Source organism: Plectropomus leopardus, chromosome 16 (assembly GCF_008729295.1).
Source record: "Plectropomus leopardus isolate mb chromosome 16, YSFRI_Pleo_2.0, whole genome shotgun sequence".
NCBI classification, from domain to species: Eukaryota; Metazoa; Chordata; class Actinopteri; order Perciformes; family Serranidae; genus Plectropomus; species Plectropomus leopardus.
In genome coordinates, this window is record NC_056478.1 from 20,369,735 (window position 1) to 20,648,360 (window position 278,626).

General features: G+C 39.5%; 4 protein-coding genes across 5 annotated transcripts; 2 read left to right on the forward strand and 2 right to left on the reverse strand.

Annotated features, from left to right (window-relative positions):
• Positions 1 to 451: 451 nt before the first annotated feature.
• On the reverse strand, positions 452 to 109,946 carry LOC121955966 (nesprin-1-like). Its single transcript, XM_042504064.1, is given in 113 exon segments — positions 452 to 1,386; positions 1,998 to 2,071; positions 3,665 to 3,856; positions 3,940 to 4,068; positions 4,601 to 4,777; positions 4,854 to 5,056; positions 5,836 to 5,962; positions 6,120 to 6,262; positions 7,989 to 8,057; positions 9,206 to 9,494; positions 10,159 to 10,350; positions 10,759 to 10,896; positions 11,743 to 11,925; positions 12,382 to 12,532; positions 12,896 to 13,086; positions 13,510 to 13,672; positions 17,249 to 17,415; positions 18,700 to 18,858; positions 22,417 to 22,572; positions 23,729 to 23,851; positions 26,213 to 26,410; positions 26,570 to 26,801; positions 28,268 to 28,362; positions 28,822 to 28,966; positions 29,239 to 29,393; positions 30,313 to 30,426; positions 30,647 to 30,829; positions 32,232 to 32,421; positions 33,462 to 33,595; positions 33,940 to 34,026; positions 34,029 to 34,106; positions 35,191 to 35,346; positions 35,437 to 35,592; positions 36,029 to 36,205; positions 37,257 to 37,406; positions 38,422 to 38,604; positions 39,820 to 39,952; positions 40,923 to 41,122; positions 43,089 to 43,220; positions 43,366 to 43,536; positions 43,806 to 43,991; positions 44,678 to 44,770; positions 45,703 to 45,903; positions 46,098 to 46,229; positions 46,879 to 46,962; positions 47,495 to 47,636; positions 47,736 to 47,839; positions 48,377 to 48,820; positions 49,076 to 49,153; positions 50,503 to 50,601; positions 50,927 to 51,013; positions 52,080 to 52,262; positions 53,104 to 53,226; positions 53,649 to 53,834; positions 54,215 to 54,352; positions 54,563 to 54,745; positions 55,417 to 55,548; positions 55,637 to 55,780; positions 56,318 to 56,468; positions 56,547 to 56,806; positions 57,092 to 57,292; positions 57,888 to 58,032; positions 58,147 to 58,481; positions 58,601 to 60,638; positions 61,456 to 61,697; positions 61,844 to 61,999; positions 63,866 to 64,036; positions 66,995 to 68,941; positions 69,030 to 69,200; positions 71,351 to 71,480; positions 71,829 to 71,965; positions 72,074 to 72,403; positions 72,595 to 72,759; positions 73,724 to 74,039; positions 75,958 to 76,130; positions 76,549 to 76,834; positions 77,866 to 77,973; positions 78,717 to 78,922; positions 81,199 to 81,402; positions 81,530 to 81,631; positions 81,747 to 81,914; positions 82,500 to 82,658; positions 83,402 to 83,552; positions 83,661 to 83,810; positions 84,886 to 85,757; positions 85,848 to 85,998; positions 86,781 to 86,947; positions 87,158 to 87,278; positions 87,791 to 87,906; positions 89,542 to 89,872; positions 91,013 to 91,173; positions 93,320 to 94,021; positions 94,118 to 94,276; positions 94,393 to 94,560; positions 94,887 to 94,988; positions 95,114 to 95,251; positions 96,564 to 96,716; positions 96,840 to 97,045; positions 97,201 to 97,297; positions 97,546 to 97,714; positions 98,584 to 98,696; positions 98,819 to 98,983; positions 99,159 to 99,296; positions 99,395 to 99,508; positions 100,217 to 100,317; positions 100,596 to 100,795; positions 102,034 to 102,230; positions 102,441 to 102,533; positions 102,614 to 102,691; positions 102,879 to 102,974; positions 105,691 to 105,752; positions 109,422 to 109,526; positions 109,854 to 109,946. Coding segments are annotated over 112 exon segments (22,890 nt in total). The 5' UTR covers positions 109,498 to 109,526; positions 109,854 to 109,946; the 3' UTR covers positions 452 to 1,178.
• A 7,591-nt stretch (positions 109,947 to 117,537) lies between these two features.
• Positions 117,538 to 133,784, forward strand: gareml (GRB2 associated, regulator of MAPK1-like). 2 transcript variants are annotated; one of them, XM_042503585.1, is made up of 7 exons: positions 117,538 to 117,943; positions 123,115 to 123,255; positions 128,058 to 128,188; positions 128,272 to 128,437; positions 128,695 to 129,545; positions 131,914 to 132,083; positions 132,517 to 133,784. In XM_042503585.1, the coding sequence occupies exons 1-7, from the start codon at positions 117,832 to 117,834 to the stop codon at positions 133,115 to 133,117; spliced, it is 2,172 nt and encodes a 723-aa protein (XP_042359519.1). In that variant the 5' UTR covers positions 117,538 to 117,831; the 3' UTR covers positions 133,118 to 133,784. The 2 variants fall into 2 exon arrangements, with proteins under 2 accessions (XP_042359519.1, XP_042359520.1); XM_042503586.1 differs by having other exon boundaries at positions 128,326 to 128,437.
• Positions 133,785 to 138,421: 4,637 nt separating this feature from the next.
• On the reverse strand, positions 138,422 to 156,060 carry hadhaa (hydroxyacyl-CoA dehydrogenase trifunctional multienzyme complex subunit alpha a). Its single transcript, XM_042503583.1, has 21 exons — positions 155,991 to 156,060; positions 153,774 to 153,815; positions 152,227 to 152,297; positions 151,911 to 152,044; positions 151,625 to 151,763; positions 149,736 to 149,855; positions 149,422 to 149,524; positions 149,186 to 149,308; positions 148,454 to 148,572; positions 147,767 to 147,823; positions 146,823 to 146,932; positions 146,583 to 146,717; positions 146,273 to 146,444; positions 145,691 to 145,777; positions 144,989 to 145,129; positions 144,783 to 144,851; positions 143,452 to 143,565; positions 143,208 to 143,295; positions 141,357 to 141,465; positions 141,132 to 141,277; positions 138,422 to 139,488 (listed from the first exon to the last, which is right to left on the reverse strand). The coding sequence occupies exons 1-21, from the start codon at positions 156,055 to 156,057 to the stop codon at positions 139,343 to 139,345; spliced, it is 2,292 nt and encodes a 763-aa protein (XP_042359517.1). The 5' UTR covers positions 156,058 to 156,060; the 3' UTR covers positions 138,422 to 139,342.
• A 322-nt stretch (positions 156,061 to 156,382) lies between these two features.
• hadhb (hydroxyacyl-CoA dehydrogenase trifunctional multienzyme complex subunit beta) lies at positions 156,383 to 164,946 on the forward strand. Its single transcript, XM_042504050.1, has 16 exons — positions 156,383 to 156,474; positions 157,940 to 158,012; positions 158,406 to 158,447; positions 158,702 to 158,798; positions 158,901 to 158,945; positions 160,121 to 160,220; positions 160,365 to 160,452; positions 160,916 to 161,103; positions 161,892 to 162,072; positions 162,198 to 162,319; positions 162,845 to 162,924; positions 163,019 to 163,066; positions 163,157 to 163,244; positions 163,543 to 163,617; positions 164,094 to 164,258; positions 164,518 to 164,946. The coding sequence occupies exons 2-16, from the start codon at positions 157,946 to 157,948 to the stop codon at positions 164,551 to 164,553; spliced, it is 1,422 nt and encodes a 473-aa protein (XP_042359984.1). The 5' UTR covers positions 156,383 to 156,474; positions 157,940 to 157,945; the 3' UTR covers positions 164,554 to 164,946.
• Positions 164,947 to 278,626: the final 113,680 nt, after the last annotated feature.

The window sequence follows — 278,626 nt, forward strand, 5'->3', positions numbered from 1 at the left end:
GTATGACTTTCTTACACATTTTTGGAAAATATGCTATAGTATGACTTCTTTAAGCTATCTTGGACACTTACTCTTTTTCTTGCATTTTCGGTCAATATGCAATGTCACGACTTTTTTTTGCAATATTTACAACATGCTATAGTATGACTTTTTTATGCTTTTTTGACCAACATGCAATATTAAAACTGTTTTTGTGCCATTTTGAGTGACATGCTATAGTATGATTCTTTTAAAGGTATTTTGGAAGACATACAATAATATTACTTTTTGCGCTTGTTTTGGACAACATGATATGGTATGTCTCATTTTTGCTTTTCATCTTACTTTCCTCACCGACCAATCAAAATATCTTTCAAAGGTATGTTTTTCCATTGATCTGATTACTTCATGCAAAAGTTGAAGAAAAAAAACAAACAAACAAACAAAAAAACAACAATGCTTTGAGTAAACATTTAAAACATTAAATGTTTACTACCAGAAAATTTGGAGCATAAATCCACTGTCTGATGGTATAAATAAGCATTATATTATTACATTCTGTACATAAACATCATCCTGCTCAATCTATAGTGTTTTGACAGTGCACTGGGAGCCATACACATGCTCACAATCTACAGACAAATAGCATCCTGTATATATATTCACAACATGATATGTTAATCACAAGGAGAATGTATACAATTGAATTTTAAAAATCTTATAAATGCCAAGAATTGAATTATTTTGTGAAAGACCACTGATAATATGCTTTGTTTTCTCACATCTGTCTTACTTTCTTTTCACCTCTTTAACAGAATATGCTGGCCTCTAAACTCTCTCACCTGTTAATATTTGCCTCTTTCCTGCCACTGGTACAGTATGCTTACTGCTGTACCCCTCCACCGGTGTCAAGACAGCTCATTTACTAAAGAGGCTCTCATGATTTGATTTCTTTTGGACGGTGTTAAGATCTTTGCATTGTTTGATTACATGATCTGCATTCTTTTTTTACATGTTTTTCCTGACTGAAAATAAATACAATTAAAATCATATCTTCAAAAATAGAAATGCAGTTTTTGCACTGTGGACTTTTTTTTTGTTTTTAAAGACAACTGCTTCATCAGCCGAACACATTTAAAGTGGCTTGTATTACTCAGTATGTCTTCAGTCTTTTTTTTTCTTTGATAAGAACATACCCATCAGGTGGGCGGCGGGCCGTTGGTGTAGTGTAACATGGGGTAGAAGGACCAGGCAAAGTTGTTGGCTGCGGCACAACCAGGCTCACTCTCTGATAGAGGTATCAAACAGGGGAGGAGCAGGAGGAACAGCAGCAGAAGCTGGAGGGGGAAGGCAGCCCGAAGGACCCGGTAGAAGAAGGAACGAGGCGGAGACGAGTCCCTCATCCCTCTGCACAACACACAGGACACATGGATGACAAGGACATAACAAAAAGGTAAGCCTGCAAATATTTTTGTGTTTGCACTCTTTTACAAGCAATCAAGAGAACTATTCTTCTACAAATCATGATAGAAAACACCACTGAACATTCATCCATCATCCGCTTATTCAGGGCCGGGTCGCGGGGACAGTGAGACGACGACTGAGCAAAGCACTTTAGACGTCTCTCACCCCAGTAACACTTTCAAGCTCCTCCTTGGGGACCCTGAGACATTCCCCGGCCAAAAGAGATACATAATCCCTCCTGTGTGTTCTGGGTCTGCCACTGGGGCCTCCTAACAGTTGGACATGCCCGGAACATCTTTAATTGGAGGCGCCCAGGAGACGTCCTGATCAGATGCCCGAAACATCTCAACTGGCTCCTTTTCATGCAAAGGAGCAGTGGTTGTACCCCGAGCTCCCCCTCGATGTCTGAGCTTCTCACCCTATCTCTAAGGCTGAGCCCAGCCACCGTCCAGAGGAAACTCATTTCAGCCATTGTATCTGCCAGGAGTTCAAGTATCTCTGGGTGAACATTACCGCAATAATAAAAGTACAAATTTTGATGTCTGTCTTCATACCTTTGAGTAGAGGAACTTTTCTCAGTCTTTGCAGCATCACTCTGGCTTTGGGCGTCTGATGCAGATTCACAATCCTGTATGAAAGATGAAGATGTTAATGTTTACGATCTCTTATTTCAGCATACTCTGGGTGTCTGTGGGGTATTTAAAAGTCACCTAATTAAAGTTAAAAAAAAACAATTTAACTAATAGGGAAATACAACTTTCCCATTGTCCTGTGAACCAAACTCAAAAAGATATTTTCGATGACACACTATGCTATAACTTTTTTGGGACAATTTGCGGTGACAAACTATGCTATTACATTTTTATGCTATTTCTTATTTTTTGAGAAACAATGGCATAACTTTTTTATTTATTTTAATTTGGACCTTATGCTATACTATGACTTTTTAATGCTATTTTGGAAGATTAACTACACTGTGACGCTTTCAATTTGGACAACTGCTATCCTATGAATTTTTTGTGCTATTTTGGTTGAGATGCTATACTATGACATTTTCATGCTCTTCTGGACAGTGTGCTATACCATGTGTTTTTTATGCTATTTTGGAGGACATTTCATTCTATTACTTTTAAATGCTTTTTCAGACTACATGCTAGGCTATCTGGGATGACTAACAACACTGTGAGTTTTGTTTTTTTTTATTGCTATTCATGATGACATACTATCCCATGACATTTTGACGGTATATTGGATAATAGCTATTTCATGACTTTTTTCCATTTGACATGATACAGCATGACTTTTTATGCTATTTTGGATAATTCACTATACTATGACTTCATTTTGCTATTGTCGACAACATGCTATGCTATGACTGTTTTATGCTATTTTGGATGACTTTGCTAGAACTTATTTATGTCATTTTCTATGACATGGTGTACGATAAGGTTTTAATTTTAGTTTGGATGACATGCTGTACTTTGACTTTTATGCTGTTTTGGAAGATATTCTGTGCTATAACTTTATGCTATTTTGGATGACATGCTATCCCATGACTTTTATTTTCACTTGGACCATATGTTTACCGTGACTTTTTTGTTTCATCCATACTAAGACTTTTTTATGGTATGTTGGATGGTATTCTGGATGTCTTCCCATACTGACATTGCTATACTATTTTGGAAGACTTGGTATACTATGATACATTTTTTTTTAACAACATGCTATGCCATGACTGTATACTATTTTGGACGACATTGCTATACTCACATTGTTATGCTATTTTGTATGACTTACCATACTATGACTTTTTATATTTTACTATTTTATAATACAAACGTTGGGTGCGACTTGGCAATGGGAGACTTTTCTAGTCAGCTCAGCTATGAGCCAGAAAGCAAATGTTATGCTGACAACATTCAAGGTTAGTATTATGATACTATTATATAGCCAGTGCACTCATTTACAGTGTGAACAGGCAGTTTACCTGGAACTAATAGGTGTCCATTATCCGGAATTAATGGACACCCTGCAGCCAATCAGAATCAAGTTTTCACTCAGACCATGGTACAACCACGGATAAACATCAATGGTTAAATTAAATTTAATAATTCAAATAAGCATCTTGTTTTTCCAAGATGCTTGTTTCCATTAAGTTGATAAAATCACATTTTCAGGAGAGCTGTTTGACAGAAAGAACATGTTATGGTTAAACTCTCACCAGGCGCTGCTGCAGGGTGCTGAGGTTCTGGTCCACCCGACTCAAAAGCGACTTTAGCTTGCTACCTGTCACATGGAGCTTCTCCTGGGCCTCGTTGCTGTCCACAGCCTCATCCTCAGGCTGCAGCTGAGACCACAGAGCCTGCAGGGACGCCTGCTGAGTCTGCCTGCCCTGCAGCTCCTCCTGCAGATCCTGAAATCCACAAACATAAGAGATGGGGTCTGTGCAGCCTACCAGGGAAATGGACATCCGACAAAACCTGATTATCTGCTTACTGTGAGCGTGCTGCGGTGTTGTCGCAGGACTCGGACAGGCGTGTCTGGGTCCCTGATGTCCACTGCGTAGAGTCTGCTCTCTGCATGGGCCAGCCACAGCAGCAGAGAATGAAGGGTTTCATGGAACTCCTGTGTGGAGAACGGTAAAAGCAGAGGTGGAAGAAGTATTTAGATCTTCTACTAAGTAAAAGTAGCAATACTGTTGTGTAAAAATACTCTGTTACAAGTAAAGGTACAGCACTATTAATTCCAGACTATACTAAAGGTACCATAAGCACTCACCATGCAGAGTGGCCCTTTTAAAATAATCTATTGCCTCGTTGTATTAAAATGATTAATGCGCCAATTTAATGCTGCAGTTGATATAGGTTGGGCTAATTTTAATTACATTATATATTGCAGGGTAGCTTAATCTATTAATCATAATTTATTTGTTTATAAGTTATTCCAGCTTTAAAAAAATATTGGAGTAACAAGAAAACAAACTGCCTCCAAAGTGTAGTAGTAAGAGTAGAAAAAGAGAGCAGAATTAATTGGCATTGCTTAAGTAAAGTACAAGTATGACATAGTTGTACTTAAGTACATCACTTAAATGTACTAGGTTACATTACAGAACGACAGTAACGGTAGTGACAGTATAAGGAGTCTTGGTATTTCTCACCTGACTGCGCATCAGTGTCTTCCTCAGACTGGTGTCCCACTGCTGGAGGCCTGTACAGGCTTGGCTCCAGTCTCGGTTCATAGCAGACAGCCTCTCCTGCAGCTCTGGAGCCTCCTGAGCTCGCAGATTGACAGACAGCATGATGGATTTATAGCGTGTAAACATCTTCTGCATCTCCTGCAAGAGAACATCCATGAATATAAACACAACACTTAAAACACTAATTATCAGGTCTGCTGTATCTGGTCTTTACCTTCAGTGCTACGGCTCTGTCTGCCATGTCCTCAATGCTGGTTGCTGGCTCTGACCGCTGGAGGCGCTCTAGCTCAGGGATTGTGTTCTCTAACCAGGAAGTGATGTCGTCGAGGTCAGTTGTGAGTTGTTGGGGCTCCTGAGAGCCGGCATGCAGGTCGCTCCTGGACTGAGCCTGGAGCAGCTCCCAGCGTTCAATGACACCTGAGAAGGCGCAAACATTTACTGATGTAGAAGTTGGTACTTTTTGTCACAAGGTGCAATGTGAACTCTAATACACAGGAATATATCCTGTGGATGCAAACATCTTAGCTTACATCTCATTAGACAGGAATCAAGAAACAGCAGCTTTTGGGGACATTTTACAGAAGGTTTTAAATTGAAACAACACTCCAAGATTGATCATAATCTTTTGTTTTGTTTTAAATAACATGTTGTAGTTTAAAATATGTTTGACATGCTGGAATATCATGGTTCACAGGATCTGTAGTCTGGGGTGGCTGTGGCTCAGAGGTAGAGTGGTCGTCCTCTCATCGGAAGGTCAGCGATCCGATCCCCGGCTCCTCTGGGCAACATGTCAAAGTATCCTTGGGTACGATACTGAACCCCAATTTGCTCCCCACGCATTCATACACATGCACACCCCTCTCTCACATAAGCTGTATAAAAATAATGGATGTAGACACTGTGACATCACACACTGATTTGTGGACTCACATTTTGAGCATTTGGCTGTCATCACCTTCAGTTTTTAGAGGAGCAAGGGATCTGACTCATAGACTGTGGTGACGCCTCTCAGACAGCGTGTCACTCAAAGTGTCCCCACCCTTATTTATGCAGAATTTAAATAATGAAAATTTAATAGAGTGTTAACATAAAATTCACTATGGGGATTGACTTGCTTATGGAGCCAGTCTCAAGTTGTCATTCAAACAACTGCAGTTTTTGTCTTCATTTCTCAAAGCTGCCGCTTGGTCTCTAACCTGACTGTTGGTCTAAGGCAGTCAGTCCCATCAGACCGAGCTCCTCCGGCTGTTCTTCATCATCCAGGATCAGTGAGACCCTTTTAATGTCCTCTATGCTGCCGCTGCACTGAGACATGAGACACAACTGGAGACAAAACAAATTTTAGTTAGCGCTGACAGCTAGAGTTACAAACATCTGTTTTAAGTCCCTCATTACTCAGATTATTTCAAATTTTTCTTTCAGAGATCATGATTTTTGTCCATATCCCACCAGTTCACTGATATTGGTTTACTTAACGTACATAGCCCTGCTTTAGAGGGGTGCTGGTGAGCTTTGGTGGAGCCTCGGTGTGGCCCTCTGAGTCCAGCTGCAGAGACTGTGTTTCTGCGTCTTCCTGTGATCGCCATCTAGGAGACTCGTGAACGGCCAAGGAACTGCTTGAAACTGAAACACAACCAAAAAAAACAAAACACAAATATTAACGCACAACACCCTCAGCTATGTGATACTTTATTCTTACAGTATTTCCTGACAAAATTGTCTAATTTTGGAATATTTTGTCAATCAAATTTGTTGTCTCACAATAAATAACTATTTTATCAGTGAGATAAACTGCTACATGCAGGTCGTTGGGTTCTGATTGTGCCCTGGTGATCCTTTTTAGATTTGACAAAAAAAATATCATACAAAAGTACATTTCTAATTAATTGTGGCTCTCTATTTGAATGATAAAAACACCAGGATCAAATTATGATCATGATGTTTTCTGTGTGGTAGCATTTAATAAAAACCATATTTCACGTCTGAGCAGCAGGAAAGAGAGACATTGTGGCACCACAAGCAACTGGAATCAATTTGACAAAAAAATCTCTAGTCTGATTTTCTTTCTACGTGGATGTGGTTGTGGGCTCATAGGTCCTAGCCAAAAACAGGGACAGGTGAGGCTGGGAACAAAAAGTAGTGATTACACAGTAGCAACATGCATCCAAATGGAAGCTTAAGCGCCAAAGAGACGCAAATATAGTGAGGTGAAACACCAACTGGACAAAACTTGTTCTAAGATGAGAGTGAATCTGTGTTCAGCTTTCACTCTCGCTGGTGAGCACTGAAGAGGATGAAAGGCAACAAAGAGTTGACCTGTTATTTGTTGGACATCTAAACACACTAACACTTAATCAGTGTGCTAAAGTATTGGCATTTCCACAACAACAAATGTACCTTCCTACAAAAGTACAGTAGCTTGCAGAGTACATGCAAGCAATGTAGTGAAGGGCCAAGTTTGAATGTTGTGTGTTGTGTTTACAATCGACAACCATTCCTGCAGAGAATATCTTTAAGACTGTGTAAAGTGCAGTGGCCAGTCAAGGATCTCGTAGAGTGATCATTGATGAAGTTAATGGAGGAGCGAACAAACAGAGAGGCGGTAAAACAAAGTGAAGAAGGTGAGTGAAATTAGGAGGCATAAAATGAGGAGTGAAGTGTAAAAGGAAAAAGGGAGGAGGATAAAAAAAACAGGATGTTGGAGGAGGATGAAAGATTACAAAGGAAGAAGTTAAAATTGACACAACAAAGAGAGTGGACTGGGAAGTTTAGTGGGAAAGACATATGTAAAGAGACATGCAGATTGTGGATAAATAAATGAAAGAAATCCATCCCTGAAAAGGCTCTTAAAAATGTTTTGGTCAGCCAAAAATGAAATATATCCAGTGGCATATAATCTACCCAGCCACTATATAAATAGTGTCCAGCTAGTGACAAGTTTGACCAAAATCAGACCACTGATGAAAGTACCGTGTCATTAAAATTCCTTTTTAGCAAGAGACCCCAAACTAATAAAATTATACAATCTGACCAGGGCTTTGACATTTAGAGATCTTTGACCTTTAATTACATCCTACCCCTTGGCCGGTGAGTGTCCTTTTTAAAATTCAGACAACAAATGTGTGAGAGAAAGAGAAAGGTAGAAAGTGTTTGTGTTGGCATGGAGGGATTTTCCAAACCGCAGCTACGGGAAGCAAAGTATCAGAGCAGCAGCAGCAACAGCACGACAAGCAAACAGACCCAAAGTGATACACGAGCTGCTGGAAGATATGTGCTGGAAACGTATTTCACCGTGAAGAGCTGTGAGTGGATTTATTAAGCGGAGGGTGAAGACGTTCTTTTTGCCTACCCAGAGAGGAGGCTTGGAGGGCCTCCGATGCTTGGACAAACTCTTCCTGGTTCTCAGACAACTCCACCTCTGGGAGGAGAGAGGATCAGACAACAGGTGTCTGTGACTGCATGTGTGTGACATGGATGTTTTGCTGGGTTTTTTTGGGGTTTTTTTTTAGCTTAACATCTTGGAATTTAAATTTGATGTTTGTAACAACTTTCAGTATGGCTACCAGCTACACCGAAGTAATCCTTTTCCCACGCAGCAGGAGCTTTTCCAGTAACTAAAACATTTTGGGGGAGCTCAAAGGCTTGATTTGCATTTCAACTGGAGAAACTTGATCTAAATTTTAGATTCCTGGGTCTCAAACAGTCGCTGGCTTTCTGGTGTTTCCAGTCTCCCTTTATTCACTTGTCTCTTGTCTAACAAACATTTAAAAATGACAGTCATGTAAGAGATAATAACCAAAATGTTGAATAGTGAATAGGGCTGCGACTCATTGTCAATGAATTGCTTCATTATTTTCTTGATTATTCGATTGGTTGTTTGGTCTATAAAATGTTGGGAAATGATGTAAAATGTTGACCAGTGTTTCACAAAACTTAACAGAACGTCCTCAAAGGTCTTGTTTTGTCCACAACACAAAGATATTCAAATTACTGTCATAGAGAAAAAAGAATTTGAGAAGCAGGAAGCCAAGAATTTTGACTTTTTCGCTTTAAAAAAAATACTCAAACCAGTTAATTGATTATCAAATTAATGAGCAACTGATTAAAAGTTGATAACTTATCAATTTCTTGATGAATCGTTGTAGGTCTCATAGTGGATGTTGCCTGTTACAAGTAAAGTGGCTTCTTGGTTTTATCATCTTGTGACATTTGAATCTCTTACAGCTAGAGTTTGGCTATATGGAAAAAATGTGGAAAATTATATTTTTAACCAAATACCTATATAGCAACATTGTGACTATTGTGTAGAGCTGGCTATCCGTGCTTTCACAAAATATTTACACAAGTTTTGATTAATAATCATCAGTAATAAGGGTTTAATTATTAAGTGGGTAAAGGTAAATAACAGAAAAAAAAACCAAAGATGACATCAAGTCTCATATCATGATATTAATATTAAATCCACTAACTGCCAAAGTATACAAAAAAAACCCAAACTTGCAAAAAACAAGGAAATGTAAAAGAGTGTGTGAACCCTCTACTCTATATGTTTTTCTGCAAACCTACCTGATAGTGCGCTGAAGTAAGTTCTGTCATCCTCTTGATCTTCCTCGTCATCATCATCCTCATGTGACGATGATCCTCCCACGTCTACGGTGTGGTCCCACTCCAGCGGCAGGGAGTCCACACTCACCGGTGTCCCCCGACCCGAACGCTCCAGTGGAGAGGCCAGCAGGTGGGTTGGTGTCGCTGGGAGGCTTCCTTGGCTCCGCCCCAGCCACGGTCGACCAATCAGCTCCAAGCTGGACTCCAATGAAAAGGTGGTGTCAGAGAGCACCGGCTCTTCTTTGACCGTCTAAGATAAAGAAATAAGTGACATTCAGTCAGATATATGTGCAGTGAAGTGTCATTCAATTTAAAATGATGCTGTTGCAAAGACTTTAAAATAACTCAGGCTGGAGAATCTCGATCAGGGTTGCCGTGGTTGTTCTAATCACTCACCTGTCACTCAATTTAGAGGTAATCTGGAGACATTTCACTCATCAAAACAAACACCATATACACAAACTATGCATAAGGAATCAGGAACTCTGGGATTCACACATTGTATGAAATTTAAAAACAATCATTTGTGAAACATAATGTTAGCACCATTTGCAATTAGCATTCGAGCACTGCTCGCAATTAGACAAAATCTGTGGAAGACATTTTTGTAGATTTTAACCATGCTTTTAACCTGCGTTTAGTGTAAGGTTTCATATGCTCTTCCTTGTTTCATTGTTTTCGTTCTTTATTTTTTGCTTTGTTATAAGCTGCAACCAAAAGCTCGATAGATTATTTTGATTGCTAGGAAATATAATTGTTGTTCCACTTAGATTTCCAACTTTCTCCAGCCACAACTGCATAAAAACAGCAAATTAAATGCTGCACTTCAGTCCTCCTGTTGTTGTTAAAAATGTAATAAATCATGAATTGAATGAAAATATGAAAGTGGACTATGTTTGCATGCTCAAGCTCACCAAGGGCTGGCTGAGGCGCTGGTGGAAGCGGACCAGTCTACTGAAAACCTCCTGACAGTAGGAGTGCAGCTCCTCCAGCTCGTCCTCTATCAGCACCGCGTCCTGCGGTGAGCTCTTCTGGATCAGACCCTCTCCGAACACTATCAGCCCGTCAATGCGCTCTGTGTTCAGGGTGATTTCCTTCTGGAAACTCTGCAGAAAGAGGGTTAGATGGTTGGAAGAATGGAGATGGAGTCAGGAAAATGAGAGGTTTCAGACAACAGAAGAAAGCAAACACAACTGTTAATGGTATCTGTTGTAGCGCCCTGGTTATAAACTGAAAAGAAAATCTTCTTCTCCTGAAGCTAGTGCCTTAATTATCTTAACATGCAGTTCTTCTGATGACAACGAGATGTAAGCAGCGAGACGGCTGAGTAAAGAGACATTTTTTCCAAATGACATGTTGGTTGTAATTAAAAAGACATTAAGGCAAATTAAAAGAATGATAAATGAACCACAGAGAGCAAGTTTGTCACACGTAAGAGCAGTTAGTGCCTTGTATAATCGCTATTAAACATGCATTTGTATGTGACCACCTGTGTGGTTACAGTAAGTCCTCACATTGAGCTGTTGTATCTTATGATGAACGTCGCTCTCTGAAAAGTGTTCGACGTTGGTGAGCTGCAGGTCGAGCTCTGTCAGCCACACCAGCATGCTCTCCCTGGTGCCTTCAAACTCCTCCCTCTGGCTGGTGAAATACTGAGAGAAAAAAGACAAAATCCTTCAAATGATAAAGAGATTACTTTGTCAATTTTATATTTTAAGCCATAGATTTCTTGCTCTGTGAAAAAAACAATAAAGATAGGGGGATGAAAAAATCAGACTGGTAGAAAGAGGAGTGAAGCAAACAATGAATATCCCAGATTTACATTAAGGATGCCAAAGTTGCTGTAAATATAATTCTGATATTAATGCAGCTCTTTTTAGTCCAAATTACATGCTAATAAATCAACAGTTGGCCTGTGTACAGCTCTGCAGTATCAGGGCGGCTGATGCTGCAGGTGGTAGAGCGGGTCATCCTCTAATCAGAAGGCTAACGGTTTGATCCCCGATCCTCCAGTCATCATGTAGAGGTATCCTTGGGCAAGATACTGAACCACAAATTGCTCCTGGTGGCTGTTCCATCAGTGTGTGATTGTCTATGAATGGTTAAAAACTGAGTAGCAGGTGGCACCTTGTAAAGTAGCCTCTGCCACCAGTGTGTTTATGTGTGTGTAAATGAGAGAATGTGAGTCATGTGAAAGCACTCTGAATAGTCGAACAACTAGAAAAGCGCTATTCAAGTGCAGGTCCATTTACTATTACCATCAGAACAATTTCATCATAACTAATTCGCTCATTAATAAAAATATGACCCGCACAAAAAAATCCCTTGCATCTTGAGTTTTTGGTCAAACACATGCATCGCTTTGTGCTTCAAATGTTTTTATGCATCAGTGTGTTGGCTTCGAGTCACACAGAAGACACAGTCCAACACAAGCGAACAGTAATTCACATCATCTCTGTTGCTTCACCTTGTGTAATGCTATTTCAGCTGTACTGTACCTTGAGTCTGCGGAGGATTGCAGCCACTCTGCGGTGCAGGGTGTCCCAGCGTCGGTTGCCTTCATGGACCATGGCTTTGAGCTGGCTGGCTCGGTCAGTGCGATTCTCCCTAGCCAGGCGGCGGTACTGGTTATTGACAAGTTCCAGCTGGGTCAGCCGCTCATGAACCTGCCTTTGGAAACTCTGAAAAGAAGAAAGAAGACGAGATGAACCATGGATGAAGAGAAATAAAATGGGGATTATATGGCTTTTATATTATTTTTAATAAAGCATATAAAGCACTCATCTATTAAAGTAATTTTTAAAGAAAAAATACATTTTTGCTCATTTCAGCCTCTAAAATGGGAATATTTGCTGGTTTTGTCACTTACCAACGAAGGTAAAGTGACTATCTTTGACTAACAAAATAAGGAAATTTTAATATGTCAGTTTCTAGACTGTGAGGGGCACATATCACTATTTTTTACATATAACAAATAAAATAAAGCAATAGTACCGCTCAAGTCTGTCATGTCAACAATTCAAAATGCATAAATTCTGTCACAAAAAAACAATTAAAATATTTCAATGTGATAAACAAACAATCAAATAAATCAGAGCTACTTCAAGTCTGTCCCGTCAGCCGAACTCACAACTAACCTCGAACTTCTTGAGCTCTTCCTTGGCGACAGTATAAAGGACGTCTGCAGAGTTGGGGTTGGCAGCGGTGCGCTCGGCCATCTTGAGCCAATCCTCAAACCGTGAGTAGTCATCGAGAAACTTGCACCAGAGTTTCCACGTCTCCTCAATCCTACAAGAAGACATTGTAATGGAGTTAAAGTCATTCTATGACACTGATAATGGCTTTTCTAATCAATGAGTGGATTTTTCTATACATGTAAGCATTGCCTGGATGCTGAAAATCCATCTCAGGTTATCTGAGTTTTGGAAATCTGAATTATTAATAAAAGTTTTTAATCAAAATGTTTGATCAGAAAAAAAACCAACATGGAACAGGATTCTTGGCTGCAAAGTGATACATTTTAAGAATTTCTTAATTTCTTTTTTAAAATTTGCATGTTAGTAAGTTAGTGTATGCTGTCATCTGATTGATTCGTATGTGCTAAAAAGTGTTAGGACACTTTACAGTACACATGGGTGTTTTAGTTTCTACCTGAGCCTCCTGTCCAGAGCCATGGCACAGATGGCCCTCCAGCGCTGGTCCAGGCTATGACTGGTTTCCTGCAGGGAGTCGCTCTCCGCCTCGATGCCACCAGCAGCATCTTCGTCCTGCAGCAAAACGTCGCACAGACTGAGCACAGACGCTACCCCCTCCGTATGCTGCTCAATGTCCCTCTGCAGCTCCTGGACAGACACACGGACAGACATCACATCAGTTCAAACCAGTAAACCATGTGTTAAACATCAGTCCGCACACGTACAGATGGAGGACAGGGGCTCACTGCATGAGACCACCCACTCCCAAAATTAAACAAAGGACAGATATGAATTATTAATCATAAATAGAGACAAAGAGTGAGTGGGAGTTCCAGTGAAGCAGAACAAACTGTGAGAAGAAATATTAAATCAAAATGTAATAATAGATACACAACTAGAAAAATATCACAAAAAAGAAAAAGAAGAGTAAATCAGACACTAACAGATACTTAGAGACAAATAAAATGAAGACAAAAGAAAGAAAATTAGAGGTCAAAAACATAACTCCACATTCAGTTTAAACCACAGGTGGACTGGCTTAGCAAAAAGAGTGAGTGTGTTTCTGTGTACCTGCTGCTCGGCCAGCCTCTTCTGGATCTCCTGGTGGTGACAGACGCTGTAGGTGATGGGCCTGGAGAGCTCGGCCTCGATGCGAGAAAGCCAAGTGCGGAGGTTACTCATGTTTTTATCCAGCTGCTGCATCGCCACAAGAGTCTCCTTCAGCTTCTTCACCCTAAATACAAACACAGGAAAACATGCAATAAACTGATCCAAACCTCACATTTAGTAAGCCATACTCAAGTAAGCATTTATTACTGTATGAAATATCTGTACTAACATATTTACTATGTGGGTAAACAAACTAAAGTTTTCAACCCTATAGCTTGTGACCCTTTATAATGAAGTTATGCCTGCTTGTCAACAGTTGCATTTTCATGATTGAGTTAACTAAAAAGTGATGAATGGACTAATTTCAAAAGTCCTAAAAGAATACATTTCCCAATAATCAACAAGAAAGCGTAAGCAAGCAAATATTATAAGAATATAAAAACAACACACAAAAAAACATTTTGATTGAAAGACCTTTGATTCTTTGTTTTGGTATTTTGTAATCATATGGAAATTAAAAAACAAGAAAAGCTTGTAGTTACAATTTGTACAAAGCATTTTTTTTAATATGGTGCTTGACCAAGAAATGTAATTTACTTTAAAAAAGAGAAAGATACATAGAAAGGAAAAACAGAAAAAAAGAAAAGTGACAGTGACAAGTGCCAAAAAAAGATAAAATAGTGAAAAGGAGATACACAGATGACAAAGAAAGACAGAAAAATGAAAATGCAAAGAAACAGACTGGAAGGAAAAAAGACTAGCGGAGAGACAGATAGGAAAGACAGACAGAGGGAAAGAGGAGGACAGAAAGTATAAAGAAAGAGTAGAGGACAGAAGGGAAGGAAGAAAGGCAGGGGGAGACAGGAGAAAGAGAAGGCAAGCAACCAAGAAAAATGAAGTTGAGAGAATGACAAAGAAAAAAAGCAAGAAAGCAAAGCTGACAGAAAGCAAGAAAGAAAGAAGGAAAGAAGGAAAGAAAGAAAGAAAGAAAGAAAAAGAAAAAGAGAAAGCTTAGCTCTTTAGTAAACTGCAACACTCAGGTGTCTTACAGAAAAACTTCCAAGGTCACCATGGCAACTGCCCCCTCCCCACGCACACACGTGCACGCACTCACGCACACACGCACACAGTGCTCCACACTGACTGGTGTCATAGCAACGCTTGGGACAATAGAAGCTCTCTTCTGAAGCCTAAAAGCCTGAAGTGTGCCCCGTTTGAGAGTTAGAGTTAATTTCCTCATTTGATCCTTCCTCCTCCTGTTGAGGTCCAGCAGTGAGACGCTCTCTACCAAAACAATATGCACCATAAACAGCTGTGAGAGTAAGTGGCAGGTAGAAGAAGGCATGAAAGGGTCCCAACAGATGCAGGACACTGGGAGGGCTGGAGATGAGTAGAGTGTATGCATGTGTGAGAGCACTTTTAGATCTGTTCCTAAGAGATCTGACTGAAACATTTAGCATTTTGGATGGTTCTTAATTCTTCAAGAGGTTAGTTTTCATTTAAGAGTAGAATTAAAGTTCATAATCAGTCTTGGCAAAGGTTATGTTAACAGATAAGTGTGAGTGTTTTTACATAGATGCAGCAGCTTTTGTTTCCTAAAATAATAATGGATTGAAACTTTATTCAATAACATTTGTGCCAAAACTCTGTTGTGGTGTTGGAAAATGTAATTGATTCGAAGCCAAGCCTGAGTTAAAGTTCAGGAATAATGTGTATAGCCAGTGAAAGTTTGTGCGTCTAGTTAATGCGGCTTTATGTTTATGGCCGTGTAATGAAGACACAATAGAGTCAGTGTAAATTCTGTCCAGAAAATACTCTTCCCCTCTGCAGATACAACCGTCCTTGTCAACTAAATTGTCTCTTTCTCTCTTTCACTCCCTCTCCACCTCTGACAGCCTAACAAAGGCCACGGCTTCATGCCGAGGCCCAACAAAGACACAAAACCCGGTCAGGGGTCCTCCCAGAGGAAAAGGGACAAGGGACGAGGGGGAGAATGGACAGTGAAAAACAGAGCAGAGAAAGGATGGAGGATAAGTGGAGATATATGGTTGGCTTTAAAAATGTACAGCTGACCACAGGAGGGCTCGAAGTTCTTCAGAAACGAAACCCTTTTCACGTTGCTGCACATGTGCCTTTTCAATGTTTTAATTTTAATTTTACATACATAATTATGCTGCTTGATTATTGCATTACATCTATTTAGTTTTTACTGGTTGTTGCAAGACTCCATAAGTTCTTGGTTTGGATGCACTTTAATACTCCTTTTCCACAGCAATTAGCTCCTATATGTGGGTTTTCTAAACATAGAAAAACCTGCTAAAAATAGAGGATTGACTCCTTTCTCATTGCCAGCACACCAGAGCCGTGTATACAACTTTGCAGCAGACGAGTGCCTTCCTGTGTGTGTTTTTTCTGGCGTGTCACATTCTACATCATGGACAAGCTGGAAAACAAGTTAGTAAACAGTAGAAAGCAGCATGGAAGCCGGTGAAAATGTAACTGTGGTTACTGCTTTTGTGAAGACTAACTTGCTTGAGTGCTGCTCGGGTGGAGTCGGACTATATTTTGTGGCATTCTGTCATTACATCGTGCTGGCAAAGGGGCTAAAATTAGCGCATTCACTCAGGTGATGCATTTCTATCACTACCACTCGTAGCTGATAATTACCTGTGACAAAATCATTTGAGCCTGGATTGAATGCCAATTATACACCCATCCTGTTAAATTAAAAATCCAGATGTTAAAGTGTTTGGAGGTTTTCTTTGCAGTTAGAGGACAGGGTTTAATTCTACTATAGCAGTTTCCACTTCAAATAAAATGTAATAAAATGTGATAGAAAGAAAATTAAGGACTGTGATACTTAAAGCATGCCTTCTTCAATAGTAAATTTGTCTAACTTTTTTTTTTAAAACAAGTTTCCAACGAATTTTTAGACAAAAATAGTGTAAAAAGGATCAAGAATTCACGGTTAAAGTAGTATTAGTAGTATCATGCATGCATGGAGTCAAGCCCTCTGAAGTCTAAGGGGAACCTCACAGCGATTAATGCATGCCGACAGACACAGCCCCTCCCTTACTGACCCCCCCACCTCATCCCACTCTGATGGGCTTAAATGAGTGGGGGAGTCAGTGTGGACACAGGGACATATGGTACTGTCTGAGATGTATGCACAGCTTTTTTTGTGGTGGTGGGGGTGGATGTGCAGGTCTGTGTCTCCAGCTCTTCCACAGGACTGTCCATCTGTCTGAGGGGGGTCGGGGGCAGTAACAGTTTAGCATCACAGGGGCTTAACCTACAGTCTGTACATTAGAAGACATGTATTCTTGACAGCTGCAGAGCACGACTAGCACAACAGCAGGTGGATGGATCCACATTAGAGCTATTGTTTAATTACAGGCTCCTAGTTAAAGCCTTTCAGTGCATAATGATGCTCCTTAATGCAAAGTGGCTCTGCTGTGAAAGGTGCTTGTGTAGAAAGCTAATAATGGGGTGACGTTTAGTGTGTGCTACTAAAAAACCATTCACACAGACATATCTATACACACTTTAGGTTTAATTTAAGTGAAAGGGTTAAATTACTCTGAAAAGTCCAATACTCTTTGTTTTTTGGGTCTTGGAAAGTGCTTACTTGACTGATTAACACACAAACATGTAACTAATCCCTGCGTTTAGCTTCTGTGACATCTGCGGCTGCTCTCACCTGGCTTCAATTAGGTGGAAGAGGTTGTGCCAGCGCTGGTTGACCTCCTGCAGAGAGCAGTGGACCTGCGTCTGCTTGGCTTCGTCACTGGCTAACAGCAGCTGCTCACCCAGCTGCTTCAGGTGGCTTTTATTCTCACTGAATAGGTTAATTTCCTCCATGCAGTCCTGCGGAAACATGACATGAAAAAATGTTGCTACCTCATAATAATCATGGCCTAAAGGGAAAAAAACAGCCGGAAAAGCCTCACAAACAGCATCTATTCAGTGCAGCAGATTGAATTTTTTTTTAGCTCTTTGGATTCTTGTCTACTTGTGATCTATACTAAACTAGGCCATTTATACTGAAATTGTTTCAGTCATCCTATTATGCACAATGGATACTTTACTCCCTTTATAAAATGGAATAAAATGAAATGAAATGTAAATTTTATCTTAACTCTAGGGATTGAGGGTGGACACATTAACTGTTAACACTTGAGACAAACTCTGCTAAGCACAGATAATTATAAGCTACAAAGAATTTTGTTCGATTACTGTAATAAAGCTTTTGAACTTTCTTTAATGTTGTTTTTTCATTGTTAAGCTGACGTATAACTGCATGATGCCTGGTCACCAGCCGGGCAGCCAATTTCATAAGCTAGTGTTATGTCCTGCACAGAAATATAGATTTCATTTCAATTTATCAAAAGAAATAAAAGAAAAAAGAAATGCTTCAAATTGTTAAGAGCATACTTCCACTGTTTAGAGTCTTATTTACTGAACCTGTCAAAAACCTGTTTCCATGACCTGGAGCTGTCAGTTACCACCAGGAAGTGCCATCTTTAGCTACTCAAATAATTAAAAGGGACTATGAAGTACCACTAATTTTCTCATCTCATCTAACAGCCCAAAACAACAGTCCTGCAATGTTCAAACTAATTATTATCTTGTTTACTAAATGAGCAGTCTTTGTGGTGAGGCAGGAAGGTACAAAAGGCTTTCAGTCACTGAAAGGACAACTGTTATGTAAGAACAAAGGGCAGTGCAGCCATCCCAGTCCAGGCCACCATCTGTTATAAACACCACAATTCAGGTTGTTGATGTATGGATTTAAACCTACACATGCGAAGTCCATGCCCCGATTTATGGTTTGATTGTCAGAATAACAGCATGTGTTATCTGTGGTGAATAATGTGCAGGTAGTGTCTGGTATACGACATTATTAATGAGTATAAGCTCTAGAATGGGAGTCTTATTTAAACTTAAAGTACAATATTCCACTATAATAAAAAACAAGTCACAATATATTATACTTAAACAACTACCATCTCTTAATGGTCTCTTGCACAAACTCTTACCAGATGGACTCCTAATATGTCTAATTTGGAATTTTCACAAGGAAATGTAAGAAAACACCTGTTATTCCATGTTTTTGAAAACGAAGGCAATAATATTAATTAGGTCTCTTACCTTCTTCAGTTTCTCCACCATTTCCTCGATGCTCAGATCACCACTGTGGCAAACCTTGTTTTCCATCTGAGTCAGCCAATCACAGAACTCTTTGTTCTTGTCGTTAAAGATGGTCCAAGCATTGAGTCGGTCTGCAATTTCCTGCCTGCGCAAGGATACCTAGTAAAAGTTATAAAAAATGGTAATTAGCAACACAGTTTTTGGTTCAGAGTCAAATGTCAAAGGAAGTATCAGTACTCAAATAGTAACCATTTCAGAAGTTTACGTTTATTTGCACAATGAGATATAAAAAAAAAATACAGAAAAAAAGGAACTAAAACAATTCACATGTGCAGGTGAGATTGAAACCCACAATGGGTATATTAATCCATGTTGACCAAACAAAAAACAGCCTGTTGCAATTTTAAGAGCCAATAAAATACTTCACAGATACTGCTGTACTAGATACTAATTTAAAGGGGAATTTCACCACCATTCAAAATTCATACATTTTATTTTAGAAAAATATCAGTAAAAGTGAATAATTATCTCCCAAATCAAATCCTAGAGTGCTAAAACTCAAAATTGTGATTTCATAGGTATAAAGTCTGGAGCTGCTCCATTGACAAAAAAATTAGGAAAGAGACTCTAGATGACACTGAGAGGACCCGGGGGAGTGTACAGTGTACATGGGCATTTTTTCTGTTTTACAACTGAGAACATTACAACAGAATAAAGCTCATTTAGGTCTCAAAAAACAAACACACATTCTGTGGATCCCAAAAAATAGGCTCCCATTTATTTTCTATGGAGCAGCTTCAGACTTTGATGACTTGAAGACATCACAAGTGTGACTCTCCTCTGGGGTCTGGCTTTGAGAGAGAGTATCTCATGTTCATAAATATTAAATGACCTTTCCTAGGCCATGGAAATAATTAAGGCCGCCCCTTGAAAGTTTATGATTTGAATCATCAGTCAGAGACCCTCAGTCGACGGACTTTTTTTAATTTTTTGTTTTTGCTAGTCACCGTTAGGGACGTTTTGGTCCCAAGATTTTGCTGTGTTGGGAGTGCTCTTGACTTTCAAACTAATCTTTGTTACAAGCTGATACAGACATGCAGGCAGCAGCACAGTGGAGGAGAAAGGAAAGACCTTTAGCTTAGAAGTGGTGAATTTATAGCTCAGAGCAACTTAATACAATATCTCTCTGACTTTTGATTGATATCTAGGGTCTGTAAAAATTCAGTTGGACATTTACGACCCATTGTTAGTGCTCTTAGGTTGCTATCTGACGTGAAGGCCGCTGTTACACTGAATGTCCTCCTGACCCCGGTGAAACTGTAAAACTTTCTAAAAATTGTTGAAAACTCATACTTAACTGCCAAATCTGATTTGATTGGCATAATACTGAGTTGGGTACAAGCCGAGGAATAACATACTGAAATTATTCATTTATATCCCCCTTTAATATTCCCACTGGCAATTTTTGATGCAACTATTTTGCTAGTTAGGGTGACCAGATGACTGTTTTTCAGGGACAAGGCAGGCGTTACAGTGCATTGTGCACACCAAGCACAAAACATGATTTATAGTTTTTAAGCAAACCATCAAACTGACATTTAACACAAGAAATGTGCGTCAGTTACAAAATTAGGTTCTTTTTTGCCAAAAACGTCCTTTCTGTTGTACACATGCACAAACAAGAGTGTCAAAACAGCAGTGCTGTAATTTTGATAAATGTCAATGTTATTTGTTCTGATACTTCCTGGTATGTATCCAGGATACTTAATTCTAAGACTTAATTCAACTACACAACAGCATGTTTTGGTGCAAAGAGACATATAGCCTGGTAGATTACTATAGAAAAGTATTTTTTATTACAGCAGATTACATGATGCAGAAGTAAATTAATAACAGCCAAATAAGTGAATATCATGTGTTTTCTTTCATTAAATCGAAGCAATAGCTCGATTTAATCTCTATCAGACTCAGCAATCAACTGAACTGAGAGAAATCCCCAAGGGACTCTGGCTGTTTGATAAAATTAACAAGGTTCATTTTCCTAATGACAGCTTAATGCCATGAAAACACCCCATTACATCGCTGAGGAGGGGGCTGATGATCTTTTTGAGGTTAAAGGGCTTAGCAAGCCTGCGGGGCATGTTTGAACCAGCTATATTTTACCGCTCAGTGGCATTTATGTGATTTAAATGAGCCCCGCTTTGGTTTATATGTACTAACACTGCTGGGCTTTTGGACTCTGGAGAATTTAGGGGTGCATTGTGAGCTGTCGTCACCCCGTGAGGACTTTGTGCTTCCCCTGGAACAATAGAGCCTGTCCCCTGAATCCCTTTAGCCCATCCAGGCCATCTGCTCAGCGGGCCCATTCCAGTGGCTTCCCCCACCTACAACCTGTTAGCTACGCAGAGGAAACGGTGGTGGCTCAGATCCATGCCCCCCAGCCATGTCAGGAATTAACAGGGATGAAAAAATCTTGTGTGTGAACGAGCAGCTGAAGTCTGTCTGTGCCTTCTAAAAAAACCCAATTTACTTTGTTGTTTGTCTTAAGCAATTTGACAATTTAGCAAAATATGAACATTAAGAATTAAATTCTGCGATGGCTGATGTATGTAATTTGTTAAATCAAACCAACAACAAACAATAATGATTCAGCTTTTGCACAGCATGCATGTAGGCTTTCACATTTGATACTCAACACTAAGTAACTGACGGGTCTTCAAGACTTCCACTGGTTTTTCAGGAAATTATTGTTTATGTTTCTGGTTTGTTTTGGGACAAACATAAGAAAATTAAAGTAGTTAGGATGAGCAACTCCCAAAGAGACTACTACATACAGAACACCAAAAATCAACATATTGGCTGCTGTTGCTGCATCTGTGAGTCCCAGTAACTCCTGCCAAGACAGGAGCAGGTGGAAGCAGCCAGCTCGAACTGGGGACCCAATTAGCTTGACCGCAAATTATCCCGTAACCCTAATAACTGACAAAAATGTCCTAGCATGTCATAACTGTTAGTTCTCAAGAACAAAAGTGTGTTTGTGCCTAAGCCAAAAGACTTAACTGTAGGAATTTCAGCCCGTGTATACATTACAGAGCGACTTTCACCAATAATGCAGTTACAGAATTAACGGCCTGTTCTGTTCTGAGAGTTTCATGTGATTGTTCTGTAAGCACAGTGTGTCCGAGCCAGGAGCTAATTACAACCAGAAAAGCTGTCAAGTGACTTTTTCAAGAACATGTGTTTTAACTGCAAATGTTTTTTCTTGATATACTGATACAAGCAGAAACTAAACGTCAAGACCTGTCCCATATGTTTTGTGGCACAGGTCCGGACCTGTCCCATCTGCATCGAACACAAACAACCAGCTTGAGTTTTGGCACTTTTGCAGAAGAAACAATTTAATTTGTACCTGTATGGAGGCAAGTTGCTATGGTATTAACAAGGGGACAAAAATTTTCCCTCCATGAACCTGAACATGTGGCTCTTTTCTCAAGCAAATGAGTGTGTGTATGTGCACATGTATGTATGTGTGTGTGCGTGTGTGGGTATTTAGCCCCAGTGGTGCAGGGGCTTTGTGCTGCTGGTCACCGCCAAGACTCTACTGGTAGGAACTTTTCCCTCCCTCTCTTCCTCTTTCCTCCCAATCCTTCCTCTCCACCTGCACCATCTACAGTCTCTCACTCTGGTTCATTTCATTTCTCTCTCTCAAGTTCTCACCTTCATACACAGCTCTTCCCATTGAGTGTGGAGTTGTTCCAGCTGCTGCTCCAGCAGAGCGGAGTCCCCGGCCGCGACATACTGGGACAGGTCCATCTTCATGGTGGCCAGTTCCCTAAATCCACTGGTCAAACACTGCAGAGAGAGGTCTGCCTCCTGCATAACACACACAAACACAGACATCCAGTCAGACAGCCATGTACAAACTGCACGCACACGCTTGTAGACCTCTTTCTCGCTCTGACCGTCCAGATTAAAGGGCTGTGGACGGGACAGGGGGAGGGTAGAAGGGGTAGGAAGGGGGAGGGGAGTGAAAGCATGGGGGTATTTAATAAGGGAAAGGGGGGGAAACTCAGAGGCACTCTGGTGGGATGGGGGGTAGCTACTGATGGAGTTGAGGGGCGAGGAGGAAACTTTGGCCAGTTTGCAGAGCAGCTGACCTGTTAGATTTTCCTACAACAGATTCAAGCTGCTGATTTATTGGGACTGATTTTGGAACTTTACGCTTTACTGTCATACACATTGTACAGTAATGACTAATTTTCAATGTGATAACTCAATGATGCAAACATTATTTTAAAAATTTCCTTTGCAATTTCCATCCAAAACCAATTATCATAAATTGTGCAATGAGAAACCCGCAGTGACTGCTTTTCCGCAAAATCAAGCATGGCTACTGAGAACTAATATGGGTACTTGATGGCAATTTTTGGGCTTTTGCAGAAAATGGGGTCCTGCTCTGATATTACAAAGAGTTTTGCGGGACTGTGTGCTGCTGGATGACTGTCTGAGGTGATACAGACTAACATTTCAGCCGCAGGAACATATGTAGAATCAGGGTTCCAACATATTTCATGGTTAAAATTTCAAAACTTTACCATGATTCAATTGATATTACAGTAAATGTGCCAGTGTTTTCAACTGTTTTCCTCTGGTAAAATGTTTTTAACCAGAGCAACAGGAAATAGCAAAAGACTAGACAGTAATAAATCAGATAATTACAGCAATCAGATAAATCTTCTATTCAGTACTCATAGCCATGCAAGGAAGCAACATGAATCAGTTGCTGTGCATGTCTGTATGCATAAAAATGGCTATAACCAGTACACTTGACTGTGTTTTGCAATAAGCAATAAGGCATCAATAAATTACAAAAATCATGATCTTGATGGAAATGTGGAAAGATGCAGTTACACGTTAGTAAAAAATAATGATATGACACATCATACGATACAATGTAGAAGAGAATACCACATTGTTATTAAGTATTTTTGTTTCAATTATATCTTTCTAAACTGTTAATCTTAATTACCTGAACATGTCTCTCGCCCTCAGAGTCCTGCGGCCTTTCTGGCAGCAGCTGCTTCAGCATGTTTTTCAGCTCATCCAGTTCAGATGAGAGGCTGGTTATCCTGTCCTGACACTGAGACCACTTCTAAATAAACAGCAGAACAGAGAGGAAGGAGACTTCAGGAGTCAGTTTAACAAATATCTGACATGTGAGTAACCTGCAGTGTTTAACCACAGAAGCCTAGGCTGCTTTAAAAACTCTGATTGTATATATTTTTGAGGAAATGCACTTTGAAAATCACATCTCAAAACCACAGAGGTAACCTGCTTTTATTCATGCCACATTTTTTAAATCTTGCCATAAAAAATACTGATCACGGCTTTTTACCTTTGCAGTAAAGGAATGAGACAATGAGGTTGTTTACAAAAAATGCCCTTTTAAAACCATGTCAAAGGCAGAATTGTACAAAGCTATCGCTGTTCTTAATTTTTGAATATTTCCTAAAACAAAAACATTTCAGATGCTGAAAAGGACGCTTTGTGAAAGTAAATCGTTCATGTCAAATGTTGAAAGGACCAAATATTTTAGTAACTAAAGTCTTAAGTATGCTCACGAGCTCGATAAATCTACACTTTAAATGGAGCAAAACCACAGCACCATCAACGCCTTTCTGTTCCTACAAACCTCAGTTCACTTGACCATTATATGATGACCAAGTGTGTCTCTTGCTTGTCAGTTCTACTGTGTGCATTAATGCTACACTCTGTGTGATCTTTGACGTGTTGCTCAGAGGGATTTCCTTTTCCCCGGGTGGATCCTATTCAGCTCAAAGGGGTTAACACAACTTTCCCTGACCTTGCCGGGCCCGGGCACTGAAACAAATACTGTAATAAACAGATTCATGAAGCCGGGAAGAACCTCTGTAATTCAGAAAACAATCCAAGCTTTTGAGTCAAAAGGTGCGATTATTTAACTAAAACATCAGAAATGTTATTTACAGTATTAAACAACCAGCATTTGTCTAATTTTTCTACCTGGCTACTTTGCTTATTTTACTTTTTTTGCAGTATTTATGAAATTCTAAGTACTTTCATGTCTCCCTGTATGAAAGCTGCTCAGCACAGTGATGGAATGAAAGTGACACACTGGTAACCAGTCGTCCCTGGATGTTGATCATGGATAGATTTGAGCTTCTCTTTGATCCCTCGTGGCTGGAGGTCTGTGCCAGGGCAACACACCAGGTTGTGTGTGTGCGTGTGTATGGGGGGGGTGTGAGGTCCTGGATATGGGTCATGTAAAGCTGACCCCTCCTACTCCCTGTTGTTAATACTGTAACACATGCTCTTCTCTTGGGTTTTTGTCAGTCAAAAGCTGCTGGATACAGTAAAATTGTAGGTGGAAATCTGCAGGTTTCACTCGACTCTGCTTTCTGTTACATTTTCAAGCAAATCTGCAGCAGAACAGCGTTAATTTTTGTGTGCAGTTTTATTTCTGGTTATTTGTACATTCTGATTTTCCATCATTAACCATCAAGTTAACAAAGAAGACAAGGTAGACTCCATGGACATTTTCGGACTATTAGCTATGTAAAGATATAATGGAGTAATGGCTTGATGAGGAGAGAATGAAGTCACACCCTCTCTGTGTATGATGTAATCTGACCTCCTCAGTCCAGTGTTGTGGTAGTGGCATGCGCTTAGGCATCTATTTTAGTGCATATTAGTCACCATGTGTGTATACCACCAGCTAACCAACAATGCACCCTTCAGTTCACAACAAAGTTAACACCTTTAGCTCTTTCAGCATTGTTGCAGTTGTTAACACTGATTATAGAGTTAGCTCTGTTATCTCAGGTTGTCTGCACACAGCTTTCCAAATGGAGGTCCATGTGGAGAGCCGTGTGCAGACGATCCCGCTCCAAAGTCCGAATCATAGATATGCTCTGAATGTCACTTACAGCTCCTTTTACAGTTCAGAAGCATAGACAAAGCAGTGCAGTAAATTTGTATCCTGTTGGTCACTGATTGAGTTACATTCAGAGAAAGATATATTCGCAGGACTACCACATTTATTTATTTACTTATTTTATTGTCTTATTTTGAAAAGCTTAACACTTTAGGTTTTCAGCAATGTGATTATACTGCTTAAAACGTAACTGATATTTTCTTACAAGCAAGTGCATTTTGTCAAATGCTAAATTAAAAAAATAACTTGTTTGTTGATTTGTGCTTAGTCAACCTAAATGTTTTGCTCGTGAATATTAATTAGCAGTTACTTCTGCCTAGCAACAAATTTTGACAGTTTGTGAAGGGTCAAAAAGAAGCCCTCAGAAAAGTAGGGGAAAAATCAAATCCACACATTGTTTGTGTTAACACCATTAAATAAGTGTTTTTAGATATAACCACAAGTGTTAATACATTTGGATTACAAAATTATCTGATGTAAGATTTAAGTTAAAATGATAAACGTGGCAGTCTTGGCATTCAATGGAAATATGACGGTTACCTGAACAGTTGTGTTGACCAGGTTTCTTCTCTTCTCCAGCAGTGAGGAGGTTCGCTCCCAGGCCTCCTGTATGGCCTGGAGCTCTGACTGCAGTCGGCTCTGACACTCCAACTCTGTCATGGTTTCGCATAAATGTCTGCCAGCCTCCAGCGTTTGGGTGTACACAGTGGAGTGCAGAGACAGAGCATCTTCGACACACTAAGAAAGAAGTGGGAGACACAGTGTGCATTTTTTAAGAAATGACATAAAATGACATTGATATGACAAACAATTTTTACTATTTCACCACTACAAAATTATTTTTTTCATTAATGTAAGAAGCTTACTGAACACTCATGAGAATGCGTACACACTAACCTGACAATCGTCCACGCAACTCCGTGGCCGATGCAGTGTGCAAAGAGCGAGTCCAGCAGGGGGCAGCAAAGGGTCAACATCCCTTAACAGCTTCCATATCAGTTTTGAGCCACTATGGTAGACTCTCCACTGGCCCAGTTGCTCTTTGGTCAAGGACTTGTGCTGGCCAGCCAGAGCCACAGAGTCTAACCAGCTCTCCCTCATAGAGGTCACCTGTGCCATGAGTTCAGATCTGTGCAAGAGGCAACGCAAGAGGTCCAACTTTACTGCTGCTGTAAACTGCTGACATCCATCACGTGAGAGGAAACATTAAATCATCTCTTAGAATTTAGCATAACACACTTTCCTCTCCAAATAAAAATTACCATATCAAATGTTAGCGAAAAACAAATGAGTCTGTCACAGCCTCTTCACAGGCAATTGCAAAATGAACACAAAATCAGCAGGATTTTCAGACTGCATTATGGCCTGAAGCAACAATCCCAGCAGGGGAGAGGGTAAAAAACTTTCCTTGAGTTCTCTAAAAGAAGAACTTTCCAAGCTTTCCAAAGACCCTAAAATATGATTTAAGGAAGTTCTGGGGAAAGAGTTTCCAGAGCAGGAAACACCTGCACACACTGCATTTTGTTGCATGTCAATAGCATAAACCCAATATGAGCAATTCTTTCAAGCAAAGGCAAGAATGCAACAGGAAAACCTCAATCCTAATTATTTTATTGGATGACAGGATCTGTAAAGAGTACAAGACTACATATCAACATGCCCTGATTACTACCACAGTTTCTCCTCCGCATGACCAAGCTGATTATTTTTTTTATTTTTTGGTTAGTTTCAGTCTAAATACCAAAAGTGAGTTGATTAGTAAAACATTTATCAATGCATAAATGGTAGACTTGCAAAGGTACTGAGGTCTGACATCCTGCGCCAACTGCACATCTATAGTGTGACCATGATGTATCACTTGTTCTGTCAACATTTAAATATTCAATGAATATAATGCTTCCCCTATAAACTATCTTTCTCTTTTTTAAATCCCATTTTTTCTGTGTAATTTTTCCTTTCAGACTACTTTCAAGGTCACTGTATTAGTAATCAGTTGCTGAATGTCAAAATGAAATTATTATGAGCATGGAGGAGGTAGACAAGGAGGAAGAAATCTGGTCTGACGATAAATACAGCTCCTTCAACGTGCACTCATAAAGGATTTAATAACTTTTTTGAATTATGGGTGCCATTGCGGTGCAATATGGTGCAAAACAACTGCTGTTCTATAAATCAGACTAAATAATCACACTGAAAGAGTATTCTGAACTGAGCGCACTTCCGAAACTGAGGGATTCTATAATCCTCTGTGAATTTATTAACTTCATTTTAGTCCTGAAAGGAGGAAAAGATGACAGGAAGAACCAGAAAAAAATATTGCAGGGGAAAGGGGAAGGATGATTGCTGTACATGCAATATTTTGGACTTGAACTAAAAATTCATTAACCTAATTAATCCCTTTTTACACATACACTGCAAACCTGAAATTATCAAGACATTGCGAGGAGCTGTATGTGAGAACATACATGTCTGAATCATTTGGACTGGACATTAAACATCCAATTGAGCCTATGTGTGAAAAGAGCTGATGAATGAATTGGCATGTTTATTACAAACCACCATATAATATCCATTCAAGACTTTTCCATCACTCACCTTTTCCCTCCTGTTTCCGTTTCCATTGACTGGACTGCCTGACAGAGAAGACCCTGCAGAAGCTGGTGTCCAATAATAATTTCAGCCTCATGCCTCTGTAAAATGAGAGATAAAAAGAGGAGAGACTTATAGCGCAAATCTCTATTAAAACACATCCAAAAGTCAGTGTACTGCATTACACAAAAAGGTAAGAAATTACAACAGTTTGTGCTGATAAGGTCATTAATTTAACTACCTCAAGCCTTTATTACTAAATATTTCTAGTCATCCAGTGACACACAGGCAGAATACATGTTTATCTAGAATTAACACTAGTTTTCTAATGACACGTTAGAATAGCTGGTGAGTTAGCTTTACTTTTAAAGATTAACTGTTATTTATTTTGAGTTATTTTTCATTTCTGTGTGCCAAGATGCAAAAGACTTGAAGCACCCCTGACTCTCAAAGATTTTAGGTCCTATAGACATTCGTACACTGGCCCCATGTGGTTGGATAAATCTAATTAATATCTCTGCAATGAAAGATATGTAGGAAATCTGAAAAGTGTATTATACCTGATGGACAGTCAGCATATCTTGGAGGCTGGAGAAACTCTGAGGGTTTTTAGACAGTGACTCCTCCAGCTTCCTCTGGATAGACTTCAGATTCGTACACTTCTCCTGAAAGTTTTGGGAATGCTGATGCTCAGCCTGCAGAGCTCTGAGGGAAAAAAAGGACAATCAAGACTACAACTGAAAGCTTCTTTCAAAATGGACACATCAAAAAATTATTCAGTCTAGTTATTACAGCCTTGCACATCTTGTAAAACAAAAGGTTATGTTATACATCTCTGCCAGATAAAATGAAATTATTTTAAGTGCTCCTGCAAAGAGGAGCTGATTATAGCTCTCAGTGAGGAAATACACAACATGCACACTTTATGGATTTTTATTTATTTATTTAATTATTCATTTTCAACTGAACTTTCTCACCTGTTAATGTCAGACATACGAGTCATGCTTTCTACCAATTCCCTGCTGAGCATGTGCAGCCTCTCGGTCTCATGGTCGTTGATGGTCACATAACAACTCATCTCCCTGACGTCAACCAGCGATGGAAACAGACCACAGAGTTCCAGGAGAACCTGCTGCATATCCAAGAAATAAAAAAAAGAACATTTTTAGTCTGCTGTGAGCCCCTACAGACAAAAATGAGACAAATGCCAGAAGCCCATCTCCTCCAGCTTGCTTTCAATGTCTTGGAATAAAGATATATTGTTGCTGTAGTTGTGGGGTGTGCTGACTGATTCATGTCGTCAATTCATGCATTGACTGAACTTTAAGAAAACATTCCACCTTAAAAGTTGCCTGTAGCTACCAGCAGCCTTTGGGCAGCACAGCAAATTATATCATTTTTCTCAGCCTCTACCTAAAAAATGATGTCAGTGCAACAGAGGCAGTTGCACTCGGGCACACTTTGGCCAAACTCCAGAGGTGGTCCATCACAAACCCCACTAGAAAAATTTAAAATGGCAATACAGATGTGAATCAACGCGGCAGGGTTTGACTCAATGCAGCCAAAAGTGTCAGTAGAAAAGCCCGGCAAGTTTCTATAATTTGGGGGTTAGGAGGTGTAAAGTATAGCGTTACTATGGAGCTAGTTATTTGGCTGTGGGCTACAACTTGAGCCCTACTTTTCAGCCTTTATTTGTTTTTAAGTGGTTGGTTTTAAGTATAACAAATTAGCAATTAGCAGCTGTACACATGGATGAGTGGGCAGCTATCACTGGAGTGCTTTGATGCCGAGGAAATCCACATGTAATGATTTTGAGGGCAGTTCTGGAGTTATAAGGAGCATCTTTTTCTGTGACCTATTAATAGATTTGTTAGTGAATGAAGATGATACTGATATCCTTGGAGAGTGTAATCACACTGACAATAAAAATATGTGTAACATGTCTGTCCGCCACCCATCAACTCTTCTTCACAGTTTGAAACGCTCTGCTGATTTAAAAATGATAAATACATAGATGTACAAGAAATATCATTAATAGGATTCTGACTAACCTTTGCAGTGTCTGCATCATTCATTTTGGTCCGAAGTTTCAGCTGTGTGTTTTGTGTCTGCTTTTCAAGAGCCTCCAGTTGAGTTTGAAATAGTTTCTGTTGCTCCAAATCCTCCTGCACGCAGAAAGAAATGTGAAAATTGGATTTGTGAAATTTACACACTGTGTAACAGTTTCACATTAAACTTAAAGTAAAAAGATCTATTATAACTATATATAACTATAATATTATATAATATCTTAAATCAATTCCTAAACTGTTAAATTTTACAGTTAAAACCAATATTTCTACTATTGTTGTAAAATAAATGTGATATATCCGTTATTTTCATCACCTGAACACCTCTCTTTTTTCCTGAAATTGCCTGGCTCAGCAGCAGGACATCACGTGACAGCAGTCTGGTCTCTGATTGGATTAAATTTGAGACCAGTGGATCTAGCTGTCCAATGAGAGGCTTGGAAGCTGCAAGCACATCTCCCACACTTCTTTGCAAATCCTCGGCAGCATCCTGCAACTTCTAGTGTTACACAGTGTCAGACATAAAACAACCAGTTAGCAATGAGAATATAAGGAGTTATTTAATCCATATATCTATTTACTGAGACCTTTAATTGGATATCATTGATCAGTATTTCCTGCTCATCTCTCCAACTATTTAGATCAATACACATTTAAAAAACTTAAGACCACAATGCTATAGCTGCTTTTTATCCTCTTGGAAAAAATGGAAAGAGAAAACTCCTGCTTTATACAAATGGTTCAGAATCAGGTATTCCAAAATACACCTTTAAGAGTACTTTTGAAGTGGGGTCGAAATGGAAAAATTACATGAATGGAGGCTCGATTTCTTTTTTTCTGCATTACAGTGCGAAACAAAATATGCAGCATCTGGACTCTGCAGGTACAAGTACAGTAGATTTGGTGAACGAACAAACAGAGCAGCCCGAAGCTGATATTTCTGCCCATAAGTGCATGCTGTCTTTTTCTTTTCAAGAACAGGAGACCAGTCACTGAGAAACACACTTAACAAAATTGTGAATGCAGTGCACAGCGCACAGGAGGCATCAATTGTAAGAGGACTTGCATAACTTCATGACAATCAAGCAATTGAATAAGTATGTTATTTAACTAGTTCTGTCTGCTCTCAGGGACCTTTAGCAATGCCAAAATTTAGTTTCAATTAAACTACTTCAAATAAAACAAAATTTTACAATGGGAGAGCCCTAAATAAACAAGTTAGTGTTGCTCACATGAATATATAACCAGCAGTTTTAACAAAACATATCTTGGTTTTGTACTGGTTTCAACTGAATATATAAGGTTTTTCAGTGTTCTGATTTAGAGTTGTAGAATAATGTGACAAATTCTGAATATTTGAATATTTTACAGCGAGAGGAATTAATTCCTTCTTTCTCAGGAGAAGTCAACCCAGATTCATCAAATCTTACACACTAACAACTTTCTGCATTAGTAAACTTGTAAAAACACTAAATGTTAAAATAAAAGGATCCATGTGGACAACAGAAGTTCCACTGAAATATGTCGATGTTTTTAAAGTATACCAACTAACAACCCTGTATTCGAAAAGCTGTGATTGTGAAGAAATACTACTTGTGAAATGTTTTAATCGGGAAATATTTTCACACAATGCTTTCCTTAACAAAAAGGTTTTTGCACGTATGTTGTGTTTTTATGTAAAGAAGCTATCAGCCCATACGGCTAACTCAAATATTTAAATTATTATTGACCATAAAAAATAAAAAATTAGTTGGCTTCTATTCATTTACATATTGCAAGAATTTACTTTGACATTACATCAGGGATGACAGAGCCAATCTATTTGAATCAACAATCACTGGGGTACACATTTTACATTTCGCTGTTTTATTCAAACGCAGCTAAATGTCGCCTGAACTCACCTCCACTGAGTGAAGCATGGCCTGTTTGTCCTGCTGAGGTGAACATCTTGACTGCTCTTCCCACTGACGCCTCAGTGTTTGCAGCTGAAGGGAGCACTGATCAGAGAGGCGCGTGTACTCCTGCCAGCGGAGCAGTGTCTCTGCAGTCTTCATGTGCTCATCTTTTAGCTCCAGCACCACGTCCTTCCACCTGAACACGATTCATTAGTACTTTATAGCTCTGTAGAACTTTAAAGTGTTTATGTGTATACAGTAAAGCTACTATAGTCCAATTATACTGTGGTGCATGATTTTATGGACGTTTGCAAAGTGTGTGCCATCTGATCACAAAATGATAAAATGTTTACACTTTAGTGCAGGTGAAAAAATAATGAAACTGACAGTCAGAGCTTGGCACTCTTATCTCACTAACTGTACAGTATTTGAGATTCACAAGGACACAGAGGTTAAAGAGTCTTACCATAAATCCATTTTGAAATAACACACAGTATATTATCTTTAAATTAATATTTTCACTACTTTTTTTACCTGATTCTGATTAACCCTGACTTAGACAGGTATGTAAGCCAGCCGCTGGCCTTGTATTGGCATGAGTAATGTATTATATGTAATAGAAATTATTTATAATTGGAAAAAAAAAAAAACACATTTCATGTTTTCATCTGAAAACCCATGTATTTCAAAATCTTATACTTCTCGTGAGCTTAGAAAACAGTCTAGTTTTCAGCTTTGTGACAATGCATTTTAAAGATAATCCAGTGGGTATTTAGTTGATTGCTTAAAAAGAGGAATAACTTATCTTGGAGTACTTATAGAAAAAGGATTTAGTGGCATCTAGTGCTGAGGTTGCAGATTGCAACCAACTGAATACCCCTCTACTCATCCCACCCTTTCCAAGAATGGAGAGAAAATCTTATGGTGGCCCTCAGGTAATGTAAAAACCCAAAAGGCCTCATCCAAGGCTAGTTTTTAGTTTTGTCTGTTCTGGGCAACTGCAGAAACACTGGGATGCAACATGGCTGAAACTGTAGAAGAGGACCTGTTCCCAATGTAAATATAAATAATAATCAATGCTTCCTACTCTTACTGCTTCTTTATATCTATTAAAAAAAAATCTGAATCAACAATTTAGAAATACTTTTTTTTTCTTTTACTTGACAGCAGTGATTTGCAGACTTTGTTGCTGAATCTGAACCTCTGATTCTATTTTGGTTATGTCAGGCCACTAACCGTTTCTGCTCTCCTCTCATTTGATCATCCAGCATTTGTGTTGTTGCACAATGAAGACTCTTCACTAGACTCTGATAGGACTTGTCCACTGACGCCCAAAGCTCTTCTCCCTTTCCGGCCATCTCCTGGAGCTGCTGTGCATGAAAAAAAAAAATTATATTTTCACTTTAAAGGTGAGAACTTCTCCAAAGCCCTCAGTATTGTCACTGGTACTGAAGGCTTGATGTCGATGAATGCCCACAGATTTACTAAATCTGTCAAAAATAGATGGAAGTGCTTTTATATTATATTACTTTGTAAATTGAAGCTTAAAAGCTGTCAAGCCTTTTGATCAACTTATTCGAGCAGTTGAAGCTGCAAAATGCCCTTAAATTTATGTTTAGGTCATTATGATCAAATAGAACATGTGATTTTTTTTTTTTGTGGCTGTAAAGCCTTTCATTGCACATGTGTACGAGATATGATGGTAAATGCTCACCTGGAGGAGGTCCAAATATCCTTTGGCCTGCTTCAGTGAGAACAGGGGCTGATGCTGCAGAGCACAGCGCACCCTGGTGGTGTGCAGTGTGAAACCTCACTTAGATCTCGCTCGAAACATCTCCACTCCTCTACGGTCTTCTGCAGAGCAGGTCTCACAGCGTCCATCTGTAAATGGTCACAAAGGGAGACGGGTGACGTCTGGTGACGCAGAATCCCTGACAGCTGAAAGGCTTTTATCAATACTGTTGAGGAACAAATTCCTTCTTTTTAAAGAAATAAAGCACTTTTCTTTAATGTAACTTAGTGGAAGTTCAGCCAGAAAGACTATTTACCCTCACTCATTCACAAATCTCTCGCTTCACTCTGGCTTCTTCTCTGCCGGCTGACCATGGGCGTCACTCTAAATTAATCTAACCAGATTTTACAACAATCTCTCCTAAACCAATCATATCATCACTTTCCAATTTTAAATGGTTCTCCTCTATGGTGATCAGTTGTCTTTTTTAGAAAAAATAGACATGACCATCCTCAACCCCATTCACCTCCAGTCTTCAGTGCATGCAGTGCCAGCTCCTGTTCCTTTATCTGAACTAACCATGGTATTCCCCTCCCCATTAATGTCCATGGTGTCTAAACGCAAAACTTTTCACTATTCACTTTTATTGTGCCCTATGCAATAAATTATTGTTCACTATAAAATTAAGTTTTCTCTTAACTGAATTATAAATATGTAAGAAATATTAACAAACAAACAACATTCTAACTTCTATTGTAATAATAATAATAATAATCATATAATAATAATATAATAAAAATGATAATAATAATAATAAACTATTGAAACTAAAGGTTATTCTTTGGACCATTTCAGAGGATTATAGTTATACACATCAAACACTTACCCTCTATATGAAACCTGGTTGCATAATGCTTTTAACTTTTATTCAACTAACTGCAGAACAAAGACATAAATATTTTCAAAGGGTGGAAAAATGACTGGAGCATTTGTCCGTTCATCATCCAGCATGCTGCTGGCATTATGTAGTCATGTCAAATATGACACGACTACATAAATTCAAGAAGACCTAAATATGTCATTAAGTGTAATATTTAGCTGTTCTCATTTCCTCAGTTTTCCCTAAAACAGTTGCATTTACACAACATCTTGGTATATCTTAATATCTTGGTATATTACATTTATTTATTTTCCTCTGGCACAACTTTTTTCTTGTCTCATATTTATTTTTACCTGTTGACTAAGATCCCCAGAAGCCTGACAAACACTTTCTGTCCGGCCAGAGAAGGAGATATCACAAGGGTGATCCTCTTCCTTTTCAACATGCACTCGTGTGACTTTCAACTTTTGCAAAGCTGCAGCCGCCTCCTTCACTCTGCCCGCAACAGCCTGGAAGAAAAACATGAGCAGTCTCAGATCAGAGGACAGCAGCAGGAGAGACGGTTCAAACATACACCTGTTTCCATCCTGTTCCTGTACCTCCCACTCCTGCAGGACCTTACGAGCCAGAGTTTGACTGGTTGGCTGTTTCCACTGATTTAGCTGCTCTTTCTGCCGTTCGATCCAGCCGTGAAGACGCTTTAACCGCCTCTCTCTGTCTGCCCAAATCTGATGAATCTGTTCAGCTTCACGAGTCTGAGGGGGCAAAGCCGAATAGTTTGATTCAGTAGAAATAAAAGTTGCATCATTTCCTTTCAGTCATTTGGAAAGTCACCCAGTACAAGCCTTTCACAACGTTGCTGACATGATTTGAGTTATGTTTATGGTTTGACTAATGGGTTACAGTGATTATACACTGTAAACCATTTGCTGATTTTGTGCTGACACAACATGTTTGAGCTTTTTTTTTGCTTGGTGGCTCTCTTTCACTGCGTTTCACACATTATATTTCACATTTTAGCCACTTAGCATTTCCCTAAATGCACACAACAAATACACATCTGTTTGTATACAACTGCATTGGTATCTCAACCTCTTCTTAATGAAGCATATTAAACTTAAAAATAAAGAATAGGTTACAGTTGGAACATTTAACCGTGTTTTCCTGTGTATTTGTAGCTGAAGAACAGACCTGGCTTTCCAGCTTTCTCTGAAGGTGAAGCCACTTCAGTCTGAGGTCACCAAGTTCCTCTGCAAACACTGTACGTTTGGAGTGGAGAGCCCGGACATCCTCTCCCACCACCTGAGGCCCAGACTGGCTCAGGAAATCAAGAAGGAGCTGCGCTTTGGCCATGCCTGCCTTTAACTCCTGAGACAGAATTTAATTTACAAAATAAATATTTACAGAAATAAAGATGTTTACAGCCTGATATAAAATGGTTTTGGTCTCTAAATCTCCTGTTTACATTTTATTAAGGCTTAAAATGATACATATTCATACTTTTTTTTCTTAAGATTTTGTTTGCTTTTTTGCCTTTATTGGGATCGGACAGTTTGAGCATGAAAGAGGAGAGGGAGGGGATGACATGCAGCAAAGGGCCACAGCCTGGAGTCGAACCCACAACCGCTGTTGCAAGGACGCGGCCCCTGTACATGGAGCGCCTGCTCTACCAGGTGAGCTAATGGGCACCCCAATAACAGGCTGTCTGCAAGGCTTCACTACAGTCTGAGTCAGATTCACCCCTCACTCCTCCACAGCACCACTCTCTCGTCCATTCATGGTCACTTCTGGCTCAAAAAATCCAAGATGGTGATGGCCAAATGCAGAATTTAAGGCTTCGAAAAAGGTATCCACAAACCAAAGGGTGATGTCATGGTGGCTGCATCCATTACTTATATCAGTCTATGATTTTCTCCCATACTTTTGCCATTATGAGAAATCAGTACGCATTATCCACCACTAATGTTATGGTGGAACCTTTTTGTGCTTCTGAATTTGTTTTTTTTTGCATTTCTTCATATTTTAGATGCCTGACGATAAAGATATTTACAGTGCAATAATATATATCCTTACTATATTTAGCACTGCAAATGATTAGTGGTGTTTTTACTGCATTTGAAAAAATATTTTAAAACAAATTAAGCAAAATTTCGTCAGATATTTCCAAAGAAAAGAAACTTAAAAAGTCATTTAAAAAATATGTCTGCTTATGCAGAATTTGTTTGGCTGATTTATGTTGTGTATTAACGTAAATTTAGAAAATGTGCAAATTTTGAATGCTTTTTCACTGAATGTCAATCAAATTTCTCAAATTTACAAAATTACAAATAAAAACACAAACACTGAAATAACCATTCAAATAGATCTACTGTTAAAACAAATGCATAGGAAAAAAAGCAGTCAATGGAGGTATAAAAACCTGGTAGTGCTGCAGAATATCAGTAATCTGAGCAGCATCTTTGGCCTTGAGGATCATTTCTTTCTCCTGGTTCAGCCGAGCCTCCGTCTTCTTCAGCCAGTCCTCTAGGTCAGACAGCAGCTTCACCGGCGGCCACGCAGTCATCAGCCGCTAACACACACCAGACCACAGAGAAGAAAGTGATTTTACCTTTACATGAAGTACTTCTCATCTCTTACTTAACTGGTGTTAGCTGCACCAGAAGCTCCAAAGCCTGTTTTGTTGGTCAGTCACCCTTTGGTGGCCACAGTTTTTGTCAAAAGAAGCTGAAATTTGGCATGGAGGTCAAGTATGTATGTGTCTCTGTGTGAAGATTGCTGGTGTTCATGCCAATTGGCTAAAAGTGTTTGTGAGTTTTTGTTTCTGGAAATGCATGGACACGTGGATACACGTATGTGCTTTTGCAACTTTGCTTTCATTTGGTATATAATTAATTAATCCAAGCCAGATAACCTTACAGTAGTAATCACTTCTATTACAATCTAACTTTTGTGTTTGTCCAAGTTATTTAATCTTTCTTTGGCGGATGAGATCTTTCATCCTCCTCTGTCGTGACTGCCAAAATAAAAGACATTAAAATGAACCTTCCGCAAGACAAACCTGGCAGGAGTGACGTAATAACTGTTATAAGGTAAAACACCAGTTTCCATTCACTAGTGATAAATGGTAAGAAAAAAATAAAAATGTCTTTTGATGCTTTTTTAAGTCCTCCCAAACTCCTGGTCCTAAATCACCCTCAAAACTGAGTTCAACAGGGTTTACACTCCCCTTCACTGCTGGGAACCAAGAGCCTAATTATTTTTGAAAACCAACAGCACTCCTATGGAATTTAGACCATTATATTTTAATGGAAAATAGTACTGTGCAAAGTTAATAAGACATTTGATGGCCCTGGTATGGGATAAAGGCATTGCGACCATAATTTATTTACTTAATTATTCCACAGTGTATCTCACAGTTACAGTGCAGCTACCATACATTTCAAACTGTGTTTTTTTATCATGCAAAGGTGATATATATATCCATCATAAATATTGTTTTTTCTCATGCAAATGTGAAATATAACCATCATAAATACAGTTTTTTCTCATGCAAAGGTGAAATATGATAAACATAAATATTGTACCTGCTGCAACTGGTCTTGTATCTTGGACAGGTCAGAGGTCAGCTGGCTCCAGCTGGCCTCCAGCTGGGCGAGGTGAGCTCTCAGTCTGGGACAATCAGCCTCCCTCAGGTGGAGCAGCTGAGTGGCCTCCCTGGCTGCCGACACCTTCTGAACTAACATGGTTTCAGTTTCCATGGAGAAGTCCTGTAGGATGAAATAAGACCAGTGTCAGAAAACCTGTCTGTCATGTGTGTTTAATGCATTTAATACTGATGACTGCATCTTAATTTCCCAATGCATCTTACAAGGGAAACTTTGGTAGTTTTAACATTCACGCTATTTTCCCATATTTGTGTGTCCAAGTGACTGATGGGAAAAACAATTTTTGAAATTGGCAGTATTGTACTAAAGTGTTGCAGCCATCAGCTGCAAAACAGGCAGCAATGTAACCCTTTTGATGCAACTGCACACTGTCAATGTACATCCACTAAAAGTGCTTGTTTTTGCCACTGGCAGAATCAGATTGGTATTAGAAGTGTTTTTTTTATTTGTTGCTTGATCTCTTTTGTTTATCATTATCTTCCTGCAACAACTCGAGTCTTGACACTTCAGAATGATAGTTCTCCTTGAGTGAGACTTGCTTAGACACAATAACATACAGAGCAGATCAAACGAAAGGTAAAGAAAAACACTGTATTGCTCTGCAGAATCCATAATGTTGTCAGACACCAGCAATAACAATCTGAGCCTGTTAGTTACAAAATCAAGCTTTTATAGTGGACATACAGTGACAGTGCACTATTGTCCTGAAGGATAACCTTGCAGCTGGTTTCACACCTGCAGAGCTCTTACTAAATACAGTGCATTTACTCAAGTACTGTACTTAAGTATGAATTCGAGATATTAGTAATTTACTTGTTTTAATTCTTTTCATGCTACTGTATACTTTTACTCCACTACATTTCAGAGGAAAATATTGTACTTTTTATTTCACTATTCACAATATATGTTTTTTTGTTTTTAGGGTGTGTGTGTGTGTTTCATAAGATTTTTCTGCATTGGGTACTTTTACTACTACTTTTTTGACAATGCATTTTCACAGGGTGATATTAGCATTTATACTTAAGTAAATGGTCTGAATACTTCTTCCAACACTGTCTAAGTACTGGACCAGTTTTAAAAAAATGCTATTCCCATTCATGATGGACACAAAAACATGAAAAATGGTTAAAAAATACTAGTTTCCCTTCAGCAGCTGGTAAAGTATATTTTTTATATCTGTTTTCAACATTTAGAACCTGAACTGTCACTCATGTGAGAGTTGAAAGTGTGTCAAGTATTGTGATTAAATCACCAAAAGATAAAGGAAAACATGTGTTATTCATAGATGAAAATGCCCTCGTTGACAATATGCCTTACCAGCAATTTGATCAGATTGTTGTAAATACACTCCTGGTTCAGGTCAGAGGTGTCGGCTAAGTTTGACCAAGTCTTCTGGTGTTCGTTGGCACCAATCAGCCATTCATTGACTGAGGTAAAGTCAGTCTGGAATCTGTGGGGAGGGTGAGAAAAACAGATAGTTCATCAAGCAGGGCAGAACATGACTGCTCTTTAAAAAAGTGTGAGTTAATGACTTAGGTATGGGTCAATGCGGAACAAATGTGTTCATGGTTGGAGTCATAGATGTAGACTAAATATAATCATAATGAAGTGTATGAAGTGCTGATTGTTAGGTTGTTAAAATATATTGAGGACTTTCAGGAGGGATGAATTTAGAAATGGAATATTTCAATATTTATATTTTGAATATTTTTCAATTTTACTGACTTTATCCCAGGGAATATCATGATATATAACCAAAACCTTATGTTAATGTATCCCTAAAAAAGTTGTGTTCAGGGTACACGTGTCTTTGGAGATTTCACACCGTGATGGATTTGAGTTTAAGCTTTCTCTTTCTTCAAATGGGCCTCGCTGCTACAGAATTTCCCTCAAATGCCATCAAAGCCTCTCAAAAATACTCTCTGCATTTATGATACTCTTCAGGGAAGAAAAATACATTTTAGACTGAACTCAACTAGACTGATCTCTGTTTTTTTGGAAAAATATACCTTAGGGACAGAACTGATCTTCATGAAATAAAAAAGGGGGAAAAAGAGTAGACAGAGACTTTTGCAAGTATTAAAAATCAAAAATACTATAAGTACATCAAATATTTTAAAGTACATCAATATCAATACATGACTCGGCCATAACTTCAGATGAAACACACAGAATGACCTCTGACCCCATGAGATGAAACTCCTTCCTAGATGCCTAATTGTTGCTTTAAAAGTTCTGGAGAAATTTCTGATACAATATTTTTCAGTCAGTATACATAAAAAATGCTGATGTGTTTGTTCCTTACAATAAAATAATGCTCTGCAATTATTGAACCTACCTGGCCGACACTGATAGATGACTGCTGCAGAGAAGTCAATAGTCTGTCTTTTATTTTAACAAAAACTGGCACTTGTTCCCACCTGGTGCGGCTGTCCTGGATATCTCTGCAGCGCTGACTCTCCTGCTCTGTCCGTCTGTAAGCGCTCTGCCATCGCAGCTCCAGAGCGCCTCCTGCATGACTGACTGTGGCAGCAAACTCTGGCTCTGTCTGCAGCATCTTCCCCTGATCCAGGAGAAGTCCTAAAGCAGCTCTGCTCTCATCCAGCTGGACCAATGTTTGCTGAGTGAAAAGAAGGACCACCAGTGCTTAGGCTGAGTTTACATCAAACTCTGTGAGATTCTCTCAACAAGCCAACCCCACGTTAATAACTGAAGAGTGAGTATGGACCAACTGTGATGTAAAGTAGAGAAAACGGTGGTTTAAAAGAGTGTGATTCTGTGAAATGTAAAATGGCAGAGGATAAAGGAAAAGTGAAAAGAAAGGTGAAAAGAAAAAAAGAAGACAGAGGGAATAACAAACAGGATTACAGGGCTAAACTAAATGATCACACTGCAAAAATAACTGATTCACCTCATTCAAACAAACTCCTCCACTGCTACGGCAACAGATTTTTCTGTCTCTGTACAAATATGTCTCTCCAATTTGCCCAATGCAATTTGAAAAACTATAAATACAACCGAGGAAAAGAGAAACTTTAAAAAAGTGGTCTAAAGGAACATCATCTCCCAAATGTGATGTCTGGAGGTAACAGAGAAAGAGAAATTTGTAAAAATGTGAATCAGCTAAATGTAAGATTTATGACCAGGGTATTATCAATCTACCAATCTCAGGAGGCTGAACCCAAAAAAACACCAGCATCATCCTCTGTTTGACCTCCGTTAACCTACTTGTGAAGGAAGTATAAACTCAATAATTACCTCCGCTAAGGAGGTTGTGCTTCTCAAAATAGTTTCACTCTAAAACTGCTTATTGGCATTGTGGCTTTAATTCTGACGTCATTTTGATATTTCATGTTTTCTTTTTATTCATGAGGCCAAAACTGATGACTCGGATGTTTTTTAATAGTCTTAATACAATTTAGTTCTAGTTGAGCTAAGTAGATTTTTTAAGATCATTACATCAAACGTTAACAGTAAACTTCTAATTTGTCAGTCCCTCAAAATCAAACTAGAGTTCACCTTCTGGTTGTATGCCTCTGCCAACCAGTCAGGTTGCAGTTTATATTTGAATCTGTCCAGACTCATATATGCAGTGAGGACTTTTATAAAAGGTAATAAGTGTACATTTTTTGAGAACATGGATGTTTTAAACACATCTTCCCCTCAGCAGCACAGAAGATCTATACAATCAGCACAGTTGTAAGGGGCAAGATTAGTGTCATTAATTCAGTATTTGACCAAATGTCTCCCCTTCTGCTCATGAGTTATGATGTTGAATAATGGCCAAAAATGCGTTTTTTCAGAACTTTGTGACATCACAGTGAAGTTCACCTTTGACCTTCTGGATAAAAAAAAATGTTGTAATTTAATCATCTGTTCAACATTTGTGTGAAATTTTCTCATTATTAGCCTGTGAGATTTTGACTTACGGCCAAAATCATGTTTCGTCAGGTCACGGTCACCTTTGACCACCAAATTCTAAACAGTTAATTGTTCAGTCCAAGTGGACATTTGTGGCAAATTTAAAAGACTCTCTCAGGGCTTTCCTGAGATATCACATTCAGGAGAATGTGATGGAAGAAGTTACACTGACCTTGACCCTTGACCTTCACCAACACCAAAGTCTAAACAGTTCATTGTTGAGTCCAAGTGGATGTTTGTGCCAAATTTGAAGAAATTTCGTCAAGCTTTCGCAACTCTAGCTTTCACGAGAATGAGACAGATGGACAACCTGAAACTATAACGCCCCTGGCCACGGCTGTCACCAGCGTGGAGACATAAACACTGCAAGGGCTGTTTTTTTATGGCTATAATCACCATTTCATGCATAAGCTGCATTTAGCTTTAGAATATATACATGTGATCATCTTCTTTTCTACACTGGAAAAGAAGTTTCTTCTCTTTCCTTCACTATGCTAATTCTATCACTACAGCTCCCTTCACCTTCTCATGAATTTAAACATATATACAGTAGATCAGGCTTGTTCTCAAGAGGCATGCAGTGAAATGTAGGAAATCAGTAGCAGAAGTCTGACGATACAACAGTGAAATTCAATATGTTTGTGTGCAGTGTGAATGGTTTTTACCTGACAGGCATCTTGTCGGTGCTGTGCTAACTTCTCATCATCTCCCTCTGGTTCCCCGCTGCTGATGAAAGCTTCAGCATCATCCAGCAACCTGCCAAGTCGACTGCAATTATCCTCCCACCGGGTCCACTCCTGCAGCAGGTCCAACCATAAACCCACACATCCATTTTAACATTTGAGTACAACGACCCCAGAAATTCTTGAACTATTCCGCAAGAAAATCCACATTTGTTTATGTATGAATTCATATGGCCCTCAGCAAATGTGCACTACAAACCTGGATCCTCCTTTGAGAAGCCACTTCCTGTTCCAAAGCCTGTTGCTGCAAAGCTTTGGCTCTGACTTCCAGCTGTACCCGCTCATCCTCCTGACACTTGAGTGCTTCTGGCTCGCGTTGGAACAGATGCTGCACGAAAGCCAGCTGAGACCTGAGGACCCGAAGGAGCTTCTGGATCACCAAGAGACCAGATTTATGACAGAAGAGAAAAGGGTTAATTGTACAGTAGACCTGATATAAATAGAGGAAAGTGACTGAGAACACACACTGACTGTGACTGAGATCTAGATATCTTCTTCTTGAGTCTAATCATTAGTTTGAGCACTGGACGTCTCTTTGAAAACCATCAAGGGGCGTCTACACACTCTTGGGAAAGTTCCTAGTTTAAATCAAGTCTTTGCCTGCTTATAGAAGAACTTACTGAAAGCACAGTGAGATACCTCGTGTCTGCAGAGAGCTGCTTGAAGTTGGCTGCGGTTGTGAACCGGGCTCGTCTGCCCCTTTGTTAAGCATTCTTCACCCAGTTCCAGGAGGCGAGTTATCCCCTGAAGCAAGGACTGGGAAACTTGCTGTAGCTTGGCTTTTTCCCCTGGACTCTCCCTCAGATGTTGGCCCAGCACACACCGCTGAGAGATACAGGAAAAGGCACAAAGTTTAAGGAAAATACCATTAACTTTTGCAACTACTTTGATATTAGTCTGTAATCAGGATTGGTAAAATGCTGGTTTATTTTCTGCCACGTCTCTAGGCCTCCAAACCATTTTTAATGGGTATTATGTCATTTTTTTCTGATTTCTTATGAAAACTGAGAGATCGGCTATTAATTACGGCTTCCACATTTAGTCAAGATATTTTTAATTCAAATTCATCTTTATGATTTTCTGAAAGCAGAAATTATAATGCAGGAGTTGCGGCCTTTAATAGTTGGAATTTCTTCTCTTTGACACTAGCTTTCCAAAAATATATATTTTATTCAATCAGGAAGTCACATTGAGATCATAATCTCATTCGCAAGGGAGACTTGAGTACAAAGTAAAAAAAATAAAAATAAAACATATAAGATAACAATGAGAAATCTGTGTATCATTCATTCTTTTGATAAGAATGCAGTGTCATAAGGTGTGTCACTAATAAATCCAAGAGCTTAGTGAGAGAAAGCATCTACATGGCCATTCTTGTAATGTAATTTTGTTATAAAAGTTAATTAAAATGTCTTAAATATCTATTCATAAGGCATTTTATATCAGTGTGCATATAAAAAGGTATATGTAAACAAATGCACACAGACAAAAAGCTGCAAAGCACTGGTTACCTCCAAACTGGGAGCATCCTTAATGCTGGGGAACATGTCACTACGTCCCAGTTCAATCTTGTCCAAAATACACAGCTGGTTGGAGGAGAGCTCCTGTGTGACAAAAATTACTATTTGTTTAGTCAGAACAATAGTGGAACAAGCATTCAGATCCTAATAGTGCCAAATATTATGTGAAAAAAATAACAAAAAAAAACTATGCAACAGAATTTCTCCTTTTATATTAGTATTTATTACTGGATTATTATTACTGATGCATTGCTGTATAAGCAGCATTTTTAATTTTGAAGGTGGTCTAGAGGGAGATATTTTAATGTTTTTTTGTTTAATCTAGAGCAATGCATATTTCAGTCGCTGATTTTATGTTTTTTATGCAAAATCTAAATCTGCAGGGTCACCAGTATCTGTGAAATAAATAAAACTACATTATTTAACTACATTTCCCTCTGATATGCAGTAATGTACAAAAAATGGAAATACAAAGTACCTCAATACTGTATTAAAGTATACTGCTTGAGTAAAGGTGGAACAAATTGCCAGAAGTCTTGAGACAATGCTGACCACTTTGAAAAACAAGCTAAAGACCGACCATTTTATCACTGATAATTACTGTCTTTTAAATCAAATTATTTGGTAGTTTGTTTTATTGTTTATATTATGTGTGCATTAGATTGTTTGATCTATAATTGTACTCTATGTGCTTTTACCTGCTTGCTTGTATTGTTTTAATCATTTGTGTTTGTAATCTGTATAGTACTGGGTGACTTTCAGGTATGAAATGTGCTAGTAGATACTTTCTACTACTGGTTCAGGCAATATACTCATTAACTTAATAAATTAGAAATGGTATCAAAACAATAACATTACCATTTAAAATTACAAATGTGGATTTAGAAAAAATTACACAGCTATTAAGCATCATAATAAAAAAAACAAATTTCAGCCCACAAACTTGTTAAAATGGTAATTAATGCTGTGAAAAATTACATCATGTAACTGATCTAGGACTGTTTTGTATGTCAAACCTGATGTTGGTGTGTGTTTCCCAGATGTGCAATGAGCTGACTGTGTGATGAGTCGATGACCGGCTGGACTGTGTGCAGACAGTCCTGAAGGGACGTCAAACAGTGGAGAGCTTCTGGTTTTTCCCTCCAAAGCACAGGTTTGGTCTCAGACTCCACTTTACTCAACAGCTCAGACAGAGTCCCCAGCTCAGTTGATACACACTACACAGAAATTCAGTCAAAAACAAAAACAGTATTTTTAGAATGAAAAGTGGACAAATTCAGTCCTTTCTCAACAGCCTGTTTGCACCTTTTTTTTAAAATACAGTACACTGTTTTCATAACAAAGAGCCACCAAAATGTGAAGATATGTTGGATATTGTAATGTGTGCTTGAGTAGCATTATGGTCTGTCACCTCCTGCTGTAGCAGCCTCAGCTGGGGGTCATCTTCACCAGAGGTCAACAAAAGGTCAGTCAAAGTATCCAGACAGAGAAGGACCCTCCGCACAGCCTGGTACAATTCCTCATTTACACCTGGAGAGCTCACCTGAGAATAAAATAACGAATGATTAAAATGACTTCACACAATGTTTGCTATGATAAAGAAACTTTATTTAGTACTGTGGTTTGATGTGAGGAACATCTTTGTTCTTGTTTCATTTAAATTTACAATTCTCAGAGAAATGTTTAACTGTGAATCAAGCCAGTTTTCTACTAAACTACGACAAAATACATCCACACACCTTTACATGTTTGCTGTTAACACCAACCATCAAAGCATTTCTTTAAAATAAGCCATTTTGATTTCCTTGTTAAGCAACACAGATATCTCTGTGTCCACTAACAAGTCATATTGACTAGTGACACATCCAAACTGACTGAAAAAAATTTAAGTTTGTCAACAAAACCAGGATCAGGAGGCATTTCAGCATGATACTGAGACTGTGATGTCAATGGCCTTCATTAGGTGTTGCAATGTAATAGTTATTGTGAACTTATTAAATATCACCCCTGACAAATACCCCTCTATCATATACATAAAAAAAAAAACACACACAAAAATAAACCAATAAACACTTTAAACAATAAAAACTAGAAAGAAACAAGCAAACCCCCTCTGGAAACTACCTGAAACTAAACTGAATTGAAAATGAAAATTTAAAAAACTAAATAAAAATAAAAACTCTGGTACGTACTATTTGTCTCAGCATGGTGATGGACTCATGTGTCCGCTGGAGAACAGCAGAAGCACACCCGGTTGATGTCAGCCTCTCTGCGTCCTAAACAAAAAAGGAATCAGTTTCACAGAGACTGAAGGGAAAAAGAAAGGATATATTACAGGAATAACTGGACAGGATGCAAAAAGTTAAACCTTTTGCTGAATTCTTTAGTTAATTTTTCCATCAGGACAGATACATTTTTACTTGGAATTTTTTGGACTATAATTTTCCTTCAAATCCAACCAATAATAAAGTTTATTTTTCGAGGTAAGAGCCAATAGTCCCTCTCATTATATTATACAGAACTAGGAAATTTAGAAATCTTAAAGTGAAATCAGTACAGACGCAATCTTGTCCTCCTTTAGTGCAGCTCCTACTTTTCAAAGGTTAAGCTGTGAAAATGCTCTATCCATTTTCACATCTATTTTCAGTGCTCTGAAAATAGATGTGATGTTGAAGACTGTAGCCTTCGCATCTACCTTTTAGAAATACTATTGCTTCTATCTATTGCAACCCCATCTCAGCTCTCACCCGTCTCCCTCCTATGCTCAACAGCTTTTCAAAATCTGAATTAAACTCTGTTTTTCCCCACCTTTTCACAGGTCATTCCATCTCCTGAGTCAATCTGATGCTCCTCCCTAACTTTTTTCAAAGTGGTCAGTTTTTGAGAGATCTGGGTATGAAGTCGACTCCAACTCAGCTGCTCCTTGTCATCTTCTTCATGTCCAGCCGAGCTAGGGGCAAAAGGGAACAAATAGTATGCCTGAGTAGTGTGAGGTCTGCTATGTGCGTGCAAGTTTTAAAACTCATAAAATCGGCGCTTTGTGTTTTACCTGATTGGCTTTTCTGACGACTTTACGGCTTGTTGGGATTGTCCCTCGAAACCAGTGTTACTGGTGCTGACGTCACTCTGCTCCCTCAACACATGAAGAGTAACCTGAACATTGATGAGAAAAACGGGAAAAAAAATACTGTAACTATTTTACTGTTCTCTATTGTGTATTATTTGAATGTCCTTTACAGGAAACGCTGCATTAGACATAATTCATATTCAGTGTTTTAGTGAGTGTTGAATTCACACTAAACATGTAAACAATCAAAACAGTATCTATCTATTATCTATTATTATGGTACACATATCTTTAGTTTAAAGATGGATGGATGTCTGACTGGTTGCTATGCTACTTTGTTTTAAAAAGTAGAAAATCTGAGGAAGAGAAATTTTATACAATTTGGCTACATTTTAGGGATCACTTCAATTCCGTGAAATCTTCCAACGAGAGTTAGGATTGCATCTGTTACCCTTTTGACCCCCCTCCCTTTCTGCCTCTTTCTAATACATTTTATGCTATACATTTTTACTATTAACATGCTTATATATGTATGTTTTGTACAAAATTACTATAAAATAATAAATACAAATTTTAAAAAAAAAGGTGGGAAATCATTGAAAAAAGGCATCTTAGACACTTACCACGTCTTGATGAGGAGTTGTGAACAAAGATGGATATTCGCTTCCCTCCTCTATAAACTCATGAGATCCTCTCATGGCAGTGAACGGATTCATAGGTCTTGCAGGAATCAGTCTTGTGTCTTCCACTGCGTCTGCTGCCTTTGAATGACGGTCAGCGACGAGGGATTCATGTTTTGGTGATCCATGCTGGTCCCGTGAGGCTGCAGCAGTGAACTCGCACTCAGCTGCTGGAGCGGCTGCAGCAATGAGTGGCTCAGCTGTCACAGTTTTAGGACCAAATGCTTTGCCATCTTTTAAATCCATTGTTATTAATCTGCTTTTAACATTTTCTAATCCAGACTCTTTTGAATGAAGCCCAGGCTTCACAGAGAGCAGACCTCTTTCAGCACCTTTTGAGCTCGTCTCCACTTCAGAGGAAAACTGGCCAGCCAAACTCTCCAGTGCCTGGAAGACAAATGAGATTAAGACTTTACTGAAAAGGCTCAGTCTCTGCTACACTTAGTGCATAAAGACAAGGTCGGACACATCTTAGAATTATAAAAATATCACAAATTTTTATTATTATCACCAATTTATCTGAACAGGTTTGTACTTTAACTCTGAGGAAATAAATGCAATTGTAAGAAAGACTTCTGAAAAGTTATGGACAAATGTGCAACATGCCCAAAGTCTGATCTCTTTAACAAAAATATAATTTACCTGAACTTCTGGTAGTGGCTTAATTTCTGCAATATCCTCACTTTGCACATCTGAGGCGCTGAGTGTCTCATCTGGGTCCTAACACATGAATTGTATTAGTATACAAGTACAAACTGAATCTGCGCACACGGCGACACACACACACACAGATAAACATGTCACTCTCAGTCCGTGTGTGTGTGTGTGCACACGTGTGTGCGTGCGTGCACAGCAACATCTTTCAAGCAGCTGCTTCTGACAGCGCCAGAGTGGATTCATCTGGTAATAGGACAGCCTGCCTCACACACCTTCATATGAACATGCGAAATCCACTAAAATCCTCCATGCCATAGAAAAAAAGAAATATTAAAGATGAAAATTATTAAGTGAATCAAAATATAAATGAAGGAGGACAAGTATGTGAAGGGGAGCCCAAGAAGTGTTTGGTTTCATTCCAAAACATTGAATTAGTCTTATATTTTTGAAATTCCTTATCAAGTATTAAAGCTGGGGTAGGCCGTTTTCTGGGAAAAAACAAACAAAAAAAAAAACAGAATTGAGAATACACCCTCCTCCTGCTGCTCTCGCCTTTCTGTCCATAGTCTTTATAGAATAAACTGAACGAGCCCTAACCATTCATTTCAATAATCCTGATCATGATCGTAATCCCGATGCCGTAGCAGCCCGTCTGTGCAAATTACTGTGTTGTTTTGTTTGCACACTTGTGAGCCTGTAAAGCCCTTTGAGATAACTAACTGTAATTTGAAGTTCTAGCTAGCTACACAAAAATGAACTTGAATTTGCTGCAGCTGTAAGTCTTTAGCTGTTAAGAGAAGGTTTAACTATTAGCAACATCTTCTCTCCATCTCTGAAATGCTGTATCGATATTAGCACTTGTTTTACAGCATTAATTGTCAGACTCGCTTTTAGAGGCTCTTCTTGATAAATCCATCTTCCTTTTTTGGGTAATTCTGCAGTGTAGGCAGTTGTTGACAATGCTGGTATAGCAATTTTCTCTGGTGGATATTTTTGCCATTGAATCAGGCTTTCACCAATTGAACGTGCATCTGAATATGTAGAACAGCCAATAGGAACGCCATCTGGCTAAAATGACCTGTGATTGGTCAAAGTCTCTCGTCAAGAGCTAGACTTGCTAAAGCCAGAAAACAGAGCCAAGAACACTTCTGTTTCTTTCAGACAACTTGAATTAAAGTATGCTTAAAGTTTATTGGGGATATTTGCCCATTAAAGCCAAAAGAAAGAGAAAAAACTTCCCACCCCATCTTTAGGATGTGAGGATGTGAAAAGGTCGAAATTAGGCGATTTTTGACTAAGCTTAAATCAGATCAATTTTTACACTGTTAATTGTGACATTTTGGAATGAAGCCCATAGTAAAGAGACACCCAGGAACATGCTCTCCTGACCTGTAATCATTTTTTAGATTTACCTCTGGAATACTGCATGTTAGTGTGTCAGAGGACGAAGAGTGATAACTCTCGTTTTCCTCATCCTCCTCTTCCTCTGAATTAGGCACCTCAAAAGCCTCCTGGTTTTAGTGACAAGGGTGAATAATATGATCAAAATTGTGATTTAAAAGAAAAGTGGAAAGTAAGTTGTCTTACTAATGAACACTCATTCCACCACCAAGCCCAACTTCCTTGAAAAAGTCACTGGTTTTACCTGATCTTCCTTATTTAGAAAACACCCTTCAAAACTCTGCTACCAGAGGGAATCCTGGACTTAGAGGCTGTGACTGTTATTCCCCAAAACGGTTTATTTAAGTGGTAGGCAGCCGCAAATTGTCAGTACGAGATTATTAAGGAGGACATGTTTTAATTACCTTAGTTTTACCTTCTTATGATAACCATTACCTGGGCCGAGTGTTTTTGTGGAGATCTGTCCTGCTGCTGTGCTTTTCCAAGATCCTTACAGGTTTCTTCCTCCGCCTTAATCTTGCTCTATGTTTGTCAAAGACACAAGAGACAGAAAAACAGAGAGAGAATGTGAGAAATGTTGAAACATACACCGTAAGTACAGTAGCTCTATTAACAGAAGACACAGAACAATCTTGAGTGTGTAAAGACACATTTTATAAACGATACACACTGGTTTAATTAGCTGTTGCTAACAAGAAACGCCCTTGATCACTTAATTTAAAAGCACAGTATGTAACTTAATCTGCTTGGGGTTTCCTAATAAAAGCAATAGCATAGATGAACTTCGATAAGGTCATGAAATAGTGTGGGATCATGGGAGTTGTTTTCTTCATTGTTAAATAATCACCATTGCAGATAAAATCTAGACCCAAGCAGAAATCGTGGTTATGGACAAATGAACATATTTAAGTTTGATCAAGTTACATTTAGTTACAGTTATTCATTTTATGTAATTTCATTCTCATGAAACGAAATGTATTAGCTTGGTGGCTGTCATGAGCCACTTCTTATAGAAGCACATTATATTATGCTGGAGTGATATTATCAATAAATTGGGTCTCTGTTGCATTACTGTGCTGCAAAAATGGCATGAAAGTAATAAAAAAGTTATTCTGTGTATCAAAAAAATGCTGTATTACTGTTACTGAATATAATTCTGCCACACTGTATGATTTTTTTCCTCACTCTCTGACTTTACAGCTGCTGTTTCCAGTGTTTCCTCAGAAGCTAGAGCAATTAGAGGGGGTTAGGGGGAATGTGAAGCCACCAAGAGAAAACCAAATGAAGTGCATTGTTTCTTAAATAAAATTACAGATTCCTCTGGATTTGACCATGGCTGGAAACATTTGGGATAACTAAGTGCACAACTCAAAAAATATATAAAAAAAAGTTGTTTTTTTGTTATTGTTTTTTTTAAGATTTTAAAGCAAAAATGTGTGATAGTATACCTTTAAGTCACAGTTCAATGTAAAGTTATATCAGCAAAATGTAACCCTTCTTGAAATAACTTTAATCTAATCTCCCAAATCTAAAAGATCAAATCAATTATTTTGTCTATGTTCAGTGGCATTAGGAGTTCATGCTGTACCTCCAGCAGCGTGGCTTGTTGCTGGGTGAGTTGCTCCAGCTCCTCGAGCGGCTGCAGAAGCAGTCTGGCTCTGGAAAAGACCAGCAGGCTCTCCTCTGCTCCCTGTGGGAGAGGAAGCTCTCCTTTACATCTCTCCATCTCCTCCAGCGTCCTCCGCATAGACTGCATGTTGGCCAGGATCACCTTCAGGTTGAAACAGAATCACTGACTAAACAGTAACTTTTGTTACTTATTTTGATGTTAGATCTATGACAGACATACATCTGTTCTATGGCAGATGCAGATTCATCATAGAAAACCTTGAGAATGCAGGAAAAAATCTAATTCTTCTCGTACATCTCTAGTGCCAAATGTTTTTTTTTTTTAAGATTATTTTTTGGGGCTTTTATTGCCTTTAATGGACAGGAGGGGGGCGAAATCCAGCAAAACGTCGATACCTGAATCAAGTTTGGATTGAACAAAGTCCCACTATGACACAAACAAACTAACTGATTGAGGCAGTCATAGATCAGCAGCTCCTGTGTTCGGCATAGTGAAATTACATTTTTTGTCTGTGGAGTCTGGCATTTAAGAGAGCATAAACAAGTTTCACTTTTAGTTACCTTCGCGAAGGGCTGTTTGGGAAGAACTGAGCATACGCCTGGACAAATAAGACTTGGATGAAACTGCACAATTTTTGCGAGAGTTTGTAAAGGTATGTTTTGATATAGTTTTGCTGTTGTAAAACTGCTGCTATACATTAAGAACTTTCCCCATTTTTGGATTCTTCACTCAACATTTAAGCATGCAAGAAAAAATTTTCTTCACAATTCCACATATAATAACACATGTAGTTGATATAAAAAATGGTCATTTGGTAGGTTAAGTATTCCTTTAAAACTGAGTTCTTTTGATCCTTGTTTTCAAAGTCCTTTCTAGTCTAAGAGTTTCATATCTTCACTGTTAAACTGCCATTTGAATGTTCTATCTGTACACTGCTATAAAATCAGCTGCGCAGATAAGAATTATAAATGCCTTGTGTCACCTGTCGGTTGTGAAGATGCTCCGTCAAAGTTATGTTGGAGTCGTCCATGGAGGATAAAATCGCTCTGATCTTCGGGACATTTTTCTCCATGGTCTTCAGCTCTGCTTCCACTTCCTCCACCACCTGGAGTGAAAATTGCCAGCAACCTTTTCAGGAACTTGACTTCACATGCTACATGTACAAGAATGTAAATCCCCAAACAGTCTAGTTGTTTAAAAGCGGTGTATTTTTTTTAAGACGCTCTCCATTGCATTTCTCTTGACTTTACATCATGTGTAAATATAACAAATACACACTGTGTAGCCACAATATCCTTGGTTTAATTCTGGCTGGGGACTTTTGTTGCACACTCTTTCATGTTTCCAGTCCTTACTACAAGTCTATAGATGTCCTGTATGAGTGTTTTTTAGCCCCAAAATCTCAAAATGTGGCCGCACTACAGGGGAACATGTCTTACATTGAGGAAACAAACATTCCAGCAGTTTGCTGTCACTGCCATTTGGGATCACTCACAACCTGAAAAGTCTCTCTTTCAAAATTCTCACCACTACAGCCTGCAGGAGCTGCTCGAGCTGCTCTAGGACCTGGCGTTGCATTTTTTGGACTTCTTCGTCAACTTGGTCCACCCTCTCCTTGTGGGTGCTGATGTCACACACATCAGAGATCTCATCCAGGACTGGCCTGAAGTCATGCAGGGTGTTTCTGATCCTCTCAGAGTCATCCAGGACCAGCTGTAGTTTAGGATTTAAAATGAAATTCATCGTTAACATGAAATATGTAAAAATTGAAGGATATATTAAGGAGATATATTAAGGGAAGCTATATTATAATGTGGGTGTTTAATACATTCATAGGTGCTTATATGAATACATGTTAATGAGAAAAATAAAGACAGAGAAAGAATAAACAAACAAAAAACAAAAGAAAGAAAGAAAGATACAGCATGTTTGTAGGGTGTGTGAAAATTCCATGATGACAGAGGTATTGATGAAAACATATCACAGAAAATATATGCTTTATTAACACGAATGCACAACACAAAACAGACATATATCCAGGTAGAAGTAGATTTTAGTTTACGTTTGTTTGCCTTTAACTCAGTATCACTGACCTGCAGGGAGTTTGCGTGATTCTGAAGGCCTCTGGCTGTTGTGAAGCAGCAGGGAGCGCAGAGCCATGACTGAGCCTCGTCCAACCAGCATGTGCCGCTGTAAAGGATGTCTTCAAACTCCTGAAGACAGTCAGGGATCTGTCAAAGGAGTACAGAAAATATAGGGAAGCAGAAGGTTTTATAAATAGATATTTAGATTTTTAGAAGCCATTTTCCACATTGATGCACCTATAATGTAGTGGATTTTTAATGTACTTAATAAGTTAAACCATGGTTCGTGTTCCATGGTGTTTGAGACTTCACTTTACCACTTTTTCTTCATTTAACACAGTAAATAGTATTCCTGACCTTGCTGAGGAAGGCGGTGCGCTGCTCGGTCATCTGCGATGCGTTTTGGTAGAGCTGCAGTGGTTGGGTGAGTTGGTCCATAAGGAGGTGTGCTTGATCTGGATGCTCTTCTGCAAGATCCTGCACCTCGCTCTCCAGGAGCATCAAGCGGCTGCGCCACGCATCCAGCTCATCCCACACATGCTGGAGAGCAAACAATGCAGAGTATGTAGGGGCTTCAAAGTGGCACAGTAATCCTGGGTTGTCAACAGCTCTGAGGAAGCGGTGGCTGTTTTTTCTAAACATGGTAATTAGTAAGTTAGCCACTGTCTTCTTCGCCAGTTTGAAAGAGAGAAACCTACCTTCGCCTACATCCACTTGTGCAATAACATAGCATAGCTAGTAGACATAGGAATAGATAGATAGATTTTTGGGGACACACACACACCACTCAATATTTAGAACATGGGCACTTGTCTCCCAAAACAAAAACATCAAAGAAGCAGAGGGAATTTATTTTGACAAAATGACATTGACACCATAAAATGGTGACGAAAAAGCCACCACCCACCACCCATTTCATATATTTTCCCCCAAATGTTGAAACGAAACCTACACCTTTATGGAAGAGGCTACTACTGGCAGCTGGCAGCTGTGTGCAAACATCAGAATTCAAGGAAAGAAGTAACCCCTGTATGCTTACTCCACCATGCCATTACGTTTAATGGAGACAACTTTTTGATTTCTACAAAATTACAAGACATTCATGAAAAATATGACAACGTGTTCAAACTTTCAACTCCTGGACTTCAGCAGGTTTATATAACATTCACACGCAGACACAAAAGCAAACATAAAGCGAGAAAAAGACACACCTTGAGAGCATTTTGAGCGTCATTCACTGTTAGACTTTTTTGCTCCAGTATTGCTTTCACTTTCTCCATACCAGAGCCCAACTCTGCCACTTGATGAGCCAGCTTCTTAACTAGGTTGCTCTTCTGCATAAGCTGTAGAATGACCACACATACACATTTAGAAAAATACAGGAGGTTTTGGTTGGTGATCGTTTACATGACATTGAGGATTTTGAGTTACCTTCTCCTCCTCTCGTTGTAGAGACAGCTGAACTTCTTGTAACCTTCTGCTGATATCAGCCGGTATCTCAGCATACCGGCTCTGTGCGGCGTCCATTATACATTTTAGTTTGGCCTTCTGGGAGGACAAATCCTTTTTGAGCTCCTGTCAAAGTGGAAATGCACGAAATAAAATCAGCAGGACTGGATATATGAAAGCCAGAGAGATTGCGTGATGGGGTCAAAAGTTTAGCTCTAAACGCCTCCTTTCTGAATTTGTTAAACTAATTTTAACAAAGTTAAAGGTTTAAGGTAAGTTTAAAGCAACCTCCTCACAAGTTTAATATGCTCTATCTGAGACGGATGACTGGCAGTAAACCATTTACTGTCCTGCTAATTTTTCATATATGAGACACTTTAGCTCAACATTGACTTAAAAGGACGACTTACAGTCTTTCATTTTTGAAGCCAAATGTGGTCTGCAGCTGTAACTGGCAACGCAATTCATAGTTCTCAATGACACCGTAAATGGCTTCTGAGCAGACCCACAAACACATCTTAAACATAACATAAAATGAAACCTTATTATAATCATCATTTCAAAATTAATGAAAAATAAAATACAGTTACTTCAACTGCCTTCTTACAAATCTCACACTCCAATTTTCAAGTGTGGACAATGAAGCATAAAAAAGGAGCCTGCCTGCTGTTTGCAAGGATTCGAACAGGCTTCCAGTGTGGGAAGAAGGGCGAACATGTGTTGCTCCAACTCTTCTATCTCCTCTTGGACTTGCTGTCTCTCCTTCTCCTCCGCCTGCGCTGCAGCAACCAGCAGCAGGTTTCTCTCTTTCAAACTGTGGAGAACAGAATCACTTCAGCATCTCTGAATTAATGAGTAATCACTTTCATCATGAATATCAAACAAACCCCACCTCCTGACATTCTCTTGGATCTTCACTAGTGTTTTGCCAACAGGTCCAGGGCTGGTGGGCTCCTGGGAACTAGATAAGCTCAGGGCGTGCTCCAGTCGATGCTCCAGGGAGGCTAAGGCCTGCTGTTCCTGCTCCAGCCCGGCCTGGTGGATCTCAGCCTGAGCAAGGAGCTCCAGGGGTTCCTCCTGAGTGAAGCTCACAGTGGAGGAGTCGGGAACCTCAGCCTGGAGACTGGCTAACAAGCTGCAACACTGCTGCATCTATAGAGAAAGAAATTTAATCCTCAATATATCTATAGATTACTTTTCCCTTTCCTTTAAGTCATGCATGTAATGTCACAATAACTCAGTTTTGCCTCAGAAAACAATAAAAGTTGCTTAACGCAGTAACCTTTCCCAAGAGAAAGGCATAGTAGACATGAGAGAACAAGAAGATGAGAAAGTTGATCCAGATTTCAAAGGGTTAATTTTCTAAATGTTATGGAAAATTAGGCTCCGTCAGGTCATATATACAAAAGCTTTAAAATGATTTGTGGTAAAACTCACGCTTGTAGTAATGTCCTGCCATTCCTCTCCTCTCTGTTCTGCGTGTGCCATCAGGAGGCTGACACCACGGCGTAATGATACCCAGCGCCTCCAGAGGGCGCCCAGTTCACCGCCCTTTCCAACCCCGCAGCCCTGCATCGGACATCCAGCTCTCAGTTCTTCAATCTTACCAGCGAGGCTGCGGAGATCTTCCATCAGAAGCTAAATGAAGAGATGAAATAAAGCTCAAATTAAAGTTTTCAGTATTCCTTTACTGTTGCATGATCCACATCTACAAAAAAATTCAATAAATTCCTGTGATGACAGTAAAGTTGATATTCCTACTATTATTATATTGCTACTTAGACACAGAGGTGCTTAAATTACTAAATCAGCATGCTATCCATCCATCCTACCAGCCCCCCAGCCTGCTTGTGGTGAGATAGAAAAATTCAGGATATCACCACAGTCTGTATGATTCTTCCTTTGGTTCTCATGAACATTTGTAAAAAATCACATGGAAATCTAAAGTTGTTGAGATATTTTAGTCCGGACCAGAGAGGCATCCATAGACCCATGCTGTTACGATTCCTAATAGCTAATCAGTAGTATATAGACAAAATCTATACTGTGCAGGGTTCAAGAAGATCCAATATTACCTGCTATAATGAATTAATAGATTCTCATATAATTGGTATAGTGAAGGCACTTTTTCTCTCCCTTTGTCTTTACTGGAGTGTTTTGTTCTGATGTTTCTGTTAAAAACATCAATAAAAAATCTTATATTTTAGACAAATGCATGCTCCATCAAACCTGCCTTGGCTCCTTTTTGTTGGATAACACATTTGTCAAACGACAGCACTGGTCCTGCAGCACATTCTGAAAGCTTGGCTTCAAGTCCTGAAAGATGTTGACGTATGTCTTCATGGCACTTCATGTGGCTTTGCTGACTTATTTCACACCTGCAAGAAATATGTTGTTTTTTTTTAAAAAAAAACCCAAAACCTAAAACCCAGAGAAATAATCACAAGAAAAGCCATACCAGAGCACTTCAATGAGGTGAGAACAGCCAGTACCTCTGCAAGGACTCCAGCCTGAGCTGGGCCTGGGCCTCCAGTATGGCTCTTCCAACCAACAACTGACTGAGGATGCTGATGTGGAGCTGCTCAGTCTTTGGGCGGGACAGGCAGGGTTGCTGTGGCACCAGATCCACAAGGTGGCTGATATGAGCTTGAAATCCATCTTCAAGAGCTTCTAGAGCCTGCTGAGTCTGTCTTTGTTCCTCAGTGCAATCCAGAAACCCCCCAGGAGCGGATAAAAAGGTGGCTTCAGCATTATGAAGGAAGCCGATTGCTCCCCGAGCAGCCCACTGGTAATCTTTCAGGGATTCTCTCGCTTGGCATAAACTCTCCTGTTGGATACATGTTACATGATCAAGCTTAGTTCAGAGAAACAACCCACAAAAGTATAGACTGAAACATTAAAAGTTCTCAAAAACAGGCTGGATTATTCCACAACATTTAGGCTTACCATTCGTAAATGGCACTCTTGCATGGTTGCATCCCTAAGAGAAAACAGGTCCTTGTATTTCTTCAGGTTTACTTTTTCTTTGCGCGCTAGACCTTTCAACACCCTCATTCCAGACTCCATATTTCTCCAAATAACCCAATTTCTTCTTAGCGCAACATCTATGGCTTTTTCATCTGGATTTACTGGTTCAGCTCCCTCCAACTCCACTCCTGCTTTTCGGAAAAGCTCTTTTAAGTCAGGAAGCTCAGAGGAAAAACACAGAGATAGCAGAAGCTTGGCCTCAAGCCTCTTGATATCATCTGTGACAGAATGCTCCCAGGAGACTAAAGTTTCCACAGTGCGGTGGATCCTCTGCCTCTCTGAGTTAAGCTCAGATGGGTACAGCTCCTGAGCTATGGCTTCCAGTTGGTCTGCCGCTTCTTGACACTGCGTCTTCACCAACGGGAGTTCAACCAAGAGTGTTTGGCATAGTCTGAACCTTTCCACCACGCTGACTGTTTTATCTTTGGCACGATGGATTTGCTCTTTGGCGATGTCCCTAGAATCCTCCATTTGGCTCCTCAGGTGCAGATATTTGTCTTGCTCAGTGGTATTAATACTGATGGCTTTGCACTGGTCTTGCAGTTCTCCAATGGTGCACAGCAGGGAGCTTCGCTTGGCCTCATGGCAGTGCTGAAGCTCTTGTACTTGACACTGATGCTCCATTAGCATGTGCTTCAAATGTGATATTGTTAAGAGGATTTCCTGTTTTAAAGGGAATCTTTGCTGCTCCAAACCAGAGGAGATTTGCTTTAAGCTAGCCTGGATGGTCGATAACTCCTCATCTGAAGAGTTTCGCTCATGAATCAACTCCTCTAATTCCCAGCTGGCTGCTTTCTCATGAGCTAACAATCCATCTAATTCTGTCCAAAGACCTGACAGTCTGTTGACAAGGTAGCGGCTCTCTCCTGGACTCAACCCTGCAGCTATTCCCCTGCAACTTTCTTCCATTGCTTCCACCAGTTTCAGCTGGCTCTCTATCTCAACTGTGGCTGATTTGTGACTTTCCATCTCACTCCGCAGCTTTTTAATGTTGGCTTTGGAAACATTGTCAACATGGGTGCAGGGATCTCTTTCAGCATGTGTTTCTGCTAGCCATGCATCCATGCTTGCAAGCTGGCATAACAGTTTCTCCCTCTGCTGCAGATTTTTCTTCATGGTGTCAAGAACATGATCCAAGCTGTCCGCAATGGCTTCATACAGGTCTTCTACCGTCTTCAACACTTGGTCACTTTCCTCCTTTTCCATATCAGAGGCTACATCTTTCATCTGCTCAATTTCTTTGTGCATCTTGGATCTTCTGAACCAAATATCGGTCTGAAATTTCTTCATCTCAGCAATCTGAATACGTGCTTCCTCTGGGAAAAGAGCTAACTTTTTCCCAATAGAGATGTGGTTTTCCGCCTGCTTGGCCCATGTGATCAGGTCTTGTAATTGCTTGTTGATCTTAGTTGAAGAAGTGCCGCCACAACTGTGGGTGGAAGTGTCAAGCTGGCTCTTAATGACATTTAACAAGGACTCAAGTTCCTGAAGGTTACGTTTGATCTCATCCTTCTCTTTCTGACCAAGAGAGAAATGCACAAGAGCATCAGACTGGGACTGTAAGTGCAGATAAAGCTGGTTGTACAGCTTTAGGTCTGTAGTCAGACAAACAAATTCTAAAGCGCTTTTGCCATCATGGCTTTGAAAGTTGGATGTCTGAAGAGCTTCGAGCTTGGCTTTAAGCAATTCAGCCTCTTTTATTAGGAGCAAAGACTGAGAGTTAGAGTTTGAGGCGTGCTGAAGAGCTCGTTTGATACTTCCTTCTAAAAGCCGCCATTCCTCTTGGACATCTCCAAGCTGGGCAAGAAGAGCACCTGAACTCTCAGCGTTGCTCAAGTGGACCGACAACTGGCCACTTAAATGGAGGAGCCCCTCTATCATGTCTTTTTTCTGCACCATGGTTTGCAGCAGGGCGTGAAGTTTGTCAGCTTGAAGGGCACTGCTTCCCAATGTATTTCTGAAAAAAAAAAAACAAACAAACAAAACAACACAACAAAAAAACATTAGCATGTTGTGTATCAGGTACCCAAACAAATACTTTTAAGTTAACATTTTGCTCAAGAGGATAAACCCTACAACTACCAGAAGTTGTAGTTACCTTACCAGATGCTCCCTGGAGGCTAATGTCATTTGGACCAAGTGAAACAATGGTGGACGGTGATCTTGTATTACAGTAAACAATATGCTAACATATGTTTCTGAAAACATTTGAGGCCAGAAATAATCAAGGCAGTAACAGAGTCTTGGTTTATATTTGATCAGCGCTGTTTAGTTTCACTTTTTGATCTCTGTTTTCACTTTGCAGGATGCAGTATGATGCCCAACTCCAATTCACAAACTCTCACTTTTACAGCTAAACACAACATTCAAATATGTGTCTTGACACATTTTAGGCGAGAAAACGGCAGTGCAGTAACATAATCTTATTTATATTGGATCAGCACTGCCTAGTTTTACCGTTTGATTGGATTTCAGTCTGAGTTTAAGAGAAAGGAAGGGGCACACTTTTTGTCCAGGCAGAAAATGCGGGAGTACAGCTTGTAGTTGGAGCAACAGCCCGCGAGCTGGAAAAAGTCCTCCAAATGTTGTAAAATATTTCATTTGGAAGGGTTTTGCTCTTGAGGGAGAAGGGCTATCTAGGCACTGGTTAGAGGGAGGCAAGTTAACAAGAAGTCTGCACACACTACCCACATTGTTTTGATACAAAGATGCGTAAAAATTGGCAGAATATATTGTTCATAAAAAGCTCACTTTTAAACCAAAGAATTACTCACAAGTTCATTTTGTCTTTCTCAGCTGCTACAACCTCCATGAAAGCTCTGGTGATCTTCATCTGTTTGTGATACTGTTTGATATGATCCAGCTGTGCTGCTTTGACCTGCACTGTGGCAGAGGCATCCAACAGTGCAGCACTCCACTGCCCTTCAATTCTTTTCAAGGCATCTGGGTCACAAATACTGGCACTGTTCAGGCTTTCCATAGAAGCCACTTGCTCCTGAACACAGCGCCTGTAGTCCTACGGCAGAAAGAACAGACATAGATACAAGTTTACATTTTACCTCGTTTTATTTCACTTAAAAAAACCAAATACCCCAAAATGAAGTTCTCTGCCATGTGTATTTGTCATAAAGAAGGAAAACGGTAAACAAAGGAGCATCATACCTCTGCCTCCTGCAGTTGTTCGGCCATTGCTGTGACATCGAGTTGTGCTGGTCGATAGCGACATGCCAGAACTTTTTGGACAGTTCGTATCAAACGAATCTCTGGTTCACCAGGAGAGGACTTCAGGTACCAGTTCAAATCAATGTGTGGTGTCCGCTATGAAAAAAAGCACGACAACCATTATGACACAAGAAGCTTGGAACAGCACTGTGTGTCAGTTAATCTGCTTGTTTGTTTGACCAACGGCCCAAAATCTATTTACTATCACAAAGAATAAAGAAAAACAGTCAAATACTCATTTTTGAGAAGCTGGAGCAAGGGAATGTATGTTTTTTTGTTTGTTTGAAGAATATTTTTTAGGGCATTTTTCCTTTATTCATAGGACAGTTGAAGAGAGACAGGAAAGGTGGGAGAGAGAGGGGGTGACAAGCAGCAAAGGGCTGGACTCGAACCTGAGCCACTGAAGAAGCTTCAGGCATGTATGGCAATGTATGGTATTATTGCTTGAAAAGTAAATGAATAATTGATTACCAAAGTAGGTGCAGATTAATTTTCTGTTGACTGACTTGTGGATCTATCCTTAATGCCAATAATATGGATTAGAAGGGTCCTACTACGCCGACTAGTATGTTTGGAGTGCCCTTATCACTGTATTAAAGGGCCATATTTTTTAATCTTACTGTCATTAAAGATAAAACAATTGGTTGATTTATCTATTTGTCAATCAACAGAACATCAATCACCAACTATTTTCCACATGTTTACCTTGTAAGCAACAATACCAATCAATCCTTTGTTGTAGTTCCTCAAATTTGAGCAGTTGACCGTTTTTCTTAATTTTAATCGCACCCTTTTAACATCTGAAATGGGTGCGAACAAGAAAAGCATACAACCTTAAACCCGATTGCCTTCTTAAAAAGGACTTGTTTAAAAAATGGTCCTCAGAGGCACCAGATATGAGCAGATACAGAAAAAGTTGCACGCATTTGTTTGCTTTAGATCTTTTCTTTTTTCTTTTTTTTACAGTTATACATGTCTGCATGATGAATAGTCTGTCCAAAATTAAACAATATCACTTTTGGCATCAAAATTTTTTTAAAAAGAGTCAAACTGTGGCACCAGAAGTCACAGACTGTATACTCTGAGCAATTAGACCCACTAATGACCCTGCAGGAAATCATTGTGTCTCATGGGTCCGTCCTGTGGTCCTTCCTGTCAGCCTAATCATGGGAATGAATACAAACATCCATCAAAACACCATTGCTCTTATCTATTGACTTATCAACAGATAAGACTTCTTGCCCTCTCTGACCACTTTGAGCTGTGCAGTTATGTTCGAAAATGATAAATCTCAAATGCTTAAATGAAGATTATGTTCATTAACCCTTTGAAACCTGAGCAAACTGGCTTCATTTCTTTAGAAAACATGGGAATAACATAGTGAGCTAGTCAAGAAAATTACCTATGAAATCAACCCCCACACCAAAGAAAAAATGAAAAAGTAAATAACCAAAAACAAAGCAAGACAAAAAAGGAGGAAATTACCTAAAATCAATATCACTTTTGGCATCAAAATTTTTTTAAAATATATAATTATTATAATTATAAATGTAGTTTTTGGACATTTTTCCCTCTCTTTTAAAAAAAGTTTTTCTGAGCTATTAATTTCTAGCAATTTGCAGAATGTTTCTTGCCAAGTTGTTAATTGCTTTTTGCCCCATGTTTTCAAAAGAAAGCAAACCAGGGTTCAAAGGTTCAAACACTTGTTTAGGGGTCTGAATGCAGCACGAGAAAGTGATGTCGATCCAGGATTCAAAGGGTTAAACATACTGAGTGCAACCACAAGAAACACATCATTGCAACAAACATTGACTAGATAACATGTTTTTTACTTTAACTCCAGTCAGCTTAGAATTAATCATTTGGTCAGCAGTCAGAGCAACACATTTTGTAACAGTAGAACTAATTCAAATAGGTGCAAGCAAGCTGTTTTTCTATTTATTAAAATCAGCTGATACTTACATTTATTATGTTGCTTCTTTCCACCAAGCTCTGGATCTCAGACAAAACATCCTGCATGGTGGACATGTGTTTGCAGGACTCTGGCGATCCACCTGTCGCCTCCCCGACCTGCAGATCAGCTGCCATACCTGGCGCCGTCCTCTCAGTCTCCATGCTTTCTTGGATCTGACGCTACGTACACACAGACGACAGGGGTGGTGTCACATTGAAGCCTCCCTCTCTCCCGTGTTTGTCCACAGATAATAACAGAGCTTCCTGTTCTTTCCCTGCTTCACAGTGGTATATATTACTATGTTGCTGGTGGCCCGGCGAGTCAGTGCAGTTAACACAAGAATGTGCCTGACTGGGGAGCAGTTTGCCCCCAGGGAGAAGGACTCTATTCATCTATATATGTGCTTCCTCCCGTGCTTCTCGAAAAAATTAAGTGATCTGTTATAACTTGGTTAGACAGGGCAAACACCAAAACATGACATGAACTGCTAGGTTACTGGATTACAAACAGGGGAGGTGCCTTGTGAAATACTTTGGGCATGACCGAGGTGTGTCTAGGAGCAGGGTGCAGGTAGAGCGAGAGGAGGATTTGAAAATGCACAGCAGGTTTCTGATTGGCTTTGAGGAAACGGAACAGAGAAGATTATCCTTAACAGTTTGAGTCAAATATTTCTTTCTCAAAAGTAGTGCCAACATTACATATCACCAATATAAGAATTATAAGTGGAGGATGATGAATGAAATAACTATTTCTTTCAAGAAGCTTAATGCACTTTAACCGACAGTATGAAAGAAACATTCCTTATTGCACTGTTGAAGTAAAATCTGTCATATATCTGAATACTTTTACACAAGCTGGGTATACTGCAACACGTGTGAAAGTTTCTGTTTCTGTGTACTGATGTACTGATGTACTGATGTAATTTCAATAGTGAAAATGTTAAGTGTTTTAAATGAAATAAGAATTGGAAAATAAACTAAATAAATTGGAATAAGTGACCTCAGATATCTGGTGTATTTTTTTATTTTATTTATATATTTATTGTAACTGTCCTCTGAATTATGATCACTCTAAACAAGCAGCTGTCGTTTATACACACAATTTCTTGACTTCCTCATTGCAACTCCGTCTAATATTTCTGAGTTGTCAAATAAGGCTGCATAATTTGCAGTTTCTTTAATAAAACATATTTTGGCACATTTTAGGACTCTCAGCTATTCATCCTTAGAAGCTAATGTCAGCTGTTAACAGTGAGAAGGCGTACTGTTATCAATCCCAATAATGACAGGTTATCCTAGTGAGAAATGTTTCAGTTCCTTTAAGTACTGTTGCTGGCACTTCTCAAAACCCATCTGATGACTGAAGAGCAGTGCAAACATTGCCAACATAAAGTCTAGATTTAAGTGGTCCCTTCACACCAAAGAAAAGGGGATGAGGTGCTGGTAACGTACTGTACTTTCTGCAGATACTGAAAGTTAGCAAATTTGCTGGAGACAAAAACTAAGTATTAACGATTAATGTGTATGTCTTTACTCTCTTTTAGGCCACTGGCTCATTTTTTTTTTAAACTGGTATTAAACACCTTTTACTTCCTTTGTTTTTCTATATGTCATTGCAGGCTAGATGTCTGTAGATCAACTATATTTTTGCTTTCATGCCTCATTTCTTATCAGTCTTAGTAATGTAGGCTGCCCTGGAAAATAATTTCTATTGGTATCATTTTCCAGGATTGATTTTTTTTTGTCAGATCTTCCTTCGCATGACTCAGGGGGCTAATGTTTTTTGTATGTGTGAGGCTTGTTATCACTGTTCATCCTGCAATTTTGTGTTTTGTTGCACACTGTTGTAGAATCATTTTGTTTTGTGCAATTCTTGATTCATTTTGTAGAATACACAAGGCAACATTCAACATGGATATCTTCCATCTGTCATTAGAAAAATACAGCCCACCCTCATACAAAAACACAGCCATATACCGTAGGCTGTCTATGCAGGCAGCTTAATACTACCTATATTTATGTATTTATGTTAATTTCTGGGCAGCAACCTCTAGTGGCTTTAGTGATTAGGACAAGAGCAGCCATATGTCGTTTTGATATAACTGCATAAATACATTTCTTTTCACTGGCCGAACAACGTTCCACAAAAAGGTGGATGATACAACGCTATGACTGGACTTTGGCAAAAGTAGGACACTGAAATGCCAAATGGTGGGAGAAGAAATATACAAAAAGCAAATAAGATTGAGCTAAATTTAGGATTGGATTTAGAATAAAATAACACTCACAAAATGTCAGAAATACCAAAGGTTCATTGAACAAACCCTCTCGAACATGAAGGTATAAAGAAAGAAGAGTGGTTTATAAATGTCAAAGAAGACCCTGTTTGTTTAGGAAGGAAAGAACAGACTACCCTAAACACTGAACAAGTTAAATTGAGGTAAATTTGAGGGGTAACTGAATGAGTAATTGGAAACATTTCTTCCTATTGTCTAGACTTTGGTTGTGATTGATATTTGCTGCATAATTTGAACTCTTTAGGCCTAGGAACAAATGTAAAAATCACTTTTTTATTTAACTGTTTATTAGTAATAGACATATGGTCATAACAGGTGATGAAAGGCAAAAAAAGACATTACTTTATTTTAAGGGCTTCATGATTCAAAAAGGTTGGAGACCTCTACATTAAAAGAGACCAATGAGGCCAATGATGGGCAGGTGAAAAGAAGGATGATTAAAGAAATGTACTGTAAGAAAAAATAAGGGAATAAGAAGAAAGAAGAACAGAAAAAGTGCCTCTCCAATCAATTTCATAAAAACCAACCTCTACTCATGCACATACACACACACACACAGACTCACATGACTGCACGAACACACACACCCACCCACAAACACAAACACACAAAGAAGAAGAAGAAGAAGACCTAGAAGGAGAGAAGATGAAGAAAGAGGAGATGGAGAAGAAAAAAGACAGAAGAAGAAGAAGAGGAGAAGAAATATTAAAGACAAAGAAGAGGAAAACGAGTCTAGAGTAGAAAGACAAGAAAAAATAAGAATATCAAAGCGGAAAAGGAGAAGGAGAGGAAAAAGAAGGATGATAATTCAAAAAAGAAAAATATTATTTTTGACACCTACCTGTTTCTGTGTCACCTCTGTGTCCTCCGGTGAAGCGGGAATCTTCCATTCACTCTCTTCAAACAGCGGCGCAGCTTTGTCTCGTCTTTTTCGCACTTTGAAAAGTTTGGATTCTGGGCTTACACTTGCTTGTTTTGCTGTTGTTCCTCCCTCTGCCTCCTCCAGCTGTCCTGTTCCTGTGATCTTTGCAGTGTCAGCAACAATAACCTGTTTACTGTCCCCAGCAGGTATTTGTGTTGCAGTTAAGGCATCTCCCTCCACAGTGCACAAGACTGAGCTCATTGTTTGCTCTTCAGCGTGACAGAAATCTGTCGCCTCCTCTTGTTTGACAACCAGAAATGTTGTTTCTGCTGCGTGTGCACTGGTGAGCTTAAATTTAGCAGCAGTGCCAGATGATCTGGAGGAATTTGACACCTCATTGGCCATTGATTCATGGCTTTCAAGTTTTTCCTTGCATGATAATTTGGCACTTGTGGAATTAACCTCCAATTCTGTACTTACTAATGCCAGGGGGGTTTCTGGCGGTGAGTCTGTCTCTTGAGACTCACTGAATGCACAGCTCTTTAAATCATCGATTTTCAAGTCTGTTTTATCTGATTCTGGACTCACTGATGTTGTAAGAAGTCCAGATTTCTTTTCAGGAACACTTGAAACTTCTTCTGTAAGCTCAGCCCCGTGCGAACAGCTGAGTACATCTGGACTGCTGGCTCCGACATTGTCCTGTGGGAGGAACTCAGGCGGCTCTATGTCCAACAATACTGTATACACTTTTTTGGGGCCAATATCCTCACGGTATATCTCCTTTTCTGAAACACCATCAAGTGCCTTAAATGTCTCTGATTGTGCTGCTGGATGAACACTTTTCAAGTCTGGCTCAGGGCTGCTTACGCATCCAGAGTTTTTCTCACAAGTAGCTGAAACTTCTGTGAGCTTTACATCATATTGCTCTACTGCCTGAGAACAGATAAGTGCATCTGGATCAACATTTTTTTGCATGTCCTGTGGCTCCATGTCCAGAACTACTGTAAATACTTTCTTTGGGCTTACACTGGTGTCCTCACAGTATTTCTCATTTTCTGGAACATCAGCAAGTGCCTTAAATGTCTCTGACGGTGTGTCTGGATGATGGCTTTTCGAGTCTGGTTCAGGGCCGATTAAGAGTCCAGGATTGTTCTTGGGAATAGCTGAAACTTTTGTGAGATTTGTATCACAAAGCTCTGCTGCCTGGGAATATATGAGCGCATCTGGATCAATATTTTTTTGCATGTCCTGTGGCTCCATATCCAGCACTATTGTTAACACTTTCTTTGGGGTAACACTGATGTCCTCAGAGCGTTTCTCTTCATGACCATCTGTTACTGCCTTCAGTGTATCACATTGTGCTGCTAGATGCTCAGACACATTTTCAGGAGCAGAAAGAGGGACAGTGTCTTGCTTTACTGCTGTGGATCCAACCAAGTGTGAGACACAGTGTGCTGGATTGATTTCTTTGGTTTTGTTTGGTTTAGTTAAAAAGTCCTGGGTCGAGGTAGTGTCTTCCTGTAATGGTTCAGTGTTCTCTTCCTGAGCTATTAAACTCTTGTTTAAAGTAGCAAGTGAGTCTGACATTAAATAATTACTAGAAAGTGCCTTGTGCCCACTGCTTAAAGTACTGCTATCTGTGTTAAGTGTAGCGATTTCATCTTTCTCTGCACATGAGAACGCATTATGGCCACCTTCTTTGGATGTTTTCAAGGGGTCTTTGGTGTTAGGTTTGTCAGTATTATGATCACTTGGAGAGTTTTCTTTGTTGTTTATTGCGGAGAAAGAAGCAGGAGGACACATGGTTGTAGTTTCATCAGGTGAAGCCAAATATGGTTCATGACTTCTACAAGTTTCTTCAACAACTCTGTATGGAAAACCTTTGTCCAACTCCTCTGCACAGCAACCTTGACTGTCCGTTTCAACCTATCATATTAAACAAAAACATTAAAATCCTTGTATTATTATCATTATAACATAGGATGGTACAGTTCTGTTAAGAGGGGAAACTCACCAGGCATTTCGATAAGGTCTCAATTGCAGGTGTGCTTTTATTGAGAGCATCTGAAGCACTTTTCACCAGTTTCTTTGTTGCTTTTTTCCCCAGACAGTTAAGAAGAAAACCTCGTTCAGACAGCACTTCACGAAGAGCTTGTTGAAGCCTCAAACCCTCATTCAGAGCTGCCTTTAAGAGCACAAACAGATATACAAAATCAACACCAAGAGATCTTTTCCCCTTTATTTTTTTTTCCCACTTATTCTACAAATATGTAGAATTCTACAAATATGTAGAATAAGTGTGTGATTTAAAAAACACAAATCACAAATAGCAGTATTATTAGGCTATTTTTAAAATATTACAGAGGTGAAAATAGACCAGACAGACTAAAACTATCGCTGCTGCAGCAATAGTTTTGGCTCACTGGGAAACTGACAGAGCTCCTCAGCCGGCTTCCCTGCTTTGGCAAACTTTGCAGCACACCTGCCTCCTTTTTGAGTCTGGCGGCTCTGAGAAGCTCTGATGTCTCTTCTGCGAAGTGCCCCAAAGCCTGGAAGCTGGAAAATGAGCTCTGTAGGCAACTTTTTGACTTCAGGGCCCTTTGTGATGCTTCCGCCTTCTGTTTAAACCTACTGTTCTCATCCAGGTAAGCTCTAAGGTACCAAAGTTTGGCACTTATTAATTTAATGACAAACGGTAGTTGACTGACTGATGTGAATTAAATTGGTACCCTTAAAAGTGCTAGGTTCATAACCAACTCTAATTCTTCCAGTTGATTTTGAAATATGTGACAGGATATGTGAATATTTGACCTGCTGAATAATGACGAAAAATTAAGGGATCAACAAAGTCATAAGGATTTATCCTCTGGGCACCATGAATGTCTTTAAAAAATGTCATGCCGATCAATCAGACAGCTGAGGTATTTTCTTCAAGATCGACGCTCATATCTAGCTGATGCAATGGTTAGATATACAAGTGGAAATGATACATAAGTTTGTGTTTTTTATGTTAATAAATGGTTGTTATATTATTTCACAGACATCAGTATAATCATTGTACATAAACAAAGTAAGACCATAATGGAGAAGACTGGCAAAACAGAAACAGCACAGTTGGAACTTTCAGAGTTTTTGGCGGCAGCAGCAGCAGCAGCAGCAGCAGCAGCAGCAGCAGCAGCAGGTAAAGCTGATGGAAAAAATGAGTCACAACATGTTTATGTTCTTTACTAATGCCAAAGAGCAAACCTTTGACAGAATTAGCCACATCCACTCAGTGAGGACTAACCATTATGTTCACCATGTACCAGACAGGGGAAAGGGTATGTTTATGTCAGTTTTATTTAAGAATATAATGGGATTGGACCAGTGGCAGTCTAAGAACAGCTCCACAAAAGACATTAAAGTCCTGCTAGATAAAGAAATCACAGGTTTTCATCCTAAACAAGATGCAACTAAAGGTTATAGTCTTGGTGTTATAAAAGAGTGCAGCCCCAGATGGGATTTGACGACCGGGAATTCTTTCTTTTTGCATTCATGGCAACTACCAACTTGAACTTATCTTCAACAAATTCAAGACATCAGACAACGGCATCAGGGGCTGGTTTCATGTTTTTTATTATTTCTCTTTGGATATTATTCAGAACTGTTCCAAAGACTCACTGTTTTAAAAACTCTCTTGGCTAAATTCTTGCAAAACATAAAAGTGATCATTTTGAGAAACAAGCTTACCTTCATATGTTTATAGAACGTAAGTTTGTTGAGGTGATTTATTTTGTGTAAAGGGAATTAAGGATTGTGCTGGCCATATGTTACATTTTTAATTAACACATTTCATCAAAGGACCCCAACAAATGTACCTTTTATTTCTATGAGCAATGTTTGTGAAAAATTACCACCTATAAAAGGAAACGACTGACCCCTTTTTAGAAACATATTTGTGACCTGTTTTTAACAAATTTGCTTTGTTAGGGAGAATAAGTGGGCTAAGGATGTCTGAAAGTATCAGGAGATGACAAACCCTTTGTTGGGTTTGAACTTTTTATTGTCTTTTCTGACAATAAAAAGTGGGAAAAAAGGAAAATAAGTCAGCCTTATCCTTTAAATAAAATTGAATGAAAGAGTTTTTGATGTCATTTATGTGTTTGTTTCACTTACTTTTTTAACTTTACTGCAAATCTGCGTAATATAACTGTGTAAACTTGTAATAACAGCAGAAAAAAGAAATGTATTGCCTGATGTTTTATAAAAGCCCTGTCACATAAATGTACACATTTGTTACTCCCTGTGTTTTATAATAAATAGGCTGAAAGGAAAGCACACATTGGTGTGTTTTACCTGGTTGTGTGATGACGGTTCAGCTTGTACTGTTTGGCTCCACTTCTGCATCTGGCTAATAGCCTGTCTCACCCTGTTAGCAGTATTTTGGGCACACTCACGCTTCTTTCGTAGAAAAACGGACATGACGCTACAGTGAGAACACAAGGAAGAGAAAAACAAAAAACAAGTTTGGTCAAATTGAATGAGTTCAAATACATACAGCTTTTTGTCCAAACCCTTTTTTTTTTAAACTGATAACACTGTAAATTACTTTTGTTACATCCCATTCCTTCAACAATCCTGGCACAGACCCTCAAACCTTGAACTTTTTATTTTCTTCCAGATCTGTGGCAAAAAAAATATTTGATTTGAGCTTGATGTGTGTCCATATACCTCAATGCAGGTGGACCCTGGAATAACGAAAAGTTTTCATAGAAGTCGACATGAATGTGTATCGAAATCTGGTTTTCCCTATTAAGATAATAAGGTAAAGTACCTGTCCATGTCTTTAGTAACTGCCTCAATAGACAGAGTGACATCTGAAGGAAGCTGTTCTTGTGTGATGCTCGGATCTTTGGTCTTCTGCAGGTCTTTAACTCTTGCAGCCAACTCAGTCAGCCTGGTATCACAGTCCTGAAAGAGAGACAAATGCCTCTTTGGTGCTTCGATATTGCGCCATAAACTTATTAAACACTGTTATTTAGGGATGAAGCAACATATTAATGGCTTTTTCAGCTATACCTGCAATGTATACCACTGCTGTTTGAGCTGGCAGGTTTCAGGCAGCACCTCAAGGTCCCTACACAGATTTGCAGCCAGGTCTTTGAGAGCTGTTTGTACACTGAAGACCTCGTCTTTCACTCGTTGAACTCTCTGGTTCCCGTTTTCTGTGAGCAGGGCCAGATATTCTCTGATGCTACTGTCTAGTGCCCTCTTGTGGTTTTGGAGGTTGCTCACTTGCTGAGAGAGGCTGGCCTGGGCCTCGGCTATTGAACTGGCTGCGATTGAGTCTTTGAGTGTTCCAATCTGTAAGAGGTCTTTCTCTATGTCAGTCACTTCTTGTAGTAATGCCTGAAAAGTGGAAAAAGCCACCGATAAATAAGTACTTATGAACAGAAATACAACATAGGTGGCTTTATGTTGGGAAATTCTCCATCTGTTTCATAAAAATGCCATTTACATGATTTTCATGCAGGAGGAATGTGAAATTAAAAATGTAACATCATGTGGCTCATCAGGTCAGTCTATTTAATGAACCTCACCTCCAGAGTGGCTACATCAGTGACCAATCCAGCTGAGCTTTCTTTCTGAGCTTGACAGGCTGACATCCTTTCCTGCAGGGATGTCAATTTACAGCGGCAGTCCTGCAGTAACTGGCCAAAATTTTCCTCATTATACACACCTTCCTCGAGGCGGGAACACACACCCTGTGGACATTTCATGCAAACCAAAACACAGTTAGAGGGCTTATATATCATTTTATAGACTTGTTGTGATTATACTACGTCAGTGGATCCTAAGTCGTTATCAGATGAATCCAAGTATCACTTCATTGACTCCACCTGCCCTGATGTTCCAAATGTGTTTATTTAAATTGATATCTAAGTGAATATTGACACAGCATGAGGTGAATATTGTTGGAATATTTTTAGGTAGTAGGCTGTGGATTGAAATCTGAAAAGGAAATAAATGTGTAACCTGCCACACGAGACAACGCATTGCAATTTATTCTAATGTGGTTTACATTCCTGCCATTTGTGACAATTATGGATGATGTTTTGACATTTAGGTCTTATAAAGTTTGTATCTGATGATGATTATCATTATAGTTCTTATCAAATCCTGTACCTGTTTTTTTTGCCATTTTATAACCTAAAAAAATCATATTTCTTCATGGGTTGTTCTGTAAAAGGCTGAAGGACAGCAAAATATTAACATTAAGCTGATTCTGGTGCTGAAGATGTTCAGCTGTAACACCACTTTTAGCGGTACTGTTCTAGTTAGTAAGTTTCAGCTTAATTTGACCTAATTATTAAAATCGAACCCTGACTTTTGGCTAACTGTGTCAACTGTTTACTTTTGGCACATTCTTTCAACTGTTCATCAGATTTCTTAATGGAATTATTGTAACTGTTTATATATTATGCATAGCTGATAATTTCATACAGAGCCATATATGTTAAAGCTGACTTCATCTGTTTGTAACAGGTTGTTTTTTTGGGGGTTTTTTTTGCAAGAAGGAACCGTGATGGCGAGCTATAAGAAACTAAAGAACCATCGATGAACCGAACCAGCCGCAACTCCAATGCTTCCTCCTGCGTGATAGGATGTGCCCTAACTGAGGGTTTGCGCCCCTCACTTTGCACTACTCAATCCCCCACCCACACACACCTTCACCTCCTCCATCAGTGAAGAGCAGTGATTCTCCAGTTCAGCCGAGGAAGGATCTTTCCAGATGGTGTCACTGGTTTGTTCAGCCAGCTCCGTCCTCTGCTCAGCCAGGCTGGTAAGAGTTAACTGCAGGGCTTTAGCCTCATCCTGCAGCTGACAGGCCAGAAGACAGGTTTGTCTGCGCTCAGAGGATCCAGGCCAGGGAAATAACGTAGGGAGCTGAGCAGCTCTGTGCTGCAGCTCCTCCACCCTGCGGCGGGCCCACTGTTTCTGGTCCAGGTAGGAGGAGGTGAGGTCTGGATCAGCCTGTAGAGCACTGAGACACAAAGACAAACAGAATGTAAAAGATCATTCAGAATTCATGCATTACTACAATTTCGCAGTTAGTTTTTGGATGGTTGGGCCTGCTTGGGGCTCACTCTGGTGAGGGTCCTTCTAGGGTGCGATACAGCACAACTTTGCATGTTAAAAACTTGTAATGGAAACGCAAATTGACACAGCATGGTTTGACTGGGCATGGCAAAAGAGTGGGCTGAGATTGAATGTAAAACCAGAAGAATCAGTTAGTATTTCTATTGTAAAGTTTTTGCTTTCAAGCAAGAGATTTGATATAGGCAAGGAGGTCATTCTAACAATGCTAAGAGAAGCAGGTTAAAGGTTTAGGTGGGTGGTATATGCCGCTTTTATAGTGAGCAGATCCAGGGGTTGAGACAGCAGGTTGTGGATAGCATGAGGAGTATAGAGACGTCAGGCTGAACTGTGTGGCCCCTGACATGTCCCTTCTCGTCCAAATAAGCTGTGGTTCTTCAATGGGTTCCTTTCAGAATTCTTTGAACCTTAGTGATATCGAGGTAACCATCCCATGTTTACACCAGTTTTGAGTGTAACCACTGTAATGATGTATGCCTCATCATCGGAGGGTGATGCACAATGCACAACAAAAAGCAACCTTGACTTTGTGAAAGGCGCTATATAAATCCAATGTATTATAATTATTATCATTAGTAAGACAGATGATTATGAACAAAAGATGCTGAGATCTTTTGTTCCATCATTACAGATATTTGTTTTTAAACCACTGCATGCTCCTGATGTCGTCTCAGTTCACAGTTCATGTCAAGAAAAAACAGCATTTTTTTGGTTCCAGGTTTGCCAAACAGTTCAAAATTAAGTGCGGAAACCAGATTGGAACCTACTTCATATTTCTGGAGACAGTGTATGATGTATCTTTTTCAAAGAATCTTGAGCAAATACAAATTGACTGAGAGCCTCACACTAGCTCTGCAGTGTATAGAAAAGGTAATCTGGAGCTTCCTATAACCAGCTTAACAGAGTTTCAACATGCTAAAGCAATGCTGAAGATGATGCTGTAAGAGTCTGGGGATAAAACAGTACGGAGCACAGAGGCAGCCATCTCAGCAGGGAGAGAGAGAACGTCCAGGGAGGCCGTTTTACAGGCTGAGGCAGGGATTTTGTTAGGCAGGTACAGCATGGGCGTGGGGGGTTTGGACCGCATACCACAGCCTACTGAACATGGAACAAAGCACCAGCAGTTGGCAGGAGAAAACAGGGTGTAGAGGAATTTCAGAGGCAAGAAGAGGCTGCTACACATGCAGGAGCAGTCTCTCAGGCAAAGCAGGGCTGGCGGTTGAGTTGGGAAAGTGTAGAAAGGAAGAAAGTTAGCTGGAGGGAAGTAAATCTTAGTAAATGGGTAGGTGAGGAATCAACAAAACCTTGTGGTTAAAGCATAGCTCAGGGGTGTACGAAAATATTGTAATATTATTTTTTCTGATAATATATCGATTCTCAAATACGCTGCAACGATTTTAAATTAATAGCTCACGTGCAAATATTTGTGGCAGTGGTGCATTTTTTGTTATGTTTAAAACCCTGACAGCTAGATAGCATTGTTATATTACACTGACATAGGTGAATGTTTGTTCCTTTTCTAAGATTGCAAAAAAAAAAACAATAAATGGTATGTTGAAATTAAGACCTCAATAATTCAAATGGAATATAACTGAGTGACTTTCAAGGCTTAATATTTATAAAATGGAATTTATGACATTTTCAGACCTGAGGACTAACTCAATATATCCCAATATTTTATCAATACGTATCTTATATCCAGATTTTTGCCAATACACAGGCATAGTAAACAGAAGCTTCACTTCAGCACAATCTATTGGGGTGTAAAACATGTCTGCCTCATGATTTTATCAAGCTTCACTTACCTGTTAACAGGCTGAACTGACTGAAGAAGGTCCCGCTCCTCTGCTTTCTGACTAGTTTCCTGAGTGTCCGGAGTCAAGTTGTCTCCATCACACAGTCTGTGGCTGCAACAGTTTTCAGCTACTCCGAGCTCTTCAAGGCCTGCCTCCCCCTCTGTTGTTGCCCTTACCACAGCCTGAAAAATATTTTAACAGATTAGTCACACTGCGATCACAGCGATTTGTCACTGCAGGGACTGAAGAGTGTGTTGCTGATTTGTCTTTTTTTGTCTATGCATAGAAATCTGCCTTCAAAAATGTTGAACAACAAATGGACACTCCTTATTGAAGAACAAGCAGAGACAAATACAGGTGAAAACAAATAACAGATCTGTGTGTACACGCCCTTTTATGACAGTACACAGTACTAGAACAGCTTCTTTCTTACGAGAGAGAAAGTAAAGAGTACTTGTGAATACTCTGATTAATTTTGCCTCCTTGCAAAATGAAACAGGCCCTCGACTCACACGGGATTCAGCTTAAAGGAGTTAAGGGGATATGTGGAGAAACTGCGCAGTTCAGTCAGAGTAGGTAATGTTATGTACTTGTACTTACTTGAGCTTGGTTAAGTTTCTGCTCTACAGGACTCTGGATACCATTTTCTCCAAGTGGAAACTCAACAGTTGGTCTCAGATCTCCAACCCAGGACTGAGTGGACTGTGAAAGAGTCTGAAATGCCTCCCCTCTCAGAGCGCTCTCCTCCGCGGAGTCATGCAGTATGCTGGTTTGAAGCTTGCGGTATCTTTGCAACAGTTTGCTGCTCTTTTCCACTGCAGCACACTGCTGAAGTGTACTCTTTTGTAAGGAGGACACAAGCTGATGGAGGGCCTCTGTCCTCACCCTGCAGAGGAATAATATAGGCAGTGTTGAGCTCACTTATTCCCACTTTCAATTCCCAATTAAGGGGCTAAAACTGAGCTTGAACAGGGCTACTTAGGATTGACTGACATGTTAAATAAGTACATCAGAGAGAGAGAGGAAACCTGTCACAACCTGCAGTTTTTTCAAGGTGCAAAGAAAACAAAATAAGAACTTCACATGCAATTAGTTAACAAAATTTCATATAAAAGCATTGTGTTTGAGAATGAGAGAGTTTCTCTATCAGGAAACTTGGAGCAGTGAAGTCCAGATATTATCTTTACAAACAGTGTGTTTTAATCAGGGTTACATGATTAGATTGAAGTTGAATGACCTTTGAAAATTTGCTGGTTTCTGCACCAATGATAGAAATAACAAGTTGGATAAATGATAGGTTGTGTCATTAATTATACATTGATGTATAACTATCCAGCCTTTGGCATGACATCAAACAGTCATGTAGTTAAGGATTAGTCAGTCGCCTCTGGAGAATAACAGGCTATACAACCTGAACCTGAACTACTGCAGGCTGTTCAAATGAGCTCAATTAAAGATTTTACATACTACTTTCTACCACCTTCTGGGTCTAACTGAACACATTTTCATCTACACCATCATCTATACTTAGGAAACTGTTAGCATAATTAAGCAAGAATGTCAACTGCAGACCACTATGAACTAATAAAACTAGACAGAATAGAAGAGTGCACACTGCCAAATAACATATATAAATTTAAAATCTTGACCTTAAGACCTTTGTAGAAGATTTTGCTTATTCACACGAGTTTGAAAGCTTCTTACACTGTAAACCCCACTCAAGTTAAAAATGTATTGGAAAAAGCTTGCACTCAAAACCTTATCACACTGGAATCAGTATCAGAATTTTTTTTGTCTTTGGAGCATTCTATGTAATATTAAACATTAAATTGTGTCAAGTGGACATTCAGTATATATATTTATTTTTTCTGTCAAAGATGGATCAGGCTTTACAGTGTGAATCACAAAACTCTTTACCTTTGTTGAAGTGCTTCCTCGAGCAGGAAACTAACATCCTCCTCCTTGGCTGCTTTTTCCTCAATTCCTTGCAACCATTCTTCCAATTGTTCACTCTCCTTTTGCAGCCTACAAAACACACACATACACACACACACACAGCGTTGCACAATACACTATGGATTAAAGTGGGGGGATAGAGATTTAACACATCAGAATTTTTTCATTAAACATTTTTCCAATGCAGCTATTCATATGAAAATTAGACCAGACATTGATACTGACAAAATAAAACTATGCAGATAAAAAGTTGTAGCATTTCAATCCATAAAAAAAGTCATGTGACATGTTGAATACCTATTTCCCCTACTGTATGTAGAATTATGAATCTAAAAGCCCAGCCCAGCAATAGTTGATGTTTCTGGAAACTCTTAAAATGTTACTTATTAGTAATGTCTAACATATTGTTGTCTTTCCTGAAAACTGACAAATACCTCAAAACCAGACCACAGATTCACCCACACATTTGGTTGCACAAAGGAGGATGTTTAACTGAACACTATTTGTCCTCCTTACACGGCTCGTACACTTCCTGAGTCATAAGCTACTATGTTTAGCCTGGTGGAGTCATATTTATCTGCTTTGTTTCCTTATGCAGATTCTCAGATGACAACTTTTGACACAGTTAAGTTATTGAGCAGCTATTAGACAAAGAAACATAAAAGCATCTGGCCAAGCTCCAGAAATACCTGCCCGGCAGCTCTCAGATGCCCTTATTATAGTGTATAAATGTTGCATGTCAGGTTGAATATGTGCTGGCTACAAGGAATCAAGCATTATGTGACAGTTGAATTAAAAGAGAAAGATGTTACCCGTCGAGAGCTTGGATATTCCTGTGAGTCTGTTTTTCCACCTCAGAGAAGAGCTGGTGGGCGTGTCTGACTTTATCCTGCAGCTGAAGCTCCTTTGCAGACAGACTCTGCAGACTGATTGGACTCGCTATAGAGGCCATAACCTGCAGATCCTCCCGCAGACTCTCTGCCTGCTCATCCTGCATCTGGAGCTCAAACAATAGATTCTGTAGAGTAAAATAAGCTACTGTTAGTGATGAGCATTTTAAAGCACCAGCTGTCAATGTCTACTGAAACATTTAACTCAAACACTAGCTTCAACACGAGTCTTTAGAAGTAATGTGTGTTGACTTTCACCTGATTAGAGCTTCATATCATTTTGATAGTATAATACGTTTATTTAAACTGTAAAATCACAAAGTGTAGAACATATTTCAGAATAAATACACGGTAACACAAAAAACTGTTTAAACAAAGATGAAAAAAAAATCTTTTGAATATTGATGCAATCCGTGTTGCTTTCAGCCAGTTTGTTTCAGTGTCCAATGTGCATCACTTTCTCCCAGTTTTTCTAATGCCACCACTGTGGGAGCATACAGATTTTTAAATTTGACATATAGTGACATTAATAAACTCTTATCTACAATTCAGTGTGTTCACTTCAGTGGCCCAAATAAAGCTTATTTCAGTGTAGAAATCTCATCCAAACAAACAGAAATACTTATGCGAGATACATACCATGTCCCGAGCAGCAGGCATGCTCCTCCAACACAAGTATGGACTTAGAAATGACACAATATTCCACCACTAAAGACCACATAAAGGTTTGAAAACTCATTTCAGTGACTTTACTTCCCATGATTTTTGTAGAATGAAATACTCTTTCTTCCTTTTCTTGGCTCTCCACCTCCAAGCATCATTCAGCCCTGCTTTTGCTGAACGTCCCCTAAGTTTCACAGTATTCTGCAATGCAAGCTTTTCTCGTCTAAGTGACAATGGTTTCTCCCCCATCCATACAAGTAAAGCCAGGATTGGGGTAGTACGGATTTAGCAACATTTTTACATTCAGGACATTTCCCATTTTTTTAGCTCATCAGACAACTTGAGGGGGTTTAAGCCCTTGTCACTCGTCTTTAAACTTAGCAACGAACTTAAAATCACCTTCCCCATCAAGTGTTGGCACTTTCATCATGTCTTAAAAATCTTCACTCGCACTCCCATTGGCAGACCTATCTCTTGTCTGAGTTTTCCGGTATTTTTTCGGCTACTCTTCCGCACCTGACTTTGACTCCCTGCCAAAAACATAGTAGCCTAGCTTGCCGACAGTTTCAAAGTCTGCTACTCAAACTCATAAACCAAACACACACAGACGTCCGAAACCAGTCACAGCTCTCGAGTCCAAAATGCGCAAACGCCTTATACAATAACAAATCTAAAACTCCCTCAAAACCGTACAACTGCACCTGAACACACGCCCTACGACTCCTAGTAATGGAAAAACGCCGTGAATCCAAATCCCCAGTTTATTGCTCCAACACAAATTTAAAGGTTCCAGGAGCAACCAATGGTTAATGTACGGAGGGGTGCCTTATTTTTAAATTTTTAAATAGATATTTTGGTGATTTTTTTCTATTTAATGCGCGCAACAGTTGCAGGTAATTTGAGGGGGGTTTTTTTGCCATGGGAATGTAGCTGTTGTTGTATATTGTTTTTTGGCAGTTTAAAGGTCAGTATTGGAATATTCTCCCCTATGTTGTGGTAGGGTCCAAGTCAATGCCAGGGCTGCTCCGGCTTGCAAAATGTGGCAAAATAATACATCCATGGGCAAAAGATGCCTTAAACACCACGCTGGGTTATGCAAGATCACTGTCTTTAAATAAAGCAGCGTTTGTATTCTGGTTGATGCTTAGAGATGGCAAATTCAAAACTTTAAAATGTTTTAATACATTTTAAAACCATTGTTTTTAAACATTTTAAAACCAGTTTGCTCAACATTAGCACCTAGTGACAGAAGCTGGCATTGCAATCATTACTTACTGTTTGTGCTGAAAGCTCCCTTTTCCATGGCACAAAAGGCTACCCCAATAGGTGTTATGCAAATACAATCAAACTGTCAGTTTAGTTCTTTTAGGATATGGTGACTATTTCATAGCATTATTATATGACCTAATGATGGTGGTCCTATGCTACAATTAGTTTCATTCATTAACTGAGAATGAATTTAGGTTGTCAAGTCAAATTCTTTGTATGTATAAATGGCCTGAGCTATTAGAAATATTATGATTCTCACTAGTTGTTATTGCACTTCACAATAATTGTAATATACATATACATGGATAAAAAAATAATATTCAGAGAAGTGTGCAAAGATTTTTATTTAGATATAACATTTGCTCTACATTGTTTGGCCTGTGATTTTCTTGTGACTCAGGCTTTAAAGGATTAATCTGAATGTATTTTAAATGTATTTATACATAAAAATCTGTCTCATTGAAGCACTTACCTTAAGTTTTGCAAGCACTGTTGTAACATCTGAACCACTGAGAGTGAGGAGGGAGTCCTGAATCCCTTGGAGGGAGCTGAAGCATTCAGCCATCCTAGCAGTTATTTGTCCCTTAGCAGCCACCATCTGCCTGTAAACATCCTCAGCTTCAGAAACAAGCTCCTTCAGCTGTTCTATCTTCTTCCTCATCTGGGTCTCCACAACCTAGACATAAAAAATAATCAAGGAGACATGTTGTAACTCCATCAGATCAACTGTATCTGTCCATCCTTGCAGCAACATTTAAACCTGAACCTTCCCAAATCCCAAACACAAAAGCTGCATGCTGTACCTGCAGCTCCAGAGGGAGCTCAGTGCTTTGAAGCAGCCCCTGAATCTCAGTGGCTCTTCGGTGGAAATGCTCAATATTCTCCTCTTGGCCCGTAATTTCATTCTGGAGACAGAGGGAGATGATAGGTGTTTAAAGGCAACTATGAAATTAGGCCCAGAGAGGTCCAAACCTGTATACTACAAAATAACAGCAAAATAACACAAGAAGACAGGTTTACCTGTAAGGCTGTGATGTCGTTCTCTGTCTGAAAGGATGGAGACTGAGCAAATACTGCTAGTTTATTGGCTATCCAGCTCTCCACTTCTGCTCCCAGCAGAAGGACTCCATCCCACAAAGTCAGGCCAACGTGCAGGTTTTCAAGGTGGGAATCTGTCCTTTCTGATACCTGCAAAGATTTAAGTTGCAATGAATGCTACTGTAACACTTTAATTACAAACACACTACACAACATAAGACCTTAAAAAATTGATATTTGCAATGATACTGGTCCACTGTATGATGCTTTAGTGTACATATGGGATTAGCAACACATAAAACAAAAGAGGAGATACTTTTTGTGGAGTTAATCTTCCTTTAAAACAAAAAAAAACAAAAAAGTACAAAAAAGTACAAAAAAATACATAAGTAATACGATCTTAACACCATAATCTGCAAGAAAACCAGAAATAGAGCTCTCTAGAATAGAGTACTCTATGGCCACATTTAAACAGCAGACCAAGGATAGCAATATGTGAGAAATTTTACAAAGAAATAGCACAAAAAAAACTTACTGATAAAAAATAAAAAATCTACAATAAAAGACGTGCAAAATCTAACACAAAAAGAAACAGTAGAAACTGGTACTGGCTCATTGTAAAAACAAATATTTTGATAAATTTAAAAAAAAGAAAAGCCTACAGACACAGTAAACAGTAAATGCAAATGTTTCGCCAAAAATGGTGAATTGAAACATTCAAGTGACTGAACTTACATCTAGCCAGTGGTCCATGAGAGCATCTGCTTCGTCCTCAAATGAGACGATGGTGCATTCTGGGATCTGACGCAGATGTGTGTGAAGCTGTCTGCAGACAGTGCGGACCTCCTCTATGCTGTCCCCAAGGCCGTCCAGCTCCGCCTTTGTTTGCTGCACCTGAGAAACCACACACACACACACACACACACACACACACACACACACACACACACACAACACAACACACACACACACACACACACACACACAACACATGCAATACATATAAAACACATAAAAGCACTGTAAAAGCAAACTGTAACTGTACATTTGACTGTACTTCACTAGCAAGATGTCAAAGGGCCCAAACTTACAAAACAGATGTCTGCCTAAATCATATTAATTAACCAGTTGAAACCTGAGCAAATTCACTTGATTTCTGTAAAAACACGGAAAGAGCAATGGGCAATGAAAGGAGAAATAACCTAAGAATAGCAAGACATTAATTAATTAATTAATTAAAAAAAATAGACAAGAAACAAAACAAAACAGGTAAATGACTGACTAAATGACTGACTAAATGACTGGCAAAAGTGCTTAAAAATGTATAATAATTCTGTAAAACAATTTTGAATATTAAATTATGATTTAAATATAGTTTTACCCTATTTTTCCCCTACATTTTTTCCCCTACATTTTTTCCCTAGCTTTTTAAATATAATTTTCTAAATCAACTAATTTCTTGCAATTTGGGGAACATTTATTTGCCAAGTTGCTTATTGCTTTTTTTCACGTTTTTGAAAATAAATCGCACCAATTTGCCCAAGGTTCCGAGGGTTAAATACTTGTGAAAGGCATGTGAAAGCAGCAAAAGAAAAGTGATGTCACTTCAAGATTCAAAGGGTTAAATAATGTGGTACCTCAGCATACAGTCTCTGCAGGTTGTCTTTCCCCAAGTAGGAGGCTTGCTCACTGATGGAGCTTTCTGCCCTCTGCAGTGTCCCACTCAGCTCCCCACGAATGCCCTGAAACCGCTTCAGCAGCTTTGTCAGGGCAAAACACTGCTCCAGCCTGTGTGTGATCCATCACACAACACACACATACGCCAAACTCAGCAAAGTACTACTGTTCAACTTGACATAGTTGTATATCACAACCGACTGAATCTGCTCTTCTTACCTTTCAGTTACAGCTTTTCTGGCCTCTTTCCAGACCTCCTCCACCTCTCTGGTCTGACTCACACCAGGGAGTCTTGATGCATCCTGCAGGTGCTGCAGCTCAGCCAGGTGGCCAGCAAGACGACTTTCCAGCTCCTTCAATGCACGTGTCCTGCAGGAGATAAAACACAATGATTTATCATTGTATGCTTGCACAATGAAATGACATGTAATACAAATTAAATATTTCCATTTTGACTGGGGTTTTCTGGGTTTTATTGCCTTTATATGACAGGACAGTGTGAGCAAGGGGGGGTGACATGCAGCAAAAGGCCGAGGCCGAAGTCGACCCCGCGGCCGCTACGGTGGGGATACAACCTCTGTATATGGGGCGCTGCTTTATCCACTGAGCCACCAGACACCCCATGGAATTTATTTCTGAATATAAAATTACCTAAAACTTTTGCATCCATCAGCTGCAAAGCCTAGTGCTGTTTCTGGGTGCATGATATTTAGCTTGTGTACTTGTGACAAATTTCCCAGTGAAACAGAATATTTGATCGGTGTAAAGTTACACATAGGATTCAAATCAAATCCTACACATTTGATTAAACCACTAAACCGGGTGTGCTCAGAGTTTAAACGCAGCTTAAGCTCAAACTGTTGACTCCACAAACACCTTGTACACCGTCAGTTCAGGAGGAGGACAAGGGAGAGATGAATGAAATAGATCGATTTTGTTCTGTTAGCTCCATGACCCACACACTGTGAACTGTGGTATTTTATGAAAGGTGTGGCTGGCTAGTCCTCCAAAGTCCTATATGATTTGATTAACTTTTGTAAAAGCCCCTAAATGCAGGATGAGTCGTAAAGCATTTAAAACTGTTTCAAGGAAAGAGAAAAGACAGGGATTTTGATGTAAATATACCCTGATACTGATTTTTGACATATATTTGGCAGGCATATAACAAGAGATAAATGAACAATTAACAAAGTGACACCGGATTAAAACTGGTAAAATGTTGTTGTTTTTTCATTTCACTGGGTCTTTCATCACATAGCTGCAATGAAGTGCTGCAACAAGCAGACACAGAAATATACTGTATTTGTTGTATGTATGAGCCATAATTCAAATAATATATATATATGTATTACTTAACTTTAAAGCTGCGTCTGGGGGGTTTAAGGGAGAAATCATGATTCAAAGGGTTAACATTTTGTTTTTTGGACCCAGAACAGTGTTGTACCTGTGCTGCAGAGCAGGGAGGGTGGGCTCCTGTAACATCAGCTGTTCAGCTGCTCCTCTTATCTCCCTCAGAGCCCCTAACAAGGCAGCTCTCCTCTGGACCAAGCTCTCCGTCTCTTCTCCCTCTTTCTTCACTTGGCTGCTTCTTCTTCTGCTCTGGTCCTTGGCTTTTGAGACATCTCCTTCAGGTTTCCATGTTTCCTTGTGCTCTTCCTCCTTTTGTGTCTTTGTATCTTCTTCCAGCTTACTCCTTTTGGCCTCAAACTCTGACTTATCTTCCATCCTACTTGGAGTGGGATGCTCCGGCTCCTGTGCTCCCCTCCACTGTGGTGAATCATCGCCAGGCTTTGTCTGATGTATCTCCATAGGATCCAAATCTTTTCTGTCCCTCTTTCCGGCTCTCGCCATCTCTCCTTCCATGTCCACAGCTTGCTGTGACAATGATGTCACCACATCCTGGCATGTGACTGCTGCACCCTCCATGGTCAGAGTCATGCCCACTGCCTTTAAAGTGCTGTCAACGCCATCAGACTGCTCCGCAGCAGTCTGCAACCTCTGCTGCATTGCTGCCTGCCAACAGTGTCTCTCCTGCTCCCAGTCTCTTTCATTTAGCTGTCTGCTGGGGTCCTGGTATGCCAGCAGGGTTGGGATCTCGGCCTTGATTTCCCTCACTGAGGCCAGGAAGTGATCCAGAGCCTGTGCAGCAGACTGAATCTTCTCCAGCCGCTGTCTGAGCTGCTCAAGATGATGGACAGTGTTGTGAAGAGCCTGGCAGACACATGAAGGGGATGTTGCTTCCGGGCCTTGTCTTTTCACTTCAGCGCCTCGTTCTGATAGCTTTCTCATTTCAGACCGCAGTCTGACATCCATCTCCTGGGTAACAAAGAAGGGATTAGTAATAACATTTGCATATTTCACTCTCTGAATCTAAGTGTTAATTGTTTGTAAAAAGCATAAATGCACCTTTAAATCAGATACCAGTCTGGGATCAGCCAAAGTGAAGGAGGAGATGTCTACAGACTCTCTGATGATGCAGTCCAGTTTTTCCATAACCAGTGTCATCTGATCATCTGCAGACTCCATCAGGTCAACAGTATTCTCTAGGGATGTCATCCTGACACAAACCAACATAACTGAAGATAAACTATGCATGATTTTCCTTAAAAAACATTGTGTTGACTCATACAGAAGCAATCAGAAGTCTGTAAAGATATGTATGGTGTTGTATTTTTCTGCAGAGATTCGGCCCTCTGCCTGTATTTTATTATTTTCTGTCTTCAGTGCCTTTATGGGTGTATATCTCCATAGTGCTTAGGTGAGGTGGAGGCTTTATAAAAATCTAGCTACCAGGTGCCAAACCATGAGCAGCAGGCATACAAGAGACACCAAAAAAACACAAATATAGCAAAACGCGAAAAAAGAGTGAACCTGGGGTTAGCTTTTTACTTTCACTTTCGCAAACATGCATGTTCAGAAACATTAACTGATAATCTCGTCTAATATACCTTTAATAAGTTCTTCTTATGCATAGTACTAAGATATGGTTATAAGTTAAACCCCTCTTTCCATTCTTCAAAACAGAAATTTTAATATCTACATGTCCATGACAACTGGGCAAACTAACTCTGCTGATGAAAGTGATGACAGTGACTGACAGTTCCCGAATGACATTAAGTATGACATTTTATGGTCAAGAATACAGTTTGATCCTCAATTTACATCACATTTACAGTGCTTGAGAAATTATATTCTGCAGTAATATTTTTCCAAAAGAACACTTTGTACAATGCAATATGCCTGATTGGTTTACTGATTTGAAAGATCACCGACAGGAATAAGTGTTACAAATGTGCTTATGTCTGCAATATTGTTTTTATAAATTAAGTTGCACTGTACCTGTTCTGTAGGCACATTTGTTGGCCTCTCCACTGCTGAGTCAGCTGCTCCCAGTCTGTTTCCACTTCACCATTATCTTCACTGCTCATCAGATGGCAGAATTGAGAAAGCTGGGCATGCTGGAGCTCAAACTTAAACCACAGTGCCTCTGCCTCCTGTTTTAAAGTCTGTTAACATGTGACATGCAGTCAGTCAGTGAAATTTGATCATTTGTGATGTTTGACTTTGCAAGGATAAGGCTGCTAAATAATAGCTTGGTTTTATTTTGTAAAGGATGCAGTGAAGCACAAGATCAGTCTGCTTTAGGAGCATGATTTGAAGATGGATTTTTCTCAAACAATTTCTGAATGTGTATGTGAAGTGTTGCTTCAACTTGCCTGTAGTTGCTTCCTATGGATCTCCAGGGTGGAGATGGTGACAGGGTCCAGGATAAACTCGTCCAGATGTTGTTTATTCTTCTGGAGTTGAGAGTGAAATGCCAAGCGGGACTTTCTGTACCTGCAGTGAAAGATTTACATGTTGTTTCAATGTAATGTTGTCTGAGACTGGCAGGCTGCATGGGATCACAGCCTGCTGCAAAATCTGTGACATCAAGTTCATTTTACACGTGACTTTTATGCTTATTTCACTGTTTTGTAAACAATGTACATGGCAGAGATATAAAACAGTTGAAACAGGCGATAAAATTCATGCTTAATTTGTTTAAATGAATAATAAAACAGTCCCTTCCAAAGCATGCTGCTAATGCAGAACGTCCTTAAAGGAGAACCTGGACTCTATGAGTTTGAGTTAAGTCGGAGTTTATCAACATTCATGCTCACAGTTAACAACTAAATATACACCCCATATATCATACACTTTCATAGAACCATGCATACATTAACAAACCATTAAAAGTAATTATTTTCCCATGTTTTTGTGTCAAAGTGACTCATGGGAATAACACTTTTTTTCTAAATTGACAGCTCTTCAAACAACAAAAAAGGAAGAATTAATATACAAACACATACCTATCCAGTGCTTCCTGTTCAGAGAAGTGTTCTTCCTGTGGTGGGGCGACTGTCTCCGGGATGACGGTCCACTCTGCCTCCTGCTTGGTCTCCACACTGTCACCCCTGACAACCGCCTGGAAGATAGTAACAGTCCACTGAGAAAAGGAGGAAGAGATGGAACGGCGATCCTATCCAATTACTGAGGATTAGTGCCCTGCAGCTGGTGCTGTGTCTTGTACAGGTCAGTCACAGCCAATCAAACTGCAGAGTTTTTTTTCTAACCAGGGACACTCAGGGAAAGGACACTTTTAAATGTAACGTATAGAGTAAATCAGATTATTTAGGGTAATTAAGATATGCTACATACAGAGTCTAATATCATTAGCATTATACCTCCAGTCACATTCGGTTTGTGTTACCATTTATTTTAGCAAGTTTTCGCTTTTATTCTTTAATTCCTACCTGCAGGAATCAAAGAACAATGTGGTAAGTAGTAATCAATAACTTTAAATTTCCCCCTTTTTTGCGTCAGCATCCTGAACAAGGCAGTGTGCAGAAACATGAAAATGAAAAGACTGCATCAGGGTTATTGTGGAGCAAGAACAGTGAAAGTATATTTGGGCATCAAAAATACAATTTGTCATTGAAAAAGGAAACAATGGCACTAAAAAAATCATTAGGCATTAAAATTATTTTATTCTACTGATATTGTTTTGCACTCTGATGTGATTTCCAATGACAACTTCCTGATTTTATTCTTCATGTCACTCTTTTTCCAGTGTCTGGCAGCTTTTTTCCAATCTTTTTTTAGTTTCAACTTTCTGTCACTGTTTTGGCATGCAGTGGAGGAGTTTGAGGGGAGGGGCAAGGACAACATAAATCACATATAATCTGCATACTGAGGAAAGAACCTCTTTCTTCTGGAGGACAGAGCAGACTGCAGAATGAAAATAAATAAATGAATAAATAAATAAAAAAATATAAAAATTAATAATAACAGTAATGTAATAATTTTTAACGCCTGTGTTTTTATTTTTTGGTGGATTCTAGGTGCTGTATCATAGGCAAGTGGACTTGCTTGAGTTTCTCTCATCTGAGTAGCTTCTTCAGTCAAGAACTGAACAACTTCCAGTTCCACTTCCAGTTGGTGCTGGATGAGATGTGAAACATCTTAAGAAACTCAAGTAGGTCCAGTTGTCTCAGATATACCACTTAAAATTACCATGACCTGAATGATAGTCTTCATTAGCATTGTTTGATGGAATTTTTTCAATGCCAATTTTTCCTTTTTCAATGCCAAATTTTATTTTTGATGTCGAAACATACTGTCACTGACTGTTTAAGCTTCATTGCTTATTAATATGACCCTATTTTATTTGATTTAAAGCATTGACGTTATTTTCTTATTAGAGAAGATTCTAACTGCCTGACTGGCTTGAATTATGATCTACTATTGAGTGTGGACATGTGTGGACAATGTTATTCGCATAGGAAACCAGAAGCTGTGAAATACAATCCAAAACTGAAATGAAATCTAAACTTCTTCTAAATCACAGTGACTGTGTGCTAAAGGAAAGGCAACTAAAACAACTTCCATGCTGACCACACACTATAGAGAAGCTATTATGTTACATTGCTTATTAGTAGAATTTTAAAACAAAATTTAAGGTCTTAAAACTTTCAAAATGCAATACCTATTTCTGGGAGCTCACGAGACTGAAAAAATAGAGAAAAACATTTATGAAAGCACTCATGTGCACCCCTCCTACCTGTACATGAGCCTGAGTTTGCTGGTTGCTCTCTGTGATGTTCAGTAGACGTGCTTTCAGATGCTGCTCTTTGGCTCGAAGCGACGGCTTTAGTTTCTTCCCCGACCCGCAGCCACTATGTTGTGTCAGGTCACCCTCACTTTGTGTTGGGACGTCCCGAGCTTGCAGCTGAAGGATATCAGCACAAAGCTGAACTGACCCAGCACAACACACAGGTGAGATGTGTTGTTGGCTGTCCACGCTTTGTTCCTGTGGGAGATTGTTGCTCTGCTGTGTGTCGCCCGACACGCCAGTCGCTCTCAGTGGGGTGCTTCCATAGAGCTGCCGTCCCCTGCTGGTTTAAAAAGGGTTTATCAGAGGGAGGTCGGGGACAGTCAGTTACAACCACTCAGTCACTACAGGGATCTCATTAAGATTAATAAACTGGAAGGATTACAGGGTGGCAATCGTTAATAAGTAAGCTGTCTGCTAAAATTAAAAAATGCAGTTCAACTTAAATTTGATTCACAGTTTATAGACACTACAGAAAATGTTTAATGTGCTACCTACCAATAGATGAATATAAAATAGCAGAAATACCCATGAAAGTTTTGTTTCTGAATTCTTTTTTTTTTTGATAATGTAACTTGAACTTATATTTGAAATATGAGCTGAAATGTATGTTTACATGCACTAAATACTTAAAGCACTTAAGGACAGACTTCATAAGAGCACATCCAAGGACTTTTCAATGAATACAAGCACCTATTTGGGGAAAATCAAGCACTCAACTTGAGGTGACATCTTTGTCAGTATTGCTAAACACCTACAACCTGTAGAACACCTGACCTACTCTACGACATTTTATTTTATATAATATTCAAATTTGCCCGCATTTACTGTTCATCCCATGACCTCATAATTATTCACTTTTTTGTTTTACATTTGTTTTTTGCTTACTGACCTTAAAATGTGAAAGATGGTCATTAAAATAGTGTAAAAAAAACTTGAGGTACCACATGGCATCAGGTAAAATATGATCTTCTCTACCCACGATCTCCTCGAGTGGAGAAAGATTTATAAAATGATCTCTTAAAAGAATTTCTTATTAACAAAACATCCATGCTGTAATTTTCCTCAGGGTGACTAAAGTTATTCTTTTGACTTGCCATTTTCCAGAGAATCGTGGTACATTGATAAATTTGAGTACTGTGCAAAATAAATACTTATCAGGGTTTTTTTCTCTTAACACCACAGACTTCAATACTTTTAATTTCTAAAAAATAGCCCTGGACACATCTCAAATTCAGTCATAAAGCAAACCCAGTTGAGACCGTACCAGGCTGAGGAATGACATGAACGACCTTGGATTTGGAGCAGACATGCATGAAAGTACATCTAAGAGATGTTGATCTTGTTATTTCCTTCTTAAATGCTGTCATGTCTAGTATATTGCAGCTTATGATGCAGCATTTATTTAGTAACATCTTACCAGTCAGATGGCAGCACTGTGTCACTGGCTTGTGTTTCCTGTGCTTCATCTGACTCCCTCAGTTGGTCTGTTGCCAGGCACGAGGACTGTCTTGGCCTCAGTGTTTCACACAGCTCCTGGAGCGATTCAACCTCAACAGATTCAGCTCCATCCACGACGACCTGGGAGGAATGTCAACTTCTGAGAAACTGAAATCAAGTATCTTTCTGATCTTTTGCCAGTTTGCCAAACAGCACAGTCAGATGTTAATGCCATGTTACAGAGTTATGACGAATACCTGTTGCTGCAGCAAAAAGTCAGGGTCAGTTTGGTCAGTGGCTTCGTGCAGAGCGTTAGTTTGCGTTTCACATTGCACAGCAGAAAATGACTGCTTTCCCTCTCTGATCTTAGACCATAAGATGGGAACAAAGGTGCACATTTCTCTGCGTACATCCTGAGTGTGACACAGACAAGCAGATAATGACATTTAATGAAAATGAAAAAATGTAAGTGTTGACAAGTTATCAGGATATATCATAGCTGTTAGGGGCTAAAATTAACAAGTAAAATGCTGAATTCATTGAGTTCTTCAGTAATGTATATTTGTTATAGTGTTAATGGTGGCATACTTACGGAAGTAAATGTGAGCGATATGTATTTTAAAAAAAAGCAACAGCCACTGAATACTTAATATTGATATTTAACACCACTGAATTCATAGCATTGAAATAGTCTACTTTGATACAATTTATCTGAATGTATTTTTTCTAAATTCAACTCTTAGAAATCAAAATATGAAATTTCTTGATTTTCAGTTTCAAAAGCTGAATTTGAATATGCAGTTCATCAGCTGGATGAAGTGTCGCGTGACCATCTATTTTTTTGCCCAGTGGAAAGAGACGTTTTTAATTCTGCTGACAGCAACATCTGACACATAAGCTAATGTAACTAGTGAGCATGCTGCAGCTGATAACTAGTAGTCAGCTGGAGATGCTTGATAGGCACAAGTGTGAACAGCGATGTGTCTTGGCTGGTCCCTTGGGTTTTTGGATAACCAAAACGCATGTTAATATCAGGTCTAAACAGGCTCTACATCTTTGGGTATAAATGTTGGACTTGCTTTTTTCTAGGATCAAATTACTGACAGGCTGTGCTCTGATAGGACAAAGTTGGTTCGATTGCGTTCAGGCTCAGTTGCTTACCCCGTCCAGGGTGGTCTGGCTGTTGCTTTTTTTCAACTTTATGTTTTTATGTCAGAATTTAACCAAAAATCAATCTGAATTGAATATTTTTCTTCTTGTTGTTGATATTCTGAAACTTGAATTTTTGGATCTGAATTTGTAAACACAGTTTTTGAAATTGCAAATCAAGGCATTTCATTTTTGAAAGAGATTCAAAGAGGTGAATTCAAAACAAATAAATTCAGATACATGTTTTTTGAAGTAAAATTTTACAATGTCATGAATTCAGTTTACATTTAAATGTTAAGTATTCAGTGGTTGTTTAATTACTTATTTCTTGAATTTGCTTACATATTCTAAAAATTACAATATTGTAAGCAAAGCAGTTAAATGAAACCTAATTGGATATTATTTATTATGTCATTGTTTCAAAAAATAGTTTGACATGTTGCAAAAATACACTATTTACTTTCTTGCTGAGAGTTGTGTCAGAGGCTTAACACAATTTCTCTCTCTAGTTAGTGTGAGTCTCCTGTGTACAGTTCCCATCGTACCTCCCACTGCTTTCTGACTGAGTTTGAGAGGAGCATCAAGTCCTGGAGCTGGGGCCCAGTGCAAAAGGCCCCAAAACCCTCCACAGCACCGAGGAACTCCTCCAGGATGGCAGGCTGCAGAATCTTTAAAGCCCTCTGAACAGAAAGACATAAAGCTGGACAAACATGCAAGGACAAAACTGGCAGCTATGCAAAGCAGAACATCACAGACCTCTGAACATTGTGTTCTTATTCTGAAACTAAAATTTTGAGTTTCCAAGGTCTGGATGTTGTTACATGTAAAGCATTTGTAATTTTAAGCATCTGATAAGCAACGAACGTATAGAAAGCTGGCTTTACAGTCACTTTGAAATAGATCACATTTAGTAGCAAGTGCAATGGTAGATTTTTGGCAAATGATGGAAAAAAAAAATCGGAATATCAAGACATAGATTCTTAGTTTCCGTAAATCACTATAAATATTTTTTTCTTTACTTTTTTTTTTAAATGACAAGACTTTTTCAAAGATGATATACTTTTTTTCCCAAAAACTGAAAAATCTGTTTGGTTAAGTAATGCCTTTATTTTCCATCATTTAATGTTTAAAACTGTACCTGCTTCCTCTTCGCTTGTGACGCTGAAATCTCTTTGCCACCAAATAACTTGATGGCTTGCTGGATCCGTCCTTGTAGACGAAACCTGGCCTTCTCCAGTCTGCTCCTCGCCATTGACTGGGCTTTTGAATGAACTTCACTGCGGACCATAACTGGCGGCTGTGGAGATGCTTTATCACTCTGTAGAATGTTTGGTTGCCCTTTTATTCTGGAAACTGGTGTATGAGTTTGTGAGGGGGGTGAGCTTTCAACAGGAGTTTGGATCAAAGCAGGCAAAGGTTGATCATTTTGACTCGGACATGAAGCCTGAGCGAGAAACTTGGAAAATGGCTGAGGTTGGATCATGGGCTCAGATTCTGCTGCTTTTACAGGTTCATTAAGAGGAGAGTGAGTATGAGGTACCAGTTCCTTCAGTGGTTGAGGCAGCGTTTGGATTCTGACATGTGGTATAACAATGGCCGGCTCATCCTGTGTGTACACGTCCTGGGTTTTAGGCCAACCCTGGGGAACTCTTGACTTTTGTTGAGGCGTCTGAGGTGAAGCCTGATTTGGGTCCTGGGTCTGCAGCATAACATTCCCAATCTGGTCTACATGTTTGGTTCTGGCCACAACTAAAAAGCCTGCCTCTGGCTGTCTCTGTGTCTGATGGGCTGTTTCAATGTGCTGCTGAAAACCGAGGGAGCTAAACATTCCAAGAATCTCCTAAAAAATATTAAACACACAAATCAGATAGTTTAAAAAGATTATGAGTAACAGCTTAAGAGGTGAAAAAGTGACCACACTCTGATATAAACTAACCTTGCAGTGGGAGCCTGCTTCTGAGATCCTGTCCTGCATGCCGGAAGTACAGAGGTGCTGCAGAGGAGAGGTTTTCTGAACTCGCCTTACAAGGTCCTGCAGATCCTGTCCCTCAGTTACAACCTGGTTCTCCAGCTGCAAGCCTCGAGAAATCAGCACCTAGAGAGGATTATACAGAATACTCTGTGTTATGTGCACTGTATTGTTTACAGTGGTGCAATGTAACTGAACTAATGTAATGACTGCAAACTAATGTAAAGTTTGGGTTTGCTGACTTTGGCTGTAGGTTCCAATGTGGAGCGTCCTCTGTGCTGTTTCTCTTTAAGGTGCTGATAACAGTCCAGGGCCTCTGTGCTCCAGCGGTCCAGCTCAGCCAGGCGACCCTCCAGCCCAGACGCAGCCCGCTGCAGCTCTCCGCAGGTCCTTTCTGCCTCAGAAACCATCTGTCGTACAGAGACATGCAATTAGGACAAAGCAAATCCTTCACTTATCATTCTGCAACAAAGCACAGCAGCACTTTGCACACAGGATGACATATCAATGACAAACCTACAAGATTTACAAAACGATTTTGTAAATCTTGTAATTGCACCAATGGCTACAACTGCAGTGCCTCCTCTCTCTAGTTTAACGATTGGACAGCACTTGATGTATGTTAACCTGTGCACTTGTTCAATAAAGCTTCAGAATGGGTTTAGTCAATAACTGCAAAAAGGAATGCAGCCAGTTGAAAAATCATCACAGTCGATTAGTTTTCATGGCAGCGTACCTGTGGGAGAGTTTGCTGGAGGTTTTCTATCTGGGTTGTTTGAAAGTCTGGGGATGGACTGACAGATGAAAGGTCCACCTCTGCCAACCTTTTACACATGAGCTGATAAAAAGTGTAAGAGGCAAAAATAGTGAGTAGCTCTGGCACAGAAAGATACAAAAACCAGGGCTTTGTTTGCTGCTGATTTTCATCTACCTATACTTTCATTAATTTGTAACTTTGCCAACCTGTAGTTTCTGTCTGCTTGCCTTCAGTTGGACTGAGGACACCTCGAGTGGTTGCCTCAGTAGCCAGCTGGCCTCCTGGGTCAGTGAGTGCACCATTTGAAGACACATTGGACTGACACTGGGCTCCGATGACACCTCCTGAGAAAGACATGTTTCAAGGCAATCAACCGTCATTAATATTTGTATGTCCTGCTATCCAGTGATATAAAGTAAATAAGTACATTTACTAGAGTACCACGCTTAAGTACAATTTTCAGGTATTTGTAGTTTAGTTTAGTATTTCAATTTATGTTACTATGTACATATACTCCACTACATCTCACACCCTGGCCACATTATCACCTCACTGCACTGCTGTGGCACGCATGCTAGCAGTGTTCACACAGACAGCATTGCTGCTGGGGAACTACTGTACTTCCACAAGTCACTGCATTGTCAACAACACGGTTATACAAATATTTTACACTAAAGTTCCTTGTCTTTGCAAAAAAAGGGATTTTATCGACATCGTCAGAGGGCTTTGATTTAAAACAGAAATAGGAAAGGTTGGGTTAAAAAGAAATATATATATATATATTTCATGTCTGTGACAAATGAAGATGTTGAAACTGTAGTTAAAGGTGATACGATGTCAATACAACATTCAACATTTTCACTGTCTAGTTTTTACTAGAAGCCAAAAAAGTGAGACTCCTATTCTCTAGAATTTAAGAAAGCTGAGGAGCAGTCGAGCCGTGACTGAGAGCTGCTCACACGGGCACTTTGGCTGCACCAACCTGTTAACAGGGGTGCTAAAAAAAAAAAAAAAGGATCTGCAACACACGTACATTGCTCGTGCAAGCAGTGTGGCCCATGCATCAGATGCAAATACTGTACTCTTAACTCCACAATGTTTACTTCAGTAATTTCAGTTACTTGCTAGTTGGCAGATTCAGATTAAGAATAGTGAATATAATTAACAAATTTATTTCTTATGTATTATTATAGATTAAACTAACTGTTAGCAGATAAAGTAGTAAAAATTTGTTCCTCTTTTACGATTAAAATATCAAAATATCAGTAATAGGAATCTAATTATATAATATACTTCATTCTGAAAGGGTAATTCTTCATCGTAAGTACTTTTACTTTTGGTACTTTGTAAGGTACTAAGTAAGTTTTGATGAAAAATCTTCTGTACTTTTACTCAAGTAACATTTTGAATGCAGGACTTTTACTTGGAAGAGAGTTTTTCTACACTGTGGTATTGCTAATTGATCTGAGTACTCCTTAAACAGCGGCTGTTTTACTGTGTTTAAAGTTAAGTTTAATGTCACATTCAAAATTAAACAATAGGTCTTGAGCTGAACACTTTTGGTTAAATTATGAACATTGTATTCATTAAATCTTAACTGTACCTTCATGTACAGTCTGCGCTCATGTGGAAAAAACAGCAAGAACGCATACTTACGAACATTGTCCTCTTCATGCATTCAGCCCACTGCATGTTGACTTTGCTGAGTTGCTCGATCAGAGCAAGGCTGGTCGAAGGTTCTGTCACTTCAATGAGCAAGTTCCCCGCCTCATTTAACTTTGCCTGACATGACGTCCACTCACTCATGTCCTACAGCAACCAAACCAAAACACAGAATTATAGCTGCAGCTTTGAAACAGTGGACATTATAGTGAGTGTCATAAAGAAATCGTTTTGAGTTATTCATTAACAGAATTCCAGACTAGAGATTACCTTCGTCCCCACAACTGGAGACTGAGCACTGGAATGTATCTTTTGTCCAAGCCATGTCTGTAGAGAAGTGAGGCACCTGTCGTAAGTCTCCCATGCAGACACCACTCTTTCCATCGTCCCTTTCACAGCCGTCACAGCCTGTGTGACCAACTCAGCTTCACTTTCTACTTCCTTCACCTGACGGGTAATAAGCTGGGAATCGTTGCCTGGGAGTGACAAGTGTTCAGAGATGAAATCTTGATTTATTAAAAATTTAAAAATCTTCAAGAATTATATTATCTGCAGAGAACACGACATAGCAGAGATTAAGCTTGGATTTTGTGCTAACAGGACTCGTGTCACAGACACACTCAGCTCATACCTAGTGCTGCTTTGCTGGTGTAAGCATCTGCCTTCTCCTTCAGGTTTTGGAGAGCATCCATCAGAATTAAAAGCAGGCTTTGGCGATCTACTGTTTCCTGGACAACAACACACATAAGTCATCTTTTTTCTTATTTTTTTAGTTAGCATACTTTGTCAGATGACTCACTCGATCTAAAAAATGCATCATTTTATAAATAAATGCTGAATGTATATATTTTTTCCCTCAAACCTTTGCGAATGAGCTTGAAAGAATACCTGTTATCTCACAATAGTGTGTCTGATACTAGCATGTTTCTGCAACTGGTGCAGTCAAGTTTTATGTCCTGCTCTTTCAGATACTTACATGCCAGTCCTGCAAAAGCAGAAGTACTTTCTCCTGAGATCTGTAAGGAGTTTTCCAGGTCTGAACCTTAGCACTGATGCGGCCCAGGAGATCCAGTACAGTGTGACGGGATTCCCGGTAATCCAACTTGATCCCTTGATACTTGGCTGTGACTCGGATATTGGTTAAACTGTTTCCAGATAAAGAAGGTGTTAATTCATTGTTTCATTTTTTACTGATGCTTTTCATGCAAGAGATTTTAAACCATAGTTAGTAACTTTTATGAAAAGCTGACTTTTTCATATTTACAAAAACTGTCATTATATAGACACAGGACTAAATGAGACAAACTGTGAAAAAATATCATATTCCTCTGCCTACTCTATTCCCTTGTAGCTCCTCTAATGACATTATCGCAAGTCCATCAGCGCTGAGGAGTCTCCCACACAGCTGTCAATTATGTCAGTTGCTGCTTGTGGACAGCAACTGTCAAACTAGGCAGCGCTGATCAAAAATGAATAGAGATTATGTTACTGTATTGCATATTTATCACCTCAAATGTTTTCAGAAATGTGGCAGAGTCACAGTCTTTCTAATTTTACAGCTAAATAATGTTTTTACGAAAACATTTGAGGAATATGGGGAATTCATTCTGGTCAGAAATCAGCCCAATTATCTGCAGAGGGCTCTTCATCCCTAAAACAAGCAGACCTGGAGATTAAAACCACTAGAAACACTGCATAAAGCAGATTCACAAATGGCCTTATCTAGAGCCAATGTTTGTTTTGTTGATTCTGGGCTTCTGTAGAAACATGACTGTGCAACATGATCTCCATCGACAAGTACCCACTCCCTATATAGATATAAAAAGCTTATTTTAAGGTAATGAAAACACAACGGTTCTTATTTAGAGGTGATTCTACACTAAAGAAAACATACTCATTATATTAACTCTGCCAATGTATCCCCCTAAATCCTAAACACAAGACCTTTTAACATCAATGTGAGAATATTAATAAAATTCAGGTAAGACAGAGGTTGAATAATTATGTAACATACCGTCTTTTTATCTCATCAAACTTTTCAAGGGGCACTATTATGTTCCCTGAATTATCCGTGTTGAGATAGGTATCAAGGATTTTGATGTTGTAGCTCATCTCTGTCATTAATGTCTGAAAAAAATGCAGCAAAAAAAGATTATTAGAAGTTTCATGTCACGAACACTGAAAAAACTTTAGATTTTTAAAAACAGGAAAAATCAAATCTGTTCTGCAGTTTTAAAATCAAAATTAACCTTCTGAGTGTCTTGTTGAGCTCTTGCTTCTTTAGCAGCATCTGCATGATCTTTCACTCTGCCTCCCTCCTCTGTCAGCGCTGCCTCTGCACGCTGCAGCCACACGACAACTGAGTCCAGAGGAGGAGGAAGCCCTGAGTCCAGGTCTGTTTTACATCTCTGCAGCTGGGGAACAACACACATACACAACGTGGTTTAAGCACCTGGGCAGAGTGCTCTGTAAGCATTTCTCATTCATCTGGAGAGATACAAAGGAACTGAATCAGTAGGAGCCATTTTCCAAACTAAAAGCTATGTTGGGAGCAAATAATTGTCCCATTTTGTCTCATCATTTCCTCACCTCCTGCTCCAGACGATCCCACGCTGTTCTGAGAGCACACTGCTCTTGGCTCAGCTCAGGGCAGCGTCTTATCGAGGCGAGGAGGGTCATCACCGGTCTCCTTTGCTCAGTGAAGGAGCCAGAGAGGTTCTGAAACACCTGATAAGCCAAACACAGTAACAACAAACAATCACTGTACAACAATACAGAATAATACACACAAATGAATATTTTCTTCTTTGAGTTTTTGTGCTTACATTATATTTTTCTGCAAAACTGGATTGCTCTGCAGCCGTCCATGCCTCTGACAGTTCCTGGTAGGCTTGCTGCAGCCAGCAGGTCACCTCTGCTGCTCGCTCACTTGGAGAGACCTACATTTAAAATAACAGAAACTGTCACTAACTACACTTCTGTGTTTACTGAGGTGAAGACACACGTAAGATGTTTGTGCTAGACTCATGCAGACCTAACAGCTAAACTCAGCTACAATTTGTTTCACCTCAATAAAGTCTATAATTTCTGACCTCTGGAAACAATAGCAGAAAAACATTTTTAAAATGTAAGCCCCCTGCAAAAATAGCCATGCATCTTATAAACAGCCAAATTGAATTCAATGCATTACTGTAGATGCAGTCCTTGTGAAGTGGCCCATTGAATTGTTTGCTAAAATAAAAGCCCCTTAAATTTGTACTTAAGTACAGTACTTAATTGAATGTACTTAGTTACATTCCACCACTGAAACTGACTTTTTTCCTGGTGTGTGCCTGGTGTGTGCCTGGTGTGTGCACCTGGCGTAATGGTGAAACAGCGATTGCAGGAGTGAAGTGAGCAGGCAAGTTCCCAGGTGAAAGAGAAAAGGGTTGAACCAGAGGAAACAGCTGCACCCAGCCACAAGAGGAGAAGAGGGAAAACAATTAACACTTTCAGGCAAAAGACTGTGGGTCCAAGCTTGAAATGGGGAAGACAAGCAGCATGAAACAGCTTTATTGCTTTGCAAATATAAACTTTCAAGATATTTGTAGTTCAATGCAGTCAGTTCTGCAGTGAAGGCGATTAAAAGTAGTGGTTTGTTTGTCTACCTGCAGATGGTCATCAGGTGCCGGCATGTCATTGGAGTATTGTAAAAACTGGGCCACATAAGTCATAATGGATTTCTCATCAGGGTCTTCAACATCAATATCTGGGGTTCAGGAAAATACACAGAACACTTTATACGACATTTTCTTAAATTAAACGGAAGCACAACCAGTTTTAATTTTTTTGCTTAAGAAAAATTAGAATGAAAATAATATAATACATCTTTTCTCTTTACTTCCTAGGAGCAGTAATTCATCTTTTTTCCCCAAAAAGTCAGGTCAAGAATTCGCGGTGAGTTTTTTTCTGATTGGTAACAGTAATTTGTCATGCTTCCTGTTATTTATAAATATTGTGATAGCAATGTTTCTTAGTAAGCCTCACCCTGGGGCTCCAGCAGTCGGGGGATGTGGAGCTCCCTCTCGGCCAGGTGAAACGCCTCCTCCAGGTTCTCCTGGTTGCTTCTGGACTGAACCAGTGAGAGATCAGCCAGCTGTGGTCTGAGAGAGCACAGGATGGCCAAGAAGGCCTCTCCACTTCTCCAGCTCGACTTAAAGTTCCTCATGCTGACGGAGCAACCAACCCTAGAGAGAAAAAGACAGGTGGACAAGAAAAAAAAAGCCAAAAAAAAAAAGAAAAGGGAAAAAGACAGTTGCTTGGATTAGTGGTGTCCAGTCCATGGTACGAAGACTTTAACGCATAGAGAAACCAAACAGGGTCTGAGCCAGTCTGTCTTGAGACAGCATTTTTTTGTGTTGTTCGTCAGTCCATCTGTCCGTCCACCCCATCCTCGTGAACATGATATCTCAAGAAAGCCTTGAGGGAATTTGTTCAAATTTGGGACAAATGTCTCCTTGGACTCAAGGATGAACTGACTTTAATTTGGTGGCTGAAGGTCAAAAGTCGTAGTGAACTCAGAAAACATGTTTTTGGCCATAACTCAAGAGTTCATATGCTCATTATGACGTAATTTCTGGGGTGGCCCGTTGAAAGTCGAGGTCTTGATTCATCAGTCGGAGATCCTCGGTCGACTGAGATTGCTTCTGTGCAGTGAACTTCTGGGGACGTTTTGGAGTGAGTTCTTTTGACTGTAACTCTACTCTCTGCAGCTGCGATATGCAGGTAGCAGCATGGAGTGAGAGAGAGAGAGAGACCGCACCTTAAGGTGAAGAAGAAGTGAAATTACAAGACACAGTCTCTGGCTCTAGTTGATATCTAGTGTCAGCAACAATGTTGTTGGACATTTGCGAGCCTTCATTAGCACCGTTACCTTGTTTACTATATCGCGTGAATGCTGCTGTCACACGTCCTGCGAAGCCTGTTCAAACTTTAAATCTTTGTGTGGAAAACAAAATGAATCACCCAGTATTTGTGTTGAACAGCCAAATCTGATTCAACTGCCATAATTCTGAGTTAGGTACAGCCCTAAATATTTCACATAAATGTATAACAGGATAAAAAGGATAGGGTGATGACATTTTATATCCAAGGGGTCAACTTCACTGATCATTATAATGTTTTGCAAAAACACTCTTCTGGCCATTAATCAACATTATATTTGGTGGACATTTGGTGACACCAATCTTGGGTGTCCAACTTGAAACTGTGCTGACTGTAAAGATCTTCTATACAATCGATCTGCTGCTGGGAGGGAAACTGTGTGTTAAGCATTCAAGCTTTCATAGACATACATGTAAACTGTAACTCTGACTTGACAGGGTCGGTAATTCTAGTTTTTATCTTACATCAAACCTCCTTTTAAAATTCAACAAGTATATCATGCTTTTGCTTTAAGCATTCATATACATGGTAGATAACCTACTTTTGGCATTGGTCCCTGACCCACATGAGCAGGGCCTTCTTGGCGGATATTCGGAAACGTCTGTGGAGAGGTGACGTCCGGCCTGCAGGGACTGGACTGGCTGGGACTGGGCTGTCAGACCAGGAGTCCAGGCTGGTCAGAGAGTCAAGGGAGGAATGACAAGAGTTGAAGGAGAGCGTGCTGGCCAGCTCCTCGATCTAAAACAGAGACAGTAAAACAATACGTAGTTGATTTCAGATTATCAGTATTAACAATATTTTGTCAGTACAGTCTTCAAATATTTCACTTAAGTATCAATGATGCTGTTGCGTTTTGTTTCTTGTTTGTCTTGTTCTCATCCTACTCTTTTTTTCACAACAGCAGTCGCAGGTTAATATGTTCTGCAATAGTTTATGATTGGTACTCACATGACAGTGGAGGATGATGGTCCACACAAGTCCGAGGATGATGGAGGGCCGTCCATCTATGATATCTGGGATGTTTATGTTCACCAATTTGATCTAAACCAACCAACCAAAACAAATGTTAAAAACAACACACTGGACAAAGAGATACCATGTGTTTTTGTGGAGAAACGTACAGATTTTTTCTTGAGAAAGTTCAGTGCTGTCTCAATGTTGGCCCTGTGCTGGAAAACCCCTCGGCCCCTTTGTCTTTTCTGTGGAGATAAATCAGAACTTCAGCTTCATTGTGATAATTACGTTCATGTTAGCATGTTTTTATGCTGTTTTGGCTTTTAATTTTTTACCTCCCCAAAACTTGTCTACTGATTAATTAGAGATCTCTCAGAGGAATTTGGAACCTGTTCAACTTACTGATAACAGAAGCACGTTGTTGAAACTCACCATAGGTTGACCACTCATCACCTCCAGCAGGTCAAGCAGATGTGACCCATCTCTGAGGTCAGAGAAAAGGTCTGACACAAATGAGGGAGGGCTTCTCTGCAACAAAATGCACAAAATTTAAGTCCTCGAGATTCATCTGCCCAGTTGCATCAAAATAAAGGAGTGGGTGAGTTCAGGTGAAAGTTATTATCTATAATTAATTTCTCACTGAGTATCACGGGACTGATTCAGATAATGACTCACACACATAGTCAACAGTCATAGTCAATTGTATATCAAGAAAATCACAATAAAATGGCTTACATCTAAGTACTGTCACGCACAGAGGCTGGAATATGATGAAGGATTAACGCCATGTTAAACAAAAGAATTTGAGATCTAGAGAATAAAGTCATAATATTATGAAAATTATGTCGGAATTTCAAGAATAAAGTTGTAATTTTGTGAATGAAGTTGTAATATTATAAGAAAAAAAATCAGAATTTAACGAGAAAAAAAGTCATAATCTTAAGAGAATAAAGACATAATTTTACATGAAAAAAGGCATAATTTTACGTGAATTAAGTTGTATTTTTACAGGACAGGGGATATTATATTACGGAAATAAACATATTGCAAGTAAACTATAAAACAGGTGCGAGCACAGGCAGCCTCCTTGGCATCTACTTTCCCCAATGTCGTGCAGTCAACAGGTAATGCTGTAAAATTACAACCTTATACTCATAATATTACAACTTTTTTTCTCAGTCAACTAAAGAAAAGTAAGGCTCATGTCTATTATGTAGCTGGTAACTGACAGCTAGCAGCACGCTTCTGCACCTTATTGTCATGTGCTGTGTGGAATAACAGCAAAATCAATTTATCATCTTACTTCATTCATTTGGGGTCTTGTAAAATATCAAAATATTAGACAGCTGTGTATAAATAACCCTGGGTCATATTTGTTGGGGAGTGGTGCTAAATCATTCTGTGCAAAACAGAAAGTTGTTCAGGGTTTACGCTTGTCATGTGGTTAAAAAGTAAAAGGCTGATGGAGAAATATTTCTTAAGTGCATCAGAAAGCAAAATGACTCCTGGGAAATGTGATGTGGGAAAAAATCAAATGCTGTGTATCAACATTTATTTTGGACAGACACAATATTTTAAATGCTATTCATATAACCTTTACAAATAATGCAAAAAGTCAGAGCTTACAAATTCTGTCTATTTCCAAAACTTGCTGCAATGAAACTGTCACTCAAAAGTTTCTGGGTCAAAGCTTTAGGCCAAATCACAACAGTGAACGCTGTCCTCTGGACATCAAGGAAGTATCTCCTGTTGGTGGCTGTCAGTGATCTCAGATTGGTGTAACAGATGGCAGGTTATGAACCGGTGATTTTGGAGCGCAGTCATATGGACATGAGGTTATGAGGTGTCTGGGGTCAGATTACGTGCTGTTCTGCCTCACTGACGCACTATTTATACTCCAGCTGAGTGTCACGCAGCTCAAGGTCTCCTTCCAACAAGCGTCATAGTGAGCTGCTTCACTGCACCTCACCGTCTGAACAATGAGTCAGCATGTCTACAGCTCGCTCCATACCATTTACAGCCTGACCACTTTCATTTTCAACATGCTCCAGGTAGTGTTTGCCAAAATATGTTATATTTTAATTCTTGTCCAAATATTGCATCTAGAAAAGCAGTTAAACTCTGAGCAAAACATATATTAGCCCTTTTGATAAGGTTTCCCAAATTAAAGGTAGGTTTTAGAAAATACAGAAGACAAAATGGCTCAAACTTTTACTGAAACATGCGATAAAATAAAAATCCAGCAGGAATTTCAAATACTAGGAAATTCGAAGCCATGTAATAATGTATAAGCCAGTATCTTTCTTTTCTTTTTTGTTTTTACGCTTTACTACACCAAGGGATTTTAAGAATAGACAGTTTCTCTGTTTAGGGCCCTGACACACTGAGCCATCAGTCAGCCATTGGTCGATGTTGGGCGGGTAGCGTCTGTCGTCCTAGTTTTTGTGGTGTGTCTCGCATCATTGGCACTAGGTGACCATTGTCAGCTTTTTTTTTTGATGATTCAGCATGCTGAATCGACGGCATAGTGCGTCGGTGAGAAAAATCTCAGTAAACCAGAAGAGAAACGAATGTGAGGAAAGTAAAACAAGGGATAACGTCAAAAGGTGGTGAGATGGAAAGAGTTATTTCCTATCACGCAGGGGCAGAATATATGTGTTGGTTGGCCACTGGCTATAGTCTTTGCTGTGTGTTCAAGCAAAACTTTTTGGCCAAGACACAGGCGACATGAGACAAAGCAACAGTCAGCATTCATGGCCACTTGTTCATTCATGTCAGTTTGGTGTGTTTGGGCCCATAAATGAGAACTGATGCTGCATGTACACCTGCAGCTTTGTGTATCATGTTCGTTTAGGTCCCTTTCTGCATCACTGCTCCAGCCACTAACACACTCACTCACTAACTTACTCTAACTGCCACAAAGATATTCTCCAAAAGATATAACCTATCTGACATGAATATAAACCTTTGTGTGGGAGCATCTTTGATAAAGCGCCAGGTCTTTATTTAGTTGGAAGTAGTAGAAAGCAATAGAAATATTTTTATACGTTCAAGAGATAAATCTGCAAAAAACATTTTGTCTTCAAAGCCTTAAAAACCCTCCCAGAGCCTCTGATCTTGACAAACAGATAAGTGTGTGCTGCTATTTCATTTCATTCTGGTGTGAGGAGTCATCTTTAGCTAATCCAACATAGGCATATTTTATCTTATAAGCATTACACATAAATAAAACATCTCAACATACCTTAGCGAGTTGAGCATTTATCCAGTTGGTGAACGTCCTTTTCTGAATCTGCTCATGCTCCACTGTCGAGGAAACAGACACAAAAAAATGTTATCTATACACATTCAGAACAAGATGAATTTAAATTAGATGGTTTATAATCTCTGGCATAAAGCAGTCATGAAGTACTGGATGCTGAAATCTGCTTTTGCTGATGATATTTGATTGTGCAACATGATGAATATATAAATCTGGAGTAAAAGTGATTCTTTCTTGGATTTTGGAAGCTTGTGCTTGCTGACAATAGTAACAACAATGACAATAAGTAATTTCTGACAGAATTTCCAATCATAAAGAAATGTTTTATTGTTGTGCAGCTCAAGAATGTAAATTCTTGCATTGCACTAAATGTAGTTGACCTGAGAAGCATCAGTGCCCTTCACACTTAGCATGTTTAATGATGAGAGGCTCCAGCTGCTCTTGGAAAGAGGTCGACCTCGTTGATGCTCCCGAGTAAAACACACACTGTGCCTGACTCTTCAGGTGACATAACAAGGATCTAAAATGTTGTGGGGCAGACACTGCATGAGGTTGCAATTATTGTTTGGTACTTTAAATTGTTGGTATGTATCTGTTGTGCACATGCACTGTGCCAAAGACTTCTCCGATTTCAGATTTGTGGTTTGCTTGATTCCCATTAATATGATTATTGATCACTTCTCATTTTGGGTTACACTAGTAACAGTGTCACATGCATGCTATCATGTTTTGCAAACAGTGAAAAACCACAGTGTTACATGATCTAATGAACAAACCACACAAATGAATTACCAGACTTTCTCTGATCTTCCATGCCTGGAATATGTTGCTGTAAAGTCCATAATAATCCAGAAATGCCGTAAAAGCAATAAGAACCCTGATCCCAACTGCAGGCAGGTTGTAAGCTACTCACCAACATCAGAGGACAGACGGACTTTTCGACCCTCCATGCTTATCACGAATAGTCTATAAATCCGTGCATAATAAGTGAAGATCCTGCTTTAAACAACATATAACTGCCCTCTCTAACACAACGTGACCCAGAGAGGCAGGGGTCCTCTTTGAGCTTGGCTACTGGCTTGGATCTGGCTACAAGACGGGCCGGCTTCCAAGACACTGACAGACATAGACACTGAGGCTGACACACTCAGAGCAAATATACATAGAGACACGCTCACAGCCATGATGAACTCCCACACGGACACACGCATATGGGATTTAGGGCATATATGGTTCTAGAGAGGTACTAGACCAGATCTTAAGCTTCTATTGCCAAAACACAACCTTTAGTATATATAACATTATAAAGGCTTTCCTTGTTACAGTGCTGTGGAAGTGACAGGAAGAAAAATGAATGTCGTTTCAGAAATCACTTTTAGCTTGAAGGGTATATTGACAGGATAAGTGGAGCCAATAATCACCCGGGAACAGATGGATATTACTACTTTAATTATATTGTTCATAGAATATTAATCACTGTATCCGACAAAATGTTGTTCGTGATAATAATTCTGCGTTTGTCATTTTACATTAACCTTAAACCTGCGGTAAATAAAGGAGCCGTGTTTTTATTCACAGGCAATCTGGGAAGCACACAGTCACTCTCAGATTTATGAACTGGCACATGCAGATATGTGCTATTTGTTTAAAAGCGTGTCATGGCAGGAAACTCCTGAGCAGTTTAATCACTCCACTCCACCCAAATCACCTGACATGCCCCACACAAACAGCAGTTAAAGGCTTCACCATATTAACAATAACGTCCTGCTTCAGGCCATTGCCTGATGGCATTAGTCAAATATGTTTTTTTCAGGGCAAATCCCGATCATGGACCTTCACACATGTTTTCAACAAATATAGCGCAAACACAACATGGTGACGTGAGAGAACATATATGTAGGACTATTAACTAAGTAAATGTCAGTTTTAATGAAATACTTTACTCCTACAGTCAAGCATTTGGCATTGTTTTAATTTGGTGCATTGTCAAACTGCATGTGTCTGATATGCCCTGATGTACGCTCCTTTTTTAAAAAAAAAAGTGCAATTATGTAACTGATTACAAACACTGTAGAAACTACAGCTGTATTTAGAAACATACCATCCCACGGCATTACGTAATGACAAATTTCTGCACATCTTGCCATCAGATAAATATTTTTACCTAACATAAGACATAGTAAAATGTATTCCTTTTAATCCATGCAACACTTAGTTCAAGAGATAAATCTTCAATAAAGACAAGATTTGCAAGATTTGTCTTTCAAAGATGAGAAAACAAAATTGGGAGTGCCAGCATATTTGGTAACAAATTACTTGCCCAATGAATAACTATAGTGATTGTAGAGGTTATATTCAATGACTAGTCTATAGCCATCATCATCATTATTACACATAATTGCGCCTTGTAATGCACTGTGATTAAAAACCAGTTTGACGCGGAAATTAAATGTTTCGTCAAATGAATGATGGAGTCACATGCAAGCTTATTGGTGTGAACCAAACAAATTTCCACATGAACAACGATATCATTCATTGTCTCTTCAAAAAATAACACATGTTCTAAGATACTGTGAAACACAAATGACAGAGACTGACCCAAATTAAAGAGAATTGAAATTGAGCAAATATGCATTATTTCTGTTAGTTTAGATTTTTAAACCAAAAATGAGCTATGTTTCAACTCAAATTCAATTGTGAAAATAAAGAAAGAAGCTGCATAAATAACACACTGGATTTTGTAAACTGGGAAGTCCCCTCCTCTGTGTGTGGAAGGGATACAGCTGTTAACTAGATTTTTCAAAATCCCAGAAAAGCCCTAAAATGTCATGTCATGTTCACACATACACTGATCAGGCAAAACATTAAAACCACTGACAGGTGAAGTGAATAAATAAAACTGAATAATGCCATTGGGGAGTGCTATTTCCATGAGGGGGGTTACTTGATCTGCATCAGTGTTTAGGTTGGGTGGTGTGTGTCAAGTGGCACCAACATGGATGCCAGGATCCAAGGTTTCCCATTTGAACATTACAACATAAAACACAAAACTGCATCATTTCTGGGCACTAAACAGACAGTCTACCTTTTGAAACATGGATCAACATCACTTTTCTTATGCTGCATTCAGACGTCTTTCACAAGTATTAAGTAAAGCAAGTCCTAAATAAAGTAAATCTATACAAATATACAAAGTAAATGTAACCTTTGAACCCTCAGCAACTTAGCAAGAAATGTCAGGCAAACTGCAAGAAACTAGTAGATTTAAAAAAAAAAAGTTATAAAAACATCAGGAAAAATGTCCAGAGAACTATATATTTCTAATCATCAGAATTAAATATTTAATTTTTTTGTGTAGAATTAGCACATTTTTGGCAGTTTTTTTTTAAGGTCATTTCATTGTTTTTGGTTTTTTTTGTGGATCTTTTGTGTTTTGTATTGGGGTTTTTTTTACCCATAATTTTCTTCGCTTTTTATTATTAATTAATGTATGGGTTATTTCTTTCTAAGTTGCTAATTGCCTTCTTACCATGTTTTTAAAAGAAATCAAGCCAATGAGCCCCAGTTTCAAAAGGTTAACCTGCCTTTTAAAAAATCCAAGCAGCAACATGTTAAAATTTCTCACTAACACGTCATAGTTTGGCCACTACTGTGATCCCCCATTCAACACATCACATGTTACAACATGTATAAAAGTACAGGAATAGACTGACCTTGGAGGAGCATGTGCACGTTGTCAATGTCCAATGGAATGCCTCCATCGTCTTCCTCTGCTCCACCTGAAGCCATGTGGCCTCCAACCACAGCACGTAATCAACCTCAGAAAGGTCCAGGAGACATGGATTAGTAAATCATCCACTCAAGACAAATCCACAAAAACTACTGAACCAAACAATGAAAAACTACAGTGTTAAACTTTCTTCCTCAGCATTCAAGTAAGCCGCCTCTCTGTCTGATCAGTTAAAGAACACACCCATCCACATTCACACATTACCGCACACTCAGACACAAGTACACACATGCAAACACTTAGACAAAGACCTCACAGAGGAAGAATGAGCAGGCTGTGTGGAAAAGGCCAGTGCCACAAAGCCATAACTGAGATATTCAAAAATAGACTGCCTGGCGACAAATCTTCAACATACCTGTAGCAGGGCTGTCGTCACTAGCGACAGCTAAAGCAGACTGCATTAAGATGAAGAACCCATTAGAGTGTAAACAAATGATGTCCTCAGCTGTGTCCTTTCATATTGGCACAACTCTGCTATGATTGACTGTGTTGATTCCCTTCAAATGGGACTTGGCTTTAGGTGCTCATAAATGAAACAAGGTGCCTCTTGCCTATTGGAGTGTGAGGACAAGCAAGGGTGGAAAGTCCCGCCCACGCTCACAGCAGGCCCAAACCACTCCTGCAAGCTCTCGGGCAAACTTAATATCCTTTGGATAAAAAGTAATCACATGCTTAAGAAATACCAGTCGTTTAGTTTGTTTTTGTTTCCAAATGATATTCTTGCTCTTACTGTTTCAAGAAACAGAAATTTCAAAAATTCCATTTACTGAGAAAGACGTCAGTGCATTAATGTGAAACTGTTCCTTTTGGTTCCTTTTCGGGGTCATGCTAACTCATGACTCTGCAAAGCACAGTAAATGAAAAAAAAATCTGCTTTTACTTTCTCAGTCAGTTTCACACAGAGTTATCATGCTCTTTTTGGGATTTTCCATTCATCTGAGGAGAAACAGGGTGCAGCCACCGTGGAGCATGTTACCCAATGCCATCTTTACCCTTGAGAGTAGTGCCAGTGTTTTATTTGTTGTTTCACTATGGTGAGCAGACAGAGCCGGTGGACAGTCTGTGTGCCACAAAGCAGCTGCACCCTCACCTCAAATTCCCACTTCTGTTATGGCTGTGGCACAAGGGCCAAAAAGCAGAACAGGATCTAAGACTGAATTGTTCCTCTGGGAAATCTAAAACTGTGTATTGCACAATGCCAAGTAAAAAAAACACACTATGATAACAGCGTGTGATCTAAATTGCGAGTGAGACAAGGTTTTTTTCCATGTTTAAAAGGTTATTGTGGTTTATGTGTATTGTGTGTAGAGAATGTGTCTCAGGTTGAAATGTTTAAAAAATGTGACGCTCGTCAAACTCCTAGTTCCCTGACATGTCAATATTTCTTGCTTTTTTGACTAATAATGACTTAAGTGTGCCACCAGAGACATTATAACATTTTTCGATGGTCAGTTTTTTTTTTTTTTACGAAAGACATAGAGCCAATGTGCAAACACAAGATGAAATCCAGAAACTCCTGTTGACAGGTTGTTGGCCTCTGACTGCTACACAACCTCATCCTGCATCATAAAAGTTTGCAGTTAAAAACCAAAGAGCTTTGGAACGATGGCCCAGCGTCAGGAATATTAAAACACTGAATCTCCAATTAAAAAAAAATATGTATGATTGTTGAAAATAGCGGGAAAAAAAGTTACTAAAAATATCAGAAAAGCTCATCTCCGATACAATATTCACAGTAAGTAAACTACTGCCAACTACAGCTGCCAGCAGTTTAACTGTAATTTTATGGTAAAATTTGTTATAGTGAAAATTGCTGTAACAAATTTTCACAAATACAGCCAAAATTCTAACAGTAATGTACAGTTTCCAAAAATACAGTAAAATACCTAACATCTTTATGCTTTTTGGAGCCAATATTACACTGTAAATCTCAGGTTGTACTGTACAATACTGTAATAAATTTAACGGTAATATACTGTTGAAGTGCTTTACAGAAGTGACACTGTAAAATAACAGCAGGATGCTGGTAACTACAGCTGCCAGCAGTTTACTGGGAGGTTTGTTTCAGTGTATTTATTCTATAGAATATAATTTTGGTTATTAATTCTGAATCTGTGAATATTGGCATTCATGGTAAAGTCCTCAGGGTGGAGCCAGCAGACAGACAGACTGTCATTTAAGTTTATGGTGGACTTCCGTTTGGTGGCGCTACGTACCCGACCTGTCTGAAAAACGTCACAGCGGAGCGTAGAAGAAGACTTCCTCCACGACTTTGACGTTTAGCAGCAGCGGCTGTCCTGACCTTCTCACTGCAGCGTGACAAACTGAAAGGTAAGACAAAAGTTAACACTTATTTAGTCAAGTCACGTTATTCACAACTAAAAACAGTCTTTTCCTCACTTCGAGTATTTAAAATAAAGCTATCATCTCTACTTGCTGTGGTTGTGTGTGCTACTTTTGCAGGTGTACTCGGCTAGCTAGCTTCTTGTTAGCTTCCTATCTAGTTCTGCAGTTGAGGCTATGCTAACACGCTAACTAGGAGCCATTCATTGATTGCATTAGGTTACAAGACAAGTTAAATTAGCGCAATATTTATTTCAGCTTTGTTTGCTTTTCAGTATTATCTTCCTTGGTTTAACCGACACATGTAACACTAACGGTGGCTTGCACAGATTGGAGTTTGTGATGTTAGCACCAACATCAGCGTTAGCCAACAACGTTATGTTATCTTTAGTAAAGAGAAGTTATTGGACTCGTCAGTGAAAAACAGTGTCTCTTATCCCACTGACAGTAGGTTTAAAAAGTGAAATGGTGCTTTTTTACCTTTTCTGTTGATCACTGTTGCTTAAGTAACCAAAGTCATTAGTGAGGCCTGAGGGTCACGGTAGCATTCAGACAGCCATGAAGAAACCAGTTTGTAAAACTTTAGCTTCAGTCTTCATCAGCGCAGCCGAACATCTTACATGAATTATGCTCAAAGTATGAACTCTAATGATGAATTAAATATCTGATTGTAGTCCTGGTAGGATAGTTCAAGAGCAGCACATCAGTTAACGGGTAGAATTGTGAATTAAAGGAACATTGTGAATAATATTGGGGGTTTAGTGGCATCAAATGGGGAGGATTACAGATTGCAACCAGCTGAAGCTTTTACTGAATAGAGTTCCTTCGTTTTTAAGGAAGGTTTTTAGTATGGTCCAAATTATTCACAGATGCCTCTTGCTCTCCACAACTAATGGACCAGGCAAAATACATGAATAAAAATACTGAATTAAGTAGTTTAACATTTTAAATAAGGGCTTTTATGCCTCTGGTTGGCATGTTTGACATGGGCTGCATACCTAGCACCTAATTCTGTGTTTTTCCCTGATAATTTAGGAGATTTTACCAAGAGCTCAATTATTCGGATGATGTAAACAAGTAAAAACACCGACAAAAGCTTTTTCAAGTTGAAAATCAGTGTTTCACGCATGCTGCTCATTGCAGAGGGACTGCTACCTACAGTGGCCAACCCAAAAACCTGAATAGCCCTATCTAGAGCCAGTGTTTATTTTGTCCTTTCAGGGCTACTCTAGAAATAAAGTGGTGCAACATGGGGATCTTTGAAGATGAGAAAGATCTTTTTTTACAAAGTTATGAAAAAAGTATTATTCTTATTTTCAGGTGATTATACGTTAAATAAAATCTACTTATATTATAATTCATTTTGGTGAATATATTCAGCTAAATCCTACACACTGGACCTTAAATATAGTGTGACCTTTCTCTATAGAGGATAAATGACTCTTTGGGCTAGGTCTACTAATGTTTCTGTGGTATTTCCCTAATAAAGTGCTATTTGAGGCCGTGTCATTGCTGATTGAGTACATGAGCACTGGCGTGACATTATGCTGTTGTTTTCCCCCACAGATGGTTGCAGGTTCGTTTAAAGTTTGGTGGTCCAAACTGGGCCCTTACTACAGTAAGGCATATCAGGAGGTTTGGCCGGGATTTCTCATCACGGCGTACTTTTACTACCAGATTTCCTATGGAGGTGAGTTCAAGCCTTACTGATTTACATAGTTGCAATTTTTTTATTGTTATTTTTTTACATAAGGATTATTACATCTGCTTCCAAGTTTTGCATCATTGTAGTTGAAATAATGTTAGTGGTTTGAAGAGATTGAGATTGTAAAGAAAAAAGTCTTTGACCTTCATAGTGCTGAATGAATATAAATGCAAGCAGCTTTAGTTACTGAGATGTTTTAAATGTATGGTGTCTCAGTGGTTTTGGGTGACTAATGTGCTGTCTGCTTCTTTGTTATTCCAGGCAAGAAGGCTGTGAAGGACAGTAAGTGGACAAACATTAAATCTAATCATTTTATTTAATTGGGTTTGGATAATGATAACTGTGAAGCATTATTAGTATACCGTCAGATTTTGCCCTACCATTGGTAGAAGCCGCCATGGTCCCCTGATCTCTGGGTTTATTGGCCATTGTGGGAAATTTTGCAAATCAACGAGAAGGACTAGATGGCAAAATTGGATTTTTTTAGGTTTTTTTTCACTAAGTTATGAGCTATTTAATGTGCTGAATTAGCTAAATAGATGTTCCTGTCATGTTATGTCATCTATAAGCAAAATATTCTGCAATATGCTTGTAATTAAACCTTAGATTTAAATGTGCTGAAGAGAACAAAATTATAAGCAGTAAAACCAAACTTGCATACTCATTTTATAAAATAAAAGGTTTTCCTTTCAAACACGGTTAGGTAAGACACAAATTATTAGCCTCTATGTCCTGGGACTCTGCAATCATCATGTTTTTTGTGGTAATGTTTCAGCAGTGAACATGAGCTATGCTGTAGGAAAGCAGGTTCTCATGTCAGATGTTGTGCAGCTACATGTCTTTTCCTCTAGATGTCACTGACAGTTCGCTAATCAGGCCATTACTGGCCGATGTTTTGCTGCTGCAAGAAATGTATTAAGGTCTGGCCATGTTAGGTCAGACAGGGTTTATTTTATTGATTTGTGTCCTTAAACATGTCATTTATTGTGCCTCTCTCTTTTTGCAGAGCCTGCCCATTAAGTTTTCCACCAAGCCCACCACCCCTCCCACCTGCTGTGAAATAATGCCCAGCTGTTTGTCTGGAAGTCCAGCTTCATATTTGAATTTTTGTTAATATGGATCAAATAAAGTTGTCAAACTTCTACCATTTTATTATCAGCTTATTTTTGTTAAGTTGCTGTAGACAGAAAAAGCTGTTATCAAAATGTAATCCTAAAAGGTGTATGAAAATTTAACATAATATAAACATTATGCACAGATGGTGTCTCTATAGAAAATTTCTGTAAGTTGCCAGATGGTCAATACAAGGATGCTTACTGTTAATCGTGTTAATGATTGACTGTTGATTTAGGAAAGAAGAAAAAAAATGATAAGGAAAGCTAATACAATACAATTCTCAATAAGGGGCTGCTTGTTCTTGATGAAAGGGGTGGGGTTAAACTCAGAAGGACTTTTATGGGTTTTTTTGTTTGGCTTAGAGAAAGGACATATAACTTTAAAATCACTGTATTTATATAAAATAAACTCTGAACCCTAAGTTCCGCGAGCAGGTTTGAAAGGCATGTTTTCTTAAAAAATCTCCAAAATCACACCTTTTATCATAGTCTGAAAATGTAAGAACATTTAGTGATAATATTTGAAAAAACAATTGGAGGGTATTTTCAGCTTTTGGCAGGATCAATATAAAAAAAAATCTGTAATATATTAAAATGAATAAAAATAAGTCCTCTAACAAATTAAGTACGGTCCCTAACTTTGAATTCATTCTATAATGAATTTATTTTAGATTATATGGTAATTTTGACACTAGTAATAAACTGAGTGCGCTATTTATAGCCAATGAATCAGGGTTTGAGTTAATGTGTAATCTAATTAGACACGGCCCTGCCATATTAGGTGCTGGGTGGGTGTTGGTGTGGTTGGTCATTCTGGGAAGCCAGACATCCCTAATTTAACCAAGTATTTGTGATGGGGTGAGCCCAGTTGATGATAATCTGCAGTCACATATTCAATCCTATTACTTGTACATTTTTAATATATTTTGAATGGTGCTCTAAAATATGGTATATTTAACATCAGTTATATCAGTTGTGATCCGCTCTCTCTGAGTTTTGGCACAAAGGACCGTAGCATCACAACTGGTTTGTTGGCAGAGATCGATAGCAAAATGAATCAGTTTCTGTTTACAGTTTAGTTCATTGAACTGAGTGAGTTGACCAGATTTCTGCCTGAGGGTCAGAAGTTTAGTGCTGGGCGAGGAGGTGGATAAAATGGCTCCATTTCTGCAGCATCACTACTACATGGGTGCTAATGAGTGGACTGATACGAAGTGTCAATACTTCATACACACCTGCACACTTCATGTATACAAGATGGTATACCTCCCTTTTTTAGCAAAGGGTTTGAAATCAATATGTCAAATCTGTAATACACTCTGAACATACTGCAAAGTTTTCTTGTTCTAACACATTTAGTTAGAAACTATAATTCTGTAGCATATAATTAATTGTATACAAGTTAAAAATAAAAGCCAGCCAAAAACAGGCTTAGGTGACTCCAAAAATAAAAACATTTTATTACTCTTCCACATAAAAAAATAAATCATACAGCTCTGTCTATTGATGATATCATAGATGCAGTAGATTTTGTAGAGTTGCTCTCTTGGGACTGAGATGAATCGATTGCTTTCTTAGGGAGGGATGAAATACTAGTTTGGTGTGTAGGCGTTCATGAAGTTGTTCTACAGTAATGCTACATCATTAAATACATGTCTGGTCTAAGTGTCTGGGGGGCTGTCATTCCTGCTTCCTGCTCTTAGCGCCAAGGCTATCCTGCCAGGCATGCCTAAATATACAACGTGCATCAAGCAAAAAGTAAGTAAAAGTACTCAATATGTAGAAAATTGCCACGTTAAAGGTCCAGAGTGCGGGATTTAGGACGATATATTGGTAGAAATGGAATATAAGTATGTTTTCTTTACTGTATAATCACCTAATAATAATAACTGTTGTCTTTTTGTTACCTTAGAATGAACGGTTTATATCTACATCAATTGCAGGTCTTCAGTGGAGATCGCCATATTGCACAACTGTGGTTTATTTGTTTGCTACTGTAGAGACAAAGACTGACTCTAGACAAGGTCATTTGTGTTTTTGTGTTGGCCTCAATATTTAGCAGCAGCAATTACTGTGCAAATTAAGATTTAAGCATTTTTTTATGCATAAATCTTAAAAAAGACTTTATAAAACATGATATGACTTGTTCTAAATTAAACTACCAAACAGTTTATACAAGTACAGCTGCAACAGTTGGTTGATTAATCAATCACTCAATTCACAGAAATTTAATTGCCAACTATTTTTTCTTCTCTTTTTTTTAAATAATTTTGGGTTTAAGGGTGTTTTTTGACTCTTTCAAAATAATTTTGAGGTTTTGCCATGTTTTTTTTTTTTTTATGCATTGGGTACTCTTAAATTTAAAACTTTTTCCTGATTATTTTCCTGAATATAGTTACTTGCTTTTACTTAAGTACACTTTCAATGCAGGACTTTTACTTGCAACAGAGTGTTTCCATAGTGTAATATTACTACTTTAACTTAAATAACTGATGAATACTTCTTCCGCCACAGCACAAAAAAAGCAAGTAAAGCACAAGTACTGTACCTCAGTACATAATTTGAGTAAATGTACCACCATAGTTACACCCCACCCTGAAAATACCAAAATAATGACTTGCATAGACCTACAGTTTCTGTAATTTCTTGACATTTTGGGGATCTTAAAATGAGCCCACAGCAGGCAGGAAAAAGTTTAGCCTGAAAAGTCCCTGCCCACACACCTGCCACCCACACACAGCAGGTAACACTGACCTCTGGACTAAGTGGTGCAATAACTAATGGAGAAAATAAAAAGATACAGAGCCGGTTATCAAACAGTATGCCTACGCTTGAGAAGACAGAGAAACCTTCCTCGCGTCTACGACTGACGATATGATCTCCAATATGGTAACAAAATCTCCAAAATCAAAGTCTGCTCTCGCGTGTGGGGGTGGACAAACACTGACTGACAGAGGGGGAGAAAGAGAGAGGGCTCGCGCTCCCTCCCACCGCTCGTGCGCACCGACTGTGACTGCGCTCCGTCTCTCCTACACTCAAACATGGCGAAACTCTTTGCCATCATACCACCACCATCACCCTTATCCTCCTCATCGCTATCACCATCACCACCACCGTCCTTATCTTCACCATCATCACCGTTATCTCCGGTAGCGTGATGACCCGGGAGGATGGAGAAGTTGTCGGCGAGCCTATCGGAGATCACTTGGAGCCCGTTGGCGCTGCCGTTGGACGCGGTGGTCAGCAAGTTCCGTCTGCCCACTCTGGTCCGCCTGGCCCACGGTAAGAGACCAACCACCCTCACCGGGTCCCTGAACCTCCGGCGCCACTGTTTTAAACTTTTCTGCTGTTGTCCTTTTTTGTCAGCTAGCTAACGTTCCTCCGTCGTTTCACATCACTGGACTTTAAGTTACCGCGACAGCAATGATGACACATGACGATAAATAACGTTTTCCAGTCGGGAAAACAGATAAACTCAAACTTTTACCGGGGAAGGTGAGTTTCTAGCGGTTTTTGTGAGTGTTACAAGGCTGGGAGTTTAGAAGAAAGTGTAGTAATTTATTAAGAATCTCAACGGTGTCAAGACTGGGAGGAAAAATACCACTTCCGGTACAGGTTTTCAGAATAAAGCCTTTGACCCTTGTTAAAAAAGGGCGATCACTTCACAATTTAAACATAAATGTAGATATACATGTTATCATGTATCAGCATCTTGTTACCTTGGTAGTAATCTTGTCAAAACAGCATCTGTTTGCTAAACAAATTTAATAATCACAGAATGAATGGAATCATACCGTAGTAGTCAGTGGTGGACAAAATTAGGGGTCGACTGATACTGTTTTTTAGGGCAGATACGATTATTAGTAGTTCATGAGACTGGTAACAGCTATTTGGAACCGATACAAACTCCTACACAAAACTTTGTTTAGATTCCTTTGACAAAGGTTAAATAGAAACTGACTTTTCTATAAAGTCAAGTAAAAATTGGAATAATAAAATTAATAAATAAAAATAGCTCCCTGAGGTTTTACAAAGTAAAAGTTCCTCCTATACTGACACTTTCTTGGCACTTTTTAATGAATTCATTAAAATAAAACGCAGATACAGATAATCGACAAAATGTCAAACCTCGGCCCCCAATAATCAGTCAGGCCGATAATCTTTTGACCCCTAGACAAAATACACAACTGTGTTACTTGAGTCAAAGAATAGATACTCCTGGTTAAATATTACTCCAATACAAGTGAAGGTTGCCGAGTCAAACAATTATTTGAGTTCAAGTTTTGGAGTACTTGCTCTTAAAAATATTTAGGTATTCAAAGTAGTTTAAAAATCTCACTGCATTGTTGTTTATTGGCACAATACATACAACTATAAAGTTGAGCACAGCATTGCCAACACTCTTCTGAGAGTTTTACTTTGTTTATATTGGTATTAAAAGGATTAAAAAAAGTCATAATTTCTAAGATTGGTTACTTCAGATTCTATTAGGCTACACAGCATTGCCAGAGATACTAAACATCTTATGATACGAAAATATGAATCATTCTTTATCTCAAAAACTTTAAACATAAACTTGGGGTGGCCATGGGTAATCTAGTGGAGAATCTTAATCTCCATCTGCTGTCGTTAAGATTGTGTGCAGAAGGGGTCGGTCTTTTCAGGGTAAATTGGGTAAAAAGGTTTTTTTATGATACTTAACTTTCTAAACATATGTTGATGGTGTCTCACTAACTTAAGGTCGTTACCCAGCTTTGACATCACTTGTTAGTAATGGATAATAAATTGGAACTCCACCACCTAGATATCCTGGAATATGTTTCCAGTAAACTGCACACAATATCATGATGTTTGCCAACATGTAATGTTTCATACCAAATGACACTCTGTTGTTTATGAGCCTGCACCACTATTTAATCTTGACTGACAGGTTCAATAAAAATGTTGCTCAGATTTGCTTTGAGTTAAAATAGCTATACCGAACAGGCATGAGTCAAATCAAGTTTCTTTTAAAGTGAGTTGTGTTGTCCAAATATTAAAAGACTCCAATTAGATTAGATCATTTGTTGGTATAAATATATAAACAGACTCTAATTAGATCATAGTGGGCCTCTGATGCACCATCAACATGTGATGTACGCAGGCAAAAGAAGCCAAATGTTAATTCAAAGTTATTGTGGTTCTTTTGAGTTGTAGAGCCAAAGACAAGCAAGCAAACAAAGGAACAAAAAAAGCATGACTCCTGCTGCCTCTCTTGCTTTGGCACTTGCTCTAGTAAAAAAAAAAAGCAACATTTTGCTCACCCAGGTGTATGCTGGTCCTACCTGCCTATCTATCTTAACAACGGGTGCCACATATTACTCAATTTACTAATAAAACTAATACCAATTACACAAAAACTAAATACGCTAAATAAAACAATAATAATACGCTGAAACAAATAACTAGTCAAATTAAAACACTAGCAAAATGTAACCTAAATAAAGCAAACATCTAGAATAATACAAACAACATTACTGATGTTTAGCAAACAACTAAATACTACCAACAAATAGCTCCATTATAGTCTCTGATCGGAGTCTTTTTGTATTTTGACAGCGTGGTTGTCAAAGTAAATTACTATAAACTCATTCAATCATTTGTGTTTTAGTTCATTAAGTGCAAAGTTTTGGACTTTGTTGATGTAATTTGGAAAAACACTGGAGAAGCAAGGGGGAGAATATAGTATGTTGTAGAACATTATTGAGAGGTTTTGTTGACTGAACGCATTTTGTGCTTTTATTTTGAAACCAACGTCGCCTTATTTCCGTTATTTTTCTGGTTCAGTCTTGACACCTTGATGCTTTTATTCATTTATTCTCGGACACCGATTTGTTTAGATCACACCAACACGCTGACTTCCACGAGGGATTCTTTGTGTAACATTTGTGTACACTTTTCTATTCACCCCTCTATGTTTTGCCGCAAACATGATTCTCTGCCTCACCAGATTTGGTGTCTTTACTTTGGGAACGCTCGATGGGTGTCATGGCCAAAGTTGTTCCAGTCCAGCGAGGCCCGGAAAGCCACAAAGTGTCTGTTGTGCTGCTGAAGTGCTGCTCAATTCTTTTCATATGTAAATGCTGTAATCTGTCGGTGAACGTGGTGAATACTAACGAGCGGGGAAGAGGAGGAAAACCTCCAACTTTCCTTCGTGGACAAAAGCGCGCTCCCGAGCCGTGTCATGGTCCCCGAAAATTACGCACCTTAGGCGGCGCGCGTGTGCATTGTGTGCATGTGTGTATGTAGAGAGAGCGCACCCGTAGGTGTTTATTAACTGCACTGTAGTTACCCCACAGATGCCTGCTTGTTTGCACAACCAGCCAACCTAGATGGTGGTTAGTTATTTACAACAGGACTTGCTGTCAGCATTTGGTTCTAGCTTTTACCCCATCTATTTCATATTAACAACAAACACAAACTGTGTTTATCTGCAGGGGAAATTGTGGCTCACTGGTATGTGAGTGTGGGGGTGTCATTCAGTGTGATGTGGTTTACCAGGTGATGTGATGGCTCTGGTCTACTGTCAGATTAAACACTTGCCTAACAAAGTTTTGTCACGATTAAGTACACTAGGCTACACAAAAGTAATATTCACTGCATTAAGTGTCAGTCAACCCAAATCACAAGAAAACTTCTTTCACGTGACCCAAGTGGAATTAGCTGTGGTTGTAACAAGTAGTGTAAAACAACTAGTACATTAACTCATACAGTAAACCAACAGTTCCCACAATAAGTACTCTGACATGATGTTAGAAAAATTATTGCGTTAGTCTGACTGAAAGTGGACTTTTAAAACACGTGAACATGTTAGTCCAAACAAAATCATACTAAATTACATTTCTTGAAGTCGGACTAACACACCCATAAAGCGGTTCAGAATTGAGCTACTCGTCAAGTACACGCCTCAAACGGACCTGAGCTGGTCTCGGCTTTCTGTGTGTGCTCCTGGTCGCCTGCCGGGACTGCTCATTTATTTATGAGGGGGGAAAGGGGTGATGCATAACAGGTAAAGCATTTTTTTTTTTTTTTAAATTAAGCACTATATTTTGGCTTAGGTGAAGGACATACAACTTTAAATGGTAGTATTTTGTATTTCTTTAAAATAAACCCCAGCTACTACCAACTCTGATAAATAAAGTACAGTCCCTAGAGGGTTTGGCTCAGGTTTAGGTAGGGGAAATACAACACGGGCACAGAAGCTAAGCAATGTACTGCTGGGGACATATTTTAGCCACCTAAAGAAATCAACATCAGTTTAAGTGTACACTATATTTGCTCCACTTTACCTTACACAATGGCTGATGGCTGAGGCAGCAGTAGACCAGGCCAGCTGGTTATGAAGCTATTTTTTTACAGCTGTTCTTGTCCTTGTACACATTTTCCAGTCCTGCGTGGATGTTCATAGGGGGTTTTGGACACCTCCTTGCTTCTGATGAATCTCAAGAACAGTGGCCATGTTGAACTTTGCTGCTGGACCGAAATTCCTGAAAACAACAGAAGTTTATACATTAATCACAAGAAGACCCATGCAGACATGTAACAAAGTTTAACAAGTTTGAAAAAAACTCTGCTTGCAGTTGAGTTAGGGGCATTACTTTACAAACTCCCCTCAAAATTTGGGTCTTCACAGTTGAGAAAAGTGCAGTTGACTTCTTTTTGATGAGTGGTATTTAACGTACTTAACTCCTAAAAACTGTTGACAGCAATCTGCCAGTCATCCAGAGTACCCAAGTTGTTTATGGAAAGTGGTATTACTGTTGTGTATTTTTTTTTCCTTGTGGTTAAAAAAATAAAACAAAAAAATATATATCCAAATGATCTGTATGGCTCTATAACTGTAGAAATATGAGGGGAAAATGGTCTTTTTTGTGATTTGGGTGAACTGACCCTTTAATATGCATTGCACCTTTGAAATGGCATCTCATCATCTGTGACGTGTTTGCATTCAGCCATCAGTCAACATGGTTGTTAGATTAAAAGGCTTAGTGATAACCGCTATCCTTCAGCAACAACAACAGAAAGATGTGCATCCATGTGATCTGAGTGTGAGTGTGTGTGGTGTGTGATTGAATTGTACCACTGTGCAATCTGCAGAAATCAATGCCGTTGTGCTACATGATGGCTCTGGTGAAAGCTGGAGAGCAGGGCGTATGTATGGGGGCTGCTGGGTAATAGTGGGTTGCCAGTTGCATAGCAGGATCCTGATGAATAGGTTCGGTGTGGTGAACCATCACTGATAGTGGTAATTATGGACACTGAATCCTGAGTGCGTGTGTATGTTTGTGTTTGGGAAATGTTTTCCTGTTAACCTTTGCTGAGCAATTTAGTGTAACCTTAGATATTAAAACCTGTTGTTTCAGGTAGACTTTTTGTTCATCACTAATCCATTTCTTTGTGTGAATGTGTTTCAGGTGAATGTGTGGAGGGGCTGTCGGAGGAGGATGTGGTGCTGTTACACTCCTGTCGTCAGTGGACCACAGTGACTGCCCACAGCTTAGAGGAGGGACACTACGTTATTGGACCCAAGATAGACATCCCTCTGCAATACCAGGGTGAGCCAACACACACACACACAAAAACACACACACACACACACTGCATTTCTACACAAGCATGCCAAAAAATATCTCAATAGTCAAAATTTTGTCCTCAACCTAAAAATACCAATTTCTTCCTAAATTGTTCATTTCCTCTGGGTTGGGGGAAGGAATAAATCTCACAAACATTTTTGTCACAAGGTCAACATTTTCCACTTGCTCTATTTTTGTTGGGGAAAACGTCTCTTTGTGCAAACAGACACACACGATAGACACAGCAGAATTTGACTGATAAGCCATTAGTGCCAAGTAATGATAGTTGAAATGTAATAGCTTTCAGTAATAGTTGGTCACTATGTTTTAGAGACAGAATGCAGGATGTTCAAATTAGAGATATACTGAGCAGGATTTTTCTTATGCAGATGTAATTCCTCTCAATCATCACTTATGACCCACTCTCAGTGTGTGTTGTGTATTTACTATCTGCAGAGACTCTGCCCTCTGCCTGGATTTTCTTATTTTCTGTGTTCAAGACATTTATGTGCATATAATATGCATCAAATATGAATGTAGTTTATAAGACTTCATCTTAATCCATTTTAGATCAAACAAGAAGAAAGACAATTCTTTATAGAGTTTGCTTGTTCTTTTCATGTTTATGTGGCTTCCTGACAGTTATTTCTTCCCAAAAGACACACATGTCAGGTATTAGGAACATCCTCATATTGTTTGAGCCTTTATTAAGCCAGTCAGTGCAAATCTTAGTTCCAATGTACAGAATGTGGAAGTTACAGGGGAGATCCTAAAGTTTCCACAGATATACACTATTCCAGACTCAAATTTGGGAATTTGCATATAAAATATTGCACAAGATGTCTGGATTTTTTTCCATCTGATGGAATACTGTAGACATGATTTTTATGAAGTCTTAGGTTTGAAGAAGACCTGGACACTGCCTGACAGTGTGGAGTAGAGCTGCAACAGCTATTTGTTTGTTTTCAACAATGAAATTAATCTGCAACCATTTTGATAATTAATTGGTTTACGTAACTAAATAAAGTCAAAATTCTCTGATTCCAGCTTGTTCAAACATGACATTTGAGGACATCATCAAACCCTGATCCACATATTTCACCATTTTCTGACATTTTATAAACTAAACATCTAGTTGATGAATCGATAAAACATTCAAAATATTCGGTAGTTGCAGACCTAGTGTAGGGCTTTAATAACCTGAAAGTTACGTAAGATGAAAACAAACAAACAAACAAACAAACAAACAAAAAAAAACAGGAAAACAATACGTCAGGGGGCTAATTAAATTACTTTACAACCAAACAGTTAGACGCAAAACTTGAAAAGTGATTTTAGTAAAATCATTACAATTGTCTAGTCAAACTTGAATAAAGTTATTATTTCCCAACATGTACTCCATTGTACCATTTAACGCTATTGAATAATGGTACGTAATATCAGACTCCTACTTCAGCTCCTAATGTACAGACAACCGGCTACTGTAGATGTGACCTTCCCTGACTCCTCTTGTCCATTGACCTGTCTTCTTCCTGCTGAATGAGTCTAGTCAGAATGACCTCACCAGAGCTCAATCCCCACAATCCCATTGTTCAGACTGTCCGACCAGTCACATTATTCTCTGTGTAACTGGATCCTAATGCCTCCTCTTCATTGTTTCCTCCACCGATTGAGTGCTGATGTCACCTCACACTACTGCCGCCTCTTGGGCTCCTTTTCAGAAGAATGAAAGAACACTTGGTTGGGAGGGAGGGTGTTGAGATCACTGTCATTTTAAACATGACTACCAAAATGTCACTGACTGTCCATGACTGCCAATACTGGCAATACTTGCAGTTAGCAGCAAAAGTAAATAGCTCAAAGAGTAAATAGTAGTTATCTTTGTTTTGTTATAAAAAAAACGGACTTTAATTAGGTCCGAGTCAAATAAGGGCTCTCCAGCGTACTGGTGTAACCAGAGTTTTATCATAGGAGTATTTTCAGCAATTTTGTATTGCACTTGCATAAAGAGAGTGACATTACAAGAGATACATCAAAAAGGAATGGACAAAATTGAAGCAGCAGAAGCTGTGATATGCTACAATCTCTCATCTCACTGTGCGACAACACTTCACCATCAGGATTTAATCCATTTTGTCTGATAACTTCTTGAAAGTCTAGAAAAGCCACAATATATATATATATATATATATATATATATATATATATATATATATATATATATATATATCTTTTTATATATTTTTTTTCCCTATTCAAGTTATCAGAGCACTAAACTTGAATACCCAACTTGCGAACTTTGAAGCTTTTATGTGTCTTTACAAAGGCAGTTAATAACAAGTGACTAAATAAGACTACAAAACGTCATCATGCTGAGCCTCATCGAACAAGGCTTTACAGTCTTGTAGCAGTAGCAACCGTAATGTAGTTTCTAGTAGTCTAACGTTGTTGGGTTGTGTTTTTTTAAAACTTTTTTTTTCTTGTAACATTTAGGAGTCAAAACTCCTGAAAGTGGTGTTCATCTGGAAAGATTATCTTGCTAAACAAAACATATAAGTATCATAAATGTTTGTTTAACAAAGAGAGTATTTTCGGCAATGATTCAAATACCTATGTACAAATCCCATAGGCTTTTTGATGAGGAAACCAGGGCGGAGCTTACTTCCAGGTTAGCTAACAGAAAAACTTCATCTCTGGGGCACTCTATGGGTTACCTTTTAATCACTTCCTCTTAACCCAGACAGATACTGTAGATATTAGGCCCAGTTTTAACCCAGAATGGGTCGCCCTAACTAATTTCAGAGTTTGGTGGTTGCTTGACATTCAGTTTTTGGGCGGTTACAACCCCTGATCATCAACATTCTGGCTGTTGGATGATCAAATGGATTTCTTGCCACACATCCAGGACAGCACAGTATCTGCTCAGCGCAACACAAAGCAGCTTTGGCCATTTCTGCTGCTGGACCCTGCAGCATTGCATCAACCGGACATCTTTCTCAGCTCCGAGCCATTTTAACGATGGGTTCCAGTATTATGCATTAAATTTTAGAGCTACCTTTGTGTCTCTTAAAACATGACAGGTATGTTGTTGTTGAATCAGAGGCCACCGCCAGTGATGAGCTAATGTCTGTGTGATGACTTCATACAGGAAGTCTAAATAAGCTTAGGAGGAGAGCAATATAGGTTTCCCCCAAGGGATAGACAACAGGATGCTCCCTCCTTCATCCTCTCTCTCTGTCTGTATCCTCCTCAGTCCATCAGTGAGAAAAGCAAAGATGACTGAAGGGTACGGGACAGAAAAGCCAAATGAATGGCTTTCAGTGAAGCAAGTGGCGCCACAGCCACACTTGTAATGTGTAACTGGTGGGCAAAGCCTTGTGTGTAGGGATTGAAAAGCCAGTGATCCATTTTTATTTTTATAGTTTGTTGCTCAGCAGTACCATTCTGAGTTTCAGTCTTTGGGAAGGGTGGTAGTGAGTTGTGCTAAAAAGTAGCTGTTATTGTTCGCTGGGTGGAAGCTCCTTATCCTGGGGGCTCTGTTTGAATTGGAAGGTGGGGGGTGGAGGAGAAAGAGTGGGAGAGAAAAGGAGGGAGGTGCTGGCGAGAAGGATGGTTGAATTTGGTATGCAGTGCTGCCTCCCAGACAAAAAAACTTCCTCATGTCTCTTTCCCTTACAAACAAACACTCTAAGAAAAAGGAGGACCCTTCAAGGGCTGCAGTAGTTAAACGCAATTAAACTGGTAAAAAGAAAGGATAATGTGATTTTAATAAGGCTGATTTGGAGCCTATTGTGCATTCCTTTATGGGTTCTTTATAATGTCAGAAAGTGGCACAAACCAAAACACGGACAGTTTAAAGTTACTGGACTGCAACACTGGAGCGCATGACTGTGAAAGATTTACAGACAGAGGAGGGGATGAGCAAAGGAAAGAGAGGGTGAAAGTGTGTATGTGTGAGTATGTGTGAGTGTCTCCATGGTGATGTGTCTCTGCTCTGCGTGAGAATGGGGGTCCTTTATTGGTTGCCATGCCAACTCCGTCGGCTGTCGATTGGCAGAGAACTGGTGCCAGGTCACAGGTCACGGAGGTGTCTTTGTATTCTTTTCGTCCAAACAGTGTCTACTGCGGATGTGTGTGTGTGTGTGTGTGTGTGTGTGTGTGTGTGTGTGTGTGTAGGTGTGTAGGTGTGTGTAGATCTGTAGGGAGTCAAACAGAGAAAAGAAAGATTTTCACCTATTTTTATAATTGCTCCCTTTCCTTCCTTTCTGTCTTCCTCCACTTTTCTCTCCTCTTTCTTTGACCTCCTTCGTTCCTTCCTCCACCATTCCCCCTTTTTTCTTCACCTTGCTCTTTCCTCATCCACCCAACACATTCTCATTCCAACTCTTCGAATATGACTCCTTGGTCTGTTCCGTTCACGTTTACGTATGACACGCAAGGTATGGTCCTACGTCTGTTGTTGGCGTTCTTGGAGGGTGTGTCAAATTATACCTGTTAAATGCACTGGGTCTTTTCAAAAAACACATCTGTGTTTCACAGGACATGCAGTGCATGTTTTGCTCATTAAATGCATACAGTCTTTTTCAAAAGACGGTAAAACACCTCGTGTTTACCTTTATGCAACAAAAGGTGGTTAGGTTTAGGAAAAACAAGCAGTGTGTTGTTTAAGCCTAAATAACATAAAAAGGTGATTGCCAGGCTCCACCTATCTTTGCACCTCCCTTCTTGCACCTCCTCTACCCTTCCCTTCTCTCACCCCTGTCCCTCTTCCATCCTCTCTGTAGGGAAGTTCAAGTTGTTGGATGAAGACCGAGACGTCAGGGATCCAGTCCAGTATTTTTCCAGTGTGGAGGAAGTTGCTGGCATCTTTCCTGACCGGGTCTTTGTCATGGAGACGATCACCTTCAGCGTCAAGGTTTGAATAACACGAGAGAATCGTAGTTAAAGTTTGTGTCATGCAATATCATGTCCATACATCCATACATGTGTATGCTGCAGGTGGTTTCAGGGGAGTTCAGTGAGGACAGTGAACCATACAGCTTCACTCTGCAGGCTGGAGATGAGCTGTCACTCATGGGGAAGGCGGAGCTTCTCTGTGCCACGCCATCCAAGGAGAAGACGGGTCTGAGCGCACTCTTGAGACGCCTGGGGAAGACTCCTAGAAGTACGTACGGTCAGAGTGTTTATTTCTGTGTTTTATGGAGTCCTGTTGCTGTGGTTATTCATGTGCTATATTCAGTGAGCACGAGGGGATCAGTGACATCATCGGCAGTACTGTGTGGAATATTTGTTGATAACTCAGATCAGACCGTCTGTGTTCAGCACTGAAAGATCAGTTTCACTGAGCAGGAGACTAATGTGACCTTTACTCTACATTCTTTGACCCCTGGCTGATGCACCTCTCTGTCACCGCCTCTTCAGGTAAAACTCCCTGCCTGGTCTGCATGAACCATCGCACCAACCAGAGCGTCAGCCTACCCTTTGGTTGCCGTGGACGCTTTTGCACACGCTCCCCTCTGGAGCAGGGCATGCTGGGGGGGGAGCACACTGTACGCAGCATCATCGAGAGGGTTCGCCTCCCAGTTAATGTGTCCGTGCCGTCACGACCACCACGAAACCCCTATGACCGCCATGCGGTCCGAGAGGGCCACCGCTACAAGCTGCTCAACATCGTCAGCAAGACGGTGGTGCTGTGCATGGTACTCCGCCGACAGGAAGTCTCCCCCTCCCACTTCCTGCTTCTGCGTTGCATGCCCCGATTCAACGTAGCCGAGGCCTCCGTTCACACGGCGGCTCTGGAGAGCCTCCTGTTGCGACACGCATTTGACCCTGATGCCTACTCTCGCGCTGTTAGAGAAACCCGGCCAGAGCTGGAGTGTATGACAGAGGAGTGTGTGAGCCCGCGGCGCTCTCGCATGTGTGTGTCGGGTCAGGACTCCTTGGCACCGGCACTGCAGCGCCTCTCCATGTGCGGGTATGGGGGTGGGGTAACGGACAGCCTATCACAGCGCTGCAGGGACTCTCTTGGAGAGCGGCTGGGGGAGGGACCAGGTGAGGAGCGGGAGTATGTGACTCCTGAGTGGACCGATGCCGAAATGAGGACCAGTGAGGAAATCCCTTACGAGGAACTGTGGACCAATCAGAACGCAGAGGGCTTGGGGAAGGAGCCAAATCTCATCTCCTTTCATTCGTCTTCCTCACTGGACGGTTCTCTGGGTACCGTGGTGACAAGAGTGTCTACCCCGCCACCTGTACCTCCAAAATCTGATGCTGTGAGTTTCAGTCTTCACCTCCTGTCCTTTTTTTCGTCCTTCTGTCTCTCATTCCTTTTATCCGTCCACAGCAGCATCCGGTTGTTAAAAGTCAGGATGCCTGGTTTGAATTATTCATACATTACAGCTTTTAAACCTCAGCGGCCACATTCACACACTCACACAAACTCACACTGACTTCCTGGAAAGGCTGCCATACACTCACAGCCCATATGCTCACAGCACATGAATACATATCATCGAGGATGCAGCAGGTACACGTGTGTTGTGTCCTGGAATATAGTAATTCAATAAATAAAGAGCCAGTTCAGTCGTGTGGTAGAGTATAATACTGATGGAGCCTGTGCTCTTAAGAATGACCAAATTGTTATTGATTTCACGATAAATGACGGCCACAGCGCATCAGTCTAATGTGATGATTAGAGCAGAAAAGATTGTGATTGCTGTGTATCAGCACTGCACTTCCAAAAAATCATTTGTCAATCACACAGTCTTCTGTTTGCCTTAGAGTTTCAGTGAAATACAGTTTTCTGCAGGTTACACTTTTGCTTGTCTGCTCAACCATGTTGGCTGTTGCTGCCAGTGCCAGCTCATCCCCCACTTCTACATGTAGATCTGAAACTGGTGGAGCTTAGGGCCAAAATTTGGTTTTTCATTCTAAAGGAATCAGTTGATTATTCTACATACACGTCAGAAAAAGTGGGAAGGGGCATTCACGTTCCTTGAGACCAAGATGGCATCTTGGAATAGCCTCAGTGCAAAACACCCAAACATATTTAAGATATTTCAGTTATCAGTGACACAAAACACAGACAAAGAAGCACTAACTCTGGCAAGAGAGAACACTACTATAATATTACTACAGACGCCTGTGGTTTTTTTCTTAATGTTAAGATAAACAGTTACTTGGACAGAAAATTTGAACATGTACTCATTTTAACAAAGACATAACATTGAACAACTAAAGCTCCCATGACTGATAGATGGGACACGACTTTGGCTCGTTATAGAGGAGGGCATGTTAACTATATTTAGAGTACTTTGTTTAACATTTAAAAGTTAAAGTTTAAATTACCTGGAATACCTAAACTGTGTCACGTTCACCCTGACGGACAGGCCTGAAAACAGGTTAGTAAAAAGTAAAGCAGCGTGGAGGCCGGTGGAAATGTTACAGAGATTAGTTTTTTAAATTTCTCTTACTTTTTCAGCCTCTCTTTCAAATTCAGCAAAGTCTAAATTTAGATCGATGGTCAAGCATTGCTTTGACAGAAACTGACAAAATTTTGTAGCAGCCTGTCATTGCATTGTGCAGCTACAGGGGATAAAATTAGCAAGCACACCTAGGTGTCATATGTCCATCACTGCCAATGGAAGCCAATCAGAGCTTGAGAGGATAAATACCTGTGACTACTGCAGAGTTATTTGTCCTGGATATGGATGCTGATTGTAACCTTTCCCATTAAATACAAAAGACAAATGTTGGTGGGTTTTTTGTGTAGTGATGTCATAAGTTGAGAATCACTGCTGTTTAACTTTTTTTCGACTTCAGACTGTTGCAATCACACATTAACAACTTAAAACTCTAAAGTACTTTGTTGGATTGTACTTCGTCTATCTGTATATTCCTATTATAACTTGTAAATTCAGGGTTGTGTGTGCACTAACAAAGCTCAGTCTCAGCGTTACACTCTTTCCACAAATTGTTTAATGCTTCTCATGTTCAGCTGGAGGCTATTATGTTCCTCAATAATATGACCAGCACTTTCATAGATAAAACCATCAACAAAAACAAATGTACTTTAAAGCAGAAAATGGTGTGTGGTGCTGAGAGCAATGCTGTTTTCTTAGCTGAGCTGTTCTTATTCTGGCATTAATGGGTGGCTTCTCAGCTTTGGTGCTCACATGTTGGTGTGTATGGTGTCTGAGTTTGTAAGGGGGAAATTATCTCGCTTTGTTTTGTTTAATTAACTTTTTTCTTTCAAAGTGATAGCAGCTAGAAGCGTTACAGAGTGTGTGGGTGATGTGTGCTGTAAAGCAGAATTATACCCTGTCACACTAGTGTTTCTTCATTCCCTGATATTTAGTCTGCCAAGACACTCTCTGTGTGTGTGTGTGTGTGCGTGGGGGGGGTTGGGGGGGGGTGGGGGAGAGAGCTTCTGTGTGTGAGGGAGTTTGTTTGAGGTGTAAAGGTCACTAAGTTTGACATTTACCAAGCAGAACATTGAGACAAGCCAGCAGACACACACACACACACACACACACACACACTCACTCCCATTAAGCCTCATGAGAAGTCAAGTTTTAGGAGTTCACTTTTTTTTCTGCTGTCGTAGCTCTTATATTCTTGTGCGTGTGTGTTTGTGTGTAGGTGAGAGAGGAGTGCCGCTATTTGATCGCCCCTCCAGTTCCCCCCCGCTGCTCTAAAGGAGGCACCGTCTCCAGTCCGGTCCCCAGCCCTCCTGTCCCTCCTCGCTTTCCCAAAACCTCCACCTCCCCGAGACCCAACCTCTCCTTCTACTCCTCTGGACTTCAGGACAGGTACAGAACAGATTTTCTTTTTTACATGCAATAAATCGTTGATACATTTATTCAGAATTATTATACTACAGCATTTTAATGGCAGGTCTAGATGACTTGCAGTAAATGCTGTATTTGATGTTGAAAATTTCAGTTTTGGTTAAACATTTGCTAAAGGCATTTAAACAAAGTTTTGTGTTGGAGTTTGTTATATTCCATATTTTAAATATTAACAGAAAGATTTCCACTTTTATGTAAATGCATATCGGTTCCAAATAATGGTTATCAGTGTCATTAACTAGTAATAATAGGTATCAGTATTGGCCCTGAAACACCAGTATCATTCGACCCCTACCACACTTTAATACAATGTATATGATTAACGTTTTTAAAACTGAATAGAGTCACACTGACTGATACTAGAAGCTTATGTCGTTCTCCTGCTCTGTCCCAGCTGCTCGCCCTCTCCAGATGCCTCCCTCTACTGTTACCCATGCTCATGGGCGGACTGCCCGGCCCCTAACCCTGCCAGTCCTGAGCCGGTCCCTGCCGCCCCCGCAGACAACACAGCCAATCCTCAGCCAGCACAGGCCACCTGGGCAGAGCCGTGGGTCGAGTCCTTCACGTCCTCTGGACCTCGACTGAGGCCGCCACCTCCACAGAGTCGATTTGCTCCCTTCGGGGCGCTGAACCCCTTCAACCGCCAGTCCCCCTGCCCCTCACCCGAGCCCACAGCCAATCCCACGACAGATTCCTCCAGAGGTGCAGAAGGTGGTGGGATGTCAACAGGGGTCACAGAAGGGTTGTCCCCGCCCCCTGACCCCACCTGGCGGCCTCCTTCCGACCTGTCTGTGCTGTCACTGGAGGAGGTGTCGGCCTGCCTGCGGTTCATCGGCCTTTCAGAGGCGGCAGTGGCCGTATTCCAGCGGGAGCGCATTGACGGCAGCCTTCTGGTGCAGCTGACCGAGGAAATCCTGTCACATGACTTCCACCTGAGCCGACTCCATGTCACCAAGATCACACAGTTCATACAGGGCTGGAGGCCCAAGATCTAACACACACACACATACACACGCACACTGTCCTGATAATGTGCCTGTTGGCTCCTGAGCCATCCTGAATGTGCCTTCCACTGTGAGCAAGTGGCTGCTGAGCCCCACTGACTGAAGCCCAGACTCTGCTGAAGGAAACCACGCCACCCTGTGGTCACACTAAAGAACTGACACCAGACTGGCTCTCATGCCAGGAGTCTCTGACTGTGTAGATACTTCCTGTCTGAATCACGGACTGGGACTAGTTTACTAACACATGACGACAACAGACAGCAACGTGAAAAAAGTGTTCAGTTTGCATTAGGGGCAAATAGTCGACCACAATACATCCTCATGCTTTGAGACAGATGTTGGTTTTAAGCACTGCGTGGGTTTGTGATCCTACATAAAATCTGATGAGGGGAAAACATGCCAACGTTCTGCATAAAAATAAAGGGGTTTAATGTGAGTTTTTGCAATATAAAGCCTCTATTGTTGACCAGCAGGACATGTAACACTGAATCGGTTTCCTACCTGAGTGTCTTGCACAGTGTTTTTCATTTAGTTCTTCTTCATCTGTGCTTGAGCTTCAGCGGCCTGTAATTGGCATGAAATACAATTGTTAGGAGATAAGAAATGACTGTTAAAAGCAAAATAAAAAAATGAAAAACGCAGAAAGTATAAAAATCAAAAGCACCCAATGAAGTAATTATTTCAGGGTTCCCACACATTTTTAAACCAACAAATTAAAGAAATTTCCATAACTTTTCCATATTATTTTAACTGATTTCCATGACTTTATGTGTAGAGGTACGCACACATTTGAGCGCTATACTGCTCTGCACCACAAAGTCAAAAGTTTGGCTGCAGAGCCTCCATCCAGCACAGCTACATTCTGCCTCTTTTGTGAGCCATATGTCATATTTGTCATTTGGAAGCCATAACATATTAAACATGCACTTTCCCAGCATGTGCAGTTAAGCAAAGAGCGAGTGCGTGCTGACTTTACTTGCACATCAGACATTCCCGCCACCAACAAGCTGCATACGCCTCCGGTGTGTATCACGTGATACTGGTGACATTTCAACAGTTACGTAGAGCAACACTAGATTTTAAGTTGGTAGTATTTCGCATAACCTAGGACAGGTTTTTAGGATTTTTAGGAATATATTTTGAACAATGGCCAAAACTGTGTTTATTCAAAACTTTCCAAAACATTCTGTTAACTCTAAATCATCTCCAGACCTTTAAAACCATTTTTAAAATTTTTTTTTATAACTTTTCCAAGAATTTCATGACTGTGGGAACCCTGTTCTTGAGTGTCTGGTACTAATCCATGATCCACTGAACCATCTCTTGGTATACAGTACTGTGCATCCAGGCCATTTCGTGCTTTGGGAGGGTGACATTCCTGATTAATATCTCCTTTAAGGGTTACACGAGACGTCCCTCTGCCTGGAGTGCTCCACACAGATGTGTTGCCATGTTATAATACAATTTTCTACTGCCTCAGAAATAGAGTTCTCAAAATGTACCTCAGATCACTTGTTCAGATATGCTTGATTTAGCCATGCATTATAATAAATGAAATTACACTAGGTAATATGTTCACATTTGTTTACGTCTTAACACGTCACAAAACACACTGATGGCTGCTTGAAAGTACGAGGTCCAGTAAAATTGCGAATATGAGAAAAAGGTCCAAAGCTTTATCAGAGTGGACGTAATCATAAACCGCTGAAAGAATAACATAACTAATGTCGCATCAGATACACACCACAGCTGCAGTTATCATCTAGTTATTGAATAATAAAAATGAATAGTTTTAAAGGAACATCTCCCTTTTAAAGATTACTTCCTCAAGTTAGTTGAGGGAAATTTTGACAGGCATTTTTCCATGATTTCTAAAATTTCATACACCAAATGATACATTGCTCTTCTACATTATATGTGCAGGTCAACCTCTAAATCCTACCCCAAAATAATTAAATAGAAACAAAAAAAAGTGCATTACTTTCTTAATATGTATACACAAAGTCAAAACCATCATATCTCTATGGTTTCCCTGAGAAACCAACAAGGCAAATCAAGAAAACACATGCAAACAGGCACAACACAAGCAAATTAAGAAACCTTTTCACAAACAGCCAGGTGGACCACAGAGAGCTACGCACGGTGCAATTGTTCCTCCCTGCTCCCTTACAGTGAACATAGCAGAGCTGCAGACGGCTAATAAAATCACGGATAAATTCTCCTGATATCATACCTAACTTTAGTGGATCATTACATATCTGTGTCGAATTAATCTGCAGATACCTCGGTTCAAAATAAGACCAAACTTTTCTTTGGATTTATTACGTTTTTGAGACACTACAAAGTAGGGCTGGACAATATGGCCAATAAATAACATCACAATATTTTTATCACGATAAACAATATTTATCTTAATATTTTAAAATCTTCTCTAAACTACTGTAGGTATTGTAAAGTATTGTTATAATAAAGATAAATAAAGCACTGCTATAATAAAGTTAAACAAAATACCATATATATCAAAGTTAAATAAAGTGCTTTTGTTATAAAGTTAAAGTACTATAATCAAGTTACATAGGCTATAGTACTGTTATAAAAAAAAAGTTAAATAAATCTGTTATACTCAAGTTAAATACAGCACTTTTATAGTAAGGTTAAATAAAGTAATATTGAAGTTATATAAAGGTAATGTTATAACAAAGTTACATTTTTCAAATAAAATTTGGGGGGTAATTTATACTTGATGTTCGTGATATACTCATTTTTTACACTCCAACATAACAAGCCATGATACATCAAATACTTTACTCAAATAGCTTACAGCCTTTAAAACCTGACAAAGACAGCGCCTACGATATTACGATACCAAAAATCTAAGGCGACATTAAGATTCGTACTACAATATCGATATAGTATCGATGTCTCGCTCACCCTTACTGTAAGGCTAAAATGTGGTCTGCCAAAGGGTTAACACTTCGTTTTCAGTCGAGTCAAGCGGAACCGACCGGCTGTTAAAGAGTGAGGAGTCACCGGAAAGCAGTCAATGATGATCTAAAGAGTCAATATAGCAGCTTTTACATCGATTGTCAAAGCAAGAGTCATTCTTCAGTCATAAATGTGCGAACAAAATATGTGTCTGAATGACTCAATGGTTTCTGCCACAGACAGAAACGAGTTTAAAGCAATTACGGATGCTGACGTCTTTAGAGACAATTATCAAAAAAAAAACAACCAAAACTTACAGTTTTGAGATACTTCCAACACTTATGGCAAAAGGTGAACAGGTGTCCCGACCGCGTGCATCACTTTTTAGTGTCCCCTGGAAACCGATTCTGTTGAGTGGCACAGAACATGGACATCAAGATTTATATGGTGTTTAACCCCAAACCACCATTTCCCCCTCTATCCTTAACCTAGAAATCCTTTTTTAAGAAAAATTCGCGAAAAACAAATTTTCCGGCTAAAACTGGTCAATATGTTTCTTTATTTGCCTGTATTGGCAAATATATTATTAATTTTTCTCAGGACCACTGTGGCTGTAACTCTGCTCGGACAGCAACAAAATTTAATGCTTTTAAATTTTTTTTAATTAATGTAAAAATTAATTGGCCTGCACTATGAATACTACATATCTGTGTATGTATAATGCATTCACTTCATAATAATAGTAATAACAATAAAAAATATTGTCCCCGTTTTTCTGAATTAACAAGATAATTATCTCAGAATTCTGATTAAAGTCTTAATGATAAAAATCTGCTTTTTTTTTCTTTATTAATGACATTATCTCAGAATTATGAAAAGCCTTTACAGAAAAATCTTTATTGCTTTTATGAATTCACTAGCTAATATTCTCATGGTTTATTGTTTTTAGAAATTGCATCAATGTTTTTTCCCCATAAAATAATTTCTAATATTTCTGATAGGCCTGCTATTTCAATAACTAATCTTGGTCAGAAAAAGAGGGCAATTATGTTTTTCCCATGAAAACATTTTTCAGAATGCTTGGATTATAATCTCATTAATTCAGAAAAACAGTAAATTTTTTCACTTAAATGGATAATTTACGTTTTCATATCCAGCCCTGGAACAGATGGTTGATTGTTTGGCACAAGAGAGAGATCGAGAAGGCTGCCAACAGAGTGCTTACATTTTTTGTTTTTTAGCTGCTGTCAGGCCAGTATAAATATACACCTTAATTCAGGTACAAATACGTACATCCACTTACAAGGACAGTTTACTAGAAATCTGCAATGGTTTCATACACAGAAGAAAAAACTGAGACCAACCCTAGTTAAATGAATCAGAGGCTTATGTAAGACTTGCAGATGTGAAAAACAACAAATATCAGGAAAAAATTCCTGTCTCAAACAGCATAGTAAACTATTGCATTGATCAGTTTCCCCATTTTTTTCTTCGACAGTAACAAAAAGAAGAAGAAAAGATCAAAAGGATTACTTTGTAATCGTACATGTAATAAAAGGTGATGCTTCAGTGGTAAGCTGTGGTGGAGATCAGATCCTTTACATATGTAAAAGTACCAGAACAACAATGTAAAAATACTTCAGTAAAAGTCCTGCATTCAGTCTCTTATTTGAGTAAAAATACAGAAGTATCATTAAAATGTACTTTAAAGTATCAAAAGTTCTCGTTCAGCAGAAAACAAGGGCTTTTTAAACAGTTAATGTGGGTGATTAAATCCAGCCTCAGGGTATGGCCCCTCCAAGAAGTCACAAGATATATATATACATATATTCCTATCCTTGCTTTTCTTTGAAATAAATGATACTGTTATTTTTGGGGGCTCCAGACGGTTAAATGATTGAAACCATGCAGTTAAATGAGAAATGTTTCTTCGATGGAACTGCTTTCAATTTATAGACATCTAAAACTTCACAGGAGGCTTCACAAGACACTTTTTTGTGCAATGTCACATGCTAAAGACATTATTACTGGTTTATTTTTTTACAGTATATTGCCTTTTAATAGCTTATCATGACTTTGATGTGTAAAATTTGAATCTGTACCCAGTAACTATAGTTGTCAGATAATTGCAGTGGAGTAAATTTAACGTAGCATAAAACTAGAATGCTCAAGTAAAGACAAAGTACCTCAAAACTGTACAACACAAGTGACCTCTGTGATTGCATATGATATACTTAACTTTAAGCCTTAATAAAATGTAAACAGGTAAGTTATAACAAAAAAAACATGGCATGAATATTCAAATTAGCCACAGAGACCAACACCATTTAGTTTTTTTGTTCCAAGATGTAAACATTTTTATTTCTGCTGTAAAGTAGGGCATTTGAACATGACTGGCTATGAGGACTGACTCGCTGCTGAAGCCGGCCTCAAGTGGCTGTTCAAAGAACTGCAGTTTTTGGCACTTCTGCTTCAAGTCTTTTCAAAGGAGGCTGGGAAATACTTTTTGATCCCATGAGAGCTTGAGGTGATACACATGCACGATGTACCTGGATCTGCGATGTTGTCCAGTCATGTGCTGTTTTGGTGCGCTATTTTTATCCTCCTTAGGTGCGCTCAGCCTGACAAAACTTTTGTGTACACCCACACTTATAGTGGTGGATATACAGTGGAACATTTGCATATAGAAAGCATGTGTTTACGGTCTTCTATTACAGACTTTTGTTCTACGCTAGTGTGCTAGCTTTTGAGCCTTTCGGCAACTGCAGACCAGATTTCACTGCACATGTGCTGTACCCCAACAGTGTGATGTAATGCAAAACTGCAAATTCTCCTCTTTTGAAACTCCTTGCTTGGCTTCCTTTTTCAGCCTCGGATGTTGCTGCTTGGTAAGAACTTGCTAAAGCTCATGGGTAGTGTAGTTACCCACAATGAACTCTTAACTGAATCAGATGATTTAACGCGAACATTTAATAGTCTCAACAAGTCCACCTCACAGTATCAAAGTGTGACTCCACGCAGTGTCTTCATTTGACTTATTGACAGCCATCATAATAAATAACTATCAGTATGTACAAAAGGACTTAAATACAAAATAAATGACAAAAAGAGACAAAACCACAGTGCACTCCTTCAGTGCACTCTCTCATCTAGTCAAGTTGCATCCTTTTTGCCAGCAGCGTCTGCACTGAGACAGCTGTGGCTTAAACCAGACACACAATGTCATCAAATTGTCATGCTTCATAAAAATACATTAAAAATAGGAATAGTTTTACAAATGTGGGAATTGGATTATTTGTGAAACTTCTTGCTGGGGTCTTTGGCGTGGTCTAGTAGCAGCTGGCAGGGTGCGAATCGGCTGCCGAAAACATCCTCAAAACGCCTCATGATGCCCACAAGACGCTCTGCACCGAATGTGTCTATAAACCTGAACGGACCTGGATGGACATGGCGTCAAAAAACAAAAACAAAAAAGAAAAAGAAAGATTAGCAACACTACAGAGAGAAAATGATCATTGGCAACCTACAAAATTGACTCCATCAGCAGTAGACAATGTCTAACTGAAACATACAAAACTGTTCAAATTTTGTGATCAACTTCCTGTCTCCGTCAGATGGCTGAGAGGACTGGCCAATATCCATATATATATTATATATATATCTTTTTGCCAGCAGCGTCTGCACTGAGACAGCTGTGGCTTAAACCAGACACACCATGTCATCAATCTTTTGTGCTTTTATCTTGTAGAAGGTTCAGTGTATAAACAGATATTTTTTGCTTTGTATTTTTTCACGATACAGAGAGGTTCCTGGCATTAAATTAGGCCGTCTATAAAGTAGAAAAGATGCAAATACTATTGAAATAGGTGCTACATAACCAGAAAAAAAGTTGCTTTTGTACAAGACGTAGAAAACCAGCTTAAATCACTTTTATGTTTATTGTGAATTAGAAAATGGTTAGGGGGGCCACCTAGCACTCTATCAGGAGCCAGATTCAGCCCCAGGTGGGCTGGAAGTTGAGTATTACCACTGTAGAGTCACACACCGTTTAAAGCCAAGGTTATGCTACCTGATGCAGTCAAACAGACCATTTCAGTCCCTTCAGGATTTCGCAGGCTTTTTTGGGGGATTCGCAGTAGCTTTTCTAAAACACTGCAATGCAGGTTGAGTTGTTTTAGGTGTTTTTTTTTTGCAATTAAATTACAGAGGCAAGGTAAAAATGCAAAGACAGTTGTAATTTTTTGGCGTACTTCATTAAATACTGAAGGCAAATTGTTATGGTGAGAATAAAACTGCACAGTTTTGAGTTTGTTATTTATAATACACTGACGTAATCACTAACCTGCATGTTTAATTTCACTCACACTCACACTGTCTCCTCTGTTGTCGATGCATTCAGTCATTCTGTGGGTGTGTTTTGCAGTTTTTGTCAATTAATGTTTGCATTCCACCACATCACTGCACATGTTGCAAGACAGTTTACCCTGCCTTTAGTGCAGGACATCAGGACATTGCCTTACACAGTCTTTAGCAGACATTTTTGTTGGTAAATGTAAGACGTTGGTGGTGCATGTTTGCAATTTTTATTTTTTAGGTTATTTTTTAGGGCTTTTCGACCTTTATTTGACAGAACAGCTACAGCGTCAAAGAGGGAGAGAGAGGGGATGGCATGCAGCAGAGGGCCCAGGTGGGAATTAAACTTGTGGCTGCTGAGGCAAAGACAAAGCCTTTGTACATGGGCCACCCTCTCTACCAGTTAAGCTAGTTGGCGCCTCGCATGTCTGCATCTTTACAACCAGAAACAAGGAAGCGAGTTTGATGCTGTTTTGTGTGGGACTGCTAAGATTTGTGAAAGTGTGATGATTGGTCCAATTTGCAGAAAAGCTGCGTTGCAAAATTGCAATATCGCAAATAATTCACCGGGGTTGGATAAATATATGCTAATGGTTGCGATCAGTACCAATGGAAAATAAACTTGACCAGGACAACCCTAGCCAATAGCAAGCTGGAGTTATCATTACAATTCCACACTTTTGAAGTGTATTATGTGATTCTGGTTCAGGATGTGTGAGAGACCTACCACCAAGGTTGGGAGGGAAGCCGCTACCAAACACGGCTCCAATGTCTCCCTCTACTGGGCTGCTCAGTATTCCCTCCTGGAGACAAAGAACTGCTTCATTTAACATGAGAGACATCATCCGGTACTGGCCGTCAGAGACTGAAACACTGCAACAAACACAGAGGATCATTTTTAGACACAAAGACCATTTGGATGAGTAGATTAGATCACAGGATGTTGTCTTACACTTTATCCGCCACTTTGTATTTATTCACGATTTTTTCAGCTTCAGGATTCACACGCCTCTCTTTCTTTCCATCTTCATAGATATAGAAGCCTTTTCCTGTTTTCCGACCTGCAGTTGATAATAAACACATATTGGACTCAGCGTGTGACAACAGGGTCATGTGAGCATGCAATCACTGACAAAATGCTGTAACAGAACGTTAAATCTAGTCTTTTTTTGGAGTCACTGCCTAAATACAGTTTCTCATTACTTTCCCAATATTTTCTGATGGACAAAAATGGCAATGCTTTGCATAAAATTTAAAATATTTGTAATTTTAGTGTGAATAACTTAACAGAGAAAGCAACTAATATCAGGAGGAAGGTCTGATGATGTATGATATTGATTCAGCTTATAGATTAGTGGCCAGTAACATAACCTGTCTGTTCTCGGACAGTGAGCTTTCTTTTGGAAAAGGAAGCCTGAAGTGCAGTGGACCACATCACAATGTTTGTTTACAACACCTTCTGGGTAGAAAAAACCCCAACGTCACACACGTAAATATGAAATGCTGCTGAGCAAACACTGCTGGTAGATTTGTTTTTATCAAAGCAACATTGTGAAAACATAAGCACGGCAAAAACATCCGCTAAGTTGGACGACCATGTCTAACAATATAACTTTAACATGAGACACAACAACGCACTCACTCATGATTTGACATAGGGTGCTGCATCCGCAAAGCATTTATGATGAAGTAAAGATCAGGAGAGCACAATTGTAATTTTTATGATTGCCACACGGATGTCTCACCGTCTTACACCCCTCTTCAGTGTGTAGGTTGGCAGTGTTACAAAGGAAGTCCACATATGTAAATACTGAACATGTGCAATCTGTGCCTTGAAAAGATTTTAGCTCCTCCTGTTGGGAAGCACTGGTTATTTTTGAAGTCACTACATCTTATAAATAACCCCACCTGTGGGCTTCCTGTGTATAATTGCCCATCTACCTGCTGAAGAAGGGCATCTGGCCCATAATGTCCATGTGGCAATAATAAAAATGATAATCAGAGTGCTGTCCTGAACTTCATTACTTCACTAACTACATATCTTTAAAAGTTGCAGTTAAAGTTTGGGCTGTGCAACGATTATTTTGATGAATATTTTTTGGAACAGAATATTTTTACTGCACTTTTCTTTAAATCAACAGAGCACTTCACTTCCATGTTATGCTGCATTCCTGCCAATTAACCAATTTTAATGTCACAGTGAGTGAAGCTTCTTCTTCACCTGAAGTCAGTGCATCTCCTTCACGCAAAATCTAAATAAAATTGTAACCTACCCAAAAATAAAAGCTAAGTAAAAAATAGATATGCCACCACAAAATGGAATAAAATAAAAATAGCGTATTTGTAGCCAAATGGTTATTTGTTTATTTGTCTGTCCTCTTTTTTTTCTTCTTTTTTTTAAACAGTGGTCACGGTACCGTGACGCACTGCAGCACCGTCGATGTCTGAGTTGACACTGGACGAGGACAGGAATTCAGTGAGATAACATTGGTGATGTTAATCCTTTTGGCCTTTATGCATTCTCTGTACTGCAATCTGTGGTGTTGTTTTAGGTGATTTAACCCTTTAGGACCTGAGGAAATTGGTTTTATTTCTTTTAAAAACATGGGAAGAAAGAAATGAGCAACTTAAGAACACATGGCCCAGAAATTAACAAAAAAATGAGTAAAAGGTTATATGAAAATTACCTGAAAATAAGCAAAAAAAACTGGGGCTGGATCTTAAAACCACACATTAGTTGTATGAATAAATAGATGGGAAAGAAATTACAATGTTAAAGATTATTTTCTTATTAAAGTTTTACCTAAGAAGCCACTCGCCACCATATCCTTTGCCAGCATTAGGCCGATGTCTCCTCCTTTAACACGATAGCCGTGGGCTTCGTTCAAAGGCTGCAAAGCAAGCACACACATTGATATTAGTGTAATGTGTTGTGATAGTAATTATTTTCTCAAAAATCAGCTCGAAGAGATACAGAATTGCATTCAAAGGCAGACCATGTAAATTCAACAATGCATGCCATGACCCGAATGCCTCGGCAACATTACCTTTATCAAGTTTACCACCAGATCAGCTCCAACTTCATCACTCAGCACCGTCAGGCCCACAGGATAACCGAAGCTCGTTGTAAAACTGTCAAGTCCTTTTATCCCCACTCCCTCCTATGACACAAAGAGGTCAGAGACGTTATAGGTCATTTTGAGGCTGTTATCTGTCAGTTGTCCATATATGGAGAACTTGCTTTTGAAGATCATCGGGTGGTGTGATTGAGCCTGGAAAGAAAGAGCCTGGAAAAGCAGGACAGGTGATCTCTCTTTTGTCAGTGAGTTGTGGTTCTATATTTCCCTCAGAGAGGACTCATTTGGAGCAGGGTTTCCTGAATGGTGGGTTGTGGGTTCATTGTGAATGGACCGCAAGTGACTTGTGAATGTGTCAAGTTTGTAAAAAAACACACTTTACTTTGAAGTGCGGTGAATTCCGCGATTTTTTAAAAATTTATTTAAGTACAGTTTCATTTTTTTAGATCAAATTCTGTGAGTATTTACATTTTGTGAAATAAGATTGAATATGTGGAAATTTATCTTGTATCTCGATCTAATGACTATGCAGAAATCTGGACCCGTTGGGAACAGTTGGGAACTACTGATTTAGAAGATTTTGCATAATGTTATGGTGTTTAAAGATCTCAATTGCTGCATTTAGGGCCTGTCTACCCATATACAGATATTTTTTTAAAATAGATATTTTCCCCCTCTGTAAAACCTTTTTTAAAAAATCCACTTTGGTTTTAGAAAACATCTCCCCCCACATTAGAAAGCAAAAATGATACCAAATGCTTCCCGGCATCAGCTGTCTTCAGCTCAGACTCTAAGCATCACACAGGTAGGATAGTGTCTCGGATAACGATACGTTTTTAAGAACACCTAAGCTTACTGGAGATCTCGTCGCTGTTGATTCACATTCGATATTAGGACGAAGGAGCTCACTTGAAGATATGAGTAAAGCTCTGGACATGTACACGTTTTACTTCATCTACCAAGTGACAACAATCCCACTCTGGAATCTTTTTCCATCATCTGCTGGTTCGACTGGGTCTGATTCAAAACTGTAATTTCTGGCAAACTTAAATCCGTGGATGCTGAGGTTGAGCAAATAACATTGGGACAGCTCTGTTCCTCAATGGGGTTGTGCAGCAAAACTAAGTTTGAGAGTAAAGTAGTTGTTAGACCAAGCAGGGCTAACAAAAGGTAAACACATCTGTAATCTGCCATTATTTTGAGATGTAATCCAGAAGAAAGTAAAAACAACTTTTGTTATTTTCAAGGTGGCCTGATATCCTACCATTCCTGAATAGGAGAGAGGAGAGTCCTTTACTTACCGTTAAAAGGACTGCGGCTTCTGAAAGCAAGAGGTAGAAGCAGCGATTGACGTAAAAGCCTGGACTATCCTGTGATCCAGGGGGTCAGCAGCACAGAGACAGAGAGAGAGAGAGAATGAGACACAACCCAAACAAACATGCCAAAGGATTAATACGATAGTAATAGTCAAAAATGTTGCTTTAAGTACACTTTCAGAGTTGCTCACCTTGACAATGATGGGTACCTTGCCCTGTTTGAGGCCCAAAGTGACAGCTGAGGCCAAAGTGTCTTTAGATGTCTCATCTGTAGTGATGATCTCCATCAGCGGCATCTTGTCCACCGGGGAGAAATAGTGCATGCCAATCACCTGCAAATGTGCATGCATACACAGGTAAATCCACAAAGTTTATTTCAGAAATGTCTTTATATACCCCACATTGAGGCTATTGTTGCTGCTAAAAGCCTTAAAGGAATACTCCACACCCCAAATGGCCATTTGTACATCAATTACTTGCACACATTGACACCAACAGAAATTTTACCTCACTGAACACACACAGAGCTGCTGGTCTGCCACTGACTCAGTCAGTCGGTTTGTGTTATTTTGTGACTTTGGTGAATCTGAAGTAAGCAGGGTTGAAAATTAGCACCAACCAAATGCTGCTAAAATATGCAAGTGGCTGCTAGAATTGCTTTACTCACCAGCCAAAAAAACTAGTAATCTATTTGGGTGGCTGGTAGGGTTAGGGTTAGAAAAAAAATTAGGAAATCCAAAATGAATTTCAAATTCTGGAATAAACCTCTTAAAACAGTGAGGTCACACAATAACACAAACAAACTAAATGACAGGCAGCCATAGATCAGCAGATCTTGTGTTCAGCAAGATAATGAGTGACGAATAAAACTGTTTGGGGTAAGTCTGTCTGACCTTTTCAGGGCGTTTGCTGACAGCTGCGATATCCTTGACGAGCAGAGTCGAGGTGTTGGTGGCAACAATGCAGTCGGGAGAGATCACCTGAGGAAGAAGACGGAGAAGGTCAAAACCATGCACAAACAGTAGATTACCAGTTGTTCAGAGGTAATCTGATCAGATTGGGTCAAATGTTGAAACTGGGTTGTTCAAAAGAAGAAAAAAAAGATTCTGAAGTCAGATTAGATCATGTAATCCAGTCTTGGTTCTGATGTGGATCAAACCATCATTATGTGTTGTCAGGATAGTCTTGATCCCAGCTGAACAAGAAAGGTGAATTTCAGGGACAGAATGTAATAAATCTTTCATGTTAGTCAAATACACAAACATTTAATTATATTTTGCACTTGATTTGTTTAACCATTACTTTGATAAAATAGCCATTCGGACTGAAGCAAAAAAAAAAAAGTATGTTGTCCCCATTAAATAATTCAAAGTTTATGGCATTAAGAGTTCAAAGTACAGTTAAAAGCCATTTATACAAACTCTGGAACTGAAAGTCTTTTAAAGGGAAATTCCAGCGGCTGAGATTGTACTCACCTCTTCCACCTCCTTTAGGATTTTGCGTTTCACGTCGAGCTTCTCGAACACGGCCTCCACCACCATGTCAGCATTCTGGAAACCAGCGTAGTCGAGCTGGACTGAGAGATTTGACATCTTGGCGTCACGCTCAAATGACGTTAAGGTTCTCCTCTTCACTTTTGCGTTGAAACTGATGACAAAGTGGAGACTTTTTTAAGAGTGACACTTCAAAGATGATCCCATTTCATACCTCTGAGTTGTTGTGAAAGCAACATGCCTTTGTATTTTTAAGGTAATGACAAAATGTTAATCTGCATGAGCATCTTACCTGTCGTAGCACTTGTCATGTGCCTTGCTGATATTCTCCTCTTTGTTGTCCATCAGGACGGTAGTCACGCCTTTATCGATTGACACCTGGGCTATGCCAGTACCCATCATTCCTGCACCCAGGACCGCCAGCCTCCTGACACACAAAAAACACAGTACAGTCTTACTGCTGATAATGAGGCAGTACAGCAGATGTTTGGTATGCTATTGAAAACATATCACCCCTGATTAAAGCTCTTACTTTACTTCCTTCTCCGAGGTCCCAACTTTGTTCCTCCTGCAAGTCACCTGGCCATGGTACAGGCCAGTCAGAGCTTTGCACTCTGAGGTCACTGCCAGCTTCCCAAAGTTCTGTGTAAGAGGCAAAAATAGACTAAAAAAGGTGCTCAAAGAGAGACCGAGCAGGGACCCCTACTACATGCATTGCATGACATTGACTTGCACTTTGAGATAATTCTCTGAATGTTTTCGTAGGTTTGCGTTGGCAGCAGTTGTAACATGGCTAGGTGCATTATCCTCGCCCTCTGCACTTTCATCGGTGGTTTCTGAGGTAGACGGTGAGTCAGAGTCTCTTGCTCGAAAAGTTACAAAAAAATCCTTTATGGCTCACAAGAATGTCTGTGCACTTGGAATAATAAAACAGCTAATCCATGAAAGGCAAATATATTTCAGCACGATGTAAATGTGAGCTTACGCTGTTATGGATTTGTGCCGCACAGTCATTTAGTGTTAGCTAGCTAACATGATTCCACAAGGTTTCGTGGGTAACAGTTGGGTATTTTTAAGTTGATCTATCTTTTCTAATAATATGTTAGCTTCATGTTAATGTGTATTTTAAGACATGGATTTAGTTTTGAAAAAAAAACAACAAGAAAAAAACTTAAATTATCAAATAATAATTTTTCTCCCCCCTGCAGTAACTCTGAGGACACCTGAGGGGTCGTGGATCCCCTGTTAAAGAAAGAGGGACTAGAATACAGCTGACGCAAATAGTCTCCAGCTGAATGATCGATTGCAATTAATTTTTTTTTCATTGTTGTTGTGAGAGAGTCAGGGCCATGCTTATGGACTTTTAATTGAAACCTGGCAGCTTGATTGTTAGTTGTAGAATATACCGGTCACTGTTTTGTGGAGAAAACATACAACCGAGGAGAAGAAATTCAGTCACATTCTTCAGAGACTCACCTGAGCTTCGGCCAGATAACCTGCCTCTCTGCCCTGCTCCACTCCAGTCTTGACACACTACACAAACAGAAGACAGAAAGTGACTCACACATGACAGAGCTCATACAGACATTAGAAAATGAAATTCAAGGACTTTCAAGTACTTTTTAAAATACTGTTTTCCTTTATATCACATCATTTACTTTTATAAATAAAAGTAAATGATGTGATCAATGTCTCTCGTGGGTTTCACACACATTAATTTATTTTTGGCATCCCACTACAATTAAAACATCTGTCGGCAGGTTTTGATTTTCTGTTTTTGGAGCTGGACACGTCAATAGGTGCACTGTTGTAATACATATACTGTTTTGTTTTAAGTTTCAGTTATTCACTGCACCACACTCTCGGAGTGCAGATCGTACTCTGGGCTCCCCCCCAGAGATGGTTGGGGTTTTAAGTGTGGAGAAAAGCAAAAGCAAGCTACGATGTCCAGCAGAACATCACTGAGGTGGGAAACAAAGGAGAAGGAGGGCAAATTGCAGAGGTGCAAGGCAGTACCATGTCAGATTGTGATTGTGAGCAATTTAATAATGACTTAATGAAACAAACTCTGGTCAAAATATACAGCACTTGTGGTTTATTTGAATGTCTCAAATTTCAAGCACCATGTGCAAATGGGCATGGGTTTATCTATCAGTTCCTTACCTCAATGATTTTTCCAGGAGCAGGGTAGGCCCCTCTAGTCTCTTTCTGGACCTTCTCACTGACAGTTTTAAAAATCTTCTTCCTTACTGGACCCAGGCCCATCGCTGTGTCCTGAAGCTCTGCACAGACACACAATAAAAATGTACAGATGTGGGTCATTTACATTTTTAAGGTTTATTTAGAGGCTGACTGGACAAAAAGACATATATTATCAGTGTATATGTTGGTCAGTGGGTAACAACAAAATGCAAAAGAGCAGAGATTTTCAAAGTCTCAAAATGCTAGCCCATGCTCATATTCTTTATGAAATAGAGTTGTTGCTTTAGGGGATGTTAACAGCAGTAGTTACTATGGATTCAAGCTATGCTGTAGGCTACAAAATACCATTTGTTTTAAACTAGAATTGCTACTTCACAGTTGTATGCCTCTGCAAACCAGTTACGTTGCATTTACAGTCTATATCCATTTTTGTGAAAACTTGGATGCTTCACACATATATTCCTCCCCACCTGCGCAGGAGATCTATACAACCAGCACAGTTTCAAGGTGGACACCCAAGATTAGTGTCACCCATGCAGCATCTGAACAAATGTCTCCCCTTCTTTTCTTAATATATGACATGAAAAATAATGGCCATTAAAGTGTTTTTGCAGAACATTATGATGTCATAGTGAAGTCTTGGCACAGCCAAAAGTGAGCAGCGAGATCTAATGTGAACCAGGCTTCACTCACTCTGCATGAGGCTCTTCTCCTTTGTGAGAGGAATTTTCTTGTTGGCGATTCCTTTGGCTACACCCACTGCAACTTCCTCAAGGTATGCAATAGTGCTCTCCTCTGCAGGCTTCGTACCCGGACCTGTGGTAAATGGTCACAGAGTTTAATCCTGCCACCCGCGCCTCGAGGAGCACATCACAGAAGATTACAACAGTGTAGTTACGCAATCGAGAAATGCCACATGCAGAACGTACCCACAGGGTCCACAAGCTGGTGAACGAGACCCATCTTTTTGGCTTTATCTGCCTTGATGTTCCTGCCTGTCAGCATCATGTCCAATGCGTCAGGGAGACCCACCTACAAAAACACATAAACACACACACAAAGCTAATATCCCCCCAAGTGAGGCCCTTGACCTTAATATACTCCTGTGTAACTCTGTATCCTTTAAGACAAGACTGTGGCAGTGCTTTCAAACATTAACTGAATAACTGATTAATATCAGTGTGTGTGTGTGTGTGTGTGTGTGTGTGTGTGTGTGTGTGTGTGTGCGTGTGTGTGTACGTACCATTTTAGGCAATCTCTGAGTGCCACCTGCTCCAGGCAGCAGTCCCAGCTTGACCTCTGGTGTCCCCAGGATCGTGTTTTTGCTTTTTGTAGCGATTCGATACTGGCAGGCTATTGCAAACTACAGAAAGGACACAAAATACGGACTTAGTGAACAAACCTTAAAGGGATACTTCACCAGCTTTGTATCAGAACAATGTGGGTGGTATGTGTAGATGAACTGTGGGAAACTTCCCTCCATTTAACCAGTGCCTAGATATCTCTCCTCCCCCCACCGTGAAACTTGTGAAATACCTCATCCGGTGGAGTTTTACTCTCGAGCTGTTGCTCAAACTACAGGCAGAAATTCAAACTAAAGGCTGTACCTCCTCATTTTTGTATTGCCCGCCAACTGCCGCCACCAAGGACACAAAGAGTATCCAGCCAATAGAGAAACAGACGCGCCCTTCTCTCTCTCTTTCTCTCTCAAACTAGGCTGCCATGATCGAATATAAATCAGGGTTATGTTACTGCGTTGCCTGTTTCTCTCCTCAAATGTTTTCAGAAACATTTTTTAGCTTACAGTTCAACTGTAATATGAGATCTGTCCAGTCGCCATTGTTTCACACTTTACAGTTCACATTAACTCACCCGCCAGAGGGACTGCTCATTGGTTTGGCGCGCTGCATTCTTATAGCTGTAGGTTTTCTACCTCTTTTCTCTGGTCATGTAGCACCAGTTTCAAAAGTATTTGCCTCTTTCTATTGCAGAGATGGACAAGTTTTATGTGAGGACCCTCTTTATATTGGTAAAATACTTCCATAAGCTGAAAACACACTGCTGCTGCTGCTGCTAAACCTCATGTGACGCGTGCCAAGTGTTGCCCCTTGCACCAATACGAAGCGTTATGCTGAAGAAATTATGACTATTTTTCTTATAGTAAAAGATCCGAGTTCTCCTTCTACCTCTGCATTAGCTTGACATCCGGTGTGGACACGCACTACTTGAACATGATTTCTCACCTGAAAAACTATGGCTCGCTACGCAAAATCTTAAACAATGATGTGATTGTGGGTCTTATACCTGGGGAGATTTCTTGACATCCTCATCCATTCTTTGACACACACAAGGGACAGTGAGAGCAAAAACTGAGGAGAGGAATCGAGCCTGGATGTAGAAGCAGTGTGTATTTTTCAGGGGCAGAGAGACTGGAAATAAGGCAGTGGTGTCAGGTCAGGGTTTCCTACACATTAATTTATTTGTGGTGGGCCTAAATTAAATCACCCGCTGCCACAAATAGATTTTTGGAGCTGGACTGTTAATTACGGGTGCTACTGGAATATATATACTGTCTGGTTATTTAAAGTGCACAGAGACTGTGCAGCAGAACATCAGCTGCAATAAAAGTGAAAAACTCAACCATTCATTCTTCTGGGTCTAAACGTTTGCTTTGACTTACAAACATCTACCAACAGCTCCTCCCATCCACTGATGTGATCAGATAAGCTGTGAAGCGATCTACAGATCAGTTATCCCCACTACAATGAAAAACTGCTGTGTAAAAAAAAGAGTGACAACACAGAATGATATAATTATATAATGATTTTTTTAAAAAAAGAAAGAAAAACTAACCCTGCCATTGTAAGCTACTGCCACATATACACTGTCATTCTGTGAGAAACACTGGATGTAGTGGGAAGTGGCGAGTCCACAAGCACCAACACACGCCTGTCCACCACCAGTGTAGGTGATGTAAAAAAATAAAAACGGTGACTGTTTTGACGTGCAATTTTCACAACTGTGTGCTCTGGCTTTCATTCACATAAGCAGCATTTTTCACAACTAATCTGGTTCGTCCTGTCGCACGCACATGTACGCGCTTGCACACACAGACACATGTTGTCATCATACCTCGAGGCCTCCACCTAGGCAGGAGCCATTGATGGCAGCAACAATAGGGATAGGAGACTTCTCAATCTTCTCAAGCATCTTCTGACCTTCCTGAGAGAGACGGGTGACTTCCTCACTGCTCTTACAGGACTGGATCATACTAAAAGCAAAGAAAGAAAGAGTGTCAGTAACACACATTTAATTAAGTATTCCTGCATTTCAGGAAGTGTGATGTGTGAAAATCACTGGAGTGAATTTCCTCTGGTTCAAACCTCATACAAATTTAGTCAAGTGTTCATCAACCTACTTGATATCTGCTCCTGCGATGAAGCAGCCAGGCTTGCTGGAGATCAAGACGGCACTTTTCACTGCACTGTTCGACCAGATCTCCCCCATCACCTCTATCAGCTCACTCTTTAACTGCACCGACAGTGTGTTCACCTGCAAATCCACCGACACATGCACACACTCTGATTAATCGCGTCACAGCTGTCAGTGAGAGACTGAGACACACACAGGTAGTCAAGACTGTCACAAACATAGTGTCTCTTCCTGATACGTATGTATGTGCTGTTTTATACTCTCCTTCATAAACACACACACCCACACATACACAAACTCACTTTGGCTTTTGGATCATTGAGTCGTATAACTGCCACATCGTCCTTGAGCTCATAGCTGACGTGTGTTCGAGCTTGATGGGGAGAAAAAGATGAGAGAGCGTCAGACAGAGGGCTACCAGTATTGTATTATGCTAATTTCTGCTTGTTTATCATTATCCATTGATAATATTAGCATAAATACCACAAAGACACTTGAACAATGTCTTTGCTCAAGGACATTTGGACATGTAAGGGACTGTTGGAACAGGAAGAGCCTCATAAACCGGCCTTTTAACGGCTGAAATGCAACTACATGAAAGTAAATGTTTTAAAGCCTAAATCTGTGTTTAGCCAGAACTCTAACAGTGAAAATCCTGTTAAACTGCTGTTAGCCAATTTTCAAAATCAGATGCCTAAAATAACATGACAATTTTTCCACTTTGTTAGCATGCAAGTCACACATTAGCAACAATGCCGAGAAATTAGAATAACAAAATGCCACAACCATCGCCAGCATAAAAAAGACTGCTTTCCAAGATGGCTTAACAGTACTTGTTTCTTCAACAACACATTTTGCTATTATCTTCACAATTTTTAAAACGGAATTTTTTGACACCTTGCTAACAGATTTTTAAGCATATATCTATATATATATATATATATATATCTATATTATATATCTATGTATAGAGATATATATTCAGTTTAAATTGAAAACATGTAATTAAAAAAACATGATTAATATAAATTAACTTGAAATTCTGTGAATAATTGCAATTAAAAAATAATTAATTATATTGATCGATTAATCATTCACTAAAAAAAACAGACATGGCTACAATTGAAGCTTCCAAGCAAGTTTGATGCTGTCAAATATTTGAATTTGAGGGCAGAAGCTACTGTTCAAATAAATGACTGAGCAAAAACTGCAGTAACTTTAAGTAGTCCTGAGTAACAAACTAATATCCAACCAGGATTTAAATTCTGATAAATAGTAAACCTCAGCTAATGAAAGTGCTTCAATACATGATTTATCATGGCGACTGTCCCACAATTTAAGTTAATTCTCTGGAACAAAAAAAACAAAAGTTTATCTCATCTCAGGGTTAACTGACTCAGAGTTAGCCACTCTCTGAATCAGGGCATAGGTAATGGATGTTAACAATACAGGTTTTAAAGAATTTGCTTTGCAAATGTTTCAGAAGAGGGAAAAAGCGTTCAGCCTGTCCGTTAGGCCTCCAGGCTCCTTCTCTGAGTAAACACTGCATGCAAACACAACTTCTGTTATTACTGGGAAACTCCACAGGGCATCTTTTAGTCAGTTGTTACACTTTATTGACAATACGAAAGTTTATCTGCACTTACACAAGACGGGAGATTTAACAGAAGGCTAAACTAATTGCCACAAGCTTGATAGAACAGGATATTCACCAACTTAAGACATCTTAACTTAAGACACATCTTAAAATAATTCCCACAAAATGGCCCGGTATTAATAAATCAGTCTGACCCCTTTAGTGAATTTACTGTATATCAAATGGACCAACTGCCATCAAGCTCCTATTTACCTGCTAATGATGACGACACTGAGAGGCCTCGGCTGGCCTGACCTAAAAAAAGAGAGAGAGACACAGTGAGAACCCTGAATGGCTTTGCACAAGCAAGAAGCTAGAGTGACCCGTGAGCTTCCTTTGGGACCCCCGACCCTAACATCACTGTCAGTGCAGATGGTGTCAATAAAGCTCAGATCAAAACAGTAGACATATTAGATAATGTCAGAGCATGTCATTATTTGTATCATTGGTTAAAAGGTTTTGGGTTTTTTTTATGTGAATAATACCCATTCTCCCCTTTTAAATAGCTTGTTTTATCCAATCAACAGTCCAAATCACAAAGATATTTAATTAATAATAATATAAAATTTTTAAAATGACTAATTGTTGATGAAATTACTGTTTAAACAAAAAGTTCCCACAGTTGGTAGTCAGAACAACTGTAAACACTGGTAAAATGTAACTATAACTACTACTACTACAACTACTAAGTACGTTAACTACTAACGGAGTATTTCCATTTTTGCAGCTTCATACTTCTAATCCATTACACTTTGAACTACATTTATTTGACAACTTTAGTGACTTTTCAGATTTGAATTAGGATGTATTATCACAAGTTACGCAATCCATCAATATATAAACTAATTGAAGTGACGCACACATGAATGCACAAGTAATGAAAATAATAATTATTATTATTATTAAAGTATTTTTGTTTTTCGCTGAGGTAGAGAGATTAACTTTTTTGTTTTTGTTTGTAACAGTGTATTTTTGATACTTTTGTTTATCCCACATCCTACTGACTCGAGCACCCGCAGATTACAGAAGTACAGGCTCCAAAAGTATCAGTTTGTTCCTAATGACTTGACAAAATTTTCTGTTTTGAGTGCTTTTTAAAGGTAACAATCAAAAGCATCCAACTGTGCCTATGCTGTTGTAAAAGGCAGAAATTTTAAAGAGCTCATGTTTGCACTCAGCAGTCAGTTCAGTTCAGTCATTTTTACAGATTTCCTCATGTGCGCTGTTGACAATCCTAAATACTGCTCTTCACAAAGGTAAGATGATGTTTAAAGTCAGAAATATACTAAATCGTGTCAGAAAAAAGTGCTTTATGACCATTGAAATGATCAGTTCAAGAAAAACTCCACCTGCTGCTGGGGACATTCAACACTCAGCTGGAAAATTAACTCAAACGCTGTTACCTTTGTTCCCAAACAGAAACAACAAGCAAATCTTTGCTCCTCATGTCAGATATTTGTCCTAAGCATACAGTACCATTAATTTTGGTCCCCCAAAATAGGACAGACCACCCACAGACATAATTTCTAAATCTCAAGTAATAATTGGAATTTCAAAAGGACTGTTAAACAATTGTTATAATGTTAGGAAAGTTAGGAAACCTTTCTGGTCCCGTTACATTTCTTTGAGATGTTGCGAGATGTCCTTTTACCTTGGACTGTATTGTTCATGTGGTTTCTTAAATACAAGCCCTGAAGTAACTCTATGGTGCTTATTATACAAGTGCTTTTACACCTCATTCCATTGCTTGATATGTATATTGAAATCTGGATCGACTTTTGATTTGAAGAGAAGGGAAAAAAGGGTTTTGAATGACTTTTTTTCAATTACTTTACACAAAAATGACCCTGGCTGGTTTCACCACATAAAAAATGTTTGATTGAAATGACTGAAAACTATGCTACTAGAGTCAAAGAAAATTAAGCAAACCTTTAAGCAGCAAAGCAGCAATTTTTATTGAAGAAGAACACGTTTTCGTTTTAAACAATGTCCAAATTAAGTGTAACTTTCCTAAATTTATAATGATCATTTTTTGGCGGATGACTTTAATTGATGACTAATAGCTACGTTTTGAGAATAACTAAGTTAACATTTTGCTATCTTGGTTGTGTCTCACGGTAATTTATTCTTAACGACATTTGAATGAAGTGGATTACACAGCCATGGGCCTCAACAAAACTGTAGTTTTTAACTACTGAAAATAGCCACAGTTCATTAGCAGTATAATTTCACTTTTTTTTCAGTTTAAATGGAAAACAACTCAAGTTTGAAGCCAGCTGCTGACAAAAGGTAACGTACAATTTCAACAATATCTCTATGAAAACAGGTGTAACAAATGATGCTATCACCGTGGGAACTGTCTTCAAGAATAAAAATATAATAATAAAACATAAATTATGAACAAATTATTGTTAACGTCGGAACACATACCTGACAGTAAAGGATATTTTCTGGTTGCAAACTTGGAAAAAACTCCGGCTGCACGAGCAACTGCCATCTTCACTTGAGCCTCTCAACTCAACTACCTGTCCGACACACCGGCGCGCGCTCATATTAAATATTCCGACCGCTGGGGGCGCACGAGTGCCAACTACAAGATAAGGACCCCAAAACACGCTGGCTGAAATAGTGCTGTAGCATAAAACGTTCTTGTACTGACACTTTTATCCTTCATTTGTGAGAAATGATATTAAATATATGTTAATTCTGTCATCGATATGCAAAAGAGATCTTAAAAACAAGGTACGGTATGCAGGTACTGATTGTTGTCCGTGTTGTTTATCATCAGGCATTACTTCTGCCAGCTAACACACTCATGGGTCTTTGAAAGCGTAGTCCAGTTCAGTGTCGCTGCCGAGTCTAGGCGAGAGTTTGACAGGAGAGACGCGTCGGCAAACACTTTGCTGAAATACAGGTGAGCCACAACTTAGCTGTCATTATTGATTATAAAACTAGAAAGAGCAAAGGCACGGTGTGAAACTAAACAAATGCTTTTAGCCCAAACATGGCGGAGTATATCACAGCTGAATGGACTAGTAGCTAACGTTACGTAGCTTTACTAGCATCTTCTTTGCTTGGCTGTTTCAGTAGTGTTTTTTATATATATTATTGCTGTATATGTTACTTTAAAGAATCAAAAAATCAGTCTGTAGACAGATGTGATCCTGTTAGCTTTCAGTTTTCCTACATTTCTGTCTGTCATTCTCCAGAGGAGGAATCTAGGTGAAGGGTCAGAGTCAGGGAGGGGGGTGAACTGGGTGACCGTCAATGATATGGCACACTGTCTCACATAATAAAACAGATTAATATTATATATTATAGCCGACAGAGCTCCACCTTAAGTTTTAATCTTTGCAAAATTAAAAAAATGCCATTGGTATATAATATCTGACACCATTGGCAACTGCCTCTCCTGTCCATCTGCTACTTTGGCTGGTGGATTTCAAATACTTTCATGTAGATTAAACTATAATGACTTTGTATTATCGTGCTTTTATTGAATTAATTCGATGTTTTGGTTCGGACGTCCCTCTGTGAAAAACAGGAACTTTCTGAATCAAATTTTGAAGTGAATCGATGAGTCTCAGCTCAACCCAGTGTCCCTGTATAGTACACAGTAACAGCTGATAGCCAGTACCTTCATAAATGACAACATGCACCCTTTGCACAACCTCTGGACAGACGTTTTTAGTCCATAGGTGTTAAACCAACTACTACCAAACAATTTTGTTCCAGCTGCTACTACACTGGTAAACAAGCAGTAGAAATTTTGAGCCTGTATTTATGATTCATTTATTCATAGTTTTTAGATTTTTGTAGTTTAGTGTTTCCATTATTTATTAGTTGTTTTAAAATTTACTTAAGTAAAGTACCTAAGTAAATACACATAGTTGCCTTTCACCACTGAGCAAGTTATGGTTTTACGTGCATGCAAGCTAAATGCAGTTAACCCATTATACCCATTATGTTCTACCAAATGGTTGCTGTCATGTCAAACCACTAAATCTGTAAAATCATACATTAGATATGAGAAGGTTATAATGTTCACTTTTTGTCAAAACTGTCAAAATCCTCATTTCGGAGGATGTAGTTTGGTTTACGGTGGGACTGTTCTGCATTATATAGAGAGGTATTTCTGTTATTTAGACATTAATATAAATATGATCTGCATATTATATTTATTGCATCATCTGGTAGTATACAATCCAGTTTAAATAGAAATCATCTCCATGAGAAAAACAACACTGTTCAAACAGTAACTTATTAACTTATTAATTTTTCCAAGTGTTATGTATGTTATGCAGGGCCATGAACGTGTCCTGTTTTTATCCGAACCCTGGTTATGACTTTGCAGTAACAGTGTGTTTCTTTCTTTGTAGAACATAATGGCCTCCATGTTGCTGAACACGATTCGGAGCTCCTCTGTCAGCCCTTCCTGGGCAGTACGGTTGGGTAAGCTTTCTGTAATAATATTTGTCTCAGATAATACAGTATTTTCCAAATCAATCAGAAAATGTATCAAACAAAAGAGCAGAGTCAGAAATAAAGCACCGACAGCTAATAGATTTTTTAATGTGTCATTAAGAGTACAGACAGTATATTAGCAGGATCTTTGCCCACATTTTGTTTGAATAGCCTTTCAGTTTATCACTTTTGAGTAATTGGTGTTCAAACTAAAAAACATATAAAAACCTGCTCTTTAGATTTGGGCTGCTACAGCACTGTTATCTGCTTATGTTGTAGACTGTTAGTCATTCAAAGTGTTTGTGCCAACATAAGTTTGATGAAGTATTTTAAATGATAAAATTGAGGATAATATGGTGTGTTTTTATCCCTGTGTCTCAGGGGCACGTTCCCTCAGTACGACAGCCCAGCTTCAGGCTCAGGGTAAGTCTAAGTAACATAATTTACATTCACACAAAAGTCTACATTATAGACTTGTGGAGGTCACACTGTTTCACCGTAAGCCTCCATTTATTGATTCATGTTTGTACCTGGTCAGAACCTGAATAAGGCTAGCCTCTCTTGACTGAATCTAAATGATTGAAATTTTGATGTTGAGATTTACTCAAATCGATTCCTCAGATCAGCTTAAAACTATCTGAGTGTAACTGCTTTTCACCGTCTTAACTTTCTTCCAGTTCAGACAAAAAGCAAAAAGACACTGGCTCGGCCTGGTGTGAAGAACATTGTTCTGGTGGAAGGAGTTCGAACCCCTTTCCTGATGTCTGGAACCACGTACGTCTCCAGCTCTTTTCTTATGTTTACGTTCACCATAACTTCGGCCGCCAATCCTAGCTTGATAAAATTAGATGCGATTTTTTTGGTTTGTGCTCACAGATATGCTGACCTAATGCCCCATGACTTGGCCAGAGCAGCTCTGCAGTAAGTGCTTCCTTATGTTTATGTTTGTTTGTTTTTTTCGTTTGTTTGTTCTGTATTAAAGAGATACTTTGCCAATTTTCAGCCAGCTGTATTTTAACAGTGTGGGCAGTATGTGTTAATGATCTGTGGTTAACATCCCTCCATTTAACCAGGGCCTTACCTGTTGCTCAAACTACTTTTTATTTTATCACCCATCACCCCTGTTGCCACAACGGACACAAAGAGTATAGAAGCAAATCAAAAGACGGACCCACCCTTCTCGCTCTCTATCTCAAACTTCGACCAAACAGTAAAACAAGCGATTGTAAAGAGGAAGTGGACGCCATACTGTTTCCTGCATAGAGAAAATCAGAGGTTGAAAAAACAGAGACCAAACCGTCAAACTAAACAGCGCCGAACAAGTACAGACCCAGATTCTGTTACTTTGCTGCATATTACACTGTTTATTAGCACTTCTGTCTTATTTGTGTGTCATTAAATCAGCCCTAAACACAGTCTGGCCCAATTTATATCCGTGGACATATTGCTACAGTGTTTGTAGGCACAAAATGCACGGTAATGAATTGTTATCAACTGGTATTGCTAAAAATGGCTAACCTGGCTAGAACTGCTAATACTTAGTTTTCTGACTTCTTGCACTTCAACTTTGGCGTGACATTATCCCCAGCTCCAACCTCTGACCTCTGAGTTCAATGGAACGGAGCAATAGACCCCCCGAAAAATATACACTCACTGCAGCTTATTCATATCCCACTACTCTGTCACTACACTTCAGCTGAATCTGCTGTCACTAAGCAAACATTAGTCAACAGATTAAACGGCTCTGAAACTCTTGTCACTGTTACGCCTTTTTGTTTAGGGATGGTAAAAAAGACGCCTCAGGTCATGTCAGTATATGCAAACTGTTACTGGTCGTTATAAAGATGACGCAACTATGGTTCTGTGAATGATGTGTGACCTTCAGATGTAATATCTAGGTACTAAAACAGACAGCAGAAGATACGGCAACATTATCATTTTGTGAAGACACGAGTTTACTTTTGTCCCTTGCTGTGTAATATATTCATGGGATGCTCTTTTTTTTTCAGGAACCAGTGTTTCTGAGAAACTTTATCAATGTTAGAAGTTTTTTTTGTGCTACTTTTGTTTGAAATGTTTGATTTGGGTTTTTCTAGGGGTCTGCTGCACAAGACAGGTTTACCCAAAGATGCTGTAGACTACATCATATATGGAACAGTCATTCAGGAGGTCAAAACAAGCAATGTAGCAAGAGAGGTATTATCACACACACACACACACACACACACAAACACACACAGAGCCACTAAATGGTTACAGTACACAGAGACATAATATTAACCAAAAGAGCATTTCTGAGCTGTTTTTTTTTTGTTGTGAATCTTTTTCATTTCATTTCAGGCAGCGTTGGGTGCAGGCTTCTCTGACAAGATCCCAGCTCACACAGTCACCATGGCCTGCATCTCCTCCAACCAGGCAATGACCTCAGGTATGTCGGGAGATAAATCTCCATATCAAGCCTATGCCATTTGACAAGTACTGTTGGTTATAGACTACTACTCCCAGTGGAAACTGAACTATTTAGTTGTGGATTGTTACTGCAATTGTTACTGCAGTGATACTGTTTGATGTTACTGTTATACTGTACTATATACATATATATATGTGTGTATATTTTACTGTCTATAGACAAAAAAAAAAGCAAAACAGATGCACTCTAGCTGAACTTGGTATGTCAGTCATTAAAAAAACATAACACCTGGGCATATTGGAGATGATGAATCTAATGAAGGGGGATCACAGCAGGAGGCCGACATCAGATTTGCCTTCTTGTAAGAGTAAGGCACATACATTAAGGACAATAAGGGAAAAAAACAAGATGTGTTTTTTTCGTTAACCCCTATCTGTGTGTAACCTATATGTGTTTCTCTCTCCTCCCTCCTTCTCTCCAGCTGTTGGTCTGATTGCTGCAGGCCAGTGTGATGCTGTTGTGGCAGGAGGGGTGGAGTTCATGTCTGACGTTCCTATTCGTCACAGCCGTAAGATGAGGAAGACCATGCTGTCCCTGAACAAGGCGAAGACCCTTGGCCAAAGGCTCAGTCTGATTGGCAGCATCCGGCTGGCACATTTATCCCCTGAGGTATTTCATTATTTAAAGGGGACCTATTTAACGTTCAGTTTCAAACAAGTAGGTAAACGTGAGTAAAAGTAATCCCTCTGAGCGCAAAGCTCAGGCTCAGACTGTTCTGAACACTCGGTTTCTAACTTCTTTTTTAAAAAAACAAACATTTGCAACAAGATAATACCAGATCGTGTCAGATTTTTTTATGCGGTCATCTGACCCAGGCGCACTACTGCAAGTGTTTACATTACAAACGCTGCTACATGTAGCTACATGCTAACATCAGGGAATGAAGTCTCTTGGTTGCCAATGTCGTTAATTTATGCTGATTTTGGATCATATTCCTGCCAAAACATTTCTGGTTGTGTGTGGTTTTCATAATAGAAAGCGTCACTATTCTCTGTTACTGTTATTCCTTGGCTGCAATGATGGTGCAGACACAGTGAGATGCGAAAGACCCAGAAACGCTAACAAACAAGAGCAGACTAGGGTTTTTTTTTCGGGAGGTGGGCTTAAGGGGATGGATGCTAAAAGGGAGCGTTTCAGGCAGAGGGTGAATCAAAGTGTTCCAGCACAGACAGTAAGAGGAAAATAGTGTTATTCGAACAATTAATATGTAAACATGTTTTAGTAGAAACCCAAACTACATGTATGATCCTGAGAATAACGGGTCCTCTTTAAGTTCTTGCACATCTTTCAGTTTGTTCAATTTGATTTGCAACATCAGCAGTCGTATTTCTTCTCTAGAAGCTTTGACATGCAGTAAGGCATTTTTTTCCTGTCAAACATTTAATTGTGTGTTGTAGCTTCCTGCTGTGGCTGAGTTCTCCACATCTGAAACGATGGGCCACAGTGCCGATCGTCTGGCTGCTGCATTTGGGGTCTCCAGAGTGGAGCAGGATGAGTTCGCTCTGCGATCACACTCTCTGGCTAAAAAGGCCCAGGACGCAGGTTTGCTAACGGATGTCATCTCCTTTAAAGTGCCAGGTAAACACTGCTGCTCTCCTTAAACTGAGATTCATGACATTCCACATTAAAGGATTATGGCTGGCTGCTTGTGTTCACATTGTTGTAAGTAGTAGTTGTCATTTGTCTGTGCTTCTTGTCACCAGGACGTGATATTGTTTCCAAGGACAATGGCATCCGCCCATCCTCCATGGAGCAAATGGGCAAACTAAAGCCAGCCTTCATCAAACCTCACGGCACAGTCACCGCTGCCAACTCCTCTTTTCTGGTAAATGCACACACATCTGGCTCTACAGCACTGTCCTTAAACCCCTCTGTCCTCATTAAAACACACTTTCAGCACAGAAATGATTATTTGTCTGTGTGTAAAGCAAACACACATAGCTATACACGTCCAACTAAATAAATCAAACTACAAAGAAACTAGGACGTAGCCTCTGCATGTGAGGCGCCCGCTCCAGCAACTGAGCGCCTCATCCCTTCTCTCTCCTCCTTTCACGCTTAAGCGATCCTATCAAATATAGGCAAAAAGCCCAAAAAAATAATCGTTAAAGGAAAAAATACCACAAAGAAATGTAAAAAAAAATGTTAAGCAGCTTTGTTTTTTGAATTCTGTTATTCTCCTTTATATAAAAAAATTTCAGCTAACATTTTCTGTCCACTTATGAAACAAATTGTTTAGTCCTGCTCGTACTATCTCCCTTGATTCTCCTCAGCTGTAATTGCTCACAGTCGGAGGCACTCTGAAACTGCACTGACATTGAATAAACTGCTTGTTTGTGTGTGTCCTCAGACTGACGGCGCCTCTGCTGTGCTCATCATGTCTGAAGAGAAAGCTTTGGCTATGGGTTACAAGCCCAAAGCCTACCTCAGGTATCAACACCTTCTCTGTTTTTTAGAGCGGCCTCAAGTTCCATAATGATGTACTTTCAGATTTTCTGATTATATCATATTTCCATCCTGGCAGAGACTTTGTCTACGTGTCCCAGGACCCCAAAGATCAGCTGCTTTTGGGGTGAGTTCACAAATTCAGTTTAGCTGAAAAAACGAACCAAAAGTTTGACTATATGTCTTGTTTAACACGGTGCCCTTTCAACTCTTCCAGGCCAACATACGGTACGCCAAAGGTCCTGGAACGGGCTGGCCTGACCATGAATGACATTGACGTCTTTGAGTTCCACGAGGCATTCGCAGTAAGTTATTACAGCACATAATTACAACACTGCACGAGCTTGTGTAGTGGTGGGTGAATGTGTCCTGTCAATCTCCAATATATATTTTAAGTTACACATATTTATTCCTAAATGATTAAACTAGAATTTCTGAGTTTCTGTCTGTCTCCAGTTGCAGCCCGTGTAATTCATTAGTATCAGTGTTGGACTAAGATTTGGTTGCTCTGCTTTATATCCTGCACTTTGGAATCAGGAGAAATCAGCGTGTTTTCTGTCTGGTATTGATGGTAACTCTGTGGACTTTGTGTGTGTTTTCCAGGGACAGATAATGGCAAACCTGAAGGCTATGGACTCAGATTGGTTCGGCCAGACATACTTGGGCAGGACATCGAAGGTAACGATAGCTGTGTCACATACTACAACAGATTCTGTACAAAAGAAATGAAGGCCAAGATGATTTTGGGAATGCATTTGGTATTGGTATAATCATATATTTATACAGATCTGGCGCAATACAACAACAGTAAGTTACATCAAAAAATTTCAGACCAATGTTTGGTTTGATTCATACCTAATATTAGATTTTTTTTTTTTTTTGCTCAGTTTTACATACCTAATGATGTTTTGAAAAGTAAAGATACCTAGTAGGCAACTAAATGCTAACAAAACAATTCCATGAATTAAAATCAAGGGATAAATGTAGAGCAATTTGTGGGGAGATCCAGATATACATTTTTAAGTAGAGTAGCAGCTGTTTTCAGTTATTCATCTGAGCTGTTTCTGTTATCTCTCTGGATGCTGAGTTGTGATTTTACTCTAACAAATACTGTAAATATCAGTGCTGACCAAATGTCTGTTGTGTATGTGTAGGTTGGAACTCCTTCCATGGAGAAGTTCAACCTGTGGGGAGGCTCTCTGTCTTTGGGTCACCCGTTCGGTGCCACAGGCTGCAGACTGGTAACCACAGTGGCACACCGGCTGCAGAAGGAGGGAGGACAGTACGGACTGGTGGCAGCTTGTGCAGCTGGAGGACAGGTGATTAATGCGTGACGGTGACATGAGACAGCAGAGTCACGCAAGCCACAACTGACTGTTTTTCTCTTTTCCTTTAATTTTTCACATCTAAAAGGGACTGTTAACCCCAAATTCAAAAATACATATTTTTCCTCCTACCTGTAGAGCTATTTATCAATCTAGACTGTTTTGGTGTGGGTCGCCGAGTGTTGGAGACTTATTTTTATTTCTTTCTATTTGTTTGCTTTTCATGACAAGCATGCATTTTTGTGTTTTCCAGGGTCATGCCATGGTGATCGAGGCCTACCCCCAGTAACGTACCTAAGCCTGCGCTTGAAACCTTATCTGAAGGTTCGTCACGACGGCTGCAGACGCTTACATCCAGACAACAGAGTGTACATACTAGCACCACCTTGCCTTGATCAGAGAGGAGTCAGATATAGTATGTGAGTGCGCTGTAGGAATTTTGTGTAAATTCATCTTTGCATAAACGCAGTTAAATTATATCAGAATGTTGTCGAGGAATGTTGCCAATGAGTTTATGGACTTTGTGGTGCATCAAGTCAGCGATGTCACTGAGTCGAATGTAACATAGCTAGATTCAAGTACACAGAGGAGATGCAGTTCTGATGTTTATAGACGCTGTTAATGTTTTTTTCTTACAAACTGTTGGAATTAAAGGGTGTGACGATGACCACACTGACACTCATTTCTGTGTTTGCTGTTTTTGTCTTATTTCACAGCTGTCATTTTGAATTATAATAGGAGAAGCACTAATGCTACCAATAACATTAACAGTGGCTCTGTTTTTTCAAGTGTCCTGGTAGTTTTTCACTTCTGTGTTTTTCCTGCTGTGACATTTTACAATGTCTTTAAATGAGAAAGAGTATATTAGCTTCTCATGTAAAGGGATAATCAGGAGCTCAAATGCCAGAAATTCACTGGAGAATGAACAGAATACCTCAGTGTTGGATCGAGTCTGTTGCATCAAGTCTTTTGAAGACATTTATGTTTATATTCATCCCTTTTGCAAACACTTTCACCCAAACATGCATACTGTGCAAATGAGGTTAAATCCAAGTATCATTAGTTTAAGGAGAAGCCATCAAAAATAAGTACCACAATTCTCACACAAAGTTACAGGCACATGAAGCAACACATAACTAACTATTTTTCATTTTGGAGAGATAGATAAGACCAAGAAGGAGAGGATGATTGTGATGGGCATTTTAACAAGGAAAACAGTCCGAAAAATTATTAGCAGATTGCACAGTAGTGCAAAACATTTTTGAAGCACTAATCCTCTGACATAAAAATGTTTTAAGGCCATACATACTTTTTTAAAGCTTCTTTTTGGCTTTTACCATTATTAGAGATAGGACAGCTGAAGCATGAAGGGGAGAGAGAGGGGATGACATGCAGCAAAGGGCAGAGGCTGAACTGAACCCACAGCCTCTGTACATGGGACACCCACTCTACTGGGCACCCCAGGACACAAATACTTGGTTTCCAATAGTTTTCTGTTACAGTAGATATTTGTGACTAAAGAAGTAACAATAAAAGTCAAAAACTCATCTGCTTCATCACTGTTTGTGTGGTTTGATTAGATCTGGTAATGTTAGCAAACAACCTCAAAACTGTTATCACATTTTGATGCAAATTACATGCAAATACACGATTTCCAAATGAGCCCCACCTAGGCTACTTTAAAGCAGATACAAAAGCAAAAGACAAAAGCCCTTTTTACACAGAGATTGCCCTATAGTGTTGTTACAAAGTACCCACTTCACAGTGCTTAAGCATGTTTACACAACCAAACGACAGCAGCAGCATCATTCAGCTCCAGTGTGTGATTTTAGATAGCATGTCAGCATCCCAGAAGCAAACAAAGGGGCAACAGGCGTCGGCGTCTCTTGCGACATATAACAAGGGTGTCGCCAAGGCTTTATAAACAATATCAATGACATTACATGACAACATCAATCATTTACTGTCTCTGTAATATGGAGGCTGATCTATCATCTCCTGCATCTTATTGTTTTCCCAATTTGCAGATATTTTCCGCCACTGTTCTTCTTGTTTGAGTTAGCTGCTAATTACTGCTAACTGCTTTTTAAATCTCCCATGGAAGCTCACACGCACTAACCGTCATCGAAACATTACGCCCGTCACGCCTTTGGTCCTGTCTCACCGCCACTCCTGTCAACACAGATGCAGTATCGGCGCTGTTACGACCTCCCTTGCTATTTCAAAGGCGAGAAAATCTGCCTCCTATTCCGCAATCACAACTTTTTTATAAAACACAAGGTCCCTGCAGCTGAAGGCAAGTTAGATTTAAGATTTTTTAAGACTTTTTTAGCCACTCATAAGTAAGTTTAAGACCAATTTTCTAATAGCCAAAATTAAAGGGCAATTTTATTTTGCCCAAATGTCAATTGTAACATTCTGTATAACGTTACTTTTTTGTCCACTGAAAAAGTTAGATCATCTACATCAAATGTTAAATAAAGAAAGAAAGAAAACTTCTAATGTTTTGAACATTTATCACCATGTTTCTTTGAATGTTATTGTGAGGGAAGAAGTTGCATAACATCATTCAGTGGAAAAGCAGTCATGCCGCAATTGTGTTTTATCGACATTTCCAAAATGTCGTTTAAGTTTTGTGCAAATCTGTTTTCTCTGCATTTATTTAAACTATTCTGGTTGAAGGCCTCGGTGCAGGGACATCAAATCAGCAACTTCAGATACTGTTGATGGCCTATGTTAAATTCAGCAGGGACTGACACTATTGCAAGGAAAAAGATCAATGTATAGGAGCCTTTGTGCTGCACATAACAACAACAATGAATTTGGGGAAAGGGGGTGTACAGTCTACTCTTTACAACAGATTTTTTTTTAATTTGCATTGCCAAAATACTTTTGCATTTGCATCCAGGCCTGTATAAAGATGTGTCAGCAGTAGACTGGCTTTGGATTCCCGTGTGATTAATTGATGGTGAATAATGCTGTCTACATGTGACGGGACGACTGATGTTAATGAGGAAGGTAAAGTGAAGTGCTCGCGCTTCCTGGTGATTTAAAACAACATGAATATGGAGGAATTTGGAAACGTGGCTGTCAGGTTGCTTAAAAGTTCAGGTTGCAGTGGTGTCTTCCTGATATTTGGTGTTCATATTGCATTAAAAAGCGAACTTTTACACCCGCTAAAGTGTTTGTCTAATTGACAGCGGATGGGTAAATTTATATCAACACATTGCCTCTTCTCTGCTTTGGTGTGTACGATCCCCTCAGCGCTCAGCGGGGTATCACACACACACGCCAACACACACACCTCAGGTTGGGGGCCTTGTTAACATAACTTCAGTCAGACACTTCCGTTTAAAATGTATTTAAAGATTTAATTCTTCCAGTTTAAGAAATCCTTGACTCTGTGCGGGAGGAGTTGATTAATGCAGCCGAGCCTGTCACACGGGCTACAGGCGGAGGGAATAAAACCAATGTTTTACTGCCAAGGCAAAACGGAGCTCGAATGTAAATAGCAGGGAGAGAGACAGAGAGGGTTTTGTGTTTTTAAAGCTTCAAAACCGCCTCAACCCTGCGAGACACCGGAGACACGCAGACACACACCGACACGCCGACATAGCGGGCCGGCTCCCTGCCTCTCCCTGCCTCAGCGGGGCTTTGATCAGACGGAACCTTTTATGGGGAATGACTGGCGAATGCACCCGCTGCTGTCACTACAAATCTACCTCAGCGAGCGCGCGGAGGAGCGGGGAGAGGAGGGGAGCGGGGAAGGAGGGTATGGGGGGGGGGTTCGGGGTGTTCGCGCGGAGGGGGAGGCAGGGAGGGAGTCGGAGAGAGAGAGAGTCGGTGTGCAGCGGTGTCTTTCATCTCGTCCTAGCCGGCTCACGCGGGGTGGCACCTGCTGAAAGCTGTACTTGACTCGCGCTCTCTCCACCTGCTCGTGCGCTCGGTGTGCGCGCACGCGTGTGCGATGTTAAGTTTCCTTTCGCTCTACTGTATGCGCCGATAGCGAGTTGTGAAAATGCAATAGGGGTGTTCAGTGTCAGAATTTGTCGTTTTTTTCCCACAGTTTTTAGAAAAAGAAATATTTTTCTATAGGCCCATAGAGTTAATGGTTTCACTTCCAATGATTTAAGGGCCCAATCAAATTTGTTTGATAAACTTCCTGCTGTCAATGTACAGCCTATGTATGTGCAGCAAACACACTTCCAGTGAAGCTTTCAGACAACAGTTGGCCTTGAGGTGAAACAATTGTGAAACTGTAAAAACAGCCGAGACTCTGAAATCCCATAAGTAGGGGTGGAAGTTTACTTTTTTTGTCTGCTTGCCACTTTGGCTGTTGGATTACAAAATTTACAAGCCACTCAACAGATTACCATTGTTTTTTTTTGACTGGTAAGTGAAGCAAATCTAGCAGGCACTTGTATATTTTACCAGCTTTTGGCTGGTGCCAATTTCCAACCCTACCGATAAGGTAATCATTCATCTAAAAATTATCTTGTGCACACAGTATTTTAAAAAATGACCTAATGTAATAATAATAAACAACAGAATATGAAGAAGTAACACCTTTGACATTATGTCCAAGATGCCTATGTATTGCACTGCAGAGATATCCACTGCTAAGCAGCCAGGGATGGGCGGTCTCTTCTGTGATAATACATCCTGGCCTTAGAGGCAAAAGTTAAGTCATTGTAGCCTTAAGTGTGCCACAGAAAAGGAGGAAGAAGTTGAGCCGGCCAGTGTTGTGTCAATGTGTGTTCCCCTGTTGAATAGTGTTTCCCCTGTTAATGTGTAGCGCCCAGCTTGGTGGTCATGGTTAGGGCTAAGGGTTTAGGTCAGGTTTAGGTGGAGGAGAAACACAAATCGACTGAAAGACAGTCCTCAACATATCACCGGAGTCAATGGATATGACGTTGAAGTTACATTCTGAGCGAATTAATTAGTTTGTAAGAAAAAGTCATGGCAGAAACTTAATGAAAACAACCGTTATCCCCATCACAATCAGAAAAACTAGAGTAAATATTGGTGTGGCTTTGCAACTGTGGAGACAGCACTTAGAGAGTAAAAAAACGTTGGCAATTTACTGAAACGTATCTTTAGTGTAAAATGAAAACACAACCTGTAGGCTTACAGTTAGAGATTAACTTTTCAAATGCTGTGATGCACTGTTTTCTTGTTACTGTGGCTCTGCTGTCAGTTATCAGTTGCCTTTATTTATGACTGGTGACTGTAAACATTTAAAGGGTGAAATACTGCCCCCCATTCGATTGGGCTGGGTGGATGGAAATTGCAAATAGCTCCTTTAAGGGCTCTTGTCATCAACTTGTGATGACCCAAGGTAATGGCTTACAGTAAATATACTCAACAAAAGGAATCAGGAAACATCCTGAGGGTTGGTCATGGGCCATTTTAGCCTATAAATATTGACCTATCTATAGGCTATTTGCTAAGTCACTAGATTGTTTAACTGACTCAAACTGATGGTGACATAATAATTAAACCGAAGTTTGGCCTGTAGGGTGTCTGCCAGTCTTGTTTCTTGATGATTTATAATTCATAAGAATTTTAAATGTTGTTCAGTGCTTAGAAACATTATTGATGTACCAAACAGCATAAGAACATTTCTTGGCTTTCTTCTTGTTTTGGAGTTTTTTGAGTGCATTACAAGGAATTCAGCGGATCAAAATAGTAATTTGATGACGACCTCCAACAGCAAGCGAGTACTTTAAGTGGACCTTCAGCAGATATTGTCAGATACTGCTGCTCCCCAGGTCAAGAATTACCTTTCAAGCTTTAACTATTTTTTGTGATCTCTGTATTTAAAGACCTGTCACTCATTTTAGGAGTGATGGCAGGTATTGAGTGAATGTTTTAAATTTTGGTGGGGTGGCAATTTTTAGCCTCATAATTAATTAACTTAATTGTCAATTTGTTTCATGTCATTGTTGTACTGACATATGCAGTGATTCAAAAGTCTAATTTAGCTGATAATATTTCTGTCTTTTAAGTGCATCGAATACTGTGATGCTCAATCAAAATTCAGTCTTATTATTGCACATTTTCAAGTTCATATTTCTATTTCTGGTTTCTACTGGATGTTTACATGATTTAATGCAGCTGGAGAATGACTGTATAGAGTGTAGGGACAGTTTCTACCATGGAAAAATCCTCAATAAAAGCTTATAAACCAAAATTATCATAACTGGACATACTCCGACAAGATCCGAGATTGCAACCAAGTTTCCATGATGTTAGCATATAGCTAAATGTAGCAGTGTACGTAATATAAACACCTGCAGTATCGTGCCTGGTGCAGATGACCATATAAAGAAATCTGCCACAAAGTGATGTCATTTTGTCAAAAGTAGAAAAACAAAACAAAACGCTGGAGACAAGAGTTTTTGCTCAGAGAAATTACTTTAACATACGTTTACCTCCTTATGGGTCAGTTCTAACCTTATCATGGGGCTTCCTGACAACATCTACCACTATGTCATAGTAAACTGGCCCCAGGGCCCCTGTTTGGCGTGGGGCCTCAGGCCTTCACTCAGGATCCACCTTTTTTTTTTATTTTATTTTTTTTTTTACCATTTCTGACATCTATTACATTAATTTATGGGCCTCTGTGTGGCTCTGGGCCCTCTGAAGAAGTGCAAAATGCATTAAATATTATTGTAATGATATCATGACCCATGTTTGAATCAACTGTTACTCCGGGTTGTACACTTAACATCGCTGACAAAATAAACATGCTCCAGGGCCCTTGTCTGACACTGGGCCCCTTGCATCACTCATGATCCACCTTTACATGTAGGTGTCCTCGGTTTTAATACTGCTAATGTTTTACTTCTTCTGATATGTAAATTAACTTGCCCATATATATATATATATATATATATATATATATATATATATATATATATAAATATATATATATATATATATATGTGTAACATGCAGCAAAGGGTTGAGGCCTGAATCAAATCTGTAGCCGCTGCGGCGAGGATACAACCTCTGTATATGGGGCGCCACTCCATCTACTGAGCCACCAGGCACCCTTGCCCAGAAATATTTGAGATCAAATTTAGTTCTCACTTGCCTCAAGTTCAGTGGTAGGACGTCTCCTATTAGCATGCTGTATCAGAAAAAAAATGTTCTTGCAATTTTTTGTCATTATTATGTTTACCTACAAAATTTACATTTGCAGACGACAACCATAGAGGGAAGGCAATTTTAAAGCAGCCAGGATATGCAACTGAGCATGAGAGGGCTGAGTGACATCACTCAAACTTGTTTCTGTTCGTAAAAAAGTGCAACGTAAGAGCTGATCACTGTTAACTGACCTATACTCACATCTGATCAATGACAGAACTTAATCTGTTTGCATGACAGTGTGCACAGAGTATAGGCTTGCTACCAGTCTTTGCACTTTGTAAATTTCATATTCAATTTATTTTATTGGCATAACTCATAATTAAGTTACCATATCACGTTTGTTTAAGATTTACAGTGTAATAACACAGTATGTCATTTGAAACAGGCTGCAAAGATCTTTCCTTTCTATCTCTCTTTCTCTCATCTGTGTGTGTGTGTGTGTGTGTGTGTGTGCGTCCTTGTGTTAGCAAGAGTGAGTGATGCTTAACCGGTTTCTGTATAGCCTACTTACTGTACAAGTGTCAAAGTGAGTGTGAGTGGGTGTGTGTGATGTTAAAAGTTTTGGTATAAACTGCACAAGTGACAGAGCTCTGCCACTGTTTGTGGGAGAGAGTGTGTGCAACTTTTAATACTGCAGACGTGTCAGAGCTCCACTGTGTGTATGTACATGGATAACTTTAAACCACTTTGGTTATTCTGCTAGTCAGAACTCCAGTCTGTGTAGAGTAGAAGAGACAGGTAAGGCTAAATTTACAAGAAAATGGCCATCATAAGCAAACACTGTGTACCATGAACAAACACAGGACTCTGGGTGGAGGCTCTAAGAGGTCTAATACACTGCACCTGACAAACAAAGAAGTTTTGAGAAAAATGTTGGTTCTGTTCACTATCTGTTGGCCCTATATATGCTGTCTCCAGCCTTTGGGTTAAAGGTCCAGTGTGTAGGCCTTAGGGGCATCTATTGGTGGAAATTTAATATAATATTCAAAACTATGTTTCAATTAGTTTCTGATCACCTGAAACCAAGAATCATTGTGTTTTTGTTACCTTAAAATGAGCCATTTATATCTTAATATGGGTCCTTTTCTACAGGGTCACCATATAGTTTCTATAGTAGTCAAAAACTGACAAACCAAAGACTGGATCTAGATTGGGCCATTCATGTTTTTTTGTGTTCGCCACTGTAGTTGGCACACGGAAGATGAAAAGCAGCAAATGCTCACATTTGAGAAGATGGAGCCTCCATTGATTATTAAATGATAAACAAAACTCATGAAAACCTTTTCTGCATTAACTTTTGTTTTTACATTTTCAGTATACAATTTCAGTGTTGCTCCCATAAAGCGCAACATAAGACTAACCATAAGGATACTCTAAAAGCTTGTGTACATGTCCTTCCTTACTTTATAATACACAATCATGTACTGTTACATTAACTGTTCAGCGCTCAGAAAAGAGTTGTGGACATTTTTCTGGGTTTGGAGACGAGACCATCTTAGACATATTCAATGAAGCACTTGTGATCAGAGACAGTGTCGCCATCTATTTAAATGCATTCGCGGTTTGGCAATCTCAGAACCCATTGGCAATCAGCCTGATGACGATAAGCCGCTAGTGGCAAGAGCCAATATTTTTTTCTGTGTGGTAAGCAGATATCTGGGCCAAGACCTCCTTTTCTGTTCTCCAGTTGTTTTAGGACTTATATAGCTGCAGCCACATTTTGTTTGGAGCCTACATGACACGCCCCCGCAAACCTCGCCTGCCACCAGTACAAGACAAACCCATCAACGCGACGGTTATTTGAACCATACTACATTGCTCCGTTGTAGTAAATACACAGAAGGCCAAACAAAAACAAAAATCCACTTTATAATTCATTATACATGAAGACTTGATTCACCTTATGAGTAACAAAATGCAACCCTTACCCTAACCCTTCCACTTCCAAGAGTGCTGACTGTGGGCTGACATGTGGGTAAACTGGACAAGTCATGTAGCAACAGGATGGGCCATGTAGCTGCTCCAGCTGCAGCTACACAGTTATTTCAACTAATCATAGTCAATGCCAATGCATTTTGGCCAAGGCACTCCGCCTCTCCACACAGACTGTTTACCTACTGCTGACACGTGACTGGTCAATACAGGGTTTCCACACATTTCCAAGGACAAAATTTAACAACTTTTCCGTGACTTTTCAAGGGCCCATAATACTTTTTTCTTGCAACACCTGCCCAACATTGTTCAAACATGAAATTCATGTCATGTTACATTATGTGGAAGGTTATCCACTGAAGATTACAAAAAACAATTTAACAACACACTACAACAGTAGTAAAAGCAGGCCTTTCCGGAACTTTCAATGTTTTTTGCAATTTCCATTACTTTTCCAGGCCTGGAAAATTTGATTATGACTTTAACAGTTTTTTCATGACCGTGGGAACCCTGTCAATACTACCCAGACCACAAACGGACACCAGCTTCTAACACTAAGATCTTGTCCTGCTGCCTACAGTTTCTGCATATTTATATATATATTTGTTTATGGAGATTAGTAGTTTTGCCTCTCACAATGTGCTCACAATTGTGTTCCTTCTGTTACATGTATGTATGACAAGAAAAGGCTTTATTTTAAATGAACTCAGCTCAGAAGTTAAAACACTTAAGCTTGAGCTTTTGTACAGCTTCTAGGTGTCATTTAGAGTTAACATTGTTTTAGACTTACAGGTTGTGACTGTTTTGATTGGCGGCTGTGGCTCAGAAGGTAGAATGGGTCGTATTCTAATCAGAAAGTTGGTTGTTTGATCCTGTGGATTATCTTTAATAACTGGATATTGATTTTGGAAAGAAACATTGCTGTTGAGTCTTTTAGTTGCATTTTTTAAGAGAGCTTTCTAGTTCCATTATATTAGAGAGAAGGCAGACATCGCTACGACTGATATCTCCAACACTTGGCAACTCACACCAAAACAATCTGAACTAATAAATAGCACTACAGGTAAGAGGAAATATGTACACTGTCCCTTTAAATCTTTGGCCTTTGTACCTAACAAAGATGTCTGATGTTTAATTGATGCTGTCCATCACTGCTTCCTGTGCTGTTGAGTCAAATCTGTCTGGTATCATTTCAAAGGAACCTTCAAACATGCTGAAATGTGATTTTTCTTTTTAAACAAGCCACAAGGTCACATTTTGTTATGTCTGTATGCTCAATTTAGCCACATCTCTCCCGCTCGCTGGTTTTCTTTCCCACCTCTGGAAACACCCGAGCTAATCCTAATTCACACTTTGAAGCAGAGTATAAACACACCTTTTCCCACCTTCAACACATTCTGCAGTGTTCCTCCCTGCAGGTACGACTCAATAAAATCCTGAGACATTAAACAGACACTTCAGTTCTTAGCAGGTGCAGCCAGTGCAGCGAAATGTGGTAAACTACCAGTGTTGATGTGATCAGGGGCCTGTGTGCTTAAGACGGTGTATCTTTGTGGATCCTGAAGGGAACTTTGGCATCCTCAGCAACCCCCCCCCCCCCCGCCAAGAAACACACACACAGACACACAGACACACAGACACACACACACACACACACACACAGACACACACACACACACAAACACACTCACAAATACATCTCTACGTCTGCCGGTTGTACACAGGTGGATGGCAGAGGCTGTGTGTGGAGCAAGTGGATTATGGGGAACGGTAATTGGCTGTCCAGAGAAGCTGCCCATATGTATCTGTGTGTGTGTGTGTGTGTGTGTGTTTGTGAGTGTGTTTGTCCGCTCTGTCCGGAGTTCATCATGTTCTCATAACGGTCAGTTAGGGTTGTCCGCCAGGCTCGATCTCCTGTCGGGATTGTAAATGTTATTGATCAGACGCATACGCCGCATCCATAATGAGAGCTGAGACACTGTTTTCTCTCTCTCTCTCTCACACACACACACACACACACACACACACACACACTAGAGTACAACTCATTAGGAGCCGTACACACTCATAGACATATCCTCATTAACAGTCCTGAGTCATACACACTAAACATCCATACACATCTAGTTGTCAGACAACACACACACACACACTGACTGATTTTGTTGAGTGAGATGGGGGGAGAGTGAAGGATGGGGGGCACAAAATGTGGACATGAATGGTGTGTGTGCAGCATGTCAGTGTGTGAGTGTGCATGGACGCGTGTGTTTGCGTCTGTATGGAGCGTGACATTTGTGTCGGCTGCGCACAGCAGTGTGAATCTCAAGGTGTGTGTGTGTGTGTGAGAGTGTGTGTATGGCGCGTGTCAGAGTCTGTCAGCCCCGGCGTCTCGTGTCAGGGCGAGAGGCGAGACATTAACAGCTTCTGTCATTCTGCTGACAAAATGGTGGCAGAAGATTTCCCATGGTGCCCTGATGACTGCTGGCGTTTGTCAACAAGCCCTGTCACCGCGGCAATGAGGGGGGGGGGGGGTGGTGGTGGTGGGGAGGTGGGGGAGGGTTAGTGACAGGCCCCGGACCCGTTCCCATGAGCACCAGGGAAAGAGAGAGGGTTTTGTATGTGTGTGCGTGTGTGTGTGTATGTGTCAATGTGTGTATGTGTGTGTGTTTGTGTGTGTGTTGGAAGGGGAGAGAGAAATAGAGGGAGGCAGGGGGGGAGAGAAGGGTTGTCTCTCAGCAGCTTTCATACATAGACTGCGAAAAAACCAAAATGAGCTGTCACTGCAATTCCCAGGATGCCTTGCTGTTTAGCATAGCAGCAACAGCAGCAGCAGCCTGAACGTTGTGTGTGTGTGTGTGTGTGTGGGCCGGTAAGCTGATAAGCTAACTCTCTCTTGCTCTCTCTCTCACACACACACACACACACACACACACACACTCAGATAATTAAGCAGAGCAGAAGCTCCCCCTGACGCGAGGCAGAGCTCATCTGCATTTTGGCCTCCGGCGCGCAGTTAGGAGCAACGCCTGATGGAGGGAGAGAGAGAGGGCAAGCGAGGGAGGGAGGGAAGGATGGAGGGAGGGAGGTAGAGAGAGAGAGAGAGTGAGGAAAAAAGAGGGAGAGAGAGAAAGAGAGAGAGAGGGTAAGGAGCCAATTAGCCAGCTGGATGGATGAGTGACTGACAGCACTCTTGACACACTGCTATCCAGGCTTTTCTGCTGCTACACACACACACACACACACACACAAACACACACACACACCTTCCTCCCCATCTCTCCTTCCATCCATCCATCGCTCTCTCTCGTCTCAGCCTCCTTCTCTCTCTGTATGTGTGTCATGCTGTGTTGGTGTCTCTTGTTCTCGCCTGCATCCTGCGCTCTGCATAAGGCTCGCGCTCCAATCACGTCCCCCCACAGGCCCTCAAATGTCCAACGACCTTGTCCAATGAGAGCGCCCACTGGGCTGCGGGCCCCACCTCTCAGGCACTGAAATCTAATGGGGTCAAAGGTTGTCATCCCACCATTTTGCAGATAAAAACTCTATTTGTCAAGGGCTTGTATTCACCCCCCCTCTCACAAAAAGGGTGTTTGACGATGCTGAAACGTGACCTCCATTGCTGATTTTTAGGTGTATGTCCTTGTGCTTCTATCCTCTTTGAGTTTTTGATGTTTGGATCGAGAATATTTTTTTGCAAAGTGAGCCATTTCTGTTTCGCCACTTTCAAGGCCTTACAGTGCAAGTGTTGAGATGATAATTAGGATTATTTAAGGTTAGGAGTGAAGTGTAGGTTAAGGTGTGTGAATGAATGGAGGTTTGAAGGAATTCAAATCTCTTCTACTTCAGGTTTCCCCTGATATAAATTCTATTATTAGGCCAAACAAACGGAGAAATGACGGACAAAATCGCTACATTGCTCAAAATGGGCATCAACCCAGCAGCAGACAGTGTAGCAGAAATGGATGAGCAGCAGGTGGGAGTTGACAGAATGCTGATCGTGCAAAAATCATCAATGTGCTTTATGAATCCAAAAAGTTTTCTGGAGTTTGGCAGTTTTTTGTAGAATCTTATTCATAATTGCATAGAATATAACACAAAACTGCTGTTTATATTTTATGCTAAAAGAATGTTTCACTGCGACAAGTTCAGTCCTTTTCCTGTTTTGAGCTGTTTTGTGCAGCTCAGTAGAAAACTAGGCTACGAGCATGGTTTATAAGGGTGACAGCTCCACAACCACCTCTTTACTCAGTGACAGTGGTGATTCAGTACACTTAACGTAGCGAAAATCTAAAGCACCGTAAAACTGGCAGCCACAATGTCAACTACTCTACAATGTTTTGATCTGACAATGAGCATCCTCAGGTCTAAAAACCAAAAGGTTCGGTCTCCTTATATACAAGTTCCCCTGATAGCTGGTGCAACATTTGACCTCTTAAAGGGACAGTTCACTCCCAAATAAAAAAAAAAAAAAGCATGTTTTTCCTTTTGCGTGTAATACTATTTATCAGTCTAGATTGTTTTGGTGTGAGTTGCCCCCATTGCTGCACTGAGTCTATGATGACTGTAGGGATTTAAAGTCATTTTCATGCATTTGTCTATGTGTCTATTTACCTTGTTTATACCACAATCTTTTCACTAATTATACTGCTAAAATGTTGAACGAAGCATTAGAGCCATCAAGTTACATGATACAAGACACAGGGTTAACCTTTATGTCCCTTTTAATCCTTTATCCTAAGCCTCCCAGTATTTTGCATTCTTTTAGCTGAAACTGCACTGTTATTTTTTCCATTCTTTCACATTTTTATACATTTTGCCGTTTACAGAACGAGTCTCTGAGAAAAACTGACACCACAGTTCCTCTGAGGTGCTTTTCTTCCTTGTCTGATATGCGCAGTGATCAAACATGCTATCTCCATACTGCTTCCTCCCATCATTATACATGAAAGTACAGAGGGTGCACTTTTCTTTTCTGTCTAGTTATTTCACTGACTTCCTTAGGAAAATCAGTGCAAAGTGAAGCAAAGATAATTTATATTTTCAATGAAACCCCAGGAACTAAAAGCCATCTGTTAGTGGAGCAGGTGTTTCTGTGTTCTGCCTCTCTGAAGCAGAAAACATCACACTTCCTTAACTCTTATGAAAAATTACTGCACTGCTATCACATGTTCTTGCAAGAACCTAATAATTACATTACAAATCTAAAACATTCTAAATAAAGTCTAGCAGTTTCTTTGAATTGTGTCTTATTATTAACTGAACTAGCTTAAAATTGGATTACATATTTGCAACCATTAAAGCCAACCACCTTTAATGTTTCTGTTACTCTCAACCTAAAAAAATCTGATTAATGCAATCTATAAAAAGGGTAACAGAACTGTTTGTACTTATGTGAGCACTGTAGCCACATTAAAAGCTGATATTCACAAAGTCTAAACAAACTGAAGTGAATTGATTCTTTTTTTCAGATAAGTTTCATATTCCAGCTTTATCACTCATGAAACTGAGTTCACGTGCTCTTTATCTATATGTCATATTTATTTACTGCATATTTTTCTGTATATCAATGCTACATAATATCATAAGAAGAGGATATCTTCTAAGCCATACATTTCTGGGGAGTGAAGTTTTTTCTTCTCGTTACCCAATCTCTCTCAGCTCTGTCTGTATACTTCAAGGTCCGAACATTAACTTTATACATACTCACACATCATAAATCCATATATGAGTGCACTGCCTGAACTGGTAATAGTGTTTAAGTTGTTACAGCATATTTTAAACTGTTCTTGTGCTGTTAAAATTATCAACAATTTGCTAATTGACTGTGTCGGCATGCACAACTTATTCTGTTTCATTGACCTTATTCCAAAAAAGCCAATATTGCTACTAAGCTGTTGACATACATAATGGAAATGGATATCCTACCAATATTCACGCTGACATGCAGTTTTGCATTAATGTGCCAAATGTTATTTATCAAGTCAAAATATAGAGAAGCGGAGCAGCTGGAGACGCCTCTGCAATTTTGCTTCCTACGGTCAGAACAGTTTTTTTTCCTAAGTTTTCCACCAATGTCAGACTTGTTCAGCTGTGTGAACACAGACTCTCTCCTTAATTCCTAAAATCACCTTCTTAAAAATGTTGATATTGCAATATTTCGGCATATCAAAAAACCTTTTCATATCCAAGTCTTTCTTGATGTTAAAGTAGGTGTTTTTGTTTGTCTGAGCAGATATATGGGCTTTTCTTTTGGGCGTCCATCTCTAAACCAGTTTTAAACTGTTGGCTAGTTGGTTTGTGTACGAGCACAGAGCTGACTGACAACAGGCAAGAGGCCGCGAGTCACAAAGTGCAGTTAGAAACCCCAATTGAAATGCATATTCCAAATACACAATAATAGTGCAATATAAATGTACATGTAAACATAGTCACTGTCTTTTGCTCTCTCCCCCATGAGATGGTTCCTCTGTCCTTGTGCTGTTACGCCGATGGGTGACATGTCACAAGTACAAGGGATGTTTTTATGATATAATATGAAACATTCATTTATCCAGGGAGTCAGACTGCTTAGCATATACTTCAGGTTTGTATAAATCACCATGCTTAAAGTTACAGAGACACCTCACACATGAGACAGAGAGAAAAAAAGGAAGTACAATTTCTCCTTTGCATTATTATGCATTTTGTACTGAAAAGACAGTAAACCACTTAATTAAGTCAGACTGCGTATTTTCACTTCAGATAAACTTTGGAATAAATTTCTGCACTGAACAAGGACTACCTCTGCTACAGGAAGCACATCAAAAAAGGAGGAATAATGAAAGTCAATGGTGGTTCTAAGGGGGTAAAACTTAGGGTTAAGAAAAGATTGTGGTTGATGTTAGTCACATGATTAATGACAAACATGACTAAGTAACTCAAAGTTGACTTTTGGCTTTGCAACAGGACACCAACACCAGTCTCCTAGGTACAAGTCCTGTTCTTGTTGGACACATATACCTCTACTCCCTCCCAGGGGACGTTTTCACTCTTTATACTACACTGGTTGCTCTGACATTCTAATAATAACACTGTTGAAAGCCCAGTACATCTCATATGGCCCTTTTACACTCCCTATTCAATGCAGGACTATTGCACCATTTTGCCGCCTCACTGCTCTGTATAAAAGACCCAATCATGGAGTGGGTGGACAAAGTCGTCTCACCTTAAAGCTGGTATGGGAGGAACTATCAGCGCTGCAATAGTGTCTGTGTAATAGAGACAGCTGGCAGGACGGGACCATGGGCAGGACAGGTGTGATTTTTTGGCGGCATGTTATGTGTGCAATCCACCACGGTAGATTTAAAAAGCAGCTAGTGTCAATAAGTGGCTAACTCAGAGAAAAAGAACAGTTGATGCAATGTCCGCAAATTAGGACAACAATGAGGTCTGGGAGGTCCTTACCCTCCAAGAAGAGGACAAGCTCAACCGCCATATAACAGGGAAGGTAAATAATTGTTATTGCCATGTTATTATTGTTCAGAAAGTGCTGCCAACATGTATGTTATACATCACACTGGAGGTTGAAGATGTGTTAAAAGTCATGCCCACAAGGCTTCTCTCGCTTCCACAATGCCGGCATGCTTTCTGAAATCACACACTGGAGCGGCCTGATGCAACTGCTGTTGGCTGGGGCTGTGCCCCTGTAAAATTATGCCTGGACCCCTTCTGGCCCACTTAAATGGGTTGAATATTTCAGTACTTTTTCACCTCACATTTATCTCTAGACACTGTACAGGAAGTAATAAATACTTAAACTGAATGAGTATACTTGTGTTGTGATTATTGGCCATTTGGTCGAGAACCACCACAGCAAAAACTGTCTTTATTAAATACATGGAAAACGAATATTGTTGTAAGATGGACTTACCTATCATTTTAGCTAACAGCATAAAATTAGTTTTATATGTGACCTTTAAAATTGCTATTATGTTAAAACAGATGCATGTTTTGAAGTATTTGTTGGTCAAAATGATGTATCTATAGCATAATTCTTTGGACCTATTTAGCTTTAGTTCGGACTTCATTTTGTTTTGCTCCACTATCAGATGTTACCTGTTAACATTTGTGTTTTAGGACTGAAACAATGAGACTAAAGTAAGGAGACGTTTCACCTCCTTGTTCGTCTTCCAGCCAGAAAGTGACAGGCACAGGCAACAGGAGAGGATGTGCAGAGGGAAGAGACTTTTGCAAATTGTATGCAAATTTGTAACAAGAAGACGCCAAAACATGGCGAGAAGCAGATGTAGCGTACGTGTGGGTGGAAGTGAACGGTTGGAAAGGGAAGTATCGCCGCTGGTTGACAAGAACACAGTTGGCAGGGCTGAAACAGGAGGCCCCGTGACAAGACAATGTAGCTTCCTGTTTGCCCAAAGAAAGATGCCTGAGGAGCCAGCGAGGGGAAGATGGAGGGAGGAGAAAACCAGTGGAGTCACAGCTGGAGTAAGCGAGCAGGCACACACCTGCCTGACAGAGAGAGAGAGGGAGGGAGGGAGGGAGGGATGATGGGAAGAGGAAAACAAGGGTGGAAAAGTCAGACGAGTTGAAATGGACAGTAAGGATTTCTGTGTTTCTTAAAGTGAGACACAAATGTCAATGTTGCAATAATATTTCCCTGTAAAGTCTTATAATTATGTTGTTTGAATGTTTAATCTGCTCAGGAAGAATATATGAGGGTTAAATATTGGAAAAAGTTTACAAAAAAAATGCAGCTGCATTTTTTTGAAACAGTGCTATGAGCATTTAAACTCAAACACACTGAACTCCAATCTATTTTTGTTTTATGCTTTGCTTGAGGTATTCTTGCTTGTGCACTGTAGTTTATTGCATGTTTTTATTTTTATTTATTTTTTTTCCCTGTGTTAACATGTTTGTTGTTACTTCTTGTTTTGTTGACCAAAAGAAAATTTTCCATTCTGGTGGACAATTAAATTGTTTTCTATTCTTCTTTTTCTGATGATCGTTGTTGGGGGACAGTGATACTAATTCACTTTTGAGGTGATTTAATGTGAGATGTTTTAGAAAACATGTTACAGGTGAGGAAAATGCAAATACACAAAAAACAAACAAACAAACAAAAAAGTACAGCATTCATACACAAAATCCCTCAATCAAAACAAGAATGTTATTTTTCTGTAATCAGCAAAAACGTGGAGAAGAAGCCTTAATTCTGAAATCATCCAAATAAATGTTTACAGGTTGGAGGGCCTAAAGGTACTAAACTGAAATGCAAGACATTTACTGTTGTAAATATTGATGAGATCAAAATTTGGTTCATCAAAATTAGCATTCACACCTGCAGTTTAGTATTATTTCTTCACTGCTGCCTTAAATTTGACTCTTCTATGCATCATTCTCTGAAAATATGTATCATTTCCCCCAGGTGGAAGATATGATTTAAAAGGAAAATATCTTTGTAATGACCTAAATAATTAATAATAAAGTGTACTTCACATGTTGCTGTTATGATGTGAATACAATCTATGGTTTGAAAAAAAAAAAAAACAGCACAAGAAAACAGCACTCTCAGTATCAGGGAGCGCTTACAAAATGTATTTGATTATGTTATAAAACTGCACAGCCTTCATGTTAAAATCAAACCTGTTTCTCTGAGTTTCTAAAATCGATGTTGACACATGGAGGATGTGAGGCTCTCAGCAGACAGTGGTGCTGCCGTACAGCGTGTTAGAGTGGAAAAAAGTGGAACAGAGCTGCAGAATGAGAGCAAGATAGATAGAGATGAAGCCAGTGAAAGACATAATTTCCCTGTAAAAGTTTTGGATTTTGAGGTCTTTTTGTTTTCAGGTCGCAGGATGGTGCGATCAGTAATACTACTGGGACACCTGTCATGTAATCATTTACAGTAAAGTGGGTATACAACTCAGAAAGCAGACTAAAACAGAAGCTGTTTTAGTGTGTGCAGAATCATGATACAATAATTTCAAGATCAAGATCAAGATAAACTCTATTGCCCCCAGAGGGAAATTTGTCTTGCAAAGCTGCAATCACAGCGCGCTTTTAAGATTTTAATGCTATATCCAGCAATTTGATTCCTTATCTAATTCCAAGTATTTATTGCTATAACTGTCAAACAAGTTACACTTTTGAAGTTTGTCTGAGACAACAATATCAACGACATAAGTAATTTTTCATCACAAAGAACAAGTAGTCCTAAAGCTATGGCTATATAGGCCTACAGGTCAACAGCACTTTGGAATTCCCTGCCCAGATACATCACATCAGTGACACGATTACTTTAAAAAATAGTAAAGAAATATCTAACCAAACAACAAGGTCAACACTGATTGTATGTGCTAATTGTATGTACTTGTGTTTTTTGCTTTTTGCTATTTTACATCCTTAAATTCTTTCATAAATGTATCTGTTTAGTCATGAATTTATCTGTTTAGTCTGCTTGCCATATCATTGCCTTATTATCATGTTATTTTTCTATTTGTCTGAGTGTAATTTTATTTTATGTTGTACTGTATTTCAGTGTGTGGGACCTCAGGAAGACTAGGGGCACTTTTAATTTAAAAATCTGACTTTTCCACATTTTTCCCTCCTGTGCTGTACCTTAACATTAATTTCTAGCAGGGGAGAGGACAGCTACCTGCAAACTCGTGCTCAAGTGTTCTTGTCCCCTTGAGGTCAAATGTTTGCATTACAGCGAAAGAAACCAAAGCACTGTGTCACAGAAATTCAGAGTAAATGCACTACACTCTAACCTTACAATGTAAATGCCTCTTTTTTGCTTTTTTCTCCTTTTCTTCATGTTAAAATGATGTTGATTTCCCTGCTGGGTGTTTAGTTCAGTGACATTCCTTACTGGTTTAGTGAGCGAGGACAGGATGTGGAAGTGCAGCACTGGAAGACAAGAGGAGGAAGGAGAAGGGAGATGGACAGGGGATGAGGGAGGAGAGGAAGAGGGGGTGGAGGAAGGGCTGAGTGACGGGTAGAGAGGTGGTGGTGTGCGTCTTAGACGAAGGGATGGAGGGAGTAAATCCTTTTCTTCATCATTACCTCGTCTCTGCCACTGCCCTCACCTTAATTAGTCTCAGAGCAGCTCGCCCGGCCAGAAGTCTGCCTCATCCCTCCATCCATCCCTCTACCCCCTTCAAGCCCCTCCATCACCACCACCACCATCCCTCCCTCCTCATCCCTTTCACCTCCTTCTCTTTCTTCCTCTGCTCTCTCTTTTTCCTCCAGCGATTTCCACACTTCCTCTGTCTCTCTTGTGTTGCGCTTCATCTTCGTCTCTGTGGAAATTGACTGAAATACCAAACCCCTAACCCCACAATATCAACAGCTGTGCAGCTATACACACACTCACACACACACACATACACACACACACAGCACAAAGAGTTTAATGTTGGTAAATACCGCAGACACACACACACACACACACACACACATAGAGACATACGTGGCTGCTCCAGGCTTGGCAGCTATAAATACAGAGGATTGCAAAGAGGAGGAAACTCGGTTAAAAAGTTAAGTGGGGAAAAAAGCGGCACGGTGAGATTGACACCCCGACGTCTCAGCTCTCTAGAGGCTAAATTAGGAGATCTACAGCTCCTCACTCACACTCACACTCACACACACACACACACACACACACACACACACACACACACTGACAGACACCTTGAGAAAATGCACAAACTCACACTATTTTGTACGGTGCATAGACACACACACACACAGTAGTGTATGAGTGTGTGTGTGTATGTGTGTGTGTGTGTGTGTGTGCGTGCGTGTCATGTCAGTCTCCATGGGCCCCCGCTCCTCCACAGTCAGACACTGAAGGCCTATCCAGTGTCCCTGTTTTTCCTTCACCAGCTGAATGTTGATGGCCACTGGGACATTTAATGCAGTGGGAGAAACTGCACATTAGACACAGCTCAACACTGAGCCGTGTTTTTACCGTGTTCTCTTATTCTACTAAACTGTATATTAAAGTTACTGGGAAGGAGAGGAGATGCCATTAAGTGAATTTTATGTATTTATGCACAAATTCTTCTTTGTTTTTCTCTATTTATTTGTGATCCACCCTACTTCAGGTTCACTTCATTAAAGTTTCAACGCAGTCTCACTGAAGTACGTGAAATGGAGAATAGTTAGTTCAACTTGAAGGCATCATCAGTCTGTTTGAGGTCCTATGATCAATGACAGAGTTAAACTAAAGACACTGCAGGACAAATGAAGTGCTCACTACTGTTGCACGCTGTTTAAATGTCAGTACATTTTGAAATATTTTACAGTGCAGTGGTTTCACATGTTCTTTTGAATAATGAGTGACTCAACCCCTATGTTAAAAGGAAGGGTTGATTATTTATGATTACTTACTCCTTTAGTTATTATTGTTTATTTGTTTAGATATACATTTATTATTATTATAATTTATTTTACTTTATTTATTTATTTAATTACTTTTTTTGTGGGTTTTTTTGTGGGATCCTAGGGTTAGAGGTGGGGACAAAAATGTAAAAATTAGTCCTCAATGTTTACTGTATTTCAGTGTACCTGTTATATGAATAAATACATTTACTAAAAAAAAAAAATACTTGAAATGGACATGACCTCTTAACAACGCATTGTATGGTGGCGGGCATGAAATGTGTTAAATTTAGATGCTGGTAACACAAAAACAACACAAAGGCAATTACGAACGGTTACAGTTTCAAACAAGTTTGTTAACATGGGTAAAGTAAAACAGCTGCAGTTTGGTTTGGTTTATAGACTAAAGAAAAAACTTGTTTAAGCTCACGAAAAGATTGTGGATTAGGTTATAAAATCTACGTAGGGGGAAAAAAAATTATATATTTAAAAAAAAATAAAATTATATATATTTACGTAGGCCAGCTATACAAATTCCACCAAGTCATGTAACTACATTTACACAGGACACAAACAGCGGCCTCCTGGTTGAAAGTCCATGTTTGCTTGACCTATCCCACCCCACCCAACGCTGACAACTTAAGTGTGTGTTCACCACGACAAAAGATTCTCACTGATTTTGCATTGGCATTGTTTTTTGTGTTGCCATCTTGTAGTTTTGACACATTTTGTCATCACCACACATTATGCGTCGTTAAGAGGAAGTGTCGATTTTACATTTTCCTATGTGATCGAGCTAAAAACTTATATAGTATTATGTGCACACTGTATATTCTTATAAACGCTTACATTATATTTGCTTTAAATATTCAGATGAAAATGCAAAAAAGGTCTTTTCTTGGAAAAATGTTATCATACACAGGAAGTTGCACATTTGACTCAGTTGCCCATTTGGAAGAAATTGAAAAGAACTATAGTTATTTCCTGTAATCTGTGCATGGATGATCACCACGGCCAAAAAGAACAAAGTGAGTACCACCTACAGAGACTCACTATTCATCAACACAAAATCCCACAAAAGAATGATGGAGCCCAAACAAAACACAGGCCTCTTCACTTTTCTCTGCTGTACAGATCAAAGAAGAAAAAAACATGTTTTTTAAAAATGTATATATAAATATACATTTTTTTATACAACACCTGAACAAGATACTGCTGAACAGGCAGAAAAATAACAATTATTTATTGGTTTGTTTATGCACTGCCATTTTGATGACGCTAAGTTATTTCTGTATCATCACACTGTTTACTGTCTATTATTTAAACTAACAATCCCCGCAGTAATTTTAAAACAGTCTTTATGTTGTTTTGTTTATTTTTGTTTACGCTGTCAGTTTCCATTTGAGAATAATTTAATGTGTAAAGGAGCTGTTTGCCAAACACTCGCACTGAGTTGTAAGCTGAATGGTAAACGTTTGTCGTAAAGCAGTGATGTAACATTGCACAACTGGACCGCTTTGCTTCAGTTTGTGTACAGTATATGCTCAATGCAGAAATTAGACTTAGACTAGATCTGTGTGTTGCCTCACAAAGAAATAAATCCAAGAACATTATGAATAGTTGATAATTTTGTAAAAAAAAAAAAAAAAAAAAAGATTCTGTAAGATTTAGATTTTTAAAAAATCCCCCATGTACCTCTATACTAAGTGCAAGAGTTCAGATTTTAATAGTTTAAGAATTTTTAACAAACTATCTGCCGATCTAACCGATCTGTGTTTATGAAACAAAGATTTCCATCCAAGTCAAACTGAAAATGCAACTTATCTCCTGCGTGATAAAACAGGAGTGTGAGCTTCACCCTGCAGGGGGTGCTGTTTGACATTGAAGTGGCTCCATCTGTGACCTCTGATCCTGCTGCTGTGTGCAGTCTGAGCACAGCCTCCCGCTGCAGCCACTAGATGGCATTCAGGCTCTTTACAGACTGACACCAAAGCAAACGCGTCTCTGTGCTTGACTGAGTTATAACACAATATCCATGATGAGACCAACAAGCAGACAAACACTCAGTTTTACCACCTCTAAATGGTAGAGGTCATAGATTGATAACTTCAGGGAGTCAATTTAGAGTCCTACATTGTCAAATACCTGTTTTTACATGAAGATATGTCCTATTAGAGCAAAAAAGGATCAGCTGAAATGATATTTTTTTAAGAAAATACTGGTGGATAGGGTTAGGGTTGGGGGTTTAGGGATAGTTTAGGTTGCATGCAATCAAAATATAGTGGATCCTAAAACTTAGTGTATTGTCCTCTCACATCTTTAAGACATACACTCAATGTGACAAAAGAAGCATCACATTTACAAAATTATTCACAGAAAATAAACAAATTCATAACTATGCCCTGAAATTCATATTTGATCCGGCTTTTAAATGTGTGTACCTCATGTTTGTGTATTAGATTATCTGTTTAACTGTGTGTTAGTTAACTGTGTGTGTGTGTGTGTGTGTGTGTGTGTGTGAGTGTGTGTTGTCAGTCTAACACAAGGAAAGGAGGAAGCAGAAAGGATTGAACCTAGAAAGAAGAATTGTAGCTTTATATTGGAGTATTTCATTTGAATACTTGAGTGCCCACACACGCTCACACACACACACACACACACACACACACACACACACACACACACACACACACACACATGCAGAAAGAGACAGTAACTATTCAGCCCATTCTTGCGTAAATCACTTGGCCTCAGGGCTCTCTTAACCCTTTCTCTGTGTGAGTGAGTGTGTAGTTGTGTGTGTGTGTGTGTGAGTGATGTCCCTTTGAAAACAGTAATGCTGGTGGACAGTATATAACTGGTTGCTGTGATGATGCTACATAAGTTTCCACTGTATCTGCATTAAATCTAATGCAGCATCAAAACTGTTTGGGAAAAGATCCAAAACACACATAAATAATAACCATCAGAGGGATGTTCATGAAATAATGATAATAATAATAATAATAATAATAATAATAATAATAATAATAATAATAATAATAATAATAATAATGATAATAATAATAATAATAACATACAATATGTTTTGAAATTTCATATTTAGTCTAGAAAATGAAATAATGCGTCTTTATGTGGAATAATACAATGGTAAGATATATTTAACAAATTGTGTAGTAATGTGTACTGAGTGTTAAAAATAACAGGGTCCACTTTGAAAAAGCCACATTTTGGGAGATTTAAATGCAAAGTGAAATTACTTAATCTAAGTAATCCGAGGTGTTTTCTCTTTAGAGCTCATCCTCCTCTAAAAGCTTAATTACATTACATTCATTTAGCAGAAGTTTTTGTTCAAAACAAAATACAATAAGTGCATTTAAACTCAAACGGGAATAAAGTGCAATTAGTCCAAATAAAGAGCACGTAAAAATGTGTTAGGGAACTACATAGCAGATGGCTGTTTTCATCAGAAGAATAATCACACTGATGTATGATAAGAGGGTAGGTGGTCAGTGCTTCTTTGCTGTATGATGATCAAGTTTTTTCGCACTTAATCATTGCTGATAAAATCTGGTTTTGTCACTAAATGTTTTTATGTTCTTTTGGGAATTCTGCAAAACTACTATTGAGTTTTTGTGGATAGCTGCACTACAAACCTCCAAAATGCTTAACAAATAAAAATGTCTGTGTTGTAAACTTACGCGTGATATGATGTTTTTTTCCTTAAATTACTGCTTCTTTGTCCTATCATAATATGCATTTTCCCATCAAATTATTGCTTGTTAAACTTAACAACAACCTAGAATTTTAAGAAAATAATCGAACATTTCGTAATATATAGAAACATTGTTGAGTTTTTTTTTGTCTTTATTTGAATTTATTCTATTTAACCTCCAGATAAATAATTACATTTAACCTGAAACAAAAACACAATATAGGTATTCTGAAACACCATGTGAAAAACATTAAAATTAAAAAGCTGTGTTTAATGTCGGCTAAAACTTTGCTCTTCATCATCTTTAAAACTTTCAAACCTTGCTTGTTTTTCTTAAACTTTCTGCAATTTGTAATCATATATTATCAAAATTAAATTTGATCTTAAAGTTACAATATCATCTTATACTTTTATAAGCACCTTTTAAAAGTAAAAGTATTTCACAAACTGAATTATATGACTCAGTGTTCAAGTGTTCAAAATGCGCGTGCATATAGGTATGCTCTGAACTGTACATTTTTACATACATGCTCGCTGTTTATACCTCATCAGCATTTGTACCTGCTCTCTCCATGCTGCTCATATTACACTACATCTATTTGTACTGCACACCTTGTATAATTTTGTTTATATTGTATATGCAAAGTAACTGTACCTCCCTTTTTACTTTCACTACTCCACTAGATTATTGTTCATTCTGTACATTTGTCTATCTGTGTTTTTATCTTTATGTACTTTGATACTGTTTGCACTGTCTGGTTAAATGATACACAGCCTTTTGCTGCACCTAAACTTAGCATTAACAATGAAAATAAAGTTGAAGTTGATCTAATCTAACACCAACAAATCAACTTTTTCTTGTGTTTTTTATGTAAGATAAACAGATAAAAGTTGAAATCACAACTGTACCCACTTTTCTCTGTCCATAAATAAGCAATAATAAATGATACGTTATCTAAAGTTCACCATGCACAATACTGTCTTCTAAAAATTTGAGAAACAAAGAAAATAAGTAAAAGTCTGGCGGAGTAATTAATAACTGGGATTGATGGTTTTTGTGACTGGGTGGAGAAGCAAAACTCAAATCTGTTGGCAGCAATTAATTTAAAGGGTGAAAAGAGTATGCTGGTGTTGGCATCACACACAGACACACACACACACACACTTTACTATCAGCAAGTTGTCTCAGGCTTGCTGAACCCCCGTAATGCTCCTATTAGCAGCTTCAGTTAAAATGGCATTTCATCAGGCAGCTGACAAGTGAATTATCTCTCCCTTTTTCCTCCCTATTTCCCGGCCTCTCTCTCTCCCTCTCCCCCCTCCTGCCTCTCTCTCTCTCTCTCTCTCTCCCTCTGTCTGTCTGCCTCGGTCTCCCACTCTCCCCCCGGCTCAGTGACAGTAGCCTTAGGCCTGAGATAAAGAGGAGGCGCGCGGCGCTCCGCGCTCTCACACACACTCGGCAGAACTGAAGTGACATCCTGTCAAAACAATAGTTTACTACAACAGGAACTTGTGTGTTCTGTCAGACAGAGGCTGAACTTCAACTTTGGGACATATAGATTCCTCTTTCATATTGATCTCCCCCCACTTTGTGTATTTGTGTGTGTGTGTGTGTGTGTGTGTGTGTGTGTGTGTGTGTGAGAGAGAGAGAGAGCATGTGTTTCATTTGGGCCAGTATAGTTGGATGCCAGCCCAGAATCAGAGAGTGTATGTGTGAATAAAAACTCAGAGGACAGTTTAGATACTGTTCATCATACACGCGTCTGTAGTGCTCCGGGGAGGAATTGCCATCGTTGACAAATCTCCTCCAGAGCTCATCTGCACTGGTGAAGATTTCTCTGCCGTTTCTTTTCCCGCTTTTGAAAATCTGACTTCCACATTTTCAGCATTATACCCAGTAGTGCAGCTGAAGGTACCAGCATGCAGCTGTGCGGAGTTAGAGCAGTGATATAAAGTGACCGTTTGTCACTGTATGTCTGACAGTGTATGTCGAGCTGTGAGTGTTTCCAACAAAAGAGCTTGGATGGTTAAAGAATTCGAGGTCTAAAGAGATAAAATATATAGCATTTCACCAGAAAACAACAAAGATTACAGAAAAGCCTTTTTCTATCTACATTTCCTGTCCTTTTTTCATACCGTTAACCATCATGTGGTCCTTCAGATTTATTTCATGACTATTTCTGGCCCCATACAAGGAAGCACTGGAGTAACGTATTGGTAAGCTCATATAATTTGCAAACAAAAAAACGTACTCTTTCCTCTTTCTTTTCTTTTTTCCAATCACATTTTCATTTTTGCAAAATAAATCTGTATCAGTGATGAAGAAGAGATCATACATCACGTGTTTATCTGCTCTTCATGAAAGAGAGGCAATAGTGCATCAAAAGCCTTGAGATCACTTCATACAGGTAAGGTTTTCCATATAATACTGAACATATGAGTATCTCACACTACAGACTTTTGTTGCGCACCTCTCTGAAAGTTGCCTCCATGTCTCATTTGTCCTAGAGAGACAGACAGGTCTGATCTGTAACCACCGAGGGGCGCCGGAGAACGGGGTGCAGAAGGGTGGAGGAACCCCAGTTTACACCACTCAACAGGAAAGTGAGGAAGAAAGAGTGAGACCTAAAAGATGACCTCTGGGTGTCGATCAGGCCTCTCTATCAATAAATGGTTTGATTTTATTGTGAGGGAATATCGAGGTTTGTCCTGTTACACCCTCTGACATTTTGAGCACTAAAGAATAGACTGAGGTCTCTGCAGTACGACAGTAACTAATCTGACTGTAACCAGGTGTCGCTGCATTAGAGTGTGGATACCTGGCCAGAGCCAGGTCAGGCCACGTTTGCACAATTATTTACAAATGATGTTTGGTTTCCAGTCGGGCTCCGTTACAACTCTGTCAGGCGAATATGGGAATGGCCCTATCTAGAGCCAGTGTTTAGTTTGTCCATTCTGGGCTTCTGTAGAATAACATGGTGGACTCTCTGCATGAAAAAACGAGCCTCCGGCAGGAAGTGTGCCAGGCTTTGAAGCACATTTTGCATAGTGGCCAAAAATGTAATTACACTGTCATGGTCAGTCACATGATGCCATGGAACCAAGAAAGACTTCTTGCTATGGACTTACATTGGAAAAGAGACGTTTCTGAATCGGTGAATATATTTTTGTGAATGCCAAAACCTCTACAAAATGATTCATTTCCCTATCAAGATTTAATCTGTTCAGTTCCACAACATTTGGAAAGTCTAAAAGAACTGCAGGAGGACATTATTTGATCGCCATTGAAGCTAAAGGGGGGGTTTTTTTTAAACTGGAAGTCAGCCGCTCCGCTGGAGGAAGTTACCTGTTCGGGCACACTCAGCTGCGCTCGGCGTCTCTGCTGTACACGCCCTATGCGCAAGATCCAGGTAATTTCATACCCTGGAAATAGAGCGTTTTTTGCTTCATATGCCACTGGGCAGCTGCCTCCAGGTTTTCTTAATACATCCATGATGATCATTCATATGGTGATGAAACCACAATACTACTTATTTTTTCAGGTGATGTAAAAACAAAGTCACGAATATTATGTACTATTTCTCTCAATAGATGCCCCTAAATCCTACACAGTGGACCTTCAAAATATTAGTGAATCAAGTGTCTTTCTTGTAAATTAAAGCCTTCGGCTAACCCAGCTCCACATTTCTTCTGTTTTTAAGCCTGTCACATATCACATTCATAGTCTCATCCATGCAACAATAAGGCCTAGAAGCCTCAGCCGCAGCAACAACAACAACATCTTTCCTGGTGGTGAGTTCAGGGACGACACATTCTTCGATTTCTCAATTTTCTTGAAAAACATCAGCATTGGCAGTTCCATCCTTTCCTCGCTCTTTGGTTTGAAAGCAAAGATGGAGGCATCCAATTGAAGCTGACGACGCTGGCTGCACTGAGCCGATCACCTTTAACAACAATAGGCGAGGGAAGGTGGTGGTTTTCTGCGTGCAGCATTGTGTGATTCGGAGGGTATAATTGCGCGAGGGTCAGATGGTGAAACCACACATAAAAAAAAAAAAAAACAAGCACAAAGAAAGACCCCCACACATGGACAGACAGGAACAGACAGAGAGACGGACACATGGATCCATATATATATATATTCCTGTGCGTGTGTGTGTGTACATGCAGGCACAAATATATGATGTGTGTGTGTGTGTGTGTGTGTGTGTGTGTGTGTGTGTGTGTGTGTGTGTGGAGTGTGTTATGTGTGTTACGTGTGTGCGCGCTACCTGGCCAGCAGTGGTAACAGGCTCTGAGGCCTTTAATGGGATTTAGCCCGAGGCTGTTTTTATTAAGATGTCGGCTTTCCCTGCTGCCTCTGCAGCTGACACCATTCCCCACTGATACCCCCCCTCCCCACCCACCCTCACCCCCACCGCACACCAGCCTCCAAGCTGCACCCCCCCTCCTCCTCACCCGCTCATCACACCCAGCCTTCACCCCCCCACCTCCCGCAAATCCCCACAACTGTCACCCCCACCGTCCCTCCTCCTTGCCCTGGTGCCCCCTCTTCCTCACTGTTCTACACCCTATAATGACCTCGCCATCATCAAATACCCCACCTCGACCCGTCCCTGCATCACTGCTGTTTTATTCATTTTAGTTCTGATGTCAAGGACTAGTTATCAGTAATTGTCATGAAAAGATGCAGTTTTTTTGTCAATGCTCTGCAACTTTAGTTCACTTATTTACTTGCTGGCGTTTTCACATGCTGACATGATGTAATAGAAAGTGAGAGAAAACTCTTGTCAAGATCTATAAGGGGTCAACAACCACGTGAGACCCACAGGCGAACCAACGAGCGATGGAGTCGACTTCTCAAACAAACCCAGGAGTCTCTCCTCTCTAATCCTCTGTCAGTGAGCTACACCGGTGCTGTGGTTTGATGATTTGACTCGGATACTGCTCCACAGATTCACACATCTGCAGCCGCTCCCCCACACCCCCCGACTGGTGCATCTACAATCTGATCATTTTTCCCAGCAAGTATCTCGAGTTCTAGCTCCAGCCCTCACATTGCATAACTAGTGTTCCCTCTGGTGTGTGTGACAGGCGACGTTTCATCACAGGGCAGTTTTGAGCATGTCTCTGAGTTTACACATAGGCGGGGAGGTTCAGATAAAAGTCACACAAGTGAGAGCAAAGCGGTAGATTTTGGTTTGACTCGATGCTGTCAGACTACACTCTTGTTTGCTGTATTTCTACAGTTTGCCAATTTGTCTGTTGTTTGTGTGTAGACTAGCAATGCACATTATTGTTTTTTTTTCCGATATCTGATATGCCAATATATAACAACTCATATGGCCAATAATCGATACAGATACATCCATTTTTCCCACCAAAATATAGTGCTCATCAAGTCTTTTCCATAGTGGAATTAACATCATATTATGCAAACTCTTTAGTGTTTGTAATATTCATTCATTTTGCAAAACAAGAAAAATACTTCAACTTAGGGTTGATGTTTTGTACATGTTCACATTGTCAAGAAAATATTGGTTTGTCGTATCGGCAGAAATCAGCATGTTAGGCGATATCTGCCAATGCCAATGACATACTGATATTATTGTGCATCCTTAGTCTATACTACACACAAGTGCATGAAAATAGATGGTATACACACATGTAAGCACTGTTGGAAGCAGTATATAGAAGTATTCAGGTTCTTTGTCAAAGTAAAAGCAGCAATACCACAGTGTAAAAATACTCAGAGTTTGACCAAAAAGTGTTAACAGCAAAATGTAATTTTTATCATCACATATTTTATGATTGGATGATATTCCTGATGCATAGATGTGTAAACAGCATTTTAATGCTGTCGTTGGTTGAGGTGGAAATTTTTTTTTGGAAAAAGTCTTCACAAAAATACAATGAAATAAAATCACAAGATTTCCCTGTGAATTTGAGGGAAGTAAAAGTATACGGATGCATAAAATAGAAACAAGCTAGGAAAGTACAAATACCTCAGATATAAGTAAATGTACATAGTTATGTTTAACTGCTGCAAGCATGAAACACTTGTCTGTTAGGCACAGAGAGGACGGAGGAACAGTTTTAAGTGTGTTAAAATGATGAGTTGATTAATAAGTCAATTGACAAAAAAAATCATTAGTAGTTTAATCAAGAAATAATGAGCATTTTATTTACTTATACTTTACTTTTACTTACAATTACTTTTTTCAATACTTTAGACGATTTAAGTAAATTCTAAATTCCTCCATATCAGTGTGTGGAGTTGTGCTGTAAATGTTTAACCTGCACTGAGCTGTGATGATAACGACACGGATATTCTCATTTCATTTTTTTGTGTACAGTAATAATGAATACAATAAGGTGTGTGTGTGTTCATTACTAAAATGATGATTAGTTGACAATGTTGATAATGAATGAATGAATGAATTACTTTGGTAATGTTTTATTTGGATAGTCCGCTTACAGATAGTTTATTTGTAACATTTTAACAGCTTATTAGTTAAGATTCAGCAATTAACTTTTTAATTTTATTCTGTAGTTAATTAGCAGATTATCTATAGAGTAAATATGACAAATTTTGAACCTAACTACAGATTATCAAAATAGTTCAATCGAACTTCTGCTAGGTTAAAAAATGCTGGGTTCAATTTTTATTATATACATATATATCCCCTCTTTTGTTTGTTAAATTAACTTTTAACTATACATTGTTTGTTTTTTCTATGTGCTTATTTTGTCTCTGTATTTATGACTATTAAACTGTTTTTGCTTTTTCCCCCTCTCTTTAATTACTTCACCACTGGGTAAGGGGGGGGTTATAGAGGGTAGAGCTTGAGTGGGTAGAGGAAAGAGTGCATATTTGTAAAATTAACTGTCATCTTTCTGTCTCTGTAAAACTAAAACACACACACACACACACACACACACACACACACACACACACACACACACACACAAAACAAAATAGTTTGTAGTTAATGTCTTTGAGTTTTAAACTGTTTATACCACTGTATACATATAATTAAAAAGAGTTCAGTTTCAGTATTTATTGGTAGATATATTATTTAAAAGACTGATTAACATGCCGACAAAAAAGCCTAAAAAAAATCCTCAGTTGTACACACTCACCACCAAAGACACAGGTTAAATTTTTAGGACTGGAAACCATTTTTTGTTTTTTTAAGAATCAAGTTTTGTCTTTTCTGAATCAATTTAGGGTTAAATTGTCTTTAATTTAATCAAAATAAAGTCCTTCGCTACTTTTAATGTTTTGTTTTTTTTGTGTGTGTGTGTGTGTGTGCCTCTATGCCAGTTATGGTTTTCATGGTTTCACCCTCCTAACAACATTTGCGCTTTTATTACACTTCCCTTGGAAACACTTAGCCCCGATCCTTCCCCTCTTAACAGAGCCGATAGCGGTGACTCTGTCTTCCCTGGGCTCTGGACCTCTAGGCACTTCCCCCGACTGCTGCCTCCCAGGTACTTACTTCCTGTGCCCCATACCCCCTAGCTCCCACCCTAAGGTCCCACCCCCCGCAGGCACTGGTGCAACTCTAAGAACATCGACGACGAGGCTCGGCTTTGTACTCGCTTGTACCGCTGATAGCATCAAGCTGTTGATATTTTTGGCTATTGATGCGTCTCATAATGATGATGAAGTTGATTAAGACCTTATAATGCTGCGGAACGATCTTCAGTGTGTGTGTCTGTCAGAGCATTTCTTTGTCTGGATGGATGGTTGGAGGGAGTTTTGGAGTACAGGAGTGTGTGTTTTGTAGAGTTATGTGCTTGTTATTGTGTGTGTTTTAGTGTGTGTGTCTGTGTGTGTGTGTGTGTGTGTTTTCTTCTGGACGATCTTGAGTGCTTTTGCTGTTTTTCCCTGGCAGGCTGTTCTGATTGGCTGGCCCTGGGGAAAGGAGATATCATGTTTAGCCCCAAACCAACATGCATCCCTCATCCACCATCCACTGCTGCCACGATTGTAAGTGTGTATGTGTGTGTGTGTGTGTGAGAAAGAAAGCAAAAGAGAATGTCAGAGGGAGGTCTGTGCGTTCAGGCGATCACACACTCTGCTCTTTCTGCTAAAGTGCTTCTCGTCTCCTTGGCGAAGGCTGATGAGGTATGACATCACAGCACTTTGTTTTATCTTTAAAAGATGAGCAGGGAGCCCTTCACTTCCCCTTAATGAGGCCAAGGTGCCCACAGACTATATGGAAAATGTGTGTGTGTGTGTGTGTGTGTGTGTGTGTGCGCCTGTGCTCGCCCACATTCCTGCTTCTTATGTCTTCGCGTGCAAGCGATGTGCATAGGTGTGGGTGTGCTTCTGTTGTTTTTTTCTTTTTTTCTGCACACTCTCGCTAACACCCATTTTACCCATAACCCCTGGCGTTTCCTGTCCTGAAGCCATGTGTCAGACCTCATTGGCTACTGCATCAATAACACCGCACTCATTCAGCTCCCAACACCACATCCTACCGACAACATATCACGTACCGCCGCTTTGACCGATCATCTCTTTCTTTTCATTTCTGCTGCTGCGGTGATTGGGGTTGATTTAGGTTTTGTTTACACATCTGCCCCCGGTGTCGATCCAGGAGGGCTCAGGGTTGCATTTCACACGTGGATGACTTTACCAGAATTTCTCTATGAATTAATATTAAATACCAATGTGTGTTTTTCTGTTTGATTTGACACTGTTATGGTAGGATTTGATTATTCATGCAGATTGCCAATATGGTTTGATCATTTTTTTGTGCACAAACACACTTTAGTTTTTTTAAAGAAATTAAGTTACGACGATTTCTCAGCCACACCTGAAGAAGAACATATGCAGCTGAGACATTGTCCGTCATGTCCACTTAAAATTTTAGAAGAATTTGGGTATGAAACAGCAATGTGAAAGTATTTTTTAATCTTTTATGCGTGTAGTTCAAAAAAAGTTCAAAATGTATTGAATATTTGCCAAAATTCTGCTTGATAAATGTAATCATTCAAAAACTATACTGAAACAGCTTTTTATGGCATACTGTAAAATCTTCTGAGTCGATCTTATTTAGAATAATCTTGGAAACAAATGGCCTTGAAAAAGGAAAGAAAATAAAACTGTGAATCTGTTAAGTTGTTGCAACTTGTAAATGACAAGCAAAATGACATTGTTCTTTCTGAGTGTTCGTAACTTCAGCAAACCAAGTTAGTGTGACTTAATTTGATCATCACAAAGAGGATTTTAGCAATGATGAAGTTAGGAGATGTTGTTGTTGTTGAAGTTGTTTGTGTTGATTTCTTCTAAGTTTATGTTTCTGTTTGGAATAAATACCATAAATATAAAGGATGGCGGACGGTTGCCTTGGGTGGAAAATGTGTTAAGTCTGGCATTGATTAAAAGAGAATTCAATGACATGGTAAATCTTTCCGTTGTTACGCAGGACATTGTGGTTAGTAGTAGTACTATTACAACTATTACAAAGATTCTTAAAAAAAATAAAACAAATACCAAGCAAATTTATGTGAAACCTCATCAGAATGTTGCCTCAGAATCAGATTTTCAGTAAAATCACATGAACTGTCTCATGTTATAAATATTAACTTGTATATCTTTCACATTTCCTGCAGCCACATGCTGTGTCAAACACGACTGAAAAGTGCATTCATATTTATCTCCTGATTTGATGTCAGTAATGAAATAAACAATAAGCAGGGGGTCGTTTGAGGCAAGACGAATACAGAAGGTGTTCACCTTACAAAGCATATTAAGTCAAACCATGCCCAGCTGCGGTTTTATAGCAATAGCATGTTGCAGATGGAAAATATATTAATGCAGTGCACAAGCAGCGATAGACATTAACTTAGTTTACATGCACACTAATATTCCAATATCATTCAGAATACGCCGATATTCTGAATATGATGAGGGTCATGTAAAAACCATATGCCATTTATGGTCGGCCCTGTGCGTTGTCATGGATACGCTGTACACAAACCAGCTCGCCAACAGTTTGTCACGCAAGGGGGCAGAGATGCATGCCCAAAAGTAAAGCTCACATATTTGTTTGCAAAGAAACACCCCTACTTTTCATAAAAGACGTGGATAAAAACAAGTTTTTGGATATGTTTAAATATCACATCGCCAACCTTTTCAGAGAGGTACGCTGTGTGCATACAGTCAAACAAGTCAGCCACCAGTAGGAAACTGAAACAATTATATTTTTATGCAAAGAAGCAGAACGACAAGCTGCTCCCGCCGTTTCACTTTTCCATATTTTAATGTGAAAAAACAACATGTTAGGGAACATTTATCAGAGCATGCACAGCTAACTGAGTTGCATCCTCTTATTTATGACTGTTTTTATTTGATCCTGCCTTTGTTTAATATAATTTGGTCAGCGTTCATTGTTTTTTATTGTGCTCTATAAATAAACCTGGCTTGACTTAACTTGATATATCTGGGTGATAGTGGATTAAAACTAAATGTGAAAGATGTTAGTTTTCCTCTAGGCCCTTGTTAAGTGTTAATCCAGCTCATTTAGAGCTCGTCATATACCGCCAATTTGACAGTGCTTTCGGTGTACAATCCAGAACACCAAAACACAGCGTTCTTGTCTGCATGATACGTCCCTGGATGGCATCAGTTGAGAACGCAGCTGAACAGAACATGTCGTGCACATGAAACGCCATAGGACAGCGTCAGATTGAAACGCTGCTGGAGATGACTCAATATAAGGAGAGCGAGGGCGCCTTTAGGGCTGGCAAGAGGGCATCGGATGTGTCAAACAAAGCCTGGACTTTCATGTGGGAGTCCTGCATTCGCTTCCCATCTGAAAGTGATTTGAATTGTTTTTTTCTATGCCTTACAATGTGTCTCCTTCCCATAATCCTAACCATCAATGCATTTGTTGCCATGTGCTCGTGTTCACTAAAACATAACCGAGTTACTTCTTCAAACACTACTGCTGCTTCAAATAAAACTACTACGGTTGCTCAAGATTTTTCAAGCGGTTCATTTGATATTTCTGCATTTCCAGCTGTCAGCATTCACAGTGCATTTGCAGCAAGAAATGCATTAAGTTCATTTTATGAAGATAACTTTCAAGTCAAGTCAATTTTATTTATAGAGCCCATTATAACAAAACATGGTTTTCCAGCTTTAAAATCATAACTAATAGCAGACTCTTTTTTTGGCAAAGATGTGTGGCCCAAACATGTCTCGTTCTTAATCCTCATGGGAAGCTGGTGTAAGCTGGTTTCCCTGATGTGTGTGCCATGTTGCCAGACGTGGCAGTAGCTGGCTAACGCGGCTGTGTGTGTGATTAACTAGCGTTAGCCATCATTAGCCTCTGCGCACCAACGCAGCAGCGGAGTGCAATTAACCCGCTAATCCGGCTAATCCACTAATGGAGCTAATCTGATAGACTGGAGAGAGGCTTTTCAATAGACGGCTTTCTCTGGGAGCGCACACACACACACACACACAAGTACATGCATGCATGCACACAGCAGCACCAATTCTCTTTCAGACACATTTACACACTCTGTTTCAAACACACATTCACAGTCAGTCTGGGTTAAATCCAGTGTGTCCACCACCAGTGAATTAGAGGGGCAGATCCGTCTCCCAGACATCTCGCCCACAGCCATTAGTCAGCCCGGGGCCTCTGTCACACACTGACCACACAGAGCAAGTGAGACGGGAGGAGGCAAACGGACGGATAACGAGGGGGAGGCTGGTGCAGAGAAAGACAAATTTTGCATTAAGCTTAATTCTTTAAACAAATGCCACGTCCTCATTCTGACATCATGAAACACACATAATGTGCTTTAGAGCAGCTACAGTTTTTTTTTCACGGCTGCTGCAGCTCTGACTTACAACACCTCAAAAGCTCTGCTTCATGTGTAATTTTTCTGTAGCAGAAAAAAACTTTGTTTCATTTCTGATTGTAAACTAATAGACAAAAAACCAAACACGTCATTCCCCATCTAAGGCTCATGTCAGTCAGTGGGTTTCCATGCACAGTTAAGCTGAGCTACGGGTATATCTCAATTAGGCCATTTAATTGGACTACTGTACTTGTCCCAGTATACAAGCACTGGGGGACTCTGAAGTATTGATTTATTGACAGAAATATGAACGACTGCCACAGTAGGTGGTGATATGCCCCCCTGTCAGCTAGTTACCGCACACACAAACCAAGTTAGCAAGCAGCACATGGGTTGCAGGTCTAACGGTGAAAACATGGATAACTTTTCAGCGCTTAATATTTCATACGTTCTCTACCCTTTACTTGGTACATTTGTCTTATTGAAGTTTTTTTTTTACAAATTAAGGCTGTTCGACTGGCGCGGTGACAAGAGGCATGCACAGAACGCCTAGTTCAAGTGCGGTTGAGGTGTACACATGGCAACTGAGTATAAATAACAGCCTGGTATTATAGCAGGTATGTTTTCATCCACCTGACTGCATGCACATTTACAATTTGTGCACAAAAAAGTTAAGATGTCATATGTAACTTTTCTGCATTAAAACGTCTAAAAACAACTAGACCAAAGTTATTTTGTTGAGTTGCATACTTAAAATACCCCAAACACCTTTCCAACAGAAAAATCTATCATTCTAATTAAGGACACAGTCCGTGTCATTTGGTCACCTTCACCTGTCAGGACGGGGTCAAGGTTGTGATGTTCGACCAGAAGCTGCCATAAGCTGAGTTTTTACTCAATGTTTAGTTAATTTTTTTTAGATATTGGTTGTTTTTAACTATATGTTTAAACAATATTAAGTATTTTAAGTTATAGGGTGTATGGATGTCAAATTATCAGAGAAACAAGCTGAGCAAACACTTGGCTCCAGCCCCTGCTGTGCTAAACAGCAAGAAACATTTCCTTTTTCTTCTGTGAAACTGCTTTATTTAGTGCTTTTACTGGTTAAATCACCAGGCCAGTTTATTTTGGAAAGGACGAGACCTTTGCTGATAATTCATCTCACAGTAGAAAACTCTGAAACATCTGGATTTTAAGTTGTCTAAAAAAAAAAAAGAAATACCTTGGTCTGTTTGTTTTGGAGAGGAAGAGACCTCTGCAGATAAGGAAAAAACACGTAGCCTCTTTCTGCCACATTCGGTGTATTTTTTCCAACTAAGTTCCAAGTTTTTATTTCTTATTTCTGTAAAATATTGGAAATATTGAAAAGGCTGGTCTAAGGACATAAACCTGTGTAGACATTCCTTCACAAATTCCTTTATTAGAAAATCTACAGAAGTGCAATCTTTGGCGTGAAGCAGCAATGAAATGCCATAATGTGTCAGAGGTCACTGTTATTATTTTATGATGAAATCTCAGAAATAAGAAGTAAAATTTTTTAAAACAGTTCAATGAAAATGTGATTCTGACCAGAGAACCAGTACTATAGGTGTTAAACATGAGTAAAATATTATTTAATAATTCACATTCATCATGCTCTCACCATGGCTGTTCAGTGAATGTCAGAAAACATGAAACACCCCCACAGAGTCACCGCACAGACGTGACGTTATCTAGAGGTAAATGGGAGGCTGAATAATCCACTGAAGGGGTGACATCTTTTTTTTTTCATCTTTTTTAATTAATTCTCAGTGGAGTTGTGGCAAATCACATGTGAACTCTTTTCTCTCTTTGCCGGCAAAGAAAGATGGTGGGAAACACTCGCTTTAACAAAAAAAAACCCTAGAAAGTTTAAGGGCAGAAAGGGCAAAGAATACTTTTTTTGGTATCGATTTACACTTTGTTTTTTTCTTTCCTTTTTTTTCTTCTCCTCTTCGCAAATCTTCCTTTTCTCTCCTCTAATAATCGTAGCAATGTAACTTTAGAGCTGTTAAAGTATCCAGGAGACATTTTGAAAGGCTGGTTGAAGGAAGATGGAGGTCGCTCGTCTGTCTCTGGCTTCAAACACTGACCTTGGCTGCTAATGATGCCAATGATGCTAACTGGGCTAATGACAGCTCTCTCCATGTGTGTGTGTGTGTGTGTGTGTGTGTGTGTGTGTGTGTGTGAAAGCAAGAGAGACGGCGGCAATGAGCTAGCAAGTGTGTATCTGCACGAGTGTGTGAGAGGGGAGCATGTGAAAGTATCATAATCAGAGCCGCTAACGCTAATGAGCTAGCCCTTTGAAGAGAACCGCCCGGCGAGGGCCCCACTCCTGCCAACTCATTAGCTGACCTGAGGAGTGCCTGATTAGAATGCTTTTGATGAAAATTTCAAGGATATTCCTAAAAAAAAAAATAAAATAAAAAAAACTTTAAAATTTTGTGAAGTGAGATAAATATTGCACTAGTCTTTTTTTTTTCGGGGGGTGCAGGGGGCTGCGGTTGATGGGGAAAGTGGGAGGTCATTTACTAAGAAGACTTCAAAGGGCCCTCTGAAGAGTGCTGGATGAGATTGATTTGCTGTTTTTATTGGCGATGAAATGTACAAATATGTTTAATGGGAGGAGAGAGCGGGAGAATGTTTCCTTTCACTCTTCAAACGCCCACGCGTCATCCCTGTCTCTATTTCTCTCTCAAACACAAGAACACACACACAAATACACACACTCGCTGATGAGCGTGCGTATGCACACCTTCCTGCCTCTGTAGAAGTCAACAACTCCTTTGCAGCGGTGTAAAAGTGGCACCGACATGAGAGGCAGCGCGGGTAAATTAGTCTTCAGGAGAAAGCGAACAGGACAGGTTGCTCGGCACTGAAACACACTTCTTTAAAGTCGGGAGACAAACTACACACGTGGCGTGCGGCGGCACAGTCACATCACCTCTCATTTCACAGCGTGAGGAGAGAGTGTGGATCAAAGTGAGAAGATGCCAGGCCTTTACGCGAGAGAAGGGAAATTATCTGCCGTACACCACTGTGACAGGAAAGTATTACAGCCTTTGGTATGTTGACCAAAGGAATCTGTTACCATCATGTCGTATTGTTCACTTTGCATTAAATGCTGTGAGCAAAACTGCAGCTTTTTTCATCTTAAGCACCTGTTGACTCAGTGTGGGGAAGAAGAAAAAAACAGCTTGCTGTGATGTCTCTACGTGTCGTCTGCATGGTTACACTCTAGATAACAACTATACTATATAATGTGAAACAAGGAAATGCATCCTCTCGTAGCCCCTTTTTGAATGTTTGAGGTGGAAATTATTAATGACTGTTGATTCAAACTGTTAAATTAAGTTTCGTCCGTAGGTTATGCCTCCATAATAATCAGTGTATATAATAAACACTATCAGTGATTAAAAGCTTAGTAAGCACCGATCTGAGATATATGTTCATGATGGCTTTTGTAATTTTTTGCAAACTTTTAACAATACCGTACTGTGTAAAAGTAACATACTGTGATTTTGTGATTAAAGTCTGTGAGTGACATGATTGAATCAGTACACTAAGTTTAGCTTTAGTGTCTGGTTTTGGTGTTGTAATGATCATGTCTTTCACATAATTCAATTTTCTCAAACAGGATGAACTACTGTATTTTCTCTCTGTCGATTATAGGTCTAGGTACGCTAAAGCCAATAGCCTAGTTCTCTTTGATAGGCAAGTCTGCAAGTGCAACCACTATATACTGTATGTCTAGTCATATTCCCAAAAGCACTACCCTCAGTGTATCTGCATATAACGGTCAGTGTGATATATAACAAATTACTGCCTCATGAATCGTGTTACACCTTTAGCATAAAGTTACATACTAATGTAAAGTTAGGTAAGTTAAGTTTATGCAAGTTTAGAAAAAGAAACAAGGTGACAATGTAGCTTGAAATAACTCAAAGTTCACTCCTGCGTTTATTGACCCGTCTACCATCCAACCTGCCTCCTTATGCAGACTTTCTCTCCTTCTTCTTAACTCACATCAGCACATTGGTCACGTGACCGCAGTATTCCTCATAACATTAGTTCTACATGTATTACTGGCTCATGATAAGGTAAGTCATATACAAATTGTTGTACTCCATAACATCTACCTTCTATATGAAATTTGAGCAACTACATGTGTCAGTGGACTACTTGAGAGGACTACTTGTATCTGTGAATTTTGGATTATGATATGGAGTCGTTGCATTTCTACAATTAGCAGTTTTGTCACTATTGAATTTTATTACCATCTAATGGATTTTAAGATGTAAGGCATTTATTCTGCCAAGGCCAACTCACAATGCTAATGAAAGTGAAAAATAACTTGTGTATCAGCCCCATGCTTTAAATCCACTCCAAAATTTAATGGGTTTTTCCTTGGCCCATGCTACAGCCTCCATCCAGTTTCATGAAAACAGTACCTGTAATTTTTCTGTAATCTTGCTGAGTAACATACCAAACTGAAACCATAACCTCCTCCTATGATGTTGGGATGATTGCATTGTTTATTCCTTCACTCAAATATGACTACAGAAAGCTTAGTAAAAAACGCAATCAAAGTAATACAGAAGAAACACACATTATAAGAAATTTGCTGATAGCAGACAGCAGAATGAGTTTTCCAGATTTCACTGGATTAATTCCTGCAATCTAGCAAACACGTTTTGCTTTTCGGAAATTAAATGCTGCTTTTTTAGATTTGAAAATGCATTTGAAATCCATTATGGTGCTGTATAGAACAACAACATTTGGCTGGTAAAAAAATACCTAAATAATTTCCTATCTGAAGTTTTTAGTTAGAACATTGTGTGTTTGACTCCAGGTAGAAACCCACTTTCCAAGAACTTCTGCAGGAAGGCAAGGTGCAGCGATTTAGGGTGTGTGCTTCCATCAGTGTGTGTGTGTGTGTGTGTGTGTGTGTGTGTGTGTGTGTGTGTGTGTGTGTGTGTGTGTGCGCGCGCTTCGGTGGACATGTTTGCCTGTCTGTCTGTCTGTCTTTGGGTTATGTATGTGCATGCGTTTCTTTCTTTGTGTGTGTTTGAGTTGCAGTAGTTCAGGCAGGCAGAGAGCTGGATCTCTCATAGTGAATTTGGACAGACTGAGTCTGAGAGGCAGTTCAAAGACCACAGGCCCACAGGCAACAACCAACACTCATACCGCTGCCTGTGTGTGTGCAAGTGTGTGTGTGTGTGTTTGGGGGAGTGAGGGAGGGAGCTTTTCGTCTGTGTTTGCATGTTTTTGTCTTGACATGTTGGCTGATTTGCTTGTATTTGTGTGAGCGTGTGTGGTTTTACATTGATGGTGCGTATGCTAAAGTGCTTTTATTTTGAAATAGTTTAACGCTACATCCTTACACACGAGCACACACACACACACACACACACACACACACACAGTACCAACTTTGCACAGGACAAACATGCTGCATTAGCATGGGCAAACCATTTGTTAGAGACACTCTCAACAGCTGTCCTGGGCTCTGACCCCGCTGTAAGTTATGCATGAACGCCGGTGCCAAAGAAACACCAAATAATTAATTATAAAAATATTTCCTGCTAATTGTTGGGCTGTAATTAATGAGCTAACCTTTGGAGAGAGGGAGAGGAAGGTGGAGAGGGAAATTATTCATGTCGTGTTTGCATATATGAATATGCAAAAGATAATTATTCCCTCAGAGGAGGGACAAAAAAAATGGCCCAATGTCTCTATCTGAAGCTAACTTACCAACGTATGCACACACACATGAACACACACTCCCACTTGTGCTCTTTATTCTCTTTCTATCTCTCCCTTTCTGACTGTCACTCTCTTTCTTTATCACTTCAACATTATGTAGTCTGATGATGGGTGGCTCTGAGCGATGCACAATATTAAATGGATGAGTGTTTTTCTTTTGACGGAATACGACGAATGGGGATATAACCTCTGGCAAATACCTACTGGAAACGGCTCTGTTTTGTCAAGACTTTATCCCCAAAGTGATGTGGAGGCTGACATCTGTTACACGCTGACACACAGGTCAGTGTCAGAGTGTCGGCGTGTTCACTCCACAAATGTCTTTGATGAACAGTTTTTGCTCTAAAGTTGTTGGTTAAAAGCCGTGGGAGGACTTTTAAAAGTGAAGTGAGTTAGAAAATCTAAATTAACTCGATATAGGTTTATTTAGTTGGCCACACATTCATCTGCTAAGCCATCACTTCACTATATAAACACAGAAAGTAAGCCCAGTCCCGACTGGTTTAGATTAAGCATTATTAAGCATATGGGGACTTAATTCAATATAAGTTACCATAACCTCATCGTTTCATCTCATTCAGTTTATGTGTGTGTCCTGTCGGTCTTTAAGTACCCCTTTCGAAAAAGCCTAGTCTGCTCTACAAGGTAAGGGCCCTCCGCAACTTTAAATTCTTTCTCTTTATTTCTGCTGGGAATGATTGAGCATAGCAACACTTTCTAGGGTGAATAATCTCCAATCAAATCCTTTGAACCAAAATCTTCAGAACCAGACATTTTCCAGCAGAAACATGATCTGGAATCTGGGAGAAGGCACAACATCAGCAACCAAGACTGCATGTTTCCTAACCTCAATAAATTCTGCAGATGCATTCAGAAAACATAGGAGATGGGACCAGTCATGTTTTAGTGACACATTAACAGTCCATGTGGAGGGGCAGAACGTATTGACCCAAATGCAATCCCATAACCCGGGGCTGTCATATAACAACTTATCTTTATGTTTGTTTTTAAAAAACATATCTACACTTACTTGCAGATATCTGTTTAGATAAAGATTAGTGTTGGCCCGGATGTCCTAAACTGTACCAGCTGGGTGGCATGTTTCCCTGAAGTTAGCATGTAGCTACATGTAGCAGTCTATACTGTGTAAACACTTGGCAAGGAGTGTGCCTGTAGCAAATGACCATACAAAGGTGTGTAAAAGGAGCTGATGTCAGCATGTCTTGAAAAAGACGAAAAATACTGAAAACTGAGTCTTCAGAACAATCTGAAGCTGAGGTTTGTGATCACAGGGATTACTTTTACGTAAAACAAACAAACAAAAAAGAAGAGTGAAAAGCAAAAGCAATTTTTGCTGTGGAAAACTGTTTAAGATGTGAAAACAAAATGGATTTTGGCTTTTTTCTCTTTTTGAAAACAATTATTTTCTATTTGTTATATATTTGAATTATTTATTATGTTGTCTTCTGAGTCTGGTGGGCCGAAAAAAAAATATCCACACTGGTGGACAGATCCATTCCATTCAATTCAATTCTGTATTATGTTATTTGAAATATATATATATATATTTTCTTTTCTATTCTAAAATGTAAAAAATAGAGGCTAAAATGGCCCGCAAAAATTAAATAATAAATATAACACAAAAAATCAAGAAACTTTCAGAGGCATTTTTTAAATGTCAGCATATGTCAGTCATGAACACCCATGAACTGTCAAAAATATACATGCACACGTTTGTATATACAACATCAAAGGATCTTTCTAATGTTCACTGTTTATGAACACAACTCTACTTGAAGGCACCAGATTTTTTGTTACATTTTTATGCATCGGTTATTAAGGTTTAGGGTTAAGATTTCTACAAAGAAAAACTGTTGTTAAGGATGCAAAGTTTTTAACGTTCGAGGTCTTTGTCAGGCAAACATCCATGTGAATTAAAACAGGTTTAGTTACCAGGTTTAGGTTAGTTACGGACATGGGTTTTGAAAGGCCACAACTAATAGCAGTGCTTTTGGGCAGAGGGCCAGCCAGTTCTTCTCCTGCTGAAATCTCATTTAGGATAGATGAATCTCACATCCAACAATCCCCTGAATATCCTCATGGTTTATCAGACTGCAGTCTTATCCTCTTTGCATGCAGGCATATGTTTTAAGAAAGTATTATTGTGTCAGTGCACATACAATGTGTGTGTGTGTGTGTGTGTGTGTGTGTGTGTGTGTGTGTGTGTGTGTGAGTGAGTGAGAGAAAGAATCTGTGCTGTTGCTTTTGGTCTGGGCTGTGGTTTCAGGTTGGAGAATCCATTACAAATTCTGATCACAGTCTAACTGACCTCTTCCTGTGTGCGTGTGAGTGTGTGTGCTTGAGTCAGACGACGGACTGTGCATATCATATCTGTTGCCCACATTGATTCTTTAGGTTGGCTGAGGAGAACAGTAGCTAATTGAATAGATGAATAATATATTTCTGAATAATAAATGAATGTTTTGTTCTGGTGCCTCTCAGCAAGAGAAAGAAATTACCTCTCAGGTGGGATGAGCGGTGTGCGTGTGCGTGTGTGTGTGTGTGTGTGTGTGTGTGTGTGTGAATGTGGTCTCGTTAGCTTTAATGTATTACCATACAGACTAGAGAAGATATGATGTGATCAATGCTATTGATGAGCAGCACAACATCGGACACTGAAAGTATCGATCTCTGCAGGCAGATGCACACATTGTTGTAATCACTCACTCACTCACACACCCACACCCACACACACACACACACACACACACACACACACACAAAGACACACACACAAACACACACACACACACACACAGTACAGACCGCACTGACCTGCAGCTACTACGGCGGTTTTGCATGCAGTACAAAGTTGGCATATTCAGATGAAAGCTCTCATGCCTTTGGGCATGCTAACCGATCTGAACGAGTGCATATGGTCCTCAGGATGCCTTCATCTCCTCATTCGTTCTTTTCTTCTTCTTCTGTGGTGCTGCCACCACAGTACAGACTCCGCCCATCTGCTGCCAGCCGCTCATCAATAAGAGATAAACCTGCATACCTCACTGACCACAGCTCACAGCCTTTTCCATGCATGCACTTTTTACAGACACACACACACACACACACACACACACACACCGGCAGCATTGTTATGGAGGTGCCCATCCCAGGTGGGGCTGATTAAGTTTTCATGGATGTCCTCAGGGCGAAACACTTAAGGGTTAACCAGCTTCCTCCAGCAGAATTAAAAGAGTTAAAAGTCTGCCCAGTCTTTCCACACGTCCCTTTATTCTCACCTCTCTTCACTATCTGCCCCTCTGACTCTCTGCTCATGGGCTAACAATCTGTGATGGATAATGTCGATAAACAATGTGAGGATAATGTTAATGCAAAATCAAAAGCCGGAACAATTGCTTACAGGATCTGCAGAACATGTCGAGGATGTGAAAAAGTTTTGTTCGGTGGCTAATATTTTGTTGGCAATCTAAAGGTCAGCTGCAAAAGCAATAGTCAGCAACTTAAAAAGTATTAGTATTTTCTTCTGCAGCAGATTGTGTTGCAGCATATCCTGCTTATACTTATATAATGATGTACAATACATCTCATCACAACACAGATAATTCCATCATTTATTATCATTCAAGTAATCAGCTCTGAAGTAAAGAGGTGTTTAATCATGGCACAGTCACTGGAAAAAAATCTTGGCATTGTGCATGTCTGCATAGCACAAATACAACATGTTTGCGTGTTTCATACGCATCATTTTAGCATTTTTAAAGAGATGTAGTACATGAGCTGACTTTGTCATTAGGAGGTGGAGGGGATAATAAATGGCTTGTCACCTAGGTGAGACAACTGCCAAGCTGCAGACCTCTGCAGACCTCTGTTCGAGACCAACAGAAAACAAAAACCACGTGACCATTAACCATCAGGGATAATGCCACAGTTTGCTTTTTACAAAGACATCGCTGCATTTCCTGCCGTAATAATGCCACGGAAAAATGTAGACTTTTACCAAACATTGGGCATTTCCTGCTGTTACAGTGCCACGAAAAAGCTGTTGTTTTTTTTAGCAAGACATCTAGCATTTCCTGTCAGGATAGTGCCATGAAAAGCAGTTAAAAAAAAAAAAAAATAGAAACATCACTGCATTTCCTGCTGGTATAATGCCACAAAAATCAGTTGTTCTGAGTGCTTTTCCAGCTGTGAATGTGCCCCTGAAACACAATCTTTGCCAAACCACAATCAAGTGGTTTATGTGCACCACACATTAACCACAGCACGCTGACATGTAAAGTTTTAATATATGCGCTACACTCTGGTGACTGGGTTGTTAAACAAGTCAGCTTCTCTCCTCCAGTATACTTTTACTTATCCAACTGACATTTTCATGTTAAAGCTGTAAACGTTTTTTTCCACATGAGTAATGTTATGCTGTTTGGACTTGCAGTGTGTCAGGAGAGCTTTTCTAGTTTCAAGTCAAATGCTGTAAAAATCTAAAATTGTATCATGACCATGTTTGGGGCAGTGAAACAGTGTCATTAAATCACCAAAATTATTTTGCACTTTGATGACTTGAGATATCAAATATATTAATCTTCCTGCTGAAAACAAAATATAAAAGTTGTAGGAGATTTCAGTAAAATTTCTTAATTACTCCAAACCACAAAAACAGTTTTAAATGCTTAAGAAACGGATGCTTTCGTTTGAAATTGAACAAGAGAGACATTTCACTTCCAGAGCTTGTCAGGGGGAAGCTGACAGCGGGGTGTCGGAGGTGACACGGCTGGGTTTCGAGGGCCGATTCGGCTTTAACACATCTGTCAGTTGTGGGAAACCTCCTCGTGTCGCTCTGACGTGCCGAATCCAGCCAGACATCCCAGACAGACGGCAGCAGACACACAACCACAACCTCACATCAGTCAACTGATACTTTCACTGACAATAAAAACAGTCTGGTGATATTTTTAATTCGAGCCGTTTTAACTGAGCCGAGGCTCTCTTATGTTTAATGTCACAATTTTTTAAATAAAGACATATGAGTCTTCACAGAGCCTCAGTCTGAAATTTGATTTGAGGCTGTATGTTATACTTTGTCTAATAGGGAATCATTTTGAGGGAACCAGTTTAAGACTGCAACTACAGATTTTAATTATTTTTTTTGTTTAAAGTGAGACTTTTAACTTTTAAAGAAGATTATGTTTTAGCTCTTATAAAGTATCTTTGTTAAATTTTTATTATAACTTTTCTATCTATATTTATGTTTTTGAGTGTTACGACTTTGCTTTATTTTTATTTCCTCTTGATATGTTTAATCTGTCCACCAAAAGTCGAAGCAAATTCCTTGTAAGTGAAAATCTTCTTGACAATGAACCTTACTCCGAAGACTCAACAAAATCTTCTTCTGACAAATGGAAAGATACATTTATAAGCAATAAAACACACCTCTTTAATCAATACAAACATCACAAAACTGGGGGAAAATGCTCATTATAAATTCCAAAATCCCAACTGCAAAACTCTCTAAGTGCTTGTTTTATCAAACCAACAGTCAATAAGTCAAAAGCATCAATTCACAGTGATGTTAATGAAGAAAAACAGCAAATCTTCCTGTTTGAGAAGCTACAACAAGAGACGATAAATAAATACATTAATGAAATTTGTTCATTCACAAAAATAAGTTTACTTCTGCAAAACACTGAACTGATAAAAAAATAATCCTTGGGGGGAATTCACAAAAATGATAGAGACTACAATGGGTGTGGGGAAAAATGGATACAGCATAGTATGGGGATATTTGTGTGGCAATATTGTAACAATACACAGAGTATCGATTTTTAAAATTATAAATATTTGAAATACAAATAAATCTTTTGGTAGTCTACTAGAAAAGTAATATCCACAGCTTTCTTAGACCACTAGATTAATTTTGACACAATAAAAATATTTCAAGTGAGAAACTTGTATTGTGTATTGTGATAATATTGTATCGTGGGATGTCTGGTGATTCATGCCCCCTGAAAAAAACAACTCCATTGAGTAATTACATACATGATAATCTGTTATCAAAATTGCTTGTAAGTCTTTTGTTTATCAAATAATTGATCAGCACTGAATTATATCTAAGTAACACAAAACTAAATACTAAACTAGGACCTCTGAGTCCCTTCAAGCACCAAATCAGAGTTCTCACAACACCACTTTTGGTGATTTTCGGGACGGACTGTCTGAGGACTGACAAAAAGTTGCAAGAAGTTCCTTTTAAAACACAGTTAGCTGCAACAATGCCGCCTTCCCCTGCTTCCTGGCTTATGTACGCCCTGGTTACCCCCGGAAACTATGAACTGGCCAATCAGGGCTGGGCGAGTGAGACAGGGAAACACAGAGAGAGAGAGAGAGAGAGAGAGAGAGAGGACACAATGTGGCCTGGCAGCTTTAAGCAGCTGACATAGAGCTGGAGTGACACACACACACACACACACACACACACACACACACACACACACACACACACGCACACACACTTGCACAGAAATGCACGTATGTGCACACGCACAACACTGCTATACACATTCTCACATCCGCATGTGCGTGCGCACGCACACACACACACACACACACACACACACACACACACACACACACACACACACACACACACACACACACACACACACACACACACAGTGACACAGACGCGTAGTGACAGCCTCTCTCCTCTGGCAGGGAGTGGCAGGGCTGAAGCCCCCCAGGCAATGCTGCTGCTTCTGGAGTAAAAAACAACAACCCCCCCCCCGCTCACCAAACCTCTCTACTTCTTCTTTGACCCCCCCCCCCCCACCTACCCTCCCTTTCCTCACTAACCCCTGTCAACACTAAATGTGTGTGTGCGTGGTTTCCGTTAGAACGATGCTAAATGGCCGACTCCTTCTGCCTCTGAGGCTGCATGTGTCTGGTGTCAACTGTACTTCTGCCGCTTATGTGTGTGTTTGTGTGTGTGTGTGTTGGGGGGGTTGGGGGGGCTGGTTGAGGGCCTGAGGCGAACGTCCCCAACGCTCGCTGGAGGGAAGTCAATAATCATTAGTTTTCCAGGTGAGAGGTACTCAGAGTATGAACCATCGATCTCTCTCTACCCTTCATGTCCAATTGCCTCCTGCTCCATCATGTTATGCATGTGTGTACAGTACATATGGTATGTGTTTACACAGCTGCAAGTGTATAACTTAATCCAAAAGTGACAAGTGCCAACTAAAATCCTTTCTAACTTTTTTTTACCATTTACATTTTGACTTGACTACCGGATAAAATGTACTTTTACATATTTATATAACTACACACAAGCAATTTTTTTAGATCAGTGGTTCCCAACCAGTTGAGATTTCTCCTTAGTCATTAAGTTAAAGGTCTACTCATTAGATAAATTACCACATAGTCAATTATTTTTCACAAATTCAAACAAGGCATTGGCTTAGACCATACAGAAATTACACATATTGCAGGAATACTTCAAAATGAAAGCTGTTTGTCAGATGTTCATTGTACTTCAAAATAAAGTGTGTTTTTTACAAAACTGGCACATTCATGAGTCATTTGTGGTCCATTCAGAATGTACTCCACAGCCCAACTCTGGACCACAACCAGTTGAGAACCACTGCTCTAGATATTTTACCATTTCAAGACTTGTAAATGTTTTTTGAAGGGATATTTGGGGGTTTTATTTACACACAGTAGTTTTGACAATCAGTCGTATTAGTTCGTACACAGCAACTACATTTGTGAGATCTTAGGTTGCTGCTGCATCTCGAGCATGACGTCCAACGAAGCAAAGACATGTTGTAAAATGTAAGTCAAATGTTATTGTAGCTGACTGATGGAGGAGAATACCTAGATGTAATTTGTAGACACAAAAGTCCACTGACAAGGTGGTGATATATGGCGACTTGTAATGAGATCGTGTTGAGATGATGCTGAGTGTCGCTCCGGGTGCCCACAGACTGTGACATAGTTTATCCTTCATTTCTGAATCCTAGTAACGTCAGGATGTTCTCAACTACATCTCAACACTGATAGGCTATCATGACACAGAGTCACATGAAGTTCTCGCTCAAGTTGGAAAATTTTGACCCGCATGATGGACAAGAAGATGCAAATTTAACCTTTTTTGTGTTTTTTGTGTATATTCGCATCTTTGCATTAACTTTGTATGTAAACTTGCCACGTGTAATGCCTGCATCACGTTTTGTGTGAACACACCATTAGAGTGTTAGTTGGCCCTAAAGCCAAGTTTAAGCTACTGGCTTCTGATATGTTCAAGTTTTGCCGTTATGGAGGGAATAAAGCCCTGATTAGTAAAAATGAATTAAATGTATCTCCCAGTGTGTGAGCATAAACAGATTGATAAAGACGCAGAATTAAGACTCAGATGCAATTGGAAACATAGTTGAACTACACACATGTGGTTAATGTGTTTGAAATGAATTATTTTACTTTTTTTTATAAGAGAAAAAGCTTCAAGGATGAAGACTAACTTATCCTTGGGCTAACTGCACACTGGGGAGGGTTTACAACAGTTTGATGAAGTATTTCTAATAATCAAACTTGGCTATAATACTCAGGTCAATAAAGTAATTTAACTTTCTTAGAGGACAGTTCATTAACTTTGGATAAATTTGTGAGTGTGTGCTCTCATATTTGCCCGTCTCTAAGTAATTATTTCAATGGATGTGATGTAAAAAACAAGTGCAATATTATTTAATTGTTTTGTCAATATGCAGATTTATTAGGAGCCCATGTGTGTCTATGTTTATGGATCAAAGACTCGAACTCTAAGTGTGTGTGTGTGTGTGTGTGTGTGTGTGTGTGTGTGTGCAGCTGCAGTTTAGTGGCCAGTGCATGCCTCTATTACTCACAATACTTCCTTATGGCAGCCTCAAGGATCCCTGGCTATGCACCCTGAGGCTACGGTTACGTCCACACCTCAAGCAACTAGCCGGTGGAAACCTACTGATTTTCAACGAACCGAGGCAACTCCACTGATTTGAAAAAAGGTTTCTTTGAGTTACTGATTGTTTCTTCATTTGTCTTCTTATGGTAAATTTCAGGACACATGGATTTGTTGCAGATTGTTTGCCATTTGTGTTGTCAGTGGCTTGAAAAGCAACATCTAAATGAGAATGTCTTAATGAGTATTGACAACTTTTAACAGTCACGTGTACACATCTGTTTATCAAATTCTCAAGAAAACACACTGAACCAGGAATGGACTTGTGTACTGAAATGATGATGGCTTTTCATTTAAAATCAGATATGCATGCAAACTGTGGATTAATTTTATTTGAGATGTTTATTCTGAAATTTGTCAATACTGCAAAATGTGACTGTCTATTAAAAGTACTTACACTGAACGGATTTGAATAGCGCATGACCGTCATGAACACTTCAATGCGGTCAAAAGGTCCTGTGTTCTAAATATGACGTTTTAGACTGACAAGAATAAAGCTGTTATATTTTTGCAGTGGTTTGACAAATAATCTTCGTAAACCTGTTGCAGACCAATCCAGCACTCTCCTTCATACAACAAGTTGCAGGGCTGCTGGTGTCACTTCGGCCCTGAGCATCTCTGCTTCTCTCCACATGCAAAACGATAAATGATGATTATATCCATTCTTTTGGGCTCAAAGAATGCTCACATTTTCTACAAACTGAGGCTTATTTTTTAATCTGGAATATTACTCTTATCCATTATAAGATTCCTACAGTTCAAATGAAAAAACATTGCATGTCCATGCCTTGTGGAATTCAATGTATGTAATGTAGGCTCCTAGCATACTAGGCTACGTGTTGTGTATCACAATGAATTGTTGAGATGTGTCATTCCCGCTGCACCTGCAGCCCCCTCCTTCCGCAAACTCCCGCCCCCAGCTCTAACGAACCAAGTTTGATAGTCTTGAAAAAACAACAACAAAAAAATGAGGATAAGGGGGAAGTTGGCATTACTGATTGAAAGTTTTCTGTATGTCATTATATTTTAACAAATGGAGAGAGTCAGCTGAGCACATAGAAGGTTTTCATGAATGGAAAGAGTTTGACATAAGTTTGGCCTTACAAAACGCTGTGCACACTTCTTAAGGAAAGCTTTATTTGCTCTGCAGTCATTAAGTTGCAGTCCATTGGTCATATGTGATATGCGCGCACATGAAAAAGTGCTATATAGAGAGATTTGCACTGGTATTATTTAGTCGAAGAGCTGAAATTGTATTATTTAGAAAAATAGGTATATGTGCAGTTATCACTCTGCTGTATTGAATTCCAAACAAATGTTGCTGTCATGTAGGGCTGCATCAACAATTCGATACAATCGATTATAATCGATTATTAAATGTGCATGCAATGAATAACATTATTGATACATTGTGTTGCGGGACTGTTTACATCACATGCAGATGGGAGAAACTGGTGTTTTGAAGAGGCATGGCGGAGGCAGAGAAAATGTTTCGTACAAAAACTTCAAAAGTTTGGGAGCACTTCATGTTATGCAAAATAACAAAGTGCGTTAGCTGCAAAATATGCAAAAGTGACACAGCATGGTATGAGAACATGATGGTTATGATGCAGCATCTAAAACAAAGTAAAAGTGAGGACGAGGAGAGCTTAATGGCAGGCAAGTCTCGACAAAAAAACAAATAATCGATCAAAATCATCGTTAGTTGCAGCCCTATTGTCATGTTAGGCACTGATCGTAAATTTATGTAGGCTAGATTTGGGTTATATGGTTAGGCATGGTCGTGTTACTCACTTAACGTAACTTGACAAAGTGACAGCATACCTTAAAATAACTGGTCTTCACACTGGTTATGCAGATACATAATTTTTCAATGTAATGACAGATAACAACCAACATTTGAGGTGTGTTTACTTTAAGTTTAATTCCCAAACCCTTGGTTTAGATAATATGGCTAAATGGGAGGTTTCTACCAACCTGTGTGATCATTTGAACACCCCCGTGTCCCTGTTAGTAATGCCACCATGTCCCGGCACCAGTGGGGGCCTTTGGTATCTTGACATTCTTTCATCTACAAAATCTAGAGGCTCTCAGTTTGCCTCTATGACTCAGTCGAGCATGGTGACATTACTCTGCATTACCCTGACCACCATGATTATACATTTACTCAGCGGGTGATTGGTTCGATTTGACCACAGGCAAGTGCATTGATTATTTTTTCTTCTTGCCGACTATATAACGTACAGTTCCAAAGCTTAAGGGGACATATTGAATCATCCCTGCATTCTTCTTTATTGTGGAATCGGGTCCGTCCTGTTGTTTATTCAGTCGTATTCAAGATTTAATTTACTCCTCGCCACAGTCACCACATCTAATCAGACTATAACCGCCATGACTCTGAGTTCATGTTCTGTTTGGAGAATTAACAAGCTGAGAGTGTATCGGAGTGTGTGTGTGTGTGTGAGCTTAAGTGTGTGTGAGCTTAAGTGTGTGTGGGCTTATGTGCGTGTGTGTGTGTGTGTGTGTGTGGGTAAGTGTCCATGAGAGTATGAGGTTGATTAGTCCAGGTTTTAATGTGGTGTGGTCGGCATAGCCTCGGGTCATGCAACAGGCCTATTGTGGGAGGCAGCGAGAGAGAGAGAGAGAGACAGAGAGGGAAGACGAAGTGAGAGAGTTAAGAAGTGTGTGTGTGTGTGTGTGTGTGTGTGTGTGTGTGTGTGTGTGTGTGTGTGTGTGTGAGTGTGTGTGTGTATTTCTGTCTGCGTGTACTGTACGTGTGTGTATGTTAATGTGTCTAATTAAAGGCGTAGGGGATCATGCTCCAGCACTGAGCTCTAGCAGCCGCCTGACGCAGATATGACCTCAGGCCATGGTCTATCACACACACACACACACACACACACACAGCCGCACTTGCAAACCAGTAATACATGCACAGCAACATACTTAATACACATTTTACACACACACACAGACTCACACAAGTTACGACAGACACCTTTACACAAACTAACACACTTGCTTATATACAACAGACAACACACAACCACAGAGGCTCATTCACACACACACATTTTTGGGAAACAGTCTTTTCTATTCCTCCCAAATGTTTTCACACATCGTCCTTGAGCCGGAGTGTGACCGATGACTAGACAGAGCAGGGAGCCGAGGAGAATCCACTGGAAGCAGCGAGGTTTTTTGAGCTGAATAAATCTCTCAGTCGATATGTCACAGATTTGTGAACACAGTCCGGAGACACAACAGCTCCTGTTGCTCTGACCGCTGTCAGAGCACTAAAATCACATTCCCCAAATTGCCTCGTTTGTGGAGGCTGAGGTGAGAAGACAAGTGAAAAGCAGCTTAGTGCCACACACTTGGCTGAGATTGGAGCTCACCTAAGCTTTACAGTAAAACCAGCGTTACTGCTAATACACTCTTCTCGCTATGCTAACATCGATTCAACTGTCACAGATTACAGTAAGCCCACTTTAGACAGACTTTAAAAAACTATTCGCTGTTTGTTTAATGACCAACTAGAGGAAATTAAATGAGTAAAACGCTTCAAAGGGAGACTGACTTGTCATAACTTTATTGAGCAGCTGCGGTGAAAACTCACTTCAGCATGTGGTGATTTACAGTGTGTCAGCTGGTGTTCAATCATTACTACAACAGATGCTGCTTTTTACTCCAGGGTGCACGTCTGCTTAATAAATGCTGCTAATTCAATTGGTTGCTGTAAATTGGCTGGTTTTGGATGGGGTTTTAGGTCTGTTTCTTGTTTTTTGTTTACATTTTTTATGCTGTTTGTTTTAACTTTTTGCTGTTGTGTTTTTAGTTTGTTGCAGTGTGTGAAATTCTTTATGCTGCAGTATAGGCCAGGACACCCTTGCAAAAGACATTTTTAATTTCAATGGAAATATTCCTCATAAAATAAAGGTTAAAAAAATGGTTATAGTTTTGGACATAATTTCTAGTGGTTATGCCAAGATTGTGCTCAGACAAATTAATCTTAAAGTGAACATGTAAACGGAACTACTTTATTTGGAGGTAGACTTAAACTAAGCACACCTGAAATGTTGTTAATAATAACTCATAGTACATAGTACAATGTGAAAGCACATTTATGGAAAGAAGGGTCCAGAAGCTGAGCTATAGGATGTTGGTCTGCAAAATGTGACGGATATAAAAAGTCCCCAGGGATGATGTTTTTGTGTAAGCCAACCCAAAAGCTAATGTCGCTATGGTTCCCTCCTCAAAAAGCCTATGGGATTTTTACATTGGAATTTGGATCATTGCAGCAAATAAGCTCTGTGGTAAACAAACGATACTCACGTTTTGTTCAGTGACATTATATTCACAAATGAACACCACTTTCAGGGCTTTTGAAGCCTAAATACAATTGCCAGAGGAAAAAAGCTATTGCTAGGGCTAAAACACAATACACTACAGTCAGGGGCGTCATAGTGGGGGGAAAGGTGGGACTGACTACCCAGGGCCCAAGTGGGGAGGGGGCCCTTATTGGGCCTGAAATAAAAATTATTTTTTTATTTTCATTTTTTTCTCTTTAAGTAGTAACTGCAGTAAGTTAACTAAAATTGTTGAGTTAATGAACAAACATTCAGAATTCCTTTCTAGAAAAAATGTGGAGTCTCTCTCAGAGGCCCCTCTCACATTTTTCAGGAGTGTAAAACAAAGTTATAGTTGTTTATTGCTTTTAATGGGTCATCGGGTAATGCAGGTGTGGTTATAACAATTGTACAGGGTTGGCTTGGGCCGTAGTGATGGGGCCCAATGAGATATGTTTTCATGGGGCCCAGAATTCCTGGCGACGCCCCTGTCTACAGTCAAGACAACACCGTAAGAAGACTGTAAAGCCGAGTTAGGCGCAATTCGGCTTGATGACGTTCTATAGTGTCATTTAGCAACTTGTTATCAACTGTTTTTTTAAGACGCATAAAAGCTTGCAAGTGGGGGATTTACTGATGTATTTTATGTCATAGAACAAAACATGAAAGTGTCTTAAGCTTGTGTTAACCACAAACCTTATTTAAGGCTTCAAACGTCATTTTTTCCCTCTGCATCTCTGCTGTGAACTCATTCAGTACAATGACATTTAAACCAGCGCACCCACCGGTACAACCACCTCTTTTCCTGGATGTTAACAGTACACCCACCTTTAAGCCACAAAGCCACTGAAATATACAGGAGAGTACAACTTCCTCCTCAGTCACCTACCCATCTTCCTGGAGTACACACACCTCTAAATGGCACTATATGCCACTGACTAAAACTAACAAACAATGACAATAAGACCTTAGTTGAAATAAACCAAAGTCATCCTTCACCCCAACACTACTAAGACGCACAGAAGTGCTTTGCTGCAGTGTTAAACCAGTGAATAAGCTTGTTGTTACCACATAGAGCCCTTTTATGCTCATAATCTGAATGCAGCACCAATACAGTTGGAATAGCCTGAAACTTGTGATGCTTCTTGTTGAAAATCCAGCTCTGGGTTTATTTTAGCAATCCTTAAAGCTGTAGTTTGTAACTTTTATAAACATAACTTTTTGTCATGTTTGCAGAAACTGTCACTACATCCACAAAACATTATACCAGACAGTCTGTGACAAAAATCATATCCCTCCGCCTCCTGGTATTGCTTCTAATGGCCTTACAGTACATGAAGGCAAACAACCAATCGGAGCTGAGGAGTCTCTAGCACTGCTGTCAATCATGTCAACCAGTGCTGGTGAACTGGGGTCAAACTGTCAAATTAGGCAGCGCTGATCAAATATGAATCAAGATTCTGAAACCTATTTTAGTGTACTGTTTAGCTGTAAAATAAGAAAGTCTGCATAGCCAGTGGGTGATGCTTGGTTTTGGCCTGACTGGACATGGCGATCAGGTCACAAACTTTCTAATAGCTGTATGAGATATTGTAGATTCTAGCGAATGCCATTAGACATAACAGGAGAAGGGGAAGGAGGAGGGACATGATTTTGTTTTTCACAGACCGTCTCATATAATACTATTGTGGGAGCAGTGACAGTTTCAGCAAGCATGAAATGAAGTTATTTTCATAAAAGTTCCCAAATTTAGCATTAGGCATCAGAGTTATTTGCTTTTAACCTATTAAACGCGTTTTCTATTTTGTTGTAAATGGGAATGTTAAAGTTAAGCTATAGCACTAATTTAAAGTGGAATTGTAATTTAATTTATAGTGTTGTGAACTTTTCTTTTTTTTTTTACAATGTTACACTAAATGGATCCGAGAGCAATTTAAATAAAATAAAAAACCCTCAGGAAATATTTGGATGTAGATATTATATCTTGTATTGCATTGGAAAGCTATTAAACTGTCAAGCACATGCACTGGCTTGATTTTAATAACTTTAAAGTGCTTGAAGTGTGCACTGTTCAGCTGTATTATCCAGGTAAATACAAATATCGGATCGGGACTCAGTATCAGCAGATACTTAGTATCCAATGACTGGAACTGGGACGGAGACAAAAAAAAAATTATCTGGACATCCCTAGAGCCCATATGTATTAAGAGCATCTTGTCAACACAAAGTGATTCTAAAGTTAAGACAGAGCAAATGTAGCAGGACGTACTTTGATTCTTCATGTTGATGACATGGAAACAGTTGTATCAGGGTACCTACAGGTCCCTGGCTAATGAAAAAAAAATGATTTTAATGCGAAGCATATCATTTATCTCTCTCTCAGTCTCTCTTTCTGAGTTGGAGCGGACAGCGCTCCTCTAGAAACAGCGCACATTATTTGAGATGGAGACGTTAAAAACACACAGACTGAGTAGGAGTTTGGAGCCAGATATGCCGCGACATTCTGCATGTGTGTGTGTGTGTCTCAGTGTGTTCACTGCGAGGAAGAGGAAGGTGGTGTTGGTGGTGGGCGGGCGGGCTGGGCGAGGGAGGGGGTTAGGGTGAGCTGGAGGGGGGGAGTAATATGGTGTCAGGGTGCTAGCAGTCTGTCGCCCAAGGCTGTGACATTACCGCACTTCTGCTCCGCTTCAAAAGAACCAAATCTAACTGACGACTGCTGTGATGGCTCAGTGTGTGTGTGTGTGTGTGTGTGTGTGTGTGTGTGTGTTAGTGTAAGCAGTGCGTACTGTATGTGTGTGTCTAAATGACGCTCGCTGTGATCTGAAATTGGGATAATGCGCTGTGACACACTGCCTAGCGAAGGGCTTGAGACTGTATTACCCTACTAAACCGGCACCCAGGGCTGTGTGTGCATGCATGTGTATGTGTGTGCATTTGTGTGTGTGAGGCCTAACACAGATTGATAGATTGATTGACAGATAGATAAACAGGTTGTGTACTGAGACCACGAGTGGATTCTGTATTGAGTTTTCAGTCTGAGTAAGCTGAGCAGTTTTTAGTGTCAATTGACGGACTGAGTGTTATTGATCATTCAAAATCAGTTAGAAGCTGAACTAATGGAAAACCTATAGTCAACCAGAGCCCCACATAACCGCCTGGAGAATTTTTCTTTTTGATTATAAATTTACTCTACACAACAAACGTAACCACAAAGAGAAAGAGTATCTATTGTTTGAGCTTCACTCAACCACAAACTGTACATCGGAAACTTTTTGAAGACTTCAGGAGATTAATCTGGGGGAAGTTGTCAAGTCGCTCCTGTTCTCCAGATCATAGAGTTCATTTTCTTTCTTTCGGGGAGATGGAAACATCATAAGTAGGTTAGAAGAGTGAACGAGCTCCCAGACTGTGTTGGTTTGCAGCTATTCTTCATTAAAGATTTACATTAAGTGGAAACTAAAGTGAAACTTTCATATTGTGCAGTGGAAAGTAAAGTTGTGACAGTTTGGTGTTGGAGGTGTTTACACATGTGTATTTAACACTGTAAGTCTGCTTGCATGTCCGCAGCTGCTTGTATCAAAAAGTAGTGTGAAAGTCAAGAGTACTCACTCCACAGCAGTCTAGCAAAAACATCACAAAAAGTACACAGCCCAGAAAAAAAAACCCCAAAACTTGAAGCAATCTCAGTCAACTGAGGGTCTCTGATTGATGATTCAAATCTCAGACTTTGAAGGGACAGCCCTATTAAAAGTCATCAAAGGTAAACAGTGAGAGAATCTTTTTGTTGTGTTCAAACTGCAACAACTAGGAATGATTGTAGTTCTTAAAATGCCGTTTTGAGAGAGAGAGAGAAAGAGAGAGAGAAAGAGAAAGAAAGAAAAAAGAAAGAAAGACAGAGAAAGAAGAGGAAAACCTTGAAGGTCTGTGAGAGCTCTGCGGTGAGCAGTTCCTCTCAGGGAGTCACCGAAATTGTTTGGTTTGAAAAAAATATTTAACGGAATTTGCTTCTGCAAAAAGCTTTGGCATGAAGTTAATCTGTTGATGTTTTACACATAAACATTAAAGAAGTATAGGTGTGTTTACCCCAAAACTTACTTTGCCAATGCAAAACAGTTCCACATGAAATGTATTTTGAATGATGAGGTTACTGTGACACTACACCACACATCTGTGCAACATCACAAGGATTATGGAAACATTTCTACACTAACAAAAGAGACAGGTGAGCAATAATGATTTTTCCTATAGATCACGTTTTCTTTTTATTCCACTGCAAGTTCACTTTACCTTTTATAATACTGCGGTAAAAAGAATGTGGCCAGTAGTCAGGATAGCCTAAGGAATAAATGTAAACCTTTGCATATTTGAACCTATTTTAAAAATATGCTCACAGTGCACAGACGGCACATCACACTCTTAAGCACCGGTGGTACACTTACACAAGTGTTTTCACTTATTGCACCTGATTAGACCACTTGTGGAGGTGCTGTCACACTGGATTTTGTTCTCCTTTAGCTGAGGCTCATTTTCTTCAGGTTTGAGACTGATCCTACCATGTTTGCTTTGGGCTGAGTTCAATCTTAAATGATCTTTGATGTGCAAAGTTGCGAGGCAGAGGGAAACGGACATATTCTGGTTTGTACAACTATAAGGCAAAATTATATGAGAGAAATAAAGAAGAAAGGCTGCTCTTGGCTGCAGTGTTTGCAAGGACAGTGACTATCAATTAATGACGAAGGGTTTGATAAGAAGCAGTGTGACATATGCTGAACTGCTGCGGCTAACATCCGCATCTCCTTTTTTTTCCTTCTGTTTGCTATGAGGTATTTCGTAACTGTTAGATAGAAAAGTGCTGTGAATTAAGACATTCTACCTTTAAATACAGTCCAAAAATGATGTGAAACCAACACACACACACATACACACACACACACACACACACACACAGTATGGCACTGTCAGGGCTATTAGCACTTCTAAGGCACTTCCATGTCATCATGCCATGTTACCGCTAACAGCCGTGACATGGTTCTCTGAAAACACTTTTATCATGTGTGTGTTTTTGCTTGTCTATTACAGGTGTGCAGATACAGTACGTACAGTGTGTTTGTGCATACAGGAATGTCCAGGTACAGGGTTTGTGTGTGTGTGTGTGTGTGTAAGTGAGTGCGTGTCTGCTTTGCACTCATGAAAGGGAGGTAATTTCACGCGTGGTCAGACGGTTGCATTTCAGCTTTAGCCTGGAGTGTAGCAGGAACTCCTTAACTGTTCAATGACTTTAGCTTGAGGCAAGGTCCGCCTACACACACACACACACATACACACACACTCAAGCACACACACCTATGAAATTACTCCCATCTACTTGTTCTGCTTCCATACCCATACACACACGCGCACACACACACACACACTCAGCCACACTCACATGCACACAGACGTTTGTTGCTGTAAGGTGTATGTAGTTGTTTTACGCCGGAAGGGAAGATCACTGCTTTGTCTGTTTGATAAAGCTACAACGTCCATCTCCTTCAAAGAGCGCCGTGCTGATCTGATGTGAGGCGAGTGTGTGTTGATGGATTTGACGATTACGCCGCCCAGGGCGCTGAGCAAGAAACGGTGATGGTGCCACGCTGTAAAAACAGGAAAAGGAAAGGAACACGGATAACTTGATTAAAGAAGTTAAAAGGTGGGAAACGTCCTGTCATGGAAATCTACACCTGCTGATGTGAATCCTCAACCCGCTTCTGACATGAAGCCGTGCCAGTAACGGGCGTCCTGACAATAAAAATATTCTCATTATCAGTAACTGCAATAGGAAACAGTATAAAAGTCTGTTCAAAAGCCTTGATTTATTTATTGTATTTGAATATTCTCATCATGTTTCCTCATGAGGAGTGAGAATATATAAAGTGTCACATGTTCAGAAAACTGCTGCTAAAATTATAAAACCTAAGTTTCACACCAAAATGTGCAGTCAAAACTAGAGATTACAATAAAACTACTCTATAATTTTTACACAGGCTTTATTCCCTCCCTCAAGAGGGATTAATAAAGTACAGACCCTCTTCTTCTAAGCCTTGTATTTTTCTGCCAGCAATCATTTGTGAGGATATGTTTAAGTTTTTAAATCTCACACTGAAGTCTTAATTCAACTGCAGTTATCAGCTTCAAACTAAATCTGTTTTCCTTTTCAATTCGCACCATGCTTAATTGCACCTATGACAGATTTTTTTATTTTATTTTTTTTTTTTTTTGCATGTACATTTACTTTAGAGGGGTGACATGCAGACTACCACTTCTCATACTCATGCCAAATGGTATCTTTCCTGGCATTTTTGTTCCACGTGTCCAGTTTTTTGAGATATCTGTAAGAGAGAGAGATTTCGGATATTTCTGCCTCTGCACCCACTGAAACGGAAGTGAAGGGAATTTTATTTCGCAACAGTGTTCTGGTGAGTTCTGATACCGTCATGACAAGAAAAAAGAGAAAAAAAAAAACGGAAAAAGTGAACACTAGCTAGTGACCATAGGCAGGGGCCACATTTTGATTTCAACGATTGGTCGGTGGGACACAGTTGGGGGGGGGGGGGGGGGCTTCAGTTTTTACTGAATACTCCCAAGGTAGAGCTAAACATAACCATGTTTTTGCATACTTTTCATATGTTCCCTTCATGAAATGGATGGTCATAATGAAAATATTTTATACAGCAAAAAGTGATGAAATAATAAAAATGATGACTCACCCCAAAGGCAAAAACGTGCATGAAAAGTGTGACTTTGCATTAGTTGCAACCTCCATGAATAATTTTAGCCTCCCAGGGCAAAAACTATGGCTGCCAAAGGGTGGGAAATTGTTTATGGACTGACGAACTGACTAACTGACAGAGCTGCAGGTTACAGTTTACAGAACCACTCTGGAGATGGGGATTATTTACTTAATCTAATGCAATTCTTCAAATATTGCTGAGGTTTTGTTGAAATTCATAAATAGTGTCCCACTAATAGTGTCCCAGTATCTACTCAATTGCAATATAAATATCAAAATATGAACTTATATAAAACTAGAGGCTTTTAAAATGCAAAGTTTTCATAGGCTTAAATTTCACACGACCACCTTTTTAAAAATAAAGTTACTTTTAATTTAGGTAATAAATGATGATACATTGGTACAGTTGAGGCCGTCACAGTGATGTGATGAATGCTGCACAAAAACAATAAAGGTGGTGGGATGAAAAAATGTGGAAAGTGAGGTGTTAAATGCATTTTTTTCATGATAATATGTAACAAATATGCAAAATAAAGTTTTTTCATTAAAACCAATTCATCTAAAGATTTCAAAATGTATCCGACTTTGTTTTATTTTATTTTTTAACGTTATATTCATTTCCATTATCTCCATTCTCTATGTAGTTATGATTTATGTGATAAAATCACCACTCTAACTTCCATACCCTTTCAAAAAATATATAACATTAGGTTTTTGGACTGTGGAAAGTGCAGTGGTCCATTGCTGCCTTCTGGAAAAGTAACCCACCAAGTAAACTGACCCCCTGACTGAATGTTGATTTAAGACTTAGCCTAAAAGCCAGAATATATAAATAAATAAATCAGAATAGTGCTATTAAATAACACTGTGCTCAATTGGTTTTCACATAAGACCAGCTTCGTGTGGAAATATGTAAACAAGAAAAACTGTTGCTACTCTTAATGTATGAATTAACTACCATAGAGGGTGAATTGTAAATTGAAAAAAATTGTGTGTAGATATAAAATGCACTGAGACAAGATATAAAAGAAACAAAAGACATAAAAAGACACATATAAAGAGAAATTTGAAAAAAATAAAGTTAAATAGGACACAAAAATAAGCACATATTTTAGCCGTGACCCCTTAATTCCTCCTCTGCTGCTGCTCTGTTCCACCAACCAGCTAATAAAATTCACCTGCAAGTCCCAGGTGTAAATCCTTCCCTCAGTCACCACCTCGACACTTGTCACTCATCTTGATTTGGTGTCTGATGAACTCTGTGGGATAATCCGGCACCACTATCTCTCTACATGGAAGACCCAGCAAACTGGCAAGCATCTGGCATGTGACCTGAAGCCAACTGTGCATCGCTCCTCAGCCCTTTGTTTCACTTTTCTATATTGCTGTTGTTGTCACTGTGGCTGCTAGCCTCACCGTCATGACCACATCTGGAGCACCACTGGCCACACTCACAAGGGACAGTACGTTTCAACAGCACTGACCATCAGGCATGAACCCTACTGCTGTGTAGGAGTTAGGGCTATAACTACGGACTATTTTCATCACTAATTTATTTTAAATTAAGAGATTTTTTCTATCTATAAAATGGTTGAACATGAGGAAACACGCTCAAAGAGTCCTTCCAAACATTTACTTTGACTCGACAACGTGCAAATTCTCAGTTTGGATAATATGGAATCCCGAAAAAATTTCGCCTCTTTTTTACAAATAACTCATTAAAATAGAATATGATTTTTCTTTTCAATCAACTTATCGATTAATTGACTAATTTTTTTAGAACTAGTCCCGCTACGATGTTTGAGCCTGTTGATTTAGTTTTTGACAAAATGGTGTGTTCACGCTGGTCTTCTAAAGATGCCAGAATGCATTAAAATCACTGCATTTTTGAGTGATGAGGTGTTTTTTTAGACATTGTTTGCCCACAATCGAGAATCCCAGTAATGAGTCCTAAAAAACCTGGAACTGAATTAGCATTTCAGCACCTCCAGGGCCCTAATCTCAAAGCCAGTGGGTGTTGAATGGTTTTTGGTTAGAAGCATGAAATAAAGGTCTGTGTTAAATACAAGCTGACAAGACTTTCATGTTTTGTTCTACATAAAATATGTCAGTAAACACCCCACTTGTGAACTTTGAAGCTTTTATATATCTTTAAAAAAAAGGCAGTTGCCAACAAGTGGCTGAATGAGACTACAGAACGTCATCACGGTGAGTCACGCTAAACATGACTTTACAGCCTTGTTGTGGTGGTGACGCCACTGAAGTAAAGTTCACTATGGCCTAACATTAGCTTTCAACTCCTGGAGATCACATTTAAGCTTCAAAAATCCTGAAAGTGATCATTTTTTGAAAAATATTTTGCTGAATAAAACATGTCAGTATCATAAACTTCGGTTTACAACAGAGCTTGCAGAGCTCTGCAATGATCCAAAATCCAATGTAAAAATTCCACAGGCTTTTTGGCGAGGAAACCAGGGTGACGCTAACTTCCTGCTCAGCCTACAGAAAATGTCAACCCTGAGGCACTTTATAATATTTTTAAAAAAAAAACAGTGGATGCTGCAGTTTAAGGTCTTGTAAACTGGTATAACACCTTGCAAGTTTTAAACATAAAATTCAGGTTTATTATGACTTTGGGTGTGACAGAGAATAGAAATTGCTGAGCATATCGGGGGCAGCACCATCTTGGAAAGATAAGCGTCTATGGCTTTGGTAACTCACAATCTGTTGTCTGTCAATCGTTCATCATCATATACATATAAATATGTGCAAAAGACAAATGTGGATATAAGGAGAAGCTCTTGAAAGATGCAAAGGAGCAAAATATCACAAAACTGAAGGTAGGAAATAAATAATAAACTTTGATGGACCTTGCCTGTCATTAATGTTATGGTCCCTAATGTCTATCTGGTGTTTGGCATCAGCAGCATAAATTTAAATTTTTAAATCTTTGGAGGTCCATGTCCAACATAAATAGCATACGCAGAAGGATCCAATCATAATATATATATATATTATATATATATATATATATATATATATATATATATATACTATAGACAGAAGTGCACTGACAAAGCTACAACATGTGATGAGTTGGGGATGAGAACGTGTTGTTTAAAATAACACTTTCCCATTCATCATTGGCGAGATTTTCGATCATGGCGATGTCCTTACAGTAAAGTCTGACAGGGCAAGAAGCACAAGCACTGAGATTCAGCTTCTTTTGCAGACAAATTCTACAACCACAATTCATACTAAATTCCCAAATCTCATCAAGTTGACAACAACAAAGTCATCATAACCAACAGAGATAACAGCTTTGAAGGACAGCTTGGGTTTTCTTTTAATTTGAAGTGGGTTGTATGAGGTAGGCTACTGATCCATTCAGAAGTTGTCTCATGGCAATGTAAAAGTGATGAATATATTCACAACATAGTGTACACTTAAACTCATAGACTTCTTTAGGTAGGCTCGGTTTCAGGTGGCTAAAATATGTTTTGCTGCAAACCCCTGTTTACAGCAGTACATTGCTGACCTTCTGTGACGATACTCCAAACAAATAGTGAGCTGAATTCCATTCGCTGTATTCAATAAACTGACTATGGATAAGTACCTCATACAGCCCTGCTTCAAATAAAAAAAAAAGAAAAGAAAAGAAAACAACTATCCCTTTAAACTATAAAATAAAGACCAGGTAGTCTGACAATATCCTTTTAAGTCTACTGTTTAGTATACTCTGCACGATGCTTCCACTGCCCTTATAATTTTCATTACTTCAATCCTGACATTGTTTCCTACAAATATGACACAGAACAGATTTTATTTTTTGTGCACACAAATGCAGAGAAATTTAGCTTCAGTTGCAGTTTTTAAATAAACTAAAATGTGTGATTTTTTCCCCTTTTCAAACAGGCCATTGTATCCCAACACATGCTATTTGTGCAAAAACAGTAAACTTACGTCTGGTCCGCTGAGTGCCAATACCACACTGTCACATGAAAACATACAGTGACGTTACTCGACAGTGTTTACTGAGTTGGATGAAAGTGAGATGCAGCTTACAGTCACAGGCAGACAAAGACCGGTCATGTGGAATCCAGTACATCCTATTGATTTGTTACAATTTGAAATAAAGTTACAAATTGCATTGCAGGTCGAACACGAGGCTGGATGCTGCGGCTTCCTCCGTGTTTCTAAAGTGCATGTTTAAGCTAATGCCAGAGCCTAAGCTACTTCCTGTGCTTGACAAGCTGCCGTACATTTGCTAAGCTGGAGAGACCGTCAGCGAGTCTGTAGACGGGTCCAACGCTACTTAGCAAGAGGAAGAGGAGCCCTTCTGATCTCCCAGGATTACGGAGGGTGTGCGCATGTGTGTGTGTGAGTGCGTATGTGTGCATGTGTGTGTGTGAGTTCAGGCCCTGGTTGGCTTAAGATGGACTGTATATTAGAGTGGAATGTTAAGAGTCTCCGGAGTTTCACACCTTCCTCCCCTCTAAAACGCACCCGGCTAATGAGAGAGAGAGAGAGAGAGACAGATGTGGAGAGGGTGAAAGAGAAGGAGATGGAAAACACAGACAGCCTGTCTCCCCATCTCTGACGTATTGACATGCAGGCCATGTATGTGTGTGTATGTGTGTGAGTGCATTTGTGCAGTAGTAGGCTGCTGGGTTAGAGGATAATTGCCAAACCGTTGGGACCTGAGCTCTGCCCGGCCTGTCAAAGCAGGCGTGACAAAACCTCCAATCAACCCTGCAGCAACCAGAGAGAGAGAGAGAGAGGGGGAGAGAAAGAGACGGAGAGACAGAGGGAGGGAGAGAGCGGCAACACAGAGTAGGCTCATTTTGCCATTCCTCTTTTTTGAAAATGATATCATTCACATTCTCTGCATATATTTAGTGGCAAATTATTTTGTATGCAGATGTAGGAAGCACCTCATACCTGCACCTATCTATCTATCTATCTATCTATCTATCTATCTATCTATCTATCTATCTATCTATCTATCTATCGTGACCTTGTGCAATGGCTTTGGACCTTTCAACCACTCACTGTAGCGGTTGGACTGACAGACGCAGGGCTGAAGAACTGAGCCGTGATTGGACTACAAGCCACTAAATGAGATACTGTAAACTCACACACACCTGGATACATGCTGAACATACATACATACATACACACACACACATATACAAAGAATGCACATAATTCTTTTGCACAAGTAAAACTGGCAGATATACAAAATAGGAAGCAAGGATACACACACAAATAGATCAATACATTCATGACCACGCGTACAAACACACATATACAGGCCTACAGCGGGCAAACACACACACACACACACACACACACACACACACACACATATTGCCTGTGGTAGTGACTGAGTCCTGTGGTTATTACTGTAGTGCCGCTAGGCTGATGGTTTAGGGCTAGCCACAGCTCTCTCTCTCTCCCCCCCCCCTCTATCTCGCAAAAATGCACACATACATGCACACACACACACACAGGTTGTGGATGTCACCCACTCTCGGGGGATGCAGGCGGTTTGCCTGACGCTGGGTTTCTTCCCAAAGTGCTGCAGGGGAAACCTTAGGAGGAAGCGAGAGAGAGAGATAGGGAGAGGGTGAGAGGAGGAGGAAATTAAGGATTGGTTTGGTGGTTTGGTCTGCTTTGGTTTACTGTACAATGCTTACTGCGAATCGCAGACATACCACAGAGGTGAAATATTGATTGTGAGAAAGCTTTGATTAGTTATTAAAATTCATGGTTTGTGTGACATTTTATTCAGGCTGCTGTAAAATATATTTTACAGTGAGCCTCAATATTAAATGGTAGAAAAATTTAGTATGTTCTCTCATACTGCACAGTTCCTCAGGAATGTTACTGCTTTGGTTCATTTAGTTTTGGCACATGGATTAAATGTTTTAAATCAGTTACATCTGCAGGACATATTAAGTGCTGTGCAGCACAGAGTTTTATTGTGTGGTAATAGTTTGTAGTGTTCTGTGAATTTAAAAACTACACTGTGATGATTGAGCTGAAAGGTAGATTCAATAGTGGCTGTTCTGACTGTAGGTCATGCTAACTTTGCACTCTGTTGAAGAGACTTAGGAAACAGACTAGAAGCCTGCATGAGTCCAGTTTGGAACCCTGCACCAAACTGCACCCAAAGAGACACAAGAACCACCCCGAAAATATCTCCAAGTCAAATTTGGACATGCCCCATCCTGTGATGTGCCGCAACCAGACTCATGATTAACCACACAGGCTGCAGAGTCACTCACTTTATAGTGCTTTAGTTTTTGCTATTTCAGCTGGGTGGGTAATTAGAAAACGAAACATGCATTCAAATCATATTTAACTGTGTTATAGGCTTTCACAGATCAAGTAGATATCTAAACTCTACCGAGTGCACTCTTCTAATTTTAACATGACGTCTCTGACATATGATGCTGGTGCAGCCAACAGAGGTATCAGCCCCCAAACGTTTAAATACCACAGTGCTGCATGATGCATCCAAACCACATCTGGAACAGATAATGTGGAACAAACTCTGAAGCACTCAGGTCAGTTCACACTTCTCTGACCTCATGTATAGTATATGTCTCAAAATGGACCAGTGTCAACTTCTGGTGGCTCTCACAGAAAAAACAAACACAAAAACAAAAGTAAAATGAACACAAAATATTTTCAGCCTGGGCCCAAGGGCGAGGTTTGCAAGAACCAAACAGTGGGGCGAGACTATGTTCAACTTCTTCTCTGGAAGCCTTTGGAGACTTTGAGATTCTTTCTCCAAAAGTTGTTGTTCATTGAGGGGCTTGGTTCAGCTCTACGGGGAAACCTTATAAAGTCAATATGCGAGCATGTCAGCCAGCAGTTTCTTATTTAGAAAATCGAGCAGACACAGAGCGAGATAAGCAATCATTTAGAGTTTTGGCCACCTGACAAATGTAAGTGCAATAGTCACTTTAGCACTGCTATCCACAGACACATGAGGGAAATATCTGCCGTTGTAGCTGCTAAATGCTCCACTATGTTCAACAGCTAGTGATTAAATGCATGCCTGTTTTTTGTGCTGGGCAGGTAGTATCCACCAGGGTTTTAGAGCGTCTTCACTGGAAACAGCTGCTTGCTGCAACACCATTGAGAGCATTAAGTTTGAACCAAAACAGCAAAGTCACGGCTAAAAAAACAAAACAATGAGGTGAAAGATGCTGAAACATTTGAAAAATGAAGCCAGCGTGGAAGTGCCAAAAACTGCAGTTCATTGAACGGCCACTTGAGACTGGCTCGAGAAGCAAGTCAGTCCCCATAGACCCCAAATGTTTAGCAGCAGAAATAACGTTTACAGCCTGGTGCAAAAAACTGAAAAAAAATTACTCTATTTTTTACTCCTCACAGCTCCACCCTCTTGTCCAATTAAGGCCACTTCTGGTTCCAAAACACGTCAGCCTAAATACTGAACTCAAGCCTCAAAATGGCAAACTAATGGGTTACGTCACGGTAGCTATGTCTGTGTTTAAAACCCCAAATATGAGTTTCTGCATTCAATCGCCCATTCCCATGTTTTTAAGATAAGATAGAACTTTATTAATCCCAAGGGAAACTCTTGTGCCAGTTTGCTCCAAAAATACAGTAGGAAAAAAACTTGAACAGAGCATCAAATAAATGAAAATAGAATACAAAGTGTCTAAAAATAATGTTTAAATAATAAACAACTATGAGAAGCACATCTATGAGAATATTATATTACCATTTTATGAGATATTCAGTGGAAGCCCAACCCACTAAAACTTACTTTATAGGGGTTTTAAAATGTTTTATAATTTGTATGTTGTTAATATCTCTAAGTAAAAAAACACTCATACTCTAGTGGAAGACCGATATTGTTTTTTCAGGGTCGACACCAATACTGTTTATTGGTACTTAATGAGAATAACAGATATTTCAAACCAATATGCATCTACAATAGAAATGAAAATCTTTCTGTTAATAATTTGAATTTGGAATATAACAAACTCCAACACAAAACTCTGTTTAAATGCCTTTATCAGAAGTTTAATCAAAACTAAAACTTTCAGCTTGCATATACAGCAAGTTCCCAGCAACTTTTTTTTAGGAGGTTAAGTGAAAATTTAAATAAAATGAATAAATAAAAATAGCTCCCTGAGGTTTTACAAAGTAAAAGTTCCTCCCATACTGACACTTTCTTTGCACTTTTTAATTAAATAATAGAACATGAGTTATCCAACTGAAAATCAAGTTTCTTTTCTCTCCTTTTTAATAGTTTTAAATTAATTTTCATCTGTATTTTAACAAACTTTTTCTCAAACTTTTTAGGCTATCAAAAGCTTTGAATCATGTTTAACATATTTCACAGTGGAAGGGTTTTAATGGGGCAAAAGCAAATAATAATTGATATATCATGGGTGCAGTTTTTATTTTTCTTAAATCTGTTTCACTCACATGCAAACTCAGCCCTTCAGATTCTTCCTCGTACTGTAACTAAACCAGAAAACCTGAATGTGTCACCCGAAACTCTCCCAAACATGATGGAGACAGCTTGTCGTCACCGCAGACATGTCAAACATTTTAAGAATATGCTAATTCTAATACAGTCACATTTTTTTCTCTTCCCCCCCAGTTGCGAAGAGCAGAAAATAATTTTGTATTTTGAATTTGGCAAATGTGTTTTTGTCAGGAACGTGCTCATGACAGAGTGTGTATACGGGTGTGTGTGTGTGTGTGTGTGTGTGTGTGTGTATGGACCGAGGTCACCTTCCCTCCCCCTCTCCACCTGGGAGTGTGTGTTCACAGGGTGTCTGTGCTGAGGGGATCCGGGGTGAATACAGAGTGGAGCCACACTGGGAATAAGCTGTCAGATGAAACACTGAGGAACTACTGAGAGACACTAAAAGAGAGAGAGAGTTGTGTTAGTGTGTGTGCACATGCCTCTGTGTGTGCATGTGTGTGTGCTTGAGTGTGTAACAATGTGTAGCGATATCCTGTGTGTACTTTTGCCTGTGTGTGCATGCGGGCATCCACGTCTTCATGTCCCTCATGTGTGTATGTGTGTGTTTTGGCGCTTCTGTCAGTACGTGTGTGTGTGTGTGTGTGTGTTTTTGCTTGTCTGTGCCTGGATCTACGTACATACGTACGTGTGTGTGTGTGTGTGTGTGTGTGTGTGTGTGTGTGCAGAGTCCAGGGGAGCTCTAGTTGAAAGGGAAAGCCCTCACTCTCTACAGACTGACTTAGGATTCTCTCTGCTTTCCCCAGAGTTCATTGCAGCGGCCTGCACACTGGACTTTTATATGCAGCGTACACACACTCACACTCACACTCACACACACAACTTCTAGAAGTCCAACATAGACCGAGACATTAAAGCCGTTGAGGAGGAGGAGGAGGAGGATGAAGAGGAGTAGGTCCAGCCAGACATTCAGTGATTAATACAGCATTGCTTTGACTTCGAGGATCTTCAGATGAGGACTGTAATCAGGATTGGACTTCACCTTTAGGAGCCAGAATCAAGCGAGCGTCACTTCAGATCAGCTGCAGCTACAAACGCTGTGATATAAAATACTGGACTTACACTTTTGAGTCTGACATCAGTTAAACTCCAGCGTCTCAAAAGTATTTCTTCGAGCTTTCAGCAAGAAACTTGATGATGTATGAGTAAAATCTTTGAGATATAAAAATTTACACTTTTTCTGGTAACGGTATTATATTTGGATGTAACATAAAAGTAGCACAATTATGTAATCAATAGAAAGCATGGTTTAGGTTTTTACAATAGCTCCAATTTAGATGTGGTTTGTTTGTTCGCAATCTCAAGCTCAGAGTAAAAATGCTTATCTTCCATCTAGGACACTCTTGAAAAAGAGGTTTTTCTGGTTACATAAAAGTTAAATGAAATAAATATAAAATTATATATATATATATATATATATATATAAATATATATTTCTCCTCTGTTTTATTAGCAAAGAGCAATGGAAAAAAAGATGTAATCTCTCCAAGTTTCTTGATTTCTATTATTTGTTTTATATTATATTTTAGAAGTAGAAGTATATAGAATATTTAAAGGTCCAGTATTTTCCGTTTTTGTATGTAGAAAATATTAATGGGGAAAAAAGAGAAAAAAATGAAAACAAAGAAATGAAATATAAAATAATAAATAAAAAAAACAAACAAAGAAACCCATCTACCCATACAGCCCTACTGTTCAGATCAGTAACGTTTTATAGTACGGTCATTTTACTATAAAACTACAGAATGGTATCAGTTACACATAAGGGGAGGACAGAGGTGTTCAGCTAGTTTGATATTATTTCTAAAGCTGTGAGAAACCTTAAAATCTTTTTTTGAGCATTTCATTGTGGGGAAATTATGTCCATCAACAGCACACATAAAAATCTAATGTTTTTTTAGTATGCATGGGGACAGTTTTGAGTATACTTTATTTTGTCACTTTTCAGCTTTGAACAGCACACCTGCTTTAAATTAGTCTGTACTATTGATTTGATGAGGAGATGCTTAATGTTTTTCACTCCAGCCACTTAGTCTCGGAAATGATTTTTACATTAATTGATGGATATCTCCCAGTGGGGGAAAATCACCAGAGGCCCATACGATACGATGTTATCACAATAATAAGATGTTGCGATATGCTGAGGATTACAGCATCATATATTGCAATAAATTGCAATTTCTTACTTTTTTTTTCCCAACAGAAAATTGTGTCCCACAGGAAAACTTAAGTCTGCATCTGTATTATCTAATAAGATAAAGTTTTCAGTCTGTTCATCCTCATCAGCAAAATACATCTGAAAAGGCTGTTGATTTCATTATTCTAGTAGACTCCAAATTTAATTTTTATTTGCAATATGAATAATTTTATATAATTTTAAAAGATCAATATTTGGTGTCTGTGTATGAATACAATATTGCCACGCAAAAATACTGTAATACTATGCTATATCAGTTTTCTCGCCCACCCCTAAAATCTCTTTCAGAATTCAGAATTCAATTTGTTAATTGTCTCTGTTCTTAATTTAGTTATATTTGTTATGAGTTTTTAGAAAGGTTTTATACATTGTCTTATTTTTTTTTGTTTTGTCTACAACTTTTTACGCTGCCATCTCGGCCAAGTCTCCTTACTTTTCCAACCTGGATGGAACTAACATGCCTAAAAATAAACAGAGCTTATAGCTTACAACACAGCCTAAACATAGACATTTCAACATAAAATAGATAACCAATATATATTTGATAAATGATGCAACATAAAAATCATTTTATGGATTCTTAGTCTATGGGGTTTACAGTCTTTTCCTACAGTTATACGTGAAAACGTGAATGAATCATCACAGAGCACCTAACCAGCACTATAATCAGTGATCGATTATGGCTTCAGACAGTTCAGGTATTACGCCTTTTCTCTCTTAAAAGGCATTTTTATGCATTATAATTTGGTTTAACAAGCTTTGATTGTGTATTTATGTCATTTCGTGTCAAAAGTTGAGTCGTGAGTTTGCCTGTTATACAGTTTATGCTATAGCTTATTTTTCTGTACATAAATGAAAGATGTGATTATGCAGATTTGCCCTAATTTTTTTGGTTTTGTACGGTTTGCATGAGAAAACTCCACCCGAAATCTCCCCATCTTCCCAGCAGCACCACTGTCTCTGCAGTAAGTAGGTAAAGCACGGGTTGAACTGCACTGTCAGGAAGTTGTTGGTTATTATCAGCGTACAGATGTGAGGAGAGAGAGCGCGGTATGGTAATGGCACGGCGATGAGCAAACGTGTGCATGTGTCCCTCAGGTAAAAACAGGGGAACATGGAATCAAATCTGAGCCAACATCCTGAGATTGTTCCTGTTGATAAATTGATATCATTAAATATAAATGCCGAGTGTTTCATTCCCTGACGCCGCGGGCTTGGAGCGCCGAACAGGAATGCTTTGAATCCAAGGCTGGAAATTTCCCCCAAATCATCAAATCTGACAACAAAGGAAAACTCAAATAGACTCCCTTAATGAGTTAAACACACACGCACACACACACACATACGCCTACACACACTCGTGTTCTTGATCTAATGAGTCTTTTAACCATCTTCCTTATCCATCTGTCTCCTCCCGACACACACAACACACTCACACACACACTTTTTTGTATGATCAATCCACATCAAACAGTACCTCATTTAAATATTCATATAAGGTGTTAGAAGATGGTTGGTCGGCCTCTCTCTTTCTCCCCGTCTCTCTTTCTCTCTCCAGGTATATTAATAATTCCCCCTGTCTCTCCACCACACAGAGTTGGAGGTTTTTCCCTTCAGACAAAGTTTCTAGAAGTTTCTATAAATTAATAAGAGTGTGTTCTCTGTGAAGCCGGCAGCTTTGAACCCGGCGTATTGATCTTGCAGGTGAGTCGGCCGTGCCGGATCACGACTTCAAACAGAATCCGATGTTCCTGTGAAGAGGCCGGCCCAGCCCAGAACAATACCCACATTATCCCTCCATATGACTGGTCCAATCTGAGGGGTGGAGGGGGTGGGACAGACAGGAAGTGCCCGCACGTGGTCGAGAGATGGCTGAGGTGGGATTTTTGATCACGATGATTTTGAGGGGAGCTGTGCAGAGTGAGATCAGCTGTGGATATTGGATGTGATTGAGATGTTGAATTAATCACAGGGAACTGTCAGGTGGACGACGAGTACTGAAGCTGGATGTCCTTTTTACCACAAACCAGATGTGGTTCAGAGTATGTGGCAGTTATGGAAGTTACGAGGCAATAAAATTGACCAAATTAGGAGTGAAAGTGTTACATTTAAATGATTTCAGTCAAGGTAGAAATATCACCACCTTCAACTGAAAATGGTCTTTAGTAAGAAATTGTTCATAACACTGTACCTTCAGGGTTTGTGCAAATTACATGTAAAGTAAGAGTATAAAACTAATATGGTGACTGAATAAAATACAAATTTTGCAAAAATAAAAAACTATTAAAATGGATGATAGTTCAGTTCAGCTGAAGAGCATTCTGCAACTAGTAAGTTTCTCACACTCTTTACAAATAATATTTTATAGATAAAAGATAACAGAAATTTCGTGTTTTGGTGTCTTTCTTTCAAACATATAGAACACAATAAAAACAGTAGTTAAAAACACGAATAAAAGGTGAGAAAAAGGAAAAATAGATACAGTAAATTCCATCCACAAATTACGTCAATTTACATGTGTGAAAAGGAGAAGGAAGAATTATAGATTTAATTAATACCACCGCTTACAGAAATCCTGTACCGGTGTACAATACACACACCTATATGTGTATGCAAATGTATTTTCTTTTTGCTAAATTACAGAAAATTACTGTGAATAAGGAATGAAAACTAGAACAAAGTAGGAATTCAACTGCAGGAGATATAAAATATGTTGGTTTTCAGTCTCTTTTTTAAAAATAACAAAATTGTGTTTGTCTCTCTCATTTGTGATGTAAAGCGCAGCAGTGGAAGAAAATGCTCTTTCGCTTATTAATCTTTGCAGTAACGTCTGTGATCTACGTGGGGAGTGTAAGGTCTGAGGAGTTCTGCCAAGTAAGGCGCTGCTGCACCATGAAGAGTTCTGTAGGTTACAAAGTAGAAGTTTGTAGTCTGACCTGGATGAAGCAGGGAGCCAGGGATTTTATTTTATTTTTTTGTTTTAGACAGACACTTTGTTATCATTGCATATTAAACACAACAATATTATTAAACACAGGGAAGGCAGCAATCTACTCAATTTACCAGCATGCATAAATGAATGTACTATAGTACTGTATTTTTGGACTAGTTTTGTGGGTTTTTTTTTTTTCTTCTGGCGAACATATCAGCAACCATACTTTATTTATCATTCTTGTAACCTTGCTTTCTATATATAGTATGTATTAGATTGCACTTTATTCGCACCTTACTGCTGGCTACTTGTATATGTGAAGTATATTTTATTTTATATTTGCTATAGAGTTGTTTTTCTGCTGTTTTATAGTCCTTGTATACTACACTCTTTGTATCGGCGCTCTTCCAACTTTATACTGCAACTACTGCACAGCAGTTTCCCTCAGGATAGATAAAGCTCTGTTATCTTAGCTGTTTACGTTATTTGAGTTATTTATTTGTTTTAAGGTAGGTAATAAGAAGCATGACAAAATTTTAGTTTTTAAAAGACTTGGTAATTCCTAATAATAGAGCAATTGTAAACTGTTGTGAGTAAACATTGATATATATTGGTAAAATAATGTTTTAAAATATCGATGAATTTACATGTAATCAGTAATCTAATCCAAATTAGGCTGTGTTTGTTGTTCGATGTTCCCGTTATCTTTTGTTACCTGAGCTTCATGATGGACTGTATGAGCATTTGATGTGGGGTTGCTAACAGTTTGTGATCTGACAGGACACTGTATGAAATTATGTGTTTGAGAAAATTTGTTAATGTTTTGGAATGCTCCTGTATCTGTTCAGTGTACGCTTAAAAAAAATAAAAATAATCAGAATGATTCAGGTCACATCTAAGGTGATTGTTTTCCTGATAAACTGGTTCCTTGGAAGAAGTTTGTGATTGAAACAGTTTATTTCAACTACTTCAATCATCTAGATGTATATATTCAAGTACAAAAGTGTATCACATGAAAGGTGAAAAATGTAAAAGTTAAAAACGTATTTCAGCTTTGCACACAGACATACACGATGCCAGGATGTAAATTGTGTCACTTCTCAACCTGTGTGTGTGTGTGTGTGTGTGTGTGTGTGTGTGTGTGTGTGTGTGTAGGAGTCAGACAGAGGCTGTGTAAGTGCTGATTAGCGATTAGCAGGTCTTGAGGCTGACGGCAGAGCTGATCAGTATTTCCTCTGTGTCGGAGCTTTAGGGAACAAATCCCAACATTAACCCGGCTCTCATCTGCCTGGCAGAGCGCTAGCAGCAGCCTGCCAGCCATAGGCCGTACATCCAGCTACAACCGCAAGCTAAAGCATGTGAATCCTCCTCTGACGGCGCCTCATTGTTGTCTCATTTCAAATCAAAACCACATTTGATCATGATAGAGCTTCTAATGTTGCTCTCAACATCAAGGTTGATGGGCTGTGACATGCGATATTTAATAAGAAGTCTAAAGTTTGTCATAATCTGCTTGACAAAAATGACATTTAAGTAGTACCCCTTGAGGGAGAAGTAAGTGAATTCCTATAGTTCTATAAAAAGCGTAATCCCCTTGAAGAGCAATAACTGGAGCAAAATGTTCCTTTTAAGAGCTGATGTGTCTCTCACAAGACACTGGAGGAATACTGACACATAATTGTTCTGACTTTGGCTTTAATTCATATAGAGAGCACATCAGACATCACCACTGAATGTCAACGGGAGCTGAGCCGAGACCGGAGATCGCCTCCAGAGTGCTCCAATGAGGCCAGCGACCCCACCGAAATCACAGTTTCCCACTGATGATGGTTAGTTCATCAGAGATCATCTGCAATGCTAATTTCTTTTATTGAAGTACAGAAGATTAGCAAAGAGAAACCCCACCTCCACAGGACTGCTTTACAAAGTTTCTAACAGGTTCTTTGGCGGGTTAGAGGCCAACATTTAAGACCGCATGGGATGAGTTACGTGGGCGGCTCAGGTAAGTAATTGAATGACCCTCTGACCTCAGTCTGTGCTCTTGAAACATTGACAGAGGTTAATGAAATTCAGTGAAACCACCACAATACTCAGATAACAAGACAGTTTAACTAACTGCCATTTCTAAATCTACACAGGTGGAAAATGGACATATCATTGCCTCATAGAAAAGCCTTTTAGACAGATGGTTTGAACAACCACAACCAATGGCTTGTATTTGTCTTACTTCAATAGTATCATAGGCTTAGCTCTTAAGGGAGATGCAGGGGTATGTCCCCATCAATATTTAAAACATATGCATTTGTTCCCCTCCAATAAAAACAAGAAGGTAGCAGAGAACATTTACTTTGACAAAATGAAAGACTTTTATGTCATAAATTACTTCAGAAAAGGCAAAAACTGCCGCAAAGAAATATCAGTAAAATGCAGGAGATTAAGTTTTTGATGCTCAAAGAGTTCTGTCAGAGGACCATCAAACCCTCTATTTCATAAGTGTCCAACTATTATTGAAACAGTTTCATCATTTTCCTTGTGCTTCCACTGCTTATTTATTTTATATTTTATTTTTTATTTTATTTTATTTTCCTGATTCTGGAGTTGTTTATTGTGTATATTCTTTGACTAATCAAGGCATGTCTTATTTATTGCTGCAGCTTGTGTCCGCTATAAAGTCCAACATTGAGCATACTGAAGAGCTGCTCAGCTGAAAATGTCTGAGCAATATTTTCTTCACAAGTCACCATGTACAGATTTTTTAGTTGCCTTGACCTTTCTGAATCTAGTAAATCAGCGCCTTCAGCTCAACCAACAGTTTCTTCATTTATCGGTACGGTGTAAACCCACTGATGGGTTAAAAAAACAAGTTGTATTTGTAAAATAATATTTTGAAACTTTGGGTGCAATATCACGTTTTCTCACCAGTGTGATGCGAAAGTCCAGTGTAGAAGTGCAGAAAAACTGCATGTGAATTTTCTTCATGATAACTATGCACACTGAGTCCAGTGTGAATTTTTCGCAGTTGTGTTCCATTTTGTCAAGAAAAAGAAAGAGTTTCCTCCAAAATAGTGCCCATGTTCATTGTTATGGACGTTTTTATGGCGTTTTGTTATCCTGAAACCAAACGCCCATCTCAAAGTCCTGTTTCTCAAAAAAGAAAAACACACTCTAGCTGTAGTTACAAAGATTTATGGCCTGCTATGACACCACTCTTTAAGTTACCACCACACCATTCAGCTGCTTCAAATACCAGACCTCCAATCTGTCAAATTATCAGCCATCCATGCAGCTTGCAGAAAACTGAGCAGCTCGGTCTTCTCAGGGGATTATGCTCTCACTACCATCCTAATATCACTGCTGGATGGAATGCTAAATAATGCCAACCAGAGAGAGTGTTTGATTAAAGTCTGACAAACTAGCACCTGGTGGTCCAATCTAGTCCACTCTCACCCCGAACTTGTCTAATAACGATGCTCTTTCAGTGCGTTTGGTGTACAAGCGTGGCGCCAAAAGCCACCTTCCGCATCCAGCCAGAACACAGCTGGACCGCATTAGATGAAAACGTGTTCGGACAAAACCGGTTGTGTGCACATGAAACACTGAAGAATAGCGTCAGGTAATAATGATGCCAGTAACCACATAATATAAGGAGCGCAAGTGTGTTTATAAGGCCGGCGGGTGGGGAAGTGAACGGGTCCCACAAACAACTGACTTTCATGCAGGGGTCCAGAGTTTGTTTCCTGTGTGGATGTGTGTGTGTGTGTTTTGATATCCAGTCACATTATATTGTGTGTGGCTCTGTTTGTTTGAGACCGTGAGCAAGTGCATATCAGCTACATTAGCATCTTCATCATAAACAAAACAAAGTTTAGAAGAAATTCCCAATTTTGGCAGCAAGTTAGCAATGACAGGGGTATGACATCAGTTGGAATAAAGGATTTCATTGGGCAAACATACGTTTCTGCAGCTCGACAAACAGTGAAATTGAGATCTGTCCATGTATTTTTTCCCGTGCACAAAGTCATAAGAACCCACAAAATCAGTTTTGATATATATTTTTTGTGTAATTCTTTCAGACGAAAACCAATGCTTGGTGTTAAAATGGCTTTGAATATGGTATTTTGTGATATATATTTGTTTTTTAACCTTAGTATCATCAACAGTGATCTATAGGTCGGATTATAGGACTGATCAATGGATTGTAAATAAGGAAGCTGGAAACTACCTCAGACACCAGCCCGATAAAGATAAGCCATTGGGTGAATACAGTAAGGTGTACTGGAGAACAGTTGTGTCTATGTCACAAAACTCAACAGATTTTAATCATTACAGACTAGTATTAAAATAATCAGCTGCCTTCGTTTTTATTCTGAATTAGAGGATATTCCTGTTGCTTCTCTGTGTCTGGTTTTTGTGTGTTTTTTTTTCAGAGTTGGGACAATTACATTTGAAATGTAATGGGTAACAAATTACTGAAAATGTAAAAAGGAACATAATAATTTTAGTAGCCTAATCAAATGGTTGGTTGCAGGCGTAGATGGTTGCTTAGTACAATGAGCATTGATTTAACTGACAGACGAGAGGCAGTGCAAATTAAAACAAAAGAACAAATTAAAAAAAGTGCTTAAAATATGAGCATGTACTGCCTAATGCCGAAGCCTGCCTGGACTCAGAGACAGCCTCTTATAAGATATCCTGTCCTCGATAGTGTTGCACTCAAATTTGTTCCAGCAGCTTTGCTGATGCCAAAGACATTCCTGCACGGCAAAAGATGCAAGGCAACAGATTGGTTTTGATTTGACTGTATATTTTCCCCTCTGAAAAAGTCAATATTCTATTTTTGGAAGACAAAGTTCAACTTGCATGCAATAAGACCTCCAGTATTTTATGCTCTATTAGGTATGAGTAAGATGCCGTTTTTTGTTGATTTTCCTTCATGCAGGAGAAGCTGAATGTAAAACATGATGTATCTCTGAAAATCTTCCTTAGAGTCCTTATACAAAACTCTTGTAATAACAAGAATAATACAAGAATTTATTATAGTCCATATAGATTGTGAGAAATTACTCAGTCTTTATTGGTAAGTATTTTACCAAAGTTCTTGATTTTAACTTTTCCTATTTTTCTTTTCTTTTGGTTTAATTTTCAAATAATTGTGTCAATTGTCTTTTGTTTGTAAATGTTCTATTGAAAACCTTTTTGATTACAATTCAGTTTTTTGTCTGTGCAATCTTCCCAGAGGCTGCGAGTCAGTCTGGTGTGGTTTGACAGCTGAAAGGCTGGAGTCTTATTGGTGGTGACATGTTTCAATCATCAGAGGAAGACCCGCCCACTGTGGCCAGAGCCAGTCGAGCTGCTGTCAGCCGCTCATCACCCAGTCCTTTTCATGTCTGCCTTTTTTCTGTTTGTGTGTGTAAGAACAAGAAGAGTGTATTCCAGTACAGCTTACACACACACACACACACACACACACACTCACACACACACAGACACCAATGAGGCTCCTTCGTCTTATAGCTGCTGTGATTTTTTTCCTTTTACTTTGTGTGCGTGTGTGCACAAGTGTGTTTGCCCTACACACACACACACACACACACACACACACACACACACACACACACACCAATCCATCCACCAGCCCCTATGTTGTCTGCCAGGAGGGCAACATCAAAGAGACTCTGGCTGTGGGCATGAGGAGCCTGGAGACTAGTGAGGGCCTGTGGAGGCAGCTGGAAAGCCAAGTGGCCACGGGGAGCCTGGAGAACGAGGTAGGCCTGGAGAACAAGGTGGACCTGAAGAATGAAGTGGGCCTGGAGAGCAAGGTGGGCATGGGGAGTGCGGCATGGAAGAGGTACAGCTCCATAAAAGGAGGCCGAAGGTGGTCCTGGAGAGTGCGGTGGGCCTCAGGAGCAAGGTGCGGGTCCATGAAAGGAGGATGAAGATGGTCCTGGAGATGGAGGTCAGCTCTGGAGAGCAGTATGCAGGTAAAAAGACAAGAATATAAAGGTAGATGTTGGAAGTAAAGTGAGACTGAAGAAGGAGGCGCAGCAACGACATGAAGTCTTTTCTGCAAGAAGGTTTAGTGAAGTTCCTCAGAGCTGCACAGTTGTCAGAGTGATACTCTTAAATACAGCTGTTGCTCTTGGTGACAACTTTATGTATGTTGTATTCTTTTGTGTTTCCTTGATGTTTTAACAATAGCATGCCAGACAAACAGAGAGAGCACTCTGTTCTGTGTAAACAATACATTTCCTCCATGAGACGATGTCCACTTTTTATTGGCTGCAGGCAGAGGAGGGAGGAGGGCCTGCAGGAGGCGGTGGGAGGCGGGCAGGAGAGCAGGAGGAGGTGGTGGGAGGTGGGCAGGAGAACACAGGACTGCCGCTGTTGCCTCTGAGGCAGAGATCGGCTTCTTGCTCTCATCTGCCCGTCAGAGCCCTCCTCTGAGCCGCCAATCAAAATGATGGACAGCTGCTGGTGGATGGAGGAGAGAGGTTTGAAGGGACCGGCTCAATCCAACAGTGCTATCTGTGATTTCTCTCCCTTTGTGTCTAAAAGAGGCAACGCTGTCTGTAACCATGACTTCCACAATCACATATTTAACAGGAGGGTCATGAAACACTCTGATTGCATCATTATTGATCATGTTTTTTCTCTGGTGCCAAAGCATAGACATACATGACTGTGTTTCTGTATCTTTTGCATTAAGAGAACCTGAGAACTTGTTTTAGAGGCATACTGTATGTCAGGTGCATATTTTGAGGCCTTTTGGTCACGGATTGGGAATTCATTTGACTCATAAAACAGTGAATGTTGGATGTGAAATCTAATGAAACAACTCATTTTTTCCCTATTCTGACTGACCTAACAAAAATCCTGTGTCTAGATAGTTTTTTTTATGAAATATATGAAAACATAAAAACAAACCACATTATTTTACATTATTAGTTGATTTCCTTGATGTTTTTTAAGCAGTATATCCAAAATAGTGATACTCAGTATCACTCTACATGTCTTGAAATGTATATCTTTGCATTATACGTACACACATTAAAAAATGTGCCGAAAAAAAAAACCAAAACATCGATTCAGATTACCAAAGAGTCGCTGTGAGAGTTGGGAGGAGAGTGTGAATGAGCAAACCTTCTGCTGGTGTGAGTCTGTAACCTGGACTCATGAAGTAAAAGAATGGATCTGTTTGTACTGAAGTAAGTTCAATACTTATTATTATTATTATTATTATTCTGTCTTTACAAGCATCCAACACATTTTTAATCCCGAATCTTCCTCATCAAATATGCTTGCTCAGTGGCCCTACATGTCAAACTATGGCGTTTGTTACATGAATTGTGTCTTTTCAGAATAAGCTTCCATTTTCACAGGTATTGTGTAGTTTCCATTTGTTAATTACATACAGACTCTTTTCAAAACAAGCTTAGAATGTAAAAACCTCATAAAAACTTAATCTTAACTTCTAGGTTTACTTCCTGATATTTAGGCGATAAAAGCATGTGGTTAGGTTTACAAAATATCACGTTTGTAAGAAACATAATATGACATCACATTGCAAGTGAATCATGTGACATACATCACTTGCTTAACATACAACATATTGTTACTAAAAAATATGATTGATTTACACGGGAAACAAAGAGCTGCTAAAGGATGCCTCTACATCATCTGACGTCGAGGGCCATGCAAGGACAAACCTTCCAAACTACTACGGTGACAGATATTACTGTTAGATAAGAGTAACAAACGCAGTCTTTGACTTTTTTATTTATTTATTTATTTATTTTTGTTTTTACTATATTTCAGTTCAGTCTTCCGTGTTTTTAGTACAAAGCTTTTTATTCCACTGTTGTGCTGTTACAATGATTTTACTTATGATTTTATTCGAGTGTCAAGTCTTAAGTCCACACATCCATAGATGGTTGGATTAAAGGGTTATTCATGTATGCAAGACCAGGAAATTACATTTCACCATCAGAAATGTAGCTCTGTAAAGCACGTTTCTGTTGATGCTGTGCCTAAAGTATTGCGGCCTGGTTTCATTTTCATATTTAAGTCAGTTTACAAAGAAAAAAATACAACTAATTAACTGTATTTCAGATGATGTCTATGCACAGTCAGTGTCAGTAGTGGCATGGAAGGTCTATAGATAGAGGTTGTTGCTGTACAGATCATAAAGCCCTTTAAGGTAAATTTATCATTTAAACCAAACCCTTTAAATCAAATAAAATACTTTCTCTTCACATTACAGATTTTATTTTACCAAAATGAATTAACCCATGTGTGAAATTATTCCCTCCTTCACAGTTTGATTTTCAAATTCCTTTGTTTACCATCTGGCTAGTGATGGATCGACTAATGATACTGCAATTAGTGAAAAATGAATGTGTGTATGTGTGTGTGCAGGATCAGTATTCTAATGAGGACAGACAAAAGAAGTCTGTAGCTCAGAGCCAATTGGACAGAGAGGAGCAGAGCATCAGAGAGAGCAAGCCGGAGAGGGGAGTGAGCTAGCTGGGGGTTAGGGAGGGTTCAGGCTGGTGGCAGTCAGTGCCTCAGGCAGGGTTTTGGGGTCAGGCCCCCCCAGACGGCCATGCCGGCCCCTCGGGCCCCGGGAGGGGGGACACCAGGACTATGCCGGCCAAGGGAGGGGCACTCAATTAGGGCAGCGTTCAAAATTTTAGCCTGGTGCTTCAGAAGAGAAGGCCACCTGATACCTATACACCTCAAACATCCTCCTTCACCCCCTCCGCCCTGCTGAACGCACCTACTGCTGATTGACACACACGAGGGTTTGTAAGGTTTTTGATGGCTGAAAATGATGCTCATATTTAATGTTATGTAACATCATTTCATCTCACCTTTGCCTGCACCAAATTCCCTCAAAATAATCATTCTTTCCCAAAGAATTTAAACACCATTAAGGAGGGAAATTTGGTATACTAGATCTCTTCACAGCAATTCTCTTCATTTTATAAATAATAAAACAAAGCACACTGAGCAAATGTATGTCAAAAGGTCGACGTGTATCCAAAAACACAAAGTCACAGACAGTCGCATTAATTTTATGAGAATACCTAAAATCTTTATACAAGAAGAAATAATAATTGTGCAAAAATTGTGAGTCAGACTCATGACAGCTGACTCTTTTAAATTTAATGTAACTGTACAAATGCATTCAAGTGTTAAGGCAAAATAGCAAATATATCCGTGACTTTGAACAAATTTGACAGTAAATTTTGCAAGACAAAAAATGGTAATGTATTTAAAAAAAAAAAATTAAAAAGTTTTAGGGCTAATGCATATACAGTATGCTATGTCCCACTCAGCAGCAGCAGGTGTGATAAGGTGGAAATGAGTGGCTGGATAAAGCCCTGCTCACATGAAATATGCAGCTCTAGAAGTTTGGTGATTCAGTGACTATTCATAGGTCTTGTTGTTAAAATTTCTGTAGCTGGTGAACCAACTGCTAACATGCTGCTAAGCAGACAGGAACATGCTAACGCTGGTCAGTCAGTCAAAGTAGCTTGGGTACTAGCAATAGCAATACATGATCATCTGCAAATTATCTATTCTTCTTTTGCGGATCAACCTTGGCAAATCAGGGTTAAATTAAATGGTGCAAAGCAGTAAATAAGCTACAATTGCTTCCTGTATTTTGGACTCTCTGCTCCATCAAAGATCAGCACTGTTCAGATGGTTTAATATTAGTCCACAAAATGTAGCATCTGTGTGAGACACACTGGGGTTTTCAAATTCAGGTGTTTCGTAGCAACATCAACAATCATTTTCTAAACATAACTAAGTAGTTTTGTTGTCTAAACCTCATCGCCAATCACCTGCTCCAGCCATCCCCTTCTGTGTCAATACAACGCAAAAGGCTTCCTCTTGCATCATCTTAGTGATGCCAGGGTTTCTGCCCAAGTGGCAAAAGATGACAAGTGGGGATGAGATCATGATTCAGGGAGTCATATTCCCTGTATGTGCACACTCACATGGCCATTTAAACTGATTCTGAACTGCGTACGATGTGATGACACAGAGCTGGTTGAAAATCAGCAAACATCTCCTTCAAGTTAAGCAGTGTTAAACTTAAACTTAAGGGTCATGCTCATTTATTTGACCTCCGTAAATCATGGCGGTCCATTGTCAAGAACAGATGTTGTAAAATGTAGCTGTTTTCATGACACAAATAAAGAATTCAATGAAGAAAAGATGGAATTGTTCGTTTAAGCTTCAGTTCATAAATTAGACTTACTTTAGGTATAAATGGCCACACTGAATCAGGATCTGTAGGACCTGATGTCTTCCCCAATTTATCAAAATCCATGAACAAGTTTTTGAAATATATTTCTGAATGACAGACAGACAGACTTACTAAGCATATCTATAATATCAGAGCAATGAAGACTTATATAGAACAACAATGAGGTTTTGATAGTACTGATGTAAAGACTGAAATTTTCCATTGTATTTGCTTTGGCCAGTTTGTCTCTGAGGTGCTGCTGTGTGTGTTAGTGTGTGTTGCTGGCCAATTTCACACAGTTGCATAATTAGCAGTAGCATTAGCATGCTTAACATCTCAGCTGCTGCTCCACAATACTCTCAGGAAGAGCCCTGTTGAAAATCCTCCCAGTAGCTGTCAATCTCTGGCTCTCTCTCTCAAACACACACTCTCTCTACCCCTCTCTCTGTGCGTTTGTGCAACATTTCGTGCGTCATTGAAAAAAAAAATGCACCTAATTGCCACGCAGCAAACATTTCAACTCTTCTGTTTTTTCTCAGTGAACTTTATCATCTCTCTCTTTATTCGAACAGATATGTGGAAACATTTTAGGAGGGGGCGGAGCTGTGCTGGACCAAGGCATTCCTCGCTGATCTGCCACAGTCGAGCTGTTCGGAGTTTCACTGTTGCAGGAGATTTTGTGTAATTAATTGGTTCTTCTGGGGGTCAAGTGGTTTCATCTCATTTCAGTCGCCTTGTACATCAAGCAGCCATGTCTGCACCTGTTTCCTGCTCTCAGCAGCTGCCAACTGGGCCTCCCAAAACACTATTGATCCCATCAGATCACGCACACACATTCTCTCATGCACACACACATTTGAAATGCTTTATTCGTATCTGCTAATTAAATTTGCCAGAGCTAGCCTTGAATATTACAGAAGTTCAGCAGGATTTATTCTTAATTTGTTATTCGGATGTCTCGTAGCTTCTGCTTCAGTAACCAGCAGACTTTGGAGCACATGTGGCATCACAACTCAGATTGAAAGTATCACATGATAAATATTAGTGAAGTTAGATCAACATAGGAGAACTGTAAGTGTCTACACAAATACAAAAATATACATCTGACACTTGTTTAAGGGTAAAGCAAGGTTTGTGGTCAGTTACCTGCAAGGCTCTGTCAGATGCTGTCTGGAAGCATCATATATTTATATGATGTATACCATAAATTCACAGATAGTAGCTGGAGGCTTTATTTACCTCAGCTGTAGAGAGAAGACAGCCTTTCTTTAAGATTGGAGATACACTTTTACTCCTCGTTTTTACTTTATTATGTTTTATATGATATGATCATGCATTTTTCTAAAATAAGGGTTTTGCTTTTATTTTTAATTGTAACAGTAGTAATGACACAAAAGGAGAGAGGACATGTAATCCAAAAGATACCGTCGGTGCATTCCAATTATGAAAACACCGTACTCAAAAATAGACTTACTATGTTCCAATACATAGTATGTCAAATGCATTAGGCCAAAATACCAGGATGTCCTACTGCGTCTGCTTTCATTTTGAAGTATGCAAGCCGGCATGTTTTTCTCGCTAGTCTGACCCACAATGCTCCAGGCAGTGAAACACGTCACATCGATTCAACTACAACAGAAGTGCACTGACTATAACCAGTCAATCAATCACAATCAATCTGCAATGTATGCTGTTACATACATTACAAAGTAACAGGGGAATGCAGTTTTTATTCATCTCTAAGGTAACATTAAGTGAAGTGATAACATTAAGGTTTTTGTAAATATAAATAAAAGATCTGCTGCATTCCAAATCTTTTTTTTTTTAACTTCAAATTGTTTGCAATATATATATATATATATAAATATATATATAAGTAAGCAGGTCAACATTCAAGACACAATGGTAAAATAAAGTTGTCTGTCCCAATTAAGCATATTCTATGCAACAGTAGGCAGCAAAATACTAGAGTAGTAGTAGTAGTACTGCGGTAGAGTAGCTGCAGTACAAGGTTAAAGTAAAAAGAGAGAGTATGTATGTGAACCTGACAGTTTCACATTACTAAAAGTCTTTAATTGGTTCAGGGGGTGCTTTCCTTTCCCTTCCTTTAAGGGCTTATATTGTAAACCATCTGCAGAAAGTGTGACGTTACACTAACAGCAACCTTACAATTAAATAAAAATAAAAGGATTGATGGAAATTAATCAGCGACGCATTGTAAGTGACAAGAGTAACAACAGAGTAAACGAATGCAGCATGTTATTGTACTGATGGAATTATTGCAGTTTAATGTAGATTAATGCACAATTTCCTTGTATACAGTGCTGTTTTTTTTAACCTGTTTTCTTCTCAACACCTTTTTTTTTGTTCCAGAAGTACAAGGCTATAACGGACTATTATTTGAGATCAAGTCATATTCAAGCTCAGCTTTTATTTGTGAATTTACACTCAACTGGGCAACTAAGGAGTCTGAGGACATTTGTTCAAGGACACTTCAAGATAAAAAAAAAAGTGCACACACTCTCTCGCACCCATATGCCTGCAAGTACTCTGAACAAAAGAGGGAGGCCAGGGAAGGAGGGGTCGAAAAGAAAAAAAGCTTTTGTCGAGCACTTTACAAAAGGTCTCAATCTAGAGGTTAAAGGTTAAGAGAGGCCACTTCCGACCTTCACATTTCACAGTTTTCCGACATTCCAACAGAAAGATCCAGGACCTGAAAAAGTTTTAAGTGTCCCTGGCAGATTATTGGTCTGTTATTTTATTTTAATTCTTACACATATAAACTATGAGCACCAGGCTGTCCTTTTAATAAGTTTTATCAATGTACATGTCAAAAAGTCAATTTTAATACTTTACACTGAATGTCATTGATGTAAATACATGAATATTTGTTCAGTTTTGTACCAGACAAGTAATGAGCAGACTTAGACAAATTAAATTAACAAATATCATCTCGGACTTGAACACCTTTTTTTTTTTCTTCATTTTTTTCTTGGCCTCTGGCGAAGAGGATTTTATTTCAAGATCACAACTGAGGTGATATCACTAAATTTCCTGCGCAAAACAGGAGCGTGGAATAAAGATTAAGTTGATTTCAGCTCCTTAGTGTTTGTTAGTATTTGTTTGCTCACAGAAAACAAAGAAAAAATCCTGCATACAAAATTCTGCTCTGCAATGCCTTTTGATTAATCACTTAACATCAGTAAAAGGGGTGAATAAAGAGGATTCATGGCACCCAGCATGCCGATGTGTCAGAGATGCTTTTACCTGCCTGAACCTGAACTAAACCTTTTCCTTAAGATAACCACTGAGGGTGTTGTAGACGTTTTGAGGGAAGAAAGGGAGGGAAATGCTATTTCATGTGGGACAACAACTGCTAGAGTGACCGGCAATTCAGACAGCACAGATACGGGTATATATATGATTATGTGAAGGAATTTTATGGATAAATCAGTATAAATTCAATTTTTAAAAAAAAGTCATATTTTTATGCAAATTGTGCCCTTTGGGTTTGGAAAATAACCCTTTCCAAACGTCAGTCACAACAGTAAAGAAACTAGAAAGACACACTGAGTTAAAGCATCTGAGCAGTCTTGGGTAACATACTGTATACAAGTGAATGATGATCACAAGATTTTTTTTTTTTTTTAAGTGAAGAAATGAACGGAAAACAGATCATTTTTGGCAGCTGTGAACTCAGTTCAAAATTGTGAACTATGAATGTGAACTAGTTCATTTTGATCTGTGTGGACTGAACTTTGAGCTCTTTTGAAGTGTGAACTTGCACCACACTGTCATTTAGTGCAGATATGAGAAGCGGAGAGGTTGAGGAACTCTGATGGATGAATAACCTGGTTTCTCTACGTTCCATAAAGTCATGTCCTGTATATGAGCAGGATAAGACTCAACATGAGGACACTAATGAGCATTTTAATGTATCCAGTGGAAACTCAGGGAAACACTGGTTGACACAAAAAGTGTGAAGACGTCAAAGAAAAGTTCAAGTTGTCGGTGAAACCCAGAAAAGGAAACTTGAGGTTAACTCAGGTTAAACCAACAAATGAATTGTTTTAATCTGTGGGCCTTTGCACTTTTGGGGGGAGCACTGCTGTACCCGAATGCCCTGCAATGGGCCTGTGAGTTCTGGTGCAAAGCATGCTGGGATGCCATGCAAGTCTCTCTGAGGATAAACTCTTAAATTAGAGATTGTCAGGACACAGACACAGACACACACACACACAAACACGCAGGCATGGGAAACAGCGCGACGCGTTTTAAAGCTCATCTGCAAACTGATTCTGTCAGGGAGACTTAGTGACGTGCGGTTGCCTCCTACAGCTTTCCTCCATAACGGCGCGGGTCGGCATTGGCGTTGTGCTGTCCACCAGGGAGAAGGAGAGGCGGCGGGCTCTAAATAGAGCCTTCCTCAGTTAAATATTAACACTCGCTTTCCTCTGACAGAGAGCAGCCCGCCATGTCGCCTTCCATCTCCACCACGGGGAGATGCAACACAGCATAGCACTCAACCACACACACAGAGACACATGGACACAGGAGTATGGACACCACGCATACACAGAAATGAAGTTATGCAGGTGCTTTGAAAGCATTTTCTAACATTATGTAGACTTTTTTTTATCTCTTCTTTCCACAATTACCAAATTCTTTTATTTTTTAATCAATGGTGCACAGAAATCTTAAGTTTTTAGTATAAGTTAAAAAACGTGTTTCTTCCAATCCTTTTCCAGTTTTCAATGTCTTTAATACTTTGACAGTATTTTCATGTTGTAACTGTCACTCAGAATTTCCACAAAGAACAAAAAAAGTATCTTCTCAAACAGCCGTCAAACCATCATGTGACAATAAACATCTCCATTAAATAAAATGTGACGTGTGAAGGTAAAGCTTGATTCACGGCAGGTTTTCAGTAACCTGCAATATCAGTACAACGTCACACACATACATACAGAAACACACACACACACACACACACACACACACACACACACACTTAGCATAATCAGGGACAAATGTGGCCTTGAAGAAAGCAGAATTTGTGTGTGGAAGTGACAGATGATCATTCTCATTATTGGGGAGGTGATGGAGGGAGAGAGAAAAAGGAGGATTGACTTATCTGACAAGTCAAAGAATAGCGGAGTGTGCAATATGCCACTCCACACTAGAGACCAATTGAGTATACTATCATTTTAAAAATGATGAAGATCCATAAAGTGGAAAAAAAAGCGCTGCATACATAAATCTGATATAACGGTATGACAAAATATGTAAACGACATATAGTGTCTGGAAGTAGCCAATAGGTGAGTTATGTCCCTTCTGTCTCATCTCTGTTGAGTTACACATGTGGGCAGGATGTATGGATCAGTATAGCGACACCCCCAATCATATCTTTCACAAATCAATATTTCATCTGACGCAGTTCCAACCACGCTTAGTAGCTTTTCATTACATGTGGGCTGCAGTCAAGTAGTCAAAAAATACTTCCCGTCTTTATCTAAACACTTTTCCATAACCTGGATGGAAAATGTCCTGAGGTGTGTGTGAAAGAGAGGGAGGGAGGGAGATACTGGTAGAGAGCGATAAAGCGTGTTATTGTTGATGTGACCAGGTCAGATACATGAACAATTTTTTTTTTTACTTGAAAACTGAAATGATTAACACTGCTATTTTTACTAGCCTACATTAATTTGCATTTGTTTGAAATCTGTTATTGACAAAAGCTTCAAAAAAGTTTTAACATGCTGCAGAAAATGTCCATCCCATCTATTTTTTCTGGTTCTAAAATACCGCTGAGTTGAATTTGTGATTGAATGGCCCTGATGTAAGCTGCGGCATGACAAGGCAGTGTCACATCCCAGTACAAGATGGACAAAAGTGGGCCAGTCTGTCACAGCTACATGTAACACAGGGCGGCCCACCTTGACATAGATAACATCATCATTGGTGACGGCGCACCTCGACAAAGACGAACACATTATTGGTGACGGCGCACCTCAACACAGATGAAAACATTATTGGTGACGGCGCACCTCAACACAGATGAACACATTATTGGTGACGGCGCACCTCGACACAGATGAACACAGTAATGGTGTCAGGCAGTTCTTCCAGGATTATGCTGGCTGGTTTTGTGATTGTTACGGCCTGAAATGCCTGATTTCACAGCAGCTTTTTTAAAAATTGCAATGCATGTGACCATATTTTTAGACATTTTTGTGCAATGACATTGCAGGACCATGTGAAATTTTTTTTAAAAATAGTTGCAATACTGCTATTATGAGCATTCAGTGTTTCCAATAAAATTTTTAAAATATTTTCGATGGCAGAGGGGATAGATGGGAGGGGAGCAACAAACCTCGGACTGTCATGCAGGAGTCCGGTGTTCGTTCCCCATCTGAATGTGATGTTTTATCTCTTTACCTAACTATATGCCTTTTTGACTAATCCTAAACGTGCTTTTGTTGACATTGCAGCATTGTTTGATGTGTGCACTATGTGACAACTTGGGATGAGAATGTGTTGAGATGCTGCATGCAACTCTAAAATGAAATTAGATTTTAGCGGTTTTATATCGTTAAATTTGTGGTAGAGTTGCAGTGTTTGGACAAAATTGCAAGGTTTTGCAGAATTCACATGGTCTGGCTGAATTTGTGTTTACTGTTGCAACTGCAACATCGCAGCATCCTGGAGGAACTGGTGACGGTGCACCTTGGCACAGATGAAAACATCGTGGGTGATGCACATTGCACATTGACAACATTGTTCATGTTTGGCTTTAAACACAAAATACAGGTGTGTAGGTTGAGTATTAGTCAAAAAATAAGAAATTCTACTTACATCAGAAGTGCAGTCTCTGGGCTTTCCTCTGAGCGAAGTCATCTATTAAAGCCTTATGGTCCAGCTTGCGTGACCCCTTAGACGCCATACAACGTTTGACATTTGCATCTACCTTCTGAGGAAAATGTCCCCTGTCCATGGGATGAAAAGCTGATTTTACAGGCAGGTGATGGCAGTCAGACAGGCAGGTACACGGGTAACAGGCAGGCAGGTAGACAGACAGACAGGCTGATTGGCAAGTAGGTACAGCTCCAGGTGACACTGAAACAAGAGCACAAAAAAGAAAGGAATGTGTTGTGAGTGGCTAATGAGGGAAGTGTAACCAGGTGAGCAGGTGAATGAGGAAGTCTAGTGAAAAAGTATGAGGGTATCTGGTGGACAGATGAGGAATGGCAATTAATGGTTTTGAGGCAGTGGAAATGTGGCTGAAGAGGGGGATACAAAGGCAGGTTTAGCCATGCTGTAGAATAAATGTCCATAATGACAATAATCCTGAATCGCGTGAGCACATCTTGCACATTTTTTGAACATGAAATCACTCTTTAATCCATATTTAAACTTAATTTAGAGATACTGATTTGGTGAATGGCATCAAAGTACGAGACACCATGGAACAGATGACATGGCTCATTGAATACTATCAATATTTACCACTTATCAGAAGTTGCATCTTTCCCATAGTTCACCATACTTCCCATAGTTGCTATGAGAAGATACTGTATTTTTTTTTGTTGTCGGATGTATTGTTGCATTTGTCAATGTAAGAACCAAGCAAACTGCTGCTCTGTATGAAATGTGGGATGACACCTGATATATTCACTGTTTCAATCTGCATCCATTTTTAAAAATAGGTCCTAAATATTTAATATAATACTTAAATATTCTTTAAGTTAGTCAATATTGCACCCTGAATTTACTTCTGATTAATTTCTTGCATTCTTTTGCTGTTGTAAATCACTGTGGAAGGGTTTCTTTTTCTTCTTAAGATATTTCCTTTTTTTAAAGGTCCAGTGTGTGGGATTTAGAGGGATATGTTGGCAGAAATGAAATATGAAAAGTATGTTGTCTTAAGTTAATGTTAAATTACTGGGTTTATTTGATTTGGAGAGGAAGAGACCTCTGCGGATTATTTGACTCCTGGTTAAATCGTCCTGAACAATAAACACAGAGGGAATTCAAACAAGGCGAACTTTTAGTCTGTTGCAATCGGCAATCCTCACCACTAGATGCCGCTAAATCCTACACACTTCTCCTTTTTCAATGCAGCCGATCACTTTCCAATAAAGGTATCAAAGTTGATCAAAATGGGAGAGAAAAAAAATGAGAAAAATCCTTAAACAAATATGATCATGAAACCAACATACTCCTGAGCGCAATCTGCTGAGGAAGATTGTGTGATATAATCAAAAGCTCCAGAACAGCTGCTAAATGGACCGTGTGGCGAGATAGATCTGTCAACTGCTGTGTCCAAAGTCGAGAATAAACTCTGAAACAACTGTAACATGGACACAATGAAAAGCTCCAAACAGCTGATAAACGGACCTTATGGTGAGATTGTTTCATCAACTACTTTTCTGAAATTGGACCAAAAATGCAAATAATCAATAGGTGCAGTAAGTCTTGGTATGTTTTCAAGAGGCAGGTCCCACAGCACAGCTGAACTGAAAACTACCTGTTACATGAAACAAGTGTCGTATATTCAGGCAACCTGTTAGTGTTAGCGGGTCAGTGGGTTGTAGAAAATAACACTGAAATTATTAAAGTAGACAGAGCAGCCTAAAGAGCCTCCCGATGAGGCAGAGAGGAGAAACGTAAAAGAAAGCAGACTTCAAAAAGCATTGTTGGAAACTATCAGTGTGTACACACACACACACACACACACACGGCCAAACACACATACATTTGTGCAGCAAGGTATGGATTTGGCAGAGGTATTCCGCTCGCATGTTTAATTCATAACTGTTTTCCTTCTTTCTGATCAGAAACATGAAAGAGAGAGTTTTGCCCGGAGAAAAAACAAAATGGCTGAACTCATCAATACCCCGACAACATTCGCCTGCCTATTCAGCAGCTATACGCAGGGAAAGAAGACAGAAACGCCAAACTTCATAAAGACATTTTATTTTAATGGCTGTCCATGCATTTGCTTTATTTGTATTGTTTTATTCTTTTATGTGGGATTTATTATTATGTTATTTTTGTGTTCTGCCCCAAGGAGAAAACGCAATGAATGAAACAGCTTTTCACAGACGTTCACAGACGTGAACGTCTGACAAAGTACAAGAAGAGCAGAGCAGATACAAAGCAGACACGCATAATGAGGATGGTTTTGAGTCTTTTATTCACAAAGAGTATGGACTTGTTTTTATTTTCAACAAAGTTTCCTCTTGATCAGGATTTCTTAATGCCTAGAAAAATCAATCATTCAACTCTGAGCTTCAGCTTCACTCCATCAATCCGTTTTAGTTGCGTTTATTGTAAAATGAGGTCTGCTAATGCCAGATTCAGAAAAACACCTAAAACAAATGTAGTGTAATCCAGCAGTAAGTGAACAATGCTCAGCCTTTGTTTAAACTGTTTCAGAGAGGTGTTAAGTCAACTGTGGTTTCAAGGATTCAGTTTTTGGTTCTTCTGAGTTATGTTGCATTGGATGTTTCTATTATTTTGTGTACTCCATTTATGTCCGTGAGTGTAGCAGAAACACCTCTATATATGCCCTGCGCTCTCACGTTCTACCGATGTTGGTCCTCATGGTTTGGACAGAACCTGACTTTAAAATATGCTGCCCCTTCTTTCATGAATACTGTAGAGAAGGAACTGAGACTGTCTGAGCTGATTACTATCAGAGAATTCAGGTCAGTTTTAAAGGATCGAAAAAATAGCAGTCTTGGTCAATGTGACTGCTACTCAAATTTTCACTGAAATTGTTTTGGAAAAACTGTACATATTTAACAGCTGTATTGCATCTTAACTGGATGTTGGGCTTGCTCATTTTCAGTGTGTAACAGTTGTACTCTTGTCTTTATTGTTGTAATGTTTATGCTGCCCTCTGGTCAGGTCACCCTATTTTTGTGATTACATAAGGTATCAAATGACAATGTGAAATCATTGTAGGTTTTTGCAGGTTTAATTAGAGTCTCAAGAAATTTGACAAAAGTTTCAAAATAGACAAATCTGTCAGTAAGTCTCAAGTGAATTCAAGTCATTTAAGACTAGTCCAAGTTATGTCCCAAGTCTGGCTGCAGCATAATAACACTGTTAGGCTTCTGCTTAGGAATACAGAAGTTATACGGTTGAGAAAACGTAGCGCCAAAGAAAAGTGCTTTATGGATTATATTGATGCCGAATTGGCAATAATACTTTTGACATATGATGCCCTATATCTTGTGTTTTTAGTGTTGCATGTTTTTGCCAACACTTGAGGGATTGTTGAGAGGATGGGAAATAATCCTAAAAGGAATCCTGTTGTATTTCTACAAATAGTGGCCTTTTGCAAAATCTTAAAACCTGTGACTAAAACTGATATTGTCTCAAATTGTGAGAGGGTGTCAGACTTCTTGTTTTTTTAATCTTTAAAAAGAAATTCTTGTGTATGGTAGGCAAAACTCTCTGATCATTTGAGATACGTCAGAGCAAAGTCTCAGATTTGTCAGGATAATTCCAAGTCAAGTCTCAAATTATTTGAAATAAGTCCAAGCCAAGTTTTGAGTAATTTGAGACAACTGAAAATTAAATGGACAATTTCTACAAGTATGTTTTAGACAATAACTAAACACCCCAACTTTTGGCTTGAGTGCATCCTCCCTTCAAAAATGGGCAGGGCTGGGAAGGGGCCAAGACACACCCAGTCACAGATTTGTGCCACCTCTCCATCCACAACACCTCCCTGCCCCCCTGCACAAAGATAAAGTAGTCAGTTGGTGAGAGGACAGCGATGAGGAGGCAACAAGGGCTGGGTTGGTGATAAAAACAGGCTTCTGCTACCAGGATCAGCCAAAAGCAAAATTCAACTGCAATAGCCAGGTTTCAACCTTTTATAGGGCCGTCACTATACATATTTATACACATATTGATAAAACTTAGAAAGATTGATTTTATTAAACTTGTCATTTTAAGCTGCAATGACTTCACAAAAATTAGTAAATATAACTACATTTTAAGTAAACTTAATAATTAGATGCAAAGTTAACATAAATTAAGATTTATAGTATTTACTTACATATTTCAAGGCAATCAGTTTCCTAGATGTTTTTTTTTGTTGTTGTTGTTGTTATAATCCTCTCGTCAGATTTTACAGTGTAATTTGTAGCCATTCACCAAGATACTGATTAAAGAGGCTGTGAAGTCCCCTTTGTGACTGTTAAATTAACTGTGACATGTAAAATTGATGGTATGCCTTTTTATGTCAGACTGGAGTCCATATCTCATGTTTAAGGTCTACAGCTCTGCCAAAATGTAACATAAATTTAGGCCAGCGCTGTCAAGAAGCAGCAATAAAATGAGGGTTAAAAATCTATTAGAGATTAGATCTTTATCCAAGATCACAGCAGTTATGCTGAGGCAACTTCTCGAGCACCGTTGCCAACCATCCTCCTCTCAACTGAGGGCAAGAAAAAAAGTTCCTCTGCATTTCACCAGGCTGTAACTCTCCATCCTATCTGATTGCTCCGATGTATCGCTTCCATTACAGGCTATTAGCCCGGCTGAGCCAAAGTGCAAACTTCTCGGTCGATTCATCTCATCGCCAGCCTGCATCTCCAGCCAGCGTTGGCCTCCATGTGTGTGTCTGGCTGTTATAGTGAAGTCATTAAAAGTTAATCAGAGATGCACCATTGCAGTAGAGTGGGGAAGAATTGCCTCTGTCAGTGGCTCCGGGCACAGGAAATCATACCAGGGAGAGAGAGAGAGCGAGCGAGGAAGAGAAAGGCAGTGATAGAGACAGAAAAACACAAGGAAGCAGGCAGGCTGAAAGAGAGAGAGAGAGATTCTCATACTAATGAACCATCACTTCCTTGTCTCAACCGATGCCCTCCGAATCCCAACATCTGTCCCACCAAACCAAGCCTCATTATGGCACCCCTCAACTAACCCCACCCCACCACCGCTGCACACACACATACACGCTCTCAAACACACTCACATTTGCGGTCACATCCCGTCGAAACGCAGGGTGATGGTGGGAAAGTCTGCCCCACTGTAGTTGTCACATCAGATCTGCAGCACGACGGCCGAGGGCATATGCATGTGGTGTGTGTGTGCTCGTCTATCTGTGTGTATGTGTGTGCGAGATGTGTGGGTGGGTGGTGGTGGGGGGATCTAGGTCTGGGGCTGTGCCTGAGGGCCTCGCCTGCGCTACAAAAGACTCCACTCAACTCCGGTTAGTCCCCCTCACTAGCATATCAGCACTGACGGACTGCGCACACACACAAATACACACCTCTCACACACACTCACACACTGCACTTAAGCTATAGTCGCTCTGATTAACACTTTCCCCCTCTAACTGATAAACAGCGTGGACAGGAGGCCGCCGCTACGCCACCGTGTACAATCAACACACGAGATTAAGTGAGGAGTACTCTTTGCATTAGGTTTTGCTTTGCATGTGTCAACGTGTTACGCATTTCTTTGCGCTTGTGAACACATGGGAAACCGGTGATTGATGAAAGTGTGTAAATGTGTTTAGTAGTGTGAGTGTGTGTGAGTGTGTGTGTGTGTGTGTGTGTGTGTGTGTGTGTGTGTGTATGTGCTGCGTGCTATCACTCTCTTGCTAGGGGTGACAGGTTGGTTGGGGACTAATGCAGCGCGACGGAACTGAATGTGGCCTCGAGCAAAGCAGCTGCCTGCAGCCAGTCCTCATCTGAGCTGTCAGATACACACACACACACACACACACACACACACACACACACACACACACACACACACACACACACACTAGAACCCATTCCAATGGAGAGCGAGTTTAGGATCCACTCACACACTTATAAACACACTCATGAGCATTATAACCCCCGTCGCCCCTACTTTTCTGCTTGTGTGGCTCCCAGACAATAATGGCTCTGCCTCCATGAGGTGGCGGACATGACATGCTGGGTTTGGCTGGTTTGACTCAACACTCCTCTGTTTGTTTCCTGGGGAACCACTGTTTTTTTCTTTTGCTGTTGTTGTTTTTGTGTTTTACAAACCCTCATCATGAGCCGTCTTTGACAGTGAAATGAATCATTTCCCTGTTATGTTCCAATAATGATGTGGTGCACGGTGTGTTGTTTGACTTTTTAATGTCATCATATGGACACATACATTAACATTTGACACCAGTTTTCTTTTGCTGCATTCAGACAACTTTCACAAGATCTTTAACCCTTTGAAACCTGAGCAAATTGGTTTGATTTCCTTCAAAGACATTGAGGTAACCCTAGTCCAAGCCCCTGTCCCTTGGTCCTCAACTTGCTTCTTTTCCTAAACGCAACCACACTTGGTCTGCCTAAACCTTAGCTCCATAACTGTACATTAATTATGTAACTTTATGCTAGGGACATAAAGTCATTCATGAGGCGCTAATTCGTACGACATAATAAAAACTGTTGTGTGTGCATTTTTGTAGGATATCATACGAATTGTTGTATGAAGATATGTTGTTTTACTGCCACCGTTAATTAGTAAAGTAATTAGTTTAAGGATAACTTTAGCATTTTTCAACCTGGACCATACTGTCCCATGTTGTTTCCCATGTGAACAACTTTTTTTTTTAATTGGTTTAATTGGTGAGAAAACTGGCAGCCACACCATGCCTGCTATGTAAACATGAAGCAATTATCCACCATTGCTGTATGCTCATGTTCACAGACAGGATATGGATAATGGATTGTTATTATAAGTGGCTGAAATGTCTCTTTTCCTTTCACTTGATCGGGTCTGTTTGTTATTGTATCCAAGTCTCGCTCAAGGAGAGGTCTTCTTTTGAAAGCTCAGCAGGTGTGACCTTTTTGCGGGAAAACAATGCTGGAAACACAAGCAAGAGTTGGAGAAAGAAGAGCTGTGAATAGTTTGTTGTGTTGGAGTACAGAGAACATAGTTTAGTGTTAAATAAAAGCTATATAAAAGTTGAACAAAAAACTAAATGTCATGCACCACTTCACGTAGCTTAGAAAACAGACAGGATCGAGCGAAATGTAAAGAGATACTTCAAACAATAACAACAACAATCTGAGCATGTCTGTGGCAAAGTATCCACTTTCAGTGGTTGTAAAGTGATGTTAGACAATTGCCCCATCTGGTTACATTGCAGGTGTTGTGCAGCTGTGGCTGCACTCCACTCTTTCTCACTACTGGACCACTTTTAAAAACTGTTGATCCCATCAATCATTTAGACACAAAACAAAAGACATGCCAAAGTTACCCTTTAAATTGCTCATTCCTGACCTACTGAGTAACACGTCATTAGGACCGCCCACAGACATAGCTGGGCCCGTGAAAAGGTCCAGTAAATGGGCCTTCCCCAAATCTGTTTTACTCTATCAACGCATGTGCATGCTCTCTCTCTCTCTTAGTTTACATCAGTGAAATTCTCAAGTCATATGGCCATCCGTGTTTTTTTCCCCCAGTAGATGCATACGAAAAAAAAAAAAGGAATAATACCATTTTCAGGAGAGGGACTTTTCATTGTGGAGGGGTTACATTTTACTGAAGACAAAATATATACAGTATTTGATTTACTTGTTTTAATAATAACAACTGATAAATATCCCAGCCGTCATCGGGCGGAAGGCGGGGTACACACGCAGGGCCGACACATATAGACAGACAACCAGTCACACTCACAGTCACACCTAAGGGATTGGCTCCAGCCCCCCTGCGACCCTTACGAGGACAAGCAGTTACAGAAAATGACTGACTGACTGATAAATATTTTCATTCAAATATGGCTTTCATTGCTTATATTAAGGGTGAACATGATTATTCGTCGGTCCCACTTTCCCCCCTTATGGGAAGCTCTGCGCGTCACTACCTAACTCTGCTTGTATGATACAATTTGAGAGGATTAAACAGAATAATGCAATATGACACTAGTGGTCCCAAACTGTTTCTTTGGGGTTTTTTTGCCTGTGACCAATTAAAATGAAGTAAAGTCAGAGACTGTATACTTGTTGTGGAGTGAACTTTTGCCCACCTAGATTCATATGGATAATAATATTCAAGGAAGAGGCAAAATGTTCTAAAGAGGTAAAATGATTTACAAGCACCAGGACAAAAGAGAGTTAAGTCTGAAAATAAAATCAAACAAAATTTTACAACAACGTATGACTCAACACAACCCTGTACAATTAGTGCAGCAGCAAATGGTGTGAAAAATGATGCAACATGAACTAGTACAAACAATACAATACAAATGTGCCAAAATTATATTGTGTTGTATGATTTAATGGTATGTGATTGTGTATTACAGATAGATGACAGTACACCATACAATATTAATTTACACTTTTCCTCCAGAAAAAAATGAATGCTACTGTTCTCCTGCAAGAAGACTCACTTGCATTTATCACAGAGAAGCAAATGCACACATGATGAAGTGAAAGTTTGCCATCAGCTTAGACTGATTGGTTCAAGTGATTCATCAATTCATGCACCAATCTCTCCATGATCAGTTTGATGTGTATGTGTGTGTTGGTGTGTGTGTCCGTCTGTTTTGAAGAGAGAGACAGAAAGAAGGGGAGAAAAGGTGGAAGGTAGACTATTTACACAATGTCCTTTATTTCATTTATTATTACACAACTTCCTTTATTTCATTTATTATATATATATATATATATATATTCTTTTTTTTTTTTTTGTTCTGTAAGTTAACATTACCTTGTTTGTGACTCGCCCATCCAACTGCTCGTGTGACTAATGATTAGATGGCATGGTGCACATTAACATAAGTGATGTGAATTGACATGTTAGTGTTGTGTGTATTTTAAAGGACCAAAATGCTTTTTGAGGAATAATAAAATAAAAATAATAATAAAAAAAACACAATATATTTTAAAAACATGATTATAGTTTTAAATCATATAATATTACTCAACTGTAGAACTGAAGAAAATGCAATAACAAATCATTTTTGCACAAACTTATCAACACTCAAATGTGCATAAGTATGTTCTTGAGTAGAAACGATTTCCAAATAAGAAATCATCATCAGAGTCTCTATAAACCTGTGTAAGTGGGTTTTAAGAAGAAATTTCTTCTGATGATCAGCTGGTGATTGAGGACAGTTGTTTGTTTCATGAGGTGTGGGCAGCTTTATGTGGTAAGAGCCGCGGACTGTGGGTAAAATGTAACAGTCAGCATGATCACCGCTGAAAAGTGAGCTCCAAGGAAAAGAAGCATAATGAAAAACACACTGTTGGTCACAGTTGCCTTGCAACATTGCCTCAAAATGTTGCCGGTGGCCACCAGTACCTACTCCTCTCTGAGTTTAGATACTCTGCTGCTGGTCGACCTATATTTAGCCCCTGTGGGACTCCAGTGATTATACTAATCTTTCCAGAAATCCACCATTCTTCTCTGCGGGCTGCCAAAAGTTGGCAGCCGTCTACATTGTATATCAAAGCAGGGTTCCCTCAGATGTTAGCCAGGAAGTAAGTGGCTTTGTCGGGATTTTTTTCACCCTTACATCTAAGATTAAAGATTAAGATTTTTAAGGATGCTATGAGCAAATTTTTAGTTAACTAGGCTTAGATTAAAAGAACATGTTTATCTTTTAAAAGCTGTTCATTTGACCTTAATTGCACCAAAATTGCTCTCAGTTTCATTCTGTGTTCACAGAGCATGAGCTTGGACGAAAATGAGGAGAAAGATTTAATCATGATGTGATAGATTGACCTCTATTTTACCTGAACTGCCCTCACACACATTTTTTAAAAAGATACTGTAACATTTCGACACTTTACTGCGTTATCATCGTCTTTTATTGTTTGTAATCTAGGGGGCAAATCTTCCACTTTATTGGGGCTGACGTTCAACTACCCCCATGTTTACATCAGAGCCAGGGTGGTTGCCATGGAGACGGAGTGCCCCTCTTAACTGGTGCACTCAGGAATAATGCATTGTTGAACAGTGCCTGAGGCTATGCACACACACACCCATACACACACACTAATCCTTAACATCTGCTATAGCGTATGTGTATATGTGTGTGAGTGTGTGCGTGTGTGCATCTGTGCACGTGAATAAAATGCACATTAGTGCTTCACCCAGTAAATTCATTGATAATCAGAGTTATAGTGGACTCCATTAGGTTCATTGGTATTTGCCTACAGCAGTATGTACATATACTGTACTGTATGTGTGCGTGTGATGGTCAAAGTCATGGAGGGAGTGAGTGAGGACTGACATATGTGCTTTCCACACTACTGGTGCTCCCTCTAGTGGCGGGCGACCTTCACTGCTTGTACAAACACATCCATGCACAGACACAGGACAAAAAAAAAACTAAAAAGATGATAAAAATTAGAACAATGACAGATAATTGGTGGACATTTTTAAAGTTTTTTTGTATTCAGAGCAGAGATCGTACTTTTAGGAGCCGCAGATTCACCAGGGGGACAAGAAAACAGAGCGTCCGACGGTGGAAATCGGGCTGCTGACTGGCAGTTTGGAGAAGATCTCAACATGGGCTTATTCAGGAGTCCAGACAGATCCTGTTGGGAATCAGGTACTCATCCTGAGGCGTTGTACCTGCAATAATTACCCTGCTCTGGAAATAAGTTCATAAGGGACTCACAGCCCAGCTACAAAAAGCACCCATAGAATGAGCAGGCTCCGAGGACAGAACCAACACCATTAGTAAGTTTCAACTTGCTTCTGAGGAGACAAAGTTTATCTCCGCAGACTCTCTAGCTGCAGTGTGGAGCGAGACAAATATGAGCAATAAAAAGCCAGTTAGTTAGATATTTTAAAGTATAATTGGGGCCTCGTGAGTTGTAAATGTCTGAGGTGCTGTATGTGTGTGTGTGGCAAAGGAAATTAGAAACCTGAGTCAACCTCAGCCGATGGAATCAGACAAAAACAGATTCCTGCACTACAGAAGCTGTTTAAAAAGGGTAATTGCTGCCTGAAATTTGCACAAAGATCAGATATCTTATGCATGCATGCTACATTTAGGTGATGCATTCCTTGTTTGCAGCCTCCCAGAATCAACAAAACTATTTTCTTTTGTGTGCTGTTATTGCTTTGCCAACATTAGGTTGCTCCTTTCATGGCAATGAACCTTGTTTAAATTTGAATGTGAATTTGAATTTTAGAGGATAAATGAGGGAGGGGATGAGGGGTGAGAGAAAAAGAAAGTGGGGAGAGAGAGAGAGGTTGTCAGTTGCCTGTCTGTGTTTAATGGAGGTCCCTGGTGTCGCCCTCAGGCTCCTTCACTTCACAATTAATGGAGGATCTCTCTGGGGAAAGCCATGCTTCTCAATAACACCTACACACACACACACACACACACACACACACTCGCACACATTCACACACCTAGCAATAAACCTTCTGGTTTAGCTGAACTCTGCACTGGAGCGCTGCCTCGACCTGAGCCCCATCTCAGAGTTTGTGCTGTGGATCCTGAGCAACGCCGGCTGCCGGTTTGTCTATTCAGACCCTAAACTGGGTCTGTTTGTGCCAGCATCACCAGCCGCCGCACTGAGCTCCACACGGGGGGGGATGGAGGAGGGAGTGGTGTTGGAAGATGGTATTGAGATGAGAGGAGGTAAAGGAGGACTGGAGGGAAGGAGCGAAATGCTTTTTCCTCAGAACTCAGGGTTGATTATATCTCTGCTCTGATCTGTCCGCTTTGGTTTTTCTCCCAGATCTGCAGCAGAGCAGCTCCCGGTGTGGCTTTATGTGTGTGTGTGTGTGTGTGTGTGTGTGTGTGTGTGTGTGTGTGTTTATATGTTTGAACACTAGAAACCCTTTCATACTATAGTGTAATAACAAGGCAGTTGCTGTTGCATGGTTAGTAGACTACATTTACTACTAAATTTCTTCAACTCAACTTGCAACAATTAAGGAGGGTTTGTTTAACTAGAGGCTGAGACAGACTTTCTGTAAACTAGAAAATACATTACGCCCACAGATGTCATTCTTGTCACCTTCCTTCATTAGAATGAGTTTGATTTCTTGACTCTGCAAACAACCCCTAAGGACTTGAAAGCTCGGTGAGTTTTACAGTTAAGCACACAAACAAATATTGCCTAACGGTTAAAATTGTAGATCAAGTTCATCACCAAAACTGACTCCAGTGTCCCTTGGGTGTTCACCAAATTTGATCAAAATCTATTTTTCAGATATCTTGCTTACAGATAGTCAACTTAACACAACTTGTTTGATGAAGGTCACAATTGCAAAAAAGAGAGAATTAGGTGAGGGTATCAGTTGGGGTCTAATCCTAAAGATATGTTTACCTACATACAGTATGTCTTCATCAGTGTTGGGTAGCAATAGTACATGTAATAAAATCACAAAATAAATGCAATTGTAATCAGTGACAGTAATTGAGGAAAAATATTTAATTAAATTATAGTTACTGATTAAGATGTTGGTGATAACAAAGGGGTTACATCAAGATATATTCCATTTAATAAACATTTCTATGAAGAATAGCCAATATTCTTTTTGTTACTTTGCATCTTTTCACCATGCAGTAATGTCCTCTTTAGGTTTATGCCTGGATATTTTTCAGCTCTATTGCCCAGTTTAAAACATTTGTTAGAAAAGTAATTAAAAAGTAATGATTTGTAATAAGTTACATTACTTTGATGAAGTAGTTAAAGTAGTTACACTACTCATTACATTTTTGACAAAGTAACTGGTAATCTGTAACCCGTTACATTTCAAAAGTAGTTTTCCCATCCACTTAAAACGTATAAATCAAATGCAGAAGGTTTTTATCTTCTGAAACTAAGATGAATTTTTAATGTCTGAGAGAGATTAGGATTAAGGTAAAAGTTAGATTTACAATTTAGAGGAGTTTATGATTAGAAGAAGAGGAATAACACATATCATTCATTAGACTGAGATCGTGTTTCAGGTTAGAATTAGGTTTAATGTATAAAACTGAGGTTAGGATTAAGAATTACATTGGATTATATATAAAGTTAGAGCCATCACCCATGAACTAAATATCAGAGTTAAATTGAGAGTCACGTGTTCAAAGAGGGAGTTTAATGATAGGATTAACAGATTACAGGAGACTTTTGGCATAAAATCAGTAAATTAAAGCTTAAATTTGGTATAATGTGTGATAATAAGGTTACTCTTAATTTAGATCTCAGTGTTTACGATCAAGGTTTTATGCATTAATTAGAATCATGATGAGTTTGCCTTTGATGCCCTGAGATGCCATTTCCTGTCACGTCTCCCACCCCTGGAAGTCGAGCGCGCTCGGTGGCCTCCGATTGGTGAGCTGCAGTTGTTCACCTGGACACCGCCACGTTTTTACCATTTGCATATTCATCAGATGGCTCATGAATATTGATAGGCTGGCTGCGGGCGCAGTGGGTGCCCAGTGGCTGCAGGGCATTGTGGGAAATTAGCACCATCACTAATTGTGATCCGCCGCCCCTCGAGTGTGTCAATCAAAAATCAGGAAAGATGATACTTTTGGGGGCACCTGTAGCTCCGAATATGTATGCATGAAGAGATGGAGAGAGATCGAGGGAGAGAGGAAGAGTGAATGTGTATGTGTGCCTACATCCAGGGCCACAAGAGCACCCCGTTGCCATGGTAACCCCTACCATCAGAGCACATGAGGCTAAGGCCTCAGGATCTCACAGAGAGTGATCGAGTGAGACAGAGAGACACATGAGCTATAAAGATGACTATCAATCTATCTATCTATCTATCTATCTATCTATCTATCTATCTATCTATCTATCTAGCTATCTAGCTATCTATCTGTGAAGAATGTGAAGGACACACCTGCTTTCTCATTTATGCAGAAACAGGATTTCCCATTTTTGGCCAGTCAATGCCATCCTCTTCCTTTAATAAATGTTTATTTTTGACCTTAGCTAAGAAAACATTTAGTGTAGTGGTGTGGAGAGACTCTTCCTGTCTCAAACTGCTTCACTCACAATCCTGATTCAGAAGCTTAATTCTACGGGAACAAAAAAGTAATGATGATGATATTCTATAATTTTCATATTGTCAACACATAACATGAAAAGGCCTTAACCAACAATGAACTGATCATCAAGTCATTTCTGTGTCGCCAAAGCCCGATAGCTGAATCTTCTGCAATACACCTCCATAGTTGCCCCAAATCTATAGGCTATACAGATAATCCACAACAAAAGCACCCTTCACTCCTGTTTGTGTAATGCGGCAGAAAAACAAGAATGCCCAGCTGTACTGAGGCCCAGAGTGTAGCAGAGCTAGATTCAGAGGCTTGGCGACCAACACATTCTCTCTGGCAACTAAAATATCATCCCTTGGTCAGTGGTCCTAAATACGTAAAACTATGATGCACTGGGTACCCCTTCAGCATCGGTTTTGGAGGCTCAGGGATGGTGTGCCATTACATGCATTGTGTCTTTTCAAAATAATCTTCCAATTTCACAGGAAATATGTGGTTTCTGCTTGTTTATGTCATAAAGTCTCTTTCCAAAATAAACTCAGAAAATAGCTTAAAAAACCGAATGTTTAGGTTTACTTCCTTAGGTTTAAGTGACAAAAGCATGCGGTTAGGCTTAGAAAAAAACATCATGGCTTGCTTCAAATAAGTATGTTTTTCACCACTGTAATGTGTCGTCACGGGACACACATCACTAACATGGTATGCTACACATACTAGCACACTACATTGTTATCAAACTACCTTGTTTGACTTTTGGTTGCACATGGGACACAAACAGCACTCTCCCAGGTGAAAGTCCAGAGTTGGTTTGGCCAATCCACCATTAACTCACAGCTGGCCTATGCAGACCTTTTCGTTCTTTATACTATAGCAGTCGCTCAAAGCATAAAAACATAGTGAGTCCATATCTGGCGCTGAGGGTTAGTGACCAAGAATCAGTATTTGACAAGTTGTCACTGAGACCAGGTTGTGGTGATCTGTAACTACTCGCAGGGCTAGTAAAAAAGGGGTGAAAATAGAGTGGATGGTGCAACAAAGCTATAGCCATGTTAGCTTCCTATGTTTTGGAAACTCAAAGGTCAGCAGGTCAAGATGGCTTGTTATTGGTCAACAGCACATTTTGGCAGGTTAAAGTTCATTAAAGTTGAACTCAACATAAAGAATTTGTGTGGATTCACTTTCCACTATCCGTTAATAACCAACTAACTATTATCTTTCAAAAACTTGCTGCTCTGCCTTGTTTGATAATTAAACAAATTGACTGATGTTTATGATGTGAGAAAGCATAGGAGTTCATGTGGGGCAGCATGCAGCACTACACATGCTTAAATAAACAATATACTTAAATATGCATGTGATAATCCAACATGCATTCAATGGCAAATCAAAATGTCTAAGAATATACAAGCATGATATATTTATACTTTATGTGCATCCTTTATGTCTTCTCTGCCTCCTTATTTTCCTGCATGTGAAGAAATAATACTCTTGAACAAATAACATTTGATCTGTTATCGCACCATCCAAAATTCTAATCAAGAGATATCCATATGCAAAAGCATTAAAAAAAAAACTTGACGTGTTAAAGAAAAAATTACACACCACCTTGCATTTTCACCACTTGATGTGACGCTTTTCGACACATCTGTGTGTGTGTGTGTGTGTGTGTGTGTGTGTGTGTGTGTTCAGGGACAAAGCATTCAGTGTTATTTCACCACTTCCCTTTTTTTGTGAGTGGAAGTTTCCAGAACTGTGTCTTGATGAATTGCATGGCCCGATGTTGGAAGTGCAAGATACAACGGTGTATTGCAGGTGAGTGAAGTCATTAATATTTCCTCTGTATCAATATCACTGGTGGAATGGTGTGTGCAAAAAAAGTGTGTGTGTGTGTGTGTGCTTCAGATTGACAGGTGGATGATCTCAGTGAGTAGCGCACCCTGGGATCGACTGCATAATCAGGGAGACAAAGGAGCAGAGGAAGAGACGTTGAGAGAGAGGAAAAGAGGGAGAGATAGTGAGTGTGTGTGTATATGTGAGTGAGAGAGAAAGAGAATGAGAGAAAGAGAGAGAGAGAGAGAGAGAGAGAGGGATGAGAGAAGCAGAGAAGTGCAGAATAGTAAAATTCCCAGAGGGGTGAAAGGGTTGTGTGCTCTCGTCTCTGTTTATTTCCCTGCATTCGTTTGAAATGGTTTGTGTGTGTATGTGTATATGCGTTTCTCTAGGCCTGTGTTTAAGTGTGTGTGTGTGTGCATGCTGGTATATGTAAACCATCAGCCTGTGTGTGTGTGTGTGTGTGTGTGTGTTTGTTAGGTGTTTGATGGTTTGCAGCAGTAAATGGGTTCATTGTGAGAACAGCAAAGGTTCCACATCAGGAGACTTCCCTGGTAATTATACAGGAGCAGTCAAGTAACCACACACACACACACACACACACATATTCATCCAGCCCTTATATGCTTATATCAGTGTTGTTGTGGTGTGTTTCCTGTGTGTTGCGGTGTGTGAGTGTGTAATGTGGGTGTTTGTCTTGCCATAAAGCAGCAGGTTTGTGATCTCAGGTGCATGCATGTGCGCTGCAGTTGACATCCACAGTATGCAGTTGTTACACAGTAAACAGGATTTCTCTGGCAGCGGTTGACTTAAGAAAACAACGTATGAGCTTATGGTCGACCAAAGGCTCAAAGCCGGAGGAGTCTGTTATAATTGACCAACTCTGCTTTCAACTTTTTGGAGCGTCTCTCTCAGTCCTCTGTGCTCGATTTGGGTATTGTTTCATCCGCGCTTCCTGTTTTAGATGTGCGTCTGTTGCCGTTTGAGGATAAACAAAAGCATTAAAGGCTAAAAAGACAACACTGGGAGACAGTTGAGTTTGACAGTGGGGGTTGGAATCAATATAGCTAATGGTGGCCTGTGAGAGGCAAAATGGAAATCCATGTTCATGTTGAAAAAAGAGGGATACCTCCAAATAATATATATATATTAGACCTCTTACTCTACATTTTTTTCTGTAGATGGTTATGTCACAGGATTAATAATAAAGCTGTGTTGGTGTTGCTGATGTTGTATTTATTGTCAATCTTTCCATAAGTAGTACGAGCATAAGCTTTAAATACTCTAATACATTCTCTGTTTGAGATATAATATATATAGATCACTTATTTTTGTGGTGGTCCACTGTGTGCTTTCAGGGAAATTTTCAAGTGCCCAGACCACAAGCACCACCTCAGGATGCCTTTTTACACAGGTTACAGGAACAGTTCAGCATTTTTGAGAGAAAAAAGTTTCTTTTTTCTTTATCAGAAAGATTTCAATATTTTTGAAATTGACACATGACCAGAGAAAACAAAATAAAAGGGCTGTGGTATACACTTTCGCTCATGGGGCAATACAATACCAGAATGCACAGCACCACACCGGACCAATAAACGCTCCTGCTGGTGGGTGACGTAATTGGAGGTGGTTTGGGCCAGCTTGTCCAAAAAACTATATGGCAGCTGGCTGGTAGCACATGATCTCGTATTACAGTTAGGCAGTGGACTAAAATATGTTTCTGAAAACATATTAAGTTAGAAATATGCAAAACAGTTACATAATCTTTGTCACAACAGGTCTTTAAAAACACCCATTTTTGTTGCTACAAACACAGCTGGATATGTCTCATGGTGCTTTTAAAAATACCCAGTCTAGTTGCTAAAAACATAGCCGGAAATGTCCCTACATCTTGTGAAGGAATACCCAGTTTTGTAGCCACAAACACAGCTGGAAATGTCCCTACGTCACATTGAATAATACCCAGTTTGGTTGCCACAAACCCTGCCGGAAATATCCCTACATTTCATTAAAAAAAAGTTGCTTGTTGAACTCGACCCCTGATAAAAAACTCAGCTCATATACATGTAATCAGAATACATCACATTAGAAATATTGATATGATTTGTAATGAATCTGTAGTCTGCAGAAACATATGAAACATTTTATATTGGTGACTGGGGCTGATGTAGAATTGCTATTACTTTACAAACCTCGTGTTGTGTATACTTCACTCTGGCGCTAGGTTAAAAAATATATTCCAATAAGACAATAGTGTATGACTTCAGACAGTTTATTTTTGTATCTGCCATGACAGCAGGTCAAGTTTACCACAACTGCTGATGTGCCCCATAACAGACAAAGCTACTAATGTTTTACAGCCACTCTTCAGGTCTAAAGGGAGTGTCTGATACTCAAAAACATGATCCTTTGTAAGTCACATAGCTGTTCAACAAATAAGCCAAGTGGTGTCCACTGCATCATACTGGCAGTAACAACTGAATATTGACTCAATATGTTGGCTGGACACCAAGGTTTTGGTCTGGTAGCCTTGCTTGAACTCTCTTATGATTAATATAAACAACCATAGTATGATAGGTTTCCAATATCAGGGTAACTATAAAATGCTAGTGCTTGATGTAATCAAAGCCTGACAATCACAACTGCAGACAATCCCAAAGATTGTGTAAAGAATTGGGTAAATGAGGATTTGACGGTTTTGTATGTGTATGCAGTTCCCCCAAAATAGAAAGACAATACACAAAGCTCCGTGTTGAAGTTCTTGATATCATGATTTATTTTACATTTATTACATTTAAAATTTAAAATGTCACGCAAACAAATAGAAGAAACATCAGTGACTTACATCCCATTGAACTTTAAGATACTAAAAAAGGTCAAAAGGTCAAAGTGTGCTTCCTGGAAACCTTCACGGCATCTGTGAATGCTGTCCTCCAGTTGACAGTGAAGTATGCAGTATCTCATGAGGAAAATATCTGTCTAACTGCTGATTGACACTCACATCCACATGATGGGAAAAAGACGCCTTGCCTGAAGACTTAAAAAGAGCTAAAACTGGGAGCTCCAACTCTGTCTAAGTGGCATAAACATGGTCCACGCTTGGCCTGTTATCTTTCATAGCTTCAGTCAAAAGCCCCAGTCTGTATGTGCCCGTCTAACGTCTAGCAGGTTTTAGAGTCAACTTTAATTTCATTTCTTTTTAAACCACATTTAAGAAAAATGACAAATAAATCTACCTTGTACCTTGTATACTGAACTAAAAAAATCTGTAAAAGTCAATGGCCAGCTCGTTTGATGCTTAAAGATTTTCTTTTAAGCACTTGTACCGGCCTCTACTTCATCTTGTTAATCCAATATACATTACCAACACCATCACTCACACATTCACACAATCACACACATACAGCATACATTCAAAAGCTTTGCTTTAAAAGATTACAGAGATTACACAGGAATTACACGATCAAAGTCATTGAACCTGCGTCGCCCCCCCACGCCTTGCATGTGTACAATCACTAGCTTTCAAAGTCAGCGAGGGTGTGAATCTGTGTATGTGTGTATGTTTAAATGTGTATATGCCCTCCCTTTCTCAGAGACCTGCAGGTTAATCTCCCCTCAGGCTGCACTGCCAACGCGGCGCACTCTGCTGGCCAGGACAAGAACAGCAAAAAAGTGTAAACAAACTCTTCCGTGCATGAAAAGAACTAAAGTTAAAGTGCATGTTTTGACATTTCGAAAACAGAGCATCATTACAGATTGCTTAAATGCATGCAGCATATGCACAGAGGAGGGGCTCGGCTCTGAGCCACTGAAACAAAGATGGGCTATGATAAAACTGAAAAGTTGTTTCATTCTTTCCCGGTTCCTCAGAAATGACTGATCTGGTGGTATTTTCAGCAAAGTATGTGGTTAGGATGCACAAACAGTAGGGTTTCATATTACAATTATTTTTATTGATGATTGTAGATTGTAGATTATTTTCTTGATTAATCACAGTTTTTTGGTCTATAAAATGTTAGAAAATGGTGAAAAATGTCGATCAGTGTTTCCAAAAGCCCAAAATGACATCCCTAACATCTTGTTGTGTCCACAGTCCAAAGATATTCACTTTACTAACACGTGGGGTAAGTCAAGAGAAAATATTTACATATAAGAATCTGAAATAAGATAAATTTGACCTTTTTATCTTAAAAAAAAACCCTCAAACCTATTAATCAATAGTTAATTAATAACTGGCGATTCATTTATTAGATGATGACTAATAAATTCATCATTGAAGCTCTAACAATCAACAAATGTCAGTCAATACATGCTTGGTTGTTAAGTACCTAAACCTGAAAGTAAGTGTGAACAATAGATGGAAAGCACTTAAGATTGAACTGGAAGGAGCCTGCAGAGCTGAGATCAGACAACACGGTGAAGGATAAGGAGTCTACACACTGAAATGTCTGAGCTAATGACTGAATTGCCTGATAAATACCTTTCATTAATAAAACTTAAGAGATTGAAAAGTGAGCATCTAACCAAACTGGGGTTAGATTAGATGCGCCTTTTTTTCTTTCGTTTTTTTTACTTCAGTGAAATAAAATTCAAGTAAATAAATTTAACATTTCTTTCAAAATTGATTTGATGAGTTTAGTTTCAGTATTTATAGTAGTATTAGATAGCATAGATAGTAGTCCTTTAATATCTACAAATCACAGCAACCTAGTTCAAGAAGCCCT

Bases quoted from the DNA above. Each gene is read 5' to 3' on its own strand.
- gareml (XM_042503585.1), top strand. From the start codon at position 117,832: ATGGAGAAGTTGTCGGCGAGCCTATCGGAGATCACTTGGAGCCCGTTG. The intron at 128,189-128,271 runs GTTTGAATAACA...TGTATGCTGCAG, and splicing joins CGATCACCTTCAGCGTCAAG to GTGGTTTCAGGGGAGTTCAG. The intron at 129,546-131,913 runs GTGAGTTTCAGT...GTTTGTGTGTAG, and splicing joins TACCTCCAAAATCTGATGCT to GTGAGAGAGGAGTGCCGCTA.
- hadhaa (XM_042503583.1), bottom strand. From the start codon at position 156,057: ATGGCAGTTGCTCGTGCAGCCGGAGTTTTTTCCAAGTTTGCAACCAGA. The intron at 149,856-151,624 runs GTATGATGACAA...TCCTTTCTGTAG, and splicing joins GCCTAGGTGGAGGCCTCGAG to TTTGCAATAGCCTGCCAGTA. The intron at 145,778-146,272 runs GTGAGTACAATC...CTTCTTCCTCAG, and splicing joins TCCTAAAGGAGGTGGAAGAG to GTGATCTCTCCCGACTGCAT.
- hadhb (XM_042504050.1), top strand. From the start codon at position 157,946: ATGGCCTCCATGTTGCTGAACACGATTCGGAGCTCCTCTGTCAGCCCT. The intron at 158,799-158,900 runs GTACGTCTCCAG...TTGTGCTCACAG, and splicing joins TTCCTGATGTCTGGAACCAC to ATATGCTGACCTAATGCCCC. The intron at 160,221-160,364 runs GTATTATCACAC...ATTTCATTTCAG, and splicing joins CAAGCAATGTAGCAAGAGAG to GCAGCGTTGGGTGCAGGCTT.